This window comes from Manis javanica, chromosome X (genome assembly GCF_040802235.1).
Source record: "Manis javanica isolate MJ-LG chromosome X, MJ_LKY, whole genome shotgun sequence".
NCBI lineage: Eukaryota > Metazoa > Chordata > Mammalia > Pholidota > Manidae > Manis > Manis javanica.
The window spans coordinates 30,413,151-30,701,508 of record NC_133174.1 but is presented as its reverse complement, the minus strand read 5'-3'; the positions used below and the strand labels follow the sequence as shown (position 1 = coordinate 30,701,508).

The window sequence follows — 288,358 nt, the reverse complement described above, 5'->3', positions numbered from 1 at the left end:
TTCTCCTGTCAGACCCTACAGTCTGCAGTACTTGCTGTCTGTAAGCCTTGAGGTCCTGCTGAGTGTCTTTCCTAGGAAGCCAGCACTGTGTAGATATCCCTTTAGGGAAGGGCACTCACAAAGCATCTCAAAACCCATGGTCTGCATAACCTGAGCCCTTTATTGACTGGTGGTAGAGTTGTTTGGTTGACAAGCCTGACTTTACCTGGGCTTACTTAGGAAATAGGCAATGATAATGATGCAAGGAATATATTTCCTAAGGCTCTGACTGTGCTTGCAGAGACCTTCCTTCCCCACTCAATCCCCCTGCTCTCACCTCTGCTGGGATAACTAGCTGAAGAGATCTTTATAAACATAGTTGTAGTTGTCTTCCTCACAGGAATAACCTCACTCTGATGGAGGCTCTGCCCGCTACCCGTTCCTATGCCCTGAACTTCCTCTGACTAAGCTGAAATAATGTTTAAAGAATTGACTTGGCAGGAATATTATTCTTGATCAGTGACCACTGGGCTGTCTAAGAAAGATGAAGTCATATGGGACTATGGGCCTTCAAATAGGATACTCTACCCTCTTTAGGGCCTAATAGGAAACTAACAAGAATAAAATAACACAAAATTAACCGAGCAGCTCTCTGTAGAAATATTCTCAGACCTATCCTCTAAACTTCAAAATGATTTAATAATGAATTTCTGTTGGGACCAGACCTTCTCCCACATTTCTGAATGTTATGATTAAGAAGGACTGTCATTAATGATGAACCTGGTAGCTGCCTCAGTTTCTCCATTACAAATGAAAATTATCTGATATGAAGAGGCATATTTGAAGGAAGCTTGAGTTCATTTGTCCTTCTGGTCTAGTCAAAGCTTTTTAGCTTACAAGGAACAGAAACATACCTAAACTAGCAGCAGGCAAGCTCATGGATGTGGGACTGGTTCTCTTAGGAGCTAGAATTAGAGAGGGGTTCTGTATTTTTTTTTATTTTGGTATCATTAATCTACAATTATAGAAAGAACATTATGTTTACTAGGTTTCCCCCTTCACCAAGTCCCCCCCACATACCCCTTCACAGTCACTGTCCATCTGCATAGTAAGATGCTGTAAAATCACTACTTGTCTTCTCTGTGTTGTACAGCCCTCCCCATGTCCCCCACACACTATACATGCTAATCATAATGCCCTCTTTCTTTTTCCCCCGCCTTTATCCCTCCCTTCCCACCCATTGTCCCCAGTCCCTTTCCCTTTGGTAACTGTTAGTCCATTCTTGGGTTCTGTGATTCTGCTGCTGTTTTGTTCCTTCAGTTTTTCCTTTGTTCTTATACTCCACATTTGAGTGAAATCATTTGGTACTTGTCCTTCTCCGCTTGGCTTATTTCACTGAGCATAATACCCTCTAACTCCATCCATGTTGTTGCAAATGGTAGGATTTGTTTTCTTCTTATGGCTAAATAATATTCCATTGTGTATATGTACCACATCTTCTTTATCCATTAATCTACTGATGGACATTTAGGTTGCTTCCATATCTTGGCTATTGTAAACAGTGCAGCGATAAACATAGGGGTGCATCTGTCTTTTTCAAACTGGAGTGCTGCATTCTTAGGGTAAATTCCTAGAAGTGGAATTCCTGGGTCAAATGATATTTCTATTTTGAGCATTCTGAGGAACCTCCATACTGCTTTCCACAATGGTTGAACTAGATTACATTCCCACCAGCAGTGTAGGAGGGTTCCCCTTTATCTACAACCTCGCCAACATTTGTTGTTGTTTGTCTATTCAATGATGGCGATCCTTACTGGTGGGAGGTGATATCTCATTGTGGTTTTAATTTGCATTTCTCTGATGATTAGTGATGTGGAGCATCTTTTGTTGTGCCTGTTGGCCATCTTTAGAGAACTATCTATTCAGCTCCTCTGCCCATTTTTTAATTGGATTATTTGCTTTTTGTTTGTTGAGGCATGTGAGCTCTTTATATATTTTGGATGTCGATCCTTTATCGGATCTGTCATTTATGAATATATTCTCCCATACTGTAGGATACCTTTTTGTTCTATTGATGGTGTCCTTTGCTATACAGAAGCTTTTTAGCTTGATATAGTCCCACTTGTTCATTTTTGCTTTTGTTTCCCTTGCCCGGGGAGATATGTTCATGAAGAAGTCACTCATGTTTATGTCCATGAGATTTTTGCCTATGTTTTTTTCTAAGAGTTTTATGGTTTCATGACTTACATTCAGGTCTTTGATCCATTGGGAGTTTACTTTTGTGTGTGGGGTTAGACAGTGATCCAGTTTCATTCTCTTACATGTAGCTGTCCAGTTTTGCCAGCACCATCTGTTGAAGAGACTGTCCTTTCCCCATTGTATGTCCATGGCTCCTTTATCATATATTAATTGACCATATATGTTTGGGTTAATGTCTGGAGTCTCTATTCTGTTCCACTGGTCTGTGGCTCTGTTCTTGTGCCAGAACCAAATTGTCTTGATTACTGTGGCTTTGTAGTAGAGCTTGAAGTCGGGGAGTGAGATCCCCCTCGACTTTATTCTTCCTTTTCAGGATTGCGTTGGCTATTCGGGGTCTTTGACGGTTCCATATGAATTTTTGAACTATTTGTTCCAGTTCATTGAAGAATACTGTTGGTAATTTGATAGGGATTGCATCGAATCTGTATATTGCTTTGGGCAGGATGGCCATTTTGACGATATTAATTCTTCCTAGCCGGGAGCATGGGATGAGTTTCCATTAGTTAGTGACCTCTTTAATTTCTCTTAAGAGTGTCTTGTAGTTTTCAGGGTACAGGTCTTTCACTTCCTTGGTTAGGTTTATTCCTAGGTATTTTATTCTTTTTGATGCTATTGTGAATGGAATTGTTTTTCTGATTTCTCTTTCTGTTAGTTCATTGTTAGTGTATAGGAAAGACACAGATTTCTGTGTATTAAGTTTGTATCCTGCAACTTTGCTGAATTCAGATATCAGTTCTAGTAGTTTTGCAGTGGAGTCTTTAGGGTTTTTTATGTACAATATCATGTCATCTGCAAATAGTGACAGTTTGACTTCTTCTTTACCAATCTGGATTCCTTGTATTTCTTTGTTTTGTCTGATTGCCGTGGATAGGACCTCCAGTACCACATTGAATAACAGTGCAGAGAGTGGGCATCCCTGTCTTGTTCCCGATCTCAGAGGAAAAGCTTTCAGCCTCTCGCTGTTCAGTATGATGTTAGCTGTGGGTTTATCATATATGGCCTTTATTATGTTGAGGTACTTGCCCTCTATACCTATTTTGTTGAGAGTTTTTATCATGAATGGATGTTGAATTTTGTTGAATACTTTTTCAGCATCTATGGAGATGATCATGTGGGTTTTGTCCTTCTTTTTGTTGATGTGGTGGATGATGTTGATGGACTTTCGAATGTTGTACCATCCTTGCATCCCTGGGATGAATCCCACTTGGTCATGGTGTATGATCCTCTTGATGTATTTTTGAATTCGGTTTGCTAATATTTTGTTGAGTATTTTTGCATCTACGTTCATCAGGGATATTGGTCTGTAGTTTTCTTTTTTGGTAGGGTCTTTGCCTGGTTTTGGTATTAGGGTGATGTTGGCTTCATAGAATGAGTTTGGGAGTATTCCCTCCTCTTCTATTTTTTGGAAAACTTTAAGGAGAATGGGTGTTATGTCTTCTCTGTATGTTTGATAAAATTCCGAGGTAAATCCATCTGGCCCGAAGGTTTTGTTCTTGGGTAGTTTTTTGATTACCAATTCAATTTCGTTGCTGGTAATTGGTCTGTTTAGATTTTCTGTTTCTTTCTGGGTCAGTCTTGGAAGGTTGTATTTTTCTAAGAAGTTGTCCATTTCTCCTAGGTTTTCCAGCTTGTTAGCATATAGGTTTTCATAGTATTCTATAATAATTCTTTGTATTTCTATGGGGTCTGTTGTGATTTTTCCTTTCTCATTTCTAATTCTGTTGATGTGTGTTGACTCTCTTTTTCTCTTAATAAGTCTGGCTAGAGGCTTATCTGTTTTGTTTATTTTCTCAAAGAACCAGCTCTTGGTTTCATTAATTTTTTCTACTGTTTTATTCTTCTCAATTTTATTTATTTCTTCTCTGATCTTTATTATGTCCCTCCATCTGCTGACCTTAGGCCTCATTTGTTCTTCTTTTTCCAGTTTTGATAATTGTGACATTAGACTATTCATTTGGGATTGTTCTTCCTTCTTTAAATATGCCTGGATTGCTATATACTTTCCTCTTAAGACTGCTTTGGCTGCATCCCACAGAAGTTGGGGCTTTGTGTTATTGTTGTCATTTGTTTCCATATATTGCTGGATCTCCATTTTAATTTGGTCATTGATCCATTGATTATTTAGGAGCATGTTGTTAAGCCTCCATGTATTTGTGAGCCTTTTTGCTTTCTTTGTACAATTTATTTCTAGTTTTACACCTTTGTGGTCTGAAAAGTTGGTTGGTAGGATTTCAATCTTTTTTAATTTACTGAGGTTCTTTTTGTGGCCTAGTATGTGGTCTATTCTGGAGAATGTTCCATGTGCACTTGAGAAGAATGTGTATCCTGTTGCTTTTGGATGTAGTGTTCTATAGATGTCTATTAGGTCCATCTGTTCTAGCATGTTGTTCAGTGCCTCTGTGTCCTTACTTATTTTCTGTCTGGTGGATCTGTCCTTTGGGGTGAGTGGTGTGTTAAAGTCTCCCAAAATGAATGCACTGCATTCTATTTCCTCCTTTAATTCTGTTAGTATTTGTTTCACATATATTGGTGCTCCTGTATTGGGTGCATATATGTTTATAATGGTTATATCCTCTTGTTGGACTGAGCCCTTTATCATTATGTAATGTCCTTCTTTATCTCTTGTTACTTTCTTTATTTTGAGGTCTATTTTGTCTTATACTAGTATTGTAACACCTGCTTTTTTCTCTCTGTTGTTTGCATGTAATATCTTTCTCCAACCCTTGACTTTTAGTCTGTGCATGTGTTTGGGTTTGAGGTGAGTCTCTTGTAAGCAGCATATAGATGGATCTTGCTTTTTTATCCATTCTATTACTCTGTGTCTTTTGATTGGTGCATTTAGTCCATTTATATTTAGGGTGATTATTGAAAGATATGTACTGATTGCCATTGCAGGCTTTAGATTTGTGGTTACCAAAGGTTCAAGGTTAGCTTGTTTACTACCTTACTGTCTGACCTCACTCGCTTATTGAGCTGTTATAAACACAGTCTGATGATTATTTCTTTCACTTCTTTTTCTTCCTCCTCCATTCTTCATATGTTGCATGTTTTGTTCTGTGCTCCTTTTAGGAGTGCTCCCATCTAGAGCAGTCCCTCTAAGATACCCTGTAGAGGTGGTTTGCGGGAGGCAAATTCCCTCAACTTTTGCTTGTCTGGGAATTATTTAATCCCTCCTTCATATTTAAATGATAATCGTGCTGGATACAGTATCCTTGGTTCAAGGCCCTTCTATTTCATTGCATTAAATATATCATGCCATTCTCTTCTGGCCTGTAAGGTTTCTGTTGAGAAATCTCATGGTAGTCTTATGGGTTTTCCTTTGTAGGTGACCTTTTTACTCTCTCTGGCTGCCTTTAATACTCTGTCCCTGTCCTTGATCTTTGCCATTTTAATTATTATGTGTCTTGGTGTTGACCTCTTTGGATCCCATCTCTCGGGAGTTCTGTGTGCCTCCGTAGTCTGAGCAACTATTTCCTCCCCCAGTTTGGGGAAGTTCTAAGCAATTATTTCTTCAAAGACACTTTCTATCCCTTTTTCTCTCTCTTCTTCCTCTGGTACCCCTGTAATGCAGATATTGTTCCTTTTGGATTGGTCACACAGTTCTCTTAATATTGTTTCACTCCTGGAGATCCTTTTATCTCTCTCTGCATCAGCTTCTATGCGTTCCTGTTCTCTGGTTTCTATTCCATCAATGGCCTCTTGCATCTTATCCATTCTGCTTATAAATCCTTCCAGAGTTTCTTTCACGTCTGTAATCTCCCTCTGGACATCTGTGATCTCCCTCCGGATGTCTGTAATCTCCCTCTGAACTTCATCCCTTAGCTCTTGCATATTTCTCTGCAGCTCTGTCAGCATGTTTATGATTTTTATTTTGAATTCTTTTTCAGGGAGACTGGTTAGGTCTGCCTCTGCAGATCCTTTCTCAGGTGTAACTATCTTGGTCTGGACCAGATTTTTTTGCCTTTTCATGGTAATTGCAGTGTCTGTAGGCAGGTTTCGGGTGTGTCAGCTGGGAGAAGGACGTCCTTTCCTGCTTGCTGGATGCCTTACCCTTCTCCGCTGCCTGTGACGGCTACCTACACTCCTGGAGCAGCCACCGGGTTAATCTCCTAAGCTGCTGTGGGTGAGGTGTCCGTCAGAGCAGCGCGGAGCCCTGTGGAGAGTGGCAGGCACGCCAGGTGTGCTCCTCTGTGCTAGCGGCGACCCTGCCAGGCAGCTGTGTAGCAGCAGTGGCCTTTGGGTCTGGCCTGGGCAGCTGTGCGTTGGGCTGGGATTCCAGTTGGCTCCTGAGAGCATGCCTGCTCCCTCTGGCTACGCTGCCTGTGTGCGCAGGGCTTTTCCGCGCAGGCTTCTACCGGGCTCTGGCTTCACTGCCGCCGGTGCACGTGAGCCGCGCCCGGGCTGTTCCGTTGCGCCGCTGCGGGCTAGCCCTGCGGTGCACGAATCTGCTTTCTGTTCCTTCTAGCGCTTCTGCCCCCAGCACGCACTCCCACTCTCCTGCTACTGGGCCCGTGTGTCAGGGTCCGCACCAGTTGGAGGAATGACTGGCAGGCTGGCTAGTCCTGTGAGGGGCTTCAGAGCTGCACTGCCTCCATTTAGGGCACCTAAGTTTCCCCGGTATTCCCAGCTGCTGGGACAACTTCGTCCAACTATGGGGTCCCTGTCTCTTTAAGACTTGCAGAAAGCACTTGCTTTTCTTTTATCTCAGGGGCACTGGTTGCGGGGACCTGCCCACAGGTTTTGCTTTTCTGTTTCTCTAATATCCATCAGCCCATGTACCTTGTGTCTGCCTTTCGGGTGCAGATTTCTAGAGCTGGTTGTTTGGCAGTCCTGGGCTTTCACTCCCTCTGTGTTCTGACTCCTTTCTTCCTGCCAGGTTTTGGGGTGGGGGAGCATTCGGGTCCCGCCTGGCCACAGTTTGTATCTTACCCTCTTCGTGTGATGCTGAGTTCTCGCAGATGTAGATGTATCCTGGCTGTTGTACTGCATCACTGGTGTCTCTTTTAGGAATAGTTGTATTTATTGTATTTTCATAAATGTATATGTTTTGGGGAGGAGATTTCCTCTGAACTACTCATGCTGCCATCTTCCCGTGATCCTGGGGGTTCTTTATTTAAGCCTTTTCTGGAGATAGACATTATACTAGTACCTGGCTTTTCACCATAAAGCTCCATAATTTCTGTGACTCATTTGTACTACACATGTCTGATTCTTTCTATTTTTCACCAACTCATTCGTTCTTCCAATTTCCTGAAGAAAGTCTGATAGGATTGTTAAAGTTGAGTTTCTTCTCTGTCCTTGTCCACTCCACAACAAAGAATTGAAAGGCAGAGATATAGTAGCAAATCAGAGTGAAAGTTTTAATTGAATACACATCAAGGGAGGAGCAGGCCAGAGTCAAGGTAGACAAAGGCCCCGAACCTTTAGGGGAGGATCTATTTATCCTGACCTAGCCAGGAAGCACTTCTTTGATTGACAGCTCTAGTTATACACCCATTCCTTTTGGTGCCCATGTCTTTTCCCAAAATAGACACAGGAAAGGTGGGTGGGGGGTGGGGAGCAAAACTTCACTTTTATTTTAATGAGATTATGATGAGGTGTGGTTTGCGCAGTTCTTAGTTTTGTTCAGTTGCATCACCCAACAGCCCCTCCCCCTGCCAGTTTGGCCTGATCCCATAGGCAAGAAGTTATCTCCCTGCAAAGCCTTTATTGTCTTCTCATGGGATCCCTACCTGGGTAGAGTTGAGCAGTTTTTCCCTTGAACCTTATCTTCCCCTTCCCTGGCTGCCCATGTCTATCTTTGTACCCAACAGGATCACGGGTGGTATCTTAGTTTGAGTTCTCCCAGAAGCAGATCCTGAGAAAATGGTTTGGGTAGAAGTAGTTAATTTTCAGAGTGCTATAAGGACACATAGAGAGAAGAAAAGAGACAGGAAGGAACTTCAGTAAAAGATGTTAATAAGCTGGTTATTGCTATGGGGCTCAGTTCTACTGGGGACCCTCTGAGAAACTGTGTGGATCCCACTGCAGAACTGGTTCTCCAAGAGTGAGGAAATTGGAGATGTACCCACCAACCCCTGCCCTTCATTAATTGGGAGCTGCTCCCAGGGCATTAAATTCCCTGGCACTTCTGGCCTGCCCCACAAGTGGACCTACCATACTCCTGTAGCCAGGGAATGTCCTTAGTCAGTGAAACACTGTCGTGGTAAGAAGCCTCTTTTGGTTCAAGAAGTTGGTGAGTTTGGGAACAAGTAGCTGTCCATTGAAGCTGCAGACAGTCTCCTGGGTGAGCTGGGGGGCTATGGCAGGACATCAACAGTGAGTGATGTTATAGGTAGGCTCCTGAGGCAAAATGGGCCAGGCAGCTTGGAGGGAAGGTTGAGGTGCCATGGCACAAACTTGGCTGCCTAGACCAACATTTCAGCAAAGGTTGTATGCATGGTAGTTCCCAAAGACAGGGATTATGAGAGGATTGGCACCCTAAAGCCTGTCTGCTAAACCCCCTTTCTGAACAACCTATATAGGACTGACAAATTCTCCCACTGTGTTGTGCATGCATGCACACACACATGCACACATATTCTAGGAAAGCCTCATGCTCATGGTCCAGACATTCTATCTTTATGTTTGCAAATCTTCAAGGAATCAATAGGTCCATCTACAGAAGTTATTATTGTCGTAGTTTCTTAATCAAATTCTGTTACTCTGCTAACTACTATCACCTTTTAAGATCATGGCTTTGATGAATTTTTTAAAAAATGAATTCATTACACAAGAACAGAAGGAATATCCTGCATGGCCACCAGAAAATCATTCAGGTATTCCAAATCACATTTGAGAATTTTTTCCTATTCATGTGGACTTGAGGGAATAAATAAATCTGCTGTTTTGGTTTCCTTCTTGTGTCAAAAACCAATTGAAAAAAAAAAACCAATTGAGATGAAAGACACAAGAATCAGCTTGTGATGAAAATCTCAACATTGTCACTTTAGGATTGAATTGTAGAACAAAACTGAATATGTGGCCATAACGGGCCCACCAAAAACTCCTCCCTAGCAGCAGCACATCCAAAAATTCAGCCTCCCACTGGTAGAGGGAAATTATTTCCTGGGGAATTCAGCACATGGTATTTGTGAGGGTGCATGAATCTCCTTTGGGCAAATTGAGAGACAGAGAGATGGTAGAGTCACACTGTGGTAGTTGGGTCTTCTGGAAGGCTGACTCTGAAACCCAGACAGGAGTGCAAAGAGTTATTTGGGTTGGGGGTGGCAAATCCCCTTTTGAAAGACAAAAGGGGGAGAAAGCAGAATTGGGCAGGGACAGGCTGGGATCCCAATGCAAATTTGACAGAACCTCAGACAAGCCACTGGGGAACTCCAGAGCAAACATGGCCTTTTAAAGGAGTCCCACATTGGGCAGGCCTGGCCAAGCCTTTGCATTCCTGCTATGTTTCTATGATTGTTCATTGGTTGAGCCTACCCGAGGAGTACCTGGCCTTCAACATCTGGAGGTTCTCAACTGACTCCACTTGTTACAACCGAATGGCAAGTTCTTTCTTTCTTTTTTTATTTATTTTTTATTTATTTTATTTTGTTATCATTAATCTACAATTACATGAAGAACATTATGTTTACTAGGCTCTCCCCTACACCAAGTCCCCCCCACAAACCCCATTACAGTCACTGTCCATCAGCATAGTAAGATGTTGTAGAATCACTACTTGTCTTCTCTGTCTTGCACAGCCCTCCCCTTTCCCTCACCCCCCACATTATACATGCTAATCATAATACCCCCTTTCTTCTTCCCCACCCTTATCCCTCCCTACCCTCCCATTCTCCCCAGTCTCTTTCCCTTTGGTAACTGTTAGTCCATTCTTGGGTTCTGTGATTCTGCTGCTGTTTTGTTCCTTCAGTTTTCCTTTTGTTCTTATACTCCACAGATGAGTGAAATCATTTGGTATTTGTCTTTCTCCACTTGGCTTGTTTCACTGAGCATAATACTCTCTATCTCCATCCATGTTGTTGCAAATTGTAGGATTTGTTTTCTTCTTATGGCTGAATAATATTCCATTGTGTATATGTACCACATCTTCTTTATCCATTCATCTACTGATGGACACTTAGGTTGCTTTGGCAAGTTCTTTCTTAAAGGGTGATCTAAATGGCACATCTCCATGGCTGCCACACATACCTCCTCTGTCCCTTTTCTTAGTGTCTCTGATCAGAAAAGTTACTCTTTCATCCCTGGATAGGAATGGACAAGGAAGCAGAGAGAAGCTAGAAGTGTTGCTCCCATGTGTTTCTTTCTCTGGGAATGAAATAGAAACAAACAAATGAAAAAGATACCAATTAAGGCAAAGTCCTTTATGGAAACATGAGGCATAAGAAATAATTCTCCTCACCCCAGGCAACCAATAACACATAATCCCACTTGCCCTGTAAAGAGGATGGATCCTACTAAACTCAAGAACTCTCTGTGTTGCTGTGTTGGAAAAATGGAGGGGTCTCAGCTGCATAGCAAGATGGAAGAGACAATAAATAGGGGTGAAGATGAGGAGCATGGAGCCAATGACACTTGGTATTATATGGAGGAAAGACATAAAATCACTGTTCAGGAAGGATAAGAAGGGACTTGGGAATACATGAATGTTAAATAGAGATGTTAAAGTTGATTGCTTTGGGAAGCATGATTTGAATTCCTCCTTAATACCCAGTGTGGAATTTTAAAGTCCATTCTGCCCTCAAATGCTTTTGTGAGAGTAGATTATTCATAGGATACTCAATTAAGTATTGACATTTATGTCTGGATGCATATACCAAGCAGTGGAGCTAAGAAACTGAGACAGTAGTCTACCTCAAGTCTGCAAGATGTTTATACTGCTATTCATTGAAGTATTCAAGGAGAATTATTTTTTCCTGAATATGCCAGCATTCTGGAGTTTCTTCTTTTGTGGGGTTGTGTTCTAAAACCAGGGTGTACACACAGCAAGTGCATACCCACTTTAGTTTTACATGGTTGCTCCCAGAGTAACTTTGCCTGGTTAGTCAACCCTCAAGGGTCCATATGCCCTGACAAAGAAGATAGGTGTGATCCTCCTTGTCCTTATGTTCATCTATGACCATGGAATTTATCCTGGGTCATCCTGGAATAGGTTATGGGGGACGGGAAGCAGTCAGCCTTTCTAGGCAGAACTATTACCCAAGCAGTCAGATCGAAAGAAAGAAAACGCAGTCTCTGGTGAAGAGCAATAGAGAGAAGCCGAAAGCCCAAACCTGGATACATAAAGTGAATACCCCTTAATATTCCCACCATCACCACTATTGTTATGTCTATAATTATAAATAGATAAGAAATAGGTTTAAGGAGTCAGAAAAGGTATGTTTCTATCTCTTCCTTTCTTGCAATGATTATTGCTCACCCTACTTCTGTCCAGCCTCCATTGCCTCTGATTCTCCCAAGTACTTGTTCCCTTAACTCACTGCTCTCTTGCTCTCTTTTCTTCTACTGCTAATCCACTTTATCATTTTCCATAGGCCAGCCTTTGGTCTCCTCTAACCACAATCATGGCAGCACAGTGTTTCCTGAATTCACAAAAAAGAAGCTTAAGAAACATATAAACCAATAAAAAAAATAAGCTATCATCACAATTCTAGTATGTTCTATGTTAAATTATGTAAATAATTTATATAAATTATGGTTGCCTGATGAGGAAAACTTCAGAAAAGAGGCTAGCTGTTTATTTGTTAACCCCTATCCAACCCCATGAAGAGGAAGGTTGGCTGATTTCTACAGGACCAATTCCACTCATTCAGAAAAATTCCTAAAGCAGAAAGTTTACTCATTAATTCATGTTACCTTATTATGAATATCATTTGGGAGAAAACAGGTATAGCGGGTACTGTTGCCCCACTCATATCCCCTTGATATTGACCATGTGCATACATGCTGCCCAACTTCCAGCTGCCAGCATCTGCAACTCTTTGCCTGAACCTCTCTCTGGACACTGGAACCCTCTCTGCCTTCTCCGCTCCCCAAAGGAATCCTTAACCAATGACTGATGAATTACTAGATAAATACCCGGAGCTCCCTTGCTTCATGAGTGGGAGAAATCTGAATATTGTTCTAGCAGGGAGATTAGGCTCTAGTTGCCCTTAGTGATCTTGCTCATCAATGCAGATTTCACTGGTTCTTTCCTTTCCCTGTTTTCCTTCACCTATGAATAATCTACTCTCACAAAATACTTCCTTACTAGTATTTTCAGGGATTATCTGCCAAATACATACTTGCATTTAAACCATTTTCTCAGGTTCACTTCTGGGTGAACACAAACCAAGAAGACAGTTTCATTTCCCTGGCCCATTACTTATTAAGAAACCTTCTGATTTGCAGTTTAGTTACATTAGTGGCTAATTTCTGATAGGATGTTCTTCTATGCAGGTAATCTGCCCTGGTTATACGTGGGTACTATCCTGGCTGCTTAATGACTTTGGAAACACTGTTGGTGTGAGTCAATCTTTTTAGAGCAGGGCTTGGCAAACTACAGCCTGTGTGCCAAATCTGGCCAGCTGCCTGTTTTTATAAATAAAGTTGTATCGGAACACAGTCACATCCATTAATTTACATATTATATTGTCTGTGGCTGCTTTCATGTTACAATAGCAGAGTTGAAGAGCTGTGACAGAGTCCATATGGTCTGTGAATTCTAAAATATTTACACCTTAAGGAAAAGGTTGCTGATCCCTCATGTAGCACCTGTTCAACTTTGGGGTCATTGGGAAAAATAAATCCATAAATTTATAAATATGAGGGCAAGAACTTGGACTAATGGCATCTCACCAAGTGGCAGCAGCTCAGTGACATTGCCAGCCTGAAATACAGATGGGTCACTACCCACTCAATTCATTCCAGTGTTTGGTTATAGTGTGTTTGTGCTCATGTCTTGAGAATTCTCGAGTAGAAATGAGAAGGAGGGCTTGGGCCAGACAGGGATATTGAGCGAGGGTCTTTTAAATGAGGTTCATCAGCACACTTGAGGAAAATTTCTCTCCAAAAACTTTCCCTTCTTGACATGTTGCTTACAGGCTCAGCATTAATTATTAATTAATTTGAAATTGGTGGATGGGGTCCTCCAAAAGTGATTCTGAGCCATATATGCCATGATTCTAGCTACCTTGAGTTCCTTCAGCGTAGAGACACTTTCCATTCTTTCTCATCAACCTTCAGTCCCCCCAAATTGATAACATACTATTCTATATGAATAAATGCTCAGTAAACTTTGACTGTCCCATATCCACCACACAGACTCCTATCAGTGAAGCAACATGATAACAAGATGGCAATCATTTGCCAAATATGAAAGAATTGTGCATAATAGTGGGTGATGAGGAATACAGGCTTCAAAAATTGCTAAAACAGTATGTGAAATACTTAGTTCTGACCATGCAGTCTTATTTTCAGATATTTGAACTGAACAAATTGCTAAGTCAAAAAATTAAAAACCTGAATAGGTAATAATGGAACTAACAAAGAAAGAAATATTTCTGACACAGTTGGGAAATTAAACAGATTGCATGAACTTTATGTCTTGAAAGAAATCTTTTTGGCCAGAGACTAATTACTAAAAACTTGTTTTTGTTCTATTACCCACCATATAGTAAGGGAATAAAATAGGTAAGCCAATAATGCCATTCTAAGGCACATTTAGACATTGGAAAGAATAGTATACCACTATATTTATTATCTACACTATATCACTTCTTGTCATTCTTGAATCCACTCTGCTCTGGCCTTTATTTTCAACTAAGTTCAACTGAGCATTTTTTTTTAAGTTTCTATGACATATATACTGGAGTTTAAAGAGAGAAAAAAAATACACACATTCTCTGTACTCAAGGATTCCCTAGTCTATCAAGGGATATAGGCATATGAAGGAAAAATTGTCATACAAAGTGGTAAGTGCAATTAAAAATAAATGAAGTAGAAGTTGTGGTAACACAAAAGAGAGGATCACCAAACTCTGTATAAGGGTGGATCTTAGGTTGGGTTCCCTGGAAAGAGAGCAAATGACACGGATTTATTGAAGGAGTATACTCAGGGGAACCCTGCACAGGAGTAAGAGAAGCAGGATAGGGCAGGGGAAAGAACCAAGTAAGGATGTGATTTTGGCCAAGTCTAACCTTGGCTTGATACAAGACAGAATCTGGAGCATAAATCTCACCACAGAGACAGGACAAAGGGTCCAAGCTTTTGTGCCTCTGTCATGGCCTGCCGCAATTAGCCAAGGGCAATGTTTCTGAGAAAGTCATAGGCATAAGCTCTCAGCTGCAGCACTCACAAACAGCTGGGGGTTCCCGTGTCCTGCTTGGTCAAGTTGATCTGAGAAGATCACCAACAGCATCTACCCAAAGAGGATTGGATAAAACTAGCTAATATGTTCATCACTATGGGCAGCCCAACATCTGAGTACCCTTCCTGTTTGATGAAAAATGTCAAGACAGATGTGGGAAAAGGCTCCATTTTCCATTTTCTGAGCAAAGTTGTACAACCTGCCCAATATGTTCCAGACATCCTTCTGTTAGGTAGAAACATAGACATGATGAGCCAATGAAGGGGAAGATAAAATTCAAGGAAAAAAGTGCCCAACTGCCCAGGTAGGGGGTCACATGTGAAGACAACAAAGGCTTTGCAGGGAGATAACTTCTTTGCCTATTGGGACCAGGCCAACCAGTCCCAACCTGATCCCAATGTGCGTACAATCAAACCAAACTAAGAACTTCCCCAAACATCCCTCATTATAGGAAAAGCACATGGAGAGGGATGGCTAAATAGATGGACCTGTCAATCAAATAACCCCACCTTGTCAGTCAAAGAGGTGCCTCCTAGCCAGAATGCAGTATATAGGCCTTCCGCATAATGGACAGAGGCCCTTGTCTACCTTGACTCTGGCCCACTCCTCCCTTGGAGTGTATTCAAATAAAACTTTCACTCTACTTCACTATTGTGTTTCTGCCTTTCAGTTCTTTGTTGCAACGAAGACAAGAACCATTGTTAAACTCAACGCTAACACTTAAAAAAAAATCCTTTTCTGTTTTGATCAGCTAGAATCAAATGTAGTGGTTTGCTACCAAGAACTTTCTCAGGTACAGAGATTATGAAAATTCTTAGGTCATAGATGATTAGAGTCTGAAAAAGATGGGGGCTGTCAGATGAAAGAGGAGCATGTGAAGAGGAGAAATATCAAGTATGTTCAGACTGAATAAGGGCCAGAAATATAGGGTAAGTCTGTATTGTATTACTTGTGAGACTACGGGAAGATGTGGCAAATCTAGGAAGAGTTTGGGGAAGAGATAATGAATTAATTTTGGTACTTGTTGAGTCTGAATTTTCTAGGGACATTGAAAGGGAGATGTTTTACAGATGGCTAAATCAGTTTCATAGTCAAGAGAGGCATCTGGGAGTGGGGAGAGAAAGAGAAGCACCAACATTGACCATGGATATGGTTGAACTGGAGAAGCGTGTATAGAATGAGAGTTGAAAAGACTAATAGCAGAATCCAGGAGAGTGGTGAAGGGAAGCAGAATTTGTAACCCCAAAGTATGTCTCTTTGGCATAAGGATTATTTTGAGCCAAAGGCAATCAAAACCCAGCAGATTCAGGAAAAGATCTTTCCCTCACCCTCAACTGCCTAAATTTGCATTGGAAAGGGGGCCTGTGCCAGGAAGAGAGCTATTACCAGAGATACCTTTTACCTAAGAAAGTTACCTGCATAACAGGGCAACCTTTGTTTCTCAAACAACTCTTCTGCCTCCTGTGAAAGGCCTTCCTCCCTTTTGTATCCCCAGACTCCTACCCCTTTCCTCAGCTCAGGATGTTAATTAAGCCTCAATTGCCTGGCTGCCTTTTGAGCCTCAGATCTTTGGGGTTCCTCTGTGTTCAAAATTAAATGTTTTTCTCCTGTTAATCTGTTTTAATGTCACTTTAATCATTTGTCCAGCCATAGAGCCCAGAAGGGTAGAAGGAAAATTGTTCCCAACAGGGTTAGGTCTATTTTACTATAGATGTTAGGTAAACCATGAAAGGACATGGAAGGCCAAGAAAACGACTGGTCAACATTGTTTAGTGCTACAGAATGATCAAGGAGGGCAAGTGCTGAAGAGAAACTGTAGGGGCCAAGGGCAGGCCACCCCAAGATGTGTACTTTGACATGTAGATTATTTTGAGCTGAAAACAATTAAGGTCCAAAAACTCAAAAGAAAAAAAAAAAGAAACCTTGACTTTCTCCCCCACTGCATAAAGAAATTCAGATAGATGACCTGCTCCAGCAAGAGAGCTGTCACCACAGATAACTCTATTATAATATGAATTAGGGGTGGTCGATAAGGAGGAATTTAGCAAAGACTGTGTTAAAATTCCTCTATGCCCCATTGTTTCTATGTGGCTATAAGTCTGGAGGTTTTGAAAACCAAAATCAGTCAAAGGGAGAAATAAAGTTTAAAGTCCGTTAATTGCTCACAAACTGCAGTCCCGGGCTGTCTCTGTCCTCTGCTTCTGAAGAAGCAAGCAAGCCAGCCAGCCCCTCCCTTTAAACTCTCAGGTTCAGACACTCCCTCGGTTGCCCTGGTAATCACCCATTGACATGGAGATGAACTTCTCTCCACCCCTGAGGATATGCAAATGCACTAAAGCCGTCAAGATATTCTGGAGATGTTAGAATTTTACCCACAGTGGCCCTCAAACATTTGTTTACCAAACAGTTACTCTTTGTCTTCCTGTGAATTGCTTCCTTTTCCCTTTGAAGTCCCAGACTTATAAACCCTTCTTAATTTTCGGTGACTTATAAACCTCATGCTTTCCCTGTCTTTGGAATCTCATGGCTGTCTGGATTCCCCGAACTTATGTAAGTAAATTTGATTTTTTTCTTATTAATCTGTCTCATGTCAAGTTGACCAGCTAAAAGAACCTTAAAGGGTAAATTTAGGAAAATTTTCCTCTCCACCAAGACCAATGGTGATGTTAATTAGTAAGTCTGATTGCCTCTGAGAGAAGAGTTTTTGTAGTGTTCTTGAAAAGACAAATTATCCCTCCTCCTTTGTAAGGCAAATCCACTGTCTCCTTATATTCCTGAATTTGTAACCTTCCCCTTTCTGTCAGCTCCTCTGCAGCAAGTACACATAGTTAAAACATCCTTTCCTCTATTTCCCACTTGAAGAACTCCAGTTCATCTTTCAAGACTCAATGTCACCTCCACCGGGAATGATTCCTAAGACCTGACCCAGGGAAAATTTAGACCCCTTTCCTCTCCTGGGCTCACATAGCACTTCGTCTTTACTCCTCTTTTAGACAGAAGATACTTTTATGGAAAGACACTCCTCTGACTCTAATAAATTGGAGGTATCTATTTACGTGTCCATCTGTCCCATCCTATTTGTGAGCAGGAACTGTGCCCTGGGCACCTTTATTCCTGGTGACAAGCATAGTGCAGAATACTTTACACAACTATGGAGAAAATGGAGATTTCTGACCAGGATTCCCACCTGGCTTTAACGGTGCCCATTGTGCATCTATAATAGCCTGTTTGCACATTTATGGATGTTTACCCACAATAGAGCCACTGATCAGTCACAGAAGTGCTGGCCAAGGGGAGGGTTGGAAAAGAAACACGCATTCTCTCCTCCCCTCAGTTCCTGGTACATAATTGGTCAGGTGTCTGACAGTCACCATAGAGACCCACCCATAGAGTTCCTCCAAGTGCTAGGGAAGGGGAAGTAGCACTGAGCAGGGAGAGTGGGGAGCTAGGAGAGACTGAGACCTACTGCTGTGGGAATAATCCCCCAGCTTGTTACCCTTGCCTTAAATTTGGTCTCATCCAATTCACAGAGAACTTGCTCTGGGCAGGGAGCCTCCTTCTTCCTGGAGCAACAAGAACTGAATAATTCATTGAGAGAATGGCTATTTGGGTAAAAAACTAAAAAACTATATGAATGCTCCTTTCCTAGAATGTTTTAATTGAGGCTTATTTCTTGATTTAGAATTCTAAAATATATTTTAAACTGGAACTTTTAGTCCTCCTGAAACATTATAAAACAATTAAGTTTTGGGGAGAAAACAAAATGATGCCCACAGAAGTATCCCACAGGAAAAAAAAAGATTTTGTTGCATGTGGCATAGTTAATATATATAATAAATTGTAAACAACAAGCAACATTACAAAAAATAAACGTTGAAATCCAGATGACAGGGAAGGAGACTATTCCTCTGCTGGCAAGGCAGTAGCTTTGCATATTAATGAAATTTAAGTGCCTCACAGTAAGAAAAATGATGGGAATGAATTGCAGTAACTTAAAAATGAGTACACTTTAAACAGCCTCTGTGATGAATGTATGATTATGGAGAATCAGTCAAAAAGGCTAGTCAGGCATTGTTCCACTCTGATGCTCCCAGAAGCATGATGACTGATGGCCTTCAATTAACAAAGGCACATTGAGGGACTGGCACAACTGCAGACAAAGAAAGTCGACAGGTTGACTTGCTGAAATACACAAAGATGTCAGTTTGGAAGGTGACAGTTGCAATTCTGATAAGTGTGAGAGTTAGGGATGCATATAAAATATAAATATCCAAGCCATTCTACAGTATTTACTGAAAGTGAGAGAAAACAGAAGGAAACAAAAAGACAAATAGATGCATAAAGGCAGATGAAAAATTTAAAATACTTGATGGCTTCAGATGAATATAGGGCCTGTGGCAAATTACTAAAAACATGGGAGTTGGCAAAGATTTTCTCTGAATGTCTTAGGCTTTGCAGGCCATAAGATCTTTGTTGCAACAACGAACTCTGCTGTTGTAGTGCAAATGTGACCACAAAGAATAGGTAATTGCGGGTGGCTGTGTGCCAATAAAACTTCATGAAAACACACAGGCCAGGTTTGGTTTACTGGCTTCTGTTTGCCCACCCATACTGTAAAGGAAAATATTTTGTGATAAAACAGCAGATTCTGTAAAAGCTGGTATGGGAGTGTATGTGTTTAATTTTTTATAAATAGCTGCTGTTGAAGTTACAGTATGTTTTTATTGTGCTTGGGCCAGTATTTACATGAGGGTATGGATGAGTGAGTTGTAAATGGAAGCTACCAGTATTATTTTCCAGCTCCCCAGGTGATTCAAAGTATAGCTGTGTTTGACAACCAGGAACCAGGATGCTAAAGAATGCTTCTCAAAATTCTGTGTGCATATATATTCATGACCTGCGGTTTTGTGAACAGGTAGATTCTGATTCAGTAAATCTGGGGTACGGCTTGAGATTCTGCATTTCTAATATGCTCTGAGATGGCACTGTCCTGCAGGTACATAGACCACATTTTTTTTGTATCATTAATATATACTTAGATGAACAACATTGTGGTTACTAGATTCCCCCCATTATCAAGTCCCCACCACATACCCCATTACAGTCACTGTCCATCAGAGTAGTAAGATGCTATAGAATCACTACTTATCTTCTCTGTGCTATACTGCCTTCCCCGTGCCCCCCACCCAGATTATGTGTGCTAATCGTAATGCCCATTTCCCCCCTTATCCCTCCCTTCCCACCCATCCTCCCCAGTCCCTTTCCCTTTGGTAACTGTTAGTCTATTCTTGGGTTCTGTGACTCTGCTGCTGTTTTCTTCCTTCAGTTTTCCCTTTGTTCTTATGCTCCACAGATGAGTGAAATCATTTATTCTTGTCTTTCTCTGCCTGGCTTATTTCACTGACCATAATACCCTTTTGCCCCATCCACGTTGTTGCAAATTGTAGGATTTGTTTTCTTCTTATGTCTGAATAATATTCCATTGTGTATATGTGCCACTTCTTCTTTATCCATTCATCTACTGATGGACACTTAGGTTGCTTTCATTTCTTGGCTATTGTAAATAGTGCTGTGATAAACATAGGGGTGCATATGTCTTTTTCAAACTGGAGTGCTGCATCCTTAGGGAAATTTCCTAGGAATGGAATTCCTGGGTCAAATGGTATTACTATTTTTAGTTTTTTGAGGAACCTCCATAGGGCTTTCCACAATGGTTGAACTAATTTACATTCCCACCAGCAGTGTAGGAGGGTTCCCCTTTCTCCACATCCTCGCTAACATTTGTTGTTGTTTGTCTTTTGGATGGTGGCCATCCTAACTAGTCTGAGGTGATATCTCATTGTGATTTTAATGTACATTTCTCTTATGACTAGTGATGTGGAGCATCTTTTCATGGTCTGTTGGCCATCTGAATTTCTTCTTTGGAGAACTGTCTGTTCAGCTCCTCTGCCCATTTTTTTTTTCTGTGAAGTTCCATTTATTTATTTATTTAATTATTTATTAAATATTGGGCTTATCTTTTTTTAAATTATTTAATTTTTAATTTTTTAAATTTTGTTATCATTAATCTACAATTACATGAAGAACATTATGTTTACTAGGCTCTCCCCTACACCAAGTCCCCCCACAAACCCCATTACAGTCACTGTCCATCAGCATAGTAAGATGTTGTAGAATCACTACTTGTCTTCTCTGTCTTGCACAGCCCTTCCCTTTCCCCCACCCCCCACATTATACATGCTAATCATAATACCCCCTTTCTTCTTTCCCACCCTTATCCCTGCCTACCCTCTCATTCTCCCCATTCTCTTTCCCTTTGGTAACTGTTAGTCCATTCTTGGGTTTTGTGATTCTGCTGCTATTTTGTTCCTTCAGTTTTCCTTTTGTTCTTATACTCCACAGATGAGTGAAATCATTTGGTATTTGTCTTTCTCCACTTGGCTTATTTCACTGAGCATAATACCCTCTAGCTCCATCCATGTTGTTGCAAATTGTAGGATTTGTTTTCTTATGGCTGAATAATATTCCATTATGTATATGTACCACATCTTCTTTATCCATTCATCTACTGATGGACACTTAGGTTGCTTCCATGTCTTGGCTATTGAAAACAGTGCTGCGATAAACATAGGGGTGCATCTGTCTTTTTCAAACTGGAGTGCTGCATCCTTAGGGTAATTTCCTAGGAGTAGAATTACTGTGTCAAATGGTAAGTCTATTTTGAGCATTTTGAGGAACCTCCATATTGCTTCCCACAATGGTTGAACTAATTTACATTCTCACCAACAGTGTAGGAGGGTTCCCCTTTCTCCACAACCTCACCAACATTAGTTGTTGTTTGTCTTTTGGATGGTAGCCATCCTTACTGGTGTGAGGTTATATCTCATTGTGGTTTTAATTTGCATTTCTCTGATAACTAGCGATGTGGAGCATCTTTTCATGTGTCTGTTGGCCATCTGAATTTCTTCTTTGAAGAACTGTCCAGCTCCTCTGCCCATTTTTTAATTGGATTATTTGCTTTTTGTTTGTTGAGGTGTGTGAGCTCTTTATATATTTTGGATGTCAACCCTTTATCGGATCTGTTATTTACGAATATGTTCTCCCATACTGTAGGGTACCTTTTTGTTCTATTGATGGTGTCCTTTGCTGTACAGAATCTTTTCAGCTTGATAGTGTCCCACCTGTTCATTTTTGCTTTTGTTTCCCTTGCCCAGGGAGATATGTTCATGAAGAAGTCACTCATATTTATGTCCATGAGATTTTTGCCTATCTTTTTTTTCTAAGAGTTTTATGGTTTCATAACTTACATTCAGGTCTTTGATCCATTTCGAATTTACTTTTGTGTATGGGGTTAGACAATGATCCAGTTTCATTCTCTTACATGTAGCTGTCCAGTTTTGCCAACATCATCTGTTGAAGAGGCTGTCATTTCCCCATTGTATGTCCATGGCTCCTTTATCGTATATTAATTGACCATATATGTTTTGGGTTAATATCTGGACTCTATCCTGCTCCACTGGTCTGTGGGTCTGTTCTTGTGCCAGAACCAAATTGTCTTGATTACTGTGGCTTTGTAGTAGAGCTTGAAGTTGGGAAGCAAGATCCCCCCACTTGATTGTTCCTTCTCAGGATTGCTTTGGCTATTCGGGGTCTTTTGTGGTTCCATATGAATTTTAGAACTATTTGTTCCAGTTCATTGAAGAATGTCGTTGGTATTTTGATAGGGATTACATCGAATCTGTATATTACTTTGGGCAGGATGGCCATTTTGACGATATTAATTCTTCCTAGCCAAGAGCATGGGATGAGTTTCCATTTGTTAGTGTCCTCTTTAATTTCTCTTAAGAGTGTCTTGTAGTTTTCAGGGTATAGGTCTTTCACTTGCTTGGTTAGGTTTATTCCTAGGTATTTTGTTCTTTTTGATGCAATTGTGAATGGAATTGTTTTCCTGATTTCTCTTTCTGCTAGTTCATCATTAGTGCATAGGAAAGCCACAAATTTCTGTGTATTAATTTTGTATCCTGCAACTTTGCTGAATTCAGATATCAGTTCTAGTAGTTTTGCAGTGGAGTCTTTAGGGTGTTTTATGTACAGTATCATGTCATCTGCAAATAGTGACAGTTTGACTTTTTCTTTACCAATCTGGATGCTTTGTATTTGTTTGTTTTGCCTGATTGTTGTGGCTAGGACCTCCAGTACTATGTTGAATAACAGTGGGGAGAGTGGGCATCCCTGTCTTGTTCCCGATCTTAGAGGAAAAGCTTTCAGCTTCTCGCTGTTAAGCATGATGTTGGCTGTGGGTTTGTCATATATGGCCTTTATTATGTTGAGGTACTTGCCCTCTATACCCATTTTGTTGAGAGTTTTTATCATGAATGGATGTTGAATTTTGTCGAATGCTTTTTCAGCATCTATAGAGATGATCATGTGGTTTTTATCCTTTTTGTTGATGTGGTGGATTTTTTGTTGATGTGGTGGATGATGTTGATGGATTTTCGAGTTGTACTATCCTTGCATCCCTGGGACGAATCCCACTTGATCATGGTGTATGATCCTCTTGATGTATTTTTGAATTCGGTTTGCTAATATTTTGTTGAGTATTTTTGCATCTATGTTCATCAGGGATAGTGGTCTGTAGTTTTCTTTTTTTGTTGTATCTTCGTCTGGTTTTTGGTATTAAGAGTAATGCTGGCTTCATAGTATGAGTTTGGAAATATTCCTTCCTCTTCTATTTTTTGGAATACTTTTAGAAGAATGGGTATTATGTCTTCTGTAAATGTGTGATAAAATTTAGCAGTGAATGCATGTGGACCCGGCCTTTTGTTCTTGGGTAGTTTTTTGATTACCAATTCAATTTCATTGCTGGTAGTTGGTCTGTTTAGATTTTCTTTTCTTCCTGGGTCGGTCTTGGAAGGTTTTATTTTTCTAGAAAGTTGTCCATTTATTCTGGGTTATCCAGTTTGTTAGTGTATAGATTTTCATAGTATTCTCTAATAATTCTTTGTATTTCTGTGGTGTCTGTAGTGATTTTTCCTTCATCGTTTCTAATTCTTTACATGTGTGTAGATTCACTTTCTCTCTTAATAAGTCTGGCTAGGGCTTTATCTATTTTGTTTATTTTCTCAAAGAACCAGCTCTTGGTTTCATTGATTTTTTCTATTGTTTTATTCTTCTCAATTTTACTTATTTCTTGTCTGATCTTTATTATGTCCCTCCTTCTGCTGACTTTGGGCTTCATTTCTTCTTTTTCCAGTTTTAGTAATTGTGAATTGAGACTATGCATTTGGGATTGTTATTCCTTCTTTAAATAGGCCTGGATTGCTGTATATTTTGCTCTTAGAACTGCCTTTGCTGCATCTCACAGAAGTTTAGGCATTGTGCTTTTGTTTTCATTTGTCTCCATATATTGCTTGATCTCTGTTTTAGTTTGTTCATTGATCCATTGAGTATTTAGTAGTGTTTGTTGATCCTGTTTTTGTGAACCTTTTTGTTTTCTTTGTACAATTTATTTCTAATTTTATATCCTTGTGACCTGAGATGTTTGTTGGTAGAATATCAATCTTTTTGAATTTACTAAGGCTCTTTTTGTGGCCTAGTATGTGGTCTGTTCTGGAAAATGTTCTGTGTGCACTGCAAATGAATGTATGTCTTCAGTGGAGAGTTCTGAAGATGTCTCTTATGTCCATCTGTTCTAATGTGTTGTTCAATGCCTCTGTGTCCTTACTTAATTTTTGTCTGCTTGATCTCTCCTTTGGAGTGAGTGCAGTGTTGAAGTCTCTTAGAATGAATGAGTTGCATTCTATTTTCCCTTTTAATTGTGTTCGTATTCATTTCCCATATGTAGGTACTCCTGTTTTGGATTCATAGATGTTTATAATGGTTATATCCTCTTGGTGGATTGACCCCTTTATCATTATGTTATGTCCTTATTTGTCTCTTGTGACTTTGTTTTGAAGTCTATTTTGTCTGATACAAGTACTGCAACACCTGCTTTTTTCTCCCTATTAGTTGCATGAAATATCTTTTTCCATCCCTTCACTTTTAGTCTGTGTATGTCTTTGCATTTGAAGTGTGTCTCCTATAGGCAGCATATAGGTGGGTCTTGTTTTTTTATTCATTCAGTGACTCTATGTGTACTGATTGGTGTATTCCGTCCATTCACATTTAGGGTGATTATTGATAGGTATGTACTTATTGCCATTGCAGGCTTTAGATTCGTGGTTACTAAAGGTTCAAGGTAACTTCCTTATTATCTAAGAGTCTAACTTAACTCACTTAGTATGCTATTATAAACACAATCTAAATGTTCTTTTTCTTTTTCCCTCCTTTCTTCCTCTTCCATTCTTTATATATTAGGTATCATATTCTGTACTCTTTGTCTATCCCTTTTTATTACCTCTGGTGACAGCTATTTAAGCTTAGGAACACTTCCATCTATAGCATTCCCTCCAAATTACATTGTACAGTTGGCTTGTGGGAGCTAAATTCTCTCAGCTTTTGCTTATCTGGAAATTGTTTAATCTCTCCTTCAAATTTAAATGATAATCTTGCAGGATAAATTATTCTTGGCTCACGGCCCTTCTGCTTCATTGCATTAAATATATCATGCCACTTACTTCTGCCTGTAAGGTTTCTGCTGAGAAGTGTGATATAGCCTGATGGACTTTCCTTTGTATATGATCTTATTTCTCTGTCTGGCTGCTTTTAATAGTCTCTCCTTGTCCTTGATCTTTGCCATTTTAGTTATTATATGTCTTGGTGTTTTCCTCCTTGGTTCCTTTGTGTTGGGAGATCTGTGCACCTTCATGGCCTGAGAGACTATCTCCTTCCCCAGATTGGGGAAGTTTTCAACAATTACTTCCTCAAAGACACTTTCTATCCCTTTTTCTCTCTCTTCTTCTGGTACCCCTATAATACGAATATTGTTCTGTTTGGATTGGTCACACAGTTCTCTCAGTGTTCTTTCATTCTTAGAGATCCTTTTTTCTCTCTGTGCCTCCGCTTCTTTGTATTCTGTTTCCCTAATTTCTATTTTATTTATCTTCTCCTCCACCATATCTAATCTGCTTTTAATACCATCCATTGTGTTCTTCAATGATTGGCTCTCCATCCTAAATTCATTCCTGAGTTCTTGAATATTTTTCTGTACCTCCGTGAGCATGTTAATGATTTTTATTTTGAAATCTCTTTCAGGAATATTCATGAGATCAATTTCATTTGAATCTTTGTCACTGTATTCATAATTTTGCTTTGAACTAGGTTTCTTTGACATTTCATAATTTGTCTGTGGTGCCCTCCAGTGCCCAGAAGCTCTTCTCTGCAGCTGCTCAGCCCCTGGAGCAAGGTCAGGCATCTCAGGGGAGCTGTGTTGGTGCTTGGGGGAGAAATGAGCTGTTTCCTGCTTTCTGGCTGCTATGCCTGACTCCACTGCCAGAACCAGTGGGCCAAACACACAGGTGTAAGCCTCTGTGCTTTGTGTTTGTAGCTGCTGTAGGTGGGGCTTCTCTCTGGCTGGCCTGACGCCACGGCAGGGGTTGCTGGTTTGCGTGCCTGAGCCAGGTGCATGCTAGCTGGGAGAGAGACACAGCAGGCTGCGTATGACTGTAGCGGGGGGGGGGGGGCTTGAAGCTGTGTAGCCAGCCAGGGGGATGGAGCACCTGAAAATTATTTAGGCTCCCAACCTGCTGGGCAGAGTGCACCTGGACAATTTTGTCTACCTGTTGTTTCTCCTGAGCAGTAAGCTCTGTGCAATCCTTGACACTTTATCAGCCCATTTGCTTTTAGGAAGTCCCTCAGACTGCCCACTCAGATCAGCTGGATATGAATCCCTGTTTTCCACAAGCAGCTGGAATCTTTGTCTCTCCAGGTATTCCACCTGTCTTAGCTTTCCAGCCTACTAAATCACCAGAGCACCATGCAATGTAGGTTTGTGCTCCCAGAGCAAATCTCCAGGACTAGATGTTCAGCAGTCCCAGGCCTCCACTCCCTCCCTGCTCTGTTTTTCTTCCTCCTACCAGTGAGCTGGGGTGGGGGAAGAGCTTGGGTCCTGCCAGGTCACAGCTTTGTGGTACGTTAGCCTGTTCTGTGAGCTGCTCTTTTCTCCAGGTGTATGCAGTCTGGTGCAGCCTTCGTTTGTGTTGCTCTTTTAGGATTAGTTGTATTAATTATATTTTCATATTATATGTGGTTTTAAGAGGAGTTCTCTGTCTCATCTCTCATGCTGCCATCTTTAATCCCCATATACCACATTTTGAGTAGCATGGTGCTTACACTGGTTTTCAATGCTGGGGTGCCTTGATGCTGCCCCAGAGGCTGCTGTCTTTGATCTGGCATTCAGCCTGGGGATTGAGAGTTCCAAAAGCTCCACAGATGGTTCTAATGTGCAGCAAAGATTGAAACCTCTGTGTTAAATAAAGTACATGGTGACTTATCAATTTTAGTTATTACATTATTGGTAGTCCTTTTGCCCGTTCTTCCCTTCCAGTTCACCCATTCTTCTCCTTTTCTGGTCCAGACATCCAGATGCTGATGGGATAGGGGTTAGCACTTCATTCTTTCACTTTTCGACCTCTGAGGAGTGGAAAGTAGTTCAAGATGGAAAAGGAGGCTCAGGCCACCTGGGTTTGGGAAGAGAGGGCTGATTGAGGCAGATGGGGCATTGCCACAGAGAGGTCACAGCAAAACTCACTGCCAGAGTCTGGAGCAGTGAGAATACCATCTGCCCTCCTGAATCCTGGCAGTGCCTGACAGTCAGGCAGCTATGCAGCAGAGTGACACAGTTGGTCGAAATGCAAGAGAGACCCCCAGTGGCAAAGTATAGGTGTGAAATCTTTTCCTAAAGCATAAACTCCTCAAAGCAACTTAGAAGTGAGTGGATGTTGAGGATGGTGATGGTGATGATAATAAATGTTGGCTAACACATAATATGTGTACTGTATGCCATGCTTTTATTTCCCCATATTACATGAGAAAACTGAGGCACAGAGATGTTAAATAACATTACCAAGTTCACTCAACTTAGTAAGTGGCTAAACTGGGGAATCTTCGGTTAAGAAACCACTATACCAAACTGCCTCTCCAAAACAGGAAAGTAAGAGGATCCTCAGTCATTTTATAGTTATAAACCCTCATAAATCGGTGCTCACCCAGTGCTTCCTCATATCTAGACAACATTAACTGATGCATATGATGCAATTTAGATAGAGCAGATGCCCTAAAAGGAGGCAGAGAAACAGTGAAAAGACCAAATTGGACTAGGAAGAGTAAAAAGGGCAATAGCATTTTTTGGAAACTAAACTCAAAAGACCATAGTCCTCCTTTTAAAGAAAGTATTAAAGCACAGTTATGGGGAAATAAGGAAGATAATTACTTCTTTGCTGAACTTGTTCATATTTTACCAAATGCTTCAAAGCTATCTGCTAGCTTTAAAGAGACTCAAGGTACCTCTGTGTCCTTGAATATAGGATACAAAGTCTGTGAGTATTTAACTGATGATTGTTGTAGGTGTGTGTCTTTTCCTACATAAATAACAATAGTGTTGTACTGCAGTAATAGTATACAGTAGTGTAACAGTTTTGTAACTCCCTTCAGGTTCCTGGACCTGATTCCAATGTGTGTGAGGGAGGAGGGGGTCATCACCCCCACAACACCAAGCAATTCTCAAATACCAGCAGGGTGTCTGAGAACTCAACTCTGTTCTGATGCAATCTGCCTAGAGATAGCTCCAGATTCCCCAGGTTAAGGGCTCCCTCCTGTAAGACTGCCCTCCACCCCCCACTCCAGATGCCAATTGGCAGCCCCAGGCTGTTACCTGTGGTTCTGACCTATGGGCTCCAGATTGGAGGTTCCCACTACCTCCCCGTTAGGTTTGATTAATTTGTTAGAACGGCTCACAGAACTCAGGAAAACCCATTTACCAGTTTAATAAAGGATACTGGTAAGGATACAAGTTAAGAGCCAGATGAACAGATACACAGGGCAAGTTCCCAAATAAAGGAGCTTCTATCCTTCTGGAGCTTGGAGACTGGCACGTTGGCACAATGGAGGTGTTCTGGTTCCCCCAGCATAAAACTTCTCTCTGAATGAGAAGCAGGATCCAGGATCCAGGGTTTGTGAGGGCTTCATTGCACAAAAATTCTCAGTCGTAATATAAATTGGTCACAGGGATAGTAGTACAACATGGAGAATATAGTCAACGATTCTGTAACATCTTTCTATGATGTTGCCAGTAACCACACTAGTGGGTGTGAGGACTTAATAATAATATGGGTAATTGTTAAACCACTATATTGTATATTTGATACTAATATAAGATTGTATATATCTACGATACTTGAATAAGAAAAGTGGGAAAAAAGAGGTAAAGCTATGAAACTTTTACCAAAAAAAAAATAGGAATAAATCATCATAACCTTGGAGTAGGCACTGATTTCTTACAGATGACATAAGTAACTAAAGAAAAAGGTAAATTAAATTACAAGACAATTAAAAACTTTCGTACTTCAAAGGAAAAGGAAATGACAATGCACAGAATAAGAGAAAATATTTGCAAATTATATAGCTTCTAAGGGACTTGTGTCCAGAGTATATGAAAAATTTTTACATCTAAACAATAGAAATCAAATAGCCCAATAAAAAACGAGCTAACGATTTGGATAGACATGCCTCCAAAGAACACATGCAAATGGACAATAAATACACCAGAGGATGTTCAACATCATTAGCCACCAAGAAAATGCAGTTGGAACCACTTCATACACCTATGATGGAAGAAAATTAAAAAGAAATATAATAGCAAGTGTTGAGGGTGTAGAAATATTGAAACTCTCATACCTTGCTGGTAGGACTGTAAAATGGTGTGAAACTTAGAAACCAGTATGGCAGTTCCTCAAAATGTTAAATGTATGGGCCACCATTATGACTTAGCAATTCCACTCATAGGTTCATAGCCCAAGAAAATTGAAATTTTGGAGGGGACATATGTCCCCTCCAAAATATTGTACACAAATGTTCCTACCAGCATAATTCATCAAAACCAAACACTGAAAACAACAATCCCTATAGTGGAATATTATTTAGCAGTAAAATGGAAGAAAATACTGATATATGCTACATAGAGATTAACCTTGGAAACATTGTTGAAATGAAAGAAACCTGTCACAAAAGGCAGCATAGAATATGGTTCCACTTCTGTGAAGTATCCAGAATAGACAAATGCATAGAGAAAGAAAGTAAATTAGTAATTGCTAAGGGGCTGGAGGGAAGGGGAATGGGAAGTCACTGCTAAGGGTATGAATGGGTACCTGGCTCCTTTTGAGGATAATGAAAATGTTTTGAAATTACATTGTCACAATGGTTGCACCACTCTGTGAATATACTAATAAACATTGAATTCATTGAATTCAATTTTTTTTGAATTACATGGTATATAATTATATCTCAATAAGGCTGTTATTTTTTCAAAGAAGAGGAGCAGTGTCAGCCGAAGAGCAGGCTGTGTGATGGAGATGAAATTCAGAGTAGCGACTCTACATCTCATTTGTCATGAAATAAGTTATTAGTTCCATGATTGGGTGATATTAAAGGAAGGATATTTGCATGTTGTTGGTCTCTTATCTACCACCAGGAGTGTAATAAGATAAAAAAGCATCCACAAGAAGGGGTTTTATGCTTCTGACAGGAAAAGGAACCTGGTTAAATGAAATCTGTCAACAAATACTTGTTAATTTCTATAAGTGAGGTTGAGGTTCTGTAATAGGTGTACTACAGAGGAAAGAAACCCTTACGAAACAAATTCCTTGCCTGTAAACAATCTCTCCTTAAAATAGATTGAATTTCACTTTCAGGCCAGAGCTTTTCTAGCTGTGTGTTATGTATGTAAGTATGTATTTGCCTTTACATACTTTGCTCATCATTCGTCTTTAACTGTTGCTCTTGGCCACTAGATGGAAGCCTAACAACACTCAAGTTTTCAAGTGCTTGTTTTGAAAATCACTTGATTTGTTCAAACTAGATTTGTGGCATGAACAAAGCTCTCATTGGCTTTTAAAGTGTGAATGCTCATCTGTGTTTATTGGATAATTGCCCAGTATGAGTAATTTACTGATGCTACTGTCAGTCGTTGCAATCATCCAAGTCACAAGTCAGTCTAGGCCTAGCACCTGTTTGGAGACCCAGGCTGGAGTGAGACTGGGATTTTACCGTTCACTTTTTCCTTGCCACTCTAGAAACCCTGGTAATACTCTCTGTTACCTTGGTAGATTATATTATTTGCTCAGTTCTCTTTCTTCCCTCCCTGTACTTATCATGACTTCATTGATGATGGTAAATACCTCCCTGCCCCATAATTTTGGGTATCCCCTGTCACTTGTTTTGGTCAATGGTAAATGGTGTATGTGAGAAGACATAAGGTTTGCCAAATTTGACCAAAAGATGTAAATGTAGTTGCATGGTTGGGCTTGATGTCTTTTGTTTCTTGCATCCATCATTTGAAGAACAGGTCCTGGGCATGTTGCAGAATTAAGAGACACGTAGAGGAGACATTAACCAACCCTAACCAGACTTAACCCACAGCCAAGCCTAGCAGGTACCAGCTGAGTCCTGCAAAAGTCATTCTGTAGTCCTGTGAATGAAATTTTGGGGTTGCTTGTCCTAAGAGGACTTACCACAATACAAGTTTTATATCTAGTTCTTTTTTTATTAATATCGTTCCCCTGCATGGAATGATAGTAGCCAGAAGTTGATCTAGGTTACAAATAGATAATGGCTATTAGGTACTGCAAATTGGTGCCTGGTAAAGTAACTTTTCAGGTTCTATCACTTCAGTGTATACTTTAATGAAACTTTATCAAAGAGGAACAGTTTCTTTATGTAGTTTCCAATACTCAATTACCATGAAATCCAGAAGGCTTCAAGGGGCAACATGACCCTGTATTATACTTGCAAAGAAAAAATATCTCTTTGGTACAAGTTATTTGTCTTTAGTTCTTTACAGGGTGTGTTAACTTAGTTTCTTTTATGAGGTAGCACATGGGAGGCAGAATAATGCACCCCCCAAAGGTATATGCACTCTAATCCCAGGGATTTTTTAATATGTTACCCTACATGACAATAGGGATTTTGCATATGTGTTTAAATTGAGAGCATTGAAATAAGGAAATTATCGTGAATTAGGTTTGGGCGGGCCAGATCTAATCACATGAGTTTTTAAAAGTGGAGCAATTTTCCCAGTTACGGTCAGAGGAAGATGTGACTACGGAAGAATAGCGTTAGAGATGCAGGGCTGCCGACTTTGAAGACTGAGGAAGAAGGCTACAAGCCAAGAAACGTGAGGAGCCTTTAGAAGCTGGAAGAGACAAACACTTAAATATTTTAAATATTTTCTGAAGGTAAAACACCTTCTTTTACAAAATGCATGTACTTGCATAACCAGTAAGCAGATCTTGAGAGGGGCCATTTCCACCAGCCTACAAGCCCCTACCTTGTTCCACTTCCTATTCACCATACCTCCAAGGACTAACCATACTGCAGGTCAGTTTCCTGGGAAACCGAGTTACATGGTAAATTCTCACAGGAGGTTTATTAGGAAGTGATATTTAGATCAACACTTACGTGGGAGGAAAAGAAGTAGGATTAAACAGAGGGAGGGGGTTCTTCAGAGTTGTCCTGAATTGGGTCAAGGGGACTGGTCCTCAGTACTTTCACATAAAACATCACTGGATGTGGACTAACCTAAGGAAGAAAGCATGAGCTTAAGAAACAGTGCTCTCTGTAGTCAAGGGTGATTAACTCCTGCAGAGGGCTGACAGCTACCAACAGCCCTGCCCGCTCTGAGGAAGAAGCCTTTCCTCCCAAAGGGAGATGTGAGTGGCTCAGCAGAGCACCCACTATGAAACACTGGCCTAACAGCATAGATTAGTTTAGCATGTTTTTGAATTTCATATAAATGGAATTACATAATGTTTCCTTTTGTGTGTCTGGCTTCTCAGCATTATATTTGTGGAATTCATCCATGTTGTAGTATGTAGCAATAGTTTATTCATTATCATTGGTAATTTTATGAATAGGCCACAACTTATTTGGGGCGGGGGGGAGGTGGATTTCACATCTTTATTCCTTCAAAAACTGTATTTACTCATTTATCTCTATAAAACTTAAACATTTCAAAGTTTTAAAATAAAAATTATGTATCTTTAACATGCACAATATGATGTTTTGATCTACCTATACATAGTGAAATGATTATTACAGCCAAACTAGTGAACATGTCCATCTCCTCACACAGTTACCTTTGTTTTTTGTGGTGGGAACGCCTGAAATCTACTCTTAGCACATTTCTGGTACACAGTACAGACTTATTAACTGCAGTCCCCATGCTGTACATTAGCTCTCCAGACTTTTCAAGATCACCTTCTTTTTTTAAGGCTGAAAAAAATATATATGTGTGTGTGTATCTATATATATATTCTCTTGTATAATACATATACCAGAATAAATACACTTTCTTTACCCCTCTTTGTCAACAGACACCGATCTACTACATTATTATTGATGTCTGCATTGTTTCCAATTTGGGACTATTAAGAATAACATTGTTATATGTACCTTTTGATGAACATATTTATCCATTTTTGTTGGATGTATACTTAGGGTAAGAATATCTGTGTCATAGGTTCAACCTCAGAATATGTTGACTGTTCTTCAAGTGGTAATACCAGTTACACTCCAACAAGCAGTGTACAGATGCTCCATTTGTTGCAGATCTTTTCCAGTATTTGGAATTGTCAGTCTCAGTGATTTTTAACACACTAGTCTGCCTTCCTAGGAATCCTGTTGTTGCAAGTGATCTAAGTAAATCTGGCTGACCCACAAAGGAGAAGTTGGTGGAAGGACACTGAGGGGTTTCATGTAAGCGTCGGGATCACTGAATCCAGGAGTCACCATCAGAGTTTTCTGATTGCAACTATTGTCTGTTTCTCCATACCTGGAAGCTTAATTTTCTCTGTGGACTAGGTTCTTCCGCGTGGTAGACAACATGGTTTCCAGTATCTTGTTGTCTCAAAGCTTCAACCCCAAAGACAAGACTCTGTAACCCAAACTCTTAATTTGAATAGGTAGCCAAAGCATCATGCTCTTATTTCTTTCTCTAAATGCACCAGTAATATATGTCACTTCTGCTATCTTTTTCCCTCATGCAGAACAGGGATTTTTACATGGGAGAAAAGCTGTCTGGGCTCTGAAGTCATGGTTCACATTTTATTGGTTAGATCCCTTAATTATGTTTCCAGTTTAGAAACACATTTTCCAGACTCTTCCATGTTAGGAAACAAACTTCAAGTCATGTTTGATTGCTTCCAAATTCAGTGTTAAATAAGTGCTTTTCATCAATGGTTCTGAATAAAATTGTTGCTTTGTAAAACTGGGAAATACTTGAAGTGGCCATGACCTACAACTTAGATTGGTTGTTTGAGGTAATAACTTGGAAAGCTGTATTTTGTAAATGAGATATCAAATCATTTTCTCTTATCTGCTTTTGAAATCTTAATTGCCAAAGAGAATTGTTTTGAATAAAATAATTTGAAGTTAAATTTAAATCATTTCTCATATTGTCAATCAATAATTCCAAAGAAAGCATAACCATATGTTTCTTATACATGAAAGCAAAACTACACATTGTTCTATTTCTTCAAATCTCCATGGTAGCAGTTTTTATGCACAGTGAAAGATTTAGGCATTGTTGTTTTTGTCAGGTCTGGAAAAATCTCAAGGTTAAGTTATCCAACAATGGTGGGATATAAATATTTAAAAAGTTACCAAGGAGAGTTCTGGAATACACCATATAAACTGGTCTAAATATTAGAAACTCATTTCTTATGAGAAATGAACGTGAGGAAGAACAAACTAGATTTTATTCTCAAGTTATTTTGATTATTATTATAAGCAAGACAACTTAAAACAGTGTTCTATAATAAACTTAATAAATATAAACAAAGTTTCTGTTTTTTCAATATTTTATGACAAAATTATATTTGTGTGAAACAGTATGTTTTACCTATATGTGCTCTGAGGGGTACTGCATCATCTATCAATTATGGTCAGTTTAAATTGTGTGTAAAAATAGAACATTATAATAAATTCCCACCTTACTATCTCCTACTTTCAACAATTATTGATTCATGGCAATATTTCCTCCCTTCCCCCTTATTACTTTGAAGAAACTGTAAGACATCATATTATTTTATCCTTAAATATTTCAGTATGTATCTCCAAAACTGAGACCTCTTTTTTAAATAAGGCAATACCACACTACCCTTAAATGTACTTCTCAAAGTTTTGTATTTATAACATGAAAGGCGAAATGATCACTTTCAAAGATGGAAAACTTTGCTGCTGGAAAGTGAGAGTGTCTTGCTTGAGATGATGCTTGCCAAGAGACATCATGTAAATTGGCAGTTCTATGAGATACAGCTCTATACAATGCACTTCAGTCAGCCAAAGGTCTATGCTTTCCCCTTCTGAAGTGCAATTGCAGTTACATACTAGCAAGTACGGAGGTGCTAAAGTGTTTTCTCAAGCTTCTTTATACGCTGTGTTAAAGGAAGAAAAACGTGGTGGGTTCCGTTTGTCAATATTAAGAAGGCATCTTGTGATACTGGCCCAGTCATAAGAACATCCCAGGAAAACTGTTTTTTTTAATTAATATTGATTATTTTAGAATAGTTTAACACTTGATTTACAGCAAAATTACAAAACAAGTCCAGAGACTTCTCTCACCCAGTAGTCCCTGGTTGTTAATATGACTCATTGTCATGGTATGTTTGTCATGATTAATAAACCAACTTTCCTATATATGGATGTCAGTTATACTTCAGACCTTACTCAGATTTCACCAGTTTTTCCTCTAATGCCCTTTCTGTAATCCAGAATCCATGCAGGATCCCACAGTGCATTTAGCCAACATGTTCCTTAGCTTTCTCTGGTCTAACAGTTTCTCAGTCTTTGTTGTTTGTGTCCTTGACAATTTGGAGGAGTTCTGGACAGATATTTTGTAAAATGTCCCCAGTTTGGGTTTGATGTTTTCATCATGGTTAAACTAGAGTTATGAGTTTGGGGGAAGAGCACCACAGAGGAGAAGTGCCCTTCTCATCCCATCTCAGGGGTGCATGCTATGGACTTAACATTGTTGATATTAACCTTGATCACCTTCCCAAGGCAGTGTTTGTCAGGTCTTTCCACTGTTTACCTTTTAATTAAGAGCAGCAACATTATTTATGGAGACTTTCAATCATATATGAAAATGGAGCAAAGAGTGTAATGAACCCTTAGTTCCCCTCTACCTCAGAAATTATCAACTCATGGCCCCAACACACACACAAGTTATTTGGAAGTAATTCCCAGACACATTTAAATTTTGTCTGTAGGCATTTCAATATGCATAGATTAAAAATAAGTACGCTTTGTTGTTAACATGCCCACAAAGTCATTATTAGACCTAAAATATTAACTTTATTTATGACATATTAATCATCAAATAGCTCATCAATGTTCAATTGTCCCTAATCATCTCTTAAGTGCTTTTTTATTTGTACGTAATTTTTTGTATTTTTTTTTTTTTGAGAGGGCATCTCTCATATTTATTGATCAAATGGTTGTTAACAACAATAAAATTCAGTATAGGGGGGTCAACGCTCAATGTACAATCATTAATCCATCTCAAGCCTAATTCTCGTCAGTCTCCAATCTTCTGAAGCATAACGAACAAGTTCTTACGTGGTGAACGAATTCTTACATAGTGAATAAATTCTTACATGGTGAACAGTACAAGGGCAGTCATCACAGAAACTTTCGGTTTTGATCATGCAATATGACCTATAAACCATCAGGTCAAATATGAATATTCGTTTGATTTTTGTACTTGATTTATATGTTGCTCCCACATTTCTCCTATTATTATTATTATTTTTATTTTTAATAAAATGCTGAAGTGGTAGGTAGATGCAAGATAAAGGTAGAAAACATAGTTTAGTGCTGTAAGAAGGCAAATGTAGATGATCAGATGATCAGGTGTGTGCCTATGGACTAAGTATTAATCCAGGCTAGACGAGGGCAGCAAGACATCCACAGATGCAGAAGATTTCTCTCAAAGCAGGGGGGGTGAGGTTCTGAGCCTCACCTCTGTTGATCCCCAAATTCTCACCTGATGGCCCCCCTGCGACTGTGCCTGTCTTAGGTTGTTCCTCCCTTGAGGAATCTTACCCGTCTCTGGCTAACCAGTCATCTTCCGGGGCCATACAGGGAAATGTAAAGTTGGTAAGTGAGAGAGAAGCCATATTGTTTGCAAAGGTTAGCTTTTTACTTCTTTGCAGATTTATGCCCTGTGGCTTCTATGCCCAGCACTTGTCTCAAGGTATCTTTACCACCTGGAGGAATTATGATACTCGGTAAATTCGATATGAGGCACGAATTCTATTTAAGGGTTGTAATTAGGAAGGAAGAAGAAAAGCTATAGATGTAGCATACGAAGGAAACTTGGGAGGATTGATTATTTCTTTGACATATCTTCTTGTATAGTACCTTAAGTATGTATAGGTTTTAAACTACTAACTAATTTGCACACATATATTAACATAATAGGAATACGGTGACATAAACAAAGCAAATCTATAATTACCATCCATCTCCAGTGAAGCCAAGAAAACCATTTAGGCACCCTAGGCATTTGTGAAAATTTATCTATGATATGATGGATATTGTCCAACTGTACTTGAACCATCAGACAAATTAAAGCAGCCCATTTCTGGGATCTGTTCACATCCCATATGTTCTTTTAACCATAGATAGTCTATAGTCATGAGATTTTGGAGTGCTACAACTGCACCCCTCCCAACTCCTGGTTGAGTTCCAACAGTACAGATCCGGTCAAATTCGTTGTCTCACTGTATGCACATGCCAGCCTAGACATCTCCCTCCTCCTTCTTATGGCAAGTCCAGGAGATGGTGGGCTGGATGCAGCCACAACCGCAGCATCGTCCCAATCCCTGTGGAGGCTTTTTGATGATCATCCCCCGGCACAAGTCCTCCAGAGAGTGCTGATGCCGGAAGCTCCTCCTCATATCGTATCTTAGTTCATTTTCTGGGTATCCAAGCTAGGCCTTGATCTCCTGCATAGAAACAAACAGACCCTTTGCCCACACTTTGACATGCCCTCTATACCACTGTGCAGAACTCATTGGAGGTCAGCACACAGTAACTGCTTTTTTTTTTTTTTAATTAAGAGAAAGGAATATTATCAGAAAAGAGTACCTCCATAGCTGATCATCTGACACCCTTTAAGTGATCAACATTAAGGATATTTAAAGCATGCGTTGATCTTTGATTTATCAATAGTTTTATCCTGTTAAGGAGTAATCCCCCTTTTCTTTCTTTCTTTCTTTTTTTTTTTAAAAAATTTTTAATCTACACTTACCTGAAGAATACTATGTTCACTATGCTCTCCCCTATATCAGGTCCCCCCTAACAACCACATTACGGTTACTGTCCATCAGCTTAGCAAAATGTGGTAGAGTCACTACTTGTCCTCTCTGTGTTGTGCAGCCCACCCTCCCCTTTCTCCCTCCCCCCCATGCATGCTAATCTTAATACCCCCCTTCTTCTTCCCCAACCTTATCCCTCCCTGCCCACCCATCCTCCCCAGTTCCTTTCCCTTTGGTACCTATTAGTCCATTTTTGGGTTCTGTAATTCTGCTGCTGTTTTGTTCCTTCAGTTTTTCCTTTGTTCCTATACTCCTCAGATGAGTGAAATCATTTGGTATTTCTCTTTCTCCGCTTGGCTTATTTCACTGAGCATAATACTCTCCAGCTCCATCCATGTTGCTGCAAATGGTTGGATTTTTCCACTTCTTATGGCTGAGTAGTATTCCATTGTGTATATGTACCACATCTTCTTTATCCATTCATCTACTGATGGACATTTAGGTTGCTTCCAATTCTTGGCTATTGTAAATAGTGCTGCGATAAACATAGGAGTGCATCTGTCTTTCTCAAACTTGATTGCTGCGTTCTTAGGGTAAATTCCTAGGAGTGGAATTCCTGGGTCAAATGGTAGGTCTGTTTTGAGCATTTTGATGCACTTCCATACTGTTTTCCACAATGGTTGAACTAATTTACATTCCCACCAGCAGTGTAGGAGGGTTCCCCGTTCTCCACAGCCTCGCCAACATTTGTTGTTGTTTGTCTTTTGGATGGCAGCTATCCTTACTGGTGTGAGGTGATACCTCATTGTAGTTTTAATTTGCATTTCTCTGATAATTAGCGATGTGGAGCATCTTTTCATGTGTCTCTTGGCCATCTGTATTTCTTTTTTGGAGAACTGTCTTTTCAGTTCCTCTGCCCATTTTTTAATTGGGTTATTTGTTTTTTGTTTGTTGAGGTGTGTGAGCTCTTTATATATTCTGGACGTCAAGCCTTTATCGGATCTGTCATTTTCAAATATATTCTCCCATACTGTAGGGTTCCTTTTTGTTCTATTGATGGTGTCTTTCGCTGTACAGAAGCTTTTCAGCTTAATGTAGTCCCACTTGCTCATTTTTGCTGTTGTTTTCCTTGCCCGGGGAGATATGTTCAAGAAGAGATCACTCATGTTTATGTCTAAGAGGTTTTTGCCTATGTTTTTTTCCAAGAGTTTAATGGTTTCGTGACTTACATTCAGGTCTTTGATCCATTTTGAGTTTACCTTTGTATATGGGGTTAGACAATGGTCCAGTTTCATTCTCCTACATGTAGCTGTCCAGTTTTGCCAGCACCATCTGTTGAAGAGACTGTCATTTTGCCATTGTATGTCCATGGCTCCTTTATCAAATATTAATTGACCATATATGTTTGGGTTAATTTCTGGGGTCTCTAATCTGTTCCACTGGTCTGTGGCTCTGTTCTTGTGCCAGTACCAAATTGTCTTGATTACTATGGCTTTGTAGTAGAGCTTGAAGTTGGGGAGTGAGATCCCCCCTACTTTATTCTTCTTTTTCAGGATTGCTTTGGCTATTCGGGGTCTTTGGTGTTTCCATATGAATTTTTGAATTATTTGTTCCAATTCATTGAAGAATGTTGCTGGTAATTTGAGAGGGATTGCATCAAATTTGTATATTGCTTTCGGCAGGATGGCCATTTTGACGATATTAATTCTTCCTAGCCATGAGCATGGGATGAGTTTCCATTTATTAGTGTCCCCTTTAATTTCTCTTAAGAGTGACTTGTAGTTTTCAGAGTATAAGTCTTTCACTTCTTTGGTTAGGTTTATTCCTAGGTATTTTATTCTTTTTGATGCAATGGTGAATGGAATTGTTTTCCTGATTTCTCTTTCTATTGATTCGTTGTTAGTGTATAGGAAAGCTACAGATTTCTGTGTGTTGATTTTGTATCCTGCAACTTTGCTGTATTCCAATATCAGTTCTAGTAGTTTTGGAGTGGAGTCTTTAGGGTTTTTTATGTACAGTATCATATCATCTGCAAATAGTGACAGTTTAACTTCTTCTTTACCAATCTGGATTCCTTGTATTTCTTTGTTTTGTCTGATTGCCGTGGCTAGGACCTCCAGTACTATGTTAAATAACAGTGGGGAGAGTGGGCATCCCTGTCTGGTTCCCGATCTCAGTGGAAATGCTTTCAGCTTCTCGCTGTTCAGTATAATGCTGGCTGTGGGTTTATCATATATGGCCTTTATTATGTTGAGGTACTTGCCCTCTATTCCCATTTTGCTGAGAGTTTTTATCATGAATGGATGTTGAATTTTGTCAAATGCTTTTTCAGCATCTATGGAGATGATCATGTGGTTTTTGTCTTTCTTTTTGTTGATGTGGTGGATGATGTTGATGGATTTTCGAATGTTGTACCATCCTTGCATCCCTGGGATGAACCCCACTTGGTCATGGTGTATGATCCTTTTGATATACTGTTGAATTCCGTTTGCTAATATTTTATTGAGTATTTTTGCATCTACATTCATCAGGGATATTGGTCTGTAATTTTCTTTTTTGGTGGGGTCTTTTCCTGGTTTTGGTATTAGGGTGATGTTGGCTTCATAGAATGAGTTTGGGAGTATTCCCTCTTCTTCTATTTTGTGGAACACTTTAAGGAGAATGGGTATTATGTCTTCTCTGTGTGTCTGATAAAATTCCGAGGTAAATCCGTCCGGCCCCGGGGTTTTGTTCTTGGGTAGTTTTTTGATTACTGTTTCAATTTCTTTGCTTGTAATTGGTTTGTTTAACTTTTGTGTTTCTTCCTTGGTCAGTCTTGGGAGGTTGTATTTTTCTAGGAAGTTGTCCATTTCTTCTAGGTTTTCCAGCGTGTTGGCATATAGGTTTTCATAGTAGTCTTTAATAATTCTTTGTATTTCTGTGGAGTCTGTTGTGATTTTTCCATTCTCATTTCTGATTATGTTGATTTGTGTTGACTCTCTTTTTCTCTTAATAAGTTGGGCTAGAGGCTTATCTATTTTGTTTATTTTCTCAAAGAACCAGCTCTTGGTTTCGTTGATTTTTGCTATTGTTTTATTCTTCTCAATTTTGTTTATTTCTTCTCTGATCTTTATTATGTCCCTCCTTCTGCTGACTTTAGGCCTCATTTGTTCCTCTTTTTCCAGTTTTAATAATTGTGATGTTAGACTATTCATTTGGGATTGTTCTTCCTTCTTCAAGTGTGCCTGGATTGCTATATACTTTCCTCTTAAGACTGCTTTCGCTGCATCCCACAGAAGTTGGGGCTTCGTGTTGTTGTTGTCATTTGTTTCTATATATTCCTTGATCTCTATTTTGATTTGTTCATTGATCCATTGATTATTTAGTAGCATGTTGTTAAGCCTCCATGTGTTTGTGAGCCTTTTTGTTTTCTTTGTAGAATTTATTTCTACTTTCATACCTTTGTGGTCTGAAAAATTGGTTGGTAGAATTTCAATATTTTGGAATTTACTGAGGCTCTTTTTGTGAGCTAGTATGTGGTCTATTCTGGAGAATGTTCCATGTGCACTTGAGAAGAATGTATATCCTGTTGCTTTTGGATGTAGAGTTCTATAGATGTCTATTAGGTCCATCTGTTCTAGTGTGTTGTTCAGTGCCTGTGTGTCTTTACTTATTTTCTGCCCGGTGGATCTATCCTTTGGGGTGAGTGGTGTGTTGAAGTCTCCTACAATGAATGCATTGCAGTCTATTTCCCTCTTTAGTTCTGTTAGTATTTGCTTCACATATGCTGGTGCTCCTGTGTTGGGTGCATATATATTTAGAATGGTTATATCCTCTTGTTGGACTGAGCCCTTTATCATTATGTAGTGGCCTTCTTTATCTCTTGTTACTTTCTTTGTTTTGAAGTCTATTTTGTCTGATATTAGTACTGCAACCCCTGCTTTCTTCTCACTGTTGTTTGCCTGAAATATGTTTTTCCATCCCTTGACTTTTAGTCTATGCTTATCTTTGGGTTTAAGGTGAGTTTCTTGTAAGCAGCATATAGATGGGTCTTGCTTTTTTATCCATTCTATTACTCTATGTCTTTTGATTGGTGCATTAAGTCCATTTACATTTAGGGTGACTATTGAGAGATATGTACTTATTGCCATTTCAGGCTTTAGATTCGTGGTTACCAAAGGTTCAAGGTTAGCTTCTTTAGTATCTTACTGCCTAACTTAGCTCGCTTATTGAGCTGTTATATACACTGTCTGGAGATTCTTTTCCTCTCTCCCTTCTTATTCCTCCTCCTCCATTCTTCATATGTTGTGTGTTTTGTTCTGTGCTCTTTTTAGGGGTGCTCCCATCTAGAGCAGTCCCTGTAGGATGCCCTGTAGAGGTGGTTTGTGGGAAGCAAATTCCCTCAGCTTTTGCTTGTCTGGGAATTGTTTGATCCCACCATCATATTTAAATGATAGTCGTGCTGGATATAGTATCCTTGGTTCAAGGCCCTTCTGTTTCATTGCATTAATAATATCATGCCATTCTCTTCTGGCCTGTAGGGTTTCTGTTGAGAAGTCTGATGTTAGCCTGATTGGTTTTCCTTTATAGGTGACCTTTTTCTCTCTAGCTGCCTTTAAAACTTTTTCCTTGTCCTTGATCCTTGCCATTTTAATTACTATGTGTCTTGGTGTTGTCCTCCTTGGATCCTTTCTGTTGGGGGTTCTGTGTAATTCCATGGTCTGTTCGATTATTTCCTCCCCCAGTTTGGGGAAGTTTTCAGCAATTATTTCTTCAAAGACACTTTCTATCCCTTTTCCTCTTTCTTCCTCTTCTGGTATCCCTATAATACGAATGTTATTCCTTTTGTATTGGTCACATATTTCTCTTAGTGTAGTTTCATTCCTGGAGATCCTTTTATCTCTCTCTATGTCAGCTTCTATACGTTCCTGTTCTCTGGCTTCTATTCCTTCAATGGCCTCTTGCATCTTATCCATTCTGCTTATAAAACCTTCCAGGGATTGTTTCACTTCTGTGATCTCTTTCCTGACATCTGTGATCTCCTTCCGGACTTCATCCCACTGCTCTTGCATTTTTCTCTGCATCTCATCCCATTGCTCTTGCATTTTTCTCTGCATCTCTGTCAGCATGTTCATGATTTTTATTTTGAATTCTTTTTCAGGAGGACTAGTTAGGTCCATCTCCTTCTCAGGTGTTGTCTCTGTGATCTTTGTCTGCCTGTAGTTTTGCCTTTTCATGGTGATAGAGATAGTTTGCAGAGCTGGTACAAGTGACCGCTGGAGGAGCTTCCCTTCTTGTTGGTTTGTAGCCTTTTCCTGGGAGAATAGCGACCTCTAGTTGCTTGTGCTGGGCAGCTGTGCGCAGACAGGGCTTCTGCTTCCTGCCCAGTTGCTTTGGGGTTTATCTCCACTGTTGCTGTGGGCTTGGCCTGGCTGGGGCTGTTCCTCCAAAATGGTGGAGCCCCGTTGGAGGGGGAGCGGCCAGGAGGCTATTTATCTCCGTAAGGGGCCTCTGTGCTCCCTGCTGCCCAGGGGGTTAGAGTGCCCAGAGATCCCCAGATTCCCTGCCTCTGGTCTAAGTGACCTGTCCTGCCCCTTTAAGATTTCCAAAAAGCACTCTCCAAACCAAAACAACAACAGCAACAATGAGAGAGGGAACAGAAAGAAAGAGAAAAAAAAAAAAGGAAAAAAAAGGAAAAAACAAGCGATTTTTTTTTTTTTTTTTTGTCCTCAGGTGCCGGTCCCAGGCACCCGCTCACTGGTCCTGCTGCCCTGTCTCCCTAGCACCAGGGTCCCTGTCCTTTCAAGGCTTCCAAAAAGCACCCACCCACCGGTCCCGCAGGGAAGGAACGCTCGATATTCTTTGTCCTCAGGCACTGGTCCCAGGCACCCGGTCACCAGTCCCGCCACCCTGCCTCCCTAGCACCGGGGTCCCTGTCCCTTCAAGGCTTCCAAAAAGCACTCACCAAAAAGAGAGAAAAAAAGGGGAAAAACGCACGATTTCTTCCGTCCTCAGGTGCTGGTCTCAGGCACCCACCCACCGGTCCCACAGGGAAAAATGCGGGATATTCTTTGTCCTCAGGTGCCTGTCCCAGGCACCCGCTCACCAGTCCCGCCGCCCTGCCTCCCTAGCACCGGGGTCCCTGTCCCTTTTAGGCTTCCAAAAAGCACTCGCAGAAAAGAGAAAAAAAAAGGGGGAAAAACGCGCGATTTCCTCTGTCCTCAAGTGCCTCAAGTGCCGGTCTCAGGCACCCGCCCACCAGTCCCGCCGGGAAAAACGGGGGATATTCTTTGTCCTCAGGCGCCGGTCCCAGCCACCCGCTCACCAGTCCCGCCACCCTGCCTCCCTAGCACTGGGGTCCCCGTCCCTTCAAGGCTTCCAAAAAGCGCTCACCAAAAAGAGAAAAAAAAAAAAAGAGGGAAAAACGCACGACCTCCTCCGTCCTCAGGCACCGGTCTCAGGCACCCGCCCGCCGGTCTCGCGGGGAGAAACGCGGGATATTCTTTGTCCTCCGGCGCCGTTCCCAGGCACCTCCTCACCGGTCCCGCCACCCTGCCTCCCCAGCAACGGGGGCCCGTCCCTCTAAGGCTTCCAAAAAGTGCTCGCCAAAAAAAAAAAAAAAAAAAAAAAACCGCTCCGGTTTCTCTCCACCCGCCGGGAGCCGGGGGGAGGGGCGCTCGGGTCCCGCCGGGCTGGGGCTTGTATCTTACCCCCTTCACAAGGCGCTGGGTTCTTGCAGGTGTGGATGTGGTCTGGATGTTGTCCTGTGTCCTGTGGTCTCTATTTTAGGAAGATTTTTCTTTGTTATATTTTCATAGCTCTATGTGTTTTTGGGAGGAGATTTCCACTGCTCTACTCACGCCGCCATCCTGGCTCCGCCCCCCTCAATTTTTTGTATTTTTTATTGGAATATAGTTGACATGTATTAGTTTCAGGTTTACCACATAGTGATTTGAAAACTTATACATTACAAAATGGTAACAATAAGTGTAGTTCCATCTGTCATCAAACAAAATTATTACAATATTATGGACTGTATTCCCTATGCTGTACTTTCCATCTCAGGACTTATTTATTTTATAACTGGAAGCTTGTATCTCTTCATCCCTTTTACAAATTTCACCTATCCCCCTACCTTTTCCCCTCTGGCAACTTCCAGATTGTTCTCTGTATTTGTGAGTCTGTTTCTCGTTTTTGTTTGTCTTGTTTTTTACATTCCACATACAAGTGAAATCATCTGGTATTTGTCTTTCTCTGTATGACTTATTTCATTTAGCATAATATCCTCTGGCCCATCCACATTGTAAATGGCAAGATCTCATTCTTTTTATAGCTGAGTAATATTCTATTGTGTATATGTAAAACAAGTTGTTTATGCATTCATCTATCAATGGACACCGGTTTCTTCCATATCTTGGCTGTGGTAAATAATGCAGCAATAAACATAGGAGTGCATGTATCATTTTGAATTAGTGATTTTGTTTTCTTCAGGGAAATGCCCAGAAGTGAAATTACTGCATTGTATGGTATTTCTATTTTTAATTTTTTGAGGAACCTCTATACTGCTTTCCATAGTGGTTGCACCAATTTACATTCCAACCACAGTGCACAAAGGTTCTCTTTCCCCACATCCTCACCAGCACTTGTTTCTTGTCTAGTTGATATTAGCTATGCCGACTCACCAATGGATACCTCGTTGTGGTTTTGATTTGCATTCCTTTCATGATTAGTGATGTTGAGCATGTTTTCATGCATCTGTTGGCCATCTTTAAGTCTTTGGAAAAATACATGTTCAGGTCCTCTGCCCATTTTTTAATCAGATGATTTGTTTTGTTTTGATGTTGGGTGTGTGAGTTCTTTATATATTTTGGATATTAACCCCTTATTGAATATATCACTTGCAAATATCTTCTCCTATTCCATTTTGTTAATGGTTTCCTTTGTTGTGCTGGAGCTTTTTTGTTTGATGTAGTCCCAGTTGTTTACTTTTGCTTTTGTTTCCCTTTCTGGGGAGACATATCCAGGAAAAAAAATTGCTAAGGTGAATGTCTAAGAGTTTATTGCCTATGTTTCCTTTAAAGAGTTTTATGGACTCAGATATTACATTTAAGTCTTTAATCTATTTCAAGTTTATTTTTGTGTATGGTGTAAGAAAGCAGACCTGTTTCATTCTTTTGCATTAAACTGTCCATTTTTCCCATTAGCACTTATTGAAGGTCTGTCTTTTCCTCATAGTATATTATTGCCTTATTTTTCATAGATTAATTGACCATATAAACCTGAGTTTATTTCTGGGGTCTCTATTCTGTTCCATTGATATATGTGTCTGTTTTTGTGGCAGTACAGTACTGTTTTTTTGATTACTGTAGCTTTGTAGTATAGTTTGAAATCAGGACTGTGATGCCTTCAGCTTTGTTCTTTTGTTTTTTTGCTTTGGCTGTTCAAGGTCTTTTGTGGTTCCATACACATGTTAGGATTCTTTGTTCTAGTTCTGTGAACAATGCCATTGGTATTTTGATAGGGATTGCATTGATCTGTAGATTGCTTTGGGTAGCGTGGACGTTTTAACAATATTTGCCCAATCCGTGAACATGGAATATCTATTTGTGTCTCCTGCAGTTTATTTAATTAATGTCTTCTGGTTTTCAGAATACAGTATTTTCACCTCCTTGGTTAAATGTATTCCTGAGTATTTTATTCTTTTTGATGCAATTGCAAATGGGATTGTTTTTTTCTCTTTTTGTATCCTGCAACTTCACTGAATTCATTTATAAGTTATAATCATTTCTTGATGGAGTTTTTAGGATTTCCTATATACAGTACCATGTCATCTGCAAATGGTAACAATTTTACTTCCTTACCGATTTGGGTGCCTTTTCTTTCTTTTTCTCATCTGTTTCCTATTGCTAGGACTTCCAGTATTATGCTGAATGAAATTGGCAAGAATGGACAGCCTTGTCTTGTTTCTGATCTTAGAGGAAACACTTTCCGCCTTTCACTCTTGAATATGATGTTAGGTTGGGTTTGTCGTATATGGCCTTTATTATGTTATTACCTTTGTTATGTGAAGATATGTTCCCTTTATTGTTGAGAGTGTTCATCATGGATGGATGTTGAAATTTGTAAAATGCTTGTTCTCCATCTAATGAGAAGAATATATAATTTTTATACTATTTTTTCTTAATGTGGTGTTATCATGTTGATTGATTTGTGAATATTGAACCATCCCTGCATCCTGGAAAAAATCCTACTTGGTAGTGGTGCATGATCCATTCAATGTATTTTTGAATTTGGTTTGCTAACATTTTTGTTGAGTATTTTTGCATTGATATTTATTAGATATGTTTGTATATAATTTTCTTTTTTGGAGTGTCTTTGTCTGGTTTTGGCATCAGGGTACTGTGTGTTTTGTAGAATGAATTTGGAAGCATTCATTACTATTTTATTTTTGGAATAGTTTAAGAAGGATCTGTATTAACTCTTCTTTTTTTAATTTTTAATTAAGGTATTATTAATATACACTCTTATGAAGGTTTCACATGAAAAAACAATATGATTACTATATTTACCCATATTATCAAGTCCACACCCTTACCCCAATGCAGTCACTGTCCATCAGTGCAGCAAGATGCCACAGGTTCACTATGTGCCTTCTCTGTGCTACACTGTTTTCCCCGTGATCCCACACACCATGTGTACTAAACATAATACTCCTCAATCCCCTTCTCCCTCCCTCCCTACCCACCCTCCCACACCCCTCCCCTTTGGTAACCACTAGTTCATTCTTGGAGTGTCTGAGTCTGCTGCCATTTTGTTCCTTCAGTTTTGCTTTATTGTTATACTCCACAAATGAGGGAAATCATTTGGCATTTGTCTTTCTCCACCTGTCTTATTTCACTGAACATAATGTCCTCCAGCTCCATCCATGTTGTTGCAAATGGTAGGATTTGTTTCTTTCTTACAGCTGAATAGTATTCCATTGTGTATATGTACCACATCTTCTTTATCCATTCATCTACTGATGGACACTTAGGTTGCTTCCATATCTTGGCTATTGTAAAAAGTGCTGCAATAAACATAGGGGTGCATATGTCTTTTTGAACCTGAGAAGTTGTATTCTTTGGGTAACTTCCAAGGAGTGAAATTCCCGGGTCAAACGGTATTTCTATTTTTAGTTTTTTGAGGAACCTCCACATTGCTTTCCACAATGGCTAAACTAGCTTACATTCCCACCAGCATTGTAGGAGGGTTCCCCTTTCTCCACATCCTTGCCAGCATTTGTTGTTCTTAGTCTTTTCAATTCTGGCCACCCTTACTGGTGTGAGGTGATATCTCACTGTGGTTTTCATTGGCATTTCCCTGATGATCAGTGATGTGGAGCATCTTTTCATGTGTCTGTTGGCCATCTCAATTTCTTCTTTGGAAAACTCCCTGTTCAGCTCCTCTGTCCATTTGTTAATCAGGTTATTTGCTTTTTGGGTGCTGAGGCATGCAAGTTCTTTATATATTTTGGATGTTAACCCCTTGTCAGATATGTTATTTACAAATATATTCTCCCATACTGTAGGATGCCTTTTTATTCTGTTGATGGTGTCCTTTGCTGTACAGAAACTTTTTAGTTTGATGTAGTCCCATGAGTTCATTTTTGCTTTTGTTTCCTTTTCTCGAGGAGATGCGTTAATGAAGAAGTTACTCATGCTTATATTCAGGAGATGTTTCCCTACGTTGTCTTCTAAGAGTTTTATGGTTTCATGACCTACATTCAAGTCTTTAATCCGTTTTGAGTTTAGTTTTGTGTATGGGGTTAAACAGTAATCCAGTTTCATTCTCTTGCATGTAGCTGACCAGTTTTGCCAACACCAGTTGTTGAAGAAGCTGTTATTTCCCCATTGTATGTCCATGGCTCCTTTATCATATATTAATTGACCATATATGGTTGGGTTTACATCAGGGCTCTTTAGTCTGTCCCATTGGTCTATGGGTCTGTTCTTGTGCCAGTACCAAATTGTCTTGATTACTGTGGCTTTGTAGTAGAGCTTGAAGTTGGGGAGTGTAATTCCCCCGCTTTATTCTTCCTTCTCAGGATTGCTTTGGCTATTTGAGGTCTTGTGGTTCCATATGAATTTTAGGACGATTTTCTCTAGTTTGTTGAAGAATGCTGTTGGTATTTTGATAGGAATTGCATTGAATCTATAGATTGCTTTAGGCAGGATGGCCATTTTGACAATGTTAATTCTTCCTATCCATGTAGTAAATAATAACAACAGACTATCATAAGTTCCTAAGAAGAATCCATCACTATAAGTCAGCAAAGATTTTGATATAGAAGACAGTATAGCTTGGAATTACAAGTCAAAAATATAATATCAAAATAGATCATACTGTTGAGCATTTACTGAACACCAGATGCTGTGCAAAGTGCTCTTCATGCATTCTCTCCTTTGATCCTAGAGATAGATAGCATTATTATTACATTTTACAGATGAGGACACTGGGGTTCTTTCTAGAATTTAATTCTGTCCCTTCATATAATTCACCACAATTACCCTCTCGCTTCATCTACTGCTAGGGTTATTTTATTGATAATCCATTATAGACTTGTGTTAGAGGTTGAATTTTGTGCCCCCAAGAATCACATGTGGAAGTCTTAACACCGAGTACCTCAGAATGTGGCCTTATTTGGAAATAGAGCCCTTGTAGATGGAATGCAGATAAGGCCGCTAAGGTGGGCCCTAATGCAGTATGACCGCTATTGTAACAAGGGGAAATTTCAGTGGAGAGGTGCGTACACAGAATGCCACGTGAACATGAGGGCAGAGAGCAGGATGGTATGTCTACAAGTCAGAAAGGCCAAGAACAGATCCTTCCTTCATAGCTTTCAGAAGGGACCAATCCTGCCAACACCTTGAGCTTGAACGTCAAGCCTCCAGAATTGTGAGACAATACATTTCTGTTTTTCTAAGCCGTCTGGTTTGTGGTACTGAGTTACCTGGCACCCCTAGCAAACTAGTGCAACTAGTGATACACACTTTGAGAAAATGGTACAAAGACACCATTATCTGTGTTTACTGGTAAAATTGTTCCAAAAGTCAGTTGGCTTCAAAGCGAGAATTTACATGTACAGCCAACTTTGACATACTCTAAGACCTGCTCTTTTCGCAAAGTCATGCTTGATTGTAATATGTGACAACTATCCTGTAGTTCATTAGTTTAGTCTCAGTGTTCTTTTGCTGAAGAAATTGAGTCAGTTTCACATGACAGCACAATGAATAATGAGAATTTCTGCCAATTTATTAGCAAACTTGCAAAACAAATATCCTTGCAACACAATCACAGATTTTATTCTACTTTAGTTTAGGTTTTTTAATTTTATTTATTTATTTTTTTCATTTTTAACTAAGGTATCATTGATACACAATCTTATGAAGGTTTCACATGAGCAACATTGTGGTTACTACATTCCCCCCCTTTATTAAGTCCTCACCACATACTCCATTACAGTCATGGCCATCAGTGTAGTAAAATGCTATACAGTCACTACTTGTCTTCTCCGTGCTATACTGCCTTCCGTTAGTGCCGTGCCATGCCTATATTATGTGTGCTAATGATAATACAGTTTAGGCATTTTTAAAAAGACATTTTTAGGTGTTTTTAACATTTAGAGCATTTTGTATTTTATTTTCAAGTTTGTATGGCAGTACTTTTATAGATAAGAAGCTAGGTATCTATTTCTATCTATCTGTCTATCTTTAAAAACCCAGGATTGCTATTTTAATCATCAGATGGCATATGTGGTAGAGGATCAACCAGAGGTTTTTTTCCCTGAGATTCCATTTTATTGTTTTATCTTTAGAGTTTTTATCAACCTACAAACCTATCTAGATTGTCAGGGTGTATGTATATATATCAGACATGATAATTTTTAAGGTTTCTAGGGGTAATCTTGCAGGGTTTTATTTTGAAATGCTTCATTCAGATTAATTTTAACAGACGAAGATTTTTGGTTAAGAAAAAAAAAATCTCCCCCAAAATTATCACAAACCTAGATCTCTAAGTCACTATTTTCATTCATATTCGAGGGTGGAATTCAACTTTATCCCAATGAAGATAAGGAAAGCCACAATAAAAGTCGTGAAGATATGCAAAATGTATAGCACATTTAACGTATGGCAAGTTATCTATTCTTTAATGTGTTTATTTATGAAGGATGAATAAGTAAAAAATCTTGATTCAGTTTGCCAATGTTAAAAGATTGTATTGAGCTGTCATAGGAGTTTCCCTTAGTTTTAACTGTTTTTGTATCAATCAATAGTCAAGCTTATTTTATTTCTTTTAGGATAAAAAGGATCTTCCCCTTTAATAAGAAAAACACCTATTTTTCATTTGGGTCCTAGCACTTAGTAAACTCCAACTGAATGTTTAGAATATATCAAGGCACAAGTATACTGGAATATTTGCCAGACAGAAAAGGCTTTGAATTTACCTACATTCTTTGTGTCAGAGGTGATTTCTGGAGTCACCAATGACTTCCTGGATGGCTTTGACAAAGGTTAAATTTGATAGTATTTTGTGTTACTTACTTTTATTGTCCCTCTAGACTGTAAAGAACTGATTGTTTAGAAAACTCCCTCTTTCCTAAACCAGTTCCTAAAAGCTGCCAGAATGTGACTGCCTCTCAAGTTTAACTTATACCTTGTTAGCTTTTTTAATTCAAAAAAGAGTTAACAAATTCATCAACTAAGGTTGCATTTTCATCTTCATTTCTACTCTTTCTAGTATTTCTAAACAGAAGGCTTCACACTTTTCCCCATTTCTTTTCAGCAATAGAAATCCTCCCTCTCATGACTAATCTTCAAAGCAAGTATCATCACATCCCAAAGACGGGTTACTAATTAGACACAAACCCAAAGTTTGTTGGTAACTTGAGGCCCATAGTGTCCTTTATTATTTTTAATTAGTGTATTATCACCAGGTATACTTTACCCTAGTGTTAACATTATTTGTTTACAGTCAAGGCCAGAGAGTCAAGGGTAGAAGGAAACTGGAATGGGAGAGGATGGCATCTCCTTGACTTGGCTAGAGTCCAACATTGATGGGTCAGAAAAAATCATTCTATCTTTGGCATCCCTCTTTTTCTCCCTGTGCTCTCTTTTCTGCAGTACCCAGGGCCTGCCCTAAGCCAGGGTTCCTTATTCTACAATCCAAACTCCCGGGGCCTCTCCACATCAGAAGTCCTCTGTTCTCAGTGTCTGTTTTCAGAGGTGGAAATAAGGATGGCTTTAGTGCATTTGCATCATTCCTCAGGGGTGGAGAGAAGTTCATCTCCGTGTGAATAGGTAAATTACCTGGGAAACAGAGGGCTTATCTGTACCTGAGAGGTGAGGGGAAAGGCTGATTTTGCTTCTGCTGGATCAGGAAAGAGAGCTGGCCTGGGACTGCAGCTTGTGAGCAATCAATGGATTTTAAACTTTATTTCTCCCTTTGACTGATTTAGGTATTTAGAGGTATTTTGCCATGGGATTTCCTTTCCCTGAACTTATATGGTCCCAGAGGGATTTTGTCTTTAGAGTAACCACATGAGTATTTGGAATCTAGTCATGGAAATATTGAGTTGGCAATAAATTTAGTTTGGATTTCTGAGAAGTACTGACGTGGTTCACAGTTTTACCTAGAGGTAAGCCACTTCTGGCTTTCCTATGTAAGGAATGGCTTACAGGAATTTTCCTGCCCCCCTGTGCTGGCTCACCTGGCATTGGGATGTGAGGATGCAAAGCCAAATAGCATTTGGTGATGTAGACATGTGCTGTGGCTCTTGCACCTGGAAGTATGTAGGTCATGGGAGAGTAACCGTTATTGAAATGTACAATGCCAAAAGCTAGACTGTGGGAAACCCTTCTAATCAGCAGACATAAAAAGTTGTAGACAGAGTAGTTTCCTCATGTGAATGCTTGTCTGAACAGAAGTGTAAAAATGTAGCACATCCGATTAAACACTGCACCATACTTCAGGACTTCCAGTATTTGTGGTATTTGTCAGCGTTTTTAAGGTTTGTAATGAGAAATCAAACACTCTGGAGCCTGAGAGTGTGTTGTGATAAACTGCTCCAGAGCCCCTTTGGGAACATCTTAGATACATTTTTACGACAGGGGGTGGCTGCAGGGAAGAGATTATGTTAGTCAGTTCATCAGGGCAGTGTCCTAAAAGAACGATGAATATTCTGGTGCCATCTATGTGCAAGAAGAAACTACAATTAGGACGGCTAATTATCCTCCTGAAGGATTCCGCTGGGGCACAAGAACCAGACTGGTTTATCTGCTTTTGCGCATTGCAGCTGGGCTGGTTTTTCTCTGGTCATGGGTGAGAGGTGAGGGCCTGTGGGTCTGGCCACACAGGTGAGAATAGTCTCAGGGCAACCTCACAGCCCAGTAGGAGCCCACCTTGCTGACTTGGGCCTCCAGGCTGCACAGCTCTTTGTCCGTGGGGCCACATTGGGGGATCTACCGAATTTTATTTTATTTCACACCTGGTTTCTGCACTGGAGATTCCCTCTGTCTGGAGCCCTCTTCCTTTAGACATCCACATTGCTTGCTTCCTCCCCTTTTGGAAGATTTTTTTCAAAATTTACCTCTCCATAAGGCCTTCCCTGTCCTGCTCATTCCTTTTAAATATGGAGCCCATATCTATACACACTCCTGAAACTTCATACTCCAGTTTAACTTTCTCCTTTCTAAAGCATCATGCTCTGAGGTAAATAAGTTGGTAACGATTGATCAACAGATAGATAATAATAGATAATAGTCAGGTTATTATGCTTAGAGTTTCTCGCCTGCCCTTCCACTAGAATGTGCTCAATAAGTATTAGTTAAATGACTGAAAACCCTCTCACATCAAAATCTGTGAATCATTTACTTAGGTCACACACCACACACATACTCTACTAAACCAAAATGAAAACAACTTTGAGGACCTTAAGTGGACTGTTCCCTATGCCTTGTAGACATTTAATATCAACATGGGAGTGTGAGACCAGGAATGTACGAGTGTCGGGAAAATGTGAATCTTCCATTGAAAAGTCCCAGGGAAATATTGTAGGGCTAAGGTATTCTGCAGATTCTTTTTGTTTTGCTCTTTTTGATTGTGTGAAGGCTTTTTAAAAGACTCTATTTTAGAGCACTTGTAGCTCCACGGAAAAGTTGAGGGAAGTACAAAAACTTTCCATATGCCCTCTGCCTGGTGTTTGCAGATTCTTACTACAGAAAAATGACAGGGTGAGTTTTGCAGTTGAATGACTGTATGACAAAAGACAGATGCTGCCTTTGAAATAAAGTGTCTCCTATGCATAGTTCTCACTTCAGGAAACCAGAGTATCGCGTCCCGCCATCTAGGGTGACGGCAGGAGAACGATCACCGAAGGCCTGGTTCGTTAGGAATCTTTATTATGGGCATCCGAGCATCCATCTAGCGAAAGGCAAAAGCAAAAAACAACAACCACACTTCCTCCAGGGCAGCAACTTATATAGCATATCCCAACCAATCAGCTGACTGATCACGCGCCAGGTTCAGTCTTATTGGAAACATGTGAAAAGCATGCTATGAGCACGAGCACGGAAATGCGGACAAGCCAATCATGGAGACTTCCTTATGCGCTGAGCTGTAGGGCCAGGAAGGGTGGTGTCTAGGAAGCAGGCGCCATCTTTAGGGTGTTGTCCAGCCAGAGTGGGGCTCAGCCTCGGCCGTGGGCCGGGCCCACACATCTTCCCCTTTATTGTTTTATAACCAAAGGGCTGTCAGGATCATGCCTGTCTTAGGTCGTCCGGAGTCTGCGGCATTCTTACCCATCCTCAGGCAACAGACAACTTAGGTCTGCGCCCTGTCTTAGGTTGATATGCGCAGCTCCCGATCTTACCCGTCCTTAACTACTGATCCAGCATATTAAGCCATACTCTAGGGGAGATGCCTTCCTCTAGCGCTGCCATGGCCTGCAACAGGACCTTCCGTTCTCCCCATTGCTGTTTTTGTAACAGACTTTCCTCCCAAGCAGGAGGAGGCCCACAATTAGCAATATTCCTATGACACCTACACCTGACCAGGCTTTGGTGGCGTTTAACACAGCTTCAGCTATTTGAGCTACGGAGAGCATCTCTACCTTCTTGGAGCTAACATTCAAAATTTCTAACCGCAACTGAGTGGTGAGCTCGTCAAGCTCACTGGACCAATTTGTGGTTAACATCTTGCCTAACTGGACAAGTTGGCAGCTTTAGAATAATTATGAAAAGGAATACCAGTAATATACCCCCGTATACGCAGCCCACAGACAAAACCTCCCCCAAGAGGTCCAATTGTTCTTGAAGAAGGTTCATGCGTTGGTTGACCAAGGCCATCCCATTCTTAAAATGGCCGTTGATGACGTTCTGCGTTGCCTTTGCCGAGGCAGTGGCCTGGGACAGACCATTCAGCGTCTCTGCCATAGGAATGGTGATAGCACGGCAGTGGCTGCAGCTGCAGTGGCCACCGAGGTGGCAACGGCCAAGGCAATGGCTGCAGAGATGCCGAAGTCTCTCTTGTACCGGGAGTGGCAGAGGCCACGCCTTCACCACTCCCCATAGCATTCTCGGCTCTGCCGTCGCCTGCTGTAGGATCCACGGCAGGAGCAGAAGCAGTGCGATAATCTTGTACCTCCGCTCCGGGGTTTTCTACTCTGCGTATCAGATGTTCAGGCACCCAAACGGGGTTCTGCTGGTCCTGTGAAAAAACAAAAACCGAGCCTCGGGTCCAGATTATCACTGGGTCCGGGCCTTTCCATGTTCCTTCCAACACATCCTTCCACAAAACTTTAGGCATGTGTTTTGGATTGGATTGTTGGCCGTGCCGCTCTGCTGCACTGCGGCCATTTTTGTCCAGTGTTAAAAAGTTTAAAATGAATAATATGTTTAATTTGTCTCTTGGGGATCTAAAGTCTTCTCCTATTCCCCCTTTTTGTTTATATAAGGCATTCTTGAGGGTGAAGTGGGTGCGTTCCACCATACCCTGACCCTGAGGGTTGTCTCTAGCTCCCTGCTGCTCTCATGACACAAAAGGATGTCATCCATATGATGATAGATGCCTTAGGCAGGGCCATGGGCAGTGGCAAACCCAGTTGTATTGAGCCCATAAGCACCATCTGCTTATTTACAGCCCTAAGTCATGTAAAAGCCTCCACTTCCCTATTTTCTTTCTTATCACAAAAATAGGTGTGTTCCAGGGAGAGGTAGAGGCCTGAATATGCTTGGCAGCAAGCTGCTCCTGTACTAAAGTGTGGGCTGCTTCCTTCTTCTCTTTAGTAAGGGGCCACTGAGGAACCCACACAGGATTCTCAGATCGCCACTGAATCTTTATTTGCTGTTCTCCTTCAGTGGCCCCGAGGAAAAACCCAGCCCGGGCCCTCCAAATCAACTGGGCGTAATGTTAGACAAAGGAATGGGCTTTTCTCGACCCGACAAGTTCTTCCCAAGTCCACCTGTCCCGGGGTAGCCCTGTCTTTTCATACTCCATATAGGAATCGTCCCTACCAGGAGCGGTTCCACTTGATCTGCTCTGCGCAGATCATTCCCTAGTCTTTCCCACAAGGGGGCAGTGATCCTTCCCTTATCCAAAAACCACTGCGCATGCTTCTCAACAGTATGTAAGAAAGTCCTCGCGGTTTTAGCCTTTAATGGAGTTCCATTAGCCCTTAGGAGTGCCCCGAGTGGTTCCTCCGCCCGCATCCTAGACACCTCTGAACCCATAGTGCGGAGGAAAGGAGGTTGACTCTATTCTAAGTTGAGGTTATGTGCGCCCACGCTCGTACCCCTGAATTGAGTCTCCTTACAGCCTGAGAGTCCTCGCTAACTGGTTTTCGTCGCTTCCCGCGAACTTTAGTCTACGTCGCTTTACCTGCGAACTTTCCACAGCGCTCTTATTCTTTCGTGAGGAAACGCAGAAACATATACAGACTAAGACAGAACAAGACAAGGAACACAAAGGCTAAACACACACACCACAATTGCTTGCATTCGCACTACCTGATGTTGCTTTCACTTTGTCCCTGACCATACTCACCACTCTCCAAAATGTCAGTCACTCGTGTAACTCTTCCAAAGGGTGTTCACTCGGATCGCCGCAGGGTGAGAAGTTCCACTCCGTCCTCAGACGCCAGGTTTTCATCCCGGGTTTCGGCACCAGCTATCGCGTCCCGCCATCTAGGGCGACGGCAGGAGAACGATCACCGAAGGCCTGGTTCGTTAGGAATCTTTATTATGGGCGTCCGAGCATCCATCTAGCGAAAGGCAAAAGCAAAAAACAACAACCACAGTTCCTCCAGGGCAGCAGCTTATATAGCATATCCCAACCAATCAGCTGACTGATCACGCACCAGGTTCAGTCTTATTGGGAACATGTGAAAAGCATGCTATGAGCACGAGCACGGAAATGGGGACAAGCCAATCATGGAGACTTCCTTATGCGCTGAGCTGTAGGGCCAGGAAGGGTGGTGTCTAGGAAGCAGGCGCCATCTTTAGGGCGTTGTCCAGCTAGAGTGGGGCTCAGCCTCGGCCATAGGCCGGGCCCCCACACCAGAGTATTTGATCGTGGCCATTATTTAGAACAATGCAGAAAGTGTGTACAAGCAGAAAAACTGAATGCTGTGAGCATAGAACACAAACCAAACTTTTGAAATGATTGTTAACCTCTTTCCTGCCCAAATTTGCATAGTTGTTTTTTTTTTCTTTTTTTTGCCCTGGAAGTGAAGGTCGTTTGTCTACATCTGCATGACACTGTAGCATCCAGGATCGCAATGCATCACAGTGCAGGAGGGATGGCAGCGGATCCTCACAGATGTTAATTTGGCCCAAGTCTCAGAACCTCACACTTCAGGAAAAGTCTCCTTCCCTATCTTCTGCAAAGTAACTAGCAGTTAATGCCTATGTCACTTGTGTATTCACCTGGCTGTGGGCTGCTTCCAGCACCTTCTGTTACTGACCAAAGGCTGGATGAGAAGTCATGTTTCTCCTTTTTGCTGAAACAAGAGGAAGACTCAGGAATAATGTTTTCTGCTTGGCTTAGCAAGTATACTGGAGACACTTAACATATTTTGCATAACTGTTCTGTTTAAGTTTTAATTTCAAGAGCAGGTATCCCCTGTGATGATCAGTTGTACAAAATATCGGGGTGGTAAATGATTTTGCTCTTCGTTTGTGTCACAGATACTTGTGGCTCTGATTCATGTGTCATGTTGACCCTTGGCGGTTGTCACCGAGCTGTAGCTGTCTAGTTACATAGCATGCTGGGCTGGCAGGCGGGAGTCTCCAGTGGGCCCAGGCTTGTGGAGCCTGATGGCTTGTGGGGAAGAGGGCCCACATGTGCCCACAGCCTGTGATGCTGGTTCTGTGAGATCTGTTCCTTTATTCATGCAAGTGAACGAGACACTAGTCTCATTGCCTCCACTCTGATCCCCACAGTCTACCCTCAACGTAGCAGTCGGAGGGGTCCGGTTGACACCGGCATAGATCATACCACTCCACTGCTTCACACCTCTCCTTGGCTTCTCATTTCACTCAGAGTAAAGGCAGAGTTTTCACAGTGGCATGGAAAGCCCTGCTTGATCTGACCCATGGCCTCTGCATAGCTCTCCAGCCTCTTCTCCTGTTACTGGCCACTTCCCTCCGCTTGGAGTGCACTGCTCCTAGAACACACCATACACACTCTTCCCTTTGGCCCTTTGCATTTGCTGCCCTGCTGCCTGGGATTCTCTACCCCCAGGTTTCCTAAGGCACCCTCCCTCAACCTCTGCAAGTCTGCTCAGAAGATGCCTTCTCACTGAGGCTTATCCTGCCCACCACATTTTTGAATTAGCACCGCCCCACTCATAACCGCACACACTTAGCTTCTCTCCTCCCTGCTTTATTTTTCCCACAGCCCTTTATCAGTAGCTAACATTCTAGATTATTTTTTAATCATCGTATTGTCTGTCTTCCCCATTAGAATGTAAGCTCCAGGAGGACACTGATGTGTGCCTTGTCTGTGCTGTTCACTGCTCTGATTCCAGCCCCTTGAATAGCCTTGGGCCTAGAGCCAGGGGGCATAGCCACACAGTTCCAGTGGTGCCTGCTGTCCCGGAGTGACTGTTAACTGCACTCCCTTCACTGTGCGAAGGGTTAGGTTGGATGATAACTGTACAGAGAAGAGAGGCTCAGTAAATATGTTCTTACTGTGAGACTGCTTCCTCGGGCATACAGCCTTCTCCATGTGTGGTTCAGGCAAGTCGTTCAGGGACAAAATCAGAACACCCACCAATATGAAGCAGCTGAGGCTCAGAAACGGTAGCACAGAAGCGCTGTTGGCAGCTGGAAGGTCAGTCTGTGAGCTGTGGTCCATCAGTCTTTGATTTTCAGGAGGAGAATTCCAGTCTCCAAGAAAGAGCCCAGTGGAGTCACTGCTCCTATAAGAGGACTTGGGAACTAGAAGGCTGACCAGAGCAGAAAGGCACAATAGCATCCAAAATAGAAATCTAGCTTCTTAAACTGGGGCTGAAGAGGGTAGCAACCAGGTAATCAGAACTTCCTTTACAAACAGCGAGCCGAAAGGATCCTTAATGTTTTACTCTCTTGAATAAGCACTTTGAATATATTTACATAGTTTGACATATACTCAAACCTTTACACATATTCAAAATCATCCTATTCTTAATGAAGGCTGTGTTTCCCCTTCTGTTTACCTTGTCATCTGTGACTTTTCCTTTTTTCAAGTTGTATACTTGACTATCTTTTTAAGTGTGTATTCCAGTTTGATTTCTGTTACTCCCTGTATTTCCTATTACTGACATAACAGATTGCCACAAATTCAGCAGCTTAAAACAACTCAAATTGATTATCTCATAGTTGTGTAGGTCAAAAGGATGGTTTGGATCAGCAGGTTTCTCTCCTCTGGGGCCCACAAGATGGAAACCAAGGTATTGGCTGACCTGGCATTCTCTGGAGGCTCTGGGAGACATTCCCCTTCTGGGTACATTCGGGATTCAGGTTTTTAGCAGAATTCAGGCACTTTCTGTTTTAGGACTGAGATCCCTGTTGCCTTGCTGGCTGTTATCTGGGAGCCATTCTCAAGTTTCGAGAGGCTGCCCACATTCCCTGGTTTGTGGACCCCTATATCTTCCCAGCCAGCAGCAGCAGTTTGAGTGCCTCTCACACTTTGAATCTCTCTTGCTGCACGTCTCTGAATGACTCTCCTACCTGCCTTTTTTGCTGTTGTGGATTCATTTGATTATAGCAGGCCCACAAAGATAATCCAGGATATTCCCCCTATTTTAACTGATTAGTAACTATGAATTAGTTAGTGCTAAACTCATAATCATAAAAACTGTAATAAACTGAATAAGTATGTCTGTAGAGTCCCTACAGAGCAGTACCTAGACTAGTGTTTGATTGAACAACCAGGAAAAGGGGATCTTGGGGAAGTCATGCTGGGAATTCTGCCTGCCACACTCTCTGTTTTAGAAAATGTATGCTCTAATTGCTTTTCAAAATGTTTATTATCAAGCACTTGAGGTTTCTTTACTTGTGCGTACGAGGGCCTCCCTGCCTTGCAGCTCCCCAAATGCTGCCTGTAAAGGTGGTGAAGTGGGTGGGCAGAGTCTTGGGTTATACACAAAGAATAAACTCATCTGGTGAGAACCAACTTGTGAGTCTCCAGCTTCTGGTTGGCACTCAATCCCTTCACTCCTTCTACTGGCAGATTGTTTAGTTAATTATAAAATTGTATAGCTGAAAGAAATCTCCAGGTCTCTCATTTTTAGGCAGGGTGAATGGGTAGGAGGATAAGCGTAGTGCTCAGAGAACTCCAGCACAGGAGCATAATCTTCAAAACGGTGCTCCCTGGAAATGGAGGTGGGAGGATTCTGCAAAACCAAGACACAGCGGCTATAAACGGTGACCAGGTGCATGTGGGTGATGACTCGGAACTGCTGTAGTGACTTCTGCCTGTAGCTAGGATAGGGTGAAGGCAGTAGTTCTCCAAGTGTGATTCCTGGCCCAGTGGCATCAGCACCACCTGGGAACTTAGAGATGTACATTTAGGGCAGCCTGCATAGACTTAGTGAATCAGAAACCCTGGGGACAAGGGCCCGCTGTAGTGTTCTAACATGCCTTCCCAGAGATTCTGATGAAGTCTAAAGGGATTCCAAAGTGGCTCTCCTTTCTATAGCAGCTGCTCTCAGGATCATGGAGGGAAAGGAAACACAGATCTACTCTGTGGTGAGGTGCCCTTCTCTTAGGCCACCACATGACACAGTAAACCTAGACACATTATCTGAAGGAAGTAAGGATATAACGTAAAAACATCATGGAGATTCTCAATTACCTTTTATGTGTAACACTGTGTTAGTGATTTCCCAGAGATGTGGGTGCAGAATTATTTCCTCCAGAAGTTTATAAATAAGACACAGTTCCCTAACACCAAATTTGAACATTTCCTCTAGAACAGAAATTTTACTTGCCCACAATTTCCAGGATCATTTTCAAATTACAACTATCTGGGGCTACCCATGTGTCCTTAGCACCCTGGGACAGGAATATTTAAATTTTGGAAAATATCCCCTAGGAAATTATGATCCATTTCCTCATTTCTCTCTTCCTTGGGAAAGCCATGAAGGAAAGAGTATTAACTTCAGCATTCTACCCAGACTTCAACTTGAGTTGAATATACTCCTAAGTCTTCCAAATGAAGCCCTGCAGATCTGTGGATGTTTCACTCCTGACCCTAGCATGTGGGAGGGCAGTGTCACCAATCTGGCTAGTAAATGGCTAGTGCTGAACAACAGTAAGGGTCTAAGAAGCAACAGTGAGCCCTGGCTTTCTACACAGTGAGCTTCTCCTTTGGCTAAACTTGGATGTGAGGCTGGCAAGCTGCCCGGCCTTTTAGTGAGTGAAGGAATTTTTTGTGACTGAATAGGGGAGGCAGAGGGAGTGGAAAGGGTCAAGGGCATGGTTGAACTTATAGATCTGCCTGGCCTCTGAAAAGAAAGGAGTAAACCTTGTTTAAAGAAATTGAGACTTTGTCCTCTTTTTCTTTCCTTGCTAAATAACAATTGACTGACTCCCTTTTCACTGAGAGTATATGCTTTTGCTTTAAAACATGTTCTTTTGTTTTGTTTTTTTTTGGTCAACTCCTGAACCATGTTCCTTGAGAGCTGCTTGCACTCCAGCTCCACCACCTCCAAACTCTGCAAGCTTGGGCAAGTCGCCTTGCATCTCAGTGCCTCATATGTAAAATGTAAATATAATAGTTCTTGCCTCATTGGATAATTTTAAGGATTAAATGAGTTCATGCATTTCCAGCACCTTTCATTGTGCCCTGCATAGGATCGGCACCCAACAGATGGAACTTATTATTGCTGTGGTGGTTGTTTTCCTTGCCCTGAATTCTTCACTCCTCAGACTTTCCATCCCTTTCCCAGTGTGTGCCACATGCTGGTGAACATCACTAGGGAAGAAGCCAGAGGTTATTGACTGGAGGTTGGCGTGGGCCATGCTGCTCATGCTGTGTGACAAGGTCCAGGCACGAGGAGGAATCCTGAAAACAGGAAACCTCAGAGCTGGCCCCTGCTAATTCCCGCACTTATTTTTGCAGTTATGATGTTGGTGATTGGGCTCATATATGAGAAATCTTATGTATGTAAGATTGATTAATCTTTAGTAAATAACATAACCCAAAATATTGATCAAAGCAGCAGTTCCGGAAATGAAAGCAGTGTTACGGGACCAACGGTTCCAGGCGTGCTGCCACAAACAAGGGAGGCAGGACAGCCCGGGCCTCTCTTAAAACTAGATGCAGTTTGTCCTCCCTTTTGTAACAATTTAAACATGACTAACCAGGATTTCTTTAGAATATTGGCAGAGAAGGAGTTATGGGAACCTGGGCCATGGAAAAACCCATTCTCCCAAGAAACTTATATGAAACAGCAAAGTAATAAAGATTAATAGCCTCCACTGCCCAGGGCCCCCCTTATGTTGCTTATAATATTAGAGGACACCTCTAGTATCCCCCTCAAAGAAAAAATTTATGAGCAAAATAGGAAGATTTACATTTATAAATATCCCATGTGTAAAAGTTTATAATAAATTCATGACAAAATATTATTATATTAATGGTAAGGTAGTAAGAGCAGATTTAGTGTTATTATATAAAGGATAAAGAGGACTGCAAGGCCCTAGTGCCTGTAGATGCAGGAGGAAAGGTGTAAACATCTGAAATTGTGGAATGAATATTCTGAAAGAATAAGGTGTTTTTATTGTATTCATAGGAATGTTGAGGAATGGGTGATAGGAGTACCATCCCTAGACTTTAGATGTAAGCCTCAACCCATATGTGTAAGGTAGGATTTAATTAATAATATAGCGTTACACTTAATAGCCAAAAGACATATAGCTTGCATTTATATAACCTGCTTAAACTTTATATAGCCTTAGACACATATCTTAAACTCTACAATTTTACACGCTTAAAGTAAAAATCATAGCCCACACACTGTCTTATGCCATTTCCTGTCTAGCACCTAAAACGTAACCTACATCTCTGACCAAAAAGGTTAAGGGAAAGTTTAACATTAAATGTTACAAGAAAGCTGTTCAAAAAAAATGATAACATCTGTAATGAGCCGGAATTATACAAAAACCGAAAGGAAAAAACATTGTACCATCCATGATCAAAGAAAATGTGTAACGTTATGTAAACCTTAAAAAGATATAAAAATAAAGACCCTGCTGCTTAACGTCAGGAGATGTTACAACCTCGATCTGGTGTTTCGTGTCCTCACTCATCTCCTCACTCGCCGACGCTGTCCTTTTCTTCGAGACCCACACCTCGGCTGGAGCTGCACTCTGGCAGGAGGTGAAATAAACACTGAGATGCCCCCAAATAATGAAAAGTACTTAATATTTAACAGTGTAAAACATAAATCAACCTGACATAAATCATCTCAACCCTAACTGCAAACTATGTAAGTTCAGGTTGTTGCAGTCTTTAAAATTTACATGATTAGTGCATTTTTTTAAAACCGTAATCACAAGCAGAATGATATAATAGTCAAACATTTCAATTATCTGAGAAAGAACTGCATGAAAAGATCAGTCTCATTCACACTTGAGGACAATGGAGAGCTAAGTGGAATTTTTTTCCAGAGTTGTTTGTATTATCCTAAATTTGTAGATACATAATTCCTAAAGTACATTTTCCTGTATCTTTTGTTCCTGGTGTTTGGTATATGCATATATGTACTCAAATTGCTTTAATTCAAAGTAACTCTTTAAAAATATACTTTAAGAAGTACATTTTTTAGCAAGACTATCATCAAGTTTACTAGGTTGTAAGTGGGGCCTATGTTCTTTTTAAGTTGATGGTAATACCAGCTGTAGGATTCATTGTTTGCATTTAGAGACAACTCTGAATTACCCGTAGTCATGGACTCCTCCTCATCCTCCTCATTAAAACAATATCTTCATTTATTAAGTTACATGTACTTATTTAATCCTTTCAATGCTCAGAAGGAAGAGCACTTATTCCCCTGTTTTACACATTTGGAGACTGAGGAGAGGTTGAGGGACTTCCCCAAGGTCATGGTAAGTGGCAAAGAAAGCACTCAAATGCCAGTCTCCCTGGCTTCAGAATCGGTGCTCCAAAATACCTCCCTATGCTCAGTCTCTGTCCCAGCCCCACAAAGTGCAATGGGACAGTTTTGATTATCCAACTGAACTTACTTAGCCACACAGAATACCTGAATAAATCAAGAAGGGTTAGTTAGGGCCAGACAAAATACATTCTAGTGAGATAAGAGTAGGTATAGTTTTGCTCAGAAGGGTCATTTGTCATCTACCCTATAGCTGAATGAGTCCAGCAAAATGATATCTACATATAAAGTATGTAGGTAGTGGTGAGCAGGCCTTTATAGGTTAAAAGAATGAAAAAAGACAGTTGTGCTCAAAGATAAGCAGCTGAGTTCTTAATGTTAAAGGAAAAATGAGTATACAAAAGAATTGAGTTAAACTACCAGATATGTCAAAGCCTTCTTTATTAAATGTAGAGAAGGGCCCCAAAGAGCGTGCAGTAGCTTCAGCTCAGCTTTTCAACGAACCTCTCTGAGCATGCCCAGAGTTTTCATAGACCAAGTGTCATATTAGGCTTTTAGTTTTCAGTAGGTTCAGAGAGGAATTATATTTTTACTCAGATTAATTCTAACATCCTGTTAATGACAAGCTGGTTAATGAGTCCATTGACAGAAGAATGTAAGATCAATTGTACTGTGGCTTTTCAGTTTATATTCCCTTCATAAAGAAAAGCTGATCAATTATATTGAAAAATCTATATTTGTAGCCCAAAAATAAATTGTTATCAGTAGAACTTTGCTGAGGTCGGCAACCTGCAGGGTAAGGTGTGTTTACTTTCAGTGAAAATTGCTGATTTTCAATAATTTTCTAGTTGCAAGGCTAGCTTGGTTAGCCCCTGGGCAGAAAAGAGTTGAGATACCATGCCAGATACTGCTCTCTGAAGAATGGTCTGGTGTAAGGTTGGACCGTGGCTGGCATCTGGGACCTTGGTTTTCAGGAGGGTTCCCACCACTCCCATAACTGATAGGGGTGGCTCAGTGTGTCTAAACTGTGCAAACCATGTGGTTTGCACTGAACTCCTGCTTTCCCTCCGGGAGTCTGAGATTTTAGTGTAGGATTGCAAGAGGGCACCTACATGGCCAGCCTCCAGGAGGAACCCCAGATGCTGTCTCTAATGGGCTTCCCTGGGCAGAAACATCGCACACATGTTGCTGTATTTTTGTTGCTGGTTGGCGAGCGTGCTCTCGGTGACTGCTCAGGAGGAAGAGAGCAAAGGGAAGCCTGCCCACGGATTCTTCCAGATTCTCCCTCGGCCTTCTCCCCTCATGGTCTGGCTGTATGTCCCAACTCTGTCACCAAGATGAATCTTCGCCAGCTGTACAGCTATACGTTGAGTCCCAGGACTCCTTCTGGTGACTCTCTCAATGTGAGGGTGGTCTTGCAGACCCTTAGCAAAGCCGCTTGCCACAGGCGTTTCACCTCCACAGGCCTTAATTTAAAAAGCAGCACAGACTTAATGCTTTTCATCAGAAACTTGTCAAAGGATTCGGTGTTTCCCCCTGTTCTGACAAGGTAATTGAAACTCCAGATATATTTGCAGTCTGCGATTTCAGTACATCAGCGTGCAGCAAACATTTTAACCAGTAAGCAACTCTGGGAGGGAATCAGACAGGTGGTGACTGTACACAGCAGAAACAAAAGTGCACTTCTTAAAGAAAATGAGGCAGAAGTGTCATTGTTCCTTTAGCCTCGTGGCACAATTATTCTTTGTTTTGAGAACTGTGGGGAAAAAAAATCTAAGAAGCCATATGAAGATCCATTGTGTTGTGGGCTTCTACAAGTATCAGTCGAGGGAGAATGTGGACAGTGATAGAAAGGGCTCCTGTTATTAATGAATGTCATCTTTTACAAGTACAATAACATTGTCTTCACTACAGCATCAGTATGTGTTTTGTCTGCTCTTCTTTTTAGGTGCTGGAGGGCTGTTAATATTTGTGAACAAAGGAAGGAAAAATAGGCACAAGGTATATACTGAAATTCAGTTGAAAACAAAGAACAAAACTGTTCGTTGAGATCATAGCATTAAAAGCAAAGATGCCTGACATCAGATAGAATTAAAATGCCATCCATAATTTTTAAAAAAGTCATGAAAAACTATTGTAACACAGTAGAAAATGGTGGAGAACAATAATGCAATGTACATCTCAGCATCACTGTGATTTTTTTCTCATCCTTTAACACAACGTGATTCTTCAGAACATATAAAATGCAATGTTCAGAGAGTGTTTTAACACATTTCATATGGTTTCCTAGGATGGTCCCAGAAAATGAGTGATTATTTAAGAAAGAATTTCATCTATTGAGAGTATGGCTGGAAACTCTTTTCCTTTCCTCTAAGATGCCTGTGGCGTTTATACATCCTTTGCCTCTGCCCCCCTCACCCCGTCTTTCCTCTGCCAGCCGCTTACTACTGATAACTTTATTATTTTCGTACAAATGAAATGATTTCTTTATGGAAGAGAAGCTAAAAGATGGGCCTTAAAGGGAACTGGGTTTTGAGAGAGAGTTGCAAGAGCATAGGATTAAGAGTGATGAGTAGTTTGAGGACTATAGATTTTTATCACTAGTGGAGTTGCTCTCAGCCTATTGAAATGATCTGTCCTTAAATGGGAAGTGATGTGACCTGTAATTATGGCCACCAAAGACTTTCAGTATTGTCATAAAAAGGATTCTTTTCCAATATCCTCAGTCTAATTAAAATACATGAATCATTTATAACAAAGACATTTTTATTTGTTACATTCCTCTTAGGTGAGTGTATTTGGGTTCACAAAATGCTAAGACTTTAAACTCCTGTATGGAAGGAAAGTGACTCCATCACTCCTTACTTAGATTTTTCTCTGCACCCTCAGACTCCTCAGTGAAAAGGGTAGGAGGTGATGGGGGGAAACCTTGCTCCTTTTGTTGCTGTTATAAAAAATTAATTTTACTTTGTAATTCATAACTGAGAGGTGGATTGCAACTCTGTATGATTTCAGTTCTAGAATTTCCACCGGGTTCTTTTTTTATTTTTATTTATTTATTTTTTAAATTTTGGTAGCATTAATATACAATTAGATGAGCAACATTGTGGTTACTACATTCCCCCCATTATCAAGTCCCCACCACATACCCCATTACAGTCACTGTCCATCAGCATAGTCCACTGGGTTCTTTTTTATAGTTCCAATTTTTTTGTTGAGACTCCCAGTCTTTGTATTTTTATGTACTTCAGGGAGTATTTTATGTGCACATAAATAGCTCCTTTAATATCCTTGCCTAATAATTCAGACAACTGGGTCATCATAGGATTGATCTTGCTTGATAGGCATTTCTCTTAAAAATTGGGCTACATTTTCCCATTTTGTTGTGTAATTTGGGTTTTACCCTGGGTATTGTGAGTGTTATGTGTGGACACTAGAGTCTGTTTTAGTCTCTAGAAGAGTTGATATTGATATTTTGTTTGTTTATTTTTAAATCAGGTACATCATTTGCTTGGTTTCAAACTGCGTGTTCTGAATCTCCTGACGTGGCAACAGCTTCAGTTTCAGTTTTTTGTGTTAGGTTGTGCAGGTCAGGATTCAACCACAGAACTGAGCAAAGTTTATAGAGAGAAATTGGTACACACACACACACACACACACACACACACACACACACACACACTCACACACACGTGTACACCCCTCCTTTCCAATGTTATCCCCTTGCTTTCTGGTGGCTGTGGTTTCCATGGACTCTGTCCTCTGGATCTTCTGGCCAGAAACACTGCAAATTTTCTGTAAGAGTATTAGCCACTCTGTGTAGAGATACAGTTGTTTCATCCTCAGACTAAATGATGGAAAAACAGGCATTTGTGTCACTGTTACATTTTGGTAATGCTCGCAGTATTTCAAACTTTCTCATTATTATGGTAATCAGTGACTATGACTCACTGAAAGCTCAGATGATGATTAGCATTGTTTAGCAATAAAGTATTTTAAAATTTAAAGTATGTATATTATTTTAGATATAAAGCTATTGCATACTGAATAGACTACGGTATAGTGTAAACATAATTTTTATATGTGCTGGGAAGCCAAAATAAAGTGAGTCATTTGCCTCACTGTACTGTGGTAGTCTGAAACCAAACCTGCAGTACCTCTAGATATTACAGTATCTCTAGAGGTATGCCCATATTTGTATATATACATATATAAAGGCTATATGCTAAAAAAGCCTATTGGTATATATTCATATATAAAAGGATAGTCATATATATATATACACACACACACACACACACACAAATATATAAGAAGTCACATATCTGACATGGTAGATTTTTTTTTTTTGGCTGATAAGTTGGACTTTATTTTTTTTTAATTAATACAGTCTTACATTAGTTTCAAGTGTATAGCACAGTGGTTCAACAGGTACCAACCACATTATTAAATCCTTACCCCCACTAGTTCAGCTACTGTCTGTCAACACAGGAAGATATTACAGAATCACTGGCTGTCTTCGTGCTGTGCTACTATCCCTGTGACCAACCTAAATTATGATTGACAATTTTTGTGCCCCTTTATCCCCCTCTCCTTCCCCCTTGGTAACCACCAGTCCTTTCTCAGTGTCTGTGAGTCTATGACATGGTAGACTTTTAATAAAGACAGAAAATCCAACACATTCCTGTGGAATCATATGAAGGTATTTGTTATGCAGTATCACTTGGACTGCACTCAATCTTAGCCAAAAGCCTGAAAAGCAATTACTGTACCATTTGTGATATTGTGGTAAAACACAGATGAATTTAAATATGGCAGAAATTTTCTTAACTGACTTCCTCCTGAAGGTGTTGTGAACTGATGGTCCCCATTTCAACTAAACATAAACAAGAATGGAAAGCATTTAACTGATGTCTACACCACACTGAACACTCTAGGGCACTAAAACTTGCCTACTTTCTTTTTCAGCAGCTTCTATTTATCGGACAATTGCAGGTTCTTTCCCAGTGAAGATACAGCCTGTTACTTTATTCAGGCATTTGTATATTCTAACCATCTAGGGGAGAAGGGGAAGGGAGGGACAATGAGAGACACCAACCATCAGGGAAAGATGCACTATGAACTTATTTTATTTATTGGTCAAAGAAGAAAAACTTCATAAATAACATAACACGAAAAGTAAAAGTGGGATAGTAAAAAGTTGATGGTCCTTAATCCGGCAGCTACGTGTATCTTCTCATTTCAGTTGTACAGTTGATTGGTTACTGCTTTCATCCACGGGCAGAATACCTGAAAGTAAGAGTAAATAGTTAGGAACAGAGAAGTAAAAACAGAAGGAAACTCAAGACGCTGGCTTTGGAAGGGTAGCCGGCAGGGCTGCGGGGTACCAGGCGGGCCAGACCTTCAGTAGAAGCAGACGGTGTGCAGGAAGGACCGGCCTTTCCTCCTCTCGAAGTCCTGCAGCAGCAAGTCCATGTCATTCTCCATATCGTCTGTGTACTGGAAGCACTGGCACATCTCGCAGATGAGGAATGCCCCCAGGGTGGCGTCTTCTGGGTTGTCCTTGATGTCTATGTTGATCACGTGCACTGGCTGGCAGGTCTCTTGCTCTCTAGAATACATTTCTTCCACAACTCGGTCATATACTTGCTCTTCACAGGTAAAGATCAGGTCAAACTGATCTCTGCATTCCTGGAACCTTTCTGGCTGGGGCTTGATTCTCCTGTTTCTATCCAGCATATGTAAGATGCCATTTTGCGTATAGAAATCTCGATCTTTTTTACGGAGATCGTTGTACATCTTCTCATATGTGGTTTTGAAATCATAAACGTTTGACTTCTTGCATGCTGGTCCACAAAACATCATGCAGCTTCCTGTGCCAAAGGAACGGACATTAAAACCTCGTTTGCTGAGGATGTAGTGTGCCTCCATGCTGCGGTTCTGGTTACTTGAGCACACCACTGCCACCCGCAGCGGGGGTGACTCCATGGTGGCGGCCTCACTGTCGGCAAACGATGAGGCGCGGTCATTTGGTGACAGCACTCTGAGGGAGCAATTGCAGGGCGGGACGTAATGACGCAAAAGCTGCGCATGCGTATTTGTGATCCATTTGTGATCCCACAAGTTGGGTTGTCGAAGAACAGTAATGTTCCCTCCCAAACCGATTTATTCCAATAATCAGGAATATCCATAATTTGGTCCCAAATGTTATACTTCTACATGTACAGTTGGAATTGCATAATTTGACTCAGTATTTCATAAACTGATGAAATATAAACTGGAAAACTTGTTTTCATGAAAATGCTCTGAAAGGATTTAATGCAATTGAGTAGCTAATAAAATTGTTATTAAAGTATGTATGGGAGAGACGACTCATAGTTTTGACAAAAATCAAAAAATCTGGAAACATTCTTTACTTAGATTGCTTCACAATTGTCTTTAGTTTCCTAAAAGCCCTTCTCTAAGGACACCGAGAAATGGAAATTAATGCTGATAGAATCATCTCAACGTTAATCGTAACGCTGTGCTGGTTAAGAGTGTAAACTTGGGAGCCAGACAACATGTATTTTAACCATATCTCTACCTTTTATTGACTGTCATCTTAGGCAAGTTTCTTAACCTCCTGTGTAAAATGGGGATGATAACAATTTCTACCTGAAAGAGGTACTGGGAGGATTAAAAACGCCTGACACATAGTAAGTGCTCAACTATTATTATTAATACTATTACTGCTACTATATACGTGACTTATTCAAGAATGACTGTGTGAATCTCAAAGAAGAGTCCTAAGCTTTATGTCAAAAGACTGATAACTAAATGTACGTGTAGTTTCATGCTAAAATATTTTTTTTCAATTCCCCACTTTAGGCAATTTTGCCAATTAACAAACCAATTCCAATCCTAGTTGCTTCTGATGAGGGATTCCCCTATATGTTGGTTTATTTTTCTTAAATTGCTACCTTTAAAAGACACATGTAAGACCCCAATCCTGTGAAGATTCAAAGCTCCTATGACATATAAGTGTCAGCCCACTCAGTCTTTTCTTCACACTTTTTTAAAAGATTAAGTCTAAAACAGTAAGATAATCTGCCTGTGGCCCATGGCACCTAGTACCACCCTGGCTCTGCTCTTCTGTCTGTACACACCATTCATCTTACTCAATAAGGGCCAAGGCCCTTTCAAGCTGAGATTGCCTTCTATAGCTGGTACAGAGGATTCCCTATGCAACTTCCATTAAATATTTTAATGTTGTTTGCATCTCTGTTGTTATCTTACTTTACAGAGGCATATTGAAGTAGATTGTGTTAGAATTATCCTGAGACCTCATCTAATGTATTGCCCTGTGTCACCTAGAGGGGCCTACCCACCAGAAATGAGGGAAATGAATCAGTACCTCCTAACAAAATAAACAGAGTTATTTTTTATTTGGGATCATGATAACGTAATAACTACTTCTGGTTAGACAATAAAGGGCTGAAGTGAAGAGGGTACAGAAATCCCAGGTTGCTTCTGATAGAATCATCTCAATGTCTAAGTAATTAGGTATTGGGCTTTTCTTAAATGCCCTATATTGGAAATTTACAATTATTGGGAGACAAAATATCCCCTACGTTTTGGATCAGATTGGGAAAAAACACTCTAAAGTCTATAGCTGTTTGATCGAAAGGGAAGACTCCATAGGAAGAACACAAGTATCGTCCAGTAGTATTTCTTAAGGTGGGGCGCTGTTGGGCTTCATCCCGGAGACTGAAGGGGACTTGGCCATTGCTAATAGATTTAGGGAAAATCAACTGAGATTGTGATGAAACTAAAGGTATATTAGAGCTGCAGAAAAAATGGCCAGCGAACATTCAGAGCAAATAGAGAACAAATAGAAAATTACTAAATGTTGTCTCTGTTTTTCTGAAAGCTGGTTGTTTGTTTGACTAAAGGAATTCAGGATTCACTCAAAAATCTTGGATTGAGAACCATAACTTTTAGCATTAAGAAGGGATGCTTATGGTTTATAGGAAAGAGCACAAAATGAGGTGTCAGAAGACCTGGGTTCTAGTCCCAGCTTCACCGAGTGTGTATTAAGAGATGACTTAACGTGTCACATTTGTCTATCCATCTATCCATTTCTCTATCCTTGCATCAATCCAAATTATTTTTAACACACTTGAAAATAAATTGTATACATCAGTGTATTCTAAAATATATTAGAATTAATTAGAGTTTAATCTTTGGTTATATATTTTTTCTTCTGAAGTAAAATTTCTGTAATGCCGATGTGTTAAGTATGCCATTCTGTGAGTTTCCACAGAGGCACAAACCTGCAGCCAGAATATAGAATGTTACTGTCACCTTAAGGTTATCTCCTGCCCACTTACCACTTCCCAGTCTCCTGACATTCCACAGGAAAATACCATTCCCTTTTTTTCCCACCACAGGTGACTTTTGCCTGCTTTAGTAATTCATGTAAATGCAACCATACATACTCTTTTCATGTAAGGCTTTCTTCATTCAGCATATTTTTTCAATTTCATCCACACGGTTACTTGTCTCAGTAGTTTATTCCTTTTTACTACGGACTAATATCTTATTGTGTTAAGATACCTCAGTGTGTTTATCCATTGCCTTACTGACAGACACCTTTGCTTCCAATTTCAGGCTTCTGTGAACCGTCTTGTACTAGTCCTTTTTGTATCTATTTGTTTGAGGGGACATGTTGGGTTATATACAGTAGGCATACGTCATGTTTTATGAGAAACTGCTAAGTCTCTCTCCAAAGTAGTTATGTGGTGTTTCACTCCCACCAATAATGTATGAATGTCCCAGTGGCTCCATATTTGGCAGTGTTAATCTTTTCAATTTTGGCCAAACTGGTGAGTGCGATTTGTTACCTAATTGTTTTATTTTGCATTTCCCTGATAACTAATGATGTTGGATGCGTTGTCATGTGCTCATTGAACATTCATATCTCTTCCTTTGTGTGGGTTCTACTCAACTTTTTTCTTCATTTTTAAATTGTTTTTTTCTTTTTGTTGAACTTCCAGAATTGTTTATGCATATTGACACCAGCATTTTCTGAGATATGTATTGCAAAATTTTCTCCCAGCCTGAAGATAGTTCATTACTTTTCTTAATAATATCTCTTGATGAACAAAGTGTTAAGTTTTTATGAAGTCTAGTTTATCATTATTTTCATTTATGGTTATTGCTTTCTTTGTTCTGTGTTAGAAATGTTTGCACACCCCTAAGTCACAAAGGTATTCAATGTTTTCACATACAAATTTTATAGTTTTACTTTTTACCTTTAGGTTTGTGCTCTATCTCAAATTAATTTTTGTTTATAGTGCGAGGTAGGAATCAAGTTTCATTTCTTTGCATATGAATACCCAGTTCCTTTATCTTCTTATATGTATATTTAAATCAGTTTGATGTATTTTTAAATCAGCCTGACTATTATTTTTTTATTTTTTTTATTTTTGAGAGGGCACCTCTCATATTTATTGATCAAATAGTTGTTTACAACAATAAAATTCTGTATAGGGGACTCAATGCACAATCATTAATCAACCCCAAGCCTAACTCTCAACAGTCTCCAGTCTTCTGAAGCATAACGAACAAGTTCTTACATGGTGAATAAGTTCTTACATAGTGAATAAGTTCTTACATGGTGAACAGTGCAAGGGCAGTCATGTCACAGAAACTTTCTGTTTTGATCACGCATCATGAACTATAAACAATCAAGTCAGATATGATTATTCATTTGATTTTTATACTTGATTTATATGTGAATCCTACATTTCTTCCTTATTTTTTTTTAAATAAAATGCTGAAGTGGTAGGTAGATGCAAGATAAAGATAGAAAGCATAAGTTAGTGCTGTAAGAAGGGAAGTGTAGATGATCAGGTCTGTGCCTATAGACTAAGTATTAATCCAGGCTAGACCAGGGCAACAAAACATCCACGGATGCAGAAGATTTCTCTCAAAACAGGGGGGTGAGGTTCTAAGCCTCACCTCTGTTGACCCCCAATTTCTCACCTGATGGCCCCCCTGCAACTGTGCCTGTCTTAGGTTGTTCCTCCCTTGAGGAATCTTACCCGAACTTGACTGTTTTTTAAGGTCTGCTGGAATTATGACTGGGAGTTGTTGACTCTAAAATCAAAACTGTTAGAAATATATCTTAACATTATTAAGTTTTCCAATCCATGAACATGGTGCATCTTTCCATTTAGGGGGGTGCAGGTACTAGGATAGCAGGAGAAGTAGCAATAGCTAATTTGTTTTGCATAAAGTGGCACTAGGAAGACTTTACATAGTGGGTGTCTTGAGTTGTACCTTTAGTAAGGTGTCGGTGTACAGAGACAATAGAAAAGTCCTAGCTGCATGAAATTATAAGGCAATTACAGAGAGTAGTTTAGGATATATATGATTGGGTAAGGAGGTGAGTTTGCAAAGGTACACTAGAGCCAGATAATTAGAAAATTTGATACTGCTTAAGGAGTATTTTATGTTAAAGTGGGTGGGAGTCATGAAATGTTTTTAAGGAGCACACTGGCTTGATCATATTTGCCTTTATAATAAAGATATCTGGCAGGATTGAGAAGGGTGGATTGGAGTTGAGAGAAAGTAAAAGACAGGGAAACTAACTGAGAGACCATCCTGATCTAATCATGTGTGTGTGTGTGCATGTGTGTTTAGAGGGCCAATGAACTCCAGGCCAATTAAGTCATAATACATGGGGATGACATCCAGATATCATCAGTATTTTTTTTTACAAGTGTCCAGGTTTGGGAAACAATGACTTAGGCTCTGCTGTTTTTATGAAAATAACTACTATGGGATAGGTAATGGTCCCTGAAAAATGTCCATGTGCTAATACCCAGAACCTGTGGAAATAATATGTTACATGGCAAAGGGAAATTAAAGTTACAAATGCAATTAAGATTGCTAATTAGATGACCTTAAAATAAGGAGACCATTTTGGATTATTTGGATGAGCCCTATATAATCATAAGTGTCCTTAAATGTGGAAGAGGTAGGCAGAATTGTCATTGTGTTAGAGTAATGTCATTGCTGGCTGTGACTATGGAAAGGGGCCATCAACCAGCCAAGGAATATGTCTCCACAATGTGGAAAAGTCAAGAAAAAGGATCCTCCCTTAGTGCCCCCAAAGTGGGACGCAACTCTGCCAGTGCCTTGATTTTAGCCCAGTGTAAGGCTTTTCAGACTCCTGACCTCTAGTGCCAAAATGAATTTGTATTAAGCCACCAAGCTTGTGGTCATTTTCTTTTATGGCAGCTACAGAAAAACAATAGTGAGACATTATTAAGAAGACATTATTAAGAATCCTTGAATAAGAAAAAGAGAGAAGATAATTCCAAGGCTCTATTCCTTACATACAGTTGTTCCATGGTGAACATTTTTTTGTCTGTCCAGCACTTTTCTCTTCTGAAAATAGCATCTCCCCCTACCCTTTATTTATATTTAGAAATTTTCTCTTCTTCTTTTTCTCCAACTAAGTGTTTCTGTGGGGCAGAGGGTATCATTCTTATATCACACATGCACTTTCTCTCCAAGAATGGTTACGTTACTCAATCTTATCCAGTCATGCTCTTTATCCCTCTTTATCCAGTGTTCTAAAAATTGCAACTGAGGGAAGAGGCACATTCTTCCTGGTAACAACAAATTGTGCACCCACAATTTGTCAGAGGCCACAGTTCTAACTAAGCCTTCACAACGACTTTCAGAGGTTCTGAAAGAATGGCCCTGTCCAAGAGAGGCTGGCTTGAGAGCCTGACAGGGTTCAGAACAAGGCTCCTGTGGGGAAGTTGGGGTTCCTAGGGCCAGGATCCTCACTGAACTTAAACCACCTGATGAGGTAACTGGCCTGTTGCTAGGCTACCGCTTCCACACCTGTAGGCAATAAGCTATTACTGCACTATATAGACAGCTGGGCCCAGTGCTCTGTGCGGAGGCAGAGACGCTGGTGCTCCACCTACCGCTGGGAGAATAGGCCAGGTAATAAATCCTTTCACCCCAAAGAATGTTTTACTGTCAATTTCTTTGGTCACATTGAATCCATAGCGAACATTCCCGGGGCTGAAACCCATTGGCAAGACACTGGGGTGACCCAGTAACTTTCCCTTTTTGCTTAACTACTTCATTTTACTTTTAGTCCCTTCAATCAAAATATTCTGACCAAGTCAGACATAATAAACCCAGTAATCAAAGGACAGTTAACAAACATATATACACATGTATTAAGGATGCAAACATGACCTTTATTAACACAGTAGTTTTTGTATGCTTTTTGTTTTTAGGTTTTGTTTATAGTTTTAGCATCTTCTGTATGTGAATCATTCTACTCAAATGAACAGGACAAGGTCCTACTTCCAGAGTCTTATAGATTTATTCATGCCACAGAGTATGTGTCTACATTTAATCATATTAAAAAGAAAGCCACAGGGCCAAGAGTAAGTCATTTATGCTATGCCAAGGCCACCAAACTAGGGCTTAATGCCTAATTGCAGTTTCAACCTCCTGCACAAATGTAGTCCTCACAGTCAGTCAGGAGTTTTCTGGTAAACAGCAATGAGGTAATCTGTCACATGAGCCCTGTCCATCCCTGTCCTCTAAAAAGATGAGGGAATCTGCATAAGACCTCCTTCTCTTCCCTCTAAGGGAGGGTTACTTTGCCAAAACCCCCTTTTCTTCAGGTAATAACTTCTTGTCCAACTCTCCTTCCTATAAAAACCTTCCATTTTGTACAGCTGTACTTGCTAGATGGGCTGCTATCTGATTCACGATTTGCTTAACAAAGCCAACTAGATCTGCAAATTTGCTCGGTTGAATTTTGTGTAGTTTTTTTTTTTAACACCGATATGCATACCCTCTTGTGGTATGTCCTCAGTACAGTCCCCCTATGCGTATCTGACAAATGCAAAATAGAAATGAGTTCAAGAAGTCTGGTTTGCAAAATATACAAATGGAAGCATCACAGAGGTTAATGGGAAGAATTTTTAGATCTCTAAGGGCAATCCCCAGAATCTCCCAAAAAATGCTTGGTTTCAGTCAAGATGTTTGCTGGGAAATACTATTGGTGTGGCCCTGTGGCAGTTCTTTTATTCTTAGTAAGCCAAATGTTTCTCATTTCCATCATCATTAAGGTAAAAAGAAGAAAGGAAAAGTAATTTGGAGTAAAAGCACTTCAGGCCCACAGGCCAGTTCACTTAGGATTCTCTCAGGCGTGTTTTTTGTGTGTTTATTTTAATAGCTGTTCTGAAGGCACGTGAGATACTACAGCTGACCAGATTCTACACAGGAAAGCAGAGAATTTAACACTAAGCATGCATGCAGCTTGAAATAATAATCAAGTCAGGCTTCTTAAAATGCTAAAGGCCAGAAAACCTGAAACCACTAGGGCAAAGTCGACACACCAACACAGGACGAATATTCTTTGTTTTTCGGAGGGGCTTTAGAGAAGGCTCAAATTCTAAGGCGGCCACCTAAAAAGTAGGGTCGAAGATGGGTCTTATTTGACCACCTGTCTTCGTCCCAAAATATTCAGGTAGGTTTTTTCAAGGCTCTTTTAAGAGGAAAAGCAGCCTGTTGTCGCCGAAAGTTCAGAAACAGCAATAGTGTTCTCAGGGGAGGGGCTGAGCTTTAACAGTGGGCAATAGTTGGGTAGTCACGAACCACGTTCTGGGCTTGCACACAGCAAACAGGCATGTGAAGCAAGGTGCCCTACACAGGTGGTCCGTCTTCTGGGACGTTGTGCTCGTGGGTAGGAAATCTCCATGCCCCTCACCTCTGGAGCGTGGGATGGTGGGCGGGGTAAGAGGGCGAGAGAGTACTGAATGGGGAGATAGGCATGCAGAAGGGTGAATGGCTGGCTGGCGAGAACCCAGGGTGGCTCCCTGCAAGGCTTGTTGGCCCCGCGCAAACCCGGGATCTCGAGAGAGTGTGAGGGGCTCCCCGACTTCTCTTCCAGGGTTGTAAACAGACCATCCCTTCGTCCTGCGCTGCCGCCTCAAGAGTAGAAAGCTCCGGCCCGGTGCCCAGAGCGCTGTGCCTTCCAGACGGAGGCGGTGGAGGCCCCGCCCCTCGGTGTTCCCATACCGCCTGGCCCCGCCCCCTCTCCGGGCCCCACCCATGCCTCTCCCTACCGCCCTTCCCAGCCGTCCTTCGCTTCAGGCTCCGAAGAGGCTCGGCGTCGGCGGGATCGCGCAGGCGCGGCTGGCGGTTCGCGGAGCGCCGAGTAGCGGCGCGGGGCACGCGGTGAGTGAGGCGGCGGCTCGGGGCTGATAGCTGGGGGTTGGGGTTCGGGCCGAGCACACCAGAAGGGATCGGAGTGTGTGCGGTGACTAACGGGGGAGCCTTCCGTCCCTCGGGGGGAAGCCCGCCAGACGTGCGGCCGCGGGTTGAGCCGCGCGGCTCGAGGGTGTCCGGCTCGGCCGCGTGGGGAGCGGAGTGCTCGGTGGCGGGAGTGCAGGAAGGGACGTCTGTGTGAGCAGAAAAACTGAAGGAAAGGGTTGCAGAGGTTGGAAGTCCACAGGCTAGGCAGGGCCGGGAGGCGCGCCAGTGGGGCTGGAGGGTGTCCCAGCTTCAAGTTCAGCACACCCCGTTTGGTGCCCCTGAGCGGCGTTCCCGGCCCATCCCTTCGCCCTGCGCTGCCGCCTCGGAGTGCGAAGTCAGCAAGAGCGTTCGCGGTCGCGGGGGAGAGGGGTTGGGAGAGGTGGGCTGTCTCCCGGGCTGGTGCCAAGGAGGGAGTGGCATTTGCGGGACTTCCCCCCACCCCATCCCGCCCCCGGGAATGTGTCCGTCTTCTGGTACGTTGTGCTCGTGGACGTTTTAACAAAGGCTATGACTGTCCTCTGGGCAGTGGCGGGCAGCAGCGGAGGCGGGTGGGTGGACGGGGGATGCGTACGAAGTCGCGGTGCGGCCCCGGGGAACCCGCGGGGGAAGGCAAGGCATCAGGGGAGTGGAAGGAAGGGGACTTTCCTGCCTCAGCCTTTTCCTTCTTGGTTCGCTGATTTTGATCGGTGGTAGGAACAGCCTCGAGAGGGATATGATTGGAAATCAGTGTGTGTTCAGACTCCGGCTGCTGCCATTGGTTTTCTAATTGTGTTGTGGGCGTATTTTCTAAGTGTCCCTTCAGGAGAAAAGCGAAACTAATGGAATTTAAGAGGAAATAATTGAGCGAATGGGTGAAGGAGGTGGAGCGTCAAAACTTAAAGCTAAATCAATGTCTTAGTGATAGTCATGGTCTAAATAAAGCCACACTTTGAAGGATGTGAAGGTGTGCTCAGCAGGCAGGGTAGGTGAAAGTTGATTAGGCTGCTGTTGATTAAGTCAAGACTGGTTTACTGTGTTTGTGTGTATGTGTGTGTGTGTACCTCTAAAACCGAAGTCAGTCAAAAGCAGAAATAAAGTTAAGAAACCCTTTTATTTCTTACAAGCAGTCATCCCCGTCTCTCTCTTGACCCTGCTGCAGCAGAAGAGAGCTCCACCCAACCTCTCCCATCCAGGTCCAGACAAACCCTTGCACGCCCTTGTAATTGCCTATTGATATTGATATAGATGGACTAATAATTCTCTCCACCCCTTGGAAACACCTACTGACACGCAGATGCGCGAAAGCCAGGTGAGAGATTCTGGAAATACTACGATTTTACCCACAGAGGTGCTGCCAAGTTCTGCGGACGACTCACTTTAGAAACCTTAAAAATGATAATGGGAATATAAAACACTCAGGCAAATATTGTAATTTTGGATACGTTTACAAGGCTTTCATTTTCAAATTTAGAATTTTTATGAAGAGGAGTATCTGCGATCCCAAGCATAGCTGTTGATATTTTTACTCATTTGTTTAACTTAATACAATAAAACTTCTTCCTCCTCCACCCCTTTCCCTTGATTGTGAATCCTGTTTTATAAATATTTACTTTCATATCAGAAGTGTGTTTAAAGGCACAATCCACATAAACACACACACATACACAAGTATGGAGTGAACAGGATTTCTTTTGGTTATTGACATTTTACTCTTTTCCTGTTTGTTTTTTTTTTTAGGTTAAATGCCACTAGCATTACCAAATTTGGGGAGGGAGGTGTTAGGGGTGCTTTTTCCACTGCCTAATGAACTCTTCTTCATCCTTTCAGGCTTGGCCCAGTTCACTGATTGGAAAAATTTGCCAACTCCCCCAGAATGGATTAATCACCCTTTTTCTGTTAAGCTGATAGGACTGGTCTTATTTCTGTCAGGCTACAAGAACGTCAGTCTTCTGTGTTACCCCAGTCCCTAGGGCTGCTGGCTATGTACTAATTGCCTAATATATGCACTTCCAGTTAGATGTTAATACATGCTTTTAGATAATTCATACTGTGTAAAGTTCATGGGATCATAGACAAAATTTAGAATGCTGAAATTGTATTTAATATTTGAGCGACATTGTTTGGAATGTGGGTAAGAAATGAGTATGGGAATCTATTCTCATGTACTAGTCTCTGTAGTTTGCCCTCTAAAAAAGAGGCAAAAGCTTTGCAGATAGATACAGGCAAAACAGGTGTCAGAAAAAGGCCAAATTTTAGAACAGGTCAATTTCTGATGCTGAAACTAGTGAAAAGTCACTGTAAAACAGATTAATCATTTGTAGAAAGACACAAATAGGGTGCTGTTGGAATTTCAGAATTTATGAATGATTCAGGCTGGCCAGATGGTATCCTCTGAAGGCTAATAGAAAGAAACTGTAACCTATTAGACCAAATGGACTAATCAGTTGTATTATATGGCTCTTAAGGGGGCTTGAGTTTTTGGCTGATAGGTCTCTTCCCATGATAGGGCCCTCAATAGGCTTGGCCCATTTCTGCCAACCTGTCTCTGATATTCCTTGACATCTCTCAGCTCTACCAGTATCACTGGCCTTACTGTCACCTCTGGCTCTAAACGGGAATTATCTTTCTTTCGCTGCTTACTGAAGCTCATCACCTCCACACCTAGCTTTCTTTCATCTCTTGAATGGGTTTACCCATGGAAGAGTATCATGAGCAAATGATCATTCAATTTATAAATGAATAGAATTGATACTCTAGTTTTAAAATGAATCGGGATTGGCTACTTGGAAAGCTGAGAACCTATCCTGGCTATTAGTAACTTCTGTTTTTCTCTCCCCTCACTTAGTTTATCCCCTCTGCATCTAAATGTAAAAGCACTTTTTCTCCATGTCATGTATTATTTATAACATCAACTATTGTTCCTCCCAAACACTGCAGGTTGGTACCTGGCTTTTATGTGTAAAACTTGGGACTCGGGATGACTAGAGTCCATAAAAATCTTTTTATAAAAAAAGTTCTTCATCCTCAGTGGTCTTTACACTCACTCACTGAAAAAATTTTCCAAACCACCTTGATTAAGGCCTCTTTCTGAAAACTTCCCTCACCTAGACTTCCTCCCCATAGTTCTGGTCCTCCCTCTTAATTCTTTGACCAGCCTCAGCCACTTCAGCTGAGTCTTAGGCTTCTGTACAAGATTCTTTCTTTCCCACTCTGTGCAGGAGCCAGTCCTGTGGTGGTCAGGGGCGTTGAATTTTGAGGCAAAATGTTAAACTTCTTTCTCTGGGTAAATTTCCTCATCTGTAAAAATGATAATATTTTCCTGATTAGTGAGATCAGGTGTATTAACAGCTGCTTACAATGTCTAGCACATACTACTTGCCCTGAAAATGATAGCTGCTGTTGTCATTCCTGTTTCCTAAGAGCAATATAATTTCAGTGACAAATAACTTCAAAATGTGGACGAATCGACATCACCTACTCTGTTCGCTGGCCCTGTATGTGTAGCTTCCTTCTGTATATCTAAAACAGATACCTTAGCACAGTGGTTCTCCAACATCAGCATGCACAGTAATAACAAGAATGCAGATTTCTGGGCCCCACCCCTAGAGTTTCTGACGTCTGGGGTGGGGCCTGAGGATTTTCATTTCTGACAAGTTTCCAAGGGATAGTGATGCCGCTGGCACTTGGGTCACATTGAGTGGCACTGATCTCAGTGGCATTCCGATAAGTTGGCAGGCAGGGAGAGGAGACAAAAGACCAAAAAGTTACCGGAAGGTAAGAGACACGTGTGCTTAAAGCTGGCAGTATCAGATATGTAAAGCTTGGAAAGGGTAGGAATAAGAGAACACAGATGGATTTGGTGGCCAGGAGCCTTTTTGGTTTTGGTGTGTGTCAGGTGCAGAGGGTTGATTTAATTATACTCCTTCGTTGTATTTTCATTAGTATGACTTTGAATATTATCATTAGTATGACCAGAAAAAGATATGGCAGGTATTTGAGATAATGGTTCTGCATCTAGGGTGTGCATTAGACTCTCTTAGGGAGCTGTTTTCACCAACATAGTTAGGTTTAGAGTCCCTTCCCAACAGTGAAAACCCATCAAATCAGAATTTCAGAGCTTGGAACTTGGGCATGAAAAAAATTCCAGGAGATTTTGATGTGCACTCTGGTTAAGAACCATTTCTTTGAATAGTGATGGTTGGGAAGTAGAAGCCATGAAAATAAACTGATTTTGTTTGGTGAATTGTTGGTGAAGGGAAGAAGAAAAAACTGGAGTGTGAGAGTTTTAAGGGATCAAGAAGATGGAAATGTGTAAAGAGATGAGAAGCCTGCTGGAGCAGAGAAGTGATTGAAGGTGTGGTGCTGAGGAACTATCATGGATGGAGTAGAGTACTGGAGCCAGAAAACAGGAGGCAATGGAATCAGGGGCACCAAGAGAAAAGAGGAGAAAAGTATGAGTGAAGAAAACTGTCAGTTATTTCACCAACAAAAATGGGTTTATGTGAGACTAGCAGAGACTTGCCATTCAGGACAAGCAAGCTATGGCAAAACTGCAGGCAAGTTCCAAGGTCAAAGGAGAAGAATGCTCTTTTATAGAAGTAAGGGGGAAGTTGGGTGGACTATTTTAAGCAAAAAAATCCATTGAAGGAAACTGGGAGTCCATGTATGGTGGCTTCTCTTTGGCTGAATTGTGACACTGTCATTGGCTGGGCTGTTGCCAGGGTGAGGCAGAAACTCCTCCCTCCTCCTGGGTATTAAAGTAGCTAAGACAGTATGAGGTGTAAGGTAGCTCTTCATAGGGGGTCTGCAGTTGAGGAGGTGTGGTGGGCGAGTGCCTCCTGCAGGCTTCTGCACTCCATGTCAGGTTTCCCTTAATTTTCACACATACTGTTCTTCAGTGTAACTTAAATAATCCATGAACCCTATTTATTTCTTTGATTTAATAATGCTGGTAAATAAAATAGTAGTTTCAGCTATTCCATCTGCCTCTAATGGTTACACAATTGTGTTTTTCCCACAACTTTTTTCATTTAGAAGAATTTTTTGAAACTAAGTCTAGACATCCTGTGCTGTAGTGCAGCTACCCCAGCCAGCCCTTCCCATGAGATTGGCATATCGTAAGTTTTTATATTATTATTTAGCAGATATTTGTGTGTCTCTCAATTGCCAGGCATTGTTCTAAACATTTAAGATTCAACAGTGAATAAAACAGTTGTATTTTATTGCAAAACTCTGTCTTTGAGGAGCTTACATCCTATTTGAAGGTGGCAGATATTAAATAAAAGCTCTCTATGTATGGATACCTACATAGAGATAGACATATATTTATTTAAAATCGTATAATGTTGCATTCTTTGGAGATACACAAAGCGGGAAAGGTGAATAGTGGTGCATCCATAGGTATTCACCTATAAATGAACAGGGTGTGTTAGAGGGTGGTGATCACGGAAGACTTTACTGTCAGCAGACTTGTAAAAGATGAGAGAACCATTTATTTGGAGGAGGAGCTTCCTAGGCATAGAAAACGGCAAGTGCAATGGTCCTGAGGCAGTGCCTTTTTGCTAGGAATCACAAAACAGTCCTGCGGCTATAGTAGCATAAATGAAGGGGGAATAATAAGAAGTGGTCAGATAAGTAAGAAGGTGTGTTGGAGGGTGAAAAGATCATGTGGAGTTATAAAGGGTATTGTAGGGCTATTGAGAAGGAAAGCCATGGAGGCTTTAAAGAAAGAAGTGATCAGATCTGATTTTTGTTTTGCTAGGATCAGTCAGGGTGCTTTGTGAAGAAGAGATTTCAAGGGGAGGAAGAGAGGTTGTGGTAGCCTGAACCAAGGTAGTGTAATGCTGGGGGTATGATAGGTGATTAGATTTCTTACTCACTTGTTGGAAGGGGAATGTGACAGAGGATGAGAGTCGAGGATGATGCCAAGGATTTTGATCTGAGCAACTGGAAGGACAAAGTAGCCATTTAGTGTGATATAGAAGATTTCAAGAGGAGGAAATTTGAGAGAAGGAAGACCAGGAATTCAGTACTAGCCAGGCATGCTGACTTCGGGATGACTTTGGTATCCAGGTGGAATTCAGGAGAGAGGTATGGGAAGACGGGAAGCTCTGGGAGTGGATCAAATAATTACAAGGGGAGAGAAGAGGTCACTTCTTTGTTTTATTTAAAAAATTAATGAACTTTTTGTTAAAGCACTTTAGCTTCACAGCAAAATTGAGCATAAAGTACAGAGTTTCTGTATACCCCCTGACCCCAGCCACACACAGCCTTCCCACTGTCAACATCTGGTAACACACTGGTACATTTGTTATATGCAGTGAGCCTATATTGACACATCATTATCACCTAAAGTCCATGGTTTACATTAGTGTTCACTTTTGGCGTACATTCTGTGAGTTTGGACAAACGTTTAATGACATGTATCTACCATTGTAGTACCATACAGAAGTTTCACTGCCCTAAGAAAATCCTCTGACCTCCGCCTGTTCATCCCTAGCAGCCCTGATCTTTTTACTGTTTCCATAATTTTACCTTTTCTAGAATGTCATGTCATTGCAATTACACAGTATGTGGGCTTTTCATATTGGCTTTTTTCACTTAGCAATGTGCATTTAATTTTCCTCCATGTCTTTTCATGGCTTGATATCTCATTTCTTCTCAGCACTGAATATACTCCATCTGAATATTCCACAATTTATTTATCCATTTACCTACTGAAGGACATCTTGGTGGCTTCCAAGTTTTGGCAATTGTGAATAAAGCTGCTATAAACATCTATGTGCAAGTTTTCATGTGGACATGTTTTCATTTCCTTTGGTTAAATACCAAGGAGCTTAATATCTGGATCATATGGTAAGACTATGTTTAGTTTTTTAAGAAACTGCCAGACTGTCTTTCAAAGTGGCTGTAATGTTTTGCCTTACCACTCACAATGAATGAGAATTCCTGCTGCTCTACATCTTCACCAGCATTTGGTTTTATCCATATTTTGGATTTTAGTCATTCAAATAGGTATATAATGATATCTTTTAATATGGAATTCACTAATTACATGATAGCAAGCATCTTTTGATACTTACCATCTGTACATCTTCTTTCAGGTGTCTGTTCAGGTCTTTTGTCCAATTTTTAGTCAGGTTTAATCAGGTTGTTCATTTTCTTACTGTTGACTTTTAAGAGTTCTTCATGTAGCTTGGATTATACTCCTTTATAGAAGATGTCTATTTTGCAACTATTTCCTCTCAATCTGTGGCTTGTCTTCTCATTCTTTGACATTGTCTCTTATAGAGTGGAAGTTTTGAATGTTAATGACACCAGCTGATCAATTACTTTTTTCCACAGATCATGCCTTTAGTGTTGTATCCAAAAGTCATTGCCATACCCAAGATCTATTAGGTTTTCTCCAAAGTCATCTCCCAGGAGTTTTATAGTTTTGCATTTTACATTCAGTCTGTAATCCGTTTTGAGTTAAATTTTGTGAAGGGGGTAAGGTCTATGTCTAGATTCCTTTTTTTTTTACAAGTAGGTGTCCAGTTGCTCCAGCACCATTTGGTGAAAAAACTATCTTTGCTCTATTGTGATGACTTTGCTTTTTGTCGATGATCGATTCACTATTTGTGGGTTTATTTCTGGGATCTCTGTTCTATTCTGTTGATCTATTTGTATCTTTGACCAATACCACACTCTGATGATTTCTGTACCTTTATAGTAAGTGTGTAAATATAGTAGTGTCAGTCTTCTGACTTTGTTCTCCTCCTTCAATATTGAGTTGACTGTTGAGGATCTTTTGCCTCTCTATTTAAATTTTGGAGTAAGTTTGTTTATATCCACAAAATAACTTGTTTGATTTTGATTGGGATTACTTTGAATCTATCAATCAATTTGGGAAGAACTGACATCTTGACAATACTGAGTCTTTCTATGCATGAACATGGACTGTTTCTCCATTTATTTATTAATTCTTTGATATCTTTAATCACAATTGTTTTCCTCATATAGATTTTGTGCATATTTTGTTAGATTTAACCATATGTAATGCATTTTGGGTGTGCTAATGTAAATGGTAATCTATTTTTAATTTCAAGTTCCAGTTATTCATTGCTGGTATATAAGAAATTGATTAATTTTTGTGTATTAATCATGTATGCTGCAACATAGTTATAATTGCTTATTAGTTCCAGGAGTTTTTTTGTTGATTCTTTGGGATTTTCTACATTGACGATGTCATCTGTGAACAGTTGGATTTCTTACTTCCCAACCTGTATAACTTTTTTTTATTAAGGTATCATTGATATACAATCTTATGAAGGTTTCACATGAGCAATATTGTGTTTACAACATTCACCCATATTATCAAGTTGCCCCTCACACCCCATTGCAGTCACTGTCTGTCAGTGTAGTAAGATGCTATAGAATCACTACTTGTCTTCTTCATGCTGTACTGCCTTCCCAATGACCCACCTACATTATGTGTACTAATCATAATTCCCCTTAATCCCTCTCTCCCTCCCTCCCCACCCACCTTCCCCAACCCCTCCCCTTTGGTAACTGCTAGTCCCTTTTTGGAGTCTTGTGAGTCTGCTGCTGTTTTGTTCCTTCAGTTTTGCTTTGTTGTTATACTCCACAAATGAGTGTAATCATTTGATACATGTCTTTCTCTGCCTGGCTTATTTCACTGAGCATAATACCCTCTAGCTCCATCCATGTTGTTGCAAATGATGGTATTTGTTTTCTTATGGCTGAATAATATTCCATTGTATATATGTACCACTTCTTCTTTATCTATTCATTTACTGATGGACACTTATCAACCTGTATAACTTTTATTGCCTTTTCTTACTGCATTAGCTATAACTTGCAATATGATATGGAGAGGGAGTGGTGAGAGGGGACAATGCTTGCCTTGTTCCTGTTCTTAGTGGGAAAGCTTTAAGTTTCTCAATAGTAAGTATAATGTTAGCTGTAGATGTTTTGTAGATGTTCTTAACAAGTTGAGGAAGTTCCCCTCTATTCCTGATTTGCTGAGAATAGGTATTGGATTTTGTCAAGTCTTTTTTCTGCATCTATTGATATGATTAACATGAGTTTTCTCCTTTACCCTGTTGATGTGGTGGATTGCATTATTTGATCTTCAGATGTTGAACCAGTCTTGCATACCTGGGATAAATCCCACTTGCTCATCGTAGATGATTCCTTTCATGCGTTATCCCAGAATGTGGTCTATCTTGTTGCATATTCCACTGAGCTAGAGAAAAATGTGAATTCTGTTGTTGGATGAAGTAGTCTATAATCAATTATATCCAATTGAGTGATGGTGCTGTTGAGTTAAACTATGTACTTAATTTCTGCCTGCTGGATCTGTTCATTTTTGTTAGAGGGGAGTTAAGGTCTACAACTATAGTAGGAGGTTAATCTGTTTCCCCTTGCAGTTCTGACAGGTTTTGCATCATATATTTTGATATTTTGTATTATGTGCATATACATTAAGGATTGTTGTGTATCCTTTAAGAATGGACCCCTTTATCATTATGTAAGGATCTTCTTTATCCCTTATAATTTACCTTGCCCTGAAGGCTGCTGTTTGAAATTAATATTGCTAGTTACTCCTGTTTTCTTTTTATTAAGGTTAGCAAGTTGTATTTTTCTCTATCCCTTTACTTTTTGTTTGTTTGTTTGTTTGTTTGTTTTTTGTTTCATTTTTTTTGGTATCATTAATCTACAATTACATGAAGAACATATGTTTACCAAGTCCCCCCCACATACCCCTTCACAGTCACTGTTCATCAGTGTAGTAAGATGCTGTAAAATCACTACTTGTCTTCTCAGTGTTGTAGAGCCCCCCCCATACCCCCCCCCCACATTATACATCCTAATTGTAATGCCCCCTTTCTTTTTCCTCACCCTTATCCCTCCCTTCCCACCCATCCTCCCCTGTCCCTTTCCCTTTGGTAACTGTTAGTCCATTCTTGGTTTCTGTGATTCTGCCGCTGTTTTGTTCCTTCAGTTTTTCTTTGTTCTTGTACTCCACATATGAGTGAAATCATTTCGTACTTGTCTTTCTCTGCCTGGCTTATTTCACTGAGCATAAAACCCTCTAGCTCCATCTACGTTGTGGCAAATGGTAGGATTTGTTTTCTTCTTATGGCTGAATAATATTCCATTGTATATATGTACCACATCTTCTTTATCCATTCATCTACTGATGGACACTTAGGTTGTTTCCATTTCTTGGCTATTGTAAATAGTGCTGTGATAAACATAGGGGTGCATCTGTCTTTTTCAAACTGGAGTGCTGCATTCTTAGGGTAAATTACTAGAAGTGGAATTCCTGGGTCAAATGGTATTTCTATTTTAAGCATTTTGAGGAACCTCCATACTGTTTTCCACAATGGTTGAACTAATTTACATTCCCACCAGCAGTGTAGGAGGGTTCCCCTTTCTCCACAACCTTGCCAACATTTGTTGTTGTTTGTGTTTTGGATGGTAGCGATCCTTACTGGTGTGAGGTGATATCTCATTGTGATTTTAATTTGCATTTCTCTGATGACAAGCGATGTGGAGCATCTTTTCATGTGTCTGTTCGCCATCTGAATTTCTTCTTTAGAGAACTGTCTATTCATCTCCTCTGCCCATTTTTAATTGGATTATTTGCTTTTTGTTTGTTGAGGTGTGTGAGCTCTTTATATATCTTGGATGTCAGCCCTTTATCAGATCTGTCATTTATGAATATATTCTCCCATACTGTAGGTTGCCTTTTTGTTCTATTGGTGGTGTCCTTTGCTATACAGTAGCTTTTCAGCTTGATATAGTCCCACTTGTTCATTTTTGCTTTTGTTTCCCTTGCCCAGGGAGATATGTTCATGAAGAAGTCACTCACGTGTATGTCTAAGAGATTTTTGCCAATGTTTTTTTCTAAGAGTTTTATGGTTTCATGCCTTACATTCAGGTCTTTGATCCATTTTGAATTTACTTTTGTGTATGGAGTTAGAGAGTGATCCAGTTTCATTCTCTTACATGTAGCTGTCCAGTTTTGCCAGTACCATCTGTTGAAGAGACTGTCATTTCCCCATTGTATGTCCATGGCTCCTTTATTGTATATTAATTGACCATATATGTTTGGGTTAATGTCTGGAGTCTCTATTCTGTTCCACTGGTCTGTGGTTCTGTTCTTGTGCCAGTACCAAATTGTCTTGATTACTGCGGCTTTGTAGTAGAGCTTGAAGTTGGGGAGCGAGATCCCCCCCCCCACTTTATTCTTCCTTCTCAGGATTGCTTTGGGTATTCAGGGTCTTTGGTGGTTCCATATGAATTTTTGAACTATTTGTTCCAGTTCATTGAAGAATGCTGTTGGTAATTTGATAGGGATTGCATCGAATCTGTATATTGCTTTGGGCAGGATTATCCCTTTACTTTTAAACTATATGTGTCTTTATATTAAAGTGGTTTTCTTGTAAACAGCGTATAATTGGGTTTTGTTTATTCACCCACTCTGAGAATCTCAAAATTTTAATTGGTGTATTTAGATCATTGACATTTGAAAGGATTATTGATTTGGTTAGCCTAATATCTACCATATTTGTTACTGTTTTCTATTTGTTGCTCTTGTTCCTTGTTCCTGTTTTTGTCTTCCACATATTTTCTGCCTTTTGTGGTTTTAACTGAGCATTTTATATGCTTCCATCTTCTCTTATTTCTTAATGGGTCAATTATGCTGTTTTTTTTTTTTTACCTTTTTTAATGGTTTCCCTAGCATTTGAAAAATACACATTTCCAATGAATCCAATTCCACTTCAGATAATATCATACCATTTCATGGATAATGCAAGTACTAACAACAGAATATTAGATCTCTCCATCCCATTCCTTATATTATTTCACTTGTACATAAGCTTACACAAGCATATTATATATAAGCATTCATAATTGAATACATTGTTGCTATTGTTTTGAACAAGCTTTTAGGTCAATTAAGAAAAAGAAATATAAAAGTTTTTAAATTTACCTGTAGTTATTCTTTTAATGCTCTTCTTTTCTCCATGTAGAGCTGAGTTTCTGACCTATACTGTCTTCCTGCTCTCTGAAGAACTTCTTTCAACATACTTTGCTGGGCAGATCTCCTGGCAAAAAATTCCCTCAATTTTTGTTTGTCTGAGAAAGTCTTAATATCTCCTTAACCTTTTGAAAGATAATTTCTCAGGATCTAAAATTCCGTTTTGTTTTTTTTTTGTCAACACTATAAATACTTAATTTCACTCCTTTCTCGCGTGGCTTCTGAGGGGATTGGATGTAATTCTTATCTTTGCTCCTCTATAGGTAAAGTGTTTTTTCCCCCCTCTGGCTTCTTTCAAGATTTTTGTCTTTGATTTTCTGCAGTTTGACTATGATATGCCTAGATGGAAGGTTTTTTTTAAGCATTTATCCTCCTTGATATTCTCTGAGCTTCCTCGATCTATACTTTGGTATCTGACATCTATTAGGGAAATTCTCAGTCATTATTGCTTCAAATTTTGCTCCGTTTCCTTTCTCTGTTTCTTCTTGCTGGTATTCTCATTTTGTGTATGTTACAACTTTTATAGTTGTCCCAGAGTTCGTGGATATTCTGGGGTTTTTTTCTCTGTCTTTTTTTCTTTTTCCAGTTATAGAAGTTTCTATTGTTATATTTCCAAGCTTACAGATGCTTTTTTTCAGCCATGTCCAATCTACTAATGATCCCATTGAAGGCATTCTTGATTTCTCTTACAGCATTTTTGATAGGTAGTATTTCTTTTTTGATTCTTTCCTATGTTGGGAAGGAAGAATTTTCCTCTACACTTCAGGGTTCTTCTAGCTGGCCTAAGAATTAAATGGACTTGAGGCAGATAAACAGGAGAAACAAAACAATTTAATTATGTACAGGGAATCCATAGACAAAAGAGATTCCAAAGACAGGGACAATGAGGTATATACATCATCTTGAACTAAGGAGAAGGAGGGTAGGGGTCTCAGACTTCAAACGGAAAGGGAAGCAGTTCACAAGAATGTGAAAGAGTAAATGTTTGGTAAATACATGTTTGCTAGGCCGCACAGAAACAATGGGACATAGAGAGGGATTTCAACAGACATTACCATATTCTTCCCTGTCTACCAAACCTAGTTCATATTATAATATAGCTATCTATGGTGACAGCTCTCCTCCTGGAGCAGTTTCTCCATCTAAATTCTTTTGTGCAGTTGGTGGGGAAGGTCAAAGTTTCCTTGACTCTTTTGGGCATTGATTGTTTTCAGCTCAGACATAATCTACATGTTAACATGGAACATCATGGCATAGCCTATCAGTGGCCAATACATTTAGAATTTCCATCTCTCTGCTTACATTATCCATCTGTTCTTGCATGTTGTTTACTTTTTCCATTAAAGCCCATAGCATATTAACGCTAGTGTTTTTTACTTCATGGTCTCATAATTCCAGGATTCCTGCAATGTCTGACTGGTTCTGATGTTTGTTCGGTCTTTTCAAACTGTGTTTTTTGACTTTTCACATACCTTGCAGTTTTTTTGTTGAACAGTGAACATGTACTGGATAAAAGGAACTGCAGGAAATATGCCTTTAGTCATGTTGTAGTAAGTTGTAGGGGTTGGGAAGCTAATTTGATCTTAGTGTTTGTTGAGCCTCTGCCCCTGGACTGTGAACTTCATCAGTGCTTCTCAGTTTTGTTTTTTTTAACCCCTTAGGTGATGTAGGAGGACTAGAGGGTGGCTGGAGTTGTATATTCACTTCTCCTTGGTAGGGTAAGCTGTCATAAAACCCTAACTGGTTAGGTTCTGGTAAAATCGGTTCTCCTGAGGGTGGTCCTTGTTAAGAATAAAATGCTCTGGCATATTTTGAAATGGTTCCTTTTCCCCCCACTGAAAGTATGATGGTTTTTTCCCCTCTAGTATTTAATGTGAGAGCCAGGTCTAGCTCCTGAAGGTAAGCTTACAAAAGTGTGGGGGCCCCCATGGCTGGGTCAACCTGAAGAATATCTCTGGTATTTGTTCACACTGAGCCTCCAGCAATCCAGCAATTACAGTCCAGGCTTCCCGACTTGGCACTCAGATTCCCTCTGAGGTTTCTACCCCTGGGTTTCTGTTTGGTTAAGTTGTGATTCTCTGTATCTGCCTTCTCCAGTTTTGGGAGCAGTGTTTTTTCCTATGACCTCAATTCTCTGATGGATCTAAGAAGAGTTGTTTTTTCAGATCAGTCGGCTGTTTGCTTGTTAGAAGAGAGTTACAACTTCTAAGGTCCTTCCATGCCAGACTGAAAAATGGAAGTCCCCCTTTGCTTTTCTTGAGACTTTTACTCCTAGTTGTCTCTAAATATTAATTATTTTTGGCTATTTTGAACTTCATGTAAATGGACCATCCTTATATATGTACTTTGTTTGCTTATCATTTGTGGGATAAATCCATTAGCTGAATACTTGTCAAGCATTGTATTCGTGTGTACCCCCTGGAGATCTTGTGAAAATGCAGGTTCTGGTGTAGGAGGTTGGGTGAGCCCTGAGCTGCTGCCTTTCTAACAAGTTCTTGTGTGGAAGAGGAAAACTATGGGAAACTGTCCTTTAGTTCTCTGTCAAGAATCATTTTCTAAAATTAGGAGCTAGGGGGACACAAGTCATTTCATATCTAAAATAGATATTGTCATCAGCATAATAAATTGAAGATAGTATTTGAATAAAATTTAGCAATATAGTCTTAAACATTTTTTCACATTGCACTTTCAGTTGTAGGTAATTTGCCAACTTTATTCTGTACAGGTAATTTTTAGGTAAAGCAAAACTAAAAAGGATAAATTGGTGCATGTGTGTGCTTGTGTGTTTGCTTAATTGGATATGTATGGGAATGACAGACAAGATATAAAGCTTTCTTTAGGGCTTTTGACAGGGTATAATAATGTGGTTTGTTTTGTTTTGTTTTTTCCCCTGTGCACAGGGCTTGGAAGACAACCTCTTGATATTGCAACATCTTTCAAACAATGGCAAAGTGATCTGGTTATTCTACAAACTTTGGGGCCCATAGAAATAATATTGTCAGTGCATGTGTACTTGTCGTGTCTCCTAAGGAAATAGCTTTATACAATACATGGCAAATTTTGATTCAGCATTTATCGAACACCCTCACTGTGTGAGGCATGTGTGTACTAGCTCTACCCTTTGTAAAGTAGAAACATAAATAGTTCTCAGCAATGTTATTGAGCATAATAAAGTGAGAATAAAATAAAGGGCCACAAGGCAGGAATAATCAGAGCTCTTAAAAATGCTCAATGGTTGCTTTGCTTTCTCCATTATTAGGTGGTATTAACTCCATGTGCTTATTTTCAAGGTCATTTAGATATTAATGATGAATTTTTGATAGCACCCATTATCTTCTCAAAAGGCTTGGCAGTTAACTGGATTTATTTGAACATCTTAGGTACATTTTTCAGTCCCTCAGAATTTAGAACCTAGGATTTCTTTAGGAAAATGTGTTATATTTTATACTTCTGACTTGCAATTCCTTGTGTTCTATTTTTTTCCCTCTTTTCAAAACTGTGTCTTAGAAGATATGTGTTATTTTCTGGAGTGCTAGGCAACCAAACTTCTCCTCCTTTAGTGACAGAGCCTTGTTATTCAATCTGTGTATCTGCTCCAGTCTGTCTGCAGTATGCCTTTTCACTGTGGTTTGGTGTCTAATGTTCTGCATTTCAATTTTGTTTAAAAAAAAAAGTCCATATGACTAACTTGCTACAGTAATCCTCTTTGACATGTTTGCTTCAGGGAGAAAGCTGGCAAAGTTAGAAACATATGCCTAGTTTTAAAATTTGCAGTCTCTGCAAAAAAGAAAGTTAATGGAATATATTCCTAGTTTCTTTTTGTGTTAGTCTTACTCATGGGACCAGAATAATGATTTTGGCAAGGATATACTTATGCTCCTATGTAATTGTAGCATGCTTCAGTGTCTCTCTCATTTTTTCCCTAGGATTTATCAAGAAAGCATTATATATAGAAGTAAAAACAATTTTCTTTCTTTAGGCTTTTAAGCAGTCTGAAAACACAAATATTTTTGCTGGATCCATAGAAACTATACTGCAAAATTCAATGTGTTCTTTGAATATTAGCTTCTTTAAAAAGCAAATGGTGGATATTAATACAGCATTTTCTGTACATTTCATTCTCTAAACTATGAATATTCACCCAGTTTACAGAATTGACCTTTGCAAAGTTTGAATAGTCCACAGAGGCACTGAATAACTCACTAGAACAGATGGACCTAATAGACATCTATAGAACTCTTCACCCAAAAGCAATAGGATATACATTCTTCTCAAGTGCACATGGAACATTCTCCAGAATAGACCACATACTAGGCCACAAAAAGAGCCTCAGTAAATTCCAAAAGACTGAAATCCTACCAACCAACTTTTCAGACTACAAAGGTATAAAACTAGAAATAAATTGTACAAAGAAAGCAAAAATGCTCACAAACACATGGAGGCTTAACAACACGCTTCTAAATAGTCAGTGGATCAACGACCAAATTAAAATGGAGATCCAGCAATATATGGAAATAAATGACAACAACAACACAAAGCACCAACTTCTGTGGGATGCAGCGAAAGCAGTCTTAAGAGGAAAGTATATAGCAATCCAGGCATATTTAAAGAAGGAAGAACAATCCCAAATGAATAGTCTAATGCCACAATTATTGAAATTGGAAAAAGAAGAACAAATGAGGCCTAAGGTCAGCAGATGGAGGGACATAATAAAGATCAGAGAAGAAATAAATAAAATTGAGAAGAATAAAACAATAGAAAAAATCAATGAAACCAAGAGCTGCTTCGTCGAGAAAATAAACAAAATAGAGCCTCCAGCCAGACTTATTAAGAGAAAAAGACAATCAACACACATCAACAGAATCAGAAATGAGAAAGGAAACATCACGACATGTTGGCAGCCACGCTCAGAAAATAGTGCCCAATGCAGGGCAGCCGGAAGGCCCCGAACTTCCTAATGACAAATCATCCCATACCACTAAACTACATGCTAATTGCACCTTGGCATAAGGACCAATGAGACCCACCAAATTGTTATGCTAATAAGGCATATGGAGCCGCACCAACCAGGTCAGAGCATGAGAACTATATAAGCAAGCCTCTCCTTCCCCTCTGGGTCCTGCCCAACTCATTTGTTTCACAAAGAGCTGAAGAATAAAGCTTTCTGCAGAAGAATCCTGCTGTTGTTGCGTACTGTTCTTGCCGGCGAGGACGGGGCACGCGACAAGTGGTGCCGAAACCCGGGAACCAGAACATCACCGGCACAGGGAGGACCCTTCAGACATCTGGAGAGGATTCAGAACTGCAGGTCAGAAGAAAGCCCGGAGGGGTAAGTTCCGAGAGGCCCCTGCTTTTTAGGATGATGGTTGATGGTTCTCTGTAAATAAGGAGGCACCATGGGGAATGCACTGTCATTAGTCACGGCGCTGCAGACAGCTCTCAAAGAGCGAAACTTGAAGGTCTCCAGCAAAGTTTTAGGATCTTTTGTGAAGGAGATAGACCGTGTGGCCCCCTGGTTCATTTGTTCAGGGTCCCTCTCAATCCCGAGCTGGGACAAACTGGGGAAAGATCTTGATAGAGAGGAGGAGGAGGGTAGCCTGAGGGGAGGCACCAGGCCCCTCTGGAAACTGATTAGAGCTTGTCTGCAAGATGAGAGATGTGAAAAGGTAATAAAAGAAGGTCAGAGAGCATTGACAGATATCCAAGAGAGCATGTCAGAAACGGAACGGGAAACAGAGAGCGCGCGCGGCCGAAAAAAGGCCACAAAAACGAAAGTAAAGAAACCCCAGAGTGAGGGAGAAAGCCCGCCTAGGGCAAAAGCGAAAGAGCCCCGAGAAGCGAGTGACGATCGCCTCGGAGAAAATAGTAAATACCCCTGGAAAGAGTTGAGGGACCTCCAACTCTCCAATAGGGAATCTGAGGAGGAATTAACATCCACAGAGGAAGGGGAAGAAAATAAAACCGCAGAGTGCAGAAGTAAGGGAACCAGCAAAGTTGAAAAGCGGACCAAGGAAAAAATGAAAGCAGGGTGTCCCCCGACGCCCGTTGCCCCGCCACCTTACGTGAGTGGCGCACTCTCCTTTTGCCACCCAGATACTCTTCAGGCAATTAGACAAATGTTTCCTGTATTTGAGGATAACGGTGTATGCTCTCACCAACCCCTGAGTCATGAACAAGTTAAAGACTTAGCGGAATCCGTCCGAGCGTATGGGGTCAGTGCCAACTATACCATAGCACAAGTTGAGAGATTAACAGAGACAGCCATGACACCCGCAGACTGGCAATATGTAACTAAGGCATGCCTTTCTAGTATGGGGCAATACATAGAATGGAAGGCATTGTGGCATGATATCAGTATGACCCAGGCACGCACAAACGCGGCCGAAGGACAGCCTGCGTGGTCATATGATATGCTGACGGGCCAAGGACAGTGGGTAGCCAACCAGACCGCCTTCCCCTTACAGGTATACGCACAAATAAACACGTGCGCCGCCAAGGCATGGAAAGCCCTCACCAACAAAGGAGAAGTATCAGGCAATTTGACAAAAATTATTCAGGGGCCGAGTGAGTCATTTTCTGACTTTGTCACTTGTATGATGGAGGCCGCAGGCAGAATATTTGGAGATCAGGAACAAGCAATGCCCCTAGTGGAGCAATTAGTATTTGAACAATGTACCAAGGAATGCAGACAGGCGATAACACCCTGGAAACAAAAAGGGATACACGCCTGGTTGAAAGCCTGTAGAGAAATAGGAGGGCCACTCACCAATGCGGGCCTAGCCACGGCCATATTACAGAGCCACAAACAAGCCAGGATCACTAACAGAAGTATCAAATGCTTTCAATGCGGGAAATTAGGACATATAAAGAGAGAGTGTAGGAGCCCAGCTTCAGAACAAACAACCCAAAAGACCCCTGGGTTATGCCCTAAGTGTAAAAAAGGCAGGCATTGGGCCAATGAGTGCCGGTCTATTAAAGATATAGAAGGGAAACCCTTAGAACTGCCAAAAAACGCCCAGAGGGGCCCCCGTCACCAGGGCCCGCAAATATATGGGGCAACCAGCACGCAAGTGTCATTCGGGAACAACCAGGCCCCCCAAGGAGAGCCACTTCAGGTTCCGCGGGATTGGACATCCGTGCCACCACCAGAATAGTGTTGACTCCACAGATGGGAGTTCAGCCTATCCCTTCAGACTTTAAAGGCCCCCTACCACCAAATACCATTGGGTTACTCCTAGGGCGCTCTTCTGCTGCATTGAAAGGCCTGGTAGTTCATCCCGGAGTCATAGATCAAGATTATGAAGGACAGGTAAAAATCATGTGTTCGGCCCCTAGAGGAATCTACCCTATATCTCCGGGAGACCGCATAGCCCAGCTCTTAGTTTTACCTAGTCTCCACGCCAATTATCCTGCTACCAACACGGAGAGGGGAGAAAGGGGCTTCGGCTCCTCTGACTGGGATTCAGCCTTCATAGTATTAGATTTAGCAGACAGACCAAAATTAACTCTTCAAATAGAGGGAAAGAGCTTTGAGGGAATCCTAGACACTGGAGCAGATAAAAGTATTATCTCTGCAACCTGGTGGCCCTCCAAGTGGCCTGTGACCCAATCCTCACATTCATTACAAGGTTTAGGATATGAGTCAAGCCCTTCAATTAGTGCCAAACCATTGAAATGGCGAGCCCCTGAAGGACAAGAGGGTACAGTCACCCCTTATGTACTCCCTCTACTGGTCAATTTATGGGGGAGGGATGTCATGAGAGACTTAGGCCTCAAACTCATTAATGAATACTCCACCCCCGCCCAAGGCATGATGATGGACATGGGATACATCCCTGGCAAGGGGCTGGGGAAACACCAACAGGGACGTATAGAGCCCATCCTGCCCAAAGTAAAGAATGACCGTCACGGCCTGGGTTTTTCATAGGGGCCATTGAAGATGCCATGCCCATACCTTGGCTCACAGAGGAGGCCGTATGGGTTCCTCAGTGGCCCCTATCCTCTGAAAAATTAGAAGCAGCTCATTGCTTAGTGCAAGAGCAGCTCCAAGTGGGACACCTAGAACCCTCTGTGTCCCCATGGAACACACCCATATTTGTAATCACGAAAAAGTCAGGATCATGGAGGTTGCTTCATGATCTGAGAGCAGTAAATGCTCAAATGAGAATGCTTGGACCCGTACAACGGGGACTGCCACTCCTCTCTGCCTTACCCAAAGAATGGAAAGTGCTCATAATAGATATTAAAGATTGTTTCTTTTCTATACCTCTAAGCTCCAAGGACAGGGAAAGATTTGCTTTTACTTTGCCAGCTATTAACCATGAACAACCCGATGCCAGATTTCAGTGGAAGGTCCTCCCTCAAGGAATGGCAAATAGCCCCACCATATGTCAACTGTATGTTCAGCGGGTGCTAGACCCAATTCGTAAGACCTATCCCACGCTAAAGATCATCCATTACATGGATGACATCCTTCTTTGCTCCCCACAACCAGCGGAAATAGAAGAAGCATATATAGATCTCACTAGATCCCTAGAAAATTGGAGACTGAATATAGCAAGCGAGAAGGTCCAACAATCTAGTGTTAGCAAATTCCTAGGAGCAACCATTTACACAGATGTAATTTGCCCCCAAAAGCTTGAGATAAGACATAATCAGTTGCGAAATTTGAATGACTTCCAAAAACTCCTAGGGGATATTAATTGGTTGCACCCATACTTAAAGATACCCACCACTGAGTTGACACCACTGTTTAAAATCCTGGAAGGAGACCCACAACTAACGTCACCGCGCTCCCTCACACCTGAGGCATTACAAGCCATTCGCAAAGTGGAACAGGCTTTGATGACAGCACAGCTAAATAGGGTTCAATTGAATGAACCCTTTGAGTTGTGTGTCCTTCCCACCCCAGAGCTGCCAACAGCAGTCTTATGGCAGCACGGCCCACTGATCTGGATTCATCCCCAAGCCTCTCAGGCTAGGACAATAGAGTACTATCCGGCAGCCGTGGCCAAACTTGCTTTGAGAGGAGTAAAAACCTCCATGACACATTTCGGAGAGGCTCCAGCTAAAATTATAACCCCTTACAGCGTAGAACAGATACAAGTATTATGTGCTATGAACGATGATTGGGCCATACTTGCTTACAGTTTCTCAGGAACCTTTGATAATCATTTCCCTAAACATCCCCTCATCAACTTCGCCAAAAATCATCTCCTAGTATTTCCTCGGGTCACTAGCCTAACCCCGCTGCCTCATGGAAAAACAGTTTACACGGACGGGTCTAAGACAGGCACAGGTGCCTATGTCCATGATGGCAAAGTTGTGACAAAAGGCTACACACCTGACACTCCACAAATAGTGGAATGTCGCATAGTCTTAGAGGTCCTACAAATCTTTCCTGAACCTTTAAATATTGTGTCTGACTCCTGTTATGTAGTTAATGCAGTCAAATCTCTAGAAGTGGCCGGGCTAATCAAAGCGTCCAGCCCAGTAGCCACTTTGTTCAAACAGATACAATCAGCACTACTTCATAGACAATCTCCTTTGTATATAACTCATATCAGAGCACATTCAGGCCTTCCCGGGCCTATGACTCAAGGCAACCACCTGGCAGACCTCGCAACCAGAAATATAGCTTTTCCCCTGCTAGACCCTATCACCACAGCTTCAAAATTCCACACACAATTTCATGTCACTGCCGAAACGCTGCGCAAGCGGTTTAGCATAACCAGGGCCGAAGCTAGGAACATTGTCCTTAGCTGCCAACATTGCTGCAGCTTCCTTCCCACACCTCATGTTGGGATCAACCCCAGAGGTATTAGGCCTTTACAAGTTTGGCAAATGGATGTGACGCATTTTTCACCTTTTGGGAAACTTAAATACGTACACATATCCATGGATACTTGTTCAGGAGTCATCTTTACCTCCCCATTGTCAGGAGAGAAAGCTTCCCATGTCATCCAGCACTGCCTTGAAGCTTGGAGCGCATGGGGGTTACCACAGATTCTGAAAACAGACAATGGCCCAGCCTATACCTCTACAAAATTTGCTCAATTTTGTCATCACATGGGGATAAAACATATCACTGGCCTTCCCTACAACCCACAGGGTCAAGGGATTGTGGAACGCGCGAACCACACGCTCAAATCCTATTTATTTAAACAAAAAGGGGGAATTGAAGATATACCCCCCACACCAAAAACTGCCATAGCCCTAGCACTTTTCACTATAAATTTTTTGAATCTGGATGCTCAAGGCCATACAGCAGCGGATCGCCATAATCAGTGGCCAAAAGACCCACAAGAACTAGTAAAATGGAAGGACGTGTTATCTAACCAATGGAAGGGCCCGGATCCAATCATAATCAGATCCAGGGGAGCTGTGTGTGTTTTCCCCCAGGGTGAAGAAAATCCCTTCTGGATCCCGGAGCGCCTAACGAGGAAAGTCCTAAACAAAGGAGATGACTTCGCTGTACCTCCTGACCCTGCTCCTGACACTGGAGACCCCGACTCAGGGAATATTGAGATGGGGAATCCTGTCTGCCTTTCCTAAGCCTATGCCTGTCCGTTTCAATGCAGCCGTTTTTCCCCGCTTTTTCACCACCAACTCTAGTATGAACTTGCCCTACCTAGAAAAGGACACCCTAACAGCCCCGTTGGGAGAAAACCGATCCTTCGTAACTAATGGGTCATTATGCTTCACCACTCAGAATCTAGCTGGCTGTATCTCCCTGAAACGGAGGAAATACGGATGGTTCAGTGACATAATTCTAGAGGCCAGTGGCCTCCCTGTTATGTCAGCTAAATTTGAAGGCCTAATAAGGAAGGGAGCCCGCCCTATAAGAACATGACTATCCACCAGATGGTTCTCTGGATCAATGGCACATTTGTACACTCTCCCAGGAACAATTCCACCGACAGGCCTCGTCAACCCAAATATGCCTCCCATTGTGTGGGCGACTATGAGGGAGAGCTGTGGCCCTGGACTGACTGTCAGTCAACTGTAGTAACGTGGGCAACTGAGAGGCAGGAGTTTACCATCTCCCCAGATATGGAGGGACGGCCAGCCAATGAGGCTTGGTGGCCAGTAAAGGTGCTCGAAGGCGAGTTTCGTCAGCAGCTGAGCATGAACCCCTTCCATAAATGGATGCTGTGTGGAGTCAATGGCTCGTGTACCGACCTCTCCCCCTTTTCCGCCCTCCAGGGTGGGGGAATCGGTGTAAAAAATATCACCTTTTGGTGCGAGAACAACCACACGCGCGCACACTGGAACATGACCATGACCCATAACAACGAGAACTACACGTGTTCAGCAAAATCAGGTCCAGAGTCACCTAATTCCCTTTTTCCACCTTCTCCAGTATGCGTATACCCCCCATTTCTGTTTATCTTATCCAATAGTAGCTTTGACTCCTGCTCCAATGAAACCTGCTTTCTGTCTCAGTGTTGGGATGCGCGTAACTTTACCAATGCTTTGGTAGTCCGCATCCCCCGTTGGGTCCCTGTTCCCGTAGACGCCCCTAACACCATGACTCTGTTTCGAGAAAGGCGCGATTTCGGCGTTACAGCCGCCATAGTGCTCCTGATCTCCGCGACCGTGGTCGCAGCCACCGCCGCTGGTATAGCTTTAGACACCTCCATCAAATCGGCTACAGAGCTCAATAACCTTGCAGCCTCAGTAGCTTCTGCCCTGGACCAACAGTCCACACTTGATGGCAAACTGAAAGGAGGAATAATGATCCTCAATCAACGCATAGATCTCGTGGAGGAACAAATGGAGGTGCTCTGGCAAATGGCCCAATTGGGATGTGAGCGGAAATATCGTGCCCTCTGCATCAATAGCATTCAATATGAAAATTTTACACGGGCAGCTAATCTGTCACGAGACCTGTCCCAGTATCTTTCAGGAAACTGGTCCCAAGACTTCGATGGGACTCTAGAAGAGCTGCGGCGAGAAATTATCCACATCAACTCCACCCGTCTAGATATCTCCCTAGCGGAAGGACTCTCTTCCTGGTTCCTCAGAGCTCTCTCCCACGTCAAGGAGTGGGCGGGCATGGCTGGGATGGGCGTGTTCCTGCTTGGAGGTCTCATGCTCTTACTCTGGTTGTTATGCAGACTCCGCAACCAACATAAGCAGGACAAGGTGATCCTTGCTCAAGCCCTAATGGCGATAGACGTTGGCGCCTCTCCCCAAGTGTGGCTCAATATGCTTAAGAAGGAAGCTCAGCTTTAGCTTGAGGTAGCTCTTGCACCCTGAGCCCATGTGGCACTGCACCAGGCCCAAGTACCTCAATGCTTAATCACAGCTTTCTTTAAGAAGCTCATGGTGCAAGAGGGTTGAGAAAAAAGGTCCAAACCCTTTGTACCAAGCGGTCCCAACGCCAGCCAGAGGATGTGAGGCAAAGCACTGCAAGAGGTCTTGGACCCCTCTGAGAGGCATGCCTGACTGCATAGGGGTAGATGCCCAGAACCCCTCTCCAAAAAGGGGGCATCAGGAAGTATGATGGAGGTCAGGCCTCTGTCTCCGCCTCTGCTGGCAAGTTCCGCCTTGAGCTTCTGTTAGACAAAAAAGGGGGAGATGTTGGCAGCCGCGCTCAGAAAATAGCGCCCAATGCAGGGCAGCCGGAAGGCCCCGAACTTCCTAATGACAAATCATCCCATACCACTAAACTACATGCTAATTGCGCCTTGGCATAAGGACCAATGAGACCCACCAAATTGTTATGCTAATAAGGCATATGGAGCCGCACCAACCAGGTCAGAGCATGAGAACTATATAAGCAAGCCTCTCCTTCCCCTCTGGGTCCTGCCCAACTCATTTGTTTCACAAAGAGCTGAAGAATAAAGCTTTCTGCAGAAGAATCCTGCTGTTGTTGCGTACTGTTCTTGCCGGCGAGGACGGGGCACGCGACAACGACGGACCCAACAGAAATACAAAGAATTCTTAGAGACTACTATGAAAACCTATATGCTAAGAAGCTGGAAAACCTAGGAGAAATGGACAACTTCCTAGAAAAATACAACCTTCCAAGACTGACGAAGGAAGAAACACAAAATCTAAACAAACCAATTACCAGCAAAGAAATTGAAACGGTAATCAAAAGACTACCCAAGAAAAAAACCCCTGGGCCAGATGGATTTACCTCGGAATTTTATCAGACATACAGAGAAGATATAATGCCCATTCCCCTTAAAGTTTTCCAATAAATAGAAGAGGAGGGAATACTCCCAAACTCATTCTATGAAGCCAACATCACCCTAATACCAAAACAAGGCAAAGACCCCACCAAAAAAGAAAACTGCAGACCAATATCCCTGATGAACGTAGATGCAAAAATACTCAATAAAATATTAGCAAACCGAATTCAAAAATATATCAGAAGGATTATACACCACGACCAAGTGTGATTCATCCCAGGGATGCAAGGATGGTACAACATTCGAAAATCCATCAACAAAAAGAAAGACAAAAACCATATGATCATCTCCATAGATGCTGAAAAAGCATTCGACAGAATTCAACATCCATTCATGATAAAAACTCTCAACAAAATGGGTATAGAGTGCAAGTACCTCAACATCATAAAGGCCATATACGATAAACCCACAGCCAACATCATACTTAACAGCGAGAAGCTGAAAGCTTTTCCTCTGAGATCGGGAACAAGACAGGGATGCCCACTCTCCCCACTGTTATTTAACATACTACTGGAGGTTCTAGCCATGGCAATTAGACAAAACAAAGTTTGAATAGTCCAGTCACACTGCTGTTGTCCTAGTTCAGGATTTATTACTTCTTTTCTAATGCTATACAGTAGTCCCCCCTTACCCTTAATTCTGCTTTCCATGGTTTCAGTTACCATGGTCAGCTGTGGTCCAGAGGCAGATGATCCTCCATCTGACATGTCATTGGTAGCCTAGTGCTGTGTCATCATGCCTGTGTCATGCACCTCACTTCATCTCATCATATAGGCATTTTATCATCTCACATCATCACAAGAAGAAGGGTGAGAACAGTACAATAAGATATTTTGAGGGAGAGAGACACAGTCACATAACTTACTACAGTATAATTGTTCTATTTTATTAGTTATTGTTAATGGCCTGTGTCTAATTTATAAGTTAAACTTTATCAGGGTATGTATGTATAGGAAAGAACAATACAATAGTATATATCAGGTTCAGTGTACCAACTGCAGTTTTAGGAATCCACTGTCAGGCAGAGTGTCTTAAAATGTATCTCCTGTGGTGAAGGGGGGACTGTTATTATTATATTCTCTTTACCAGCCTCCCAGTCATTTATTACCAATCCTTAACCCAAATCTGCCCATTCAAAGATACTGAAAGTCTCCAACTTACAGGTATCACCTTTCACACTGCTTCTGGAAAGCCACAGCTACCCCATAGGCCCAACTATTCACTTTCTCAAAGGTTGTATATACTGAACCTTTCTGAGTTGGCTTCTACTTCTACTTTTTTCAGTTTTAGCACCTCATTTGCATTTCAGTTCTTAACCATCTAATTGGGGCTAGTTCTCTGATAGCATCTCAGTCTCATTAGCCAGGGGACAGAGCATCTATATTGTCTTTATCTACTTGGTATCTGCCTGGTTCCCAGGAATCAGAATGCCAAATACTCTTAGACTCCTGGCCACTAGAGTGGGTAGGCTCTAGTCTATTACAACAGGGCTGATAAGAGGAAGAGGATAACAGGGACCTCAGAAAACCAGAAAGGGCCCTGGGGCAAATCCTGTGTAGAATGGGATTTTGTTTATTTCTCCAGAACTCAGACCCAGTCTTGGCAGCCCTGTTGTTCACAGGAGTAAAGTTCATTATTCCAAAGATTGTCCAAATTATTGTTTCTTCTTATCTCTCCACCAACTCCTGGCCACATGGATTATCTTCCCTAATAATACTAAACTCCTGGCCACATGGGTTATCTTCCCTAATAATAATAATAATCAACTCCTGGCCACATGGGTTATCTTCCTTAGTAATAGTAATAACAGTAACAGCAGTGACAACCCCTCTGTGTTGTATCAGGTATTTACTTTCATTATTTTTATTACCCTGTACAGTATATGACATTTATCCCCACTTTATAGTGAGGACCCTGTAGTTCAGAGAGGTTAAGTGCCCCAGGTCACTTTGGGCTATGTAGTAGAGCTGGAATTTTAATCCAGGTCTCTCTGACACTAAATCTTGGAGATTTTTTTCCGAAGCCCCATCACATGAAGCATACTTTTGGGCTGCCTCTTCCTATTCTTAGTTTCACACAGTGAACACATGGTGAAGTTTTGTGTTTAGGAAGAGAAAATGTGTATTGAACACTTAACATATATGCATTCCCAGTAACAAACATGTTCTAGCAAGCATTACATGCTTAATGAGTGATGAATGAATGAGAGGGTACTATGTAAATTGGTTAGAAGGGTTAATCTCCCTGTGCTTAACACAGTGGCAGGCATGCAGTAAATACTCAAAAAAATGTTGAGTTGATGAGATTATCCATTCAAATACTGTTGAATTAATTAGATTATCCACCATGCTCTTAAAATGGATGATGATGGATATAAGTATTTGAGTCATGGACCTAATCTTCTGATGATGAAAATACCAGTTTTAATGGATCCTTTTTCCTTTGGATCCCTCAAGGAGTAATATCATATGATGAAATCTACTTCGAGAGGCTTCCTTAACCTACTTCATCTTACTGGACCTCTTACTCATTCACTCCTTAAAACTCCTTCCTTCCTTGACTTCAGTTCTTTCCCTGGATAATGCCATTCATTCTCATCACTTGGGCTTCATTCTTCACACTGACGATTCCCACAGCTATAGCCAGTCAGAATTTTTCCTTGAAGAGATCCAGGGTCATATAAATGACTGTCTACCTTAAGCTAAAATGTCTTAAACAGAACTTCTCCCCCTGCTTCCTACCTCACATACATATCTGTTGCTTCTTCTGTGTGTCCCATATCTTTAAAGGGGAGGAAAGCTCTGTATTCAGAATGAGGACCTCTGGATAAGAAATAGCCTCAGTAGAAGCATGAATGTGACCACATGGGGTTTCTGTAGCCATGCCTTTGGAGTAAGCACAGTCTGGATCCTAGAGTTAAGGCCCCTAAATTAAGAGGCTTACAGTAGTCTGCATCACTGCCTCCAAAGTTTTTGTCTTTCAGGGCCAGGTGACCTGCTCCTTGCTGAGGTAAGGGGGATGGAGGGAGGGTGAGGCCTCTTTCTCATTACCCCTTTTCTCAAGCATAATGTGTGAGAGAATGTGCTCTGATTGTCATTTATAGCCAGTCTCATTCTAAATCTTACCTAAAATACAAGCATTGGTTTTGAAATCTTCTTTTCATCTAATATTTGCATACAGTAGTCCTATGACATAGTAAATTACTTTGAGAGTTTAATACTGCATTTCAGGTTTACCTTATCCCAGTGTCTATCTGTAGCCTTCAACTAGCAAACACAATTACATTATCTTGAATTTTCATTGTTGTGTCACATCCACAGAACTCTCTTAAGGTTTATATGGACTTTTTTCCCATTTCCTGTTTCTTACCTAGCTGGATAATAGACCATAAGTTGTATTGTGAGTTTGCTGTTACTTCCAGCCCTGACAGAGGGCCTGCCCAATGACACTGTGTACTAAACTCTTACCTACTTCTCTGGGCCTATCCATGGTTTCCCCTTAGTGTGACACATAATCAGCCCTTCAACTGATAATGTTATTTTTTTCCTGTTACATTACTTCAATAGCATGTGGTTTTGCTTCTGTTTTTGTCTTCATCACACAGTCTATGGGACCTATTTTTTCAAAGCAGTATATGAATTGCCTTCAACAACCTTAATTAAGTCAGATGCTGTTACTGTATAACAGTTGGCAAAGAAGCCTTAAGTGTTCCCTTCTCACATGCAGTCATAATATAGAGAAATTTATAAGGAGTATTTCATTCTTTTTATTCCAAAAGTGTTTAATATAACTCATTATGTAATATTGATGGAAGCTATGGATTCTGTTAAGGTGACCAGAAATTAATGTACTTCCAGCCTCTGTTTTGGCATAGGTAAATCCTGGTTGCTATATGATCATTTTTTATCCATCTGTCCATATCTGTATTTTAAAAAAATGTAATTCCAAATCATTTTATTGTAGGTTCCCCAGCTATCCAGGACTAAGGCAGATTGTCTCAGAGAGCTCTGTTATGGTTTGATAAGGTTCTATCACTGTCTGGGCTAGATGTTTCTCATTATAGTGCTTTGGTGTTTTTTTTTTTTAGAACTGTAGCCTTTCATCTGACCTTTCTTTGTTTGTTCAGAAGCATCAGCATTAGTTCTAGGGAGTATCACCAGTCCCAGAGAGTATCCTGCAGGACCAAGAGTGAGTGGTTAGGGGAGTCCTAGAGCAGGTACAGTGCTTCCTTCATCGTGTACCACACATACCTCTCACAAATAGGCCCCCTGCTTCAAGAGTGCCTGTGTTTGGAGTGGTTCATTCCATTAGCCTGAGTGGGTAAATGATACAGGATATCCTGTTTAAAATCTTCACACTCACTGTCCTCCACCATCACTTTCTTTTAACTAATTCAAGGCCCGGCTGTAATACTCAGTGTCACCTTTTAGTAGTGCTTCAGAAATCTTGCATTGAATCTCATTCTACTTCTGGTCCACAAAGAAGCAGAGAAGTTCAGCATCTTGTAGAAAAGCTTCTCTGAGCACACCCTTTAATCTTGCACATTTTCATTCATGGGAGCAATGCTTGACCATAGTCTGACTCAAGTCTTGGTGAAATGCCCCATGATTCCTCAGAAGCAAGGGAAAATGAGCAGCCTGGTAAGGAGCTGGCTGCCATGAGGCTGTTTCTCATAACATCCCTTGTGGAAAAGTGCCATAAGGCTATTTCTCACTCATCACCTAGTTTCAGTTGAGTGGAAGACTTGCCACCTTGTAGTCTGGGGAATACAACTTCAGGTATCTGTGTAAGTCCATAAAACTGCTCGGGTTTACTTTGGAGGTAGCTCTTCAACATTAGTGTGTCATATCGCTCAGACCATCTGTCGTGTGGTCCCTCCTATTTGGTGTCATCATGTGGTACTAGGAACTTGGGAAAATGACACCATGATGATTTTGCTTTTGCTGTCTATGTATAAGTAGTAAGTTGTCTGAGCCCATTTAAGCTCATTGTCTCCTTATGAACTGAATATATGAAAGTGTGTGGCAAGCCAAGCTAGCAGCTGAAGGAGTAATTAATACTTATGGCCCTGTTAGCCACTGGGTTGCTGCTTTGGGACTGTTTGACACTGTGACATGGTGGGGCTCTCACTGGCCAAACACTCCACTGCTTTATGTACCATGGAATAATCTTTGAGCCTTGATAACTTGTCTCTGGGCAGAATGGGGCCTCCTGTATGCAGGTACACAGAAGCCAGGGCTTTCTACTGGAATTACCCTTTTCTCATGTTGCCAGGCCAAGGAAAACACCAAGGCCTGCCCATTAGAAAGTCTTACTTATACAACCAGAGGGATCACACAAATCCTGAAGCTGCCTCCCCTGATCCCCATCCCATCCATATGCATCCCTAAGTGTGGTAAGAAACAAAGCACAATCACAGTGTTTGGGCCTACTTAGAATGGTGTGCTTTCAGTGTACACTCCTACTCAGAAGGTGGTTGGCTCCTGCTGATATATCTGTGGTCTCTGCAGTCTATAGTATTTTGGTTTCCAAAGGAACCAGATGTTTCACCATATAGACATCTATCTACAAAACGTTCCTGTTCTGGCATTTGATCTGGAAGAAATAGAAGGCATCATGGAGGGTAATTTCTACTTGTATATTTTTGGAAAATTTTCTATAATACTTGCTGATTTTTACATTATGTTCTTTTTTAATATGCACATTTAAGGATATAAATTATTCTCTAAGCACAATTTTAACTGCATTTCATAGGTTGTGATGACTTTTTATTACCATTTAATTCAAAATATTGTATAATTTCTCTTACAATTTATTCTTTGATCCATTGATTATTTAGTTTTATTGTTTACTTTTCAAATATGGGGCTTTTCCTGGTTTTCGTATTGGTATTGGTGAGGAAAATGTTAATGCAGTGGGTCTGGTTGCTGATTCCATCGTGACTCTAAGGGAATTTGGAGCCATGTTTGACTCCTGGTCAACCCCTGGGAATGTGGCCCTCTGAATGTTTTTATGTTAATGGTTGATTTTGTTTTGTACGCCAGGACCAATAGACCATGCTGTACTTGTTTGTCAGAATTCTCTGTATAAACATCCAGACTGATCATGTGTACTGGTTTCTTGGGTCCTGGATTTCAGTTGCCATGGCTGGCTGCATAGCAGTATATGCCTATATGACCAGTCCTCCATATGATCTATAAATGCGGAGACTCAAATGTTCTTCTGCTCTTCCCTGGGCAGAGATACTTTGCACATATCCCTGTGTTTTGTTTCTAGAGAAAAAGCATGCATAAGAAACCTGTGTCTGACCTCTCTGGATTCTACCCAATGCCTGTCTTTTTTTCTGATGCTTTTACTTTGTATCCTTCACTGTGATAAATCTTAGCCATAAGTATAACCTACTGTTGAGTCTTTCTGGTAGATCACAGACTTGAGGGTGATCCTATATGCCCTAAAACTGTATTCTAATTTAATCCTATTTGAGGTCGAGAACATACTCTGCATGATTTTCTTTTTTGAGAAGTTTTATAACCTAGAATATGGTCTCTCCTGGTAAGTGTACCATGTAAACCTGAAAGAAATGTGTATTCTACCATTATTAGATATATTATTCTATAAATATCAGTTAAATCCAAGTGGTTGATGATGTTCAGATCTTCTATGTCTGTGGGGTTTTCTTTGTTTTTTTCTGGTTCAATACATTGCTGAGACAGGAGGAGTAAAATCCCCAACAATGATTGGAGAGTTATCTTGTTTCTCCTTAAATTCTATTTAAATTCTCTCTAGTCATTTTTGAGTATCTCAATCCATCATACCATTTCCTTTCCATCTAAATAACTTCTAACATTTCGTACAGTGCAGGTGGGCTGCCAACACACTACTATAGTGACAAATGCTTTTTTTCATTTATCTGAAAATATCCTAGTTTTCACTCTTCACTGATATTTTTACTGGATATAGAATTCTGGGTTATCATTTTTCCCCAAGGCCTTAAAGATGGTGTTCTGTTCTTTCTGTCCTCCATGGTTTCTGATAAGTTAACCATTAATCAGATCATTGTTTTCTTGCCTGTGATATGCCATTTTTCTCTTGCTTCTTTCAAGGTTTGCTCTTTCTCTTTGGCTTACCATTGTTTATTATGTACTCTGGCTTCTGTGTTTTTTGCATTTTGTGTTCATTCAGTATCTCGTGTCTGTGAATTTCTGTCTTTCAACAATTTGAGGAAATTTTCATCCATTATTCAAATATGTTTCCTTTCTCCTCTTCATCTGGTGTTCTAATTACACTTATTTGTGATTTCTTCATATCATTTAACAGGTCCCTGAGCTTCTGTTCATTTTGTCTCAACTTTTCTCTATTCTTCACCTTCTGTAATTTCTGTTGATCTCTTTAAATTCATTTACTCATTCCCCTGTCATATCCATTTAGCTATTAGGTCCATCTGGTGATTGTTTTTTTCAGAAATTTTATTTCTTCATTCTAAAATTTCCTTTTTTATTGCTTCTATTTCTCCACTAAGGATTTCATGATTTGGATTATTTCAACACCTCTGCCATAACTGTGTCTGGTTCTCACACTTTCTCTGTCTCATCAAACTTTTTTTTATTTATGCATTGTAATTTTTGTTGAAAGCTGGCCATGATGTACTGGGTAAAATAAACTGAGGTAAATAGGCCTTTAGTGTGAGGTTTGACGTTTAGCTAGCTAGAGAGTAGGTTATGTTTATTAGCAATTGCGGTAGCTGTAGATGTCACAGGATAAAATTTCCTGTGTTGTCTTTGTTTTGGACTCCCCTGTTGTCTTTGGGTTCTCCTAGGGACTTGTTCTTAAATAAGGTCTGAAACATGCAGTTCTTGGGATTGTATTCCCCTGTTATTATACAGGAGTCCTACTGATGTGGTGATTGGGGAGAAAAGTCATATTATGTAATCCTATGATTGGGTCTCAGTCTGTCAGTGAGCCTGTGCCCCCAGGCTGTGACCTTCACAAGTACTTCTCAGTTTGTTTTATTTTTCCCTCTTAGGTGAGACAGGAAGGATAGATAGGGGCTGGAATTGGGTATTTCCCTTCCTCCACTAACGTGGCTAGATGTGGCTAGAGCCAACTGGGTATTTGGGTATTTATTTCTTCAAGGTTGGTTAGGCTCTGGTATATAGTTGCTCTTGAGGGCAGGCCTGTTAAGAATAGAACGTTCTAGGGATTTTACAAAATGACTACTTTTCCACTCCTCCTGATGTAAGCAGGAGGGGAATTTTCTCTGATCTTCCACTGTGAGAATCTGATAGGTGCTCCTGGAGGTAAAACTCAAAAAAGTCTGCTGGTCCCTCTAAGATCACCCCTGCCCACCTGGAATTTTTAATTCCCATACCTGTCTACACTGAGATTTCAGCAATCAACTTCCCTGGTACTGGTTCTGGAGTTTTCTGTTTCTGGGCTTTTGCTGTGGTTAAGTTGGATTTTCTGTATCCATCTTGTCTGTCTCTACAGTTTTGGGGACAGTGGTTTGCCCTGTGACCTCAGTCATCTGATGGATCTAGGAAGAATTGTTGCTTTTCAGCCCATTTTTCTTGCTGTTAAGAATGGGCATGATGACTTCCAAGGTCCTTGTATACCAGACAAGAAACTGGAGGTCACCTTTTTATGAGTTAAAAGCATACCTTCTTGTATTTCACTAAGGATAGCCACTTTAACATCCTCATTTGTTAGTTCCAACATCTGGTTCATCTTGGAGTAGGGCAAGAATAACTTTCTTTTCTTCTGATAGTGTGTTATATTTTCTTGATTCTTTGTATGCTGTGTACTTTTGGATTATGTCTTGGATACTATGAATATTGAGATGCTGGACTATGTTATTTTTTTTCCAGTAAATATTATTGCCTTGGTTTTAGCAGCTAGCTTTCTTGGCTTGGCTTGAATAGCTAACTTTCTTGTGTAGTAGCTTGTCTTTGTTCAGATCTGTTGTTTTTGGATGTGATGCTAAGAGTCTATTCTGTGCAAGCATTGTTCAGGGTTAGTCGGAGATGTGGGTAATCAGAGCTTAGGGATCTATTCTTTGGTTTTTTTTCTCTTCAATGCTCATGATTTCCTGGATTCTTTTTATTTGGCTTTCTGGCCTCATTTATGGGTTTTTCATATGTGCTCACTTCTGCTGTGAGCTCTTGGACTGAACCTAGTCCCAGATTAAAAGGTATTCTACCTCCCACTTCCAAGTGCATGCACACTCTTTGCCAATGTCTGTCTGCTTCTCTTCACTCACCACCTTATGGGTGGCAGCTGTAGTCTCAGTTCAGCATTTGTTCTTTTGCTTTGCATTTATTCCACACCAGAATGATTCACAGTTCAGTTAAAGATGTAGGTAGACAGAGTTTAGGGATTCCCTCTCTGGCTTTCTTCCTGCTGGGATTCCTCCTCTTCCTTTAGTATTATCCCAGCTCAACTTTTCTGATCCCCTAGGCCAAAATAGTGAGAGTTTTTTCCATGTGTGGCCCCTCCTCCACTAACTGCTGTTCATCCCAAATGCTGCACCTAGCCCCAGGATAAAAGCTATGGCGATGAAAACTTAATTGTTTAGCTCCCTGTCTCTCTACCTCCTAGCATTTTGAGTTCCCTTTGAGAGTCTGTATGCTTTTGTTCACTCACCATCTAGTACCTTCAGTTCGTTTCTCTATTATATCCAGCTTTTGTAGTTGCTTTCTGAATGTATGTGGGAGATGGAGAGAGACCTATAGGTTTTGAGTTTCTCATGCCCAGAAATGGAAGGGTTTGAGGATATTTCCTTGAGGGCAAAAATACTATTTACTGAATAACCTCTTAGTAACCAAGACCATGCGTTCCTTTAGTGAATGTTGGTAAGGTGGAATCTTGTGATGTCCTAACCTCTTGTTTTCCATGCAAAAGGGAGTAGGGAGTGGAGACATTTTAGAGATAAGCAGAATCCTTTGGGAGCTGTGAGCAATATATGACCCCCCCTTACTGGGTTGTGTTGAAAACAGAATAACTTTTCACAAAGCCTGGAGATTTTTTAAAACCTATTTATGGCTGCTTTAAGCCAAATGCTAAATTCTACTTTGCTTAATACAATGCCTGTCATAAGTATTCAGAATGTTATTTGAATCCATTAATTTGCTGTAATAAATTACTCATCATTGATAAATTAGCTAAGAGTGAGCATTTTGATTCTCTCAGAAATAAGATGGTTAAAGCAAAATATTCATATGTTGTACTCATGTGGCTACACAGCTAGTTTATTGTAAATGGCTTAAAACAAGATTAATTTGTCTATGATATGCTTTGTCATACAGTGCTACATTAATGTTTTGGGGAAAATCCCTGTAATGGATTTTTTTCTAACTCATTTGTTGAAGGACTATAGGGAATAGTGAGCTAGGTAATTAAATAAAATTCATTTTGTAGTTTGTACCTCATAGGATAACCAAAGTAAATGAAATTATTAACTGAACACCTTATGAATGCATATAGTAATTAGGAGGCTTATAGAAATCAACAAGGAATTCAGGTTATACTCCATATCCTGTAGAGTAGCAAAGGATTCAGGTTTCTCTAGCGTTGGGGTTAAAGTGTTCCAGAGGGTGTTTTTACACACATAGAAACTACAATTCATCAAAATACATTTGGCAACACTTTTGGTTCATTACTCCCTTGTTAATTCACATGTAAGAGATTATGTGTGATCTTAGTATCATTATGATAAATCACAGTCTGTATGGTAGGTGCCACTCACTATTGAATAGGAATGAGATCAAAGCAGCCATCTTGGTCTGTCACTAAAATTAGAGAATTGGCATTGACTTGTCAGTGTGTTACTGTAAAACAGATGTAGTGTGGAACTGTTTCCTTAGATTGATCAAGGGTTCAGCATCACAACTCAGAAATTCCCTTCAGTTCTCTCCATTTTTACTTGGTGCTGTAGGCAGACTGGTGAAGAGACTTAGGACTTCTAAGTGGCTGTGATAGCTATCTTCCTGTTGGCTCTAGTGACCCATACGTACACATCCCCCTGTAGCTTCTTTCTTCCTTAGATAACCTGGCTTGAAATCCAGTGCCCCGAAGCTGCTTTGAAGCTTTTTTTGCATGAGTGAGCACTAAAAATGTGAAAACAGTCTAGACCAGACTTAACAAGTAAAGCCAAAGAATGTTTTTATGGATATTCATGAATGTTGCCAGCAGCATTGAATTTTTTTCTAGATGATTCCAATGCACTTATAATGTAACGATTTTAATGTTTGATATTTCTGAGCACCCAGTTGCATTCCTGTTAGCTCCATACCAGACCACATTAATTACTACCCTTTTTCTTACTCTCACATCTCTGAGGTAGATAATGCTTCAGTTGAATGGGAGCTAAGGAGCTATATTTTCAAGGAACTTTCACTGTGTCTGTGTGATAAGAAGGACAGGGAGAAAGTCTGTTTTAGCATAGGTTGCAAAAGATAGGAGAATCCTATAACGCTTACTTGAAATTTAGTTGAAATGCTTTTCCAAAGAACATTTTCTCCTCAAATTAGTAACTACATTGGTATATGGAAGAAGCCTTCCCTAAGATCGACTTCCCTTGGTTGCTAAAGCTGCAGCTAGACATCTCAGGAGTGGTTTCCAAGGAGGTGAATAGATGGTGAGGTAATTTTCTTAGGTACTTGGATCCTGATCATCTCCAGAGACTTTGAGGCTATGAGTTACATAATAGACTGACTTGCTCTCCTGGGACCTTTGCCAGGTTCGTAATTGCAAGATTTTTAACACTCACAAATGACATGATGTCTTTCCCTCTACTCTAGGAGAGAGGCAATTCCTAGATAAGGAGCAAAAGTACATTTTAGTTTCCAAGACTTAGATCAGACTTTTTATAAGCCCGACACAGCAGTATATCTAAGCTATAGTCATGCAACCACTGGGTTATGACTTCCTGTTTTATTGAAATAGCCTTGAAAATGTCCATTAGGCTGTAAGCAGCATGAAAGTAGGTTTTATGTCATTTTGGTAATCATCGAGTCCTGGCACAATGCTTGACTGTGGTAGGGAAGAATGGGAAGTATATTGTATTGCAGTGTCCTAGGCTTCTTCACTTGTTGAGCATGGCAATAGAGGTAGTGTGTTGGACAGAAGGCAAGGTAGGATACTCTTTTTCTTCTGCTCTTGGCAAACAGGTCTTCATTTTTCAAGACTCTGTTGCCTTGTCTGTGAAGCCTTTATGTCTTTTCTGGATGCAGTTGACCTGACCACTCTTTCCTTAATGTATCCTTTGCTTGTTTTATAGCAACTGTGACATTTTTATTCCATTTCTGATATGTAGCTGCCTTTCTACCACACTGGAGAGCTCAGTAATGTTTGTCTACTGATTATTAGTATGAATAAGTTTGGCAGCAATTAGCAGGGAATGCAATTAATAGAAGTTTAGATAAAGGTGTAGTTATTGCACAAAATAAGTTTGAAGATGGGCAGCTCAGGGTGGGTGTCTTTGAGGATGCATATCTTTGTTTTTCCAATTCACCAAGTTCAGTGTGTGGTTCTCATTCTAATGATTGTACAGTGGCTATACCCCACACCTCACATCTGTATCCCATGCAGGAAGAAAGAGGGCACATGGCAAAAGGGTTTTGCAGAAGTAGTCCTCCTGGGGCAGGGGGGAGAAAGACTGCCTTTACATCAATTTGGCTAGAACTGGGACACATGGCCACCCATAGTTGCAGGGAGTCTGAAAACACTTCCAGTCCTTGTATTAGAGAAAAGTAGGGGGCAGAGGCATTGTGGCTGGCATTTGTATAGGTAGTCTACAATGTCATGTTTGTGATTGGGGTCTCCCTCAAAAATGTCCTGGCACATGTCTGACCAATTATGTCATACACACACACACACACACACTGAATGTGTTTTAGCAGTAGGCTTACCATTTTTAATCTCAAGGGCAAAATCTATTTCTTTGCTATTTCTTCAGAGTCTTTGCTATCTATTTTAAAAGTGTGGTCTGGCTCATGGTTTCAGATGAAGCCGACTTTGGCCATTTTTTCAAGATAAAGGATATTGTCAGGAATGGAAATAAGCAGTAGTATAAGAGATTGTGGTTCCAGGAACTTGATCCCAGCAGCACAGAAACAATTTAACTCTGTTAAGTGGTGGACACCATAAATAATCTGTCTGCTTCCTGGGATTCTGTGACTTCTAGATGTCCTTTAGTGTTCTCCTTCTGTGAATTCATCTGGGGCCGGTGGTGGGGGTGGGTGATGTGTGGGGCAGGGCTGCAGCCCATGATGGGTCTCCTTATTTGTACTGTGAGTATTTAATTTCTGTATCTACAAAGAGTCTCTGGGTGTTGTCTTCTTTAAGCTGGTTGGAATGAAGCTGAAGGCAACTGGAAACGCTTAGGATCCTCTAGTCCTTGCTGCTGCCTCCTGCCTTTACTCTTCATTGCCTTACTAGGGCCCTTCTTCCTGTGATTCATGAATTTCCAGGCATCCCTTACAATTTACAAGCATTCTCCGGCAAGCTGTGAATTTTAATGTCTCTTTCTTTTTCCAAATACAGAACATTTGTTTTCAGCTATAAATTCTCTTCTCTGTACCACAGCAACAGGAAAACCCTACAATTGTATCTATTAGACAGATCCCTTTCCAGAGAACAAATTTTCCTCTACAAGCCTTCCATTTAATAGTTCTAGGAAAGGCAGGAGCTTTTCTGAAGGCCTATTTGAGTTGCTTCTAGGAAATTTATGTCCAATTTAGTAGTGGAGAAATATTATCCTTTGAGAACCACATCAGTCAAATAAGGGCCAAAATGTAAAGATCCTACTTAGAGGATAGTTCTTTTGGGTAGTTTGATTTTTAAGAGAAAATGTTCTTCATGCATGGTTTTGAAACTGAAAACAGAGAGTACACAGACCTATAAAGAACAGAGCACAAAATTTTAGCCAAAAGCTATAGGTTTAGAAAAGAAGAAATACAGCTACCTCATACATAAATTACATATTCAACCTGACTTGCAATCAAGAAATTAGAAATGAAAGCAGTGAGATAGCATTTTTAATATATTGAATTCACAGATTTGAAAAACAAAATGCTCATACTCATTGCTGACAAGTATGGGGAATAACATTCTTTAAAAGTTTTATTTTTATCATAGAAGCTTAAGCATACTGAAAAGTAGGCCAGTATAGTAAAAACTTGTATGTCCACCATTTTTTCTTTCAAAGATCTTTTTTTAAAGACCTAACCCTCCCTAATCTGGTTCCCTTTCATCCTCCCTCCTTCCTTCACTGTTGGTGCCCCTAAAGCTAACATGAGGCATCCACTCTCTGTAAACAAGCAGTCTTATACACTGGTAGTAAAAATGAAATTGCTTCATTCTTCCTGGAGGACAAGTTAGCAATATGTATCAGTTACCCTAGGAATTTAATCTAAGAAAATAAGAGATGTGCATAAAAATAAAGGTGTACATTTATAAGTATTTTTTATGATAAAGGGCACCCTCCTAAGTGAACACCAATAGAGGACTGGCTAAATAAATGATAAATACTCATATAATGAACTGTGAAGCAGCAATTACAAGTTATGCATGTTCCAAGTTGTGTGCTTTAATTATGCATGAGTTTGGTGAACAGAAAATATTCCCCACGTAATCATGCAAGAACTTGTCATCAGTCCAGTGTTAAAACATGTAATTTAGTTTTGTGTTACAGACAGTTAAAGTTAGAAAACAAAAGGTAAAGGAGGAAAATGAGAAATTAAAAATTGGTTGAGTTTATAATGAACGAAACACAGCTAAGTAGGCAAGCTGGGTTAGGCTTTTCAGGGGACTTGGTGTCTTAGCCATCAATTTAATGAATATTTTCTCTGTGTCATCTGGGTCCTGGATGCTGTCTGTCATCAGTGCAGAAAGGCCAAGTGATGGTCTCATCCCTCAAGCAGCTTGCAATCTGGGAGAGAACACACATAGAAAACTGGTGTGTAAACAAGAGAGTAATATTTGGCAAAGAAGTGGTACAGATTTGAATGCTATAGAAATTCTGTTGACAGAGAGATTATGTCCTGCTTGGGCTGACAGTTGTTTCTAAGGATTATGCTATCATTAAAGATTCAAACAAGCCAAAAGGAAGGGACATCATATTTAAACTAAGGGGAATGGTGTGAACAAAATCTTCAAAGTAGGAAAGCAGATAGTATTTGTAGAGAGCTAGTTTAACTCTATTTGTAGGATTCTTGCTGGAGTGGAAAAGCAAATAAAAGGAGCAGAACTCAGCCTAGAATGTCAGCGTTGTTTTAGGACCTCGAATTCAGGTTTGCATGCAGTTGTATTTGTTTCTTTTAACTCCAAGTTGCAAAAATGGCCATTTTAATATTAGAAAATCCATTGTAGGACATGAAATTAAGCTGAGAACTGAAAATTCAGTACTACAGTCAGGACAGCATTAGACTGAGAGTCAGACTTGGGATTGTGCTACAGATTCTACCAAGTAGTGATTCTATAACCAAACCAAGCCTTGGTTTCCTATCTTTAAGCCAAGTGTGATTTATTTCCCTTCCAGACTCACAGGGTTCTTAATGTGCAAATCAAGTAAAATGATACAAAAATTCTTCTTGAATCTGAAGTGCTGGGGAAGCAAAAACATATCTTCAGACAGGGCCCACTCTGCTCTCTCACCTCAACTCAAATGAAAAGGTGTGGAATTAAGGGAAGTAGAGGATTTATAGAGAAATTTGAACCCACCTGAAAATTGAATACTGAAGTGTCAGTAGTCCAGAAAAATGTTCCCCCTACCCGTACCAAAATCTTCAGTGCATTATTCCCAGACAGTTGGACTCCAGTGAAGGTTTGGGGGGTTACTTTTTAGCTACTGCTGTATCATAGTAAATCCTCTTTTGTCTGGGCTAATTGATCCCAGGCTGTATGGATTTGGTAAACCAACTTGGCAAACTTTCTGCAGTGTGCCTGTGGGGAGTAGATTCTTAGGAACCCAAGGCTACCCCCAGAAGAACTGTGGTCCCTCACTGGTAATTATTTAGAATAGAATGATACTCTGATTCCCTTGGCCCATGGGGTTGCTTGTCAGCATTTCCCTCAGGGCTGCTGCTTTGGTTTGGAGAAGGGCCCACAGAGTGAGTCAGATCACTTCGGTTTTGTTTTCAGAATGGCCATCCAGATATTTGTCTGGATCAGCCAGGTGCAATGAGTTTCCTTTGGCATGGGCATTCCACTGGGCCTGGTATGCTTCTGATTGTATCTAAGCAATTTTAGGAAGCCATTTGAGTGGGTCACTTTCTAAATAATTATACAAATATAGGGTGCACTGCTTCTGTGCTATCTTGCCATTGGCCTACTTATAATAAAGAAGCAGTAAGAAACTGTGCCAGCTATAAAATGTCTTACTGTATTTACTGTATGGAAGCTGAAGATACTGTTCATTACATTTCTTCTTTTGAGGACACCAGGGATAATTTTTCTCTCCAATCTCAAAATCATAAGTAATGAAGCTTCTGGGCAATTGGTTTGTTTTTATCTTAGGAATTCCATGGCTCATGTAACTATTTGTACTTTTTCTCATGGCATTGGCTACTACGAGGTTTATCTCTGCTGTAACAAAGATACAGGACCTTTCAGCAAGTTTCTTGAATAGATTGCTGAGCTCTCTTTAGTCAGGTTATGTTTTCCTGAATCTCTTCCCTTCTTGATTTTTCCCGTTGTCATGTTTTCCTCAAATGCTTTTTATGTTTTACTTTTATCTTCTTTTTTTTACATGATTTTATGTAAATCATCTTTAATTCTTTCCAGAACTAGGTAGAGTATGAGTAAATAAAAAGAATTTGATACTGAGATTTAAGTTTAACATGTTGAATTGGTATCTGTTTTGCTTTTTTATCATGATTTGATGATTATCTAGGGTGCCGAATTAGGTGATATCCAAAAGTATACAACAATTGAATTTTTAGAAAAGATAACATGAGAGGTAAAGTAACATGAGATCATATGCCTACAATACCCCTGCAACGAATACCTCAAGGTGTGTACAAATTATATATTGGTCCTTGCCTCTCAAGCCTCTCTGAGTCTCAGTTTCACCAGGCAGCCTTCACAGTAGAGGAAACAAGAGTCTCAGAAATGTCCCACAACTGATTAAGTCACAGAGTGAAGGACTAGCCCGGTGCATGTTCCCTGGTCAGGATCTATTCTCTCACACCCACCCGACAGGATTCACCTCTTTGGCTGACAAACCATTTCTACTTTACCATAGGAAAACTCCAGCTTTTGTAGTCTACTTCAACTAGGTATTAAGAAGCAAGCTGACTGAATTAATTTACACATCTGTGAATAACCCCCTCTAATTTTCCCAGTAATATATGCCTGTTTGCCCCAAAGTATAAGATAGCTCTATCTGTAGATGTCTAAATCCAGGTTCTTGCATTTACCTATCTCAAGGAGACCATTAGAAATGAGAATAACAATTTATATTTAAAAATATACACTGCTACATTATTTATGACAGCAAAAAATAGAATCAGTTCTCAATGGCTGAATAATATTTTATTGTATGGATGTAACAAAGTTCATTTCTGAATGATAGAACATTTAGGGAGTGGTTAAATTATGGTATATGAATATAATGTAGCCATTAAGAATCATGTTATGAAGTATTTAATTTCATAGGAAGATTATTATAATGTATGAATAAAAAATTGGACACAAAAATAGAATATCATAAGCTCAGTTTGTTATAATACAATATTTTGTTCAATAAAATTTTCATGTCAAGTAAGTATATGTCAAATATAGGGATGGAAGTGAGGAAAGAGCATCAAACAAGATACATGTGATCCGAGACAGCATTAAACAAAACAGGACATCATTATGAAATTAACTATCCCTTTGGGGATTGGGGATTTCTAGTCAAATGTGATTAAACTCATTTTCAAGTTTGTAGACTAAGACGTTGGTTTCATTTCTCTTCTGCTCTCTGAGAATTCAGAGCTCTGCAGTTCAATTTGAGCAGTGACATTTAAAAACAGTAACAACAGACAGTTCAAGCCCAACATTCCCCATAGTCTTTAGATCTGTTTTTTAACCTACGTGGTCAGTGTTGCCCAACAACATCAGTGTAATAGCTTTTCTTAGGAATCTTTCCCTGTGAATTTGTCTGGGCTGCTTCTGCAGAAGATAATAGCTTGCAAAGGAAAACCAGTTTTGCATGGGCCTTTTTATTTTACCTTAGAAACAAACCCTACCCGTGCTTTTGTAGAGCATAATTCTTACTGTTCTGGAGTGCTATCAACTTAATTTTGCTCTTGAGACAAATCTTCCTTAAAACTTTGGAATGATCCTTAAAGTGGACTTTTGCTCAGATACAGTTTTTATTCGAGAAGCTATAAATCTTGTTTAAGAACTTCATCCTGCAAAATATACCTTCTTTAGAATTAAGGTTACTGTTTTGTCTGTTTCATACCATCAAATTTCGGTTCTCTGAACAGCTTTAATGTAATATCTTTGAATGTATTCACTATAGTGATATGCTTTGTTAGATAGTAATGCAACATTGTTTCATGCTATAGAAAGAACTCTTCTAAAACCTGAGGCATATCAGGTTTTTTCCATGTTCTGTTTGTGATGATTTCTTAATGCCATTTTACTGTGATGTGCTTATAAAGTAGGACAGTGAGATTATTAAAAATGTGAGAACCTTTTTTTTCTGGTTGACTAAGTATTGAGCTCTTGAGGTTGTTTAGTATATCTGACCTAATTTATTCTTAAAAATTGTAATGTAGGAACTTCTTGTATGATCATACTTAAAGCACCAGCTTGTTGTATTTGGGGCTAAGATTCTCTGCTGTGATAATACGACCAAAGCTACATTGTTTCTTCTTTTTCACTTACACATGGTATCCATTATGCATTGATCTTGTCCAGCAATATTAACTTTCTTTAACTGATTGTTCTGCTATCTGAAGAGTCTTATTAAATTTTAATCAGTAAACTAAAAATAAGCAGCTAATGCCATAGTACATTCTGGTAACTCATAAGAGAAAAAAAGAAAGTAAAGGTTAATGTAGGCTTGTGAGGTTAAAGGAAGGTGAGTATGTATATATTGGCTATTCAAGGTTATGTATAAATTACCATTTTTCCTCTCTTGAGAAATGTGACATAATGGGACCACACTTTTAGGTGATACACATTTCCATTTGCAGAATATTTGCTGTTTTCCCTGCTAGCACTGCACTGCCCTAAATGACACAGCACTGTGTAATAGGGTTAGAGCCGATTTGTGCCTCTTGTTAGAAAAGCTTTTCTGGATAGTGACTGTGGCTAATGTGATTCTTGAGCTCTGTCCTGTGTGTGTGCTGCATTGCCCATCTATCAGAATGAAGTAAATCCTGCACACATGTATCATCTGCACGGTGACCTCTCCCTTTTTGGCTTGTTCCTACGTTGAGGGTTCCTGCTGCCTTACTGCGTTTCTTGTTTCTGTTTTCCAAACATTTCTAGGTTTAGAAAAGGCACCTAATCATATCCCTCCATATTAGTTCTTTCTGCTTCTTTTTGATGACTCTGTTCTGTTGGCCAAAGGCATTGTTTTCACAATACCACAGAAAACTCATTAGTTTAGAAAATTATCATGGCATTTTGCTGATCTTGAAAGTAACATTTGCTTAAATGGACAAAAGCTGGGACACACGCATTCACAAAAGATGGCCAGATGGCCAATTAACATGCAAAAAGGTGTTCAACTTCATCATTCATCAGAATGCACAATGCAAAACACTACCACCCACTGAAATGGCAGATGAAAAAGATGAACTGAGTCTACGAGAACGTGGAGCAGCTGCTCTGCTACACTGCTACTGAGACTCTGTATTGGTACAAACATTGGAAAACTTTACCAAGTGATGAGTAGAGCTGAATATAGGTATCCCGTGGCTCAGTGATTCCACTTCTAGGCACACACAACAGAAATGGGTATATAGGTTCATAAAAAGACACATATAAGACTGTTCGCAGCACTATTTGTGAGAAACCTAAACTTGAGACAACACAAATGTCCATCGATAGTAAAATGAATACATTAATAAGAATATATATCCAACAAGAGTCAGTGTGAATGAACTATAACTCCATGCAGCAGTGTGGATGCACCTCACAAACATCATGTTGAGCAAGAGGAGCTGGAGGATCTGCTTCAAGGTGGCTCAGTCATCTGCCTGTTAACAAAGGCCTCAATGAATGCACTATGCATTACCTCAGGCTTAAAAAAAACCCTACAGATATTTGTGTGTGTGTGTGTGTGTGTTTACATATATGTTTATATGTATTTACCAAATTATGAACATATTTTTTTCTTCACTCAGTACATTGTAGGTAGCCCTTTTTTTTAATTGGCTTGTCTATAGATGTTTCATCCTTTTTGCATTTAGCTTTGTTGAAGTATAATTGCTATACAGTTGGCATACATGCACATATTTAAAGTGTACAATTGGATAATTTTTTGTGTATATGCCCACGAAATTGTCATCACAATCAAGATGAGTAATTTATCACACCAAAAAGTTTTCTCCTATCCCTTTGTAATAATCCTTCCTCTCATCCTTTTTAATGGGTGAAAAGCTTTATTTAGAATATATTAATCATATGTTAATTGTTTTACATATAGCCACACTTACACATGCTCACAGATCAGTGTAATTTTTGGTTTAAGTTGTAGAACTCTCACCCCATTTGGAGGAAGAAATCCTCCCACCCCTACCCCCACCCAGTCAAAAATATGAAAGCCAGATTGCCTGGGTTAGATTCTTAGCTCTGTCACTTTATAAACTTATCATTTTGGGCAAATTGCTTAACTACTCTGCATCAGATTACTTATCTCTGCCTCTAGTACTAATGATACCACTATACCTAACTCATAAGATTGTAAAGATTAAAGGAATTAATATATATAATCTAAAAAAGCACTGTTATTGGCTGCTCTTGCTCTCAGGAGTTGTTATGCTAAAAGCCTAGGTTCTCAGTTTCTCCTGATGATACCGAAGTTATGAGTTGATGGGGCCCTGCATTCAAATATCCCACCAGCATCTATCTATTCCTTTCACTCCTATTTCTGTATTTTCTCCCTCTGAGCTCCATACTACAGGTGAGGAGAGGTATGCATTTAATGCTAGGCTCTTTTAGTATTTAGATAATATCTTAGGGACATGACATTTCATATGCTAAGAGATCTAAAATGGGATGCTTTCAAAAAATCCCCAGACTTTATATCAGAATGCCACTTACATTTCTACATTAAAAGTTAGTGATCACTTTGATAGTAGTGATTACACATGTATGATAACTATTCCTTGAATACATATTAAACATATATCCTATGACAGATCCGAAGAATTAAGATATTTCCTGTCCTTGGGAAGCTTATTGTCAACTTGAAGAAATATGTTTAGATTTTGGAATGGTGAGTGTGGAAAGGCTGGGGTCAGTTATTAGAGCAAAGGAAGAATGAGTAGTTCTTACTGATTGGTATGTTAGATTGAGCTAAGAATACTGTCAGTTATAAATCCATGTAGTGGAATATGTTTTACTATTTTCTCTACACTGGAAACAACCTAAATGTCCATCAGTGGTAGAATGAATAAAGAGGGATATATACCTAACATGGAGTTAGTAGTGAGAATGAATGTACTACAGCCACGTGCAACAATATAGATGAAATGCACAAACATGAAGTTGAGTGAAAGAGGAAAGTATACATGTGGTTCCACTTACATCAAGATCGAAAAGCATGCAAAACTCGTCTGTGGTGTGAGAAATCAGGTCAGTGGTTACTAGTGCCTACCCCTCCTTTCCTCACCTTGCTAATTCCCAGTACAGGGCTTGCCCTCATCACCCCCATGGAGTGTCCAGGGCTGTCCTCCTTCAAAGCTTATGGTCCAGGGAGGGTACAAAGACAGCTGTCTGTCTGTATGAGGCAAATTGGATGGAGACCAAATGAAACCTCAGGCAGGGATAGGCATCCTTCTAGCAGGAGGTCATCAGCAAGAGGAGGATTACTGCCCAAGAGAAGCCCTCACCATGTACCACCAGGAAAGATTCTGTTCACATGCTTGCTTTATGGTCTGCTGATGCTAAACCCACTCCCCAGGGTCTCCTCACTAAAAATGGCCCATCATTTTGAATGTTTAGTCCCTTTGGGTCTGGCCCTTCTATCCTAGACCCCACTGCCTTCTCTCCTCTGTTTAGCCCAGGGGAGTCTCTGTAGCCTGGGGGTGGGGAATATGAGTAGATGGGATTGAAGAAGAACCCTTGCTCTCATTATTTTCTTCAATCATATTGTCTCTGCTAAAAGGCCTTTCGTTTTCCCCCATGTACCTTGGAAGACAAAGTTGGGAAAAACTTATGCCTCTTTTTCTCACCCAAGCTTATCTTTAATTTGAAGCTATGAGCACAGAATGGCTTACCTACTTGAGGGGGACGTGGTAGGTAGAGAGTAGAGAAAGGAGGGAAAAAGTGAACTCTCTGGAGGAACACAACTTTAAATATCTTAAAATGATATCCCACAACACTTGAGTTGAATGAGGTAATGAAGATACCATTCATAACGAATTTAGAGGGGAAGCTACTTTACATATGTGGTGGAGAAAACACCTGGTTTCAGATCAGTTTCAGGTGGTAGCATGGTATCCAGGCATAGATTTCTCTTAGGCATTTGGAATTGTGGAAGTTAGGGGAAAGGTCAAAACTGGGTTTTGTGTTTTGTTGGGATGGAAATGATAATTGAAATGTTACTGTGGTTGGAATAAACTTTTTCTGTTAGGAAATAGACCCAAATCCAAGGATTAAGTGTGGAGAACAGACTGAAACAAAGTGTACTTTCTTCATTGGCATAACTGCCTAACTTTGCTGTCCAGATTCTAAAAGGTAAGTATCAAAGGAAATTAGCAATGTCTGGCAGCATCTATAAATATTTATACAGTACATGTATTAATACTGTAAATTACTTGGTAAAATGATATTTTGATTTTTTATAATATTAATTTTAGAATTATTACATCAGTACATAATATTTATATATTACAAATATATATTTCTCAAGCCTTTATGTCAGTTATATTTAGACATTGAGGGTAAGAGGCCTAATGAAGCGAAGGGCACAAGTAATATTAAGTACCTGAAGGTTAGGATAACTGAAGAATCAAGTAAGCTCTTTGGGACTAGCTTGTTTTATGAACACAGGGGTATTGTTCAGTGATTTCTCACTACATTTAGAGTAAAATCTAAAGTTTTCCCCCAGTAAAGCTTTGTATGATTTGACCATTTGTCTCTGTCTCCAACCTCTTTTCTCTTGCTGGCTGTATCAAAACCATACTGAAGTTTTTAAAATTCCTCTACTACCTTAATTTCCTTTATGTATAATTTAAAAAGGTTATGCCTACTCCCCTATAGCCTCGAAGCTCTATTAAGGCAGGGGTCACATCAGTCTTATTCACCATCAGATCCTCAGTGCTTAGCAAAACGACTAAAATATAGCAAGCAGTAAGTATTTGTAGAATGACTACACACATGATTGAAAGAGCTCAGAAACCCTAAATTAAAATCCTGGAATGTGTTCTGGATGCCAGGTAGACAGGTGTGTTTGTGAAATCATTGAGATATACAGGTATAATGTGAGCACTTTTGATGTAAATATGTTGATAAGTTAAAAACAGTAATCCTGGGATGCTTCTACTTACTAATTATGTAAATGTGAGTGAGTTGATTTCTTGGAAATTTAGTTTCATCATTTATCAAGAGCTATCATTGTACCTATCTCAGAAGGCTGTTGCAAGCACTGATAAGATGATGCACGTGAAACTGCCTTATTGTTATAGCTATACAACATATACTAGTTGAATCCTTACTTTTTGAAAGATGTGGACGTGGAGAAGATGCAGAGGGGAAGTGCTCAGAAACCTCGGAGAATAAACCCATATCTTACAGAAGAGCCCGTAGGGAACTGAAGAGAACTGGGGCTTTACAAAACACCGTAAGGAAAAAATGGACTCCATGTCCTCTCTAGAGTATGCCGCAGGGCCCTTAGGCCTTCATACCTTTAAAAATTAGGCGGAGCTTGGGGAAGAGTGGGAGACTAGGACTGGCAAAGCCTTTAGTTGGGTGACCAGAAATTAATGAAATGGTGTATCTGAGCACAGCAGAGGACAGCAAAGTGATTGACGTAACCTGCCAGGAGAGAGCCATGTGGCTGAAAACTAAAGCCACCATTGCACCATTGAAGTGCTTCTCTACAAATTAAAATGCAGCCTGCGATGCTTCAAAACTAATAAAGACTAGATATAATTGAATCTCAGAGGGTTACTGGAAGAGCAACCACTACCAGGATTAAGAGTTTTTAGGCTACGATTCTCCCTGAAAGGCCGGGAAAAGAGGGGCAAGTGCATGAAAGGGACATCCAAAATGGGAAAGGAGGCTGTTAAGGGATGGACAGCCCACATTCCAAACTTAACGAGTACATGCAGCTGAGGCTAAACCTTTAAAATCAAATTTTATTTTTATAAATTCAGCTCATAAAATATACATTATACTATCCTCTGTCTTAAGTAGTAATAGTTGTACTTAATGTATTGAACCAGATTGACCAACCAGAAAATGAACCCCCATAACTAGATTGAACCAAGACATTTTGGAAGGGAAAATCTTTGTTGCCCTCAGAGTCCTGCTTACTGTGCATTTATCGTTCTCAAGAACTATTCTAACAGTCCTCATGTAAGGCTCCATCAAAGCCTGTCTAACTCCATTATGGATGAGGAAACTGAGGCTTAAAGAGGTTGAATGACTTGCCCAAGGTCAGATAGTAATTGCCAGGGCAGGTCTCTGACCCTGGTATGGTGTGGTGGCAAAGCCCATACTCTGACCTGTTGGATGTATATAACCTGCTATTATTTAAGGGGAAATCTGCTCAGTGCCAGGATGCCTTCCATATATGAGAAATAAACAACAGAAAAGAAATCCTGAAAACTGTAGACTAATGAATCTTATTGACTATACTGGAACAGAGATCATCTGTAGCATTCTGTTCATAGATTATAAGCTCCAAAAAAGCAAAAAATTTCTCTCTTGTTTTGCCCCTGATTTGCTTATGCAGATTTTCTCAGCCTTGACCCCACTGTTCTTTTGGACTGGATAATGCTATGTTGTGGGGGGCTATTCTGTGCATAATAGCGTGTTTAGCAGCATCCCTGCTTTAACTCACTAGATGCTAGTAGAACCCTTCCCAGTTGTGACAAAAATATCTCTAGACATTGCCAAAATGTCCCCTGGGGGGAAGATTACTACTAGTTGAGAACAACTGTCCTCCAGAACAAGTAACAGTGCTTGGCAAGTAAAAGACACTAGATACTTTTGAATTGACTGAAGACAGGAATGAACAGTGTTACACAAAGCATACTGCTTATGATATGCAAAATAACTAGAGGGAACCTTGACAAAGTTCTAGAACTTTAATAGTTATGCATTTTTGTATGCATTAGAAAACATATCAAATACATGCTTTCATACACTATAGGACAAGGCTAATGTGGATAGTGAAGTAAAAAATAAAAAATTGACTTAACTGAAAGAAACATTTAGTGAGTACGTGTAGACAATAAATGCATTTAGCAAAAATCCTAAGATTAAGATGGAATGTAAATGACTGGAGTTTGATGCACTGATCTATACTAAGGGAAACAGGCAAAGGTAATGTGTCCTGAACACTCTTGGTATGAGAGCTTCCCCTAAGTGGTTTGTGTGGGCCCCTAGAACCCTCATTGGGAATGATCTAGTGCCCTACACAAGCTGACCATGGATATAGAAGACAAATTGCTTACCTTTCAAGAGTTGGACAGTCTGAGAGATACTGTAATGTATGTATATCTATATGAGATAATGTTTAAATTCCATATTGTATGAGGGTTCAAAGGAAAAAGCTTACTTTCTGTTCAGGTAGTGAGGAAAGGCTTCACTACAGATACTGAAGATTGAATGGAATTTTAGGAGGTGTAGATAATGCAGAGGACAAGAGCAGGGGCATAGAGTTCAAAACAGTTAAAGGCAGATTTAAGGGGTGAATAGAGGCCAGTTTGGTTAGAGTGTGGTGTAACTGTTAAGGAAGGTTGAACCTGGTTATGGAGAGTGTTCAGTACCAGGCTGGGTAAATCCTAATGTCTAAAAGCTGCTTTATGGTAGTAGTAGTAGTAATAGAGTAGTTGTTTTTTAAGTGTGTTGCCATTGTTGTAGAAGTAATGTTTAGTTTGGGGGTGGGAACCTGAGAATCCAGATTGACAGATCCTCCTGTTTAGAGATGTATAACAACAAGAAAACACACAGATCCCAGCTGAAAAAAAGAGAATAGAGCAACAGGGGATCAGAGTGGAAAGACCAAACTAAACCTGGACATCAGAAGAAGCAGGGAGGTAACCTGGGGCTGGAGTAGTTCAGGGTTTGGGGCTGATATAGGCAGTAGGCCTTGAACCCCATATCTCTGCAAGGAAATTATTTTCTTTAAAAGAAGATTCTGATATTTGGCAGTTTACTGCTAGCACACTAGGTGAGGCAGCTGACAGGCGGTATTGATCTTTTTCCTCCTGGGCTTCATCTTGCCCTGGTAGAGAGCTGCCTTGGATGGCTCTTTTTCCACCACGCTGACCTCTGCATAGGCAAGTCCTCTCAGAAAATCCTGGCCCATGCCTGACAGCCCTTTCCTTGTGGGTCCCCTGACACAACTGAGAATGGCTCAATTCTTTCCAAAAATACTTTATTAAATACTAATGAATAAACAAAATACAAGAAGTCCTGCCAGATTGACCAGGCATCTCTGATAGCACTGTACTCTATCACTGTACCACGAGTCAAATCTTTGGCTCCAGCTGCCAGAGATGGCTTCCTAAAATCTAAATTTAGCCATATGACTCTCCTGCTTAACTCTTTCATGGCTTCTCATTTACACAGGGATTGCATATAGTACATTAACTTTCTTAAGGTTTTTTCCTAGAGTAAGAATGGTTTTATAATTCTCTTTGCATAATGCTTATTTATCTGACTTGAAGGGGTTACAGTTAAAATTGAGACAGTTCTTGGGAAGGGTGAAGAACCTTCCTGTAAATATGCAAGTTCCAGCTCTTTCCGTGAGCCTTCCTAGAATGGCTTCATCAGAAGGGTCAGGGGGCACTGGATTTCACACTGCTTCCTGTGCTGGTACGGTTCTAAGGAGGTGTATCTAGCTGCCTCAAGGAAAAATCTCAGCGGGGGGCCCCTACAGCCCTCTATGTCAGTTTTTACGGAAGAGTTTAGCCCTGGCCCATGTTCTATATTGGTATTCCGCATAAGATTTTTTGGGAATGTTTGCTGCTTGAAATAAATGGTGGGGTGATTTCCAAAGTTCCTTTTGATTCCAAAATTCTCTGACAGTCTAGCCCCCCTTGACTGCCTTCTTGGCTTACTTTCTGTTAATTTTGTTCCATACAAATTAATAACTTGTTAGAAAATAGGGAAATTTCAGAGCAGCAAGAGGCTTTTACAAGTTATCTTGCTTAGTTGCCCACACTGAGCTCCAAAGTGTAGTACTCCTGAGAAATACTGATGGCTGACAGAAAGGATTATGTAGCCACATACATTGAAAGACTATACTTTTGTCATGTTGCTAATTAGCATTTTTAAGGCACTGAAAAGTCTTAGAATAAACCTGTTTAGCCTTAAGGCAGCATTTCTTACATGTAGTTGATCACAGCATTGTTTTTGAATACACCTTCTAACATCCTGTGGAGGTCAATTCGGGAAGCACTCATCTACTTCAGCCTCCTCCTTTTGCAAAGAATTTGAGATAGAAAATGATTTTCCAGTGCTGCACAATTAGTTACCAGGTCTCAGTCTCCTATTTATCCCCTGATTGTCTCTGTTTCAGTATGCTTAACTTCCTTTTCCCTCAGCTCTGTTGCAGTAGAATTGGCATATAACATTGTTGAAATTTAAGTTTAAGCTGTACAACGTGATGATTTGATACCCATATATATTGTGAAGTGATTGCCACAATAAAGCTAGTTAACAGATCTGTCACGTTACATCATACTTTTGTGTTTGTATGTTGAGGACTTTTAAGATGGCCTTGCTTCATATCTTTCCAATATATAATACAGTTTTGATAGCTATAGTCACCATGCTGTATATTACTTCCCCAGAATTTATTCATCTTAAACTGGAAGTTTGTACCTTTTAACCACCTTCATCCATTCCCCTTCCCCCTGCCCTGCCCCTGGCAACCACCAGTCTACTATCTTTATGAGTTTGATTTTTTTTTTTAGATTCCACATATAAGTGAGATTATACAGTATTTCTCTTTCACTGTCTGGCATTTCATTTAGCATAATTCCCTCAGGGTTCGTCCATATTGTTGTAAATGGAAGAAATTTCCTTTCCTTTTTTTTTTTTTTTTTTGGCTAATAGTCTATTGTGTGGGTATGGGTATGTATATAAATATATAACATTTTTTTATCCATTCATCTGTCAGTGGATATTTAGGTGTTTCCATGTCTTAACTATTGTAAATAATGCTGCAGTGAAATGGTGGTTACAGAAATCTCTTCCAGAGAGTGATTTCATTTCCTTCAGATATATACCCCAAAGTAGAATTGCTGAATCATTTGGTACTTCTATTCATTAATTTTTTTAGGAACTTCCATCCTGTTTTCTACAGTGGCTACACCAGGTTACAGTCCCAACAGAGTACAGGGGTTCCCATTTCTCCACACATTTGCTAGCATTTGTTATCTCTGTTCTTTTTGATAATAGACATTCTACCAGGTGTGAAGTGATAGCTCATTGTGGGTTTTTTTTTATTTTGATATCATTAATATACACTTACATGAGCAACATTGTGGTTACTAGATTCCCCCTATTATCAAGTCCCTACCACATACCCCATTACAGTCACTGTCCATCAGTGTAGTAAGATGCTATAGAATCACTGCTTCTCTGTGCTGTACTGCCTTCCCCATGCTTCCCTCTTACATTATGTATGCTAATTGTAATGCCCCTTTATCCTCTTATCCCTCCCTTCCCACCCATCCACCCCAGTCCCTTATCCTTTGGTAACTGTTAGCCCATTCTTGGGTTCTGTGAGTCTGCCGCTGTTTTGTTTCTTCAGTTTTTTTCTTTGTTCTTATACTCCACAGATGAGTGAAATCATTTGATACTTGTCTTTTTCCATCTGGCTTATTTCACTGAGCATAATACCCTCTAGCTCCATCCATATTGTTGCAACTGGTAGGATTTGTTTTCTTCGTATGGCTGAATAATATTGCAGTGTGTATATGTACCACTTCTTCTTTATCCATTCATGTACTGATAGACACTTAGGTTGCTTCCATTTCTTGGCTATTGTAAATAGTGCTGCGATTAACATAGGGGTGCATATATCTTTTTCAAACTGGGCTCCTGCATTCTTGTAAATTCCTGGGAGTGGAATTCCTCGGTCAAATGTTATTTGTATTTTTAGTTTTTTGAGGAACCTCCATACTGCTTTCCACAAAGGTTGAACTAATCTACATTCCCACCAGCAGTGTAGGAGGGTTCCCCTTTCTCCACATCCTTGCCAACATTTGTTGTTGTTTGTCTTTTGGATGGTGGCCATCCTAACTCGTGTGAGGTGATATCTCATTGTGGTTTTAATTTGCATTTCTCTGATGATTAGCGATGTGGAGCATCTTTTCATGTGCCTGTTGGCCATCTGAATTTCTTCTTTGGAGAAGTGTCTGTTCATCTCCTCTCCCCATTTTTTAATTGGATTATTTGCTTTTTGTTTGTTGAGATGTGTGCTCATTGTGGTTTTGATGTGCATTTCCCTGATGATTAGTGATGTTGAGCACCTTTTCATGCACCCATTGGCCATTTGTGTGTTTTCTTTTGAAAATTGTTTACTCAGGTTCATTACCCATTTTTAAATTTTGTTATTTTTTGCTATTGGTTCATTGTATATTTTGGATATTAATCCCTTAACAGTTATGTGGCTTGCAGATACACTCTCCTGTTCCTTAGGTTGCCTTTTCATACAGTGGATCATTTCTTTTGCAGTGCAGAAGCTTTTCAGTTTGATGTAATCCCACTTATTTGTTCTTTTGTTGTTTGTGTTTTTGGAGTCATATCCAAAAAAATCATTACCAAAACCAGTGTCAAAGAGCTTTTTCCCTTTGTTTCCTTGTAGTTTTATGGTTTCAGGTCTTACATTTAAGTCTTTAATCCATTTTGAGTTCATATTTGTCAGTGGCATAAGGTAAGGGTTCAGTTTCATTATTTTACATGTGAATATCTAGTTTTTCCAGCACCATTTATTGAAGAGACATCTTTTCTGTGGTGAGTTTTCTTGGCTGCCATGCCAATATTAGTAGACCTTATATGCATAGGTTTATTTCTGTGTTCTGGATTCTGTTCCTTTGGTCTGTTTGTTTGTTTGCCAGTTTTGATTCCTTACTGTTTTGATTCCTATAGTTTTGTGATATATTTTCAAATCAGGGAGCATGATACCTCCATCTTTCTTTATTCTTCTTTCTCAAGACTGTTGTGGCTATTTGGGATCTTTTATCATTCGATACGAAGTTTAAGATTATTTGTTTTAGTTCTGTGAAAAATGGCATAGGTATTTTGATAGGGATTTTATTGAATCTGTAGATTGCTTTGGATAGTATGGATTTTTAACAATATTAATTCTTCCAATCCATGAACCGAGGAAATGTTTCAATTTTTTTGTGTCTTCTGTGATATTGCTCCTCAGTGTTTTATCATGCTCAGTATATAGATCATTCACCTCCTTTTATTTCTTGTATTTTATTCTTTTTTATGCTATTATAAATGGGATTGTTTATTTCTCTTTCAAATAGTTCATTGTTAGTGTATAGAAATACAACTGATATTTATATGTTGATTTTTCATCCTGCAACTTTAGTGAATTCTTTTATTCTAACAGTTTTTTTGGTGGAGTCTTTAGGATTTTCTGTATACAAGATCATGTCATCTACAGAGAATTTCACAGCTTCCTTTCTAAGTTAGATGCCTTGTATTTCTTCTTCTTGTCTCAGTAGGACTTCCAGTAATATGTTGAGTAGGAGTGGTGAACATGGGCACCCTTGTGTTGCTCCTGATCCTAGAGGGAAAGCATTCAGCCTTTCATGTTGAATATGATATTAGCTGTGGGCTTCTCTTACATGCCTTTATTGTGTTGAGGTACATTCCTTCAATACCCAATTTGTTGAGAGTTTTTAAAAACCATTAGTGAATGTTGAGTTTTGTCAAATGATTTTCCTGCATCAGTTGAGAGATGATTGCTATTTTCTATTATTATGATGTATCACATTCATTGATGTGCATATGTTGAAGCATTCTTGCATCACAGGGTTGAATCCCACTTGAACATGGTGTATAATCCTTTTAATGTGTTGTTGAATTTTGTTTGCTAGTATTTTGTTGTGAATTTTTCATTTCTGTTCTTCAGGGATATTGGCCAATAGTTTTCTTCTAGTGCCCTTATCTGACTTTGGTATCAGCATAATGCTGGCCTCATAAAATGAGTTTGGAAATGTTCCCGCTTCAATTTTTTTGGAAGAGCTTTAGAAGGATTGGCACTAATTTGTCTTTAAATGTTTAAATTCAGCTGGGAAGCCATTTGGTCCTGGCTTTTCTTTGTTGGGAGGTTTTTGATGACTTGATCAATCTCCTTGTTACCGATCTGTTCAGATTTTCTGTTTCTTCATCATTCAGTCATGGTGGGTTGTATGTATCTAGGAATTTATCTGCTCCCTCTAGGTTGTCCAGTTTGTTGGCATATAATTCTTCATAGCAGTCTCATGATCCTTTGTACTTGTAGTATTATTTGTAATGTGTCCTTTTTCATTTCTGATTTCATGGCCTCTTTTATTTGGGGGGGGTCATCTTTTTAATGGACCAACTTAGTTTTGTTAATCTTTTCTGTTGCTTTCGTATTCTATATTTCATTTAGTTCTGCTCTAATACTTAGTATTTCCTTCCTCTACTAATTTTGGGCTTAGTTCGTTTTGCTAGTTCCTTGAGGTATAAAGTTAGGTTGTTTTTTTTAATATCTTTTTTCTTGAAAGTTTATTGCTACATACTTCCCTCTTAGACCTGCTTTTGCTGTATCCCATTGGTTTTCTTTATGCTGTGTTTCCATTTTTGTATGTCAAGATATTTTTTTTCACTTTTAATTTGTTTTTTGGTCTGTAGGTTGGAGTATGTTGTTTAGTTTCCATGTATTTGAGAATTTTCTAGCTGTCCTCCAGTTATTGATTTCTAACTCATACCATTGTGGCTATAAAAAATACTTGATATAATTTCTACCTTTTTGAATTTGTTGAGACTTAGTTTAGTGGCCTACCTTATGATCTATCCTAGAAAAGGCACCCTGTGCACTTGAGAAGAGTATGTATCTTGCTGCTGCTGCGTGAAATGTTCTGTATATATCCGTGCAGTCCATTTGGTCTTAAGTGTTTTAAATCTCCTGTTTCTTGATTGATTCTCTGGATGATCTATCTATTGTTGAAAATGGAGTATTAAAGTCCTCAACTATGATTGTCCTGCTGTTTATTCCTCCTTTAAGTTGTGTTAGTTTTGGTTTATATATTTAGGAGCTCCAATGTTGGATGCATAAATATTTATGATTGTTGTATCTTATTAACTGACTCCTTTTTCATTATATAATGATGTTCTTTGTCTCTTGTGACCATTTTTAGCTTAAAGACTATCTTGTCTGATGTAAGTATAGCTATCCCTGCTTTCTTTTTGGTTATCATTTGCTTGGAATATCTGTTTCCATCCCTTTACTTCATTCTGTTTGTGTCCTTAAAACTAAAATGAGTTTCCTAAGCATCATGTTGTTTGGATCTTGTTTTTTATCCATTTAGCTATTCTGTGTCTTTTGATTGGATAACTTAATCCATTTATGTTTAAAGTAATTATTGATAGGTAAGCACTTACTATTGCCATTTTGTTCTTTTGAATTCTTGTCATTGTATTCTTCAGCTCTAAAATTTGTTTTTTGATGGTTTCTCTTTGTTGAACTTCTCATTTTGTTCATGCATTGTTTTTGTAATTTCATTTAGCTTTCTGTCTGTGTGTTCTTGTAGTTCACTGAAGTTCTTTCAGAGGATTATTCTGAATACTTTTTCAGGCAGTTCATAGATCTCCATTTTGTTAGGGTCACTTATTAGGACTTTATTAGTTTCTTTTGGTGGTGTTCTGTTTACCTGTTTCTTCATGATCTTTATTCCTTGCATTGGTATCTGTGCATTTGTTTAAGTGGCCTTCTCTTTCAGACTTTACAGGTTCATTTTGGCAGGGAAAGACCTTCACCAGTTACTACATCTTTGAGGTACTTGACAGGTAGCCTCTAGCTACCATCTGGTAGCCTCTGAGGGCAGGGCTTGCTATTGGAGTTTCTAGATTGGCAAGGTCACCACCTGTGCTCTGAAGTTGTGGGGATGCCAGTGTCTGGTCTGCAGTTGTGTAGGCCTGTTAGTTGGGCTCCATGTTCAAGCAGGACCACTAGGCAACCATCTCCCTATTTGGGTGGGACTATTAACTGTGCTGTGCAGTCAGGTGGGGGCACTAGCTGGGCTCTGCAGTGAGCTCTGGTTGGACAAAGTTCCAGGCTGTGTTCTCTTGAGTCAGGGTGGTGGTGTTGGTTGAACTCTGTGATTGGGCAGAGGTGCAGGTTGGGCTGTGCAGTTACTCCTAGTTATACAGGATCTGAGACTGTGCCCCACAACCAGGTGGTACCACTGGCTGTACTCTGTGTTTAGGTGGGGCTGAAGGCAGGGCTTAGTGGCCTGATGTGGCCTCAGGCTGTGCTCTGGGATCAAGTAGGCCCAGAGACTGTGCCCTGAAATTAAGTAGGGCTGCAAGCTGGTGTTTGTGATCACATGAGCCATTAGCTATGCTCATCTGGTAGGCAACGTCACTGGCTAGGCTTCCTTGCTGGGTGGAGCCATAAACTATGCTTCTTGATTGGATGGAGTTACTGGCTGGGCTTCTTACCTGGCTGGGCAAGGCTAAAAGCTGTGTTCAGCAATTGGGTATGGTAAAGGCTGGCGTCCTCTGCTTATGAGGGTTGTAGGCTGAGTTCTGTGGCTGGGTGGGACTACAGGCTGGGCTCCCATGTTGCCCAGGTCACTGTTCAGGGTATGTGTGGCCAGATGCTATGCTCAGTAGTTGGGCAGGACTGCTGGCTTGGCTCCCTGACCAACTGGGACTGTAGGATAGGCTTCACGGCTGCTCCAGTTCTCTAGCCAGGTCTCTTGAGTGGGCAGGAATGTAGGCTATTCTCAGCACTTGGGTGGGGCTGGGAATTTGCTTCCCTTCCTGGGTGGGGTAGTAGAACAGGCTCCACTGGGGATGGACTGTTGGTAGGGATCCAAATCAGGCAGAACTGCCAACTGAGCTCCCTAGCCAGAGGGGGCCGTTGATTCAGCTCTGCATTTGGCCAGAGCTACTGGCTGGGATCTGTGCTTAGGCACTGCTCTAAGCAGAAATGTGGTCTGATAGAACCCGAGCACTGTTTGCTGTAAGCAAACTAACAAACTGTAACACCCCCATCTCTGTCTGATCCCCTTGGTTAAACCTTGCAGGTTCCTTCATTGATCCCTGTGAGGCAAGCCTTGAATGGGCTGCCTGGGAAGTATCCCACATGCCAGGAGAGCTGGATATCCACTGTGGGGTCTCTTTTCCATAGGCCTAAGGGAGCCCTCTGGGTGCCAATGCTGTGCTGGTGTCAGGGAAGGCCAGTGTGGTCAGAGCGTGTCCAGTTCTCTTACTCTTCTAATGTGAACTTCTCATGGTTGCATCTTCTCTATGGATAGTTGCTAGTTGGTCTTCTTGTGAGGGGGACTGAAGTCAGGAATGACCCATGTGGCCATCTGGATAATATCACTCTCCCTTTCATGCTTAACTTCAAATAGGTTGCATAATCCTTATTGGACAGGTAGATTGTTTTGTAATTTTGCTTCTCTGATGCTTAACTCCATCTTGGGAATGTGGCAGGTGAACAGTAAATGTGTGGTAGCTCTATGATTGAACCCTGTGAGAAAATGAAGCATTTATGGGGTGATTTAGCTTTCATGTATATATTTTCATCTTTGAAAAACAGAATTGCTGTTCCTCCGTGCAAAACTGCATTTGCAGTGTGGATTTTTTTCCTCTAAAGAGTCTATTGGATACAGATTCATACTGTTTATTAGTAATAACTCTGTGGTCTGTTTTGTTTTGGGGATAATTTGATTAGGAGTACTGCTGTTTGACACCATTCAGGAAAATGTTACACTGTAAATGGCATTGGATTTGTCACAGAATGACACTGAAGAGGAACCGGAGATGGCAAACTAATAACATGTGTGCTGTTTTGGTTATTAAAACTGTGCCTTTTGTCAATTCTATCTACCGTGTTTTGTTCTTATCACTGCCTTCCTAAGAGAGAAACATATGACCAATTTGATTTGTTATTTGTCAAGGACGGAAACTAATGTCAGATAAACAAGGTCATAGTAAGTTGATATAGAGCCTGTGCTTCCAGAATACTGTGGTTCTGTCCTCTGAGGTTAGATACCTGTTTGTGATGGAGAAAACGTTTATGTAAGGGGGCAAGACTGGATTGCACTAAAATGAAATGCTCATGTTGACCACATCAGCTTTAATGGAACTTATTAATATAGTGACTCAGCCTCTGTGAATCTGACTGTGTGTGTGTGTGCTGTGTTTTGTACAGGGAATCATCATCCAGGGATCTGCAGAAGACCTCAAGAAAACATGGGGAGGAGTAAGTTCACTTTGCTTTTAAATAATTTAGACTCTCTCCATTTTAATACACTGAATCCTGGAAATGAGATTTGCAACTCGAAACTTTTTTTGTGGACACCTATACTGTATTTCTGGTTAACATTAGAAAGTTTTCGTCTAACGCAGGACTGTGAAGAGAAAGACCAACAGACCATATTTTGTTCCCTGGCAGGGGCCATTTTTTTTCTTTTGCTCTTTTCTGGACATCTCCCAGTACAAGGAGAGAAGGCTCAAGCTCGATGTTATATAGACCTGCCCTAATCTCACAGCTTCTTTACAACTTTTATCGAAGTTACTCATATGTTTCCAATGACTAACAAAAAATGATTCTCTATGCAACCAGTGACAGTATTAAAAAAATTCATGTGTGAGGTTGATTTATAAATGGTCTTGATTTCCCCTAAAATGTTAAGGCCTGGCATTAAGAACCATTAGATGAATTCCTCTTATTTTTCTTTGCTCATAAGGCCATTTATGGGCATTGGACAAAAGACAAATTTAAGGTCCTTTTGTTGGTAATATTAATTAGCTAGCCACCAGTGACTTCATAAATTTTCCCAATGTAGACCATAAAAGCAGATGCTACAAAGAACCTCAGAGGGAGACTTGATTTTGTTTAGTATGGTGAGAAGAGTACTAGACAGAGTCATAGGCCTGAATTCAAGTTCTGCCTCTACTACCTTGATCATATCCTAGAGCTTCCCTGAACTTGCATCTCTGAGGTGCAATTAATACATTCCGCACTTCTAGCCTCAGGAAGTTGTTGTTGGCGTAATGTGAAAGCACTTTGAGAACTCAATAAAGTATAATGGAAGAGAGCAGTGGTATCTGCTTATTGCTGTCCTTATTGAATAAGTAATATCTTCACTGGTTCTGATTTCTAACGGTTCAAATGACGTTATTGATCAGATGCTTCTGTAGGCAGCAGGGATGGGACAGGGCTTATGTGAGTGACAGAGAGTGCCTCCTTCTGTTCTGTGCTCTAGGCACTTTGCTTGCCCCACCTTAGTACTGGGCCCTCTTAAGCAGCTCCAGTGACTTGCAGATCAATCATGGAAAATATCTTCCTGAACTTTGTTGAGTCAGGTTTTGCCTGTTTTCTCCAAAGTTTCCCTAGGAGATTGATTACCCCCAGGACTGTGGTTCTTTCCCAACCTTCACAAAAGATAACAATCTCTGACAGTTTAGAAATTTTTTTTTAATGCATACATTTTACAAAACTGGTCACACACAGTTCTGGGACTAATTAATGCCATGTTCTAACCCCACATCAGTTATCAACAGAAGCTTCCAGAGTAACTCAGCATGGCTTGGTACTCACCTACTCTCAAGCCTCAGATAGATTTGGAGAATGTTCTGATTGTCGGATTTCATCATGGACATACGGAGGAAAGCTGTACTGAGACAGGGCAAGACATTCCTTCCTGTTTCCTCTGTTCCTTTTCAGAAGGATCATCAGGTCATTAGCGAGGCCATCATGAAGTGCTTACTTTAAAAGGTGCCTTAGCACGTATTTGTTTAAATGGTTGGACAGTTAATAGAGTTCTTGCTAAAGGACAGGGCATGATAATGTAATCTGCGAAGATGAGCATGTTTCCAACCTGGAGATAAGGGAAGTACTTCAAGAAATGCTACTTTTGCAATACACAGAAGGTAGTAATAGCATTATTTTGACTGTGTTGACTACTTTAAAAGCACCCTTAACGTCCTGAATCTCAGAGCCTCTATCCTTCACTCTCCAAGCTTGACTTAGTTTGTCTGATCTCACTTGTTTATTACTGACATTGTCAGTGAAAAGACGCTACTGTGTGCTCATTTTTTCTTTCCTGGCATTGTACAATGAGGTTTGTACTGGACTTGGCAAAGAGTCTCTCAAACATGGCTCAGTGTGTCACACAAAGGGACAGCAGAGGGAAACAAAGACATGGCACTAGCCTCATTAACTAAGGAGCCATGAAAATAAAGAACACAGCTGGAAAACCAGTGTAGGTGAAAATGCAGGCAAATTTCTTTTAGTATTCTCTGATATTAGATTAAGAAATTATATCTTAAATGAATCATTCCTTTGTGACATGAAAAAAATTATAAACAGTCTTAAATAAAAACAGTAGAGGAGATGAGAACATACTTGTGCCTTTAACTTAATAGGCCACCATCAGTGTCCTTTGTATGTGGCATTGAAATCTCATTTACCATATATGAGTTCTGAGCTAGGGATTAGTATTTGTGACTCTTAAGAATGTATAATACTTTGCTGTTAATAAGTATTCATTTGCTGGGTGAGTATTCATCACTGTATCTGTTAACAGCTAAAACACGTGCTTATCAGACAGTGAAGTGCCTCAAATACCAAAATCCTCTGAGCAGCAGTGGTCGATAGCTGTAGTAATTCTAAGGCAACAGCTCTGATAGGCAGTCACCAAGGTAGGTAAGATCACTTGACTCAGAAGCTTGTTGTGTACAACCCAGTGGGAGGTGCCTAAGGCACCAATTACCTGGTGTAGCTCCAGGGGAAACGTGTTCCTAGAGCGGGGCGAATAAACTGGTGTGACCGAAGTCAGTCAAGGGAAAAGCTAAATTGGGAGAAATCCATTGCAAGAAGCCTGGCTCTGTTCACCCCTCTAGCCACTCTCGCTTGGGTCTTGGCCAGCACTTGCCTCCCCCATGCCTACCTCTTCCAGGAGAAACTCCACAGGCAGAGCCCCAGCAACTGATAGGGGCCAGACCAAGTTGTGCAATAGAGGGGAGATGAGAACAGCTTCTCTCCACCTCATGTCCCTTGAGGCTGTGGGAAGAAACACCTATTAATATGGAAATAGATTAAGGCCAGGTGAGGGAGTCTGGAAATACTGCAATTTTACTCCATACCTAGTCAAAGTCACCCTTCTTGATCCATAGGTTTTTATCTTTGTGGTTGTTCTTTACATAAAGAATATAATACATCATGGACTACCAGAAGAGTATGAGATGACTGTTAAAAATAAGAACAGCACATATAAATAAAATCGTGTGAAATTTTAGTAGAGAATTAACATTTTCACAAAGAAAAGAATGTGAGGATTTTACAAATGTGTATATATATATAGGCTCACAACATATTATGTACATAATACTAGAGTACTTATCTTTAATCTTCAGATGAAAATTAAAGCTTTATTCTGCCTTTTTATTTTGCCCCCCACCAACCCATCCCGGTTCCCAAGCAACTGGCATTTTCATGGCAAAATGAGACAAAGTCTCAGTGATACCGGGGTTCTTGCTTGTGGAGTCGAAGAATGAACTTAGCAAATACCCAAGGTAGGAGAGCCAGGGCAGAGGCTTTAATTGAGAGATACAATGAGAGGACAGAGCTCCTGGCTCATTGCAGAAGGGGACAAGAGAGCCCGTGATGGTGCGTTGTCTAGGGGATTTGTAGTTGGCTGAGAATTTTCAGGAATGTGGGTAAGGGCTAGGGATGCAGACTCGTACCACCTGCCCTGCCCCCAAGGTGGGCTGGGTTGTTGTCTGTTTGCTAAGGCTGTTTATAGTTGAGATACAGTGAAGTCACGGGTTATGCTGAGACACCCTTCTCTATTTGTGGAATACTCACACATTTCAGGCCAAGTTGCATCTGGCCTTTTGAGCTTTAACTGATCTCACTGAAGATGTCTATATTCCTAGTTTGGTACCTTTACCCTAGAGAATTAGTGTGATCTTGACTTTGCATAATGCTTAACACAGAGTTTCGATAGGGATTTCTTTGCACATTGTTACATTGTTCTGTCTATAATTGTCTTGCTTTGCTTTTTTCGGAGGCCCTCACCCTACTCTGACTACACCCACGGTCCCTGTCTCATTCCCCCTTCTACAGATAGAGACCCTAGCTGCTGCTAGGGAAAGGGGGCAAAGACCGCTCTGGCTGCTTCATGCTGAGAGGGGTCGCAGTAAAGAGTGCAGTTAGGTCTCCATCACTAGTCGGTTGAGAGAGCCTCGAAACATGGGCACTTCCATCTGGGTTCCATTACTATTACTATTTGCAGTTTTATGGCTTCCAGGCAAGATAGGACAAATCATGTTATTAGGTTAGATAGCAACATCTGGAGTTGGATTTTCCATTTTGGAGGAATAAACTTGATGAGTTTAAGAATGCATGGCTGAATATGAGAACTAGAAATAGTAAAACTTTAACTGAAATGATGGGAGAAAACTAGCACATCTGGTGAATCATAGCTAGATATTTTGGGGAAACTAGAATTCTGGATCTAGGCTATATCCCAATGACTAGTATTAGGATTTAATATAGATAAGGCTGCATTATTGAAGCAATACTTTTCTCTAAAATAACCCTCATTTTTATTAGAAGTAACCAGATTAAGAAAATAATTAACACTTGGCTTGATTATTTGCATAAGTGCATCAAGAAGAGCAATTGATTATATAGGTTTAAATGTGCTTTGCTGGTACTTTTTATAAGGAATTTCAGATTGGACATTTAAAGGCCTCTCAGGGCCATAAAGCCAAGCCAGACTTGCCATCAGATTGTGCCTGCAGTACCTGTAGATTTGGGTGAATTCCTCTCTTCTTGAGGTCCCCAAGATATTCCTGAGGTTCCTGCACCTCCCAGGAATGACCTTCCTTACCCAGTAAGGCTGCTGGCAACCCTGTAAGCAAGGTACCAGGCCAATTTTTTCCAAGGGGCTTTGTTGGCTCTATAAAGTCAATCTTAGTTCCTTAAAGCTGTCTGGTTCATATGAGTTTACTCTTAGGTATGACATTCCTGTCAAAGCCTTGGTAATATAACCAGTGTTTTTAATTGGTCCTCTTACAAGGAAAGCAGATTCTTACTGAACTTATGCAAATAAATATACTGCCATGAAATATAAAAATAGTCACTGAGAGTTTTTAGATTCTGAAGGGATCAGGTAGAGAGAAAGATAAATGTTTCAATTCTGCTTACAAAGGTATTGTCATTTACTAAACTGTTGTCAGCTTAAGAAAAAAAGCTTAAAACAGTTTATCAGCAACATTTGAAACAAAAAGCCACAAAATCATTTTCCTTAGTTTACTTAATCTTATGTAAGCAATACCTGCTCTGCTGAAATCTAGTTCAGGATACTTGCTCTGCTAGAATTTAGTTCTTTATTAGTTTAGGAGTAATAAAACAGTGACTATAAATGACAAAACTTACAAATGACAATGGTGAAAAATCTGATGAGCGCTTACTGTAAGACAGTTGACATAAGGAAATTTGGATATTTCTGTAACATAAAACATTAGCATCATTTCCTTTGACAATGCTTTCCAGGTAATTATATATCAGATAAATAAGCCAAATTAGGCAAATATTTTCCTGATGAGGAGAAAAAATTCCTCTAACATGTTCCAGGGGCCCTCTGGAAAATATCAGAGTTAACTAGAGGTAAAAGCACCTTTTTGAATTTGATTTTAGGAAACTGTCAGAAGAAAGTCTTTTTAAGGCACTTGCCTAAATAGAATCATACATAGGTCACTATGAAACAATACTTCTCTATTTAACCAGAATGACAATAAAAGCTTAAAGGCAAATACAGAAGGTTGCACAGTACTTAGACAACTCATTGAGACTTTAAGTATGAGAAACTGCTTTGATAAAACAATTAGAAAACGCTTTGCAGTCTTTCAACATTAAGAGCCATTTTTTCCTTGAACGATTTAACAGATAACATCAACTTGAATGACTTTAGGTAAACTTAGGCAGCTGATAACTATAAGGACATGTCCGTTTCAGTTCAACTTAAATTAGCATTAATGCTTAATATTTTCTATTAGAATTTTCTGGAAGTTTTAGAATGCCCAATTTTTACAAGTGCTTGTTTTTAAATCAATTCTTATTAACACCATCTGGAGGTAGAAAAAGATCTTTCATTTACACATTTAGTCACACAAACATACAGATTGAGATGTAATGACTATAGTTAGCAATACTATTCATAAAAGAACATATACACAGACAGGTAAACTGATACAGAGATTTGAGTTACTGATATCCAATTGCCTTCTTTCTTTTTAGCTTATTTGACTTAAAGTATCTCAGTTTTCAAGAGTACACTCTAAGGAGGCAAGCAGTTTATATAACTGGGTTAAGGTCTAGATGGCCCCAGATAAACAGGGCCAATGAAGGCTCTGAACTGATAGGGACTGTGTGTGTCCAGGGGGCTGGAAATTAAATGCAAGTATAATTCTAGCACCATTTAATTTAAAACCAGACTGTATTGCAGAAGATTAATTTTTTTCTGTTTCAGGGAGTTTAGTTTAAAAACCTCCAATTTTTGAGGATAATAATGAGCCTGATAAGTAGAATAGATTTTCACCAAAAATTTAGAAAACCAGTTCCATATTGTAGTAGTGCATGGGACTTTTGTCTATTTTCCTTCCTGGGGCAAAATATATTTAGCTGCATAACCTTATTATATTGCATACTTCTCTCAGGGGCCAAGCCTCCCTAACCAGAGAGTTTCTTTGAGGCCAGGCTTGTGTGCAGAAGATAAGACACTTCTTTTTCAGGGTCTGGGGATTAAATTGCTCCCAATTCTTTAGAATGCATGCCAGAGGTGTGTCTGGCTTTAAACTTGAAGAGGATGCTCCCATCTGGAAGAGAGAAAGAAAGACAGGTGTGCGACACCTGGTAGGCCTTTTCTCTGTGAGGGCGTCCCCTCGCCTTGGAGCCTGGGTGATAGTGGTCAATCACCTCCTCTGCCAGGCCTACTGGATTTAACCACGCCTTACCAACATGGCCTGTACCTTGCCTTGATTTCCCTCTTGGCCTTCACACTAAGCAAGAGTTGCTTCAGAGCCCTGAATCTAGTGGGACCTCACCAGTATGCTCTTACTTTACGCCTTCTGGGAGTCCTAAACCAGGACCCTAGTTTCTCTGCACAGGCTTTAGCATTTCACACGGGATCATTCTTTAAGAGGCCCCTACCTGTCTGATAAATTCAGGGACTGTGTGACCTATCACTGCCAGACTTGTGGTCAGTAAGAGTTACAAGCCCCTTTCGCTTCCTTGGGGGCTGCAGATAAGGAAATTCCATAGCCCCAGGATGACTGCCTCTAAGGAAGAGAGTTCAATAGAATAGAGCCATTTACATGTTGGGCTCAAGGTTTCAGCTTGACTACTTCACAGATTTCATTTTCATTACACAGGAAAAAGTGGTGCAGGCCTAAGAGGACTGCTTTGAATGAGGAGCAGGGGAACTTTTTCCAAGGCCAGAGATAAAATTCACAGGCTGCCACAGACATATATGGGAGGGGTCTAAACTCTCAAACACCAGTTTCTGCCACTGCCTGGGAATTATCCTGCTAGTCACTCACTGTAACAAAGCTGATCTGTAAGATCGGAGGTCATCTGTGACTCTTGCATAGGCAGCAGCCTAGCCAGAGGTTCACTCAGTGCCATCGGATCAATCAGCCAGAGCCGAGATCCAGGACTACTGTCTACTAGTCCTGGAGTCTGCAGATTAGGATCTGAAAGTAGGAAATCGGTTCAGCCAGTCCCAGACATTCCCGTCCGGTAGTGGGGGATCAAGGAACAGCAGACACTGGGAAACCTTTCACCTGAGACTTAAGACTGGTAGCCAATGCTAATTATCTTTTAAGTGGCTAACGGGTGCCCAGACACATTTTATGAGATAAAAAAGGGCAGCATTAAGTTAGGAATAAGAGTGAAGCATGGATCTCCTACCTTGCAGTGGTGAACATCAGGTTCCATGAAATTGACGAAGTTAGTGGCACACATAGAGCGTGTAAAGGAAGTAAAGAGCATCTTTGCCTTACCCAGAGGCCAGGGCGGCCTGAAAAGGCAGGCTGAAAGTCAGAGTGAGAGAGAGAGAGACACTCCTCACGGATACCCAGTCGGGCTGTCAGGATCTGATTACAGACACGTGGGCCTTTGAGAAGCCACTGAAGTGTATCCTCAGCCTAGACTCTCACAGTTGCCCACGGCTTTCCTCAGTCCCTCGCATCCAAGGAGAGCCTCTGAAAGGGAATCCTGGCCTCCACTCAGTTGACTTTCCCGGCTCCCAAGGGAGATGGGAGATCCACTGAGGGAGACGCGGGGGAACCTGTCGCTCAAGACTGAGATTGGCAGCCGGGCTAGTCCCATTTAAATGGCTGATGAGTGCCTGATTTTGAGTGACATAGACAGCTTCCTTCTATAAGGACAGTGAAAGAAAAAGGCAGGCTCGGATACCAATACCTCCGAAGCTATCCCGGACGAGCCCCCCAAAATGATGCCAGGGTTCTTGTTCATGGAGCCGAAGAATGAGCTTTGCAAACACTCAAGGTAGGAGAGCGAGGTTAGAGGCTTTTATTGAGACATACAGTGAGAGGACAGAGCTCCTGGCTCATTGCAGAAGGGGACAAGAGAGTGTGTGATGGTTGTGTTGTCTAGGGGATTTGTAGTCGACTGAGGATTTTCAGGAATGTGGGTAAGGGCCAGGGATGCAGACTCTGTACCACCTGCCCTGCCCCCAAGGTGGGCTGGGTTGTTGTCTGTTTGCTAGGGCTGTTTATACTTGAGATACAATGAAGTCATGGGTTATGCTGAGACACCCTTCTCTATTTGTGGAATACTCACACATTTCAGGCCAAGTTGCTCCTGGCCTTTTGAGCTTTTAACTGATCTCACTGAAGATGTCTATATTCCTAGTCTGGTACCTTTACCCTAGAGAATTAGTGTGACCTTGACTTTGCATAATGCTTAACACAGAGTTTTGATAGGGATTTCTTTGCACATTGTTACACTGTTCTGTCTGTAATTGTCTTGCTTTGCTTTTCCTGGAGGCCCTCATGCTACTCTGACTACACCCACGGTTGCTCTCTCATCAGGACTCCACAAAGCAATTTCTTGGGAGTTTTCTTGCTATGAAATTTGGGATTATTCTGTTACCATGCTTGAGTAGAATTTGATTTTTAAATCATATATGTTTCCCTGTTTCATTCTGTGTCAGAACACACCTCTCACTGCATGTTCTAGGTGTTATGGTAGCAATTTATGATCTTTATTAGCCTAATATGCAGCTATTGATGGCTAATTTCACTGCCTTAGGAACAGTTTCTGGAAGAAGTTCATCATACTATCTCAATATCAGCAAGCCACAAGATGCTCCTACTCCTCTTTTACAAAATAAGAATAATATTTAGCCATGATTCTTCAAAAAGATCAATTTTTGTTTGACTTACAGAAAACAATATCTGGAATAGCTGAATGATAGGAAGCAGATAGGTCTTATTTTGGAGAATATTTAAACTAAAAATATAAAGACACCTTAGGATTTTTTTCTGTTTCTTCTCTTCCAGTATTTAGTCATGGGAAATAACTTTTACCTAGCTTAGAAGAAAATACTAGGTCTATAAAATCTTAAATCTGGAAAGTCAGTTTCTGTCTTCATTTTCCATACTTAATGGTAGCAGGTCCTTTGTGTTCTTGTATATATGAACATACTGTCATGCTCTAGAGAAACAGTGGTGGTGCTGACAGTCTGCTTTTTTATTAAAACAGAGCAGCATAATTCCTTTGGGTCCCTGGATGTGCTTGGCTCCTTTAGCCTAAGGAACTGTACCATGTCCCCCACACTTGTCAAGACTTAGGAGAAGAAAGGATGGTTTATAGTTACCATAGTAAGTCTCAAAGCTCTTTGATTCACTGCTGAACTACTGCTCAATTGAGGCCAATCTGGACCTTTCACTTGGAGCATACAGCTCCATATTTTCAAACAGGGAAAGAACATTTAAACTGACAAGCCTTAGTAGAAAGCGACCATCTCATAATGTAGGGCCTAATTTTATTTGACAGCTCCCTGGTTTATAGTTCAAGTGAAGGCACACATTCAAAGACAATTAATTATTTAATTTTCTGGCATATTCATGCATCTGCAGCTTAAATGCTGTCACCAATTTATCATAAACCCTTATATAACAGCAATATAAATCTGTTTGAGGTTGATGACAGCCATTATTTTTTTCTTGGCAAGTCTTTCCCACTAGAAAAAAAAGCTATTTGAGCGTCAGGCTACTTTTTTTTTTTTTAAGTTATAGTAGTGTTTGATGCCTTTTATCTTTGATGCAGTCCTCTCTGCCTTTTACCTAATTTAAGAAGAAAATAACCTTTGGTACTAAGTGTAGAATGGTTTGTCAACCTCAGCACTATTGACTTTATTTAAAATTGAGACAGAATTCACATAACATAGAATTGACCTTTTTAAAGTACAAGAGTTAGGGGCATTTAGTACATTCGCAGTGTTATGTAACCATCTAGTTTCCAAACATTTTCATCACCTCCAAAGGAGACCCCACATCTAGTAAACAGCTATTCTGTTCCTCCCTCTCTCCAGCCCTGGTAATCTGTAATCTGCTTTCTATCTCTGTGGATTTACCTATTCTGGATATTTCACATAAATGGAATAGTACAATATGGGACTTTTTATGTCTGGCTATTTTCACTTGGCATACTGTTATTTTTAGGTGTATCCATGTTCTATTAGTTATTAGTACCTTATTCCTTTTTATGGCTGAAGAATATCCCATTGTGTGAATATACCACATTTCGATCATCCATTCATCAGTTGATGGACATTTGGGTTGTTTCTGCCCTTGGGCTATTGTGAATAGTGCTGCTATGAACGTTGATGTGCAAGTTTTTGTTTGTATATTTGTTTTCTAGTGACTGTTGTCATTTGGGGCCAGATGATTCTTTGTTGTTGGGGGCTGTCCTGGGCACTGGAGGGCATTGAGCACCATCCTTGGCCTCTCCCCACTAGATGCCAGTGGCACCTATCCCTCCAAGCTGTGACAACCAGAAGTGTATCCAGGCATTGCCAGATGTTTCCTGGGGTGCAAGATTGCCCAAGGTTGAGAACCACTGATTTAGAACAAAGGAAAAGAAAACTTTAGAGATAAGTCATAATTCACATATTATGATGTTTTTCATAGAAGTAATTTAAGTCTAAAGGAGAGTATTATGTGGTTCTGGAAATCAGGATGTGGTCCTGGTCCTGTAATCAAGTAGCTGTGTCCTTGGATAAGTCACTTAATGTCTGGATTTCAGTTTTCTTGTCAGTAAAATGAAGGGATTGAAATGGATCAGCGGTTTCCAGTCTGAACAGTGAAGCCCCAGGTTTTCTAAATGGGTCCATGAAGAGCTGTCATGGTGGGGGAGGAAAGCAAAGTGCTCCCAGTGTGTAGCACCTACCTGCCCTTTAGTCAGAGCAAGCAAAAGTTTGAATTCTGCTATCATTTCTAGAGTAAATTCACATATAAACATTAATTTCACCAGTGAAAAGTCATTTCTGAAATCCATGTGTTAATTAACAGAGGCACTAATTTGTGATGAGACTCCATTTCTTACATTATACTCTACTGTGGTGGGCAGGAAAGATAGCTGAATGCTCTCTGATTAGTCACCTCCAGAATGTGACCTTTTGATTAAAAGTACTATCTATTCTATTAGGACAGTTATCCATTCCTAGAGTCTAGATGAGAGCTAACTGTCACATAAATGATACCTTATTGTCTATGTTGGCAAGTTGTAAGGAGCTCACTATAACATAGAGTTATGTAATTAAAACTTTCATATTTGGTGAGTTCTATCTACATGCCTTTTTCCCCATTAAATGGTGATTATTAGTTAGTTACTTCCATATGGGACAGAACTGTATAATCAGTGTCGGTAGTATCCATAAACTAAAAGTTTTATGGTTGTAACAACTATTAACACTAAGACTAATGATATTCTTGCTGATAATTGAGGCACTAGAGGCAGGAGAAATATCTGTCTTTGGAATTCTGTTTTTGATGATTCTACCTGAGTATATGCTTAATTTTCTGCAATAAGATCACTTACTAATTCCATTATGTGTTTGTTTCCTGTGGGTAAGGCACAGCCCCTAGTCCATAAATAGCATGTGTTAAGAGTATCATACATTTAAGTCAGTTGTTATAATTGGTGGCAACGTGATTGCTGCCATCTGCCATTTCATGAAGAATTCTTTCTGATAAGAAGTTATAAATCGTAAAACTCTTTAACGAAAATCTGGCCTTTTACCTTCTTTTGTGGGAGACTCTATTAGACCATTTCTTGTATCTCAGTGTTCCTCACCAAGCATAAAATTACATTAGACAAAAGACATTTGAATATATGAACTAAAATTTGTTTTTTAAGGAAACCATATTCAGTTAGTAAGACTCACTCTGGGGGGAATCAATTTTGTTTTGTTTTTAATTGACTTTATAAGACATACATTACCTCTTTTGTCTTCTTTCTTTTAGAAATCTATTTCTGGCATTTTCTCCACATTTATTCCTGGAAACCTGTCTGTTATCACCTGGCATTTTATTGCATACCTCTGGTAGCACAAAGATAATTTTTTTAAAAAGTCTTAGGTAGTGATCATAACCTCTACATTGTCCTTAAGAAACAAGTACAGGATATTAAAGATATTAATAACAATTGTTTCTTCTCTCAAACCTGAGACTTCCCATTCTCACTAGCTCAATCCTTTAACTTCAGATTATTTTTTAAATATCTGAATTCTTAAATGGGTTTCAGCACCCTAATCCTATGAAAATATATACTACATACCATTCTAGCTTAGCTGTAAATTTGTAACAAGCTGGCTGGGTTCATAAACACCACCATACAACAAATTCTGAATTATAAACCTACCTTCTATGAGAGCATTAACCTTTAATTTCCACAAATAGTTTACAGTGGTGAAATACAACTGGTAAGTACTCTATTCTTTCTACCTTCATAAGTAATAGGAGGATGATCTAAGCAGCATCTTTTTCTATTTGCATCCTTTCAGTTTTTTGTAACTGAAAGATCACTTTAGAATGTGAGACTGTTTTTCTAGGGAAAGCTATTTCTTTCCATCAGTCTGTGGTAGAAAATACCTGCTTAATACTCTTTTCAGAAAAAAACTTGAAGGCATTTTATGCATGTACCACTAAGTAAATAATAGCATCAGAATGGCTTAGAAGCAAGAAAACAAGGAATTATAAGTGTGACACTTCAGATGTATATGTATATAAGGCACAGGCTGGAGAGGGTGCTTTGTTGCTTTTCTCCTCCTGTTTATTTATTTCTTTTGTTGTTAGTTTGGGGGCAGGGGTTGCTTGACTGGAGAATAGGGTATTCATATCCCAGAAGGAGTTGGATACAATACACTATTCCCGCTTAACAGAAATCTTCCCAATTATAAATAAAACTTTACCGTCACGACTGAAAGAGCCTAGGAAATCATATACAATGCCTCAGCTTCGAAAATTAGGAAAACAGAGCCAGATAAGATAAGCAACAAATGCAGAATCATGCAGCCAGTTTACTGCCAGAACTGTAACAGGGATCCGTCATCCCAACTACACTTCAGGGCTTTTTTTTTTTTTTAAACACATGACACTCCTCTTTTCCTCCAGTTGCATTTCTCTCAATACAAAGTTGGTGAAAGTGGAGAACAGATACTTGCTTCAACAAGATAGTCTCAAAAGGCAGTTTTCATGTGACAAACTGAAGGCTCAAATAAATGAATAGTTGAGCATGTTCTGCCTGTGTTTTATGAGAAATTCACAACTAAACAAGGTATAGATTTATTCAGAAAAGAAAACCAGCTTCCTGGTTAGCATGTGGACTCAGATTCAGTCTGTGGCACACCAATATTTACACATCGTCTAGGAACAAACTTTCCATTTGAATAAATACATGTTGCAGATGAATGATGCTCATCTTTTTAATTAGTGTTTTTAAAAAACCTTTTTACAAAACTATTTGTATGGAAATACTGTCTTCCTAAACAGTATCTTGAACATAATATGGTCCTTTCTCAGTGACCCAGATTTACGACTATAAACATAATCATTGATGCCTACATCTTTGGGAACTGTTTGTGACAGGGATTAGAGCCTACTCTAAATGATCCCCAAAGGGCCTTTGTCTTTTCCCTTGCCTTCAGATTACTCAGCTTTGCCTTGTTGCTGTCAGTGCATTGATCTAGTTCAACCCACCCCTGCCCCTTCTACAGTTCAGCTTTAATATGCAGGGAGGCTTATAGATGAGGGTTGACTAAAGTGATCCCTGATTAATCTAAGGGAGCTGGGACTCCTGGTAAGTAAAGCATAAGTTATAAATGCTGACCTTGGTCTTTTCTTGTTTCTAAGCTGACGAGTCTGAGTTTATTTGGGTGATTTCTGCATAAATGATGTATTAACTATTATTAATATTCACAATGGTTATGTAAAATACTGAATAGCTACCTGAGCTATCAAATAACCTAAGAGTCAATAGAAAATACTTTAATTATGCACTGTATTTTGTTGTAGCTACTCATTCCTTAATCTGTCCTTCTTAAGAGCTGCTCTGTGGTCTACTGTTAAAAATCTAATGATGGGCATCATTTGATCAATATTGAAGTTAATAAAAGTAAGCATATAGATTACAGGAAAGGGTGGTTCCTTATGAGTTTGTTACAAATATCACATCCTTATAAATAAATACTGACCAGAAGTAGACCTTAATTTACACTGTGAAGAATTTCTGAAATTTTGAAATTTATGAATCATCAGAGTGTACTGTAGCCACTATATGACATAAGATAATTGAAAGGACCTATGAGGCTCTTGTAAGGCTTTAATACTGGCTAACGATGTGGTGCAGCAGGAGAAAGATGGCTCCTATAGTCATTTTCAGTCACACAGGACCACTTTGTCTTCTGATTGTGAACTATCAAGATATGAACCACCAAAGAACCTTGGTGTCAGGGGAGCCAAGGTACAAGTTTACTGAGAATCTTTGATGCTCCTCGGTCATATAGCTGCAAGGAGGCTGCATAATCAGTTAGGTCAGATGCAAACCATCAGTCTATACACTTTCAGTAAGCAGTGCAAACAAGTTAATACACAGCACCTCCCAGGGGGTTTCAGACTTCAAACAGCACTTTATAATTACGTGAGTACCTTTCATCCCAAAATTGATCAAGAGGACTGAACTGCTAGACATCCCTGGAGTTGAGCGTACAGACTCACTGCAAGTAAATGCTATCTTTAGTTATTTAGTCTGTATTTTCTAAGTGTATTTTTAGTATCAGCTTGAAAAATCTAGTTTTTCCTTTCACAGAATAACTGCCATCATAACAATGACATCGAGTTATACTATTTATTGAGCATCCATTCTTTGCCAAGCCCTGAGCCAAGTACTTCATGTACATCACCTCATTTATAACTATGAGATTGGTGTTGCTATTCCAGTTTTACAGGTGAAAAAGTGAAGTTTAGGGCTTTGCTTCCCTCACATAGCTGTTTGCTCTAACAACTCATTTTCTTTCTTAATGTGTTAACTAATGTGTACCACTTCACAAGCTTGGGATAGCAATCACATCACATGTGTTATATAAACAACCACAGTCCCTTGCTTGAGGATATGCATTAAAAAAAGTTGCTTATGTTTATATTCAGGAGATTTTTGCCTGTGTTATCTTCTAAGAGTTTTATGGTTTCCTGACTTACATTCAGGTATTTGATCCATTTTGAGTTTACTTTTGTGTATGGGGATAGACAATAATCCAGTTTCATTCTCTTGCATGTAGCTGTCCAGTTTTGCCAACACCAGTTTTTGAAGGAGCTGTCATTTCCCCATTGTATGTCCATGGCTCCTTTATTGTATATTAATTGACCATACGTGGTTGGATTTATATCTGGGCTCTCTAGTCTGTTCCATTGGTCCATGGTTCTGTTCTTGTGCCAGTACCAAATTGTCTTGATTACTGTGGCTTTGTAGTAGAGCTTGAAGCTGGGGAGCATAATCCCTTCAGCTTTATTCTTCCTTCTTAGGATTGCTTTGGCTATTCGGGACCTTTGTGGTTCCATATGAATTTTAGAACTGTTTTCTCTAGTTCACTGAAGAATGCTGTTGGTATTTTGATAGGGATTGCATTGAATGTGTAGATTGCTTTAGGTAGGATGGCCATTTTGACAATATTAATTCTTCCTATCCATGAGCACAGGATGTGTTTCCATTTGTTGGTATCTTCTTTAATTTCTCTCATGAGTGTCTTGTAGTTTTCACAGTATAGGTCTTTCACTTCCTTGGTTAGGTTTATTCCTAAGTATTTTATTCTTTTTGATGCAATTGTGAATGGAATTGTTTTCCTGATTTCTCTTTATGTTAGTTCATCGTTAGTGTATAAGAATGCAACAGATTTCTGTGTATTAATTTTGTATCCCGCAACTTTGCTGAATTCAGATATTTGATCTACTAGTTTTCGAGTGGATTCTTTAGGGCTTTTTATATACAATATCGTGTCATCTGCAAACAGGGACATTTTGACTTCTTCCTTACCAATCTGGATGCCTTTTATTTCTTCATGTTGTCTGATTGCTGTGTCTAGGACCTCCAGAACTATGCTGAATAAAAGTGAGGAGAGTGGGCATCCTTGTCTTGTTCCCAGTCTTAAGGGAAAAGCTTTTAGCTTCTCACTGTTAAGTATAATGTTGGCTGTGGGTTTATCATATATGGCCTTTATTATGTTGAGGTACTTGCCCTCTGTATCCACTTTGATGAGAGTTTTTATCATGAATGGATGTTGAATTTTGTCAGATACTTTCTCAGCATCTATGGAGATGATCATGTGGTTTTTGTCCTTCTTTTTGTTGATGTGGTGGATGATGTTGATGGATTTTCAAATGTTGTACCATCCTTGCATCCCTGGGATGAATTCCACTTGATCAAGATGGATGATCTTTTTGATGTATTTTTGAATTTGGTTTGCTAATATTTTGTTGAATATTTTTGCATCTATGTTCATCAGGGATATTGGTCTGTAATTTTCTTTTCTTGTGGTGTCTTTGCCTGGTTTTGGTGTTAGAGTGATGTTGGCCTTGTAGAATGTGTTTGGGAGTATTCCCTCCTCTTCTACTTTTTGTTGGAAAACTTTAGGGAGAATGGGTATTTGGTCTTCACTAAATGTTTGATAAAACTCATTAGTGAAACCATCTGTTCCAGGGGTTTTGTTCTTAGGTGGTTTTTTGATTACCAATTCAATTTCCTTGCTGGTAATTGGTATATTCATATTTTCTGTTTCTTCCTGTGTCAGCCTTGGAAGGTTGCATTTTTCTAGAAAGTTGTCCATTTCTTCTAGGTTATCCAGTTTGTTAGCATATAATTTTTCATAGTATTCTCTCATAATTCTTTGTATTTCTGTGGTGTCCATAGTGATTTTTCCATTCTCATTTTTTATTCTGTTTATGTGTGTAGACTCTCTTTTTTCTTGATAAGTCTGGCTAGGGATTTATCTATTTTGTTCATTTTCTCAAAGAACCAGCTCTTGCTTTCATTGATTCTTTCTTTTGTTTTATTCTTCTCAATTTTATTTATTTCTGCTATAATCTTTATTATGTCCCTCCTTCTACTGACTTTGGGCCTCATTTGTTCTTCCTTTTCTAGTTTCATTAATTGTGAGTTTAAACTGTTCATTTGGGATTGTTGTTCTTTCCTGAGGTAGGCCTGTATTGCAATATACTTCCATGTTAGCATGGCCTTTGCTGCATCCCACAGATTTTGCGGTGTTGAATTATTGTTGTCATATATATCTCCATGTATTGCTTGATCTCTGTTTTTATTTGGTCATTGACCCATTGATTATTTAGGAGCATGTTACTAAGCCTCCATGTGTTTGTAGGCTTTTATGTTTTTTTTGTGTAATTTATTTCTAGTTTCATACCTTTGTGATCTGAGAAGCTGTTGGTACAATTTCTATCTTTTTGAACTTATTGAGGCTCTTTTTGTGGCCTAGTATATGATCTATTCTTGAAAATGTTCCATGTGCACTTGAGAAGAATGTGTATCCTGTTAATTTTGCATGAACTGTTCTGTAGATGTCCGTTAGGTCCATCTGTTTTAATACGTTGTTCAGTGCCTCTGTCTCTTTACTTAATTTGGCTGGTTGATCTGTCCTTTTGGAGTAAGTGGTGTATTGAAATCTCCTAAAATGAATGCATTGCATTCTATTTCCCCCTTTAATTCTGTTACTATTTGATTCACATATGTAGGTGATCCTGTGTTGGGTGCATAGATATTTATAATAGTTATATACACTTGTTGGACTGACCCCTTTATCATTATGTAATGTCCTTCTTTGTCTCTTGGGACTTTCTTTGTTTTGAAGTCTAATTTGTCTGATACCAGTACTGCAACTCCTGCTTTTTTCTCCCTATTAGTTGCATGAAATATCTTTTTCCATCCCTTCACTTTCAGGCTGTGTATGTCTTTGAGTTTGAAGTGAGTCTGTTGTAGGCAGCATATAGATGGGTCTTGTTTTTTTATCCATTCAGTGACTCTATATCTTTTGATTAGTGCATTCAGACCATTTACATTTAGGGTGATTATCGATAGGTATGTACTTATTTCCATTGCAGGCTTTAGATTCATGGTTACCAAAGGTTCAGGGGTAATTCCCTTACTGTCTAACAGTCTAATTTAACTCACATTGTGTGCTATTACAAACACAACCTGAAGGTTCTTTTTTTTTCCTCCTTTTTCTTCCTCCTCCATTCTTTATATGTTAGGTATCATATTCTGTACTCTTTGTCTATCCCTTGATTGACTTTGGGGGTAGTTGATTTGATTTTGCATCTGCTTAGTAATTAATTGTTATACTTTGCTGTGGTTTTATTTCCCCTGGTGACATCTATTTAGCTTTAGGAATACTTCTGTCTATAGCAGTCCCTCTAAAATGCACTGTAGAGGTGGTTTGTGGGAGGTAAATTCTCTCAGCTTTTGCTTATCTGAAAATTGTTTAATCCCTCCTTCAAATTTAAATGATAACCTTGCCAGGTAGAGTATTCTTGGTTCAAGACCCTTCTGCTTCATTGCATTAAATATATCATGTCACTCCCTTATGGCCTATAAGGTTTCTGTTGAGAAATCTGATTGATAGCCTGATGGGCTTTCTTTTGTATGTGATCTTTTTTCTCTCTCTAGCTGCTTTTAAATGTCTGTCTTTATCCTTGATCTTTGCCATTTTAATAATTATATGTCTTGATGTTGTCTTCCTTGGGTCCCTTGTGTTGGGAGATCTGTTCACCTCCATGGCTTGAGAGACTATCTCCTTCCCCAGACTGGGGAAGTTTTCAGCAATTACCTCCTCAATAACACTTTCTATCCCTTTTTCTCTCTCTTCTTCTTCTGGTACCCTATGTGGATATTGTTCCATTTGGATTGGTCACACAGTTCTCTCAATAGTCTTTCATTCTTAGAGATCCTTTTTTCTCTCTGTGCCTCAGCTTCTTTGTATTCCTCTTCTCTAGTTTCTATTCTATTTACCATCTCTTCTAGTACGTCCAATCTGCTTTTAAATCCCTCCATTGTATGTTTCATTTCAGATATGGAAGTTCTTAATGATTGAATCTCCATCTTAAATTTGTCCCTGAGTTCTTGAATATTTTTCTGTACCTCCATGAGCATGTTTATGATTTTTATTTTAAACTCTCTTTCAGGAAGATTGCTGAGTTCAGTTTCATTTGGCTCTTTTTCTGGGGTTTGTGAGATTTTGGTCTGAGCCAGGTTCCTTTGACGTTTCATAATTCTGTGTGGTGCCCTCTGGTGCCCAGAAGCTCTAGTCTCTGGAGCTGCTCAGCCCTAGAGTGAGGTTGGGTTTGTAGGGGAGCAGCACTGGTACCTGGGGGCAGGAAAGAGCTGTTTCCTGCTTCCTGGCTGCAGTGCCTGTCTCCAGTATCAGAGCCAGTGGGTTGAGCACACAGGTGTAAGCCTCTGTGCTTGGCATCTCTAGCTGTGGTAGGCGGGGCCTCGCTCTGGCTGCCCTGATGCCAGTGCAGTGACTTCCGGTTTGTGAGCAGGTGCTGGCAGGCCAGGAGGAAGATGCAGCAGGCTGTGTATCACAGTGGGGGGCCTCGGAGGTGAGTAGGCAGCCAGGGGGATGGAGTGCCTGAAGCTCCTCAAAATTCCCAACCTGCTGGGCAGAGTGCACCCAGACAGCCTTGTCCACTTATCCGTGTAGCAAGCTCCGTGCAAACCCTGCCATCTTCAGCAGCCCTCTCACTGCTAGGAAGCCTCTCAGACCGCCTGCCTTTCCTCTGATACAGAGCACCCGGATGTGGATCACCTCCTCCACAAACGACTGGCATCTCAGTCTCTGAAGCACTCTGCCTGTCCCAGCGCCTCAACCTCCAGAGCACCACACAATACAGGTTTCCGCTCGCCAAGCAGATCCCCACAGCTGGGTGTTCAGCTGTCCCAGCCTTCCACCCCCTCCCCGCTCCATTTCTCTTCCTCCCACCAGTGAGCTGGGGTGGGGGAAGGGCTTGGGTCCTGCTGGATCAAGGCTTTGGTATGTTACCCAGTTTCATGAGGTCTTCTCTGTTTGTGAGGTCTGTATGCAGTCTTGTGCAGCCTTCTTTCCTGTTGCTGTTTTAGGGCTAGTTGTATTAACTATATTTTCACACTATGTGTGGTTTTGGGAGGAATTCTCTATCTCACCTCTCACACCACTATCTTGAATCCCCCCCACACTTTCTGAGTTTATGGCACCCTTAATTGCCAGAATGATTTTCTTCATAGCAGCCATAGGACAAAAGAAATGCCTAATAGTTCCATTTATTAAATAATTAGGATCAAATAACTTAGTAAGCTTTGTAGCCATTTGAAAAAGTAATATACATAAATTGAAAGAAAGCAGTATTTTCATTTCAGTGCAAATGGCCACACAATTACATACTAAGGGGATGAGTGTGCTTGTTAAGGACTACCCAACTTCTCAAACCTTGGAATCAGATTGGATACTGCTACCTTCATTTTGTCTTCCACACTGATTTTTAACACAGCACATGACAGCTGAAAAATTCAGCTTCACCAAGGAAATGGATGTACAGCTATCTAATGATGAAACCATGAGCTATCTTAAGCTGTTAGTTTGGTGTCCAACAGATACTGAATATCAATATATTTCCTTCAAAAATGGAAAATATTGCACATTCTCCATGAATTCGCTGTAACACCGTGGGGTGCTCAGTGCATGCTTTGGGAACCAAGGTGCTAGTTCCTTGCCAAGCCAAAAAGTATCTGGCTGTGCCCTCTTCTCAAAAAAGTAAGTGTCCAGCTACTTCACCTCCATGTAAGCTATTAGGGGAAATCAAATGGTTCTTACTGAACAAAAAATTGCTGCTGCAGGAAGAGCACAAATCTAGTTATTCTACAAATTTCAAAAGGTAGTTTCTCTTGCTTAAAAAAATGATATTCAAGTACTGTCTCACTGGAAACTTTACTGTAAATGTATTTATTTTGCAAACACATATGAAGTTTGTGATGCTGCTCCATAATTAAAGGCATGATCCATGGCTTCCCAGCTTCTAGTCACTCAGGCTTCATATTTCTCCCATTCTGCCTTTTCATTTATTCCATACTTACTAAGTCCTTTTCTGTACCAAGTTCTTTACAAGTGTTATGGAAGACAGCGGTTGGATCAAAATATTAGCAACACATGGGCCCTACCCTGAGTAAGCTTATAGTCTTGAGGGGGAACCAGGTAGGCATACCAAAAATTATATTACAGTTTGATTGATGTGATACTAAGAGTCAATTGCAGCTCTATTTAATGAAGGGGAGTAGAAGCTGGGCAAGATTTTTAGACATTGATACATCTGAATGGAATAAGAGTTCACTAGGCAGACGAAATACTAGATACAAAATTAGGGGGCAGAAAAGAGCCTATTGTAGAATGGTAAGATTTGGTTTGGCTGAGGAGTAATGTAAATGATGTATGTGGTGGCCAAATAAATCACCCAAGAACCATATCTTTCACATCTGTCTTTCCATTCCTATTGCTACCATTCTAATGCAGGATCTCATTATTATTATTATTATTTTAATTTTGTTATTAATCTACAATTACATGAAGAACATTATGTTTACTAGGGTCCCCCCTTCACCAAGTCCCCCCAACAAACCCCATTACAGTCACTGTCCATCAGAGTAGTAAAATGTTGTAGAATCACTACTCATCTTCTCTGTGTTGCACAGCTCTCCCCATTCCTCCCCCAGACATTATACATGCTAATCGTAAGGCCCTCTTTCTTCTTCCCCACCCTTATCCCTCCCTTCCCTCCCATTCTCCCCAGTCCCTTTCCCTTTGGTAACTGTTAGTCCATTCTTGGATTCTGTGATTCTGCTGCTGCTTTGTTCCTTCAGTTTTCCTTTTTTCTTATACTCCACAGATGAGTGAAATCATTTGGTATTTGTCTTTCTCCGCTTGGCTTATTTCACTGAGCATAATACCCTGTAGCTCCATCCATGTTGTTACAAATGGTAGGATTTGTTTTCTTCTTATGACTGAATAATATTCCATTGTGTCTATGTACCACATTTCTTTATGCATTCATCTACTGATGGACACTTAGGTTGCTTCCATTTCTTGGCTATTGTAAATAGTGCAGTGATAAACATAGGGGTGCATCTGTCTTTTTCAAACTGGGCTGCTGCATTCTTAGGGTAAATTTCTAGGAGTGGAATTCCTGGGTCAAATGGTATTTCTATTTTGAGCTTTTTGAGGAACCTCCATACTGCTTTCCACAATGGTTGAACTAATTTACATTCCCACCAGCAGTGTTAGGAGGGTTCCCCTTTCTCCACAACCTCGCCAACATTTTTTGTTGTTTGTCTTTTGAGTGGTGGCCATCCTTACTGGTGTGAGGTAATATCTCATTGTGGTTTTAATTTGCATTTCTCTGATGACAAGCGATGTGGAGCATCTTTTCATGTGTCTGTTGGCCATCTGAATTTCTTCTTTGGAGAACTGTCTGCTCATCTCCTCTGCCCATTTTTTAATTGGATTATTTGCTTTTTGTTTGTTGAGGTGTGTGAGCTCTTTGTATATTTTGGATGTCAACCCTTTATCGGATTTCTTATTTATGAATATATTCTCCCATACTGTAGGGTACCTTTTTGTTCTATTGATGGTGTCCTTTACTGTACAGAAGCTTTTCAGCTTGATGTAGTCCCACTTGTTCATTTTTGCTTTTGTTTTCCTTGCCTGGGGAGATGTGCTCATGAGGAAGTTGCTCATGTTTATGTCCAAGAGATTTTTGCCTATATTTTTTTCTAAGAGTTTTATGGTTTCATGACTTACATTCAGGTCTTTGATCTATTTTGAATTTAGTCTTGTGTATGGGGTTAGACAGTGATCCAGTTTCATTTTCTTACATGTAGCTGTCCAGTTTTGCCAGCACCATCTGTTGAGGAGACTGTCATTTCCCCATTGTATGTCCATGGCTCCTTTATCGCATATTAATTGACCATATATGTTTGGGTTAATGTCTGGAGTCTCTATTCTGTTCCACTGGTCTGTGGCTCTGTTCTTGTGCCAGTACCAAATTGTCTTGATTACTGCGGCTTTGTAGTAGAGCTTGAAGTTGGGGAGCGAGATCCCACCCACTTTATTCTTCCTTCTCAGGATTGCTTTGGCTATTTGGGGTCTTTGGTGTTTCCATATGAATTTTAGAACTATTTGTTCCAGTTCATTGAAGAATGCTGTTGGTAATTTGATAGGGATTACATCGAATCTGTATATTGCTTTGGGCAGGACGGCCATTTTGATTATATTAATTCTTCCTAGCCAGGAGCATGGGATGAGTTGAATTTTGTCGCCTGCTTTTTCAGCATCTATGGAGGTGATCATGTGGTTTTTGTCCTTATTTTTGTTTATGTGGTAGATGATGTTGATGGATTTTCGAATGTTGTACCATCCTTGCATCCCTGAGATGAATCACACTCGGTCGTGTGTATGATCCTGTTGATATATTTTTTAACTCAGTTTGCTAATATTTTGTTGAGTATTTTTGCATCTATGTTCATCAGGGATATTGGTCTGTAATTTTCTTCTTTGGTGGGGTCTTTGCCTGGTTTTGGTATTAGGGTGATGTTGGCTTCCTAGAATGAGTTTGGGAGTATTCCCTCCTCTTCTATTTTTTGGTAAACGTTAAGGAGCATGGGCATTATGTCTTCTCTATATGTCTGATATAATTCCGAGGTAAATCCATCTTGCCCAGGGGTTTTGTTCTTGGGTAGTTTTTTGATTACCACTTCAGTTTCTTTGCTCGTAATTGGTTTGTTTAAATTTTGTGCTTATTCCTTAGTCAGTCTTGGAAGGTTGTATTTTTCTAGGAAGTTGTCCATTTCTTCTAGGTTTTCCAGCTTGTTAGCATATAGGTTTTCATAGTAATCTCTAATAATTCTTTGCATTTCTGTGGAATCTGTCATGATTTTTCCTTTCTCATTTCTGATTCTGTTGATGTGTGTTGATTCTCTTTTTCTCTTAATAAGTTTGGCTAGAGGATTATCTATTTTGTTTATTTTCTCGAAGAACCAGCTCTTGGTTTCATTGATTTTTTTCTATTGTTTTATTCTCAATTTTGTTTATTTCTTCTCTGATCTTTATTATGTCCCTCCTTCTGCTGACTTTAGGCCTCACTTGTTCTTCTTTTTCCAATTTTGACGTTAGACTATTCATTTGGGATTGTTCTTCCTTCTTTAAGTATGCCTGGATTGCTCTATACTTTCCTCTTGAGACTGCTTTCACTGTATCCCACAGAAGTTGGGGCTTTGTGTTGTTGTTGTCATTTGTTTCCATATATTCCTTGATCTCTATTTTAATTTGTTCGTTGATCCGTTGATTATTTAGGAGCATGTTGTTAAGCCTCCATGTGTTTGTGAGCCTTTTTGCTTTCTTTGTACAATTTATTTCTAGTTTTATACCTTTGTGGTCTGAAAAGTTGGTTGGTAGGATTTCAATCTTTTGGAATTTACTGAGGCTCTTTTTGTGGCCTAGTATGTGGTCTATTCTGGAGAATGTTCCATGTGCACTTGAGAAGAATGTGTATCCTGTTGCTTTTGGATGTAGAGTTCTGTAGATGTCTATTAGGTCCATCTGTTCTAGTGTGTTGTTCAGTGCCTCTGTGTCCTTACTTATTTTCTGTCTGGTGGATCTATCCTTTGGAGTGAGTGGTGTGTTGAAGTCTCCCAAAATGAATGCATTGCATTCTATTTCCTCCTTTAATTCTGTTAGTATTTGTTTCACATATGCTGGTGCTCCTGTATTGGGTACATATATATTTATAATGGTTATATCCTCTTGTTGGATTGAGCCCTTTATCATTATGTAATGTCCTTCTTTATCTCTTGTTAGTTTCTTTGTTTTGAAGTCTATTTTGTCTGATACTAGTACTGCAACACCTGCTTTTTTTCCCCTGTTGTTTGCATGAAATATCTTTCCCCATCCCTTGACTTTTAGTCTGTGCATGTCTTTGGGTTTGAGGTGAGTCTCTTGTAAGCAGCATATAGATGAGTCTTGCTTTTTTATCCATTCTATTACTCTGTGTCTTTTGATTGGTGCATTCAGTCCATTTACATTTAGGGTGATTATTGGAAGATATGTACTTATTGCCGTTGCAGGCTTTAGGTTCATGGTTACCAAAAGTTCAACGTTAGCTTGTTTACTATCTTACTGTCTTTCTTAACTCGCTTATTGAGCTATTATAAACACTATCTGATGATTCTTTATTTCTCTCCCTTCTTATTCCTCCTCCTCCCTTCTTCATATGTTGGATGTTTTGTTCTGTGCTCTTTTTAGGAGTCCTCCCATCTAGAGCAGTCCCTCTAAAATACCCTGTAGAGGTGGTTTGTGGGAGGCAAATTCCCTCAACTTTTGCTTTTCTGGGAATTGTTTAATCCCTCCTTCATATTTAAATGATTATCGTGCTGGACACAGTATCGTTGGTTCAAGGCCCTTCTGTTTCATTGCATTAAATATATCATGCCATTCTCTTCTGGCCTGTAAGGTTTCTGTTGAGAAGTCTGATGATAGCCTGATGGGTTTTCCTTTGTAGGTGACCTTTTTTTCTCTCTGGCTGCCTTTAATACTCTGTCCTTGTCTTTCATCTTTGCCATTTTAATTATTATGTGTCTTGGTGTTGCCCTCCTTGGGTCTCTTGTCATGGGAGTTGTGTGTTTCTGTGGTCTGAGAAGCCATTTCCTCCCCCAGTTTGGGGAAGTTTTTAGCCATTATTTCTTCAAAGGCACTTTCTATCCCTTTTTCTCTCTCTTCTTCTTCTGGTACCCCTATAATGTGGGAGCTGGGGTGAGGGGCACTCGGGTCCCACCAGGCCATGGCTTGTTTCTTACCCCTTTCATGAGGCACTGGGTTCTCGCAGGTGTGGATGTAGTCTTGCTGTTGTCCTGTGTCTTCTGGTCTCTTTTTTAGGAAGAGTTGTATTTGTTGTATTTTGAAAAATAAATATGGTTTTGGGAGGAGATTTCTGCTGTTCTACTCAAGCCGCCATCTTGGCTCCGCCATCCTGGATCTCATTATTTTTTAACCTGGTCTGTCGTAAGTAGCCTTTTACCTGGCTTTATCCTCATCCTATCCCCAAATCTGTTGTGCTTACACATTTTTCGGTATAAATAGTTACTCTCCACAAAGTATTGGTCTAAATTCTTGGATGCTGTCAAGTAGTTTAAATATAGTAGCCTAACATTAAATGCCTCTATAACATGGCTGTTTGCTCCTGTTTCCAGTTTCATTTCCCACTCTTCCTGTTTTGAATCTTTTACTCTGGTGCTGCTAACCAGCTCACTATTCTTTATTTATGCTTTATTCAATTCCAAGCCGCCCTCACTCAGTTCTCTTTCCCTAGAATGTCTTTCCTTGCCATCTTTGCATGTCCCATTCCTGCCAATGAAAGGCCAGCCCAAACACATTTTTCACGTGTCCCTCTCCAGGTCCCTCCCCACCCCAAACACAGCTACCAAACAGAAATATGCTTGCTTCCCAAACCCAAAGCACATCCATCATGTTGAGTCTTGCTTTAGAGCTCTCTGTGTACCTCTTTTTATCTTCATTCTCTCCTCCATTGAAGAATCTTGAGAGCAGAGGCCATCTGCTACTCCTCTTTGTGGCTTGTCATGATCTCACTGTACATAGTCTGTGTTCAGTAAATATGTCCTAAGAAAAATAATTTGTTCACTTAAAAGAAAAACATTAACATTTGCAACTTTAAATAGCAGTTTCTTAAATGAAATGAGATCCAAGTTGAAAGACCTGATTAGTTCATTGGACTAGAGATTTTTCCATGTGTGCTGTGAATTTTCAGGCCTCATCATCTGCTATTTTTTTAGGAAATGTATGGACACGATTTCATTTGGCTAAAGATTTTTGGCATTCAAATAACAGTTTTAATACCCTGCAGTGCATTAAAAATATATTGTACAACTACATATTTTGGTTTAATTTAGGGAGTTGCTTCAGAAGCCATCCTATTTCATTTATTTTTATTCTTTTCTTTTGAAGAGAAAGCACGGGTGAGAGCTATTTATTTTGAAATTCTAAGAAGCAGTTAATGTTTAATAAATATACTTATTTTATGAGTGTATATGTGTGCATCAGTCTTGGATTTTAAATATTTTCTTTAGTAAAGGTGTTTCCTAATTGAATCTAAAGACAGTTTAGGTTTATATTTCCTTGAATGAGAAAAGTACATGTTTGAATTAACACTTCAGTGTTGTGTTCTCAAAATAAATTTACGTTTTTTATACTTGTCATATCATGTAGTTTCTGATGAAGGCATTTATGTGAATCTGGAAAGCTGTGGGCTAACTCACATATTTTATGATAAGGAGGCAGAGGGAAGTGATCAACTTTAGTTCCAAACATTACTGCCTTACTTGGAGAAGCCCTTGTATCATGAAAATTGCCCAGTTTTCTGGGAAAAGACAGTCTGATATTATCCTATAGGTCCAGGGTTCCACTTTCCCCTTTATTTTGCCCACATTGAAAAAATCTTAATTCTGGTATCATCCATTCAGTTTCCAAATTACTTTGATGAAGACTGGCAAACCTCTTGTTTGCTAATATATGACAGATACAACAAATCTATAAAAATATCTTTCCTACTTCCTTGTTCCAGGTAGTATTTTCTAATTGACTAGATTGGGTAAGTGAGATAAATCTACTTGCCAGCTTATTCCATCTAGAGGTCTCAGTATTGTATTACCTTGCTTCGTAGTACCAGCATTACATAGGTTTGTGGAATGCCCTTGGTAACTTGATTAGGCTGCAATTAAAAGAGCTGTGTCCTGCTATACCTTACCTTACAGTGGCTTAACCTTCTAAATCGGCCTACTTTCTGGTTACAAGAGTAGCTGCTTTCCTCGACCCCCTTTTTTATGTTGATAGCATGTAAGAAAATTTTCTCTTGAAATAATTTTTTCCCTCTGAAAAGTTAAAAAACATTATTGATTGTTTGGTTTATTTCAAGAAAACTGTCCCCAAATCCAGGGATATCTTAGACTGTATTAATATATCTTTTGTGTTTAAGAATAAGGATGCAGGTAGTCCTGATCAGCTTTGTGTTTGCCAGACCACCACAGAGTATTGCACTCAGCATAGGACACTGTATTTTATGAGGTAAACATGGTGCAGAGACTCCTATCCATTTCACATGACCAACAGATGAAGGAACTAGACATGTTTATTCTTGAAAAGAGAATCCTCAAGGGAAACCAGTCACCAGCTTCATGTATTAGTTAGCCTGTTATAGGAAAGAGAATTATTATGTCATTTCAGAGGGCATAAATAAGACCCATGGCTGTTAATTTGGTGAAATGACCCTAGAAGAGGGGCCCCATAGTCAAATGAATATGGCAAATGCATGTGTCATGTTCCTTTTCTGGAGATTTACAAATATATAATAAATATATATCAAGGGCCTAAGAAGTCATGCAGTAGTAAAATATCCTTTTCAGTTTGTTAATCCCAGCATGCCATAAATACTTTCCTGAGAACTGGTTTTCTAAGGAGCTCACATTTGGGTAGTGGTCCTCAAACTGTGGTAGTGGGACCAGCAGCACCAGCATTCCCTGGGAACCTATCATAAATGCAGCTTCGCAGCCCCAACCCCAGAACAACGGAACCAGAAACTCTAGGAGCTGGGCCCAGCCATCAGGGTGATACTAAATCATCTAAGGGATTCTGATGCCGCTAAACTGTGAGAAGCACTGCTAGAAAATACCATTTATTCTCCAACTCAGCAGCAGCCTTTTAGTTTACCTCATCACACTTGTCACAATTTTTATTTTTTAAGATTTCTTCTAATGATAGTCTGTAAGTCTATGGTTCATTTTTATAGATGGTCATCCTTCTGAAGTACAGAAGGAAACCCTTACAGAAGGCCTACTGTAGTTTCCAGTCTTGTGTACGTGCCATCCAGCTCACATCAGTTTGGATACTTTAAAGAATCCTAAGTAATGAATCCAGATCTTCTGTAAAGTGAAATACACATTTCTGTAATAAGCCTTAAATTCATTGCTATTATTGCCACTTTTAAAAGAGCACTTACTTTTTTTCATTTATTTCAAAGTGTTTTTTGCAAAGTAGACTTTTTTTTTAACATCTTAAACAATTTGTAATGTGCCTTCTCCCATGTCAGGAGTCTACAAGAGTAGGGAATTTTCTAATTTCTTTGTATTAACAGAGATCAAATTCTGGTAGCACTGTATTTATCTCTCCAAACAACCATGACACTTTTAGAAAAATGTGATTCAAGTGTAGTTTAAAGTGAATCTATGAATCTATATGTAAAAACAAAAATAAATCCATGAATCTATATGTAAAAATAAAAATAATTCCCTATAAGTGTACGTGTAACTTCGTTTTTTATTGGATATCATAAATGTGCATTTTGGATGTTTATATGAAATGCCTTTATAAGTCATGCAGAAGGACTTTCATACTTCTAAAGGACAGCGAAATGGGGTTGAACATATTAAAGTGTCACAATATATTTGTGCCTTTAGGACAAAATTATTAATATACCTTGAAATGAATTATGGCCAAGTTTATTTTCTGATATTGTCGTCATCTCTTCATATAAGTAAAGGTTCTCTGGGTTTATGCCATCAGGCCAATTGGAGTTCTGTCTACATTTAGTTAGGGGGACAAAGACTGATAGCCTGGAGACTGGATTTGACATGGCCTGCTGCTGTCCAGCAGCAGAATGCCTGGGGATACCGACTTAACAGTAATGAGTCTAAGCAGTGGTATCATTATTACTATATTTAAACACCCACGGTTGGCTGGAATGCACTCAGGTCTGAATATGACACAGTTAATTATGTCCCTGCCCCTGCCGAGGGCACCTGCTACTGGAAGGCCACACGCCACACTCACGTGGGGGAGGAGGATGGCAGACATGGTGCTTTGGAGTGAAGTGTTTACTTCCTGTTACCTCCAGAAAGGGATTTATGGTGTTGGTTATGTTTTCTAAAGAATATCTAGCAGTTTTCATCTTTTAAATTAAGTTTCCACATGGTTTTTTATTACAATTTTATCTTAACCATTATATCTCTCTTTAGTTTTCCTCACAGGAGAAAAAGCCAATTCAGTATTAAAACGCTACCCACGAGCTAATGGACTCTTTGAAGAAATTAGACAGGGCAACATTGAACGTGAATGCAAAGAAGAAGTCTGCACATTTGAGGAAGCAAGAGAAGCTTTTGAAAATAATGAAAAAACTGTAAGTATACTGGCTATTAAAAAATTTTTTTTCACAGATTTGCTATCTTTTTTGAGGTATATTTAAAACCTGCATTCCTAAACTGTACACATTGCTGTCAATTAAAAATGAGCTTTATGAAGAACTGTGAAAATACCACCTAACAGTACCTGTGGTGGAGAGCCAGGTTCACTTCCCAGTACGCTGGTCTGCTTCGAGGGCCTGTCTCCACACCACTCTCCTGAGCTGAGATTTATCATCTTGGCAAGATCGGGGGAACATCTGCTTCATGTGAGGCTTTGTCCAGAAAAGTAGAGAATGTGATCACCTTGCTCTGTCGCATCAGAGTGAAAGAGTGGAGGAAGCTAATAGATGCTGACCCTTAAACATTTGACTTCTTGTACCAAAGGAAAGACATATTCCCACCCCCTCCCACTGTGAGAGTGCTCTTTGCCTCTATTTTCTCTAGACCACATGTTGTTCCAGGACAGCATGGATGGGAAAGTGCAAGGCAGCGGTGTGACCGATATGGGCCTGCTCTACAGCTGGACATTTCCTTACCAGAGGCCGTCATGATATAAAGCTCCATTCCTGTGCACCACAAGAATAACACTAGATAGTAAACAAATGATGTCACATGTGCTAGAGGAAAGTCATAGAATTCAAGAACAGTGGATGCAGATGTTTTAAAGAAAGAGGGTTTGCACTCTTGTTAACATAGAGAAGGACCCAGGGATAAGAGGAAGTAGCTAATAGCTAGTGGCATTGAACATCTTTTCATGTGCTGCTTTTCCATTTTCTCTTCTGTGAGATCTCCCATCATGTATTTTCTTATTTTCTAATTGAACTGTTTTCTTTTACTACTGAGTTCTGAGAGTTCTTTATATGTTCTGGATACATATCCATTGTCAAATAACATGTTTGTAGCCTATTGATGTGTACGTGTTAATTATATATCTTACTGCCTCACTGACCTCTTTTACTGCTTTCACGGGGAAAAGTGTATTTAATGCTTACCTCTCTGGCCCTTACGTATCTCAGTGCTTTAGTGTATCCTTTCCTGCCTGCAGACACAGGATACTGCCTTTCATCAATCTCTGGAGCAAATACAAGAAACTCTCAGCAGTTGTCTGTGTATTCCAGCATCACCTTTTCCTCTCCATAGACTCATTCTCATTAGCCTCCACACCTTTTAGGAAACTTTTAGATTTAGTCACTCTCTTCACCCTACATCCCTATCCAGCAACCACCTCTATTCTTGAAACTGCTCTGGTGCTATGTCTGTACTCACTACCCTGGTGAGCTGAGCTTTCCTAGTCTCATGGCTTAAAGTGCTAATGACTCCCAGATTTACATCCAGGAGGACTATGCTGAACTGTATACCTGTATGACTAACTGCCTACTCCACATCTTCTATTGGAATTGAATATGTGTTTCAAACTAAACATTGACATATCTGTGTCCTTTCCCAAAAAATGTGCTCCTACCCCAGCGTTTCTGATCTCATTAAGTGGTAAATATCCATCCATGTCTTTGCTAGGCCCCAAGCCTTGCTGTCATCCCTGACTCTTCTCTCTTGTTCACAGCCACACCCCATCTACCAATAGTGCTCATTCTGAAAATATATTCACAGTCTAGCCTACTCTACTAGTCTCTCTACTTACTACCACTTTATAACAAGCCACCATCACAGTCTCACCTGTATGAATTCTTGACCTCCTCTTCAGAGTTGATTCTTAAAGCAGTAGGCTAGACTGATCCTTTAAAGTGTCTTTTCCATAATGGCTTTTCTGTCTCCCTCAGGAAAAGTCAGCATGTTCAGTCACCCACAAGGCACTGCCCTATCAGTCCCTGTCCCTCTCCACTCCACACCTCCACTGTGGCTGCGGACACTTCTTTACCACATCTCCTGTGACCCACCATTCTTTTTTTTTTTAATGTTACATATTCTTTTTTTTAATTTAATTTAGTTTTTTTTAATTTTGGTATCATTAGTCTACAATTACATGAAGAACATTATGTTTACTAGGCTCCTCCCTTCACCAAGTCCCCCCCACATACCCCTTCATAGTCACTGTCCATCTGCGTAGTAAGATGCTGTAAAATCACTACCTGTCTTCTCTGTGTTGCACAGCCCTCCCTGTGCCCCCCATGCACTATACATGCTTATCGTAAAGCCCTCTTTCTTTTTCCCCACCCTTATCCCTCCCTTCCCACCCATCCTCCCCAGTCGCTTTCCCTTTGGTAACTGTTAGTCCATTCTTGGGTTCTCTGGTTCTGCTGCTGTTTTGTTCCTTCAGTTTTCCTTTTTTCTTATACTCCACATATGAGTGAAATCATTTGCTACTTGTCTTTCTCCACCTGGCTTATTTCACTGAGCATAATACCCTCTAGCTCCATCCATGTTGTTGCAAATGGTAGGATCTGTTTTTTTCTTATGGCTGAGTAATATTCCATTGTGTATATGTACCACATCTTCTTTATCCATTCATCTACTGATGGACATTTAGGTTGCTTCCATATTTTGGGGATTATAAATAGTGCAGTGATAAACATAGGGGTGCATCTGTCTTTTTCAAACTGGAGTGCTGCATTCTTAGGGTCAATTCCTAGAAGTGGAATTCCTGGGTCAAATGGTATTTCTATTTTGAGCATTTTGAGGAACCTCCATACTGCTTTCCGCAATGGTTGAACTAATTTACATTCCCACCAGCAGTGTAGGAGGGTTCCCCTTTCTGCACAACCTCGCCAACATTTGTTGTTGTTTATCTTTTCGATGATGGCGATCCTTACTGGTGTGAGGTGATATCTCACTGTGGTTTTGATTTGCATTTCTCTGATGATTAGTGATGTGGAGCATCTTTTCATGTGTCTGTTGGCCATCTGGATTTCTTCTTTAGAGAACTATATTCAGCTCCTCTGCCCATTTTTTAATTGGATTATTTGCTTTTTGTTTGTTGAGGCATGTGAGCTCTTTATATATTTTGCATGTCAATCCTTTATCGGATCTGTCATTTATGAATATATTCTCCCATAATGTAGGATACCTTTTTGTTCTATTGATGGTGTCCTTTGCTGTACAGAAACTTTTTAGCTTGATATAGTCCCACTTGTTCATTTTTGCCTTTGTTTCCCTTGCCCGGGGAGATATGTTCATGAAGAAGTCACTCATGTTTATGTCCATGAGATTTTTGCCTATCTTTTTTTTCTAAGAGTTTTATGGTTTCATGACTTACATTCAGGTCTTTGATCCATTTCGAGTTTACTTTTGTGTATGGGGTTAGACAGTGATCCAGTTTCATTCTCTTACATGTAGCTGTCCAGTTTTGCTAGCACCATCTGTTGAAGAGACTGTCATTTCCCCATTGTATGTCCATGGCTCCTTTATCGTATATTAATTGGCCATATATGTTTGGGTTAATGTCTGGAGTCTCTATTCTGTTCCACTGGTCTGTGGCTCTGTTCTTGTGCCAGTACCAAATTCTCTTGATTACTGTGGCTTTGTAGTAGAGCTTGAAGTTGGGGAGCGAGATCCCCTCCACTTTATTCTTCCTTCTCAGGATTGCTTTGGGTATTCAGGGTCTTTGGTGTTTCCATATGAATTTTTGAACTACTTGTTCCAGTTCATTGAAGAATGCTATTGGTAATTTGATAGGGATGGCATCGAATCTGTATATTGCTTTGGGCAGGATGGCCATTTTGACGATATTAATTCTTCCTAGCCGGGAGCATGGGATGAGTTTCCATTTGTTAGTGACCTCTTTAATTTCTCTTAAAAGTGCCTTGTAGTTTTCAGGGTATAGGTCTTTCACTTACTTGGTTAGGTTTATTCCTAGGTATTTTATTCTTTTTGATGCTATTGTGAATGGAATTCTTTTCCTGATTTCTCTTTCTGTTAGTTCATCGTTAGTGTATAGGAAAGACACAGATTTCTATGTGTTAATTTTGTATCCCACAACTTTGCTGAATTCTGATATTAGTTCTAGTAGTTTTGGGGTGGAGTCTTTAGAGTTTTTTATGTACAATATCGTGTCATCTGCAAATAGGGACAGTTTGACTTCTTCTTCACCAATCTGGATTCCTTGTATTTCTTTGTTTTGTCTGATTGCCGTGGATAGGACCTCCAGTACCATGTTGAATAACAGTGCGGAGAGTGGGCATCCCTGTCTTGTTCCTGATCTCAGGAAAAGCTTTCAGCCTCTCGCTGTTCAGTATGATGTTAGCTGTGGGTTTATCATATATGGCCTTTATTATGTTGAGGTACTTGCCCTCTATGCCCATTTTGTTGAGAGTTTTTATCATGAATGGATGTTGAATTTTGTCGAATGCTTTTTCAGCATCTATGGAGATGATCATGTGGTTTTTGTCCTTCTTTTTGTTGATGTGGTGGATGATGTTGATGGATTTTCTAATGTTGTACCATCCTTGCATCCCTGGGATGAAGCCCACTTGGTCATGGTGTATGATCCTCTTGATATATTTTTGAATTCGGTTTGCTAATATTTTGTTGAGTATTTTTGCATCTATGTTCATCAGGGATATTGGGCTGTAGTTTTCTTTTTTGGTGGGGTCTTTGCCTTGTTTTGGTATTAGGGTGATGTTGGCTTCCTAGAATGAGTTTGGGAGTATTCCCTCCTCTTCTATTTTTTGGAAAACTTTAAGGAGAATGGGTATTATGTCTTCTCTGTATGTCTAATATAATTCCGAGGTAAATCCATCTTGCCCAGGGGTTTTGTTCTTGGGTAGTTTTTTGATTACCACTTCAATTTTGTTGCTGGTAATTGGTCTGTTTAGATTTTCTGTTTCTTTCTGGGTCAGTCTTGGAAGGTTGTATTTTTCTAGGAAGTTGTCCAATTCTCCTAGGTTTTCCAGCTTCTTAGCATATAGGTTTTCATAGTATTCTCTAATAATTCTTTGTATTTCTGTTGGGTCCATCATGATGTTTCCTTTCTCGTTTCTGATTCTGTTGATGTGTGTTGATTCTCTTTTTCTCTTAATAAGTCTGGCTGGAGGCTCTATTTTGTTTATTTTCTCGAAGAAGCAGCTCTTGGTTTCATTGATTTTTTCTATTGTTTTATTCTTCTCAATTTTATTTATTTCTTCTCTGATCTTTATTATGTCCCTCCATCTGCTGACCTTAGGCCTCATTTGTTCTTCTTTTTCCAATTTCAATAATTGTGGCATTAGACTATTCATTTGGGATTGTTCTTCCTTCTTTAAATATGCCTGGATTGCTATATACTTTCCTCTTAAGACTGCTTTTGCTGTGTCCCACACAAGTGGGGGCTTTGTGTTGTTTTTGTCATTTTTTGTTTCCATATATTGCTGGATCTCCATTTAAATTTGGTCGTTGATCCATTCATTATTTAGGAGCATGTTGTTAAGCCTCCATGTGTTTGTGAGCCTTTTTGCTTTCTTTGTACAATTTATTTCTAGTTTTATACCTTTGTGGTCTGAAAAGTTGGTTGGTAGGATTTCAATCTTTTGGAATTTACTGAGGCTCTTTTTGTGGCCTAGTATGTGGTCTATTCTGGAGAATGTTCCATGTGCACGTGAGAAGAATGCGTATCCTGTTGTTTTTGTATGTAGAGTTCTATAGATGTCTATTAGGTCCATCTGTTCTAGTGTGTTGTTCAGTGCCTCTGTGTCCTTACTTATTTTCTGTGTGGTGGATCTGTCCTTTGGGGTGACTGGTGTTTTAAAGCCTCCCAAAGTGAATGCACTGCATTCTATTTCCTCCTTTAATTCTGTTAGTATTTGTTTCACATATATTGGTGCTCCTGTATTGGGTGCATGTATGTTTATAATGGTTATATCCTCTTGTTGGACCTAGCCCTTTATCATTATGTAATGTCCTTCTTTATCTCTTGTTACTTTCTTTATTTTGAAATCTATTTTGTCTGATACTAGTATTGTAACACCTGCTTTTTTCTCTCTGTTGTTTGCATGAAATATCTTTTTCCATCCGTTGACTTTTAATCTGTGCATGTCTTTGGGTTTGAGGTGAGTCTCTTGTAAGCAGCATATAGATGGGTCTTGCTTTTTTATCCATTCTATTACTCTGTGTCTTTTGATTTGTGCATTCAGTCCATTTACATTTAAGGTGATTATGGGAATATATGTACTTATTGCCATTGTAGGCTTTAGATTCGTGGTTACCAAAGGTTCAAGGTTAGCTTGTTTACTATCTTACTGTGTTACTTAACTCACTTATTGAGCTATTATAAACACAGTCTGATGATTATTTTTCTCCCTCCTTATTCCTCCTCCTCCAGTCTTCATATGTTGGGTGTTTTGTTCTATGCACTTTTTAGGAGTGATCCCTTCTAGAGCAGTCCCTGTCAATACCCTGTAGATGTGGTTTGTGGGAGCAAATTCCTTCAACTTTTGCTTGTCTGGGAATTGTTTAATCCCTCCTTCATATTTAAATGATAATCGTGCTAGATACGGTATCCTTGGATCAAGGCCCTTCTGTTTCATTGCATTAAATATATCATGCTATTCTCTTCTGGCCTGTAAGGTTCCTGTTGAGAAGTATGATGATAGACTGATGGGTTTTCCTTTGTAGGTGACCTTTTTTCTCTCTCTGTCTGCCTTTAATACTCTTTCCTTGTCCTTGATCTTTGCCATTTTAATTATTATGTGTCTTGGTGTTGTCCTCTGTGGGTCCCATCTCTCGGGAGTTCTGTGTGCCTATGTCGTCTGAACAACTATTTTTCTCCCCCAGTTTGGGGAAGTTCTCAGCAATTATTTCTTCAAAGATACTTTCTGTCCCCTTTTCTCTCTCTTCCTCTTCTGGTACCCCTATAGTGCGGATATTGTTCCTTTTGGATTGGTCACACAGTTCTCTTAATATTGTTTCATTCCTGGAAATCCTTTTATCTCTCTCTGCGTCAGCTTCTATGCGTTCCTGTTCTCTGGTTTCTATTCCATCAATGGCCTCTTGCATCTTATCCATTCTGCTTATAAATCCTTCCAGTGTTTGTTTCATTTCTGTAATCTCCCTCCAGATGTCTGTAATCTCCCTCCAGACTTCATCCCTTAGCTCTTGCATATTTCTCTGCAGCTCTGTCTGCATGTTTATGATTTTGATTTTGAATTCTTTTTCAGGGAGACTGGTTAGGTCTGTCTCTGCAGATCCTCTCTCAGGTGTTGTCTGAACTATCTTGGACTGGACTAAATTGTTTTTGCCTTTTCATGGTGATAGTGGTGGCTGTAGGCAGGTTGCAGGTGTGTCAGCTGGGAGAAGAAAGTCCTTTCCTGCTTGCTGGATGCCTTGCCCCTCTCCGCTGCCTGTGTCAGTTACCCGCACTCCTGGAGCAGCCACCAGGTTAGTCCCCTAAGCTGCTGTGGACGGGGTCTCCGTCAGAGCAGCGTGGAGCCCTGCGGGGAGTGGCAGGCATGGCAGGTGCGCTCCTCCATGATAGCGACACCCCTGCCGGGCAGCTGTGTGCCAACAGTGGCCTTTGGGTCTGGCCTGGGCAGCTGTGCGTTGGGCTAGGATTCCGGTCAGCTGCTGGGAGCATGCCTGCTCCCTCTGGCTCTGCTGCAGGTGCGCACAGGGCTCTCCCGCGCGTGCCTCTACCGGGCTCCTCTGGCTCCACTGCTGCAGGTGCGCGCGTGAGCCGCACCCAGGCTGTTCGGTCTCTGCCGCTGTGGGCTCACACTAGCCTCTTCTGGTCCCCTCTGGCACCGTTGGCGCACGCGATCTGCTCCTGGTCCCTTCCGGCACCACCGCCCCCGGCACACGCTGCCATTCTCCCGCTACTGGGCCGTTGTGTCAGGGTCCGCACCAGTTGGAGGAACGACTTTCAGGCTGCTTAGTTCCGTGAGGTGCTTCAGAGCTTCGGGTCCTGCCTGTCTGTGGCTTGTATCTTACCCCCTTCGTGTGATGTTGAGTTCTCACAGATGTAGATATATCCTGGCTGTTGTAGTACATCCACTGGTGTCTCTTTTAGGAATAGTTGTATTTATTGTATTTTCATAAATATATATGTTTTGGGGAGGAGATTTCCTCTGAACTACTCACACCACCATCTTCCCATGATCCCCCACCACTCTACTAACTCAGCTGTGGTTGTCTTGTGGCCCCTCACACATAAGCAGGTCATGCCTCATGCCTTTGGCACTTGTACTTCCCTCTTCCAGGTGGCTATGTCTGAGCTCCCTCACCACTCTCAGGACCAGCTCACTTTCTCAGTGAGGAAGTATCCTACCTTAACTGAAACCTCTTGCCCCTTCTGTGAGTTATTTTTCTTTCCAGCACAAATCACCATCCAACATCTATTGTATTTGTTTTATTGTTGCTCTTCTCCTGAAACTGTAAGCTTTGTGACAGCAGCACTTCCTGTCTGTTCTGTTCCTAGCTATGGGCCTTATCATGTAAATCAGTCCTGGTACATGATAGGAATTAAATAAATGCTTGATGAAGAAATGAATTATCACATTCATTTAATTCATTGGAAGAAGTGATTTAAAACTTGTTCACAAGTTAGCTGACAGATGGAGGCTTAATCTGAAAATTTTTTTATCATGGTGGTGCTAGGTTCATCATCTTCTTTATGGTTAAATGCTTGTCATTTGAGTTTCCTTATGCCATTAAAACCATACCATTTACCATAAGGTGTGCTTAAGGTCTTATTAGTGTAGTGCACATGGCATTCTGATCCTTGAGCTATTTCAGAACATCTGTTTCAGAAGAGTATTTGTTACATGTTAAGAAGGATCTGCTCTGTTAAACACTGAATAAAACAGTTTCTTTTTTGAAGGTCATGATTGATTAATCCTGGTGGTGAAGAAAATGATTGACTTTCGGGATTTGCTTTCTACTCCTAGACTACTTATTAACTCTTTTTTTTTATTTACTAAAATGTATCACTCAGAGCATGTTTACTCATACACATTTTTATCACCCCGAAATTTGAACTGTGTGAATTTAGAAGTATACTTTCAGTATAAGGAGTTTCTTTTGTTTTTGTTTTTGTTTTTTGTTTTTGGGGTTTTTTCTGTAGTGTTTTTTTTTAACCTAATATGAAACACAAGTCTAATTATAGCATACAGTGGAAGAAAATGTATTTTGTCATCTTCGCTTTTACCATGTATATATTTGGTAACTTTTATTCAGATGTTACTGCTGAGTGCCTACTATATAATAGACACAGAACATACAACAGTGAATAAGCTGACCGTGGCATTTGAGATCTGTTAGAGACCGCCTATATACACACAAAAAGGTCACATAAGCAGTAGTTGCCAGAAAGTCTTGCCAAAATCCTATATTGTGAATCACATGGACCTGATTTGGTGTCTCAGCTCTGCCACCTATTGACTGTATTGCTTTGTGCAACTATTTCACCTTTACAGGCCTCAATTTCTGAATCTTAAAATGGTAAAATTATACTTACAGTGTGAGGTTTGGGGCTATGCACTCAGCTTACTTCCTGGCAGAGAGAAAGCCTCCAATTAGTATATTTTCTTCAAGTGGTTTAAGTTCTGAATTTTGGCCACTTTATTTAGGAATGATTATTTGATTGCCACCTTTTTTTCCCCCCTCCCTGTGGGCCCATCAGCATACTTTGCATTTCAGAACTTTTAATCTTGAACTAACATGAAGAAAATAACTAGAAAAATAACCTGAAATAGTAATTCCAAACTTTTTTCACAAATTATTTCTAGTGTATTTGTGCTTGACTTTCTAAAATGGTTGTCCTCAAACAATACTGTACATAAGAATCAGCTTGGCTGCTTGTCAGAAGTGCATAGTGCCACTTAGCACCCAAATCTGGGTTTCTAATAGTGTTCCATGGCCAAAGGACTCTGGGGGAGTGGCTAATTCTAGGATGGGAGAAGGGAGAAAACAAGATAAACTGGAGCATACTATAGCACCAGAAAGTAAGGAAGTGTTCAAAAAAAACTAAGGACAGGAGTATGTAAAAGGGACACCTGAAGGAGCTCCCAATGGCTAAAGCTGAAACAACTGGAGTAACAAAATAAATAATAAAGTATTAGATTATAAGTCAACACATGCAATAAATGCACTTGAGTCCATAATGATACAAATAACTGAATAAATACATAGGGGAGAAGAGACAAGTCTACAGTACGAAGGAATTCCAAATTATGTATATAAATACTCCCCTCTCCAGGAGGCAGAGCTTAATTCTTTGCCTCTCTTAAGTGTGGCATGGGCTTGCTAATCTGCTTCCAAAGAATTGTGTGGGGCAAGTGGGGGGACAGAAATAACAGTGGAGAAACCTGGTAAAAACTACCTTTGCTGGTGATCAACATTAGCATCATCCGTGATAAGTCACGTATATCATGTGATGAGAAGGGCCTTCACTTCTGTGGTATTTTTCCCAAAAACCTATATCCCCAGTGGGTCATGAGAAAATTACCAAAGACATCCAAATTGAGAGACATTCTACAAAATACCTGACTCAAAAACGTTCAAAGTTCTGAAAAAGAAGACTAAAGACCTGTCACACACCAGAGACACGATGATTAAATGCAATGTGGAGTGTATTCTGGAACAAAAGGTCCTTAATGGAAAAACTAGTGAAGTCCAAACTCGCTGTTAGGAGTAATAGACCAATATTGGTTCATTAATTTGAACACAAGTACCACCTGATGTAAGGGCTAACACTAAGGGATACTGGGAGAAGGTATAGAAGATGTTATATACCAGTTGTGTAACTTTGCTGCAAATCTAAAATTATTCCCAAGGAAAAAGCTGTTTTAAAAATGCATAGTTGTAATGGGAACAGGGAATCTGCTTTAATGAGTGGTCTTCAGGATGCTAATGTAAGCGATCAGCAGAGATTAATGTGTTAGATTGTAAAGCAAATAATTTAACTAAAATAGTTTAGTTGTAATACTCAAAAGCTTTTAGTCAGTGGCTTTCCTGGGTGTGTGGATGACTGTCCTGCCTGGGTTCATCATGCTAAGTCTATACCATTCCCTGTGCACTCCATGCTCCCCTCCACTCGCAGGTTGTGGTTGCATTTTATTTTCGTTTATTATTATTTTTTAATAGGGGTACATAAAATTAAATGCACAAATCATAGCATATAGCTCCATGAATGCTGTCATTTGTACATGTAATCATCACCCAAACACAAGATATTCAAACATTATCACTAATCTTCCCCCTTCATCTATTTCACCTGTATCCCCACTCTCCTCCCCTGTGGCAACCACCAGTCTGTTCTCTATGTATGAGTCTATTTCTGTTTTATTTGTTTAGTTTTTTAGATTCCACATGTAGGTGAAATCATATGGTATTTGTCTTTCTCTGATTTATTTCACCCATCCACGTTGTTGTGAATGGCAAGCTTTCATTCTTTTTTATGGCTGAGTAATATTCCACTGTGTATATGCACCCCATCTTTGTCCATTCATCTACTGATGGACACTTAGTTTGCTTCAATACCTTGGCTATTGGATATAATGCTTCAGTAAACATAGGGGTGCATACATCTTTTCAAATTACTTGCTTTTGTTTTCTTTGGGTAAATTCCCAAAAGTAACACCACTGGACTGTATAGTACTTCCATTTTTAGTTTTTTGAGGAAACTTCATACTGCTTTCTCTCATGCCTGTACTAATTTACAATCCCACCAGCAGTGTACAGGGTTCCCTTTCTCCACATCCTTGCCAACACTTGTAATTACTTGTCTTGTTGATATTAGCCACTCTGACAGGTGTGGGGTGATATCACATTGTGGTTTTGATTTGCATATCCCTGATGATGAGTGATGCTGAACATCTTTTTGTGTGTCTGTTGGCCATCACTGTCTTTGTTGGAAAAATGGCTGTTCAGGTCCTCTGCCCAATTTTGTATTGGGTTATTTGTTTTTGTGGTATTGAGTTGTATGAGTTCTTTATATATCTTGGAATTGGCCCCTTATCAGAGATCACATTTGCAAATATACTCTCCCTTTCAGTAGGTTGCCTTTTCATTTTGTCTTTGGTGTCTTGGTTGTGCAGACATTTTTTAGTTTGATGTAGTCCCACTTAATTTTGCTTTTGTTTCCCTTGCCTGGGGAGAAATATCCAGAAAACAATTACTAGTGGTGATGTTCAAGAATGTACTGATGTCAAGGAGCTTACTGCCAATGTTTTCTTCCAGGAGTATTATGGTTTCAAGTAGTCTTATGTTTAGGTCTTTAATCCATTGTGAATTTATTTTTGTGTATTGTGTAAGACAGTGGTCCAGTTTTACTCTTGTGCATAGCTGGCCCATTTTTCACCACACCATTTATTGAAGAGACTGACTTTTCCCTATTGTATAGTCTCACTTCTTTGTCATACATTAATTGACCTTATAAGCATGGGTTTATTTCTGGGCTGTCTACTCTTTTAAATTGATCTTTTTATCTGTTCTTGTGGCAGTTGTGGTTGCATTTTAGAAACTGAGTGATATCCAAGGATTTTGTATCTAAGTCCACTGACTCCTTTTTAGATAATACATCTTGTTCCAGAATGTTGCCATTTAAATTTGTTTTTTGTGGACATCGTTGAAAGAGAACTTAAAGTGTTGCTTTATACTAGGGTACGTTACAAATGCTACATTAGAAATCTCTGGACTCAGCACTGATGGAAGGAGGTATCATGTAGACACTTGTGGGTGGAGATAGTGATTACAAGAAAGTGTTCAGTGTCTGAGGTATTTAAGAGTTGGTCACCAGCTCCCTGGAGATTACTCATCACACCTGAAGGCAGAAACTTGGATTCTTTGGCATTGTTAAGAAAACTCCTGTTTCACTTAGGCCTTTCATGATCCACTCAAGCCACTGATGGCACTTGAGCCACTGATTCAGAACTGTGCTCTTTGAGGGATGAGGGAATTCAGGAAGGAAGTGAGCTGGGAGTCGAGTCTGGGCATAGACATGGCAGGGCAGATGTGAGGCCTAGGTATGGCCATATCCCAGCCATACACTATGCATTTACATCCACATCTTCCCACACGCTCCCAGGCCCTTCTGGGCAGCCAAATCTGCAGTTTCCCATCAACCATATAGGGGTGGTTCTCTGGGGCTCCCAAAGTCTTCCTCACTACTTCTGGGATCTCCTGAGAATAAGTTAAATAGGCCAAAGTATGTTATTCTGTGCAGCTGATATTCTGAGCTACTGGAGAGATGAAGAAAGCAGATGTCACTTTGTCCATTATATGATCATTTTTTTTTAGCCTGAATCGTCTTTTCCTTCTTTTTTTTATTTTGGTATCATTAATCTATAATTACATGAGGAACATTATGTTTACTAGACTCCCCCCTTCACCAAGTCCCCATTAGTCACTGTCCATCAGTGTAGTAAGATGCTGTATAATCACTACTTGTCATCTCTGTGTTGCACAGCCCTCCCCGTGCCCCCACACACACATTATACATGCTAATCGTAAGGCCCCCTTTCTTCTCCCCCCCTTCTCCCTCCCTTCCCCCCCATCCTCCCCAGTCCCTTTCCCTTTGGTAACTGTTAGTCCATTCTTGGGTTCTGTGATTCTGCTGCTGTTTTGTTCCTTCAGTTTTTCCTTTGTTCTTATATTCCACATATGAGTGAAATCATTTGGTACTTGTCTTTCTCTGCCTGGCTTATTTCACTGAGCATAATACCCTCTAGCTCCATTCATGTTGTTGCAAATGGTAGGATTTGTTTTCTTCTTATGGCTGAATAATATTCCATTATGTATATGTACCACATTTCTTTATGCATTCATCTACTGATGGACACTTAGGTTGCTTCCATTTCTTGGCTATTGTAAATAGTGCTGCAATAAACATAGGGGTGCATCTGTCTTTTTCAAACTGGGCTGCTGCATTCTTAGGGTAAATTCCTAGAAGTGGGATTCCTGGGTCAAATGGTATTTCTATTTTAAGCATTTTGAGGAACCTCCATACTGCTTTCCACAATGGTTGAACTAATTTACATTCCCACCAGCAGTGTAGGAGGGTTCCCCTTTCTCCACAACCTCGCCAACATTTGTTGTTGTTTATCTTTTCGATGATGGCGATCCTTACTGGTGTGAGGTGATATCTCACTGTGGTTTTGATTTGCATTTCTCTGATGATTAGTGATATGGAGCATCTTTTCATGTGTCTGTTGGCCATCTGAATTTCCTCTTTGGAGAACTGTCTGCTCATCTCCTCTGCCCATTTTTTAATTGGATTATTTGCTTTTTGTTTGTTGAGGTGTGTGAGCTCTTTATATATTTTGGATGTCAACCCTTTATCAGATCTGTCATTTATGAATATATTCTCCCATACTGTAGGATGCCTTTTTGTTCTATTGATGGTGCCCTTTGCTGTACAGAAGCTTTCAGCTTGATATAGTCCCACTTGTTCATTTTTGCTTTTGTTTCCCTTGCCCAGGGAGATATGTTCATGAAGAAATCACTCATGTTTATGTCCAAGAGATTTTTGCCTATTTTTTTTCTAAGAGTTTTATGGTTTCATGGCTTACATTCAGGTCTCTGATCCATTTTGAGTTTACTTTTGTGTATGGGGTTAGACAATGATCCAGTTTCATTCTCTTACATGTAGCTGTCCAGTTTTGCCAACACCAGCTGTTGAAGAAGCTGTCATTTCCCCATTGTATGTCCATGGCTCCTTTATCATTTATTAATTGATTGTGTATGTTTGGGTTAATGTCTGGAGACTCTATTCTGTTCCACTGGTCTGTGGGTCTGTTTTTGTGCCAGTACCAAATTGTCTTGATTACTGTGGCTTTGTAGTAGAGCTTGAAGTTGGGGAGTGAGATCCCTCCACTTTTTTCCTCCTTCTCAGGATTGCTTTGGCTATTCAGGGTCTTTGGTGGTTCCATATGAATTGTAGAACTATTTGTTCCAGTTCATTGAAGAATGCTGTTGGTAATTTGATAGGGATTGCATCAAATCTGTATATTGCTTTGGGCAGGATGGCCATTTCGACAGTATTAATTCTTCCTAGCCAAGAGCATGGGATGAGTTTCCATTTGTTAGTGTCCTCTTTAATTTCTCTTAAGAGTGTCTTGTAGTTTTCGGGGTATGGTTTTTCACTTCCTTTGTTAGGTTTATTCCTAGGTATTTTATTCTTTTTGATGCAATTGTGAATGGAATTGTTTTCCTGGTTTCTCTTTCTATTAGTTCATTGTTAGTGTATAGGAAAGCCTCAGATTTCTGTGTATTAATTTTGTATTCTGCATTATATGATCACTTACATGAAGTTTTTATCAATTATATTTTGATGTTTTTAAATTATGGGTGAACTTTTTCTTTGGCACTTGTACCCTCTTGTCAGTTACAAATCCTATGTAGTCTCATTTATTCTTTTCAGAATATGGTAGTAACTGAATTTGGAGGGTTTCAGACTATATATTACCAAAGCAGTGGACTTGCTCCAGTGTGGGTCTCTCCTGCCCACATCAGCAGCCTGCTGGTTTCCTTTCCTAGTGCCAATTAATCTTTTTCAGATTTGCCCTCAGAGACTGGGTATTGGTGGGAGTGACAGGCCCATTTCTTGTCATTTGCAGAATCATCTGCACTGTAGGTATAATATAGCTCTGTGGATTGTGCACAGCCATATCTAGTTAGAGATAAACTGTTTAACCTCTTTACATGCTAGTTACCTATGATTAGACTGGAGGCATATGTAGAATTTCAGAACTCATCAGTGCTCTTCATTAGAATTAACTGGCAGAAGCAGTTCTTCTAATGTATCTGGTGTAAACCCAAAGGTTCCACAGCAATATTGCATGAGAGTTTAAGGTCATATAAATGATGAGTCAAGTGTCTAAAAAGACCGTGCCCTGTGTATCCACTCTAGTTGGATAGTCTAAACTCCCATTCCTTAGAGGAAGGCAGATGTCACACCTTCCTTGGTACCTTTGGATGCTATCCATTCTGTTCCATTTCAAACTTTAATGTTGAATTCATGCTTTATGTTCACCTTTTCTCCTCTACTCCTCGAGCTTCTGCTAGACCTTAGATCCTGGAGTGAGGAGAGAGGGGCATGATCTGCTCTCTAACTCTTACCCCTTCCCATTTCTTTCCCCCTCTGTTATTTAAGGACTAGGGGGAAGGAAGGGGAAGAGGACAGATGTGATCCTAGTGGCCCTGTCAGCCACCACGCTGCTGCTTTGGGATGCTTGATTGCTTGATAGGCAGTATGGTCATTGTTAGAAATGGCTCACATTGTCTAACAGTGAGCTACAGTCAGTGGAATTGATGATAATAAAGCTTTACATTCAAATTGGGATTTGAGTAGAACCCTAGATCAGCACCTTTGGTAATTGTTTACCGCATCTCTTATTTCATCCAAAAGATGATGTCACATGCCTCCCATAGTATGCTAGGAGCAGGTCAGCTATGAATTCAGAGAACAGAGACTTACCTGGTACCCAAGGAATTAAATTCTTTAGCCTAATACTCTAAACCTGTCCCTCCATAGAAGGAAAAGAAAGAAGAAAAAAGTCAGAAACCACCCATTCTGGGATGAGGCTGAAGTGTTGTAAAATGACATAATATCCAAAGGAAATGCCAATTTTTTTCTTTAGCAATATTTTCTATCTTTGTACATAATACTGTAGACTGTTGGCTAAGGGCACAAATAAATTACCAAAAGTATAAGAAATTATTAATAGTAAAAAAAATAGCTCAGCTATTCAGCAAGTGGATGACAAAACAGAATAAATACTGCCAAATTTTATTGCTTCTCTAGTCATTATTCACATTTTAACTTCCATGAAAGTAAAGTGTACCTTACAATAAATGTCTTGTCATGGATTAGTTGAAAGCATGTTTTTTTTTCTTTTTTAACTCAAGAAATTGTATGCTTTTTCAATTCATGGAATATTTGATAAAATACAGCAACCCATCAACACCCCTTGTCCACTCAGAGATTGGCAACTGGGTGGTGCTACTACTGTAAATCAATTTCTATTACAGTGTGGGTGGCTGCTGATTCCTTTAATATTGGGGGTTGTCGTTGGTTATTCCCTCTCCCCACCCCCGTGTTAGGGCACAGTCCCCACAGAGCAAGGCTTCTCACCATAGCTCATTAGAATATCAATAAATGTAGAATCTATAAGATTGAGTTTTTAGCCATTTCCAAGGTACAATAAAGTAACAAAGGAAATGAAACTTGTGATAGCTCTATATTGTCAGTCTCAGCCCTAGGACTTGGGTACCATCAAACCAAAATGGGATCTGTTCCCCAACTGCACATACAGCAACCAGCAGGACAAAGAGGGCTCTCTGCCTTTTCTTGAACTGCATGCTTTATAGGGTTACATTAATGCTGAGAATTAAAATAGTATTATTATTACAATGTTAAGATAATATCCCATTCCCAAAGCAAATATTTGACACCAATCACTGCATATCATGAGTAAACTAAGGGCTGATTTTCTTTCTTTTCGTTGCTGAGGAAAGACTCATGGCATAGGCTCCAGTCATCTTTCTGATAGTGTCAGACTCTTCATTTCAAAATAAGGAAATAACAGTCCAAGAGAAGTTACCAATTTGCTCATTTTCCCATAGCAAGATACTGATTTGTGCAACCCAAAATAGGACCCAGGCCTCCTAATTCAGTGTCTTCCCTCCCCCATCCTCCCTCCACACTGAACACAATCCCCTCCTAATTTAATTGGTAGTGATTATGCCAGGGGTCTTAAACAGTTCACCTCTCAGCTTCTTATGCTGGGATTTAATTAGGTCATTAGCTAAGGCACATCACAGTGTACTTACTCAAGCCCAGATATGATTGAAATGGAAAAATTGGTGACTAGTACCTACTCTTAGCTGTTTTTTTTTAGAGGGGGGAGTCTTTTATTGTTTTAAAATGCTTCGGAACAATACCACTTGGGATAGGCAAAGCATGTGAGATACTCTTTCCACCTTTAGACCAATATTGTGAATGCCAGAAAGGCCAGTGATGCAGCTGACTTCTAATTGGAATTGGAACTCACAGCTTTTGACTCCTAATGTAGTGCTCATGAACATCACACCCTGGAGCTGACACCTGGGAAGCACAAAGCAGGATGTCTTGAAGACAAGAAAACTTAATAGAACGTGGAATATAATTGGCCCAATTAGGAAGGGATATGGGGTAAGCTGAGATTTCTTGATATTATTGAAGAAGTGGCAACCTACACTTTTAGATTTTTGAATTGTTTGGTTGGATGGTGACATCATTTTCAAGGGAGCTGTCTTTTAGAGTAATATCTGAAGAGGTAGAGGTGATGATCAAGAATTAGTTCTATTTAAAGTTAATGAAACTTCAATTCTACAGAGATCTATTTTCATTAATTTGAAAAATATTACATTATAAAGATCCAGATATGTGCTAATAACCAAAATAAGATAAACTAGTAAAAATAATTGCACATAAACCTAGAATTTATATTAGTTTCTTCATTGAAATTGTTCCATTCTACTTTGCAGTTTTCTATTTTAAAATACTGAAATTTAGGGCAAACTCTACATGAAACAGATAATTATCTACTAGGAATTTTAGTATCTCTTCAATTTACCATAAAAGGATATGCTGTTCCAGCACACACTATTCTTTTTTTTTTAATGTATCATTGATGTACAATCTTACGAAGGTTTCACATGAACATCACTGTGGTTTCAACATTCACCCATATCATCAAGTCTCCCCTCCCCCACCCCATTGCAGTCACTATCAGCATAATAAGATACTATAGAGTCGTTACTTCTCTTCTCCGTTCTATACTGCCTTCCCATGACCTACCTATATTGTGACTGCAAATTATAGTGCCCCTTAATACCCTTCTCCCTCCCTCCCCACTCACCCTCCCCAATCCCTTCCTTTTGTTAACCACTAGTCCCTTCTTCAAGTCTGCGAGTCTGCTGCAATTTTGTTCTTTCAGTTTTGCTGTGTTGTTATTTTCCACAAATGAATGAAATAATTTGGTCCTTGTCTTTCTGCACCTGGCTTCTTTCATTGTGCATAATACCCTCTAGCACCATCCATGTTGTTGCAAATGGTAAGATTTGTTTTCTTCTTATGACTGAATAATATTCCATTGTATATATGTACCATATCTTCTTTATCCATTCATCTACTGATGGACACTTAGGTTGCTTCCATTTCTTGGCTATTGTAAATAGTGCTGCGATAAACATAGGGGTGCATATGTCTTTTTGAATCTGGGATGTTGTTTTCTTTGGGTAAATTCCCAGGAACGGAATTCCTGGGTCAAATGGTATTTCTATTTTTAGTTTTTTGAGGAACCTCCATATTCCTTTCCACAATAGTTGAACTAATTTACATTCCCACCAACAGTGTAGGAGGGTTCTGCTTTCTCTGCATCCTCACTAGCATTTGTTCCTTGTCTTTTGGATGTTGGCCATCCTAACTGGTATGAGGTGATATCTCATGGTGTTTTTAATTTGCATTTCTCTGATGATTAGCAATGTGGAGCATCTTTTCATGTGCCTGTTGGCTGTCTGAACTTCTTCTTTGGATAAGTGTCTGTTCATATCCTTTGCCCATTTTTTAATAAGGTTATTTGCTTTTTGGGTGTTGAGGCATGTGAGCTCATTATGTATTTTGGATGTTAACCCCAAATCAGATATGTCTTTTATGAATGTATTCTGTCATACTGTAGGATGCCTTTTTGTTCTGCTGATGATGTCCTTTGCTGTACAGAAGCTTTTTAATTTGATGTAGTCTCATTTGTTCATTTTTACTTTTGTCTCCCTTGCCCAAGGAGATGTGTTCAGGAAAAAGTTGCTCATGTTTATGAAAAAGTTGCTTATGTTTATATTCAACATAGTTTTGCCTGTGTTTTCTTCTAAGAGTTTTATGGTTTCATGACTTACATTTACGTCTTTGATGCATTTTGAGTTTACTTTTGTGTATGGAGTTAGACAATAATCCAGTTTCATTCTCTTACATGTAGCTGTTCTGTTTTCCCAATACCATTTGTTGAAGAGGCTGTCATTTCCCCATTGTATATCCATAGCTGCTTTATCGTATATTAGTTGGCCATATATGTGTGGGTTCATATCTGTGCTCTCTGTTCTGTTCTGTTGCTCTATGGGTCTGTTCTTGTGTTAGTACCAAATTGTTTTGATTGCTATGGCTTTGTAGTAGAGCTTGAAGTTAGGGAGCATAATCACCCCAGCTTTGTTCTTCCTTCTCAGGTTTGGTTTAGCTATTCCAGGTCTTTTGTGGTTCTATATGAATTTTAGAACTATTTGTTCTAGTTTGTTGAAGACTGCTGTTGGTATTTTGATAGGGATTGCATAGAATCTGTAGATTGTTTTAGGCATGATGGCTATTTTGACAATATTAATTCTTCCTATCCATGAGCATGGGATGTATTGGTGTGTTCTTTAATTTCTCTCATGAGTGTCTTGTATTTTTCAGGGTATAGGTGTTTTACCTCCTTCATTAGGTTTATTCCTCGGTATTTTATTCTTTTTGATGCAATTGTAAATGGAGTTGTTTTCCTGTTTTCTCTTTCTGCTAGTTCATCATTAGTATATAGGAATGCAACAGATTTCTGTGCATTAATTTTGTATCCTGAAACTTCAGCACATACCATTCTATTTGCCTTCTCCACTCTATCCTCTTGTATTACTTATGTCTGTTACCCTAGAAATCCTGTGTTCATTGCAGTTTGATTATGGATTGCCCTAACACCAACACTCTTAGGGAGAAAAGAAAATAACTGCCTGAATTAATGTATTCTAAGTCACTAATGAAGAGAAGTGACGACACTGTTGATTACTGATCTAAAAACCATTTTACTTTCTTTTTCCTTGAAAAGAGAACCCCAACTTTATGCAGTACTATTACACTCAGTTCCTAGAGGTGAATCATAGTCTAAGATACTCATGGTAATATTCTTCCCTTTCATAATCTATAGTAATGTGTCTTCTCATTGATATTAGTAATTTATATCTTTTCTTCCTGATCAGTCTGTCTAGTGATTTATTTTTTATCTCAAAGAATCTGTTTGGTTTTATTTTTTGTTTGTTTATTTCTATTTCACTGAATCCTCCTTTATTAAGCCCTGTCTTCTGCTTCAGTTGGGTGTTTACTGGTCTTCTTTTTCTAGTTCCTTAAAATAGAAGGTCAGATTTTTTATTTCAGACTTTCTTCTTTTCTAATTGTGTATGATTTGCATCCTTTGAAATTTTTTGATATTTGGTTATGGCCCAGAATATGATATATTGGTAAATATTCCATGTGCACATGAGAAGAATGTACCTCTAAAGAATATATTTTAAAGTGTTTTCTGTTCTTGAGTATTATTTCTTCATTTTCTTCCTCTTTCTTTTCCTTATTTTAACAAATAATACCACACTGGATGCCTGCAGAGAGGAGAGCTGTGTGGTTTTGAACTGTGTGAATAAATTTCCTATTCAGAAAATTTACATATTTTGAAGTTATAAAAATAATTGAATTATGGAGGTGGCCAAGCACAAAAGCTCTATATACACATACATACATACATACATACATACATACATACATTCATAAAACAGTATCATCAAGAGCCCAAAATTAGGAGGAGTTCTTCGAAGACAGGAAAAGCACATGCTGTAAGATTGGCTAATTCAGGAACATGAATACCTGCAGTAGAAAATCAAACAATATTCAGAGAAGCTTAAAGAACAGTCAAAATTGAATCCTGCAGAAGGTCCTAGGTTAACTGTGAGATGAAAGAGCTACTCTGTGAACAGATGTCCCCAATACCCACCAACACTTGGAAGAAAACCCTTGATGTATGCGACCTCCTGTAAACTCTCAAAACCACACTCCAAAGACAGTGAATAGTTTGAGACAAATGCATACCTTCACAGTGGAAGGGAAGCAACAGATGCCCACATCTACCTAGAAAGAAAAAAAATTAGTCCTCCCTCTTCAGAAATGCCATGTTTATTTTGGCAATAGGGAGGGTCCCTATCCTACCTGCAAGCACCATGCCATGTACCCCAAAGGAAAACACCACTCCCTAATTGACACACTCTGCCCTCCCATCCCAAGGAGAAGCCTGTTACTGAAATGGACATCAAAGCTGTAGCTCAGATCCATGCTAATTACCTAGGCTAATCAAAAGTGCCCTTTACTGTTAAATATGAATGCACAAATATTAGCCAGGTATTTGAGGAAAGTAAAAGGGATCATGATGAACAAGCAGAAGTGTTTCTTGGGGGAAAATAATATGTTATAGGAAACCGAAGAACTTTACCAAAAATTCAAGTTTATATTTTCACAATTTTAAAAGATGATGAATTTATAACAGGTGACAAAAAGAAGGTATTGAATAGAGAACAAGAGAAAGTATTTGGAAAATAGATATGATATTGCAAAATTAAAAACTTACTAGATACCAGGTGCTCAGCACAGTCACCCTGCTCACAGGGTTCTAACAGAACCTAAACACAGCTCACCAGCCACCCTGGCCCACTGACCCTGGACCTGAGCTTCCCACCCACTGACCTGTAGTGGACCCCGCTTCTGGTCCCATCCATGAGCTGCCCTCAGGCCAGAGCCCACCTAATGGCTCCCCGCTAGCCTACTCCGATGACGCCCATGGGTCCCCGCCATTGACTTGGCCTCTGGCCACCCTTGCTGCCCACCATGGGGATGCTCCGAGGCCACTGCCACCTGCGGCCCCACCGCCAGCTATCACGTGCTGCCTTCACCTTCCTGCTGGTGCCACCAACCATGTCCGCTCCGCCACCATGGCAGGTGCACCAGAACTACGACCCCAACTGCAAGGCCACTGTCAACAGGCACATCAACCTGGAGCTGCACGCCTCCAACATGTACCTGTCCACGGCCTTCTACTGGGAGCACAACGACATGGCCTTGGAGCGTTTTGCCCAGTTCTTCCTGCGCCAGTCCCATGGGGAGAGGGAGCCCACTGAGAGGTTGGTGCACCTGCAGGACCAACATGGGGACCGCCTGCACCTCCGTGACATAAGGACGCCCGACTGAAATGACTGGGAGAGCAGCCTGAGGGCCGTGGAGGGCACCTTGGTCCTGCAGAAGCGCGTGAACCAGAGCCTGCTAGATTTGCACTGCCTGGCACCGCCGAGGGAGACGTGCACCTGTGAGTTCCTGCACCGTCACCACCTGCACCACCAGGTCAAGGCCATCGAAGAGCTGAGGGACCATCTCGCCAGCCTGCACAAGATGGAGGCCCCAGAAGCCAGCCCTGCATAGTACCTCTTTGACAAGCTCACCCTGGACAACAGTGACAAAACTGAGGGGACTGCCTTCCCCATAGCCATGGGCAGTTCCCCCTGGTCACTATGCCGAGCGGTCTTATTGCATGACTGCCCTTGCAAAGCATCCACTTCAGTTTTTCCTTCCAGTATTGCCATTTCTCCCAATGAAGTTATTTGGTTCCTAATAAATAAAGGTCTCTGGTTGATTATGTGTGCTAAACCCTCCTCTTTTAAGTTTTAAAACAAGTCTACAGTCGTCTGTCCACCCACCCATGCTCCATCCATGGGTGGTTCAGGATCTGCGTAGATGGAGGGAGGTGTTCACAGACCTGGGAGAACATAAAATTCATGTTCTCTTTATAAATGAGGGCGGGTAGGGGAAGTGTCCGGGATGAGGGCCCTGGTGAAGGTGGGTGCAGGTACATGGTGAAAGTATAAAAATCCATGGTCTAGAATTCATCACAGTGCTTGCCTCTAAGGAAGAAGTGAATTGTGGAATTGGGTGGGGATTAAAATACAGGGAGTATTCAACTTTAAGTGTTTTAGCTCATTAAATTTTGCAAATTTTAATGTGTATTGTTTCTTAGTAACAGTGAGGAGAGGTGGGGCTGGAAACTGGCATAGTGGAGTAACTGTGGGGCAGGTTCATCCTTGTCAGTGATTATGGAAACTGTGCCTTAGCCTGGCTTCTCTGTAGACACAGGTGTGACTTCACATGGTCACCAGTGCCAGACAGCCATGTTGCTATTATAAAACCTCTAGTTAGATTTTTCTTTTATGTACAATTTCTACTAGTAATTTGGTATAAGAAGAAAACCCTATATAAATAATATATATGTTACATATCCTATAAACATTGAAAATATAACAGTTTTGAACATCAAAATTTTGATAATAATTATAAAGCAGATTGAATCTCCCTGAGAAGAACCTTGCATGATAACCAAAAATCACTCACTTGAAATTCCAGGAGGGGGAAGCAGGTTGTGTAGAGAGGGGAGGTAATAATCAAAAATAGTTTTTAAAAATACTATAAACCAAATACTAGTCCCATATTTTTCTCCTTTAACCTACTGATGTTCTCAATTACATTAGATTCTCCTATGTGGAATTATTTCTTTATTCCTGGATGGAATAAAACTTATTTGGTCACTGTTAATTTGCTACAGTTTTTTTATATATACAACTGATATATAACATTGCGTAACTTTAAGGTGTACAATGTGTTGATTTAATACACTTACATATTGTGAAATGACTGCCATCAAAGCCTGAGCTAAAACTTGCATCACCTCACATAATTACCATTTCTTTTTGGTGGTGATTCCATTAAAGATTTACTCTCTAAGAATATTCAAGTATATAATACAATATTGTTAACTATAATGACCATGCTGTACATTAGGTACTCTAAGTTTGTATCCTTAAATCAACATCTTCCATTTCCCCCAACCTTCAGACTCTGGTAATCACCATTCTCTTCTGTTTCTGCTCATTTTTTAATCGGGTTATTTGTTTTTTGGGTGTTGAGGCATGTGAGTCCTTTATATATTTTGGATGTCAACCCCTTATTGGATAAGTCATTTATGAATATATTCTCCCATACTGTAGGATGCCTTCTTGTTCTACTAATGGAGTTCTTTGCCGTACAGAAACTTTTTAGTTTGATTTGTTCCATTTGTTCATTTTTGCTTTTGTTTCCCTTGCCTGAGATGTGTTCAGGAAAAAGTTGCTCATGTTTACATTCAAGATAGTTTTGTCTATGTTTTTTCTAAGAGTTTTATGGTTTCTTGACTTACATTCAGGTCTTTGATGCATTTTGAGTTTACTTTTGTGTATGGAGTTAGACAATAATCCAGTTTCATTCTCTTACATGTAGCTGTCCAGTTTTCCCAGCACCAGTTGTTGAAGAGGCTGTCATTTCCCCATGGTATATCTATAGCTCCTGTATCATATTAATTTGTCATATATGTGTGGGTTTGTATCTGGGCTCTCTATGCTGTTCCATTGCTCTATGGGTCAATTCTTGTGCCAGTACCAAATTGTTTTGATTACTGTGACTTTGTAACAAAGATTTAAGTTAGGGGGCTTAATTGCCCCTGCTTTTTTCTTCCTTCTCAGGATTGGTTTGGCTATTTGAAGTCTTTTGTGGTTCCATAGAAATTTTGGAACAATTTGATCTAGTTCATTGAAGAATGCTGTTGGTATTTTGATAGGGATTGCATTGAATTTGTAGATTGCTTTAGGCAGGATGGCTATTTTGATAATATTAATTCTTCCTGTCCATGAACACAGGCTATATGTCCATTTATTAATGTCTTTATTTCTTTTATGAACGTCTTATAGTTTTCAGGGTATAGGCCTTTTACCTCCTTGGTTAGGTTTATTCCTAGGTATTTTATTCTTTTTGATGCAATTGTAAATGGAGTAGTTTTCCTGATCTTTCTTTCTCCTAATTTGTTGTTAGTATATAGGAATGCAACAGATTTCTGTGTATTGATTTTGTATCCTACAACTTTGCCAAATTCACTTACTAGTTCTAATAGTTTTGGGGTGGATTCTTTAGGGATTTTTATGTACTACAATATCATGTGATCTACAAACAGTAATAGTTTAACTTCTTCCTTACTAATCTGGATGCCTTTTATTTCTTTGTGTTGTCTGATTGCCATGGCTAGGACATCCAGTACTGTGTTGAATAAAAATGGTGAGAGTGGGCATCCTTATATTGTTCCCAATCTTAGAGAAAAAGCTTTCAGCTTTTCACTGTTAACTATGATGGCTGTGGTGTTGTTGTATATGGCCTTTATTACGTTGAGGTACTTTCCCTCTATACACATTTTGTTAAGAGTTTTTATCATGAATGGATGTTGAATTTTGTCAAATGCTTTTTCAGCATCTATGGAGATGATCGTGTGATTTTTGTACTTCTTTTTGTTGATGTGGTGTATGATGTTGATGGATTTTTGAATATTGTACCATCCTTGCATCCCTGGAATACATCTGACTTGATCATGATGATGTTTTTTATGTATTTTTTAACTCGATTTGCTAATATTTTGTTGAGTATTTTTGCATCTATGTTCATCAGGGATATTGGTCTGTAATTTTCTTTTTTTGTGCTGCGTTTACCTGGTTTTGATATTAGAGTGATGCTGGCCTCATAGAACGAGTTTGGAAGTATTCCTTCACCTTCTACATTTTGGAAAACTTTAAGGAAGATGGGTATTAGGTCTTCACTAAATGTTTGGTAAAATTCAGCGGTGAAGCCATCTGGTCCAGGCATTTTTTTCTTAGGTAATTTTTTGATTACCAGTTCAGTTTCATTGCTGGTAATTGGTCTGTTCAGATTTTCTGTTTCTTCCTGGGTCGGTCAGTCTTGGAAGATTGTATTTTTCTAGAAAGTTGTCCATTTCTTCTAGGTTATCCAATTTGTTAGCATATAATTTTTCATAGTATTCTCTAATAATTCTTTGTATTTCTGTGGTTTCCATAGTGATTTTTCCTTTCTCATTTCTGATTCTGTTTATGTGTGTAGACTCTCTTTTACTCTTGATAACTCTAAGGGTTTATCTATTTTGTTAATTTTCTTGATGAAATAGCTCCTGCTTTCATTGGTTCTTTATTTTTTTTTTATTAAGGTATTACTGATATACACTTGTATGAATGTTTCACATGAAAAACAATGTGGTTACTACATTCACCCATATTATCAAGTCCCCACCCATACCCCATTGCAGTCACTGTCCATCTGTGTAGTAAGATGCCACAGGTTCACTATTTGCCTTCTCTATGCTATACTGTCTTCCCTGTGACCCCCCACACCATGTGTACAAAACATAATACTCCTGAATCCCCTTATCCCTCGCTCCCCACCTGCCCTCTCCCACCCCTCCCCTTTGGTATCCACTAGTCCCTTCTTGGAGTCTGAGTCTGCTGCTGTTTTGTTCCTTCAGTTTTGCTTTGTTGTTATACTCCACAAATGAGGGAAATCACTTGGCACTTGTCTTTCTCCGCCTGGCTTATTTCACTGAGCATAACACCTTCTAGCTCCATCTATGTTGTTGCAACTGTTAGGATTTGTTTCTTTCTTATGGCTGAATAGTATTTCATTGTGTATATGTACCACATCTTCTTTATCCATTCATCTACTGATGGACACTTAGGTTGCTTCCATATATTGGCTATTATAAATAGGGCTGTGATAGACATAGGGGTGCATATGACTTTTTGAATCTGAGATCTTGTATTCTTTGGGTAAATTCCTAGGAGTGGGATTCCCAGATCAAACAGTATTTCTATTTTTAGTTTTTTGAGGAACCTCCATATTCTTTCCACAATGGCTGAACTAGTTTACATTCCCACCAGCAGTGTAAGAGGTTCCCCTTTCTCTTCATCCTTGCCAGCATTTGTTGTTCTTTCATTGGTTCTTTCTATTATTTTATTCTCAATTTTATTTACTTTTGCTCTGAACTTTATTATGTCCCTCCTACTTTAGGCCTCATTTTTTTCTTCTTTTTCTAGTTTCATTAATTGTGAGTTTAGACTATTCATATGGGATTATGATTTCCTGAGGTAAGATGGTATTGCAATATACTTCCCTCTTAGCACGGCCTTTGTTGCGCCCAACAGATTTTCTGGTGTTGAGTTGTTGTCATTTCTTTCCATGTATTGCTTGATCTCTGTTTTTATTTGGTCACTGATCCATTGATTATTTAGGAGCATGTTGTTAAGCCTCCATGTGTTTGTGGGCTTTTTTGTTTTCTTTGCATAATTTGTTTCTAGTTTCATACCTGTGTGGTGTGAGAGGCTAGTTGGTACAATTTCAATCCTTCTGAATTGACTAAGGTTCTTTTTGTGGCCTAGTATATGATCTATTATTGAAAGTGTTCCATGTGCACTTGAGAAGAATGTGTATCCTACTGCTTTTGGGTGACATGTTCTGTAGATGTCTGTTAGGTCCATCTGTTCTAATATGTTGCTCAGTGCCTCTGTCTCCTTACTTATTTTCTATCTGGTCGATCTGTCCTTTGGAGTGAGTAGTGTGTTGAAGTCTCCTAAATCGAATGTACTTCATTCTATTTCCCCTTTAATTCTGTTAGTATTTGTTTCATATATGCAGGTGCTCCTGTGTTGGAAGCATAGATACTTATAATGGTTATATCCTCTTGTTGGACTGACCCCTTTATCATTATGTAATGTCCTTCTTTGTCTCCCGTTTCTTTCTTTGCTTTGAAATCTATTTTGTCTAATATAAGTACTGCAACTCCTACTTTTTTCTCCCTTTTAGTTGCATGAAATATCTTTTTCTATACCTTTACTTTTAGTCTGTGTATGTCTTTGGGTTTGAAATGAGTCTCTTGTAGGCAACATATAGATGGGTCTTTTTTATCCACTCAGTGACATCTTTAGATTATTGTATTCTGACCAATATCTGTTGGTTATTACTGATAGATATTCACTTATTACCATTGCAGGCTTTAGATTCTTGGTTACCAAAGGTTCAGGGTAGCTTCTTAACTGTCTAACAGTCTAACTTAACTCACTTAGTATGTTATTACAAACACAATCTAAAGGTTCTTTTTGTTTTCCTTTTTCTTCTTCCTCCATTCTTTATATATTAGGTATCATATTCTGTACTCTTTGAGTATCCCTTGAATGACTTTGTTGGTCATTGATTTAATTGTCCATTTGCTTAGTAATTAATTGGTCTACTTCCTTTACCATGGTTTTATTTTCTTTGGTGACAGCTATTTAGCCTTAGGAGCAACTCCATCTATAGCAGTCCCTTTAAAATACACTGTAAGATGGTTTTGTGGGAGGTAAATTCTCTCAGCTTTTGCTTATCTGGAAATTGTTTAGCCCCTCCTTCAAATTTAAATAATAATCTCACCAGATAGAGTATTCTTGTTTGGAGGCTCTTCTGTTTCACTGTATTAAATATATCATGCCTCTCCCTTCTGGCCTGTAAGTTTTCTGTTGAGAATTCTGATGATAGCCTGATGGGTTTTCCTTTGTATGTGATCTTTTTTCTTTCTCTGGATGCTTTTAAAAGTCTGTCCTTATCCTTGATCTTTGCCATTTTAATTATTATATGTCTTGGTGTTGTCTTCCTTAGGTCCCTTATGTTGTGAGATCTGTGTAGCTCCATGGCCCGAGAGGCTATCTCCTTCCCCAGATTGGGGAACCACCTCAAAGACACTTTCTATCCCTTTTTCTCTTTCTTCTTCTGGTAAGTCTATAATGCAAATATTGTTCCATTTGGATTGGTCACATAGTTCTCTCAATGTTCTTTATTCCTACAGATCCTTTCTTCTCTCTGTTCCTCAGCTTCTTTGTACCTGTTCTCTAATTTCTATTTCATTTACTTCTCCTCTGCTTCATCTAATTTGCCTTTAAAGCCCTCCATTGTATGTTTCATTTTGGATACTGTATTTTTCAGTTTCTATCTCTCTCGAATTCCTCCCTGAGGTCTTGAATATTTTTCTGTAGCTCTGTGAGCATGTTTATGATTTTTATTTTGAAACCTTTTTCAGGTAGATTGGTGAGTTCAGTTTCACTTAGCACTCTTTCTGGTGTTTGTGGGATTTAGGTTTATACCAGGTACTTTTGATGTTTCATATTTGTAATAATAACTTGGTGTAGGCAGCACTGTCTAGCACCAAGAAGCTCTACTCTCTGGAGCTGCTCACCCCCTTGAGTGATGGCAAGTGGCGTTGGTGCCTGCACCGAGAAAAGACCTCTTTCCTGCTTCCCAGCTGCTGTGCCTGCCTCCACTGCCAGGGCAAATGGGCTGAGCATGCAGGGAGGAGCATCTATGCTATGCTCTTGTAGCTGCCGTAGGCGGGACCCCCTGGCACAATGGCTGGGGCAGCAGATTTGCAAGCTGGTACCAGCTGGGAGGAAGGAGCGACAACCTGAATATCACAGTGGGGAGGCCTCAGAGATGCATTGCCAGTCATGGGAATGGTGTGCCTGAAGTTCTGGACATTCCCAACCTGCAGGGCTGAGTGTGCTGGGACAATTTTTTCCACCTCTCCTTTCTCCTGAGCAGCAAGCTCTGTGCAAACCTTTCCCCTTTAGCAGCCCTCTCCCTGTTGGGAAGTCATAAGTACCCACCTTTCTTTTGTCCCAGGGTGGCCAATTATGTGTACCTGTTCTCCACAAGTGGCTGGGATCTCAGTCTCTCCAGTTATTCCACCTGTCTTAGCTTTCCAACCCCACTAATCTCGAGAGCACCATGTAATGTAGCTTCATGCTCCCAGAGCAGATCTTCAGGGCTGGGCGTTCAGCAGTCCTAGACCTCCACCCCTTCCTTGCTCTGTTTTTCTTCCTCCTGACCATGAGCTGGGGTGGAGGAAGGGCTTGGGTCCTGCCAGATCACTGCTTTGGTACTTTACCCTTTTCCATGAGGTCTGCTCTTTTCCCCAGATGTAGGCAGTCTGTCGCAGCCTTCTTTCCTGTTGCTGTTTCAGGATTAATTGTATTTGCTATATTTTCATATTATATGTAGTTTTTGGAGGAGATTTCTGTCTCACTTTTCAACATTGCCATCTTTAATCCCTGTCAGTACCTTTTTATTCAGCTTACATTAATTTGTAAAATTAACCAACATGCTTTTGACTATGCATTTATCATGTTGGGAAGATTTAATTTTGTAGGAAAGTAGAAATAAACATGCTTAAAATATATTATGCATCAAGTGCTTTTTGTCTTGCTCTGTCTGATGCCAGGCTTCTTGTGTTCAAATCCCAGCCCCAATGTTTATGTTTTAATCTAGTTTTTTTTATTAGGAATCCTCTTTGGGCCTTCATTTCCTCAAGTAGGAAAGATAACTGTGCCTTCATTATTGGGTGTGGATTGAGTCACTATAGGTAAAAAATCTGGTTTTGTAATTCCATTTTTGTCTAAGTTTTGTTTTTAAGCCATTTAACATAAATGTTTGATTATTCTCTTTCCAAATAAGTATAAGATTAGTCTGTAGATTTTTAAATTTATGTGAAAGGAACCAGAGAAATTGAATTATAAAATCCAAGCATGAAAAAAGGATTTTAATGTACATTATTGGTGCTTGAGTATCCCAAGTGATGTAAACAGTATAGAAAAGCTGGGTTTTGTGTGTAACTTTAAATGGGGGAAAAGGAGATGGTGATGTGAGAGTTGGGAATTATTTTCTGCAGATAAATCAACTAAAAATTTGATACTTGGCTGGTCTCCATAAGTACATGCTGAAAAATGTTATTCTGATTTACTGCAGCTTGATTGCAAATTTCTAAGGAATGAATTTGTGTAAAGATTTGAATTGACATAAACATGGAAGCAAGCGTGATCAAAAATGTTAATAGGATTATAATTGTAGATGTTTTGATTTCTTTCGTTGAAACATCAGAAATAACAAGTGAAAGTTAATAGTGTGTGCTTTTAGAAGCACAGTGTTTTTAAAAAGAGCTTCATGCATCTGTGTTTCATGAGTTTTAGTTATGATCCTAAAATAAACTCTGTATGCTTAGGTGTATGCTATTTCTACTTTTAGCTTCTGCATATTTCCATCTGTATCTAGTCTTTAGTAAATCATAACATGCCCACATTTACCTTGGAAAAATCTACGTGGGGGTAGAACACAGATCATTTGAGGTCAGAACACTTTATATGGGAGGGAGTAAAAGTTGGCATCATAGGAAGACCCTGAACTTGCATCCTCAAGTAAACCTCATGGTACCTACCCATGGAGAGAGAAGAAACTACAAAAAGGCAATAAGTATATACCTATCAATAAGTGAAGTGTGAATGGACTAAATTCTCCCTTGAAAAGACACAGGGTCACCAAATGGGTCTTTTCTTTAATCCTTCTATATGCTGCTTACAAGGAACTTACTTCAAACCTACAGCTACTTTCAGTCTGAAAGTGAAGGAATGAAAAAAGACCATGCAAACAAACGAAAGCTGGGCTAACAGTACTTAGATATTATGGAGGTTAGAAGCAGGGAAAGATGGTGGAAACTGAAACAACAACTGCATGGAATGTGACTCATTCTGAAAATGACCTGAAGACTGGAACAATAGACTGGCCACATTGAGAAGAATGGCAGGGACAGACATGTGGTTAGGAATCAAACTCTGGTGTGGTGACACACAAGTAGGAGGGATATTTCAAGTCCCATACGAGTCAACCTCAGCCTTGGCGATCTGTAATGAGAAGATGCATCCCCATAATATCTGGCTTTAAAAACCAGTGGGGCTTAACTCTGAAAGAGCCAGTAGGCCCTAAGAAATGGAGTCTCTGCTCTTAAAAGGCCAGAGCACTATATCACTCAGTTCAACACCCAGCATAGAAGCAGCACTCTGAAAAGCACCTGAATATATGTGAAGGAGATTTTTTTACCTATTTCAGGATGTGTGCCAGATGGGCAGGGATCTTCAGAAGCTTTCTCTGGGACTGGAAGTACAGAGAGCAGCATTATTTCTTAACCTCCTACTTCAGCGTGGCTGGCCAGACCCATAGAAGAGCCAGTTTTTCCATCTACGTTATTAGCACCAGCATTACCCAGAGGGCATCCCTGCATAGCAACGCCTATAATAGTGAGGGAGGAGAGCTAGCCTTAACCAATAGCATACACATAATAGTTAAAGCTATGCCTCTTAGCCAGCCATGCTCCCACAGTGGTTGTGACCAGTTGCTGACAGACTGAGGGCCAGTCTGGTCACAATAAAAAAATGGGTCAAGAAACCAAAGAAATAGAAAAATATCTAACTTTGTATTTCATTGAACTAGAAGAAGAAACAACATCCAAAGTTAGAGAAATAATAATAAATACCACAGCAGAAATAAAGTAGAAAAGATCAATGAAACCAAAATGGTTCCTGGAAAACATACAAAATAGATAACACCTTTAGACCAACTCATCGAGAGAGAAAGGACTCAGAACAGAAATGAAACTGGAAAAGTTGCAACTCCACAGAAATACGAAGGCTTCTAAGAGACTTTTTTTGTTGTTGTTGTTATCAGTAATCTACAATTACATGAAGAACATTATGTTTACTAGGGTCCCCCCTTCACCAAGTCCCCCCAACAAACCCCATTACAGTCACTGTCCATCAGCGTAGTAAGATGTTGTAGAATCACCACATGTCTTCTCTGTGTTGCACAGCCCTCCCCATGCCCCCCCCACATTATGCATGCTAATCGTAATACCCCCCTTTCTTTTTCCCCGTCCTTATCCCTCCCTTCCCACCCATCCTCCCTAGTCCCTTTCCCTTTGGTAACTATTAGTCCATTCTTGGGTTCTGTGCTTCTGCTGCCGTTTTGTTCCTTCAGTTTTTCTTTGTTCTTATACTCCACATGAGTGAAATCATTTGGTATTTGTCTTTCTCTGCCTGGCTTATTTCACTGAGCATAATACCCTCTAGCTCCATCCATGTTATTGCAAATGGTAGGATTTGTTTTCTTCTTATGGCTGAATAATATTCCATTGTGTATATGTACCACATCTTCTTTATCCATTCATCTACTGATGGACACTTAGGTTGCTTCCATTTCTTGGCTATTGTAGTACTGCGATAAACATAGGGGTGCATCTGTCTTTTTCAAACTGGGCTGCTGCATTCTTAGGGTAAATTCCTAGGAGTGGAATTCCTGGGTCAAATGGTATTTCTATTTTGAGCATTTTGAGGAACCTCCATACTGCTTTCCCTAGTGGTTGAACATTTACATTCCCGTCAGCAGTGTAGGAGGGTTTCCCTTTCTCCACAACCTTGCCAACATTTGTTTTTGTTTGTCTTTTGGATAGTAACCATCCTTACTGGTGTGAGCTAATATCTCATTGTGGTTTTAATTTGCATTGCTCTGATGACAAGTGATGTGGAGCATCTTTTCATGTGTCTGTTGGCCACCTGAATTTCTTCTTTGGAGAACTGTCTGTTCAGCTCCTCTGCCCATTTTTTAATTGGATTATTTGCTTTTTGTTTGTTGAGGTGTGTGAGCTCTTTATATATTTTGGATGTCAACCCTTTATCAGATCTGTCATTTATGAATATATTCTCCCATTCTGTAGGGTACCTTTTTGTTCTATTGATGGTGTCCTTCGCTGTACAGAAGCTTAAGAGAATTTTATGAACAATTATATGCCGATAAATTTGACAACCTAGAAGAAATGGATAAATTACTACAAACATAAAATCTTCCAGGACTAAACCAGGAAGGCACGCTTCCATACTCATCATATTAGGCCATCATTATCCTGATATCAAAACCAGACCAATATTCCAGATGAACATTGATGTAAAAACCCTTAACAAAATACTAGCAAACTAAATTAAAAAATGCATTAAAGGGATCATTCACCATGAAGTGGGATTTCCTTCTGTGGCTACAAGGATGGCTCAATATCTGCACATCAGTGTGATTATGAATCCCACTCATCTGGCACCAAATGCTTTGGTGTCTTTTTTTCCCTACACTTATGTATAACAATAATATACACAGTAGTAATACTAGTATAACTCCATTCAGGTTCCCAGACCTGATTCCAGTGTGTGTAAGTATATGAGAGGGGTGTCTTTCAACACATACTAACACCAAGCAATTCTTGAACACCAACAGGGTATCCGAGAACTCAGTTATGATGCTATCTGCCCAAAGACAGCATCAAATTCCCCAGGTTAAAGGTTCTGTCCTGTAAGACTGCCCTCCACCCCCAATTCCAGGTGCTGGTTGCAAGGTCCAGGCAGTTCCCTGTGCTTCTGACATGCCAGCTGCAGCTTAGAGGTTCCCATGACTTCCCCTCTAGGTTCGATTAATTTGCTAGAACAGCTCACAGAAATTAGGAAAACACTTATGATTACCAGTTTAATACAGGATACCATAAAGGAGCTTCTATCCTTGTGGAACTTGGGGCCTGGCTCAGTGGCACATTCTTGTTCCCCAAGCATAGACACTGTCTCTGAAAGAAGCAGGATGCAACCAAGCAGCACAGAGCACAAAAGTGAGAGCTCTTTTCATGGGTTTTTGTGAAGTTTTCATTGCATAGTCATAATTGACTAAATTATTGGCTATTTGCTGCTTCAGCCTCCAGCCCCTGTACTCGGGTGGGGTCCAAAATTCTCTCATTAACATGACAAAATACCCATTTCACCTTTAAGACTCTGTAGTGTTTTCAGGAACTGTGGATGAAGACCAAATATGTATATTTCTTATAACTCATTCTATTACAGTGATGTACTGTACTAACAAAGGAAAGATTAAAATGATAACTATCATTTCAGTATATGCAGAAAGAATAGTTGACAATAATTAACATCCATTCATGAAACAAACTCTCAACAAAGTGGGTACAGAGTTAACATAGCTTAACATAATAAAGGCCATATATGACAAACCCACAGGTAACAACATAATGGTGAAAAGCTGAAAGCTTTTCCTGTAAGATCAGGAACAAGACAAGTATGCCCACTCTCACCACTTTTACTCAACATAAACTACTGGAAATCCTAGCCCCAGCATTCAAACAACAAAAAGAAAGAAAAGGCACCCAGATTGGTAAGGAAGAAAACTAGAGCTATTTGCAGATGACATGATACTACATGTAGAAAACCCTAAAGACTCCACCGAAAACACTACTAGAATAAATCGGTATACAGAAATTTGTTGCATATCTATACACTAATAACAAACTATGAGAGAAATTAATAGTCCCATTTACAGTGCATCAAAGATAATAAAATACCAAGGTATAAATTTAAGCAAGTAGGTGAAATATTTGTACTCCAAAAACTAACACATTGAGAAAAGGTATACATTAATGGCTATACTACCTAAAGCAATCTACAGATTCAGTGCAATCCCTATCAAAATACCAATGGCATTTTTCACAGAACTAGAATAAGGAACCCTAAACTTTGTGTGGAACCACAAAAGACCCCAAGTAGCCAAAGCAATCTTGAGAAGGAACAATAAATCTGAAGGTATTATGCACCCTGATTGCACACTATACTACTAAGGTATAGTAATCAAAACAGTATGGTACCAGCATTTAAAAAGGCAGACACATGGTCCAACAGAACAAAATAGGAGAACCCAGAAATAAACCCACACTTATATGGTCAATTAATATATGACAAAGAAGGCAAGAACATACAATGGGGGGGAAAAGACAGTGTCTTCAATGAATGGTGCTGGCATAACTGGGCAGCTATATGTAAAAGAAAGAAACTAGATCACTTTCTTACACCATATATGAAAGTAAACACAAAATATATTAAAGATTTAAATGTCAGACCTGAAAACATTAAACTCTTAAAGGAAAACATAGGTATTAGCAATATTTTTCTGGATATGTGTTCCCAGGCAAGAGCAACTAAAACAAAACAATGAGACATCAAACTAAAAAGTTTTTACACAGTGTAGGAAACTATCAACAAAACAAAAAGGCATCCTACTGAATGGGAGAAGGTACTTATGAATAATATATATAGTTTGGATATCAAGCTCTTACTGGATATAATGAATTCATATAACTCAATAATTTTTTAAAAACCTGGTAAAAAAATGGGCAGAAGACCTGAATAGAAATTTTTCCAAAGATGACATAAAAATGGCCAACAGACACATGAAAATATCTGAACATCACCAATCATCAGGGAAAAACAAATAAAAACTACAATGAGATACCACTTCACACCTGTCAGAATGGCTATTACCAAAATGACAAGAAGTGTTGGCCAGGATGTGGAGAAAAGGGAATCCCTGTACATTGTTGGTGTGGATAGAAATTGGTGCAACCATTATGGAAAACAGTTTGGAGGTTACTCTAAAAATAGAGCTATCATATGATCCAGCACTTCCCCTTCTGGGTATTTAGGTGAAGAAAATGAAAACACTAATTCAAGAAGATTTACATACCTATATGTTTACTGCTGCATTATTTCCTATTGCCATGACATGGTAGCAACCTGAGTGTCCATCAATAGATGAAAGGATAAAGAAGAAGTGGTACATATGCACAATTGAATATTACTCAGATATTAAAAAGAATGACATCTTGCCATTCATGACAATATCAATAGACCCTGAGGGAATTATGTTGAGTGAAATAAGTCAGAGAAAGACAAATACTGTATGATTTCACTTATATGTGGAGTCTAAAACACAAAACAGAAGCAGACTCATAGATACGAAGAATATACTGGTGGTTACCAAAGGGGAGGGTGAAGGGAGGTGGAGGGACAGGCAAAATAGGTGAAAGTTTGTACCTCTTAGTCCCCTTCAACTATAAGTCATTGGAATATAATGTACACCATAGGGTACATATATTCAGTAATATTATGATAACTTTGGCGACAGTTGCTAAACCTGTAGTGGTGATCATTTTGTAATGTATAACAATATCAAATCACTATGTCATATATGTGAAACTAATGCAGTATTGTATGCCATTTATAATTCAAAAAAGTATGATGGAAAAATAAAAACAAAAAGCTACTACCCCCTGATCTAGTCCAACTCCCTCTCTTTGTCCATTTGGATAGTGACCTAACTCCCTTCTTCAGCTCCACTTTTCCCACTTCATATTGCAAGGGCTCCCTCTCTTGATGCCAGATACTTAATATCAGTGCCCTGTGGTGCCCACAAATAAAGATGACTGAGAAAAGCATTTATTGGCAAGTTTAAGCATTAAAAACCGAGTCAGTAGCACTGGGATTGGGGGTGGTCATTGTACCATGGTACAGGATAAATTATCAGTCAATTTGAAGCAGATAATTAATTTTTGTATATCAGTCATGATCACTACCACTTATTGTTTGTATGCCAGGAACTCACTTAGACATGAGCCTGTAAGACAGTTTGTATTACCAGTTTTACAGGTAAGGAAACAAAAGCTTAAAAGAGTAACTAGCTAGTAATTGGATCGGGTTTCCTTTTTATCTTTTCAATATTCCACCCACCCCCACCCACCATTACAGACTTGAACTACTAGACCACGTGTCTTTTGGGATTACAGTCCAGGTTTGAAAATAACCAAATGCAGTTTCTTCACTGGGCTGAGCTTAACATTCCGTGATCATCTGTGCACTAAACTTTGGGCGTGGAGAGGAAGTTGGGGAGGAAGGTCCCATGGAAGGGGGGGACCCCAAGCAGAACTATTAGGAAACAAGGCATTCATCTGTGAAGTAAAGTTTGAGTACCAAGAGCCTACAACAGCCTAAAAAGCACATAATATGAGTGATGATGGGGATCAGTGATGAGAACTTCACAGTTGGACATGGAAAATGATTTCTGATTTAATTTTTAAGGGAAGATTATTTGGTTTCATTGGGAAAGGGGAAATCCCTCATTTTGATGCAAAAAAAAAAATCCCTTTGCTTTTCAATCAAAAATACCCCAGCTGAAAATATAAAGTACTCTTGGGTTCTGACTGAGCATTTTAGGGAAGATCCAGAGTGTGCAGCATACCCCAGTTTATTTGTAATTTCTTCTCATGGAAAATATTATTTGTAGTTTGAGCTAACAAATCTGGTTTTGTTTTTTTGTTCATTATGTTAATACCACCCAGACATTTGTTCCTTTAGTATTTTCCATCTTTTGCTCATACTGATTGCTTGTTTATTTTGTCTCTCATTTTCAGAAGGAGTTTTGGAACACCTACACAAAAGCACAACAAGGAGAGAGTAACAGAGGAAGCGACTGGTTTCAATTTTACCTTACCTTTCCACTCATCTTTGGCCTCTTCATTATCCTTCTTGTCATTTTCCTAATCTGGAGATGCTTCCTAAGAAACAAAACTCGCAGGCAGACAGTGACTGAAGGCCACATCCCTTTCCCGCAGCAACTTAATATTATCACTCCACCTCCTCCACCAGATGAAGTGTTTGAAAGCAGCGGATTGTCGCCAGGCTTTCTGGAGTATGTAGTTGGGCGCTCAGATTCCATCTCCACTCGCCTGTCCAACTGCGATCCCCCGCCTACCTATGAGGAAGCCACTGGCCAGGTCAGCCTGCGGAGGAGTGAGACAGAACCTCATTTAGACCCACCCCCGGAGTATGAGGTCATCATCAACTCCAACTCAGCCAGTGCTATTGCTATGGTGCCTGTGGTCACCTCCATCAAATGAAACTGCAAACTTCTTTTTACTATCATAATTTTTAAAGTACTAATGAAAGAACTTTATAGCACTTTACCACTACATAAATGTGCATTGACTTATTTTATTGGACTCTGACGGCATACCACTTCACAGTTTCTGACTTTTCATTAGTTGTGTTTCCTACTATAAAATCATTATCCCTGCCTATTTTTGCTAATAGAAATACATGAAGAGGGAAAAACTAGTAAGTTTTGGAGGTCTTCATGTGATGTGATGAGATACACATATATGTTTGTCGATATCTATATCTATATATGTGTATTTGCATATATACATACATGTGTAAGTCAGCCCAATATATGTGCAACTGTCTTATAAAACCATTAACTTCTAAATCACACCTATAAAGTGAGCATTACTCACAAAAACTGGAGGGAAAAGGCACCAATAATTTGTGTAATAGATAGCCAGCAACATGCTATTGAATTTAAGATGAACTTAGCATGTTTTCTAATTCTTAGTGGCTTTTGTTCACCTTTTTCTTCCACTGCCTTAAACGGGAAAAAAAATTAATGTGGTCCATCTTGACTGTAGGAACATCTCAGAAAGAGACAGGGATACAGGGAAAGCGCAGTACGAGCTGCCTTGTTTATAGTACAGAGCAGGAAAATCATTGATCATTAGTGGCGTTTGGGTAGTTTTATAGGGGAATTTTGTTGTTGTTGACTGCCTCCTCCCCCAAATTAAACAGTGTTTGCTTAAGTATCTGTGAAAGTCTCCTGCAGTTTGTATTAAATGTGTTGGTGAAGAGGATTTCCTGGCAACAGAGTAATTTCTAAAGTGGATAAGTGTATTTATGACAGAATAGATACAGACTTGTCTTTGCTCATTGGTGATAATTATTTTCTTCTTACTGTTTCACTGCCTTTTCCTCTGTTGTCTACTCCCTCTCCTCCAGGCACAGAATTGAATCTTCAAGCACCTAAGAATTTAGGTGAAATAAAATTCTTGAAATTATTTTCTTAGTGTGTTTGTATAGATGGAAGTCTTTGCTTCAAGATGATTAGGAGGCATTTTTCCATTACTTAGAACTATGGTTTTTATATTGTTCTCCAGTTGGTGAAGGAAGATTATCAGTCGGAGAAATGTCTGCCATGCCCAAGCCTCCTTAGTGTTGGATAAAATAGTTGATGGGGCAGAAAGAGTGCAGGTCACAGAAGCATCATACACCCTGCTGCCTCCCCCACCACCTCCACCAGCCCCTCCCCCAGTCCTGCTCTGGAGCCCAGACAAGGAGGAATGCTGGAGACAACCCTGAACTAGGAGGCAGATTGCCTCAATTTGAGTCCCGTTCTGCCACACACTTGCCATGGTAGCTGGGGAAAGACCCATAGCTGACCCTCAATTTCTCCAGCTCTGATGGTGATGTCAACCGTCTTGCCCTTCTCCGGGGGTTTTAAAAGGGTCTAATGAGATGGTGTGCTTGAAAGTCATTTGTAAGATACGAAGAGCTATCAAAGTGCAAAATCATAGCATTGTTCTTATTGCACTTCGGGGGGAATTTTCTCCCTCTGTTTCCCTACAATATATCAGAGCTTTCACATAGGGAGAAATGGAGTAGGCTGAGCATAAATGGCCAACATGGTCCTAATCTGAGTGTGTGGGCTATTAGTTAAGCTCCTGTCATTCTCTGGTCTATGCCAATGCTGTGCCAACATAAAGATGACAGCCAGCTCAGCACAGACAGCATTAAGCATGTTGGAAAGGGAACTAAGATGCGTTACTAGGTTTTGTAGCTTTCATGGCCTAAAAATGAATAAATCTTAACCCTGATCCCAGAAGAAATGTTTTGAATTTGGCCACAAGGACATGGTGATCTCTGACTTCTAATGAAAGCTGAATGTGAGAGTGTTTGATTCAGTGACTTATGTGGATATTTTGGGTTTTTTTAATGAAAATTAAAGCTCCTTTTGTGTGGACTTTTGTGGGTTTTTTGGTCATTAATATCAGGCCTTAGATTAAACCAGCAGTTTTCAAAGTGAGGCCCAGGAACCCCTGGGGGTCCTTGAGAGCCTTCCAGGGGATCAGTGAGATGAAAACCATTTTCATTATAATATGAAAGCACTATTTGTCTTTTCACTCTCTCTTTCAAAAGAGTTGAAAATGTAAAACAATGCTATCTTCCCACAAATCTTTTTTCTGTTTTAGAAAATAGAGCTATTTTCTTAAAATTATTATTTATGTTAGCATGTAGTAGATTTTTTTATTTTTAAAATGAATACATTAAAGTTTTTCAGTTTTATTTTCTAATATGGTAAATACAGATAAGATATAAACTCTATAAATAAAGGCTCTTTGGCATCCAGTTCTCCAATAAATTTTAAGAGTACAAAGGGGTCTGGAGACTACGTTTAAGAATTACACAGAGAAAGGAGCAGGATGTTCTATTACAAGTATATATTCTCACAACTTTATTTTACATTTAACTTCTGATAATTGGGTTTAATGTTGCCGCTAAGAGATATCTGAATTGCAGTATAAGATAAAATGTTGATTCTTAAAGCAAAAGCCAAATGGTTAAGCTTTAAACTGATCAATGGCTGTAGCTTTTTAAACTGTTGGTCAAAACACAGTAGTTCATAGTGATAACGGCACAGCCACAAGTCCTGTGGCAGCAGTCATGTGACAATGACAGGATAAACAAAATACCACCTTCTTCAAAAAACATTCTCTTAGGTTTGTTTTGCTTAATTTTGATTTGGGTTTCATACTTTTAAAAACCTTTTTGCTACCCCATCTGTTTTTATAAATGGAGTTTCTGAACATTTGTTGTAATTAAAGGGGCTTGCTGGAATAATATATATTTTTCATATTTTTGCCTTTCTTACGATTAACATTACATTCACTTTTGATCATTTTTGATAAAGGTTTATTTTTATAGATAAATGTAGTACCTTTCTTAAGCAGTAACTAAAGTGAATTAACCATTTTGCATTTAAATGAAAGAATGGGCTTAATGGTCTTCCAGTGGGATGGTTTCCAAGCCTCCACATGCAGTGGTTGTGTCTGGAACCCCAGAACTGACACTTTCTGCCTCCTTGCTTTGAATGTCAAAATGAATTGTATCTTATTAAAGTAAATCTTTTTTCTATTGACTAGTACAAATAGAGATGCTGTTTGACTCATTCTTAATGATTTCAAGACTGATGATCTGCTATGATAACTGGAAGTAGCTTTAACTTGGTGTTCTATGAATAGCGTGTATTATAATATTTCACATTTTTAAACACTTGGTTTACATTAAATTATGGTATTTAACTATTTTTATGTTTATACTAGGTAAAGTTTTCTTACGTTTCTGTGTTTCTGGTATGCTAAATAAAGCTATTTTTAAACCCAAAGGCTTCTTCTGCCCTGTATTAATTATATTAAGGCTAGGTGATAAACGTGGTACAAATGCTCTTATTAGTTATGGTCTTTTATCAAGGTATAATTATTACATTTCTTTTTTCTTACGAAGTTAGTAAATATTGTTGAGTAAAGAAATCAGAAATTAGTAAATATCTCAGTATTCTCAGCATAAGAACTTTCTGTACTACTTTTGAATGATGCTAGCATGATACAAAATGAGAACACTTGCTCCAAGTACTGGCAATAGTGTTGTCTGAAGATACCAAGCAGCTGGTTTTTTTCTTCCTTCGTGGAACAGCTTGCATTTGACATCTGGGGAGATGAGAAAGGAATGCACAAGATGGAAACACTTGTAACCAAAAGGCATCTCTGTAAGTACCTCAAAGACTAAAAGCTGGTGCAACATGTCATTGACCAAGCAAATGTAAATATGCTTTGATCTTCATGGTATAAAAAAATTAAATTATTATATTGAAGAAGGAATTTTAAATATAAAAAGTCTTAAGTATCCATTTTGTAAGTATACATCCCCAGAGAGTTGTCCAAAATGTCATAAAAAGATAAGAAATAACAAGTGTTGGCAAGGATGGGGAGAAAAGAGAATGCTCATACACTGTTGGTATGACTGCAAATTGGTACAGCCACTATGGAAAGCGTATGGAGGTTTCTCAAAAAAAACTGAAAATAGAAATACTATATGACCCAGCAATTATACTCCCAGGGATTTACACAAAGAAAACAAAATCACTATTCTGAAAAGATATATGCATACCTTTGTTTATCACAGCATTATTTATAATCACCAGAATATGGAAACAACATAAGTGTCATCAGTACATGAATGGATAAAGCAGAGATAGTACATATATACAGTGGAATATTACTCAGCCATAAAAAATGAAATATTGCCATTTGCAGCAATATGGATACAACTAGAGGGTATTAATGCTGAGGGAAATAAGTCAGAGAAAGATAACTACTATATGATTTCACTTATTTGTGCAATCTAAAAAAAAAAAATGACTCATAAACACAGAGAACAGACTGGTGGTTACCATAGGTGGGGAGGGGGCAAAATAGGTAAGGGGAAAAAATTAGACAAAAATGTCATAAAAAGGTACTTTAAAAATATATATAAATTTCTAAAAATTATATAACATAGATTAATACATGCATGTAACCCAACACCCAGATCAAGATAATTCTAGCACCCCAGAAGACTCCCTCATAACCCCTTCCTTAAATGTATCTCAATTCTCACATCTATCACAAGAGATCAATTTTAAAATTTTCATACTTAGCCATGGCCATATCAATGTGCCTCTTTTCCTTTCTTAAATTCTTAAGGCATTTCAGAAAAGTTCAAACTAGAAGTTCCAGAGCTGCTCTTCATATCTTGGCTCCTCCTTAAAATCACCTACTCCTCTCTAAGCACTTTCTACATAATGTGAAGCAATTTGAGGGCAAGAATTAGGTATAATCCTCTTAACTTTCTTCCCCAAATTCATCAAATACCTAAAAGTGAGGGCTTTATAAGACAAAAATTGACCAAAACATCAGTAGCTTTCTGTCTGATCTCCCTAATGCTCATGTTTCTGCTGTATTTCTTATCCCTTGCCATTTCCTTAAAATTTGCATGATGATATTTTTTTTCAGTTATTTTATTTACTTTATTTCAATCATTTCTTTAGATTTCAAAACCCACTATATTCTGGAACCACAGGCTTTTCTAACCATATCCTTCCATTGCTCAGATGATAGATATCTGAGCCTACTTTATGTAAGATACTAAGGGGATTAGAAAGTAAGGGTGCCTATAGCCCTTGTCCCTAGGGATTCTGCAATCAGACTTGAGTAACCTAATCTACTAATTTAGTGTAACCCTAATTCCACTTCAGCTCAGAGACTCTTTCTGTCCAAAGTCCCATAGTATTTACAGCCAGTTACCTTTATCATGCAGTCCAATGTATCAGTCTGTGTCGTGGCTTTTGTAAGTTGTTAGCAATGGAAACTATCAAAAAATTTTTCAGAGAACCCCAATATTTTAAACAGATGAGACTATTCCAGTTGACTACAAAAATGGAAGGCTTGGAATCTGACCATCTGTGACATTCCCTGTCAGTCCCCTTTACTGCAGCTACTTCCCGTCACCTCTGCAAAAAATGGAAACGGATAGCATATCCCTTAGAATTTGATGAACAAAATTGGAAAACCACTGTAGTATAACATTTATTGATATCCAATTTCTTATTATTTCCTCACCTTTCCACAAAACAAACACAAACCTACAGAAATCTCTCCACTAACAGACTGCTTAGGGTTCAAAATGCTCTTTTTCGTCCAACTGTTCCTAACTCACAAGTATATTGCACTGGCTAGCAACCTATACTATCTGTTAAAATTATGTTTGAAGATTGAATGTTAATAGTTCTGATTCTTTGTTTATATCATTTCTATCATCACCATACTTCTTGCTACATTTTCAATACTCAGTTATTTGTATGAAATGATGGTTTTAATATTTTCATAAACCATATTTAAAAATAAGCATAGAGTGATGTCAATGAAAATGGTGTGAAGTGGGGAATTCTAAAAGCATGTTCTTCTATGTAGAGTAACAAACAAGTTGGCAAAAAAAGAAAACCCTGCCAGAATCAACTTCATCAGAACTCTAGAAACTAATTAAAATGTATAGCAACCAAGAAAGAAAAACCTTGACTTGGGCCTGACCTTATCCCCTACTTCCCTGTTAGTAGCATCTTGGAAGACAGCAGCCCATATTCCAGGTATATGTTCCCAGAACCAAACAGAGAAAAATGGATCTTATTCTCAAAGAATTGAGGTTGGTTGTTTAGCCCTGTATTTATGGCAAAAATCTTGCCTTTATTTTGCCTCTGTTGGAACTCACCCAAGTTGGAGGCAACTACCTGGGGGTGCTCTCTTCAAAACAAAGGTAAATGCAGTAGCTCCTATCACCTGGACAAGGGACAACAGTTGGTGTAACCAATACAAAAATGGAAAAACTTTGGAGAAGAGGTAGGGAATAAAGAGAATAAGGTATTTGAAAGACTCCCTCATAGTCTTAGGAATCTAGATGGCCAAGTATTTATCTAGAAATTACTGCATGCTCTAAAAATATTTTGGTGCTCTATACTCTTATCTTTGACCTTCAGATTCTCTTTACACAGAAAGTGAAGGTAATGGTAGAGTTGTATGTATATTGTCTAGCTGGAAGTTGAAAGTTTGCCCTAATAACTACACAGAGCCCATATGCAAAAACTACAATAATCTGGGGGCAGGAGGGTTTCTAGGTGTTTAAGAAAGTACATCAAATCACCAGATGACCATAACATTAACAGAAACAAGATTTCAGCCACACATGACAAAGAATACACTTTTTAAAATGAGTTAAAAATCACTAAAACAACAAATAACTAGAACAAGTACCAAAAACAAATTGAAGAGCAGGAGAATCTGATTTTCAGAGTTACCATTCTATACATTAATTCACAGCCTTGCCTACTGCTGAGAATAGTACTCAGACTTGACCAGAGGAACCAGGCAACTACATACCCCATCCTACAACCTCATGTGGGCAGGAAACCAAGAAAAAAGGAGTGCAATCCAACTATTCTCAGCCAGTAGCCACACCTCCCTCCAAACCAACCTCAGAAGTTGGGAGTAGCCTCACCCAAAAATAGTCCCTGATAGGAAGTTCTACCTTCCCAAGGATGTTATCAATAGACAAATCCAGAAACCCACAGTGAGCTGACTGCTGAACAGCTGTCTCTGCCAAAGCAAAACTGTAAAGTCTGGAAGAAGAGATGACATACTCAGATGCACAGACACCAAAATAAGGAATCAAGAATCATGAAAAATCAGGTAAATATGACACTACCAAAGAAAATTAATAAAGCTCCAATAGCTGACCCCAAAGAAATGGAGATCTATGAACTGTCAGGCAAAGAATTCAGAATAATTATTTAAAGTTTAGTGAACTACAAGAACACACAGATAACTCAGTGAAATATGGAAAACAATGCATGAACAAAAATAGAGGTTTAACAAAGAAAGAAACCATTAAAAACAAATACTATATCTAAAAAAAACAACTGACCTGAAGAATTCGATAGTTTTGAAAGAAGACTCAACCATGTAGAAAAAAGAATCAATGGCTAGAAGACAAGGCATTTGAAATTATTCAGTCAGTGGAGCAAAACTAATAAAAAAGTGTGAATAAAGCCTAAGGGACTTATAGGACACAATCAAAAGAAACAATATCTGCATTATGGGAATTCCAGGAGAAAAAAAGGAGAAAGGGATAGGCAGCATATTTTGAGAAATAATGGCTAAACCCTTCCCAAACCTAGAGAGAAAAATGGACATCCATATCCATGAGGTTCACATGACCCCAAATAGGTTGAATCTGCATGAAAGTACAAAGAAATGCATTACATTGTAATTGTCAAAAGTTGAAGTCAAAGAAAGAATTTTGAAAGTAGCAAGAGAAAAGAGAGAAGTTAAATACAAGGGAATCACCTTAAGACTATCAGTGGATTTCTCACCAGAATAACATTTCAGGCCAGGAGAGAATGGAATGATATACCCAAAATACTGAAAGAAAAAAGTGTCAACAGAGAAATCTATCCCTAGCAAAGCCATCCTTCAAAACTGAATTATATATAAAGAAATTCCCAAGCAAACAAAAGCTGAGGGAGTTCATCAAAAATAGATCTGCCTCGCACACCCAAAAAATTGCTACAGGAACTTTTTTGAATACAAATAAAAGGATGGTAATAAACATAAAAACATAGGGAGGGTAACTTAGGATGGTAAATATACAAAGGTTGATTCTGTAATATGACAATGGTGATGCAAAATTCACTTACAATATTAGTTACCCAATATAAAAATGATATAAACTGTAACACCAATAACCTAAAATGTGCAGGAAAGGAGAAGTAAAAGTATAAAGTGTAGGGATTCTTTTGAAGTTAAGTTGATATTTGTTTAAAATTAGGTGTTATAATCTTAAAATATTTCATGTAAGCCTCATGGTAACAGTGGAAAACGTACAGAATTAAACAAAAGAACATGATAAAAAATTCAAAGTATACTGATACCAAAAGACATCAAACACCAAAAAAAAAAGACAAAGGACAAGAAACAAGGAACAATGGAACTACACAACAGCCAGAAAGAATGAACAAAATGACAGTAGTAAGTCCCTATCTATCAATAATTACTTTAAATGGAAATGGATTAAATTTCCAATCAAAAGATATAGAGTGCTTGAATGGATTAAAAAATAAGATCCAAAAAATAATAATAATAATAAGATCCAATTATATGCTTCCCACAAAAGACTCAATTATCTTTAAGGATATACATATAGAGTGAAGGAATGGAAAAAGATGTTTGAAGCAAATAGTAACCAAAACAAACAAGGAGTAGCTATACTGAGAAAAAAACAGCTATTAAGTGAAAAATGGTAAAAAAGACTCAGAGAAGGTCATTATATAATGACAAAGGTCATATCCATCAAGAAAATATAACAATTGTAAATGTTTATGCACCCCACATTAGAGGACCAAAATACATAAAGCAAAGACTAACAGAGCTAAAAGGAGACATAAACAGTAATACAACTAATAGTTAGAGACTTTAATACCCAACTCTTAATGGGTAGATCATCCAGAGAATCAGCAAGAAAACAATGAATTTGAACAACACTATAGAACAAATGGACCTAAAAGTCAAACACAAAAAATTCTGTCTGACCACAGAATACACATCCTTCTCAAGTGCACATGGAATATTTTCAAGGATAGACCATTAGGTCACAAAACAAGTCTGCAAATTGAAGAAGACTAAATTCATACCAAATATCTTCTCTGACCTCAATTATATGAAAGTAGAGATCAGCAACAAGAGGAAAACTGAAAAACTCATGACCACATGGAAATTAAGACCCTCCTGAACAACCAATGGATCAGCAAGAAATTAAAGGTGAAATGAAAAAGTATCTTGAATGAAATGAAAATGGGAACAACATACCAAAACTTGATGGCTGCACAAAAGCAGATTTAAGAGGAACGTTCATAGCAATAAAGCCTACCATAAGAAACAAGAAAAATTGGATTCTCAAGATGGCAGTGTGAGAAGGGTGGCGGAAATATCCTACCCAAACCATATATACTTTGAAAATACAGTGAATACAACTATTCCTAAAAGAGTGACCATAAGATACAGTACACCAGCCAGGCTACATATACATCTGTGAGAACTCAGCATCTCATGAAAAGGGTAAGATACAAAGCTGTGATCCGGCGGGACCTGAGCACTCCTTCCACCCCAGCTCACCGGCGGAAGGAAAAGAATCAGAGTGGGGAGGGAGTGGAAGCACAGGACTGTTAAATAACCAGAACTTCAGGTGCCCTAACCCCCTGGGTGGGGTGGCAGCGCTGAAGCCCATCACAGCGATAAGCAGCCTGCCATTCATTACCCCCTGCTGGCACTTCAAGCAAACCAGAAGATCCACCACTGCTGCAGAGCAAGTGGGGAGCAGATCCGTCCACGGCTAACTGGGCCAGACCAAGAGGCTGACCCCTGTGTGCAGTCGACCAACACAGACACTGGACACTGGTGCAGAGTATGGAAGGCACAAAGGGGCTTTATTCTTGCGGTGAACATGCACTGCTCGTTTGCAACCCCCGCCAGTGCTCTAGGCCATCCCAAGGGCCACCCTGTGAATGGCAGCTCAGGGGATTAACCCAGAGGCTGCCCCCTGCATGCAGCTGACCAGCACAGGCAGAGGAAGCCGATCCAGAGCGTGGAAAGCATGTAGGAGTGCTGTTCTTGCGGTGAACATGTGCTGATCGCCTGCGACCACCACCAGTGCCCTAGGCAATCCTGAGGGCCACCCCATACACAGCAGCTCAGGGGATCAACACAGAGGCTGCTCCCTGTCTGCAGTTGCCCAACCAAGACCAGCATGGAGTCCCAAAAAGCACGAAGGGATGCTGTTCTTATAGGAGAACACACACTGCTTGCCTGCAACCCCCACCAGTGCTCTAGGCCATCCCAAGAGCCACCCCACCCATGCACCCCAGGGGATTAACCCAGAGGCAGCTGCCTGTGTGCAGTTGACTGACACTGGAAGCAGAGATGGGCAACGTGACCAGGAAGCAGGAAGGCACTTTGTTCTCCCAACTGACACACACTCCACTCGCCAGCAATCACATCCATTGCCATGAAAAGGCAGAAGAAACTTGTTCAGTCCAAAATCCCTCAAACCCAAGAGAAAGGGCCTGGTGAGACAGAAATCACCAATCTTCCTGAAAAAGAATTCAAAACAAAAGTCATAAGCATGCTGATGGAGCTACAGAGAAATATGCAAGAACTAAGGGATGAATTCTGGAAGAAGATAAGATAAATGAAACAAAAACTGGAAGGATTTAAGAGCAGACTGGATGAGTTGGAAGAAACTGTTAATGAAATAGAAATCAGAACAGGAATACAGAGAAGCCAAGGCAGAGAGAGATAAAAGGATCTTTGGAATGAACAAATATTAAGAGAACTGTGTGACCAATCCAAACAGAAAGATATTTGCATTATATGGGTACCAGAAGAAGAAGAGAGAAAAAGAGATAGGAAGTGTCTTTGAAGAAATCATTTCTGAAAACATCCCCAAGCTGGGGAAGGAAATAGTCTCTCAGACCATGGAAGCCCACACATCTCCGAACACAAGGAACCCAACAAGGACAACAACAAGAAATATAATAATTAAAATGGCAAAGATCAAAGACAAGGACAGAGTATTAAAGGCAGCCAGAGAGAGAAAAAAGGTCACCTACAAAGGAAAACCCATTGGGCTATCATCAGACTTCTCAGCAGAAACTTTACAGGCCAGAAGTGAATGGCATGATATATTCAATGCAATGAAACAGAAGGGCCTCAAACCATGAATACCATATCCAGCAAAATTATCATTTAAATTTGAAGGAGGGATAAAACAATTCCCAGAAAAGCAAAATTTGAGGGAATTTACCTCCCACAAACCATCTCTACAGTGTATTTTAAGGGACTGCTGTAGATGGAAGTGCTCCTAAGGCTAAACAGATGTCACCAGAGAAAATAAAACCACAGCAAAGAAAGTAGACCAACCAAATACTAACTAAATGCAATATAAAATCAGCAATCCACAAAATCAGTCACAGGAAACACAAAAGAGTACAGAATAAAACACCTAACATATAAAGAGTGGAGGAGGAAGAAAAAGAAAGGAGAGAAATAAAGAATCATCAGACTGTGTTTCTAATAGCGTAATAAGTAAGTTAAGTTAGATGGTTAGATAGTAAAGAAGCTACCCTTGAACCTTTGGTAACCATGAATCCAAAGCCTGCAATGGCAATTAGTACATATCTATTGATAATCATCCTAAATGTAAATGGACTGAATGTACCAAACAAAAGACACAGAGTAATAGAATGGATAAAAAAGCAAGACCCATCTATATGCTGCCTACAAGAGACTCACGTCACACCGAAAGACATACACAGACTAAAAGTGAAGATCTGGAAAAAGGTATTTCAGGCAAATAATAGGGAGAAAAAAGCAGGTGTTGCAGTACTTGTATGACATAAAATAGACTTCAAAATAAAGGAGTAACAAGAGACAAAGAAGGACATTACATAATGATAAAGGGCTCAGTCCAACAAGAGGATATAACCATCATAAATATCTATGCACCCAACACAGGAGCACCTACAAATGGGAAACAAAAATAACAGAATTAGAGGAGGAAATAGAATGCAATGCATTCATTTTGGGAGACTTCAATACACCACTCACTCCAAAGGACAGATTGACCAGAGAGAAAATAAATAAGGACACAGAGGCACTGAACAACATACTAGAACAGATGGACCTAACAGACATTTACAGAACTCTACACCCAAAAGCAGGAGGATACACATTCTTCTCAAGCACACATGGAACATTTTCCAGAACAGACCACATACTAGGCCACAAAAGGAGCCTCAGTAAATTAAAAAAGATTGAAATTCTATCAACCAACTTCTCAAATCACACAGGTATACAACTAGAAATAAATTGTACAAAGAAAACAAAAAGGCTCACAAACACATGGAGGCTTAACAACATGCTCCTAAATAATCAATGGATCAATGACCAAATTAACATGGAGATGCAGCAATATATGGAAACAAATGACAACAACAACACAAAGCCCCAACTTCAGTGGGACGCAGCAAAAGTAGTCCTAAGAGGAAAGTACATAGCAATCCAGGCATATTTAAAGAAGGAAGAACAATCCCAAATGAATAGTCTAATGTCACAATTATCAAAATTGGAAAAAGAAGAACAAATGAGGCCTAAGGTCAGCAGATGGAGGGACATAATAAAGATCAGAGAAGAAATAAATAAAATTGAGAAGAATAAAACAATAGCAAAAATTAATGAAACCAAGAGCTGGTTCTTTGAGAAAATAAACAAAATAGATAAGCCTCTAGCCAGACTTATTAAGAGAAAAAGAGAATCAACACACTTCAACAGAATCAGAAACGAGAAAGGAAACATCACGACGGATCCCACAGAAATACAAAGAATTATTAGAGAATACTATGAAAACCTATATGCTAACAAGCTGGAAAACCTAGGAGAAAAGGACAACTTCCTAGAAAAAGACAACCTTCCAAGACTGACCCAGAAAGAAACAGAAAATCTAAACAGACCAATTACCAGCAACAAAATTGAAGTGGTAATCAAAAAACTACCCAAGAACAAAACCCCTGGGCCAGATGGATTTACCTAGGAATTTTATCAGACATACAGAGAAGACATAATACCCATTCTCCTTAAAGTTTTCCAAAAAATAGAAGAGGAGGGAATACTCCCATACTCATTCTAGGCAGCCAACATCACCCTAATACCAAAACCAGGCAAAGACCCCACCAAAAAAGAAAATTACAGACCAATATCCCTGATGAATGTAGATGCAAAAATACTCAATAAAATATTAGCAAACAGAATTCAACAGTATATCAAAAGGATCGTACACCATGACCAAGTGGGATTCATCCCAGGGATGCAAGGATGGTACAACATTCGAAAATCCATCAACATCATCCACCACATCAACAAAAAGAAAGACAAAAACCACATGATCATCTCCATAGATGCTGAAAAAGCATTCGACAAAATTCAACATCCATTCATGATAAAAACTCTCAACAAAATGGGCATAGAGGGCAAGTACCTCAACATAATAAAGGCCATATCTGATAAACCCAAAGCTAGCATCATACTGAACAGCGAGAGGCTGAAAGCTTTTCCTCTGAGATCAGGAACAAGAAAGGGATGCCCACTCTCCCCACAGTTATTCAACATAGTACTGGAGGTCCTAGCCACGGCAATCAGACAAAACAAAGAAATACAAGGAACCCAGATTGGTAAAGAAGAAGTCAAAGTGACACTATTTGCAGATGACATGATATTGTACATAAAAAACCCTAAAGACTCAGCTGCAAAACTAGTAGAACTAATATCGGAATTCAGCAAAGTTGCAGGATACAAAATTAACACACATAAATCTGTGTCTTTCCTATACACTAACAATGAACAAATAGAAAGAGAAATCAGGAAAACAATTCCATTCACAATAGCATCAAAAAGAATAAAATACCTAGGAATAAACCTAATCAAGGAAGTGAAAGAACTATACCCTGAAAACTACAAGGCACTTTTAAGAGAAATTAAAGAGGTCACTAACAAATGGAAACTCATCCCATGCTCCCGGCTAGGAAGAATTAATATCATCAAAATGGCCATCCTGCCCAAAGCAATATACAGATTCGATGCCATCCCTATCAAATTACCAACAGCATTCTTCAATGAACTGGAACAAATAGTTCAAAAATTCATATGGAACCACCAAAGACCCCAAATACCCAAAGCAATCCTGAGAAGGAAGAATAAAGTGGAGGGGATCTTGCTCCCCAACTTCAAGCTCTAATACAAAGCCACAGTAATCAAGACAATTTGGTACTGGCACAAGAACAGAGCCACAGACCAGTGGAACAGAATAGAGCCTCCAGACTTTAACCCAAACATATATGGTCAATTAATATACGATAAAGGAGCCATGGACATACAATGGGGAAATGACAGTCTCTTCAACAGATGGTGCTGGCAAAACTGGACAGCTGCATGTAAGAGAATGAAACTAGATCACTGTCTAACCCCATACACAAAAGTAAATTCAAAATGAATCAAAGACCTGAATGTAAGTCATGAAACCATAAAACTCTTAGAAAAAAAAGATAGGCAAAAATCTCATGGACATAAATATGAGTGACTTCTTCATGAACATATCTCCCTGGGCAAGGGAAACAAAAGCAAAAATGAACAGGTGGGACACTATCAAGCTGAAAAGCTTCTGTACAACAAAGGACACCATCAATAGAACAAAAAGGTACCCTACAGTATGGGATAATATATTCATAAATGACAGATCCAATAAAGGATTGACATCCAAAATATATAAAGAGCTCACATGCCTCAACAAACAAAAAGCAAATAATCCAATTTAAAAATGGGCAGAGGAGCTGGATAGTTCTCTAAAGAAGAAATCCACATGGCCAACAGGCACATGAAAAGATGCTCCACATCACTAATCATCAGAGAAATGCAAATTAAAACCACAATGAGATATCACCTCAGACCAGTAAGGATCGCCACCATCCAAAACACAAACAACAACAAATGTTGGCGAGGGTGTGGAGAAAGGGGAACCCTCCTACACTGTTGGTGGGAATGTAAATTAGCCATTGTGGAAAGCAGTATGGAGGTTCCTCAAAATGCTTAAAATAGAAATACCATTTGACCCAGGAATTCCACTTCTAGGAATTTACCCTAAGAATGCAGCAGCCCAGTTTGAAAAAGACAGATGCACCCCTATGTTTATCGCAGCACTATTTACAGTAGCCAAGAAATGGAAGCAACCTAAGTGTCCATCAGTAGATGAATGGATAAAGAAGATGTGGTACATATACACAATGGAATATTATTCAGCCATAAGAAGAAAACAAATCCTACCATTTGCAACAACATGGATGGAGCTAGAGGGTATTATGCTCAGTGAAATCAGCCAGGTGGAGAAAGACAAGTAGCAAATGATTTCACTCATATGTGGAGTATATAAACAAAGAAAAACTGAAGGAACAATACAGCAGCAGAATCACAGAACTCACGAATGGACTAACAGTTTCCAAACGGAAAGGGACTGGGGAGCATGGGTGGGAAGGAAGGGATAAGGGAGTAGGGGAAGAAAGGGGGCATTACAATTAGCATGTATAAGGGGGTGTGGAGTATGGGGCAGGCTCTACAACACAGGGAAGACAAGTAGTGATTTTACAGCATCTTACTACACTGATGGACAGTGACTGTGAAGGGGTATGTGGGGGGGGACTTGGTGAAGGGGGGCACCTAGTAAACATAATGTTCTTCATGTAATTTTAGATTAATGATACCAAAATAAAAATAAAAATAAAAATCTATGGCAGCATCACCACCCAATAGTTTTTTTGTAAGGCCTGAAGATTAAAGCACCTTCCACAATTAATGTTGAAGGGTACAGTTAATATGATTAACTGCACAGTACAGCAAGTAGACTTCATCCCATGACTTTGATCAGGCACAAGGAGCAAAGATCACAGACACTGAGAACAAAGGACTTCTGATGTGGAGGGGCCAGGGAGTTTCGTTTGTGGAATCAGGAACCCTGACTTAGGGCAGGCCCCGGGCACCTGCAGGAAAGACAGCACAGGCAGAAAAAGAGAACAGGGTAAAAAGAGGGATGCCAAAGACAGAATGACTTTCTCTGACCCATCAAAGTTGGACTCTGGCCAAGTCAAGGAGATGCCATCCTCTCCCATTCCAGTTTCCTTCTACCCTTGACTCTCTGGCCTTGACTGTAAACAAGTAATGTTAACCCTAGGGCTAAAGTGTACCTGGTGGTAATACACCAATTAAAAATAATAAAGGACAGTATGGGCCTCAAGTTACCAACAAACTTTGGGTTTGTGTCTAATTAGTAACCCGTCTTTGGGATGTTATGGTATTTGCTTTGAAGATTAGTCACGAGAGGGAGGATTTCTATTGCTGAACAGAAATGGGAAAAAGTGCGAAACTTTCTCCTTGGAAATACTAGAAAGATTAGAAATGAAGATGAAAATGCAATCTTAGTTGATGAATATGTTAATTCCTCTTTGAATTAAAAAAAAGCTAACAAGGTTTAAGTTAAAGTTGAGAGGCAGTCACATTCTGGCAGCTTTTAGGAACTGGTTTAGGAAAAAGGGAGTTTTCTAAACAATCATTTCTTTACAGTCTAGAGGGATAATCAAAATAATAACACAAAATACTATCAAATTTAACCTTTGTCAAAGCCATCCAGGAAGTCATTGGTGACTCCAGAAATCACACCTCTGGCATAAAGAATGTAGGTAAATTCAAAGCCTTTCTGTCTGGCAAATATTCCAGTATACTTGTGCCTTAATGTGTTCCAAACAGTCAGCTGGAGTTTACTAAGTGCTAGGACCCAAATGAAAAAAAGGTGTTTTCTTATTAAAGAGGAAGATCCTTTTTATCCTAAAAGAAATAAAATAAGCTTGGCTATTGGTTGATACAAAAACAGTTAAAACTGAGGGAAACCCCTATGAGGACTCAATCCAGTCTTTTAATATTAGCAAACTGAACCAAGATCTTTTTCTTATTCATCCTTTATAAACAAGTTAAAGAATAGGTAACATGCCATATGTTAAATGTGCTATACATTTTACATATCTTCATGACTTTTACTGTGGCTTTCCTTATTTTCATTGGGATAAAGTTGACTCCCACCCTGGAATATGAATGAAAATAGTGACTTAGAGATCTAGGTTTGTGATAATTTTTTGGTAGATTTTTTTTCCTTATCCAAAAATCTTCATCTATTAAAATAAATCATTTCATGAAGCATTTCAAAATAAAACCCTGCAAGATTACCATTAGAAACGTTAAAAAGTATCATATCTGATATATACACATACACCCTGACAATTTAGATAGGTTTGTAGGTTGATAAAAACTCAAATAAAGATAAAACAATAAAATGGAATTTCAGGGGCAAAAAAACTCTGGTTGATCCTCTACCACATATGTCATCTGATGATTAAAATAGCAATCATGGGTTTGTTAAGATAGAGAGAGAGAGAGAGAGAGAGAGAGAGAGAGAGAGATAGAAACAGATACCTAGCTTCTTATCTATTAAAGTACTGCCATACAAACTTGAAAATAAAATACAAAATGTTCTAAATGTTAAGAACACCTAAAAATGTCTTTTTAAAAATGCCTATTCTGTATTATGATTAGCACACATAATGTAGGCATGGCACGGGGAAGGCAGTATAGCACGGACAAGACAAGTAGTGACTCTATAGCATCTTACTACACTGATGGACAGTGACTGTAATGGGGTATGTGGGGGGGACTTGATAATAGGGGGGATTGTAGTAACTACAATGTTGCTCATGTGAAACCTTCATAAGACTGTGTATCAATGATACCTTAATTTAAAATGAAAAATAAATAAATAAAATTAAAAAACCTAAACTGAAGTAGAATAAAATCTGTGGGATGGTGTTGCAAGGATATTTGTTTTGGAAGCTTGCTAATAAATTGGCAGAAATTCTCATTATCCATTGTGCTGTCATGTGAAACTGACTCAATCAATTTCTTCAGCAGAAGAACACTGAGACTAAACTAATGAACTACAGGTTAGTCATCACATAGCACAATCCAGCGTGACTTCACGAAAAGAGCAGGTCTCAGAGTATATCAAAGTTGACTGAACATATAAATTCTCTCTTTGAAGCCAACCTACCTTTGGAACAATTTTACCAGTAAACACATATAATGGTGTCTTTGTACCGTTTTCTCAAAGTGTGTATCACTAGTTGCACTAGTTTGCTAGAGCTGCCAGGTAACTCAGTACCACAAACCAGATGGCTTAGAAAAACAAAACAGAAATGTATTTTCTCACAATTCTGGAGGCTTGACGTTCAAACTCAAGGTGTTGCTGGGTTGGCCCCTTCTGAAAATTGTGAAGGAAGGATCTGTTCTCGGCCTTTCTGACTTGTAGACATACCATCCTGCTCTCTACCCTCATGTTCACGTGGCATTCTCCCTGTGTGCGCACCTCTCCATTGAAATTTCCCCTTCTTCCGACAGCCGTCTTACTGGATTAGGGCCCACCTTAATGGCCTTATCTGCATTCCATCTGCAAGGGCTCCATTTCCAGATAAGGCCACATTCTGAGGTACTCGGCGTTAAGACTTCACATATGATTATTGGGGGCACACAATTCAACCTCTAACACAAGTCTATAATGGATTATCAATAAAATAACTAGCAGTAGATGAAGCAAGAGGGTAATTGTGGTAAATTCTATGAAGGGAAAGAAATAAATTCTAGAAAGAACCCCAGTGTCCTCACCTGTAAAATGCAATAATAATGCTATCTGTCTCTAGGATCAAAGGAGAGAATGCATGAAGAGCACTTTGCACAGCATCTGTCAGTAAATGCTCAACAGTATGATCTATTTTGATATTACATTTTTGACTTGTAATTTCAAACTATACTGTCTTCTATATTAAAATCTTTGCTGACTTAATAGTGATGGATTCTTCTTAGGAACATATAGTCTGTTGTTATTATTTACTACAGTTAATTCGTCAACTTGCAATGCTCCCCTTCCATGAAGAAGAATTAAGGATATGTACGTTCTATGTCCCAATAAGGCAAATATGGTTTCTACCTACGCACACTAATCACAGGGTTCGATTAACTCTATTGTTGTCAGATAGAACCAAAAAACAAACTGTGTGATATTATTTATATCATTTTCTGCCAAAACACTAACAATTTATTTTTTAGCATGCAAAAATCAGACTGACATTTAAATCATCCTTGCCAGTTTTTACTATCAATAATTTACTTAGGTCTGCTTTCCAGGCATCCTGCAAAGTCTTACGATTTTGATATACTCCAGTTTGATGACGTTCTTCTCTCCACTTGGAAAGCATTCTTGGCACACATCCCTGGGAGGGAGGCTGCTGTCCTGGGCACATGTACCATTCCAAGAACATCCCTGTGTGACTGAGACCAGGGCATCCCTCTCTAAGGAGGAAAAAACGGAGCTCCCCTCCGGTGTGTGGCACAGGGATGACCTTGGGCTTGTGCTGTGATGCATTTCTGGTCTCTTCTGTTTACCTCTGCTAGTGAATTTGCAGGCAATAAAGCAGGTCATAGAGTCATGTGATGCAGTTTAGGCCTGCAAGAGCTTTAGCTTTAAAGTCCATGTTGTCATACATCTAAGCATGGGACTGTATCTCCTATATGACAGTACTAATAAAAAATAATAATAGCTAAATTTATGAAGTCTTTAATAAGTGTCAATCCTGCACAGAAAAAGCTAAAGCAAGCATGTACCTATTGACTCATATAATTTCAGCAGTATATACTTGTGGGATGTGCCCTTATTTCCATACACAGAAGAGCAAACAGAAGCTTGGAGAAGTTGCAAATGTTATCCAAGGATCTATTATAGAAGTTCCATGACCATGTATTTTTTTCCTAGAAGTAATGTATATATAAGCACATCTTTACTGTTTACAAACTTCTTTGGCATATGTTGCTTCCATTTGATTTTCCTCCTCACAGGCTCATGAGAGTCTGCTCCAAATGTGTCTCATCTGCCATCTATTTTTGCACCTTTCATCAGAGAAACTGGAAAACATGATCTTTAGAACATTATCCATACCTTAGAAACAAGGGACTGGAGTTTGGGCCTAAATGCCGCCTCCATAGTTTTTTGGGCCAAAGAAGTTCCTACCCGGATAAATGGTTTGGGTGAAGAAGCACACGGTGTGTCCGACATTCCCAAGGGGCCTTCATGTGTGAGTAACTAAGACACTTGGCATAGACCCCGGTCCCCAGCGCCCCTCTCCTCACTGAAGTCACAGTGAAGCCAGGCACAGCCAGGATCTGGGAGGCTCCTTCCTGGCCGCTGGAGGCCAGCAAGCCCCAGTCAAGAACCCCAGAGCTGCCGTGTGCTGCTGCTTCCAGGGGCCCAGGTCATTCAACATGCAGGAAATGATGCCAGAATGTTCCTGGGAGAAAAGACATCATTTCCATGTGTACCACTGAGATGCCTCTTGTTGATAAGGGTTCCCAGGACACCCCTGCAACTCAGTCTTAAGCAAATTCGATAGTAGAGAACGTGTGTCTTTGGGATGTCTGTCCACAGCTTCTCCCTGCCCCCCTTTCTTTCTTTATTTTATCCTGCTTAGAGATCCAACAATCTGTGGCCTGTCCACAGCCCCTAAAAGCCCTATGCTTTCTTTTTTATCATAATGCTTTATTTCCTCCCCTTAGCTGTTTCAAACAAAAAAAAACCACCTTAAGTGTTGTCTTTTCTTTCAATATATATACTTTAACTTCTGGAAAGCAATAATGTTTCACCTCTTCTTCACTTGAGGCTATACATCCTTTCTCTCCCTCTTTTTTCTATAGCTCACCCCTCTCTTTCCCTCTCTGTTGCACTTCTAGAAGGGAATAAACACTCCCAGCGTAGGCAAATTCATTCTCACTGTTTCAATTGCTACCTGTGAGCTGGTAACGTACAAATATAATTTTCCTGGCCCATACCTCTCCTGCAAGCTTCAAAGATCTACTTCTCACTGACCTGTCAGACATTTACATGTGGGCACATCACTAGGGCCTCAACTAGAGTGAACACTGTATGGCCTTGTGTAAAATAATCCCAACAATGACAAACATATTTGCAAGTATTTACATGTAGAGAATTATCTTTCAAAGGGTACACAAGAAAACAACAAAGGTGGTAGCCCACAGAGCTGGGAATGCTACAGGCAAGGACAAGACGGGAAACTCACATTTCTCTACATGCCTTTTTGAACCATTTGGATTTCATAGAATACATACGTATTACCTATTTTTTTTAAATAAATTGAGTAAATATTTTCATGGTCATATCTTCAAGAGTTCTGCCAAGCCCAGTGTTCTCCTTCCACTACACACTCTCTGGGTGAAGTCACTCATATTTTCTACTACTATTTGTGAGCTGTTGGCTCATAGATCTAGTATCTCCGGCCCAGTTTCAAAGTTCCATCTCTCACTGTCAGATATTTACACATGAGAATGTCAGCAAAACTTCAAACTCACCTCTCTCACACCCGCTTCACCATCTTCTGGCTACTCAACCCTTGAGGAAGGACTTCTATAAATACCGTAAACACTAAAGATAATATAAATTTATATTTACATAAGAAATATAAATACATTCAACAATTTATTTGATTTATGGCTGCTAGTCCTCCTGAATTGTCAGTGCCAGCTGCAAACAACTCATCATCTCACCACACATCCACCAGAACTGGGCCTCACCCCTGCCCTCCCCAGATCCACGGAACGGCCAGGTCAAACGGTTCTGCCCTCCCCTGAAAGAGCACTGAAGTTCAGCCGGCCTTTCCCATTCTATTACCTTATGTGAGGCTCCATAAGGTGATCTTCTCTGTCATATTATTGCTTTCAGTTACCCTCCATACCACTGCCTGAGGGATGTATGTCATGTAAGTCTAACATCATCAATCCTGACCGGCACTCTTGTGGCAGTGGCTCCTTGTGCCAGGTGAGGAGGCATCCACTCCTCAGCGTGCCACCTCGCCCAGCCTCACCTGGCCTCATCTCCTCCCATTTCTTGCCTTGTTACAAAAATAACACAACTGTTTGCCCTTTCTCACCCTAACACCTTTGTTTGATTCCTCCCTCTGTTGCAATGCCTGCTCCTGACCCCCTTCAGCTGCACTTCATCTTGGCTACCCTCTCACTGAGACAGGGACCATGGGCTTAGACAGAGTAGGGTGAGGGCCTCTGGAAAAATCAAAGCAAGATAATCCATTGTGAGGAGGTTTGCTTTGGCCTGCTGGGGGGCTCAGCTTATTTTTCTAACTTTACCCAAGTGCTGCTTTTCTTCCTCCAGCCCTAAACAAATCATTTGTTGCAACTTAGGCAGTGTAGCAAGCAAGCCCAAAACAGCATAGTAAAAACAGGAAGGGTTCTTAAGACCCAATTACTTTTTATAACAAGTCAGCCCACCTTGGGAGCAAAGCAGGCAGTCTTGAGTGATATGTTCCCAGACCAGGAAGCTGCTATCCTGGGAGGAAATCGGAGCAGTAAAATTCTTGTAAATAACCAGGAAGACTAATAAGAAACTTAGTGTTTCTTCAAAAGTATTTGAGACCACTCAGCAGGTGTACATCCCTAGCCCTTTGTCTCTCAACTGCCTATAAAACCCCTAGACAACACACCACCCCAGGGCTCTCTTGTCCCCTCCAGGCCTGAGCCAGGAGCTCTGTCCTCTTGCTTTCTCTCTAAATAAAAGCCTCTGCCTTGCTCTCCTACCTTGACTGTTTGCGAAGTTCATTGTTCAGCTCCGTGAACAAAAACACCAGCATCATCACCATCACCTGAGACTCACACAAAAGCCAAATGAGGGAACAGGGAATAAAGACACCAAGAGACTATGAGGACTGAAAACTACTACCCCAGGGACCAAAGTCATCGAGTCATTGAAAAGGGAAAGAAACAGGATTATTCTTTCCAGCTAGTTTAATTCAATGGTATAAGTAACTGATCTAGAATTTCTTTGAATATAGCATGAGTAACCTTGTATAATTATTGGAGGAATGAAACTCAAATTTAGGCTTCTGGGAATATGCTGATGACAGTGAGACATAAAAAAATGTCCAACAATAAGACAAAGAAAAGGTACTGAGTAGGTACTAAGAATCCACAGAGTTTCCTGTAGTCATATAACATTTACAAACAAGTCTAACTTTACAAGTGAGTCAGGTTAGTATCTACCCTCCTTTTAGACTTGGGAACAATCTAATCAATTTGCTACACAGGCAGCAGAATGAAAATGTGTTTTTGTCTTTTACAAGGGCCACCTTTTCATTGCTGGGGTCATATGCTGCATTTCAGGGTTAGTCTTAGTTCACTGAGCGCACTGAAGAGTATGTCAGGATTTGGACATTACCGCTTCAAGTCACAAAACAAAAGCACCTTGAGTCTTTGCATAAATCTGTAGTGCTAAAGATAAATAGTAGGGAAATTCTCAACATCCAAGTGGTCTCTACCAAGTAAATGTGGGGATGAATTATCTGTAGTAATGAGGGAGAGATATGCAGAACTGAAACATGAAAGACTTTAGTATCTCAGTAATGTCAGCAGTTGCCCAACCTTATCAAAGACATTATCAGGAAAATTCAGTCAGGTTTAACTTTAACCTCATCTTTGTGGCATGCACCAAAGATCAGAGAATGGCCAACAGAAGAATTTTAGCCTATTGGCCATTCTCTGGGCCTTCGAGTGTGTCACAAACAGGACATGTCTGCTGTAGTTATACGGAGTGTTTTACAATTCATTTATTAATCCAACAAATATTAAATGCTATGTGCAACAACTGGGAGAAAGTTAATTCTACAGAGAGTGAAAACACACTCGGGACACTTCTAAATTAGTTTATATTTTCCAAGGGGATTTGTAGAGAGGTGTTGTGAATAAGAATAAATAACAGAATTAAGTAACATGAGGTCAGGCATGAGGGTCTCCACATCTCTGTCTTTTGCTGTCATTTGAAGGTAAGTCACAGGTACAGAATAAAGGAACATAAAATATACAGAGATAGTGGAAAGCAGTATGGAGGTTCCTCAGAATGCTCAAAATAGAAATACCATTTGACCCAGGAATTCCACTTCTAGGAATTGACCCTAAGAATGCAGCGCTCCAGTTTGAAAAAGAGAGATGCACCCCTATGTTTATCGCTGCACTGTTTACAATAGCCAAGATATGGAAGCAACCTAAATGTCCATCAGTAGGTGAATGGATAAAGAAGATTTGGTACATATACACAATGGAATACTACGCAGCCAGAAGAAAAAAACAGATCCTACCATTCGCAACAACATGGATGGAGCTAGAGGGTATTATGCTCAGTGAAATAAGCCAGGTGGAGAAGGACAAGTACCAAATGATTTCACTCATATGTGGAGTATAAGAACAAAGGAAAACTGAAGGAACAAAACAGCAGCAGAATCACAGAACCCAAGAATGGACTAATAGTTACCAAAGGGAAAGGGACTGGGAACGATGGGTGGGAAGGGAGGGATAAGGGCGGGGAAAAAGAAAGAGGGCATTACGATTAGCATGTATAGTGCTTGTGGGGCACGGGGAGGGCTGCGCAACACAGAGAAGACAGGTAGTGATTTTACAGCATCTTACCACGCAGATGGACAGACTGTGAGGGGGTATGTGGGGGGGACTTGGTGAAGGGGGGAACCTAGTAAACATAATGTTCTTTCTGTAATTGTAGATTAATGATACCAAAAAATATATATATATACATACATAGATATGGTGCCCATATATCCAAATGATTTAGGAAAATCTCAATTTAAATATCTTTCCCCTTGTCTCAAAGAGTGGGCTTGTGTCTGTCAAACACAAATTTTGACTTGGGAAATAAAGCTATCTTGGCAAACACAGATGCATTTAATGATTTGCTGGGTCCTTTTAGGAGAAGGACAAAAACAGAGCAAATTAAAGGCTCCTTAAGAAACAGTCAATTCAAGGATTATGGAGGCAGAGAGATGAACTGTGCTGAGTACAGGAGAAGACAGAACAAAAGGACCCAGGTAGGCTGTTTTCAAAAGAGGAACCCCTTAGAAGCATTTGTTTGGTATTTAGAGGGAGGAGAAAGTGTTAAAAAAAAAAAAGGCGGGGGAGGGAGAATGAAAGAAATTCCTTCTAATCTTTTTGTGAAGGTCAAGATAACTTACAAAAAAGGCTTGCATTAACTCCATATCCCTCAGTTTGGAGTTCCAAAAACTCTGGTGTGAATTTTCTTTCTTTCAGAGAACAAACCATACTAATCTTGAGAAATGGTCATAGATATTTTTCACGGTAATGTACGTATTGCTGAAATAGAAATAGATGAGCTGGTTTAAACAGGGAAATCTAGTCATTGCAACTACTTTCTTGAGATTAGATATATAATGGGGAAATGCCAAGATTTTGGCTGGGTCTGGGGATGGATCACAAATGAAATTACTATAGAGGGACTCTTCTTCATTCTCTTGTCTGAGGTAGAGTTACCTATTTTGAGTCCGAAAATCTGGATTGGACCCTGGTTCTACCACTTGCTGACGGGTAGATCTGAGAAAAGACATTTCAAGCTCTCTGAGCCTGAGATTCCTCATTATACAATGGAGACAAGTTCTTCCCTGCAGAGATTTTAGAAAGGGTAAATGACCTAAAACACATTAACGTGCTCTCAATATGGTAAAATGATACATAAATGATAGTTCCTGGAACTCTTCACCAACTCTCTCTGGCCTATTTGCCATGGTATGGAGGGAGAGTGCTCTAAAAATGAACAGTACAGAACTCTTGACCAAAGAGCTAAAAAATACATTATACAATGGTAGAATTAACTTTCAACAATCAGATACTACAAGTTATTTTTGTACCTGGGTAATGTCAAATTCTATTTACAATGCCAATCTTGACTTTTTTTTATTTGACTTTGACCACTCTGATATTTAGCACAAATTGATATAATGGCTATCTTCAATAAAGTGGTAAGAAATGTTTTATCTACTGTAGTCTCCATTGCTGAGTAGTCTTATAAATAATACCAGAGATAAAGTTACGGTCAAAACTGACAAAATTTTCAGTATTACATTCTGGATGTTACTTGCGTGATATTTTTGCTGTAACCTTACCTTAAATTTTTTGAGTAAACATCCAAAATATATAAAGAACTCATATGCCTCAACACCCAAAAAACAAATAACCCTATGAAAAAATGGGTGGAGGACCTGAACAGACATTTCTCCAAAGAAGAAATACAAATGGCTAACAGGCACATGAAAAGATGCTCCGCATTGCGAATCATCAGGGAAATGCAAATCAAAACCACAATGAGCTCTAACTTCACACCAGTTAGAATGGCCACTATCCAAACACAAGAAACAACAAAAAATGCTGGTGAGGATTTGGAGAAACAGGAACCCACCTACACTGTTGGTGGGAATTTAAACTGGCACAACTGCTATGGCAAGCAGTACAGAGGTCCCTCCACAAACCAAAAATAAAAAAATCCATTCGACCCAGTAATTCCACTTCTAGGAATTTATCTGAAGAAAACAAAATCCCTGATTTGAAAACACATATGCACCCCTATGTTTATCACCACACTACTTGCAATAGGCAAGATATGGAAGAAACCTGAGTGTCCATCAATAGATGAATGGATGAAGAAAATGGGGTACATATTCACAATGGACTATTATTATTCAGCCATAAAAAGAAAATAAATCCTGCCATTTGCAACAACATGGACGGATCCAGAGGGTATAATGCTCAGTGAAATAAGCCAGGTGGAGAAAGAAAAATGCCATATGATTTCAGTCATAAAAACAAAGCAAACCAGAAGAAACAAATCAGAAGTAGACTCATAGACACTGAGAAGTGACTAGTGGTTACCAAGGAAGAGGAGCTGGAGGGGGCAGGGGCAGAAGGGTGAGGGGGAATAAAGGGGCACAAATATTGTCAATCACAATGTAAGTTGGTCACGGGGATGGTAGTACAGCATGGAGACTATAGAGCCAATGATTTTGTAACATCTTTCTCTGTTGATAGATAGTAACCACACTAGAGGGGGTGAGGATTTAATGATGTGAGTGATTGTTGAAGCACTGTGTTGTACATTTGAAACCAATATAAGATTGCACATCAATGATACTTTAACAAAAAAAATTTTTTTTCACCAAATGTCTCCTGAGTACCTGCCAAACATTCACACTGTGCTGTGCTAGTTACTCCAGGGGACGCAATGATGACTAAGGCACAGTCCTTGACCCAAATGTCCGCATCATCTACAAAGAGGGAGGCACTGGTAATAGAAGATAAAAAGACCAGCTGTTAAGAAGTTCTCTGTGGAATCTGCAAAGTGCTCTGGGAATACAGGCAATAGACAGATTATTTGCAACTGCAGGAATCTAGGGGGTTTCTGTGGGCAAAATTATTTTGAGCAAGGTCATAGAGGATGGGTAGAACTCCTTTGTCAGACAGGCCATGGAGAAATGGAGGATAGCAGCTAGGCCGAGAAGTCAGCTTGACTTCACGCAAGCGGATGACAGCAGGATATATTCAGAAACAGTAGCTACAACAGCACGGCCAGAATACTGGGAGTAAAGATGAAGGCGAAAAGGCAGGTCACCGGAAGACTGTGGGAGATTTTGAATGCCCACCTGAGAAGCTGGATTTCTGTTTATTTTTCTAGGTGCAGAAATCCAATGAAGAAAAATGCTATCATGGGTCTTGGTTCTGGAAAGATGTACAACTAGAATCAGTATAGAGGATTTACTGGAGGCGTAGGAAAGAGACTAAAGGGACGCCGATGAGATAAGGAGCTCTGTCCATAGGTCTGAGGTGTTCAGAGCGAGGAAACAGGGCAGTGGCAGCAGAAAGCAATGGATTAATAGCAATTCACTTTTTCATTTTGAGGTGACATACTCCTTGAGGGCACTTGGTCTCAGATACACTGCAGTGCCTAGATAAAGAGCTTTGGGCTAGAGGGGAGAGATGAAGGTGTTTAAGTGTTACAAATTTGTGCAAGTGCTACTTTACCAGTGGCAACTGTCTGAAGAAGGCACACTGAGTCAGAAGAGATCATGTGCAAAGGTTTTCTTAGGCAAGAAACATGTGATATATTAATAAGTGTAATAGGAAGGTAAAAGTCCAGTGATCCGCATCATCCTGACCTCACACAATACCCCACATTTTTTACATCTTTGTTCCCTCTGAAGGCATTGTGAATTTTCTTTAGCCTTTTTCCTCTTCTACAATTTCTGCTATTCTTATGTGAACATCTTTTGCAGGTGATGGCTGACAATTGGGATTGTCACTAACTGGTTCCCAGATGTAACTGAGCCAATGAACCTATTTTTTTTAATTTAAAATGCTTTGAAAACTTTATACATGCCCCAAATCATGTAATAATCGCACCATCCTGAAATGAAATGAACTGCCTTGTTATTTAAACCTTCTGAAACAACCAAAAAAACGTGGAAAATGTAAGACAATAGTTTGTAAAACACTAGACATCAAGCAGCAGAGACTGATCCCTGAGAGATGGGGGAACAAAATGAGGTGAGTCCTATGATTGCCCCAGACGACTTTTTGAATTCCTAGGCCATGGCTCAAGGAGGGAGAAGAATGCAGGCAGACATCAGCAGTCACTCTAAATTTATTTACTTTAATTTTTTTATTGCAATAAAGTTGATATACAATATTATGTTGGTTTCAGATGTACAACATAGCAACTAAATAATTACGTACATTACTAGATGCTTGCCACAGTAGGTGTACTTTCCCCACTATCATACCAATATATTACAACATTATTGGTTAAAGTCTCTATGTTGTACTTACACTCCTATGTCTGACTTATTTTACAATTTCCAGCTTGTACCTCTTTTTCCCTTCACTTATTTCACCCCCCACTCCCACTGCCCTTTCCCTATGGTAACCAACAGTCTATCGTCTATACTTGTGTGTCTATTTCTTTTTTGTTTGTTTTTTAGATTCTGTATATAAGTGATGTCATACAGGATTTGTCTTTCTCTGTCTGACCTATTTCACTTATCATGATACCCTCTAGATCCATCCATGTTGTCGCAAATGGCAAGATTGCCTTCTCTTTTATGGCCAAGTAATATTCCATTTTGTACATGTGCCACATCTTCATTATTCATTCGTCTACTGATGGGCCATCACTCTAAATACAGGAGATGAAGCTAGGGGACTTTGGAAAACAAGATGGGTAGAGTTCTCAAGACTGAAGAAGAGAATTTTATGCACAGAGAGAACTCCAGAAACTTTCAGAACCCCATCCCTATTCCAATTGTTCAGCTGATTATTGATAACCTCAGGCTTGATAGGAAGTTTTCTGAGGCCAGGAAAGGAACCACCTATAAAGATTTTAAGTAACAGTGCCTGGCACTCATACCAAGCCTGGAATAGTGATTTCCTGCCAGCCAGACTGAAAACCCTTAAGATTCATAGGCACTGGGTAGTGTATGTGGAAGGGTCTTGCATTAATAGTGGGAGATAACATGCCATAGATTGAGCACTGCTCTGTGTCTCCCTATCAAATCTTAAAAAGGATCCAAAAGGATCAGGCAACTTCCAAGCAACTTAACGGCATCCAAGAGCAAAGGCCGAAAATGTTTATAAAAATACAAAACTCTCCAGCCCTTACCTAGGTAAAATGAACAATTTCTGGCATCCAATAATAAATTATCAGGGTGCAAAAGGCAGTACCATGCTTCTCATAATCAAGAGATGAATCAATCAATCAAAACCAATCCAGAATTGACACAGATGTTACACTTAGCAGGAAAGGACACTACAAAGTTATTGTGTCTATACTCCAAATGTTCAAAAAACTAAGTAGAGACATGGAAAAAATAAAACTAACCTAAACTTCTAGAGATAAAAGTTTCAAAATGTGGGATGAAAGAAACATTGTCATTCATGACAGATTAGATGTTGAAGAAAAAATTACTCTATTTGAAGATTTAACAGGAGAAATTATCTGAAATGCAACACGAAGGGGGAAAAAAACATTTCAACGAGCATAGCATCAGTGAGCTGCACAAAATTTCAAGTAGCCTGATATATGGACAATTGGAATCTACAAAGAAGAGAGAAAGCAGGATGGAGAACACATTGTAGAAATTATGGCAATTTCCCCCCCAAATTTGATGGAAACTATAAGCAAACAAATTCAGGATATTCAACAAACCCTAAGCACAAGGAACATAGATAACACCATGGCACATCCTAATGAATTTTCTCAAAAACAATGATAAAGAGAACACCTTAAAAGCAGCTGGAGGAAGAAAAGACACATTATGTACAAACATCAGGGTGACATTATACTTCTTATCCAAAACAAAGCAAGAGAGAAAACAATGGCACCATCTTTTTCAAAGTGCTAAAGGAAAAGAAAACCTGTCATCCCAGAATTCTACACACAGAGAAAACATCTTTGAAAAACTATGGCAAAAATTCATCACCAGCAGATATATGTATGGTAAGGTATATTTTCCTTTCCCTGAATGAAAATGATACCAGATAGAAATACTGACCTACAGAAAGGAATGAAGAATAATGAAATTGATAATTACATGGGTAAATGTGTGATTTTTATATGTTAACATCTATTTAAGAGCGATGAGTATTTAAACAAAATTAATTGAAAAGGCAGTGTGGAGGCTATAAAATATATAAAAGTTAGTGAGTGTCAAAATGCTGTAGGCTAAATGTTTGTGTCCCCCCAAAATTCGTATGTTGAAACCTAATCCCAGTATAATGGTAATCGGAGGTAAGGCATTTGGGACTTGATTAGGTTGTGAGGGTGGGGGGCCCACATGAATGGGATTAGTGCCTTATAAAAGAGGCCTTAAGGAGATCCTTCTCATTTTCTGTATGTGGGGACACAGTGAAAAGATGGCTATGAACCAGGAAGGTGACCCGCACCAGATACCAAGTCTGCCTGCACCTTGAACTGGGACTTCCCAGCCTCCAGAACTGTGAGAAATACGTTTCTTTTGTATATAAGCCACCCAGAGTGTTATGGCATATAGGTGTTCTGTTATAGTAACCTGCGAGGAATAAAACAGAAATCGGTACCAAGAAGTGAGCTGCGGTTGGCCATCTGTATGTCTTCTTTGGAAAAATGTCTACTCAGGTGCTCTCTGACCAATTTTAATTGGACTGTTTGGTTTTTTGGTGTTGAGTTGTATGAGTTCTTCATATATCCTTTTCTAATAAATCATTTGCAAATATTTTCTGCCATTCAACAGGATGCCTTTTATTTTGTTGATTTTGCTGTGCTAAAGCTTTTTGGTTTGATGTAGTCCCAGTCGTTTATGTGTTGCATACACACACACACACACACACGTACACCAATGGATTATTACTCAGCCATAAAAAAGAATGAAACTTTGCCATTTGCAACAATGTGGATAAACCTAGAGGGTACTATGCTAAGTGAAGGAAGTCAGGGAGAGAAAGAGAAATACTGTATGATTTCACTTAGATGTGGAATCTAAGAAACAAAACAAATGAACCGATAAAACAAGATAGAAACATACTCATAGACACAGAGAACAAAGTGGTGGTTGCCAGGGGAGGGGAGTGGTGGTTGCCAGGGGAGGGGAGTGGCGGGGATGGGTGAAATAGGTGAAGGGGATTAAGAGGTGCACAATTCTAGTTATAAAATGAATGAGCCAGGAGGATGAAAAGCATAGCATAGGGAATACAGACAATAATATTGCAATAATTTTGTATGGTGACAAATGGTAACTAGACTTATTGTGGTGAGCATTCTGTAATGTGCATAACTGTCTAATCACTATGTTGTACACCTGACACCACTATATAATGTTGCATGATAACTATGCTTCAATAAAATAAATAGATCAAAAGAAGTGGGATTCTGTTACAACAAATACCTCAAAGTGTAGAAGTGGCTTGGGAACTGCGTAGTGGTGGAAGCTGTAAGAGTTTTAAGGTGCATGCTTGAAAAAGCTTACATTGCTGTGAGCAGACCACTAAGGGTGACACAATATTAGATCAAAGTTGTGAGGAGAAATCAATCATATAGAAAATAGAAAAAATATTGGGAAAAGTCAGGGAAAGTAAAATCTGTTTCTTTAAGGAGACTGGTAAAATGTCTTATTCTATAAAATAGCTTACTAGAATTAATAAGTGAGTTTTCACAGGTTGCGTGATACAAGATCAATATACAAAAATAAATTATATTTCTATAAAAACAATGAACAATGGCAGTGAAAAATACAATAATACCCACAATAGTATCACAAACATGAAATATTTAGGGAACATTTAGAGGAGAAAAGATGTGAAAGAACTATACACTGATAACTACAGAACATTGCTGAGATAAATGAAAGAACAGATACATAAATGGAGAGATGTACATTTTTCCTGGCTCAGGAAAGATGTCAATTACCTCAAAACTGATTTATAGACTCCAATGAATCCTCATCGAAAACCAACAAAGCTTTTTTGTAGACACTGACAAACTGATTCTACAATTCATTTAGAAATTCAAAGGACCAAGAGTCAACACAACTTTGTGAAAGAAGAACGAAGTTGAAAGACTAATACAGCCCAATTGGAAGATGTATTATAAAATATAGAGTAATGAACATAGTGTAGAATGGGTGTAAAGACTGAGAAATCACTGAAACAGAAGAGTGTCCAGAAACAGATCCACAAAAATATGCACAACTTAACACCTACAAAGTTACAAAGTTAATTCAGAGGAGAAAAGCTTCTCTTTAAAGAGAAAATCTTTCTGGAACTATTGGATAGCCACAGGCAGAAAGTAAAAATAGAAAAATAAAAGCTTTGATCCGTAGTTTGCATCATCTCGAAAATTAAATTTAAATAAAGACAGAACTAAATGTAAAACCTAAGATTATAAAACTTAGCAGAATGAAAAATACCTTTGTGACCTCTGTATGTGTAGTTTTCCTAGATACATTAGAAAAAATCCATAAAAGAACCAGTTGATAAATTGGACTTCATCAAATGTAAAAACTGTTAAGTAAGACACTGTTAAGACAATGAAAAGACAAACCAAAGATGGAGAGAAAAATTTACAAGTCATATATCTGATAAAGAACTTATATCCAGCATACACAAAGAACTCCCCCACTGAATGAGATTTCAATCAACACAATTTAAAAACATGCAGAACTCTTGAACAGACACTTCACCAAAGGAGAGAAATGAATAGCAAATAAGCACACCAACAGATGCTCAACACCAGTAGTCATGAGGGAAATGCAAATTCAAAACACAATGAGATGCCACTACATACCTATTAGAATAGCCAAAATAAAAATGACTAACCATAACAACAGCTGGGGAGTACGTGGGGGAAATGCAATTCTAACACACTGCAAGAAGGAATGCTAAATAGTACCACCACTTTGGGAAAGTTTGGTGGTTTCTAGAAATGCTAAACAGCTATCATATGCTCCCACCATTTGATTCATTGCTTAAGTTTATGAGTAACTTTAGATATGGAAGCATATATGCACTCAAAGACATGAACACAAACATTTGTGGCAGTTTTATTTGTAATAGCCTGCAGCCAGCAACAACGTACATGTCAACCCAAGGAGAATGGCTAAATAAAATGTGCCATGCCCATGCAATGGAATAGTACTCTGCAATGAAACGGAACGTGGGGCTGGGGCCCATCCGGGGAGAATGCGGACTGCGCAGGGGCGCCTGAGCAGACCCACCTCCAGGAAGAATGCGGCTGCACCTGGCTACGGGAAAGCAAAACACTGGAGCAGGTGGTCGCCCAGCGGCACCATGGCGGACAAGAACTGGCTGTTAGCGCCGGGCCCTCTGGAACCGATGTCCCTGGGCATGAACTCCAAGCCGTGTTACAAAGATAAGTTGACTTCCAAGTGTCCCACAAAGCAAAAGAACAGGGTTCAGAAGTGCCCCCACCTTTCTGGACAGCAGGCAGTGGATTTTTGTGAAAGAAGGGCTGGACGACTTCAGGTGGGGCTGCCCACCTTGTGATGATTTGTTCACTCGCAGAACCAAGGAGGGCTTTCTCCCCTTGATTGCTCACAGAGTGCCCCAACCTGCCCCCAAAATGAGTCAGAAAAAGGTGCACAAGGGAGCTGACCTGTGTTCCATGCTCTCGCCAGCCCAACTGGCACGGAAGGCATTCAGAGAGGACGTTGAATCCCACCTGACCAAGCATCCCTTGGCTCTCTACCCTAGTCTGGAGAAAGATCTACCTGCAGACCTATTGCTAAAGGTGCTGGAAGTGCTCGATCCTGACAGGAAGCTGGAGGACACATGGGCTTATTGTCAGGGCACCAGGAGAAGAATGAAGTCTCCCACAAAGCTTTTTGAAAATCATCCTGCCAGAGTCCACCCGGAACCTTCCAAGAACACCCCCGTGTCACATCAAGACAAGGTGCTTCATGAAGAAAGGAAGGCAAGCAGAAAGGATTCAGTCAAAAGTCCTCCTCCTCATACAAAAGTACCCAGAAGAATTCCTGAATTCCGCAAGTGGGCTGCTTCTTTTGCAGCTGTGGACACTGATGAAAAGTTCGTTATGAAACAGTTGGACATGAGCTATCAGCACAAACTGACCCATGAGCATGCCTCCATAAATAAACTAACCCGGGTTTCTTCAGACCTGATACACAGCTTGGGGGTAAATAAAATGGAGAAGACAAAACTCTCCTTACAGGAAGAAAACTGGGAGAGGAAACTCAGGAAACCACATGATCCTTACAAACGCAACTGGGTGAAGATAAGGTCTGGAGCATGGTACCTGAAGCCCAAGCTGCGGAAAAAGCGAAAATACGATGAACCTTTGATGGACCCCAAGGTCTCACTTGAAGATCAGTATGAAAGAGACATTCTTGAAGACCTTAAGGGAACAATTGCCTTTAAAGGTTTCATTCTAAGCAAGAGCTACAAGATGCCGAACTTACTTGCGAGGTTTACCAGGAAGGGATGGAGATACGATTCTGTTATGACTCCTGTACACGAAGTAATAAAAATCACAGAAGAAGAGCCGTGGGAAGATGATTAAACAGCTTTTTATTTATTTGATTACTTTCTCGTTACTTGGTTATTTCTCTCATTTTAAACATCAAACAGAATTCCTGACGAACATCCATCCCAACATGGACACAACTTTGAAGTGCGACATCCAGAAATTTAACATCTAATGCTTATGAACATTTCTCAGTGACCTTCTGCTTGGGTTCATCGATATTTTATATACTTTATCAGCTATGAAATCAATACTCACATATATTCTCACATTTGTATAATGTAAACATTACATTGTTACATCAATTATTTATAAAAAGCAAACCACGAATAAAAGAATTACTTGAAAAAAAGAAATGTTTTACTTATGTCAGCTACAACCTGGGATGCATCTCAAAATAATTCTGCTGACTAAAAGACTTGTTGAAGCTCCACTTACATTAAAATGATAATGAGCTAATTATAGCAGTTATTTTGCTCAGCAAAACATGAAATCTGTAGCCAAGGTAATGTTAGATTCATTTAATAAGGAAATACTTATCTCCCCTATTAGAATCGCATCAAGCCCTAAAACGAGATTGAAAGTTTTTCATCAAAATTACGGGTGAGGCTTTCCTTGTTTTATCATACCTCCCAATTGAATATATTAAAATTTTTTCACCATATTCATAAAAAATCACCATGAAACAGTGTTCCTATGTAACTCAGGTGCAAATCTTGTACGCAAGACAGGTCTGTGTGAGCAAAACTACGCAGCGACATCAAACATCCTCACATATCTATTCAAGTGTAATTAATCTTGCATTTCACAAATAGTCAGTTAAAATTCACTCTTAAATTTAAAATAAGAAATCAAGCAACTTCTTTACATTTCCAAGATAACAGGTAAAAAACTTTCTGGGACAAGTAAATTTGTATCTAGAAAGATTTGTAGCGCAGATCTCAAGTGTACTTCTGCTTCCAGTAATGAAGGAATCCATCTGCAAATGGAAGCATATGTCTATACACTTTAGCACTTTGAATATGTCATGTGACTCCCTTCTGGCCTGCAAAGTGTTTGCTGAGAAATCTCCCAAATGGCCTGATGGGGGTTCCTTGTACGTAACAATTTGTTTTTCTCTTGCTGATTAAAGGGATTCTCTCTTTAACTTTTGACATTCTGATTATTTGTCTTAGTGTGGCTCCCTTTGGGTTCATTTTATTTAGAACTCTCTGGGCTTTCTGGACCTGGATGTTGAGCATTTCCTTCCCTAGGTTAAGGAAGTTTTCAGTCATTTTGTCTTCTAAGAAGTCTTCTACCCCTGGGATAGAAGACTTCTTCACTCACTCTTCTTCTCCTGGGATACTATAATGTAATTATTCTTTTGCTTGATCTTGTCCCAGAAGTCCCTTAAGTTATCTTCCTTTTCTAAAATTCATTTTTCTTTTTGCTGCTCCATCTGGGTGAGTTCCATTGCTTTATCCTTCAGCTCAGTGATCCATGCTTCTACTTCATCCAGTCTGCTGTTGAACTCCTCTACTGTGTTTTTCAGTTCAGTCATTTTATTCTCTCGCTCTGTGACTTCTGTTTGGTACCTTCTTAGGTTTTTCTATCTCTGCTGAAGTTCTCACTGTGTTCACCCATTCTTCTCCCAAATCTGCTGAGCATCTTTGTGACCATTACTTTGAATTCTTCATCAGGTGGGTTACCTATCTCTGTACCAGTAAGGTCTTTTTCTGATGTTCTGTCTTGTTCTTTTGTTTGGAACGTATTTCTGTTTCCTCATTTTTCTCACTGTTTCTATGCTTTAGGTGAAAGCACTACCTTTCTGTCTGAAAGGAGTGTAGGTGACGATCCTTCTCATTAAACCTTGCTCTAGCTCTTGTCTCTCAGACCTTGGGGATTGTCTAAACTGCCTGATTTATTCTTGATATGCACCAGTGGTTAAGGTGTGCCAAGACCTGCCAGTGAACCAAGGGAAGGAATCATATTTAGCACCTAGTTTCAGGCTGATTGTAAGCCAGACCCTCAGACAGCAGCTTTTAAAGTATGTAAATATATGCAGCTCGGTGCGGCCACAATTATTATCCCTGTTGGCCCCCAGACTAGTTGATCTGGAGGTGTTCTCTGGGTGACAGCAAAAAGCAGGGCTCCAGACAGTATGTTAGCACTCCTTTTTGGGAAGTGTCATCAAGGTGTCATGAGGCCAAGGGGCTGCACAAGGATGGTGTCTCCCTGCTTGTTTTCCCTGGAGTGCCTCCTCAGCCTCCAGATGTGTGGGAAACTTGAAGCCTATCTCAGGCTAAAGCTTCAGGCTGAGTAAACAGGCCTTTTTCACAGGAAGACTGGGGCTGTGTTTCAGCCTGCTGTCTGTGCAGTGCCCTGGGGCGGGGGGGGGGGGCCTGCCAAGAGCTGTCTTTCCTTTTGTTACAGTCCACCAACCCTCTTGACCAACAGAGTCAGGCAATCACTGGGTGTCCCCTCTGTATGCTGCGCAGTCTGCCGGCGGCTTCGGTAAGGCAACTGGAGAGTGCCGAGGGCAGGGCCGAGTTGCTGGCCTCAGCAATGCAGCGAGAGTGCCTTGTCTGTGTGTGTGCTCTGGCTTTAGGCTGGGAGTGGGAGAGTGCCTTGTGTGCTCCTGCTTGCCAGCCCCATCCCAGGGGGCAGGGGAATGTGGCAACCCTCTGCGTTGGCACACTTCAGCCATGGCACGTGAGAACTCTGACCGTCTGCGTTTGCCCGACCACCCCTAGCGCGGGAGCGGGGGTGTGCTGCAACCACCCAGGCCCCGCCAGCTCAGCATGTGCCACGGCCTCTTGCCCCCACCCACTGGCATCAGCTCTTTGATCACATTACCTCCATTACACTTGTCCTCGTCTCAATAGAGACATTAATCCCCCCAGTCAGACTCTGATTTTGTTACTGGCAATAAATGAACCAACGTCAAATTTCAATTTCAATTATTCCACCTGCTTCTTACTTTGCTGAGCACCCCTTTCAATACCCCAAACCTCCAATTCTTCACTTCCAACACGGTTTCCAGTCCAATGACCCTTACTCCCCGTCCAGAATTCATCAGGCCTTATGTTTTCAGTTCCTTCCTTTCCCAGCTTAGATTCCACTGTCCACTTCTATCACTTCTTTGAGTACACTTTTCGCCCCCTTGCCTGCCCCTCTCTCCCTCTCTCCTTCTCCCAGTGTTCCCCACGAGGCAAGACAGAAGTGGGTCTCACAGGAAGTTTTCCAGAATGCTGAGGAACCCAGAAGTTCACAATAGGGTCTCTTTTCCCCACTAGAAGGTGTGGCTCTGTGCTGGCCTGGGAGAGGGGCTGTGTGGTAAAAGTGAAACTGCTCCTCTTATACTGCTAATGTGGTTTTCTTAGTTTTGATGGCCCAAGGTGGGTGCTTCAGCCTCACTCCCAGGTTCTGGGATTTTCACAAAGGACTCTGGTCTGTGGACAGTTTCTGACTGGTTTTTCTGTGAGGAAAACTAAACTCAAGAACCTCTTATTCTGCCACCTTGCTGATTTCACTTCCCCGATCAGACTTTCTTTCTAGCATCCAGTGGGGGGGGGGGGAGGGGGGCGGAATAACTAACTTCTAAAAGCCACTCAGATCTACTAGACATTGCATATTTGCATTCTTCCCTTCATTTGCTTAATTAGAAACATATTCAGCTTTGTGAACTATCCTATTTTTCACAATATAGCATAGAATATCAGAACCCGTATTTAGACTGTCTTTATTCAACAGTCTAAAGAAATACCTATACTCTTTAAATAATTTAATATCTACTACCTTACTACTATACTAAAATATTTAAAACAAAATGATTGAAAATAAGATCTACTCTTTACACCATTATTATTATTATGCCCCAAGTAAAGAAAGCCTTGTAGTAGGAACAGACATAATTTAATGTTCCTGACCTCAGGAACTTTACAGTTTTGTTAGAATGAAAAGACAGATACTTGAAATTAATAGTAATCCAGGACAATAATATTAGAAATGTGTAAAGGCCATACAAATTTATACTTTTTATAAGCTGTACTTTGAAGTATAATTCCTCTTTATCATGCTAGTCTTTGGGATTTACTGGTCATGAAAGCTATTTATATTTATGGCCTGCATTACCTGCTAACCTTTTTGGCAAAACTACAACAAAAGAGATTTCAGTGACTAGCTAAAAAAGGAACAGAAGAGGGAAGAGAAAAAGTATATTAGCCTTTCAAAATACAACAGAGGAGTTTAAAATTTACAAATTAAGGTGAGCTTTTATATGGTAAGTAAGCTTTCTGAGGGTGAGTCTAGTTCCTAAAATAATATCTATCATGTATTGACTATAATCAATGACCTAAGTGTAATAATAGCGTCATCCTAAATGCATCATCTAATTTAATCCGTACAACACTTCACATTATTAGTACCATTTTTCTGATGAGTGAATCACTATGGGCAAGTTCTCCCAGCTTGCAAGGCCTGGAGTCAGGGTTTCAACTGAGGACTATTTGACACAGAGCCCCACATCTTTCACTGCCTCCTAAGAAGGTAATAAAGAAGGCTTACTGGATTCATTCTGTACCTATGTACCTTAAATGACACAGCAGTACACTGAGGATATGGACCATGGATAATCTAAATTCCCAAGACAGATGTGCTCATTAGAATGTATCAAGGGATAAAAATTTAAAATCTTAGCTTCCTTTCTAGTAGCTAGCAAACAGTTTCCTGAATTACTTCATATTCCAGATATGGAAAATACAGAATGATCAATAACCTCAGTATACCACTAATGCTGGTTTAACCTTCTTCCATGGCTTCTAATACAACATTTGTATTTTCCAAAGAATTAAAAACTCACACAATACACAAACATACCATCAGGCAAGATTCATGTTCCCACTAATGTCCACTTTAACTGACTAATGTCTAACTTTGGAAGGGTGGACAAAAATATTCACCATTATTATTACTTATGAATTATACCACTCTAACCCTAATTATGAATTATACCACTCTAACCCTAATTATGAAATATAAGCTATTACTCTATGTTGATAATCGCATCTCTTTAGAATAATTCATAATATATATAGTCATGCCACAATCTACATTAAGGTCCAGATGTTAGCTAATGCTAAAATTAGGTATCAAAAGTCTAATACGTACACACAAATGTATGCATTCAATACAAACAAAGATAATACACACCATGGTTTTCTAAGATGTTATTAAGCCTATCATAAAATGTGCATCGAGACGTTATTTTATAAAGCGTTCTAATATGCTGTTACCTGATTTCTCCTGGTCATTTGACCCAACAGCACTCATTTGCAAGAAGATGGTCTGATGGGTGTTTTACGGCATCCAGCTAGGAAACAGTTTCATAAGACTAAGCGTCCCATACACCCATTTACTCCAGTGAACTGGTTTGATCAGAATGTCATCTAACAAAATACATTTACCTTCACGGCTAGGACAATCACCATCATGGTGTATAAGAGGAACAAAAGGGAGAAAAGCCCTGGGAGAAAAGAAAGTGGACTTTTGGTTCTGCATAAAGCCTTGTTATTCCTACCTCCATTGCCTACTCCTATGTTGGTAACAACTGAATAAACCGAACATGGTTTTCATCTTGTAGCTGCAGTCTCTGTGGACAAGTTGATAAACCGAAATACACTGATATGATCAATATAGTTATCAACCAGCGATGATGTAGGAATTGATTTTCATAATTTGGTGCCTAGCTAAAAAAAGCCCCAAGTAGAGAAAGGAGCCCCAAGAGAGCTGTGCATCTTGATTCATTTATAAGAGATTGTCTTTTTCTAAATACTAGTGGATTATTAGTGTGGAAAAGAAAAAATAATTCAGGGGGAAGGGCCACAGAAAGAAAATTGCCTTTCTCTGCAGCATAATTGAGGAATACATCTGATTAAGGACCAAAGTGATGATGTAGGGGCAATACAAGCACTGATAATTGATAGAGACCTGGCAAAATAGGGAGGGAAGCAATTGTAAAGAGATTATTTTGGACATCGAACTGACATTTCCAGTATCATTCGTTTTTAGCCCTTGACAGTTAAATTTAAGATCTGAAGGATGCTTAGCAATGTTTCAAGAGCTGCATATACAAGAAAATAATACTCCCTGCCACCAGGAGGCGCTCTCGGCCTGGCTTGCCCCGTCTCCTCCAGGCCAGGGGCTTGAGCACAGACAGTTAGAGATGAGTGCTACCCCTTCAAGAATTCTTTTCAGTAGTTCTCTTCCCCTTAACTTTCAGCTTCAACAGTCTCTTCCCTTTCTAATGGGCTGCCTTTGGGCTCACCTTCCTTCCCAGATCCACTAGTTACTCTACAATACATCTTCAGTTCATGTCCTGTAACGAAATGCGAGGATTAGGTATTTGCACACAATCTCGCTTCCAGTATATACTATATATATGTATATAGCATATACTGCCTACTCTGTATTGCTGCCAATCATTTAGGAGAAACAGCATGTTTCTGGCAGAAGAAAATAAAGGAATAACATTACTAATAGAAAACTGAGTCATACAGCTGATTGGTAGTATTTGGCAGATTATTAACAAGCCTTTCCTCATGGGTTGCCACGTAAGAAATCATAATTTAAGAGTACCCTCTGCATTAGCAAAAATCAATCTACTCAAATTGGGTTAAAAACCTGCACGAAACACTGGAAACCAAAAAATTCCTAGAAGAAAACACAGGGAGTAAGCTCCTTGACATTAGTGTTGGTGATGAGTTTGGGGATTTGATACCAATAGCAAAGGCAACAAAATAAAAACAAGTGGGACTACATCAAACTAAAAAGCTTCTGCCTAGCAAAGGAAGCCAGCAACAGAATGAAAGGGCAACCTACAGAACTGGAGATGGTATTTGCAAATCATTTATCAGAAAAGAGGTTATATCCAAAATATATAAAGAACTCATACAACTTAATAGCAAAAACCCAAACAATCTGAGTAAAAATGGGCAGAGGACCTGAATAGATATTTTCCCAAAGACATTCAAATGGCCAACAGGTACACGAAAGGTTGTTCAACAACACTCATCATCAGGGAAATGCAAATCAAAACCACAGTGAGATATCACCCCCACACCTGTTAGAATGGCTAGTATCAAAAAGACAAGAAATAACAAGTGCTGGCAAGGACGTAGGAAAAAGGGTTTGTGCACTCTTGCTGGGAATGTAGATTGGTGGAGCTACTATGGAAAATAGTATGGCAGTTCCTCAAAAAATTATAAATAGACTTCCATATATTCATACAGATACTACTATGAAACTACCAAATACAATATGAACTGCTATTCATAAAAGTAGAACTATCAGAAGTGGAATCCAGTACCTCTGGGTATCACATGCAAAGGAGATGAATCACTATCTCAAAAAGATACCTGCACCCCTAGGTTCACTGCAGCATTATTTACAATAGCCAAGATATGGAAATAACCTAAGTGTCCATCCATGGATGAATGGATAAAGAAAATGTACATATATACAATGGAATATCATCCAGCCACAAAAAAAGAAGGAAATCCTGCCATTTGTGACAATATGAATGGCTCTTGGGGGCATTATGCTAAGCGAAATAAGTCTGACAAAGAGAGACACAAGTGCTGTATGATGTCATTATAAATGCAATCTAAAAAACCCAAACTCACAGATACAGAGAACAGATTGGCGGTTGCCAGAAGTGGAAGGGTGGGGTGGGGGTGGGGGTGGGGGATGGGTAAATATGGTCAAAGGGTAAATATGTCCAGTTGTAGGACAAATTCCGGTAATGTAATGTATAATATAAGGACTACAGTTAACAACACATTACATATTTGAAAGTTCCTAAGACAGTAGGTTTAAAAGCTATTATGAAGAGAGAGAAAAATTTTAACTATGAGAGATGACTAATGTTAACTTACTCTGCTAATCATTTGGCAATATACACATATATCAAATCCCTATGTTGTACACCTCGAACTTATGCAGTGTCAAATGCCAATTACATCCCAATAAAAATGGAAAAAATCTTGCCTTAAAAGAATGAATTAGTAGCCTAACTAAAGCAGATGTCCTTCCTTAATGTGTTGAGCCTCATCCAATCAGCTGAAGGCTTCCTTCCCGTGAGTAAGAGGGAACTCCTCCTGCCTGACAGGCTTGGATCTGAGACATTGTTTTTTTCTTACCTTCAGACTGAAACTGAAACACCAGCTTCTTCTGGGTCTCAAGCCTGATGGCCTTTGAACTAGACCTAAACCTCTGGCTCTCTGGCATCTCCAGTTGCCCAACTGCAAATCCTGGGACTTGTCAGCCTTGATAATTACATGAGCCCATTTATTATAATAAATCTCTTTCTCCTTCCTGCTTTCTCTCTCCCTTATTGGTTCTGTTTCTCTGGAGAACCCTAGTACAAATACTGAACACAAACATTTACCTTTTATGGTCCTATAATCGAATTTTTAAAAAATCTTCTCTGAAGTTTTCTCATTTGAAGTTAGCATTTAGTTTCATATTCCTCATTAAAGAAAAACTGGATGGAATTCGTTTAATAGATATGTACATTTCCTTCATGGAAATCTGAGGTTCCAGCCCATGCTTGTTTGTTGATTTTCCCTCAGAAAAGTTGGTTTTTAAGTCGTAGGTTCATCCTACTTATACTATATATTTTACCATTACCTTCTTCCTTAGGAGGTAATGATGAGGGATGAAATATCTAACAAACACTATGATCACCCCTTAGTACACACATAACCAACCATTCAATAGTGTTATTATTTTAAGTATTTGCAGAGTAAAATTGTAGGGATCAATTAATTATTGGACGATTTTGTGAATATAATTAGAAAATATTCTATAAAATCAAGACCTCTCGTATTTAAACAGTCTTACGGTGAAGTCTACAATGGAACCATCCGAGGAAAATTGGAAAGTCTACAATGATATTAAGACTAAGCACTTGTGTTAGGCAAATATAAAATAAAATTTTATCTCACTGAGAATTGATCATGTAGCTCTTTTCCATCTCTAGTGTATGATTCTATCATTAAAATCAACACATCAAATAGACGTGGTTATGACTCCATTTCTTCACAGAATCAACAATTAAATGCCTCTAAGACTGCTAAGTTGACATTGTGCCATTTGATATTTAATCCTTTGCTTTCTTCATAAACACTGATTTTAAAATAGTATAAGCTTCCAAAAGAGAAATAGACCCCCCAAAAAGGTGCATTGATCAAAGCCATGGGATTAAAACTTTACATGGAAATAGGCATTTTATCCTAACTTGACGTGGAAACACTTATAACATTCGGTCATTCTGTCTGGTACCTTGAGAACAAGACTATGTTTGACTCCTCTGTATAGCTCCAGAATCAAACACAGTGTTGGACACGTATTTGGAGTACATAAATGGTTGTGGAATTAATGCACAGATAAATGAATTAAGACCCAGATTGGTCGTTTTATGTCTTCCACTATAATAGCCTTGAATTCTAAGAACATATTTTGTCTTTATTTCCATATACATGCATAATATCTTGTACCTATTTACTTGAAACAAGGGAGAAAAAGGGCAATTTTGGGGTTTTTTTGGTGTGTGTCTCCACTAGAATACAAACCCTGTGGGAACAGACACTTTGTGTCCCTTTGTTACTAATGTGCGCCCAAATCCTAGACCAGGGCTTGGGTCATAATACATCATTAATAAATATTTACTGAATTAATTAATGAACTGTTTGAGACCAGTGATATTCCCTACCACTGTGGCTCATTGCATACAACATAACTGAGGGATTAAAACACAAAAAAGGTGTGATGAGTGGCAGTAAAAGTACAAATGAGGTTGGAGGGGATGAATACACTGGCAGTGCTTTCTCTAAGAAATGCACCTAAACTTTTTGTTTTCTGCCAGAGAAAAGAGAAGTCTGTGGCTAGCAAGGGGAAGGAAATTGGAAAGCCAGGTGAAAGGGGAGAGCAAATCCAAGATGTCAGTGTGGAGATCACTGAAAATGTCCATTTTGGGGTCCAGGTAGGGCAGAAGAAATGTTTCTGGGACTGTGTTGAAAGACTGCAATAAAAGAGAAGAACAAGTTCAAAAAGAGTCAAAGATGGAGAGGTGGAAAGATTTACTGAGACTCTGGAGGTGATGCTCTGCTGGCAGAGAAGTGTGAACTTGATCGTGAACAGAAAGAGAAAACGAAGGTCACCAGAGTCAGTGAAGTCCAGGAACTGACTGAGGAGGCTATTAGAGTGTCATTAGTATGGATGCTGAAGTCACTGAGTACAGGTGCCACCCAAATAAAACTGGGTGGCATCAAATACTAGCAATGCGACCACAAAAGCACTATAGTTAATGAAACAATCTCATTAGGACAATATTCTAATAAGTTGTTCAAAGAAATCATGCAGGTGTTTAACTCAAAACAGTTGCATTTATATTTATGAAAAACATTTAAAAATATAGGCCTCTCCCTGATTTCAAACTATGGTACAAAGGCATAGCAATAAAAACAGCATGATGCTGGCACAAAAATATGTACATAGATCAATGGAACAGAATAGAGAGCCCTGAAATAAACCCTACTTATATGGTCAATTAAAATATGACAAAAGAGGCAAGGATATAAATGGGGAAAATACAGTCTCTTCACAAATCGTATTGGGGGAAACTGGACAACTATGAGCAACAGAATGAAACTGGATCACTGTCTTACACCACATGCAAAAATAAACTCAAAATAGATTAAAGATCTAAATATAAGACCAGAAACCATAAAACTCCTAAAATTAAACATAGACAGTAAACAGTGTAGATCAGCTCCATGCTAATTACCTAGGCTAATCAAAGGTGCCCTTTATTTAGGAAAATATGAATGCACAAATATTTGCTAGATATTTAAGGAAAGAGAGTATAATGATGAACAAAGAGAACTATTTCTGGAGGGGAAATATATATATATATATATATATATAGTATACACATATATATATAAAATACACACACACACATATATATATCTGTATGCATTCATATGTATACATACACACACAAAATACAGGAAACAGAGAGCTACCCAAATTTCCAAATTCATATTCTCAGAATTTTAAGGAAAACGATGGGTTTTTAAAATGAGAACAGGCTGCTCTAAGAGAGCATCAGAGAACAAGAGAAAGTCCTGGGAAAAGATACTATTGCCAAATTAAGAGGTCAACAGATGCCAGATGCTCAGCCCAGGGTGGCCCTGCTCACCCAGGCTCTGATGGAAACTGAACACAAGCTGGTGCCCCGCCCCCTAAGGTAAAGGATGCTCCCCACAAACGGCCCAATGGACCCCCTTTCCCGTCCCATCCCCGAGCTGCCTGGAACCCACTCGACGGCATCCCCCTTTCTTTGCCTGATTATAGTACATAACACCCCCTTGGTTGCCTAGAAAATAGAACTACTTGGTTTTTGATCCATGTGAATGCATTAACTATTTTAAAAATAAGCATTTGCATTCTTAAAAAGTAAGAAAAGATAATTAAATCGTGGTGTGCCGACACAAAATTATTATTAACACATACACAAACTAGAAAGAAAATAACAAACCAGAGACTGTGAGGAACGCTTGGAAGACGGAAACGCGAGAGCTTTCACACTGATAAACCCAGAGAATTTAAAATACCTGAAGTTGTAGAAAGCCAAGCACCCTCAAAGAAAGCTTGAGAACAGACTCAATAAAAATCAGCGGATTGCAGGGTGTCCCTGGTGGACCGTGAGGTGAAAGAACTACTCTGCGCAACAGATGTGTTTACGCTGCCCTGCTGTGGCCCTCCCGCATTCATACTTACATTGGACCAAGCCACAGTGGCATTTGACTTGCTTTAATCTTCCCAAACTGGACTCCAAAGACAGTGAATTACTTGACAGAGGAAGAAAACCCAAATTAGAGCAATTTGAAACAACTGAGGACCTGCACAGCTGAGGGTAATCGAAACAAAAGGACACATCTACTTAGAGACAGGCCCACTGAGGTCTTCCAATGTCAGGGAAGTGCCAAGCTTTCGGCATTTGGGGAGGTCCCGATCCTACCTGCAAGCACCCGGCCCTGTACCCTAAGGGAGACCACTCCCTAACCGACACTCTCTGCCCTCCCACCCTGAAGGGAAGCCCATTAGAGAAATGCACATCAAAACTGTAGCTCAGAGCCATGCTAAGTACCTAGGCTGATCAAAGATGCCTTTAATTAGGAAAATATGAATGCACAAATATGTTCCAGATATTTGAGGGAAGTAGAAGAGAATAAACATCATGATGAACAAGCCAAACTATTTCTTGGGGGGAAATGTATGTTACAGGAAACAAAAGAACTTTACAAAAAAAATTCAAATTTATATTCTCAGAATTTTAAAAGATGATGGATTTATAACACAAGAAGAAGTGACAAATAGAAGAGATCAAACGGAGAACAAGAGCAAGTATTTCGAAAATAGACATGATATTGCAAAATTAAAAACATACTAGATGCCAGGTGCTCAGCACAGTCGTCCTGCTCACCGGGTTCTAACGGAACTTAAACACAGAGCTCACCAGCCAACCCGGCTCGCAGGCCCGGACCGGAACCTCTCAACCCAGGACCTGTACCGGACCCCGCTTCCGGTCCCATCCGCGAGCTGCCCTCAGCCCGGAGCCCTCCTAAGTGCTCCCCGCTAGCCTACCCTGAGGACGCCCTCAGGTCCCCGCCACCCCTGCCGCTGACTTGGCCTCTGGCCACCCTCAGCACCAACCCTGGGGACGCTCCCAGGCTGCCGCCGCCGGCCGCGCCTCGCTCCACCCCCACCCCCCACCCCCACCCGTTCGCCTTCGCGGTGGCGCCGTAAGCCATGCCCACCGCGCTGCCATGGCAGGTGCACCAGAACTACGACCCCGACTGCGAAGCCGCTGTCAACAGGCACATCGACCTGGAGCTGCACGCCTCCGCCGTGTACCTGTCCATGGCCTTCTACTGCGAGCGCGACGACGTGGCCTTGGAGCGCTTCGCCCAGTTCTTCCTGCGCCAGTCCGGTGGGGAGACGGAGCAGGCCGAGAGGCTGATGCACCTGCAGAACCAGCGCGGGGGCCGCCTGCACCTCCGTGACGTAAGGAAGCCCGACAGCAACGACTGGGAGAGCGGCCTGAGGGCCGTGGAGGGCGCCTTGGTCCTGCAGAAGCGCGTGAACCAGAGCCTGCTAGATCTGCCCCGCCTGGCCGCCGCCGAGGGAGGCGCGCACCTGTGTGAGTTCCTGCACCGTCACCACCTGCACCACCAGGTCAAGGCTGTCAGAGAGCTGGAGGACCATCTCGCCAGCCTGCGCAGGATGGAGGCCCCGGAAGCCAGCTCTGCAGAGAACCTCTTTGACAAGCTCACCCTGGGCGACAGCGACAAGAACTGAGGGGACTGCCTTCCCCAGAGCCACGGCCACTTTTCCCTGGTCACCACACCAGGCGGTCTTATTGCAAGACTGCCCTTGCCGAGCATTCACTTCAGTTTTTCCTTCCAGTATTGCCATTTCTCCCAGTAAAGTTATTTGGTTCCTGATAAATAAATAAAGGTCTCTGGTTGATTCCGTGCGCCAAAGCCTCCCCCTTTTAAGTTTTAAAACAGGTCTTCAGGAGTCTGTCCACACAGCCACTCCCCATCCATGTGCACCTCAGGATCTGCCTGGATGAAGAAGGTGTTCCATGGACCCGGGAGAACACAAAATCCATCTTCCCCTTATAAAGGGGGTGGGGGTAGGGGGGCGGAGGTGGGTGAGATGGGTGGTCTGGGGCCCTGATGAAGGTGGGTGCATGTCCATGGTGGAAGTAGAAAAACCCAGGGTCTAGAATTCAACACAGTGGTTGCCTCTAAGGAAGAAGTGAAGAATGGGGTTGGGTGGGGATTAAAATAAAGGGAAGTCTTCACCTTTACCTGAGAACCTTTAGCTTACTACCATGTACGTGTGTTAACAGTTGTTGCTTCTGGGTCCTAGAAGCGGGTGTGACAGAGTATCTCTTTGACAAACTCGCCCTGGGCAACAGTGGAAAGTGTACCTGAGCCTTAGGCAGCCTTTCCTGTAGACACGGGAAGGCCTTCCCAGGTCACCATGCTGGACATGCACATTCACCTTCCAAAACATCAGAAAGTAGGTTTTCCCTTCAATCGTACCCTTTCTTCCACTAAGGTAACACAGTGCACAAAACCCCAAATTTATCTCAGTAGAAGGACTGAAAAATAGCGTCGAGGCTGTAGGTCAAACTCACGATGTTAAATATTAAGTAGAATAAAACCTTGTGAAGTCAGTGACTCTGGCTGCTTTGAAGAATGAAGGGGGTGGGGGAGAGTTGAAGCTGGGAGGCCAATCAGGAGGTACTGTAGCCGGTCCTGATGAGGGACAGTGGTGGCCTGAGAGATGGTGACGACTAAGAGACTGGACAAATTCCAGATGGATTTTGGACAAGTTGACAAGTTTTGCTTATGGGCCAGAGGTGAGGAATGGGAAATGGGATGGGGAAAAACAACTTAGCTCCTGGTGTTTGCACTTGAACACCTCGGTTGAAGGTGTTCAAGTTTAGTAATCTGGGGATGTTTGCAGGTGGACATACGCAGTGGCAGGAAAGGCATGCCATACAAAGTCTGAGATGCCTGTTAGATATGCAACTTTAAATGTCATGCAGATAACCAGATAATCTGTAGTCAAAACATGTAAACCCTCTCTACCGAAAGGGCAAGAGTAGGGACTAGTAAAATCATAATGTTCCTATCATTCTGAATATTTTGACACAGATCAAATCAGGCTAAAAGAGTAAGACTGTCTAGAAAGGAGAAATTACATTGTTCAAGGACAATCTTAGCCTTAAGGGTAGATTTCCGTTATTTTTTTTCCCCAGGGCCAAGTGGTTTGAAGATAATGGACAAGAACATTTGATTTTAATTCAGCTGTCATTGTTCAGTCACCTGGTTCCAGTCCCGCAGGGACAGACTTTGCAAAGGTCCAAGATTTCGGTAGTTCAATTCATTTTGGCCCAGAGCCTACCACGAATACTTGTTCTCTACCATTATCTTTGATCTGGTGTCCTTTGGCATAATGGAGTGGGAACAGTTTCCCACATAGGCTTCTATTCCAAATGCCCCCCCAGCCACGGGTCTTAAAGCTAACCCATTGGCCTCTCATGGCATCAGTCCTCAGTACGAGAGGACTTGCTGATTCCGTCACTGCTTTATTTAGAGTCCTCAGCTTCTTAGCTTGGCAATAAAGTAAATCATAAAACACTTCCTGACTTTCTACATACCCCGGCAGCTTCTGTTACCTTTCAGGTTCTCTGTTGGCACCACCTTGGAGTCCATACAAGATGCTGCAGGGCCAGTGCTTACGTCAGTATGTCTCCGCCCACCCAATTCCAAAGCGCCGCCTTAGGCCTTCTTTGAGTCTGGAAGGGCTCTGCCCAACACTCTAGCCACTGGCCCCGGACGCCAAATGAGCCCTTGAAAAGTGACTAGCCCAAATTATAATGTGCTGTAAGTATAAAATACACATTGGATGTCCAAGAATCAGTTTAAAGAGGAGCATACAAAATATATCCTTAATTTTTTTATATTAAATTAATTACATGTTGAAATGTTAACATTTTGGATATACTGGGTTACATAAAATATATTCTTCATGTTTTAAGAAAGTTAATCTCACCTATTTTACCTTTTAAATGGGGCTACTAGGAAATTTAAAATTACATATATGGCTTGCATTTGTGGCTAAGCTATTTCTAGTGGACAGTGCTATTCTGGACTCTCTGAGTTCTAGTAACTAGACACCCCCTTCAGAAATGTATCTTTCCCTAACAAAGCATGTTTGCCTTAGGTAGCCTAGGATTTACTTCCTAATTCTGTCGCTGTCTATATGGCTTTAGGCAATTTAGTTACCTTGTTGGGTGTTGGTTTCTTTGTTTGCAAAATGGGACCATTAATACCTACCCATTTTATTTGTAAGAGACTGGACAAATTCCAGATGGATGTCCCATTTTATACTGTACAGCTCAGTGCCTGCCAAGTGATGGGCAGGTCCTCATTAATGCTTCTCATCCTCAGTCTGTATAGTTACCAAATGGACTTTTCGAATCTTAAGTCTCCTTAGGGATTGATTTGTCCATAAATGCAGCTCTTTGTCTCTGATCTGGTGTTCTGCACACAAGGCAATTCTCTAAAATGCTCTACTGTTTCTCCATAAGACAATTTCCTATAAAGAGTATTCCTCTAATCGGGAGTCCCACTCAAATGAAAATAATCTGCATGAAAAGGATTTCCTTTAGGTTAACTTGTGTTTAGCCTATATGACATTCCAAAATTTTTACAAAATGCTCCAGGCACAACTGATTTAATTATATTCAGGTTTTATTTTATGCTATTTTTTTTATTCCCTATCCAGAAGATATAAAAATTCATTTTCTCTACACAGTCAGAGCAAAACATAAATATACAAATATTATAACCTCCGTCCCAAATGGAAAAAGCAATCATGAAATTCCCCTATCATTCCCCATCTACAGTGAGGATAAAGCCAAAAAGACTACATGAAAGTCATCAAACAGAAAATATGCATTAGTCACTGCTTTCTTGCCTAAAACTAAAGTTAAATACTCTTTATATGAGTCACTAAGTTTCAAGGAATCAACATATATTAATTTTAAAAGTACAAATAGGGGCGGAGCCAGGATGGCGGCGTGAGTAGAGCAGTGGAAATCTCCTCCCAAAAACACATAGAGCTATGAAAATATAATAAAGAAAAATCTTCCTAAAATAGAGACCACAGGACACAGGACAACATCCAGACCACATCCACACCTGCAAGAACCCAGCGCCTTGCGAAGGGGGTAAGATACAAGCCCCGGCCCGGCGGGACCCGAGCGCCCCTCCCCCCGGCTCCCGGCGGGTGGAAAGAAACCGGAGCGGTTTTTTTTTTTGGCGAGCGCTTTTTGGAAGCCTTAAAGGGACGGGCCCCCGTTGCTAGGGAGGCAGGGTGGCGGGACCGGTGAGCAGGTGCCTGGGACCGGCGCCTGAGGACAAAGGGTATCCCGTGTTTCTCCCTGCGGGACCGGCGGGAGGGTGCCTGAGACCGGTGCCTGAGGACAGAGGAAATCGCGCGTTTCCCCCCTTTTTTTTTTCTCTTTTCTGCGAGTGCTTTTTGGAAGCCTAAAAGGGACAGGGACCCTGGTGCTAGGGAGGCAGGGCGGCGGGACTGGTGAGCGGGTGCCTGGGACCAGTGGCTGAGGACAAAGAATATAGAGCGTTCCTTCCCTGCAGGACCGGTGGGTGGGTGCTTTTTGGAAGCCTTGAAAGGACAGGGACCCTGGTGCTAGGGAGACAGGGCAGCAGGACCAGTGAGCGGGTGCCTGGGACCGGCACCTGAGGACAAAAAAAAGAAAAAAAAAATCGCTTCTTTTTTCCTTTTTTTTTTTTTCTTTTTCTTTCTTTCTGTTCCCTCTCTCATTGTTGCTGTTGTTGTTTTGGTTTGGAGAGTGCTTTTTGGAAGTCTTAAAGGGGCAGGACAGGTCACTTAGACCAGAGGCAGGGAATCTGGGGATCTCTGGGCACTCTAACCCCCTGGGCAGCAGGGAGCACAGAGACCCCTTACGGAGATAAATAGCCTCCTGGCCGCTCCCCCTCCAACGGGGCTCCACCATTTTGGAGGAACAGCCCCAGCCAGGCCAAGCCCACAGCAACAGCGGAGATAAACCCCAAAGCAACTGGGCAGGAAGCAGAAGCCCTGTCTGCACACAGCTGCCCAGCACAAGCAACTAGAGGTCGCTATTCTCCCAGGAAAAGGCTACAAACCAACAAGAAGGGAAGCTCTTCCAGCGGTCACTTGTACCAGCTCTGCAAACTATCTCTATCACCATGAAAAGGCAAAACTACAGGCAGACAAAGATCACAGAGACAACACCTGAGAAGGAGACAGACCTAACTAGTCCTCCTGAAAAAGAATTCAAAATAAAAATCATGAACATGCTGACAGAGATGCAGAGAAAAATGCAAGAGCAATGGGATGAGATGCAGAGAAAAATGCAAGAGCAGTGGGATGAGATGCAGAGAAAAAGGCAAGAGCAGTGGGATGAAGTCCGGAAGGAGATCACAGATGTCAGGAAAGAGATCACAGAAGTGAAACAATCCCTGGAAGGATTTATAAGCAGAATGGATAAGATGCAAGAGGCCATTGAAGGAATAGAAGCCAGAGAACAGGAACGTATAGAAGCTGACATAGAGAGAGATAAAAGGATCTCCAGGAATGAAACAACACTAAGAGAAATATGTGACCAATACAAAAGGAATAACATTCGTATTATAGGGATACCAGAAGAGGAAAAAAGAGGAAAAGGGATAGAAAGTGTCTTTGAAGAAATAATTGCTGAAAACTTCCCCAAACTGGGGGAGGAAATAATCGAACAGACCATGGAATTACACAGAACCCCCAACAGAAAGGATCCAAGGAGGACAACACCAAGACACATAGTAATTAAAATGGCAAGGATCAAGGACAAGGAAAGAGTCTGAAAGGCAGCTAGAGAGAAAAAGGTCACCTATAAAGGAAAACCAATCAGGCTAACATCAGACTTCTCAACAGAAACCCTACAGGCCAGAAGAGAATGGCATGATATACTTAATGCAATGAAACAGAAGGGCCTTGAACCAAGGATACTGTATCCAGCACGACTATCATTTAAATATGATGGTGGGATTAAACAATTCCCAGACAAGCAAAAGCTGAGGGAATTTGCTTCCCACAAACCACCTCTACAGGGCATCCTACAGGGACTGCTCTAGATGGGAGCACCCCTAAAAAGAGCACAGAACAAAACACACAACATATGAAGAATGGAGGAGGAGGAATAAGAAGGGAGAGAAGAAAAGAATCTCCAGACAGTGTATATAACAGCTCAATAAGCGAGCTAAGTTAGGCAGTAAGATACTAAAGAAGCTAACCTTGAACCTTTGGTAACCACGAATCTAAAGCCTGCAATGGCAATAAGTACATATCTCTCAATAGTCACCCTAAATGTAAATGGACTTAATGCACCAATCAAAAGACATAGAGTAATAGAATGGATAAAAAAGCAAGACCCATCTATATGCTGCTTACAAGAAACTCACCTTAAACCCAAAGATAAGCATAGACTAAAAGTCAAGGGATGGAAAAACATATTTCAGGCAAACAACACTGAGAAGAAAGCAGGGGTTGCAGTACTAATATCAGACAAAATAGACTTCAAAACAAAGAAAGTAACAAGAGATAAAGAAGGACACTACATAATGATAAAGGGCTCAGTCCAACAAGAGGATATAACCATTCTAAATATATAGGCACCCAATACAGGAGCACCAGCATATGTGAAGCAAATACTAACAGAACTAAAGAGGGAAATAGACTGCAATGCATTCATTGTAGGAGACTTCAACACACCACTCACCCCAAAGGATAGATCCACCGGGCAGAAAATAAGTAAAGACACACAGGCACTGAACAACACACTAGAACAGATGGACCTAATAGACATCTATAGAACTCTACATCCAAAAGCAACAGGATATACATTCTTCTCAAGTGCACATGGAACATTCTCCAGAATAGACCACATACTAGCTCACAAAAAGAGCCTCAGTAAATTCCAAAATATTGAAATTCTACCAACCAATTTTTCAGACCACAAAGGTATGAAAGTAGAAATAAATTCTACAAAGAAAACAAAAAGGCTCACAAACACATGGAGGCTTAACAACATGCTACTAAATAATCAATGGATCAATGAACAAATCAAAATAGATATCAAGGAATATATAGAAACAAATGACAACAACAACACTAAGCCCCAACTTCTGTGGGATGCAGCGAAAGCAGTCTTAAGAGGAAAGTATATAGCAATCCAGGCACACTTGAAGAAGGAAGAACAATCCCAAATGAATAGTCTAACATCACAATTATTAAAACTGGAAAAAGAAGAACAAAGGAGGCCTAACGTCAGCAGAAGGAGGGACATAATAAAGATCAGAGAAGAAATAAACAAAATTGAGAAGAATAAAACAATAGCAAAAATCAACGAAACCAAGAGCTGGTTCTTTGAGAAAATAAACAAAATAGATAAGCCTCTAGCCCAACTTATTAAGAGAAAAAGAGAGTCAACACAAATCAACATAATCAGAAATGAGAATGGAAAAATCACGACAGACTCCACAGAAATACAAAGAATTATTAAAGACTACTATGAAAACCTATATGCCAACAAGCTGGAAAACCTAGAAGAAATGGACAACTTCCTAGAAAAATACAACCTCCCAAGACTGACCAAGGAAGAAACACAAAAGTTAAACAAACCAATTACAAGCAAAGAAATTGAAACAGTAATCAAAAAACTACCCAAGAACAAAACCCCGGGGCCGGACGGATTTACCTCAGAATTTTATCAGACACACAGAGAAGACATAATACCCATTCTCCTTAAAGTGTTCCACAAAATAGAAGAAGAGGGAATACTCCCAAACTCATTCTATGAGGCCAACATCACCCCAATACCAAAACCAGGCAAAGACCCCACCAAAAAAGAAAATTACAGACCAATATCCCTGATGAATGTAGATGCAAAAATACTCAATAAAATATTAGCAAACGGAATTCAACAGTATATCAAAAGGATCATACACCATGACCAAGTGGGGTTCATCCCAGGGATGCAAGGATGGTACAACATTCGAAAATCCATCAACATCATCCACCACATCAACAAAAAGAAAGACAAAAACCACATGATCATCTCCATAGATGCTGAAAAAGCATTTGACAAAATTCAACATCCATTCATGATAAAAACTCTCAGCAAAATGGGAATAGAGGGCAAGTACCTCAACATAATAAAGGTCATATATGATAAACCCACAGCCAGCATTATACTGAACAGCGAGAAGCTGAAAGCATTTCCACTGAGATTGGGAACCAGACAGGGATGCCCACTCTCCCCACTGTTATTTAACATAGTACTGGAGGTCCTAGCCACGGTAATTAGAGAAAACAAAGAAATACAAGGAATCCAGATTGGTAAAAGAGAAGTTAAACTGTCACTATTTGCAGATGATATGATACTGTACATAAAAAAACCCTAAAGACTCCACTCCAAAACTACTAGAACTGATATCGGAATACAGCAAAGTTGCAGGATATAAAATTAACACACAGAAATCTGTAGCTTTCCTATACACTAACAACGAATCAATAGAAAGAGAAATCAGGAAAACAATTCCATTCACCATTGCATCAAAAAGAATAAAATACCTAGGAATAAACCTAACCAAAGAAGTGAAAGACTTATACTCTGAAAACTACAAGTCACTCTTAAGAGAAATTAAAGGGGACACTAACAAATGGAAACTCATCCCCTGCTCATGGCTAGGAAGAATTAATATCGTCAAAATGGCCATCCTGCCCAAAGCAATATACAGATTTGATGCAATCCCTCTCAAATTACCGCCCACATTCTTCAATGAATTGGAACAAATAATTCAAAAATTCATATGGAAACACCAAAGACCCCGAATAGCCAAAGCAATCCTGAAAAAGAAGAATAAAGTAGGGGGGATCTCACTCCCCAACTTCAAGCTCTACTACAAAGCCATAGTAATCAAGACAATTTGGTACTGGCACAAGAACAGAGCCACAGACCAGTGGAACAGATTAGAGACCCCAGAAATTAACCCAAACATATATGGTCAATTAATATTTGATAAAGGAGCCATGGACATACAATGGCAAAATGACAGTCTCTTCAACAGATGGTGCTGGCAAAACTGGACAGCTACATGTAGGAGAATGAAACTGGACCATTGTCTAACCCCATATACAAAGGTAAACTCAAAATGGATCAAAGACCTGAATGTAAGTCATGAAACCATTAAACTCTTGGAAAAAAACATAGGCAAAAACCTCTTAGACATAAACATGAGTGATCTCTTCTTGAACATATCTCCCCGGGCAAGGAAAACAACAGCAAAAATGAGCAAGTGGGACTACATTAAGCTGAAAAGCTTCTGTACAGCGAAAGACACCATCAATAGAACAAAAAGGAACCCTACAGTATGGGAGAATATATTTGAAAATGACAGATCCGATAAAGGCTTGACGTCCAGAATATATAAAGAGCTCACACGCCTCAACAAACAAAAAACAAATAACCTAATTAAAAAATGGGCAGAGGAACTGAACAGACAGTTCTCTAGAAAAGAAATACAGATGGCCAAGAGACACATGAAAAGATGCTCCACATCGCTAATTATCAGAGAAATGCAAATTAAAACTACAATGAGGTATCACCTCACACCAGTAAGGATAGCTGCCATCCAAAAGACAAACAACAACAAATGTTGGCGAGGCTGTGGAGAAAGGGGAACCCTCCTACACTGCTGGTGGGAATGGAAATTAGTTCAACCATTGTGGAAAGCAGTATGGAGGTGCATCAAAATGCTCAAAACAGACCTACCATTTGACCCAGGAATTCCACTCCTAGGAATTTACCCAAAGAACGCAGCAATCAAGTTTGAGAAAGACAGATGCACTCCTATGTTTATCGCAGCACTATTTACAATAGCCAAGAATTGGAAGCAACCTAAATGTCCATCGGTAGATGAATGGATAAAGAAGATGTGGTACATATACACAATGGAATACTACTCAGCCATTAGAAGTGGAAAAATCCAACCATTTGCAGCAACATGGATGGAACTGGAGAGTATTATGCTCAGTGAAATAAGCCAAGCGGAGAAAGAGAAATACCAAATGATTTCACTCATCTGAGGAGTATAGGAACAAAGGAAAAACTGAAGGAACAAAACAGCAGCAGAATTACAGAACCCAAAAATGGACTAACAGGTACCAAAGGGAAAGGAACTGGGGAGGATGGGTGGGCAGGGAGGGATAGGGGGGGGGGAAGAAGAAGGGGGGTATTAAGATTAGCATGCATGGGGGGAGGGAGAAAGGGGAGGGTGGGCTGCACAACACAGAGAGGACAAGTAGTGACTCTACAACATTTTGCTAAGCTGATGGACAGTAACCGTAATGTGGTTGTTAGGGGGGACCTGATATAGGGGAGAGCATAGTAAACATAGTATTCTTCATGTAAGTGTAGATTAAAAATTAAAAAAAAAAAAAGAAAGAAAGAAAGAAAGAAAGAAAAGGGGGATTACTCCTTAACAGGATAAAACTATTGGTAAATCAAAGATCAACGCATGCTTTAAATATCCTTAATGTTGATCACTTAAAGGGTGTCAGATGATCAGCTATGGAGGTACTCTTTTCTGATAATATTCCTTTCTCTTAATTAAAAAAAAAAAAAAGCAGTTACTGTGTGCTGACCTCCAATGAGTTCTGCACAGTGGTATAGAGGGCATGTCAAAGTGTGGGCAAAGGGTCTGTTTGTTTCTACGCAGAAGATCAAGGCCTAGCTTGGATACCCAGAAAATGAACTAAGATATGAGGAGGAGCTTCCGGCATCAGCACTCTCTGGAGGACTTGTGCCGGGGGATGATCATCAAAAAGCCTCCACAGGGATCCGGACGATGCTGCGGTTGTGGCTGCATCCAGCCCACCGTCTCCTGGACTTGCCATAAGAATGAGGAGGGAGATGTCTAGGCTGGCATGTGCATACAGTGAGACAACGAATTTGACCGGATCTGTACTGTTGGAACTCAACCAGGAGTTGGGAGGGGTGCAAGTTGTAGCACTCCAAAATCTCATGACTATAGACTATCTATGGTTAAAAGAACATATGGGATGTGAACAGATCCCAGAAATGGGCTGCTTTAATTTGTCTGATGGTTCAAGTACAGTTGGACAATATCCATCATATCATAGATAAATTTTCACAAATGCCTAGGGTGCCTAAATGGTTTTCTTGGCTTCACTGGAGATGGATGGTAATTATAGATTTGCTTTGTTTATGTCACCGTATTCCTATTATGTTAATATGTGTGTGCAAATTAGTTAGTAGTTTAAAACCTATACATACGTAAGGTACTATACAAGAAGATATGTCAAAGAAATAATCAATCCTCCCATGTTTCCTTCATATGCTACATCTATAGCTTTTCTTCTTCCTTCCTAATTACAACCCTTAAATAGAATTCGTGCCTCATATCGAATTTACCGAGTATCATAATTCCTCCAGGTGGTAAAGATACCTCGAGACAAGTGCTGGGCATAGAAGCCAGAAGGCATAAATCTGCAAAGAAGTAAAAAGCTAACGTTTGCAAACAATATGGCTTCTCTCTCACTTACCAACTTTACATTTCCCTGTATGGCCCCGGAAGATGACTGGTTAGCCAGAGACGGGTAAGATTCCTCAAGGGAGGAACAACCTAAGACAGGCACAGTCGCAGGGGGGCCATCAGGTGAGAATTTGGGGATCAGCAGAGGTGAGGCTCAGAACCTCACCCCCCCTGCTTTGAGAGAAATCTTCTGCATCCGTGGATGTCTTGCTGCCCTTGTCTAGCCTGGATTAATACTTAGTCCATAGGCACACACCTGATCATTTGATCATCTACATTTGCCTTCTTACAGCACTAAACTATGTTTTCTACCTTTATCTTGCATCTACCTACCACTTCAGCATTTTATTAAAAATAAAAATAATAATAATAATAGGAGAAATGTGGGATCAACATATAAATCAAGTACAAAAATCAAACGAATATTCATATTTGACCTGATTGTTTATAGGTCATATTGCATGATCAAAACCGGAAGTTTCTGTGATGAATGCCCTTGTACTGTTCACCATGTAAGAATTTATTCACTATGTAAGAATTCGTTCACCATGTAAGAACTTGTTCGTTATGCTTCAGAATATTGGAGACTGACGAGAATTAGGCTTGAGATGGATTAATGATTGTACATTGAGCATTGACCCCCCTATACTGAATTTTATTGTTGTTAACAACCATTTGATCAATAAATATGAGAGATGCCCTCTCAAAAAAAAAAAAAAGTACAAATACATTCTGAAAGTATTTTTTAATCCATATTTTGATGTGGAATCTGTTAGGCTTTTCAGTCTGTATCACAGGGCACTTCTCTCTGGAAACTGGGGAAAAATTAAACCAGACTATGAAAAAGTCTCAGCAGTTATGATTTTTATCACAAGAAATACTTGCCATTGGTTTAATGTTTTGCTAGGGCATCTGTGGATGCCACTCATATTACTGTACATGAATGTGCACTTAATTTAAATATTTCTTTGTAAGTGCTCTTAGATTGTATATGTGAGTGCGAGTGCTTATGTGTGTGTGTTGTGTTACCCTGGCTAAAATCCTAGTTTCTTCTTTTCTGTCCTTCTAATTTAGTTGATTTTTTAAATTAAGGTATGATTTACGTACAATGGAGTTCACATTTAGTGATGACCACGTCCAAGAGTTTTGGCAAAAGCATACAGTGGTGTAGCTACCACCACAATCAACATATAGAAAAGTCCCATCACTCCCAGAAATAGTTCATCTCCCATTCCCTGGGAGTGAACACCTCTCCCCATTTTCTGTGTCTACAGTTTTGCCTTTTCCAGAATGTCATATGAATAAAACCGTACAATATGTAGCCTTTTGAGTATGCTTTCTTTCACTTAGCATAATGCAGTAGAGATTCAAACACATTGTTGCATGGGTAAGTCATTCTTTTTCATTGTCGAGTAGAATTCCATTTACGGATATAACACAGTTTATCCATTCATCAGTTGAAGGATATTTGCTTTTTAATAAGTTTTGGACAAACACCCATTTAGAGATTTCAGTGTGAATATATGTTTTCATTTCACTTGAATAAATACCTAGGACTAGGATGGCTAGGTCTATCTGGTAAATGTATTTGAACGTTTATAAGAAATTGCCAAACCATGTCTTAATGGGGCTGTCCCATTTTTCACTCCCACCAGTAACCAGAAAATTCCAGGTGGTCTGCATCCTGATTGTCAGAATTTCAGTTTTAGACATCCGAATGTTAGGTAGAAAAACAGGCATGAGCAGCTGGGGAGGGTTGAAGGGAAAAAACCACCCAAACCCTGCCCATTTAGGGGGACCCATGTGAGGACAACAAAGACTTTGCAGGGAGGTAACTACCTTGCTTTTGGAACCAGGCCAAAAAAGTCCCAACCAGACCACAATGCAGGGGCAATTGAACAAATAAGTACTGCCCCAACCACACCTCCTCATAATCTCATTAACATTGTGGTTTCTGCACACCCCCCTCCCCAACAGGCTTTTCTGTGTGCATTCTGGGAAAGGGTATGTGCACGGAGAAGGGAGGCTATATAAATGAACCTATCAATCAAATGACCTCACCTTGTCAATCCAAGTGGTGCCTACTAGCCAGAATGTAATAAAAAGGCCTCCTTCTTAATACATCCAGGCCTTTGTCCATCTTGACTCAGGCCTGCTCCTCCCTTGGAGCCTATTCAAATCAAACTTTCTCTCTGCTTCACCACTGTGTCTCTGCCTTTCAATTCTTTGTTTTGGTGGGGAAAACAAACAAGGAGAACAAACTCAACCCACAATACTAATCTTGATGTAGTGATAGCTCATTGTTTTAATTTGAAATTGCCTAGTGACTAATGATTTTGTGAATCTTTTCATATGCTTGTTATCCAAATATATTTATATCTGTATATATATATATGTGTATATATATATATATATATATATACACACATAGAAAAATGTGTGTTCAAATCTTTTACCCACTACCTCCCCCCCAATTTTTTATTGATAATTCTGTAGATGTTCTGGGTACAAGTTCTTTATCAGATGTGTGATTTGTAAACATTTTCTCCCTGTCTGTGTATTGGGTTTTCATTCTCTTACTGGTGCCTTTCTAAGAAAGTAAGTTCTAATTTTAATGAAATTCAACTTAACATTTTTTTAATGGATCACACTGTGGTGCTGTGTCATAGAAATTTTAATCTCAAGGTCTCAAAGATTGCCTCCTATGCTTTCTCAAGATGTTTTCTAGTTTCATGTTTTGCATTTAGGTATGGGAGCCACACTGAGTTAATTTAATGTGCTAAAAGAAATGAATAAAGTTAAAAAAAATTTTTCCAAGCAGTTGTTGACTTGTTTCAGCAGCATTTGCTGAAAAGAATGTCTTTCATTATTGAATGACCATTTTGCCTTTGTTAAAGACTAATTTACCACACACATGTGGGTGCATTTTGCTCTATTCATCTATAGCTCTGTTCCATTAATCCATATATAATTTTTTATTCGTACCACACTGTTTTGATTACAGTGGTTTTACAGTAAGGCTTAAATCAGTGTGAGCCTTCAAACTTAGTTCCTTTTAAAATTTTTCAGCTGTTCTCTTTCATTGCCACTCCATATTCCTTTAATATACCTTTTCTGTTTCTATGAAAAGTCCTGCTTGGATTTCACTGTAATTGTGTTGAATATATATACCAGTTTTGGGGAAAACTGATATAATAATTGTTTTTTTAATTTTTTACTAAGGTATGATTGATATACACTCTTATGAAGGTTTGACATGAAAAAACAATGTGGTTACTACATTTACCCATATTATCAAGTCCCCACCGATACCCCAATGCAGTCACCATCCATCAGTGCAGCAAGTTGCCAGAGATCCACTATGTCCGTTCTCTGTGATACTGATATAATAATACTGACTATTCTAATCCATGAACACAGCATCTCTCCTTTTGTTCTGATAGTCTTTGATTTCTTTCATCAGCATTTTGTAGCTGTCAGTGCACAGATCTTAACACAATTGTATGAGATTTATACCTAAGTATTCAGTGTAGGCTCTTTGGGTACTATTTTAAATGGTATTTTTTTTCCTTTTTCAATCTTTCATTGCCAGTATATAGAAATAAGATGGATTTTTGTATATTGGCCTTACATCCTAAGATCTTACAAAACTCATTTATTAGTTTCAGTAGCTTCCTTATACACACTTCCAGTTTTTCTATGTGGACAATTATGTTATCTGCAAGTAGAAATAGTTTAATTTTATTTCCAATTTGTATGTCATTTACATCCTCCATCTTGCCATATTTCACAAGCTAGGACCTGCAGCTCAATGTTGATTAAGAGTGATGAAAGAGGACATCCTTGCCTTCTTGCTGATCTTAGCATGGAAATCATTCAATCCTCTACCACTAACTATGATGCTAGGTGTTGGTTTCTCATAGAAGCCCTCTATCAGGTTGAGAAAGTTTCCTTCCTATTCCTACTTTGCTGATTTTGTATTTTTAAACGGGCATGGATGCTGAATTTGTCAAATGCTTTTAATGAATCTATTGTAGATACTTATATGATTTTTCATTTTGAGTCTGCTAATATGATGAATTACATTGATTTTCTAATGCTGAACTAACCTTGCATTCCTGGTATGAACCCCACTTGGTTGTGATATGCTATTCGTTTGTCTGTTATTTAATTCAGTTTTCTAACACATTGTGAAGAATATTTGCCCCTATTTTCATAAAGGATACGGGTCTGTATCTGTAGTTTCCCTATAATTTTTAGACTGGTTTTAGTATCAGGGTAATGCTGGCCTCACGGGATATGTTGGGAAATACTTGTCCCTCTTCAATTTTCTAGAGCAGTTTTATATTGTGCTTATTTCTCACTTGAATATATAGGAGAATTCACCAGTAAAACCAGCTGTACCTGGAATTTTCTTTGTGGGAATTTACCTAAAAAATAAATTTATTTAGTAGATGCAGGGCTATTCAGGGAATCTATGTCTCTTTGAGTGAACCTTGATACCGACATGTACACAACATGGTCACTGTGGATTGTTGTGGTTGTATTTTTATGTAGGATTTTTCTATCTATGTCCATACATTGGATTAGCCTGCAGTTTAATGTCAACTATGCTGTTGAATTTATTGGTGTAAAGTTGATCATTACTAAAGGGAATACTTCTGACAACAAATGCATGGGTTTTTCAACAACAGATGTCGGCAAGGATGTGGAGAAAGGGGAACCCTCCTACACTGCTGGTGGGAATGTAAACTAGTTCAACCACTGTGGAAAGCAGTATGGAGGTGCCTCAAAAAACTCAAAATAGAAATACCATTTGACCCAGGAACTCCATTCCTAGGAATTTACCCTAAGAATGCAGAAGCCCAGTTTCAAAAAGGCATATGTACCCCTATGTTTGCCACAGGACTATTTACAATAGCCAAGAAATGGAAGCAACCTAAGTGTCCATCAGTAGGGGAGTGGATAAAGAAGATGTGGTACATATACACAATGGAATATTACTCAGCCATAAGAAGAAAACAAGTCCTACCATTTGCAACATGGATGGAGCTAGAGGGTATTATGCTCAGTGAAATAAGCTAGATGGAGAAAGACAAGTATCAAATGATTTCACTTATACGTGGAATATAAGAACAAAGTAAACACTGAAGGAACAAAACGGCAGCTGAGTCACAGAACCCAAGAATGGACTAACAGTTACCAGAGGGAAAGGAACTGGGGAGGATGGGTGAGAAGGGAGGGAGAAGGGGGAAAAGGGGGCATTACGATTAGCACACATAATGTAGCAGGGGTGGGACACGGGAAAGCAGTATATACAGAGAAGACAATTAATGATTCTGTAGCATCTTACTATGCTGATGGACAGTGACTGTAATGGGGTATGTGGGGTGGACTTGAAAATAGGGGGAGTCTAGTAACCATAATATTGTTCAAGTAATTGTACATTAACAATATCAAAACTTTTTAAAAAAGGAAAAAAAATGTGTGGGTTTTTATCCCACACCAACCAATTCTCCAACTTGCCAGACACCAACTGACTGAGTGTCCTAAAATTCAATTAGGATACTACCCAGAGTTAGCACAGATCCCACACTTTAAGGACTCTATTCCACAAGGCTGTCCCCCAGTTCATGTACCGATTATGTCTAGGTTCTCATTTGTGCTTCTGATCAATAGGCTATAGCTATAATAATTTTCTAGAATGGCTTATAGAACTCAGGAAAATATTTCACTTACTGGATTACCAATTTGTTATAAAAGGATACTACTCAGGATCAACCAGATGGAAGAGAGGCACAGGGCAAGGGACACAGTTTTCATGACTTAAGTGTTTCACCCCTCCCAGCACCCCCAGGTGTTGACCAATTTGGAAGCTTTCTGAACCCCTTTGATTAGGGTTTTTATGGAGGCCTCGTTATGTAGGCATATTGATTACATCATTGGCCATTACTGATTAATTCAACCTCCAGCCTGTCTTGCATCAGAAGGGCAGGAGGAAGAGCTGAAAGCTCCAACACTAATCACGTGTCTGGTCCCTCTGGCAACCAGCCCTCTATCATTAGGGGCTTCCCAAAAAAAAGTGACATCACTGTCATAATTTCAGGTGTGCTTGAAAGGAAGTCGTTATGAATAACGAAAGATGCTCTTCTCACCTTTACCACTCCAGAGCTGTTTCAGCACTCCAAGTACTATCACGAAAGATTCTTCCAGCGTTCTTATCACTTCGAAAGTTACAAGACTTTTAGGAATTGTGGCCAGGAGCTGGGGATGAAAACTAAAATATATATTTCATATTGTATCACAGTATCACAATTACACTCCCTCATTATTCTTTGAATGAGCGTATGACCTGACGTGATGTATTCTCTGTCATTTCTGAAATTGGTAATTTCTATCTTCTCTTTTTTTTCCCTGATCAGTCTGTCTGGAGGTTTATCTTTTTGCTTGTTTACGTCTCTCAAGGAATCTGCTTTGATTTCATTGATCTGATCTATTTTGATATATTTTTGTTCTGTTTTCTATTGCACTATTTTCTGGTCATATCTTCAGAATTTCCTTGCTTTTGCTAGATTTGACTTTAGTCTTCTACTTTTATAATAATGGTTTTGAGGCTTTTCTTCCTTTTTAACGTAGGAATTCAATACTATAAATTAACATGCAAGCATCACTGTAGTTACAGCACACAAATTTTGACTTGCTGTCTTTTGTTCTCATTCAGCTCCAAATACTTTCTAATTTTCCTCTGATCTCTTCTTTGACTGTTGGGTCCTTTGGAAATGTATTATTAGCTTCCCAAAAGTTGACCATTTTTCAGATATCTTTATGCCAGTGAGTTTAATTCAACTTCATTGTGATCAGAGAACACATCCGTCTTCCATGACGTGAATACTTTTATACTTAATGAGACTTGTGTTGTAGCCTGGGATGTAGTGTGTCTTGGTAAATGTCCTATGTGTACTTGAAAAAAAAATGTGCTAAGGGATATGTTTCTTAAGTTTCTTCACTCTATCATTTTTCTTAATATGAATGTGATTTCTTCTTTCTCACCCTTTTTCTCTGGGTTATAACAAATATTACCCAGTGGTGGTCTGTAGACAGAGCTCCATGGTTTTGAACTGTGTAAAAGTGTTGCTTATTCAGAATGTAGGTATTTTCATTTTTCATATGTGTATACACTCATGTACCCATTTCCCAGATCAAGATATCGTTTGCATTTTAAAATATTTTTTAAAAAAGGTAATTGAATGATGATGGTGAACTACATACAAAAATTATCTATACACATACACACAAGAGAGGGTGCCATTAGGAGACCAGAAATTGTGAGGAATTCTTGAAAGACAGGAAAAGCAGAGGCTTGTAGATTGATTAATTCAGAGACTGTGAAACATCTGCCCTAGAAAGTTGATCACATTCAGAGAAACTCTAAGAACTGAGTAAACGATATGGCAGCACTGTGTAGGGCCCTTGGCCAAATGTGAGATGAAAGAGCTACTCTGTGAACACACCTGTTTCTCCTGCCCTGCTGGGACCCTCCTCCACCCTTATTGACATTGGCAAGTAAGCGCCTGTGGCATTTGGCCACCTTTAATCTCCCAAAACTGCACTCCAAAGACACCGAAAGAGCTTAACACAGCTGGAGACCTGCAGAGAAGGGAAACAGAAGAAGTGTACATCTACCTGGAAGGGAAAGACATTAGTATTCTAATATGAGAAATATATTTCTCTTGGCAACAGGGAGGGTCCCAAGGTAATCTGTAAACTCCATGCCATGTATCCCCAAAGGAGGCCACTGAATGATTGACACACTCTGCCCTCCCATTCCAAAGACAAACCTATTAATAAAATGGACATCACAACTGTAGATCAGATCCATGCTGATTACCTAGGTTAACCAGACAAGTCCTTATTCCTAAATATGAATGAACAAAGGTTTGCCAGGTACTTGAAAAAAATAAAGAGGGATCGAAATGAACATACAATTTCTTTGCAAGTGGGGAGACCCAGATATAAATCAGTAAAATAACTTTGCCGAAAGTTCGAATTCTTATTTACAGAATTTTAAGGGAAGAATGTGGATATATGCAATAAGAAAAGACTGCTATACAAGGGACCAGTTAGGGTACCCAAGTTGATGCAATTACTGCAACGTGAAAAACTCATTAAACGCCAGGCGCTCAGGGCAGTCTCCTGACTCAACCAGGTTTTGATGGACCAGGAACAGACCTGGCGCCCCGCCCCCTAAAGTAACGGATGCTCCCCGCAAACCACCAAAGGACCCCGTCTCCGGTCTCACCCACGAGCTGCCCCCAGCCAGGAGCCCACCGCCGCCAGCTGCCCTGCAGACCCCGCTTTCGCTCCCCCTGCACATCTTGCATCCTACTCTCATGCTGCTCACATGAGTTTGTGTCAGTGTGTGGGTGGATGTGTGTGTATATGTGTGTTTTAACATAACTGGCTTTGTCTTAAAGTAGTCACGTTCCTAGACCAATTATGATCTAGCCTGAATAAAGTGTCATTTGTAAATGTGATCAAAATGTTATTTAGAACCTTCACTACCTATACCAAGTATCACGGAATGTTAGAGTACAGTATGGCTCGTGTTTTTAAACTAACAAAATCTGGTTCTTCATACGGTTTTTTTTCAAGGAATACACATTTTAGATATTCTGCAGTTTTGACAAACCTAATGACTCTTCATCCTTTATAATTCTCCCTTAAAGGAAAAGCAAGTACCTGTTTGAAATGCATGGTGCTGAAAGTACTTTACCGATGAACAATGTTATTTTTAGTTTAAAAATATAATTTAAAATTCACAAAAAGTTCTAAGAGTAGTACAAAAAATGCCCTTTACCCAATTTGCCAATCGTGTTTTGCCTTATTCGCGTTATTTTCTCTCCACTCCTACACACACACACACCACACACACACACACACACACACACACACACACACACACACACACACTCTTTTTCTGTCATTTGAGAGTAAGTTGCGAATAACTGTGCCTCTCTACTGCATACCTCATCGTGCATTTCCTAAACAAATTCACACTTAACCACTCTGTGATCAAAATCAGTAAATTTAACATCGCTACAATATTATCTAATATCCCTATTTGAATTCTTTATAGCCTGTTGGTTTCCACTCCAAAATCCAATTCAGCATCAACTCTTGTCTTGGCACGGCCCACAGTGGAGATCCACCTGCAGCTTCCTGCGCTGGCTGAATCAGCTCCAAGCTGCAGGCAGCTCTTGGAGAAGACCAAGTAAGGTCTGGAGGAGAGAGGAGGTATTTGGACAGGGAGGGAAAGAAGGGCAACTCACAGTGCCAACGACGGTGTCACCAAAAGAGGAAAGCCTTTCCCCCTCCCAACCCTCCACATCCCTCCGAAATTTAAGGAAACAAAATCCAAACCGAAACTCGCTGGGAAAAAACCCAGAGAAAGCGGAGCAGGACAGGCAGAAACGGGGGCACGAAGAGGTAAACTCAGGCAAATTCCTCCTTGAGAGGAGGGCGAAGAGAGTGGGGAGGACTGCGCACAGCGCCCGCAGCATCTTGGTTGACTTGGGGCGTTTCTTTTTTAACGGGGGTATGGAAGGCGTTACATTTTTAGCGCAGCCGCGTGCTTCTCGCCTGATGTGATAACAATCACCCCCAAAGAGCTAACGGGTTACTCCAGGGCCCGAGGAACGGCCGCGGGAGGAGGGAGAGGGCGTGGGACGGCGCCTTGGGTTTGGCGACCAGGGCTGGGGAGAGGAGAGGGCTGGGTGCAGCGAGGCGGCAGGAGCCCGGAGCCGCGAGGGGCCAGGACGGAGGGAGGCGCACAAGGGCAGGGGACACCGGGGGTGGGGGTGGGGGGTGGCCGTCTGGGCGGGGGGCGCGGGCAGCCGGAGCGGGAGGCAGGGGGCGCGGCGCGCCGGGTCCTCACCGCCGCTGAGCGTGGACTCGCAGTGCCAGATGTCCGAGCTGGCGGGCTTCCGGCAGGACTCCCAGAGGGACAGGTAGTACTGGTGGTCGGCGGTGACCCAGGCGGGGCTCAGCACGGCCCCCAGGTGCAGACACAGCGCCAGGAAGATGCCCACCAGCCCGACCAGCTTCAGCGGGGTCAGCACCGACACGCGCACCTCCTCCATGCCGCTGCCCGCCGAAGCCATGCCCGGAGTCCGACCGCCCCCGGAGCCCAGCAGCCGCGCCGCCGCGCCCCCGAGCGCGAGGACTCGCTCCCTCCGGGCTCCGCGCGCCTCCCGCCGCGCCGCGCAGCTGAGTCGGCTAGGGCGGCGGGCCGGGCGGGGGTCGTGGGCAGCCGCAGCGACGCCCACCCGCCCTGCCAGCGCCCGCTCCGCCTGGCCCCTTCGCAGGCTGCAGGAGGCAGTGCCCAGCGGGGACGCGCCGTGTCAGGCACTGGCGGCCTGCCAGCCGAATAGGGAGCGGGTCCCCTTCTCACGTGATCTCACATAAGTGGAATCGCGTATTTGTCCTAGTGTGTCTTGCTTATTTCTCTTACCATGTTGTTTTTAAGGTTCATCCCTGTTGTAGCATGTATCAGGATTTCATTCCTTTTTAAGGCTGAAAAATATTCCGTTGTGCAACCGTTCCCGGGGGGAACTGTGGATGGATACACTTTAACACCCCCAGTGACTGAGAGGAAAGATAGTACTGAACCCTATATGTACTTTTCTTACATATACATACCTATGATAAAATCTGTCAATGAGGCGCAGTTATGAGATTAACAATAAAGTGTGACAATTAATACACTTAAATAAAAGTTATGTGAATGTGGTTTTTCTCTCAAAATATCTTACTGTACTTGTGATGATGTGAGATGATAAAATGCCTACACAATGAGGTGATGTGAGGTGAATGACATAGACATCCTGACATGGCGCTAGGCCACTACTGACCGTCTGATCACGTGCCATCTGCCTCCGGACAGCAGCTGACCATAGATGACTGAAACCCGGGGCAGGCAGTAAACCATATTTTGTTTACCCGTCCATCTTTCTGTGGACGTCTGCACTGTCCACCTTTCGCATATTGAGAATCTTGCTGCTTCAAACACTCGTGGACAAATACCTGGTGAAGTCCCTACTTTTCATTGTTTTGAGTATATATCCAGCAACGGAATTGCGGGCCCGTGGTAATTTTTCATGTTTTGAGGAACTACTGTACTCTTTTCCACTGCACCATTTCACTTTCACACCAGAAATGCACAAAGGTTCCAATATTTACACATCTCACCAACACTTATTTTCTATTTTGTTTTTTGTAATAACCATCCTAATGGATGAGAAGTGGTACATCCCACTGTAGTTTCAATTCGCATTTCCCTAATTAATGATCAGTGATGTGGCTGGCACCCTAATGATAAGCACATTTTTTTATGTGCTTATTGGCCATCTGTTTATCCTCTTTGGTGAAACATCTGTTGGTGTTCTCTGCCCATTTTTATACTGGGCTGTACTGTTGTTGTTGAGTTTTAGGAGTTCTTTATATATTCTGCACATTACCTCCTTATTAGATGTATGATTTGTAAGTATTTGCTCCCATTCTGTGGGTTGCCTTTTCACTCTCTTGATAGTGTCCTTTGGAGCACAAAGCTTTTATTTTTTATGAAGGCCAATTTATATGCTTTTTCTCTTGTTGCCTGAGCTTTGGGTGTCATATTTAAGAAAGCACTGCCAAATCCAATGTCCTCAGGCTTCCCCCTATGTTTTCTTCAGAGGTTTGTAGTTTTAGCTCTTCCATTTAGGTCTCTGATTCATTTTGAGTTAATTTTGTATATGATGTAACATATGGGTCCAGCTACATTCTTTTGCATGGGGATACCCAGTTTACCGCATATCATCTGTTGAAGTGACTTTTTTCCCCCAGAACTATACAGTTTTGAAATACTAAACTTTTTGACGACACGAGAAGTCACGAGGAAGGGGTGCTACGCTATGAAGAGTCCAGTCTTCCTCATCTTGCTTTTGCCGTATCGCAATTCACACCTATTCCACATCTGTCAGTCCCAACTTTCCCTCTTCTCCCCACCTGCTCACGCAGTAGATTCCATCCCCAGTGCTCTCAAAGTGTGGTCCGTGGATTCCAGCAGTTCTGGCATCACTTGGGAGTTCACTAGAAATGCAGATTCTCACCCCACTCTAGACCTAAGGAATCAGTCAGGATCTAGTTTAATGTGATCCCTAGCGGCTCATGTACAAGTGAAGTTTGAAAAGCACTGATCTACACCTTCTTCTCAGGCCCCTCAGGATTCTACTACTACTACGAGCACCAGTATGAAGGCAGCTGCTAAGAGAATAATCATTCACCATTTTGTACCCTATTCTTCAGCACATCACCTGGTGACCAGGAGAAAGGTGATTCTCAGCAGAATCCACTGGCCATGGTTTTGGTCCCATTGGCTATGCTGAGTCAGCTGTTTGTTTTGGCTGGCATCAGTGTATTCCAGACTCAACAGGTTCTCAATGACTGTTAGGTTCCCACTTCTGAGAGCTCCCACTTCTGCATCTGGTAATATGTTAAGTGACAGATGTAGATAAATAATGATGACTTTCCAAGGGTACGTTAAATAACCACCTTTAAATTCTGAGGGAAGTGGGACTTCCTAAAAAGGAGATGTGAGGACTTTGAGGAAATCTTACCTCTCGAGGGACATCTGTTCAGCTGGTGAAATTGGCATAAACAATTGTTCAAAGTCGCTAAAGATCCATCAAAGGACCTACAACAAAGTGAGAAGCATTTATTTTTCTAAATCTATGGAAACTGAGTAAGAGTGGTGGGAAACATGTGACATGACCCACACTACTAAGGCAATCTTTTGAAAATGGGCCTTTTATTAAACTGCCGGAAGTCCACAGTATTCTTTCAACAGATCTCTCCTCGGGTTTATCTGACAAGATGATTTGCATCTTAAAAGGTGTAGAATTGCACACAAACAAGCTCAAAGCTGGAGTGAATCTTTATAACTAATTCCCCTGAAGCAAAGAGTCTTTGTTCTCTTTGCATAACAACTTCAAAATTCTAGATGTCCTAGATCATCTCAAAACCAGATCTGTTGAGATGATCTGTTCCAGAGGGCTCCGCATCTGAGCGCAGCTCCCACCTCCCCAACTTATTGAATGGAACAGCTATTCTGAATGGAATCCAGACAACTGGATAATGGAGAGAGAATTAAAGTGAAAGACAATAAAGTTGACTTGAAATGCAGATTAAATCTCACTTTATATGAGTAGTGGATAGGCCGTGTAAAAAATAAAAGAGAAATAGAAGTTACTGATTCTTAGAGCTAACAAATGAGATGGAAAGACCAGGTGGTAACCCTTGCGGGGAGCAATTTTTCATGCCTAGCAGAGGATCAAAACTAGACTTCTATTTTTTTTTTTTCACTATCAACTTGTAAGTGAAGCTGCAAGTTCCCAGAACTCTTTATTATGACTTGATAAAATATTACAAATTTTAATAAAGCAAAAAAGGTATGTATAATTCCCTCAATGCTAAAGCCCCTGCCAAACAGCAGGGGAACTGCTAGAACTCACTCTGGGACCTGAGGGGCTAGTGAACACCATTGATTATGTCCCCTCCCTGCCCTGAAACACTGCTAATGTTGATGGGAGCATGGTAAATGCCATTGTTTACAATCCCCCTGCACATTGCTAGTGTGGACAGGAGACGGGTGTGTGCCACTGCTTACCTTCTGCACCCGCGTATTGAAAGTGCAGATGGGAGCAGGGCGATAAGTAGCGCCAAATAGAGTATCGAAATCCAACAAGATATCTATTGGATTTGACGTTATGAAATCAGTTTCCTGGATTTTTCATTGTGAAGTCTGGAGGTGCATAGTTCAAAGCCTGCTGAAGTCTCCTTACTCAAGGATTGACTTGCTTCAGTCAGGCCAGTTCATACTGATCTTCTCTTACATGAACTTCCTAAGGCCCTTGCTGTGCAATATCACTCAGTTTTGCATTCATCACTGTTTAATCAAATATCTAGGCTTTCAGTACACAGGGATCTCAAAAGAGATGTGTAACTCCCTTTGCTCAACATTTGTCCTTTTTACAAAGACCCCGTAACAGAAGTCTTGTTTAAAGCTTGCTTAGGACCACAGTTGTAACGAGTAGAGTGAGAACCAAAGTTTAAGACTATTGACTTCTCCAGAGCACCATTGATTTTCAGTTCATTGTTCCTTATTCTTGACCATATGTTCATGCATAATATCTTTGTTAAGTATTTGCATTTTAGTCATCTGTTTACAAGGTGCCAAGTGTTTCATTTGGGTCTTTATGAGGAGATAGTATGTTTCTAGAAACTTATTATTTTGTATCTCAGTCTTAAGAAAACCCATGGATTTAATTGAATAAATTATATATGCTCATTATATTGGTATTATCAGAGGGTCGAAAATGAAATCGGTGGTCTCCCCCTGTACCATACTCTAATTCCAGTCCTGCAATGGACCCATTGTTTGGAATCTCACATGCTTTCTTTTATCCTTTTTCCTTTTCTACGCACGCATAAAAACAGTACACGGTTGTGGATTGAAAACAGACTTTATGAGGTTAGTATGATAAAATGTATATCACTGTTCATTTTTTTAAAATTTAGCTCTGTCAGGGACATCTCCCAATTGAATACATCTGGATCTACCACATTCAATATAACAGAAGTATGATATTTCAGAGTACTGATGTGAAGTCATTAATTGAGTTGTTTGTCCACTGATGCATATTCTTGTACTTCTCAATTTGTTTTAAACAATGCTTTAATAACGGGCATATATGGGCACATTCAGGGAACAGTGTTTTCTGTGTTTGAAATGTCTATTACATTGTGGGGGGCCTCTCCCATGTTACCTGATCTTGCTTTTCTTTCTCTTTCACTTTCTGGGACCATGACCTTTTAATTGGCATCTGGGCAGATTCTTACAATTCCTTACGTCAGTCATCTACCCATCAGAGCAGGCTAGCAGGCTTCAAACATTGTGTTTTAGCATTCAAAATATTTTGGAATGATTTGCTTCTAAGTATTTTCAGTCATTTAATCTTTTCTCTATGTTTTGGTATTTCTTGATTTACCACGTGCTGATAGTGCCACCAGGCAACCAGATTTTTCATCTATTACAACTAAAAATGCTATGTGTTTTGTTCCTCTAGTGTTAATGCCAATCCTGGACGTGTAACTGAAACAGTCTTTAACTGAAACAACTAATTAAGTTGAAGTAAAATCTGCTCCTTCCACTTGATCTTAGCTACTATGAGCTCTGTCACTCATTACGGAATGCTTTGGAACATATGAACACTTGGCTAATGGTTTTATTCTGCTACATTTTCTTCAACTAGTTTCTGCATTTTTAACAGTGTTTCTTTCTTATTCTCCATCAAATTTTAGGAAGTTGATGAACCTAATTACAGTTGTGTGAGGTGAAAATACTAGAAAAGTAAGGACCCAGAAAATTGAGAAAATGACTTAAAGAAATCCTACTTGGGGCAAATGTTCCCTATGTCCTTCCCTAAATCCACTTTCACTATATTGAATTTCCTGATACAGTCAAGCATTCAAACTAGAAAATCTATAGGAATTTTCCATGAGACAAATGCTGTTGATTCCCATTCATTCTATTTCATGCCACATAACTGCTAAGAGTAACTGATTCCTGATCATCAGAGTTTGTGTGGAACACAGGAGGATCTGAATTACATAATACTTTTCTCTTCAATAATTATGCTATGTAAAAAGATCAAAGGACTCAAAATTGGGCTCTAGTCACAGATATTTACTAGCCATGTGATCTTGGTCCAATCATTTAACGTCTTTCTGGCCTTGGTTTCTTAAAATGTAAATTGAGGGGGAGGGGAATAGAGTCTCTAAAGAACATTCTTACTCTGAAATTGTATGACCCTTAAATTCTATTGAGGATAGAATCTCATTAAACTCACACCAGTGGTGTCCCTTAAAATGAAAATGTCTTAGCAATGTTGCTGTTGTAATGTGCAAATGTTCTGAAATTAAATCAATAAAGTGAAATTCTTACTGCTCTTTCATATGCATGGTTATACTGTGTGATGTTAAACAGCTGCCATATTCTATCATGGCTGTAGCCCTTCAGTGCTGGTTGAAATGACTCCTGTGTGTATACTGAGAAATAAGGCTAATGCATGATTCAGCTCCTTTATAAATCAAAGATTCTATTACAGGCAGAAAATAGCCCAACAATAACTATTCTATTACACTTCAATGACATTAGAAAAGAAAGGAGTACATCAAATGGAGATGTAGGTCCTCCTTCTTTATTCTGCAATACAATCAAAAGGTTACTAGATTTTAGTAGTTTCTTCTGTCCAGTGGTTAGTGCAGACACCCATGTCAAATGACATCATCCAAGATGTACCTTTGTTTTTTTCAGAATATCAATTCTCTCGTGTGCTTCGGTACAGAAATGGACTCTACTATACAGAGTACAGGCGATCATTGTTTTTCCAGTTAGCTCGCTTGGAATTTTACTTCCTGATGCCTAACAGGGATAAACTAGAATTAGAACAATAAATACATGGAAAAAATACAAGTCATTGTATTTGTATATAAAATGAGTTGATTTGATAAAACAATTATACTTAATATAAAGTTTTAGATGCAAAATGGTCCTAAAGGCATTATGGTTGAATAGGCAGTCCCCACTCTTCCAGTGATGTCTGAAGGCCCTCGGACTATGTTATCTCATATGAATAACAGTTAGACATCTATCCTTAATGTTTCCTCTCTCATTTTAAGATGACAAGCTTGCAGCTGTCATTAAAGCTGTTAACTATTTAAAAACAACACCTGTAGTCCCCGTATAGAGTAGGTTGAGTAATTCATTTCACCCTTGTCCCTTTTAGCCCAGAATTTCAAGCTTATGGAATTTATTTGGTATACTCAGTCAATTCATTTTACAAGAGGCATGATGTTGATAAATTATTTAATAAATGAAGCCTGTTCACCACAGATTAGAACATCACATACTACATGGCAGCAACTATGCCCCGCGGCCCCTGTGACATGGCCCGAGGTGTCCTTTGTGACGCAGTGTGGGACTGAGGCTTCTGGGCGTTGGGAGAGTTGGAGCTGTTGTCCGCACAAGCAGTGCTGTGGGCGGCTGCGACAGCCAGAACATAGAGCAGAAACGGCCCTTCACCTCCAGGCATGGCAACTTCCACCAACTCACACAAGCCCATCAAGGGGATCCTAAAAAACAAAAGCTCCACCGCCTCCTCGGAGGCTCCCTCCACCCAGAGGTCTAGAGGGGGGACGGCTGCGACAGCCAGAGCCACGGAAGTCAATGGCCCTTCACCTCCAGGCATGGCAACTTCCACCAACTCACACAAGCCCCTCAAGGGGATCCTAAAAAACAAAAGCTCCACCGCCTCCTCGAAGGCCCCCTCCACCCAGCAGCCTGGAGGGGCGACGGCTGCGACAGCCAGAACATCGAGGACAACCGCCCTTCACCTCCAGGCATGGCAACTTCCACCAACTCACACAAGCCCCTCAAGGGGATCCTAAAAAACAAAAGCCCCACAGCCTCCTCAGAGGCTCCCTCCACCCTGTAGCCTGGAGGGGTGATCCAGCAGGTGCCAAAAAAGAAGTCCCAGAGGTGGGATGAATCCTACATCCTGGCGACGTACCACCAAACGCACGGACTATGATTCAAGAAGATGAACTAACTCAGCAGTTACCATCAATTCAGAAGACGACCGGCCATGAAATTAGCGAGACTTGATTTAGAAGGATCAGAAAGTGGTGAGGGAATGCAGGAAGAAAACGAAGAAAGTCTCTGTGCTTCCAATCAAAGAACTTCCACGGAAGAATCCCAATAAGGTCCTGCAAGTGTCGAAATGAAAGCTAGTCATGGCATGTGGAGAAAACAGTCGTTCGTTTCTCAGATACAGCCCCTGTTACTCCGTAAGGGCTCTTGCTTCGAGTATTGAAATACCAGTTAAGTGGTACGGCAATAGCTAAATGGTGACCTTAAAAAAATAATAGAATAACTGGCAAATGTCCGATTGGTGTTCTTGTCTTTGTATTTCGCCACAAATACAGATCCTGACTTGGGTCTGAAACCTCATGACTTGTATAAAACTATTGGTTAATGTATATATTGTATAGCTTTTTAATGTGTTAAAGGCTTAAAGGGGGACTCATTTCTATTTTACATGTACTAACTTTTATAGAAAAGGTTTTGTTACAAAAGCAAACTGCAATTGATAGAGTAGGTTATATAGTCTGAGAAATATTCAGGGTTAAAAAGCACTGGACTTTAGGGTGATTTGCCTGTTTAATTAAGAGGAAATCTGTTATGAGTTATTGTTACATTTCCTTAGCCTAGTACCTTTAAATTTCCTACTCTTTCAGCGTTTACCAGTAAATGGCTGAACTTTTTCACATCAAAACTAGTCCTTTTTCATGAATTAGCAGGTTAAAATTGTGCCAGTGTCTGTCCCGGTTCTTGTACACTAGGTGGGCAGGTTCAATATCAGTATTTCAAAAAATTTAATTTACCTCAGCAGTCCTTTCTCATATGTCTTAACCTCTACCCTAGGTTTCCTCAACCCTCCCTGCTTACACACAGTCCTTTATGAAATCTCAAAAATGGGCAGGACATTAGGAACTGCATTACCATGAGACAACGACTCAGCCACTGATGGATAAGGTCAGACCCCCATCTCCAAACTTGCAACAGAAGGAGTGTCCTTTCGGAAAGTGTGCTGTTAGAAAAATACGTTCCTTGTGGAGGCAAAACAGTTGTTTTTCTGGTTTGTAATGTCCAGGTGGGAAAATCCTACAACAGATACAGTTTCCTCTGGGTTATTAATGGCATGTTGTCATTTCCTTATGCTATTTGTGAGCGAGATTTTCCTGTGG

General features: G+C 40.0%; 2 protein-coding genes and 2 pseudogenes across 6 annotated transcripts; 2 read left to right on the top strand and 2 right to left on the bottom strand.

Moving 5' to 3' along the window:
* Positions 1–70,072: 70,072 nt before the first annotated feature.
* Positions 70,073–70,657, bottom strand: LOC118968945 (RNA polymerase II subunit A C-terminal domain phosphatase SSU72 pseudogene; annotated as a pseudogene).
* An 8,150-nt stretch (positions 70,658–78,807) lies between these two features.
* Positions 78,808–213,318, top strand: PRRG1 (proline rich and Gla domain 1). 2 transcript variants are annotated; one of them, XM_073228092.1, is made up of 5 exons: positions 78,890–78,934; positions 127,041–127,144; positions 140,019–140,069; positions 170,511–170,671; positions 209,459–213,318. In XM_073228092.1, the coding sequence occupies exons 3-5, from the start codon at positions 140,060–140,062 to the stop codon at positions 209,942–209,944; spliced, it is 657 nt and encodes a 218-aa protein (XP_073084193.1). In that variant the 5' UTR covers positions 78,890–78,934; positions 127,041–127,144; positions 140,019–140,059; the 3' UTR covers positions 209,945–213,318. The 2 variants fall into 2 exon arrangements, with proteins under 2 accessions (XP_073084192.1, XP_073084193.1); XM_073228091.1 differs by lacking the exon at positions 127,041–127,144 and having other exon boundaries at positions 78,808–78,934.
* A 1,766-nt stretch (positions 213,319–215,084) lies between these two features.
* On the bottom strand, positions 215,085–280,223 carry LOC140847530 (transmembrane protein 47-like). Of its 4 annotated transcripts, none has more exons than XR_012127579.1 (3): positions 279,390–280,221; positions 275,611–275,719; positions 215,085–215,481 (listed from the first exon to the last, which is right to left on the bottom strand). XR_012127579.1 is itself a non-coding variant. In XM_073228093.1 (2 exons), exons 1-2 carry the CDS (start codon positions 279,613–279,615, stop codon positions 278,573–278,575), a joined length of 387 nt encoding a protein of 128 aa, XP_073084194.1. In that variant the 5' UTR covers positions 279,616–280,222; the 3' UTR covers positions 278,525–278,572. The 4 variants fall into 4 exon arrangements, 1 of the variants encoding a protein (XP_073084194.1); XR_012127577.1 differs by lacking the exon at positions 215,085–215,481 and adding an exon at positions 270,021–270,270 and having other exon boundaries at positions 275,611–275,732; positions 279,390–280,223; XR_012127578.1 differs by lacking the exon at positions 215,085–215,481 and adding an exon at positions 270,021–270,270.
* LOC108386047 (ferritin heavy chain pseudogene) lies at positions 257,783–258,730 on the top strand (annotated as a pseudogene).
* Positions 280,224–288,358: the final 8,135 nt, after the last annotated feature.

Coding starts and splice junctions, on each gene's coding strand:
- LOC140847530 (XM_073228093.1), bottom strand. CDS start 279,615: ATGGCTTCGGCGGGCAGCGGCATGGAGGAGGTGCGCGTGTCGGTGCTG. Junction 278,734..279,389: donor CGAGTCCACGCTCAGCGGCG/GTGAGGACCCGG, acceptor TCTCTCCTCCAG/ACCTTACTTGGTCTTCTCCA.
- PRRG1 (XM_073228091.1), top strand. Junction 170,672..209,458: donor TTGAAAATAATGAAAAAACT/GTAAGTATACTG, acceptor TCTCATTTTCAG/AAGGAGTTTTGGAACACCTA.